General features: G+C 38.5%; 1 protein-coding gene and 1 pseudogene across 2 annotated transcripts; both read right to left on the bottom strand.

Moving 5' to 3' along the window:
- Window positions 1-17,718: 17,718 nt before the first annotated feature.
- Window positions 17,719-17,901, bottom strand: LOC112635736 (annotated as a pseudogene).
- A 5,346-nt stretch (window positions 17,902-23,247) lies between these two features.
- On the bottom strand, window positions 23,248-166,979 carry ST8SIA1 (ST8 alpha-N-acetyl-neuraminide alpha-2,8-sialyltransferase 1). 2 transcript variants are annotated; one of them, XM_025403847.1, is made up of 5 exons: window positions 166,262-166,979; window positions 118,647-118,791; window positions 85,516-85,625; window positions 79,487-79,579; window positions 23,248-24,629 (listed from the first exon to the last, which is right to left on the bottom strand). In XM_025403847.1, exons 1-5 carry the CDS (start codon window positions 166,495-166,497, stop codon window positions 24,143-24,145), a joined length of 1,071 nt encoding a protein of 356 aa, XP_025259632.1. In that variant the 5' UTR covers window positions 166,498-166,979; the 3' UTR covers window positions 23,248-24,142. The 2 variants fall into 2 exon arrangements, with proteins under 2 accessions (XP_025259632.1, XP_025259633.1); XM_025403848.1 differs by lacking the exon at window positions 85,516-85,625 and having other exon boundaries at window positions 166,262-166,620.
- Window positions 166,980-263,274: the final 96,295 nt, after the last annotated feature.

Genomic DNA, 263,274 nt, shown 5'->3' on the forward strand with positions numbered 1-263,274 from the left:
TAGACAAACTACACAAATTAATAATACTGACTTACGGAAATTCAAAATAGATCTATATACAGGGAAGATATTTGAATTAGCAATTAAAATTCCTCCCATAAAGGAAAGCCAATCCCTAGCTGGTTTTACTATGATTCTATCCACAATTTAATGAAGAAATAATACAAACCCCATACAAACTTTCAGAAAGAAGAGAAACACTTCTCAATTTCTTTTCTAGGTCAGTTTTAACCTGATGCCAAAGCCAGACAAAGACATCACAAGAAAAGAAAATTATAGACCAATACACCTCATAAGCACACAAAATCCTTAATAAAATATTAGCAAACCAAATCCTGAAACACACAAAATCTTTATACACCATGAGAATGTGGGGTTTGTCACAGGAATGCAAGATCGGTTTAACATATTAACTGATTAATACACCACAATGATAGAACAAAGAAAACAAGAACAATCATCTCAATAGATATAGAAAAATACATTTGTAAGTAGTAAAGAATCATTCATAATAATAACTCGCAAGAAACTAGGAAGAGAAATCAATTTCCTCATTCTGATAAAGGGCATCTCTTTAAAAAACTTCAGTCAGTATCCTATTAATCTGGAAAGATGAAACTTCACCTAATATCAGGAGCGAGGCAAAGACGTCCATTTTCAGTATTTGCATTCGACATTGTATTAGAAGTTTTACCTGGTATATTAAAGCAAGAATAAAAAACTAAATGCATGCATATTGAAAAGAAAGAAATGTGTCTTTATTTGCAGAAGACACCAAAGGCACTCTCTTTATGCAAAAATACAACATGGTCTTTATCAAAATGAAAATCCCTGGGAAGAAGGATGGGATGGTTAATGGGCACAAAAAATGGTTAGAAAAAATGAGTAAGACACACTATCTGATAGCACAACAGGCTAACTATAGTCAACAACAACTTAATTGTACATTTTAAAATAACTAAAACAGTGTAATTGGATTGGTTGTAACTCAAGGGATAAATGCCTGAGGGGATGGATACCCCATTTGCCCATGATGTGATTACTTCATATTGCATGCTTGTATCAAAACGTCTCATGTATCCCATAAATATATACACCTATGTACCCACAAAAATTAAGTGACTTTTTAAAAAAGAAACCCCTCTGATCTTAAGAGACACAATTAAGAAAATGAATAAATAATTTATAGACAAGAAAAAATGCAAATGTTATATCTGAAAAAGGACTTGTATGCAGATTATATTTTTTATAATCTTACAACCATTTCCCCCAAATGTGCAATGTAAAAGATTTTAATACATACTTCAACAAAGCAGATATACAAATAGCTTTATTAGAGGGTTTTTCTATGTTTTCATTTGTTTGTTTTTATAAATACTTGCTCAACATCATTAGTCATTAGGGAAATGAAAGTTGAAATTACAAATGATATCATCACACAATCTCCAAGAGTGGTTATTTTTAAACAGACCACCAATAACAAATGTTGTTGAGTATGTGAGGAAATCAAAACAATCATAGGTTGATGTTGGCTGGTGTAAAATGGTATAGCTACTTTGGAAAACAGTTTAGAAGTGTCTTAAAATGAAAATTTTACCATGAGAACCAGCAATCTGTACACAAACGTTTGCACCAGCATTATTCAAAACAGCTAGAGACTAAAAACAATCCAAATGTACATCAACCAATGAGTGGATGAACAAAATGTGGTAAATGCATACAATGAAATATTATTCTGCAATCAGAAGGAACACACTATTGATATATACAACATAGATAAACCTTGAAAACATTATGCTAAGAAGCCAGACACAGATGACTACATACATAATACATATTGTCTTATTCCATATATATGAAGTTTCCAGAAAAGACAAAGATGTAGAGACCAAAAGAAGATCCATGGTTGTCTGGGGTCAGAGCTGGGAGCAGGGATTGATCCAAACTGTAACTAGAAAACTTTTGGAGGTGGCAGAAGTGTTATAAAACTGAACTCTAGGAATGTTTGAACAACTATAAATGTTACTAAAAATAATCAAACTGTACACTTATAATATAAATTGTATGGTATATAAACTATCCCTAAATAAAGTTGTTAAAAATTTATTAGAAACCCAATTTAGTTTTAAGTAAAATATAATATTCGTCTTTCACACAGATCTTGGGTAGCTTGTCTGTTAAATAATAACAATCATAAACCAATCAAGCTATTGGTACTTGGAGCAGAAAGGGCTGACTGGAGTCTGGAAAAATCCTCAGATGCAACAATGATTCCCTTGACCTGACATCTCCTCTACCAAACCAACACCACCAACCATTTTGATATGAACAGGTTAGTTGAGTTAGACCTGAAAAACACAGAGAAGAATGGTTTCTAGTCTGGCTCATAAGAAACTTGGAAATCACCACTCTCTTCTAACAATAAGTAAAAATCTAAACAAAGTGAACATTCAACAACTCTTTAAATGGTAATGAATGAATTGCAGGGAGTTCAGTGTGGCGAATTCTGAGAGTTAAAAACTTCAGGGAGACCCAGTCATAGGAGAGCCCCCAACACTTTCATGAGTTTTACCTCCAGGAAATCAACTGGGTCCTCACAGTGACTATCAGAGAATAATCCCCATGTGTTTCTGGCAAGGAAAGGGAAAAAGGAACCATTCTGAAATAGGCCAGAGCACTTCATTCTTCTTAACAAGGTCTGCCCTCAGGAGAAACTAACCAGAGCCTAACCTACTGGGGCTTTATCTGAGCCTTAATGACCTGGGGGAAGAGAAATCTTAACTCTAGCCAGCTGTAGTCTTCCACGTGGGAGAAGAGAAATGCCTAACTCCAACCCACTTAAACCAATTCTGTTCCAGTTGCTTTTGTTGTTGTTGTTGTTGTTGTTTTTAGGGAGAAAAAATGAGAAGCATTTGTGACAGTCCAGAGGCACAGGGTTTCTGAGGACTGAGACCTAATCATAGAACTATAGGACATTCCCCTCCCCTACCACCTTACAACCACCTGAGTAAAGGACTATTTACAGAAGTTCCTTTTACTCAGTACATTCTCAAGAAAATAATACACTAATTTACATTAGACTGAGTAAAATAATTTACTCAGTCTGGTTATTAAGAAAAAAATTACAAGGTGTACTAGGGGCAAAAAACAACAGATTGAGGAGACAAAGCAAGCATCAGAACCAGATTCAGATATGGCAGAGATGTTGAGATTATCAGACCAGGAATTTAAAACAAACGATAACTAATATGCTAAAGTAGACATGAATAATGGATAAAGCAGACAGTGTGCAATAATAAATGGGCCATGAAGGCAGATATATGAAAATACTAAGAAAGAATCAAAAAGAAGTGCTAGAGATCAAAACACTGCAATAGAAATGCAGAACGTCTTTGATGTGGTTGTAAGTACACAGTACACAGCTGACAAAGAATCTCTGAGCTTGAGGATATGTCAGTGCAAACCTCCAAAACCGAAAAAGGAAACAGAAAAGAGACTGGGGAAAAAAAAACCAGAATAGAATATCCAAGAACTGTGGGATGACTACAAAAGTTGTAACATATACATAATACATAATGGAAATATCAGAAGTACAAAGGAGAGAAAGGGACAGAGAAATATTTAAAACAATAATGACTGAAAATTTCCCCCAAATGAATGTCTAATAACGAACTACAGACTCAGGAAACTCATAAACCAATAAGCAGAATAAATGCCAGAAAAAGACTATATCTAGACATATAGTATTCAAACTGCAGAAAATCAAAGATAAAAAAAGTTTGAAAAAAGCTAGAGAGAAAAAATATCCTTATCTATAGAGAAGCAATTACATTTGTTTTCTCACAAACTACGCAAGCAAGGAAAGTGAAATGAAATATTTGAAATGTTGAGAGGAAAACAACCCACCAACCTGGAATTCTGTTTTCTGCAAAATTATTCCTCAAAAGTTAAGAAGAAATAAAGACTTTCCCAGACAAATAAAAATTGAGGGTATCTGTTGCTAGTAGACCTATTTCATAATAAAAATTAAAATACGCTATTTAGAGATAAGGATTATATAGGTCAGTGTGATAGTCCATTCGCACTCTGCTATGAAGAAATACCCAAGGCTGGCCTCTATAAAAGAAAGAGGTTTAATTGATCCATGATTCCTCAGGGCTGAGAAGGCCTCAGGAAACTTACAGTCATGGAAGACGGCAAGGAGAAGGACGCACCTTCTTCACATTGAGGCAGGAAGAACTGCCCGGTAGAAGGAGAAAAAGCCCCTTATAAAACCATCGGATCTCGTGAGAATTCACTATCACGAGAACAGCATGGAGGTAACTGCCCTCATGATTCAATTACCTCCCACCAGGTCCCTCCCATGGTACGTGGGGATTATGGGAACTACAATTCAAGACCAGATTTGGGTGGGTACGCAGCCAAACCATGTAAGTCAGAAACTCAGACCTACGTAAAGAAAGGAAAAACATCAAAGAAGAAATAGATGAAAGTAAAATAAAAATTATTTTCTTTCTTATTCTTAATTGACCTAATAAAGAAGAGTTTGTTCAAAATTAACGATAGCAACAATGTATTTTATTATTTACTTATATATATGCTATGTATATGTGAAATACATGGCAGAAATAATACAAGTGATGGGAGGAAGGAATTAGGAATATTTTATTATAAGGCACTATTTGTGAAGTAAGTATAGTTTTATTTGAAAGTGGAGTTGGGCCGGGCGCGGTGGCTCAAGCCTGTAATCCCAGCACTTTGGGAGGCCGAGACGGGCGGATCACAAGCTCAGGAGTTCGAGACCATCCTGGCTAACACGGTGAAACCCCGTCTCTACTAAAAAATACAAAAAAAAAAAAAATCTAGCCGGGCGAGGTGGCGGGCGTCTGTAGTCCCAGCTGCTCGGGAGGCTGAGGCAGGAGAATGGCGTAAACCCGGGTGGCGGAGCTTGCAGTGAGCTGAGATCCGGCCACTGCACTCCAGCCTAGGCGACAGAGCAAGACTCCGTCTCAAAAAAAAAAAAAAAAAAAAAAGAAAGAAAGAAAGTGGAGTTGAATTAGTTGTAACTGTATATTGCAAACTCTAGAGCAACTATTAAAAATATTAAAAAGTACAACTGATATACTAAGAAGGAAAGAGAAAATGGAATAATGTAAAATGTTCAATCAAAGCCACAAAAGGCAGAAAAGTAATGGAAGACAAAAATAGGAACAAAGAACAGGGACAACAATGGAAAACGCTAAAAAATGTGGTATATACTAATCTGACCCATATCAGTAATCTCTGTGAATGACAGTCCACCAATTAAAATACAGAGAATGTAAGAAAGCATCAAAAATAAAACCCAATTGTGTGTTGTCTATAAGAAATTTACTTTAAAGACATATAGATAAAAGTAAATGGGTAGAGAAAGATATATTATCCTAACACTAATCAAAAGAAAGCAGAAATAACTATATTCTATAACAATATTAATTTCAGACAAGGCAGAGTTCAGTGCAAGGAAAGTTATCTGGATAAAAAATAGCATTACATAATGAAAAAAGAGGTCAATTATTGAAGAAGACATGGTAATCTTTGATGTGTATGCACCTAACAACATGGCATCAAAATAAGTGAGGCAAAAAGTAATAGAGCAGTCCAGATGTGGTGGCTCATGCCTCTAATCCTAGTACTTTGGGAGGCCAAGGCAGGAGGATTACTTGAGGTCTCTCACTTTGAGGACAGGCTGGGCAAGCATAATAAGACCCCATCTATACAAAAAAAACATTTTAATTGGTTGGGCATGGTAGTGTGTGCCTGTAGTACCAGCTACTCAGGAGGTTCAGGCAGGAGGATCACTGGAGCCCAAGAGATAGAGGCTGCAGTGAACTATGATTGTACCACTGCACACCAGCCTGGGTGACAGAGCAAGACTGTGTCTCTAAAGAGATAAATAAATAATTTTTAAAAAGCTAATCAAACAGAAAGGAAAAATAGATGAATCTATTATGATAGTTGAAGATTTCAATATTCCTGTATCAGAAATGGCAGATCTAGCAGACAGAAAGCCAGTAAGGACACAGTTGAACCCAACACAATGAATCACCTGGATATCTAGGTATTTATAGATTGCTTCATCTAACAACAGCAAAATACACATTCTCTCAAACTCCTCTGGAACACTCACCAAGATATACTACATTTTGGACCATAAATCACACCTTAACACATTTTAAAAGCACAGAAATGATACAATGTCTTCTCTCAGACCACAGTGGAATTAAACTAGAAATCAATAATAGAAAGCTAGCTGAAAAATCCCCCAAATGCTTGCAGATTAAAATGTCTGGACTGCTCTATTAGTTTTTGTCTCACTTATTTTGATGCTATATTGTTAGGTTCATACTTTTAAATAACACATGGGTCAAAGAAGAAATTGCAAGGGGAAATTAAAAAATATTTTAAGCTAAATGAAAATGAAAACACAATGTATCAAAATTTATGGGATGAAGTAAAAGTAATGCTTAGAATGATATTTATAGCACCGAATACATACATTAGAAAAGAAGGGCCAGGTGCAGTGGCTCACACCCATAATCCTAGCACTTTGGGAGACCAAGGTGAGCAGATCGCTTGAGCTCAGGAGTTTGAGACCATCTTGAGCAACATGGTGAAACTCCATCTCTACAAAAAATACAAAAATTAGCCCGGCATAGTGGCGCAAACCTGTACTCCCAGCTGCTTGGGAGGCTGACGTGGGAGGATCATTTGAGCTTGGGAAGCAGAGGTTGCAGTGAGCCAAGATTGCACCACTGTCCTCCAAACTGGGTGACAAAGGGAAACTCTGTCTCAAAAAAAAAAAAAAAAAAAAAAAGGAAAGGAAAGGAAAAGAAAAGAAGAAAGATCTAAAAATCAATGAGTTAAGCTTCCGCCATAGGAAACTAGAAAGAGCTTAAGAGAAAATAATTGCAAAAAGACAAAACCAATAAAAGAGTATTATTCAAAACGTACAAAATCTTAAAACTCAACAATAACACCAAGAACCCAGTTAAAAATGGACCAAAGACCTTAACAGACACCTCACCAAATAGACTATACAGGCGACAAACAGCATATGAAAAGATGCTCCACATCATTTTTCATCCAAGAAGTGCAAATTAAAATAACAGTGAGATATCACTACGCACTTATAGAATGGTCAAAATCTAAAGCAATAACATTAATGCTGGTGAGGATGTGGAGCAACAGAAACTTTCATTCAATGCTGGTGGAAATGACTATAAAATAGTACAGCCACTTTGGAATACAATTTGCCAGTTTCTTGCAAAATTAAATATACTCTAACCATATAATACAGTAATTGTGCTCCTTGATATTTATCCAAGATAGTTGAAAACTTACGTCTACACAAAAACCCAAACTCAGATGTTTATACCAGCTTTATTTATATTTAAATGTTTATTCTTAATTCATTATAAAAACTTAGAACCAACAAAGATGTCCTTCAGTAGGTAAATGAATAAATAAACTGTGGTATATTCAGACAATAGAATACTATTAAGTGCTAAAAAGAAATGGTGATCAAGCCATTAAAAGACACAAAGGAAACCTTAAATGCATATTGCTGAGTGATGGAAGCCAGTCTGAAAAGGGTATACACTATGATTCAACTATATGACATTCTGGAGGAGTCAAAACTACTGAGATAGTAAAAAGACCAGTGGTTACCAGAGAGTAGGTGGGAGGGAGGAAAGAATAGACAGAGCATGAAAAACCTATAGGGCAGTGAACCTACTCTTTATGATACAGAGTAACATATGATAAAGGGCACGACAATGGTGGAAACATGTCCTTATACATTTGTCCAAACCCAAAGAATTTTACAACACTAAGAGTGAACCATAATGTAAACTATGGATGTTGGGTGATAACTTTGTCAATGTAGGGCTCACTACTTGTAAAAAATGTACAACTCTGGTGGGAGATGTTGATAACGGGGGAAGGTCTGCATGTGTGGGGACAGAGAGTATTTGGGAAATCTCTGTACTTTCTCCCCAATTTTTCTGTGAATCTAAAAAATAGGGTATCACCTCCGCCTGCCCACCCACACACACAAAGGAATTACGTGGTTTTGCACATTCTAGTGATACCTGGAACTGTGGATACTACTGTTAAATCTCTATCAAAATGCTGAAACCTAAATGAAAAAAAGCACCCTAAAATACAAGGCCTCTATCTGTAGAGTTCAGTACTACAAAAAATTATTAATAAACTAGGAATAATAATAGTAAAGCAATTTCCTCTAATGATTTATAAATTTTCTTTTATTAAATTATTTATGCACACATTTTTCATCTGCAAAACTGAACTTTTTCTTTTTAAAATATGTCTGGTGACTGTACTTCAGAAGTCACTTGTGCCTCTGTAACTTGAAATTGCCTCACCTGTAATGTAGAGTATTTTGATCGGATCATCTCTGAAATAACCTTTCGTTTTGTCCAAAACCGAAATCGTAGTGTTTCTTTTCCTTTGAATCTCTATGAATTTGCAAAGAATCATAGATGTTATGTTTCTGGTGTTTTGTCCCTACTTCAAATCTAATTGAATACATCAGCAGCATTAGTTGGCTCATTGAGCATTTCAGGACTCTTGCCCTTCTACCAAAAGAAAAGAGAAAGAAACAAAATGACATTATTGGTGGCTGCAGTGAGTCCGCCTGAAAAATACCAGGCTTTAAGTATTTTGTATTCAACTCAACAAACCAGGGGCTCTAGTCTGCTGGAGGAAAAAAGAAAACCTTAAAAGAAGTTAGAGGGTGAAAGCAAAAGCAAACGTCACCTATAATACAATGGTGATAATTCTAGCAAAATCTTCAGAAACATGGTAAACTGGAAGACAATGGGATAATATATTTAATAAGCTGAAAGAAAACCTGTCAAGCTAGAATTCTATAGCAAATAAAATATACTTCAAAAATGAAAGTGAACTACAGACATTTTCAGGTAAATAAAAGCTGAGAGAGGCCATGTGTGGGAGCTCATGCCTGTAATCCTTGCACTATGGGAGGCTAAGGTGGGAGGATCTCTTGCACCCAGGAGTTTGAGACCAGCATAAACTACATAGGGAATACCTGTCTCAAAAGAAAAAAAAGAAAAGAAAGAAAGTAGAGAGAACTTGTTACCAGCACTACAAGAAAAGCTAAAGGAAGTTCTTAGGCTGTTGAGAAATGGTATCATTTCTACAGAAAGGATTAAAAGCAATAGATCTATACATAAAGGGGTATATAAACAAAAGAGTATTTTCATATTCTAATTTCTTTGAAAGGCATCTATGTTTTTAAAACAAAAAACAACAATGTTGTATTATGGAATTAATCAAATATATAGGAATAATACACATGGCAATAGGAAAAAGGATCGGGAGACAGAGTAATGTGACATACTAATATAACCTTATTTGTGAAGTAGTATAATATTAATTCATGTTATACTGTGATTAAAGATGCATATTATAATCCCTAGAGCAACAGATAAAAATATAGTTAAAAAAAAAGATTAATCTAAAAAAAGGCAAGAAAGCAGCATGAAAGGCAAAAAGAACAGAGGAAAACCAATAAAAAACAAAGTTATGCACCATACAACAGTATTTCTGTCAGTGATGAACTGCATATATGACATTGGTCCCATAAGATTGTAAATTTAGTACAGCCTAAGTGTACATTGTTTGTAAAGTCTACAGTAGTGGACAGTAATATCCTAGGCCTTCACATTCACTCATTGATGGACCCAGAGCAACTTCCAGTACTGTAAGTTTCACATGGTAAATGCTCTATATAGATATACCATTTTTAAATCTTTTATACCATATATTTACTGTATCTTTTCTGTGTTTAGATACACAAATACTTACCATTATCTTCCCATTGCCTACAGTATTTAATAGAGTATCATTCTGTACAGGTTTCTAGTCTAGGAGCAATCAGCTACACACATATAGCACAGGTGTGTAGTCGGCTGTAGCATCTAGGTTTGCATAAGTACACGCTATGATGTTTGCACAATGATGAAATCACGTAACTCATTTCTCAGAATGTATCCCACCATTAAGTGACACATGACTGTAATAAAATGATAGACTTAAATCCATCAATATCAACAATTGCATTAAATATAATAGTGATAAATGCCTCAGTTAAAGGGCAAAGATTGTTGAAAGAGATAAAAAAGAAAAACAAGACCTTACTATGCTGCATACAAGAGATACATTGCAGGCCGGGCGCGGTGGCTCAAGCCTGTAATCCCAGCACTTTGGGAGGCCGAGACGGGCGGATCACGAGGTCAGGAGATAGAGACCATCCTGGCTAACACGGCGAAACCCCGACTCTACTAAAAAATACAAAAAACTAGCCGGGCGAGGTGGCGGGCGCCTGTAGTCCCAGCTACTCGGGAGGCTGAGGCAGGAGAATGGCGTAAACCCGGGAGGCGGAGCTTGCAGTGAGCTGAGATCCGGCCACTGCACTCCAGCCTGGGCGACAGAGCGAGACTCCGTCTCAAAAAAAAAAAAAAAAAAAAAGAGATACATTGCAAAAATAGAATAACTACAATAAGCTCAAAGTAAAAGGATAGAAAAAGATACACCAGGTAAATACTAACTGTAAAAAATTTTGTAAGTTTTCATTGATGTTGATGTAGACTTCAAAACAGAGTGTTACAAAAAAATAAAAAAGAAAAATATATGTAATTATTTTGATACTTATTCATATGATAATACTTATATTGTTATACAAGTTAAGAATAAAAGGGCCAATTCATAAAGAAAATATAACAATCTTCAACGTGTATTTCGAGCCATCAAGTGTTGGTCAGTCAGGACAATAAGCCAACTGAAAGCAACAATCAACCCTTTGTTTACTTACTATGACCCTGCAAGCAGCAGGTACCAGTTTACTGGGGTGTAGTTTTTCCCCATGGAATGAGACTGGGCGAGAGTTAACTGAATGCAGTGTAGATGGGAGAATTGTCTCAATGCCAAGGAATCCTAAACAAAAGGCTCTTTCTCTCTTTATGGACCTATGGGCCAGGGGGAAGAAGAGAGGGCAGGTCTTCTAGCAGCGGAAAGATACTGAGTCAAAGTGGAGAGGTGTCTCAACAAAGTCCCCTGAAAAAAGGCCTCTACATGAAGGTGTTGGGTTAGGAATGCCGATATGCATATGAGCATGGCTCTCCTAAGAGTCCTAAGTCCTTGACGGCAACTCACTCTAGAAAACTGATGAATTGGCTATGCACCAAGGTGTGAGGAGGTGATATGGTTTGGATGTTTGTCATCTCCAAATCTCATGTTGAAATGTGACTCCCAGTATTGGAGGTGGGGCCTGGTGGGTGGTGTTTGTTTGATGGGGACAAAACTCACATGAATGATTTAGCACCGTCCCCTTGGTAATAAGCGAGTTCTCACTCCAAGTTCACACCAGATCTGGTTGTTTAAAAGTGTGTGGTACCTCCCACCCTGCTCCCACTCTTGCCATGTGATGGGCTTGCTCCTGCTTTGTGCTTTGCCTTTCGACATGATTATAAGCTTCCTGCGGCCCTCACCAGAAGCCAAGCAGATGTTGGTGCCATGCTTGTACAGCCTGCAGAACCATGAGCCAATTAAACTTCTTTTCTTAATAAATGACCCAACCTCAGATATTTCTTTATAGTAATTCAAAAACAAAATAATACAGGAGAGCAGCGTCTCTCCATTAGGCCTGCTAGACAAAGCCTTATAATTGTCTGTGGTCAGACAGGAAGAATTACAGATAGGAGTTTGATCTGGAAGTCAGACTCCTCAATGAATGAAACTTATAATAAATTTCAAAGTAAATTCAATAAAACTAAAATGTATAGAACTAAAAGGAGAAATTGGCATATCATACTTAGAGACTTTACTTTTTTTCTATAGTTAATGGAGCAAATAGATAAAATATATCAGTAAGAGTGTACAGTTGACCCTGGAACAGCATAAGTTTGAACAGCGCAGATCTACTTATATGAGGATTTTCTTCCATCTTTGCCAGCCTGAAATAGCAAGATCAATCCCTCCTGTTCCTTGTCCTCCTCAGTCTACCCAACATTAAGGGGATGAGGAGGAAGACCTTTTTGATGATCCACTTAATGAATAGTAAATATGCTTTCTCTTTTTTATAATTTTCTTAATAACATTTCCTATTCTCTAGCTTACTTTATTGTAAGAATACAGCATATTTTTATATATATATGCAAAATATTTGTTAATCAACTGTTTATGTTATTGGTAAGGTCTCTGGTCAACAGTAGGCTATCAGTAGTTAGGTTTTGGGGGAATCAAAAGATACATGTCGATTTTCAAATGCATCGGGGTCGGCACCCCTAACCTTTACATTGTTCAAGGATCATCCCTACTTGACCTAATAAACACTTTCAGTACACTATTGCCAAGAACTACAGAATGGATGTTCCTTTAAAGTACTCATGGAACCTGTGCCATAAAATAATTCTTAATAAATTTTAGAAAATAAAATCACACATAATATAGTCTCTGGTCATGCCAGAATTAAATGAGAAAGAGATAACAAAAAGATACCAGAAAATCTTCCATGTATTTGGAAATTTAAAATATACTAAGTAACAATTGATTTAAAGAAAAATCACGAGATAATTAGATAATATTCTGATTTAAAAAATGGTAAAAGCACAAAGTATCACAACTTGTGGAGCCTCTTCTACTTCCATCTCTTGGTTCCCGGATCCAGATATTCTAAATACAACCCAAACATATAATGGGAGAAACTAGTCACTGAGCAAAACATACACCACATCCTATAAGATGGCACCCCATACTCCCAACATTGTCTCTCAGATGGTCCTTAAAAATGAGTCCCTATTAGGCCATGATAACTTTGTGTAAGGCAGACACTTCTAGATCAGTGTTCCTCAAACTTTTTAAAATTATCCCCCAAATAAACTTTTAAGATATTTTTTCCTAACCATTATAGTATCTAATTTTTTTTTAACCTCTGTCATTCAAAAGATACCCGGATGGCTAGATAGTAGAAAGGAGAGTTTTATTAGCAATATTGGCTTGCAAGCCAGGAAGAGAAAGTCTCCAGCATAGACCAAAGGTGCTCTGTCTTTGCAGAGGGAAAAGACAGGTTGGGTTATATGCCTGGCAAGGTTCGTACAGTCATAAATATTCAGCGGGTTTGAAGGGAAAGCTATACATATTTATGAAGGGAGCAGAGTACATGCGTGATGGGCAAACATCCACATAACATACAGCCGTATTCACTTTGGGGCTGAGTTTTAGCATTAAAATGAGGTGGAATTTGGCTCTTTACATCAAAAGGTGAAGTATAGGATGCAAAGAGTTTGTGTGTAGCCTTTATAAGCTGCTGAAACTGGTTTAAGGTCTGCAGTAGCTTATCAGAAGAGAATGTTTATAAGGCTGATCCCCTGTCCAATCAGAGTTGCAGTGGTCTGGGTTGTAAATCAGAGTTAGGATAACTTGCCTGAAAGCTCTTATTGTTAAGGAGGTTGGTGAGTGGTGAGAGTGTGGTTATTCTTGTAAGAATTTAGAAATGTGTCATGCCAGTCAGACCCTGAATCCTCCTCCCATAGGTTAACTTTGTTTCCTTAATCTTTGGGTCTGTCCTGATTGATAAAAAGGCACCTAACTTGGTCTCTCAGATCACACTCCCTAAAACCAATTTTTGCCTTTTTAGGGGGCAGTATCTCTCCTGTTGATAATGTATGTTCTATATGATACGGTAAAGAATAATACTAATACAAGCTAGTTCCATGGGAATCAGTTCCTTGGTACATTTCTTTAGCCATAAAATGTGTGTTCCTTGGTCAGAAGGATATTATATGTTGTACATGATGTCGATATGGTAAATGAGTCACTCTGTAAGTTCACAGATAGCTATGCTGGCAGAAGCACTGAGGACCGGAAAGGCAAATCTGGAATACATGTCTAGTTCAGTTAGAATAAATTGTTATGTGCTCCAGGATAGAACGCATTGAAAACCACTCCAGAAATTAACCTCACTACTGCAGTCATAACCTTTATAAGATGCCCAGACTAAACAGTGTGTTGAATGGCTATCAGCTGGTCTCTTTTCTCAATTACTCCACTACTTTCTCAATGGACTTCTATATAAAGTGGTTTTGGTAACAGGTATGGAGGTTATGCATGGAATTGACATCAAAGACTAATGATAATCTGGCTTCCACCACTGCCAAGTGCCCAACGAACAATAGCAAAGGCTAATGTTAAACCCTTGGTAGAGAAGCATTCTCTTTCTAGAGATCAGTAATCTGCCTGGTAGGAAATCGATTACAGTGCTCCCACCCAATGAACACTTGTACCTTATTCCTGCTGTCTCCCTTGCCCCCATATGCAAAGGTGGGAATCTCCTTGATTGACATCTATCTTGAGACCCACAAATTCTTGATTGCCTTTTAACCTAACATTTGATTGCACTGTTTACCATGAAAACGTTCCCAAGTATTGAGGATGACTTTTTAATCCCTGCCCAGAATTCATGACTATTGAGAAGGAAAGAAATAACTTTTACTCTATCTATATAAAATAAACAAAGAACTTGTTTTCTTATACTTCTAAATGCTCATAAAATGGAATAATATAAATTATAAATGAAGTCAATCCTTCCACATCTATAATTGTTCATATCATCAGGAATCTAACTGTATATTCCAAATAATAAGTTTTCAAGCAAAAATAGAGTCTATGATTTATAATTATCCTCCTTTTAGGTTTAGGGGGAATTCTTGAGTAATTAATGCCTTTGGAGTCTTAATATCTGTTTTGGAATGCTCAAATCGAAACAAAGTAGAAGAGCAGGACTCAGTCAAATCTAGATTTGGGGACTTAATGATAGTTGGTGAAAACAAGTTGAGTCTGTTTTCCTCATATGGTCTGAGGATAGGTTAGGGTAACCCACATTTATACTGGAGCTTTGCATTTGTTTCCAAGCGATTCAGCTAAACACCATGTAGATTTTCCATTAGGTAATAGAATGTCCTTTCTTGAAATAGCTGTAGCCCAAAAAGCTGTGTCGTGTGAGAATGAAGTCAGAGAATTAATAAGGAGATCTGTACAGAGTACCTTGATCAATTTCTGAAGAGAAATGTATAATAAAGGATGGATCAAGGTCACATTTCCTGATGTCACTCCCTTTGAGGAAGAGTCTGGCAGAACTGGGCCAACAGCGCCCAAGGGAAATGGGAGTTTGAAGCAATTATCTAAATAATTCAGACAAAAAGGCACACTTGGGCTTTGAAAGTCACCCATATGTGGAGAAGGGGAATCTAAATGTATTGCATCTTGTTAGGAATGTATTAAAGTATCTCTTGGACACACATACTGATATTGACAAAAAGGAGAAGTTTTATCACTGGAAAAACTAGCCTCATCTACATTAATCATATTAAATAAATGCTCAGTTTTCTTTCTAGTTTGCCCTATAGATAGTCCTTTCATCCACATAAGAAGTACCAATAGTGTTCTTATATTCTAGCAATTATAATCCAGTGTTTCTAAAATGATTTCCTCACTAAGTCTCATGACTTTTAATCTGTAAGAAAAAATATCAGTGTAGCTGATATGGATACAAAATAAAGCATCACCCATTTCATTCTGGAAAATAAAAAGACTTCACAGGCTATGAAAAAAATCATTTTATTCACAGGGTACATTTACAAATTTTCTCCAAGTAAGGGAGGTAGAGAAATTGAGACTTACTGAACCTTCTCACTGCCAGCCATAATTACAATGAACACACCAAAGAAAAAGACATGTTTTTACAGCAAACCTCCTCCTATGACATTGCATTTAGATTCGGTGGAAAGAAGCAAGTCAGCAGAACCAACAGAGATAGATACTAATTTTTCTAGTCACACTGTAGAAAGTACCAATTAAAGTTTTCTTTTCTACCTGCAACATTTTATATGAAACTCTACAAAAAGAATTTAAGCACACTGATTTTCTCCACACTTTCTGCCAATGGAGGTTGGCTTTAATAGAAAGAAGCAATTCTATATACTCTTCAAAGGTGATTTCAATTTTATAGTCTAATCTAAATTTTTTTCCCAGAATTATTATATCCATGAATTAGTAGTCAGATTATATTACATGAGAAAAAATGATGTTTAAATTTTTCTTATCTCCAGGCTCAAACTTTGCTCTTGAGAAACAGTTTGCACACATGTGGAATAATATTAAAATGTGCCATAATAGAGTTAAAGAGACCAAAACGACACCTTTCTTCCCGAGTGCTTTTAGACCAACTATGCTGCGTAGTAACTGGAATTCTAGTAATATTTCAGACTTGTTAAAGATTAAGCAGGCTTTTTGATGGAACTGTATTTGTTCTCTTCTCTCTGGTGTCTCTAAGATGTACCCTAGTGGCCATCAGTCATCCTAAATTGTGAATCCTGTATATTAGTTATAAGGGGAGTGTCTATAGGAACCTATCAACAAGAGAGCCCAGTGGTGCTTAAGACTGAATGAAAAGCAGTGAGTTTGATTCCTTGCTTCTAGTGTTTGCTGGAGAAACAAACATTAATCCTCTTGCAGTTATCACCTAAAGAGCTTCCTTCTAGAAGGTTCTACAACTTCAATAAAGGATATTTACATACTATTATCAGACTTCTCCAAGGCCTATATACTATTGTTCATTTCTATAAAATAGTCACATTTGCTACATTTATAGGACTTCTTGATAATAATGATACAACTTGGAACAGACATGGTTACATCTCTAAAGTGACAGAGGTACACGAAGGAAACACATAAGGAAGTAGGGGTCAAGCCAGAAAAAGTTAAGGCACCCTCTGCCACTTCCCACTCCCACTGAATCAGCCATCTCCCTCTTCTCCACGGGTAAAGGGCTTATGTGTGTGTGTTGTATACACTAGAAAATGCATCTAAGTCAGCTCAAGTAATCTTGGATACAAAAGCCTGTTACTGAAGTAATTGTGGAGGCAAAGTTAGAACCTCCTGTTCTAACTCTAGCTATGCATAGCCCACTTTCCAAGGGTGAGGGTCAACGTGACACTTCCTGCTATCACTGCCTCAACATGACAGGAGATCTAAATAATAATCTTATTTGGGGAATATGTGCCAAAGTACAGACAAAAAAAGGCTATGAAAACAGGAGCGTGGGGCCGGGCGCGGTGGCTCACGCCTGTAATCCCGGCACTTTGGGAGGCTGAGGCGGGCGGATCACCTGAGGTCAGGAGTTTGAGACCATCCTGACCAACATGGAGAAACCCCGTCTCTGCTACAAATACGAAATTATCCGGGCGAGGTGGCCCATGCCTGTACTCCCAACTACTCCAGAGGCCGAGGCAGGAGAATCGCTTGAACCTGGGAGGCGAAGGTTGCGGTGAGCCGAGATCACGCCATTGCACTCCAGCCTGGGCAACAAGAGCAAAAAACTCCGTCTCAACAAAAAAAGAAAAAGAAAACAGAAGTGTTGTTTCACTGAGATCAAACTCCCCGGAGAGCACCTCTCGGAAATGGACAGCAAAGGGTGGAGCCTTGAGACTGTCATGGTTCGAGTGGATAAGCAGGTACCACTCTGTTCTCTCCGTCAGCATCTCACAATCTGGCTGTCACACTGCTTCCTCTAGCATCTTCTCTCTCTCTCTCTCTCTCTCTCTCTCTCTCTCTCTCTCGTTTTTTGTTTTTTGTAACCAGGGAAAAGCAGGAACACACAGTCCCCCATTACCACAAATTACGCGGGGCAACTTTCCCACATTTGGGGAAATCGCAGGGGTCAGCACATCAGGTATGCAATGGATAAGCCTCACCCAGAGAGAGAAAACTATCCATTATTAACCATAACAGCTGGATGACAAGATATTCCCTTTAAAATATTTCAAAAAAGTTCCATTCTTGAGGCTCCCCTCAAGGTCAACAGCCTCTTTCTTGCTTCCTGCTGAACTCTCTTCTGAGATCACTCTCAATCATCCTTTCAAATTAAAACAAGATCTTCTCTCTCTTTTTTTTTCAGTTTGGTTAAACCTTTTTTTATTACAATTTTCTGTTTTTCTTACTCTGCAGATAAAATAGACATTAACTGATTCTTAGTTTTCTCTGCCTTGGATTAAATCACATCTCTTAGATGTTTATCGGTATTGTGCGAAGCATATATTTTAAAAATAAACATTAAGAGAAAGTTTAATTACATAGAAGCAGAAAGAGGCAGGACCAATATATTTGGATATTATTCTATAAAATTCTCAGACAGCTTGGCATCATTGCTTATATCCCACAGCTTCAACAAGAAAAAAATTATGTGAAAGAATTGTAGCACAATATAGAGATCAACAGAAACACAGAAGAGTGACCATAAAATATAATTCCTCTTCTGTGCTTTAAAAAGTTATAGTCATGGGCTTTGACTGTCTGGCAAATGCTCACAGGTATGTCAATTTATAATAAGGTAAGTCAATTTATAATATGGTAGTTATTCCTTACGTTTTAGAGACAGAAGAAATCAGAAATGTTGGCACCAGAGAAAGCAAATTAGAGGGAAACAGAAACATGTATTTTCCCTTATTGAAATGGTGAGCAGAGGCTGTGTTATGTTTGAATAAGCTTTTCATTCATGCTCTTGCTTCAATCTCTCACCCCTAAGATGTATGTAAAAAATTCAAAAGACAAGTCTGGGCTGAGGGTAAAGCAGATGGTATCCATTTTCTTATGACAGAAGGAAAAAAACCTACAACAATTATAGATTCAAGTCTCCTTCCACTTGCAAAATAGAGATTTTGTAGTGCTCAATCTAAATATTGTGGCCTCATATTTAGGAGTTTATAAACAGATGCTCTGGGCTTCAGACTTCCTATGAGTTAGTCTCTAGGACTTTTAAAGAAGCTATGTAGAAACTGGTGGAATATTTGATATCTCCCTAGCTTCAAGGACCCAGACTATCCATATGAATGAGGGGGAAAAGCTCCACTTTAGAATTGCTGGCAGGGCTGGCAGGGCTATAACTAGGTCGGGGTGATCAGACTCTGCCACAAGACACCCAAATTTAGACAGCACGAGTTTAAGCAAAAACAAAACAGTTTAAGGCAGTGTAAAATTTTGAGGTCCTCAGCGAATTTCCACACTACCTCTCTAGTCACAATGCTACCAGCTCAACTTTGGAGCCAAGGCAGCTCTCCTGGGAAAGGACAGAGACTGATTATGCTAAAAAGCCAAGGTTAAGGGTAGAGACCACTCTGCCCTTTTACATCCTGAGAGCATGGGGCGAGGGTCATCTCCTCCTTTCAACTTGCCTCACCCTCCTCCTAGCACATAGTGGAATGAAGTTGCTAGTTATATGTACTGCTGACTTTATTAGAGGCTTTGACCTAGGTTGCAAGTACCTTGAAATTGTTAACCCACTTCTACCACTTCCAGCCCTGATGTGTGCCCAACAAAATTCATATAACCTGAGAGTCGACCTATATGATGGGAAGATAAAGAAAGAAAAAGCATAATATTAGTCTCAGTCCTTATTCCTCCACAAGCTTGTCCTCAAGTTCATATAAACATCCTTAACAGCTGTTGATCTTTGGAATTCTACAAATATAGAGCATATATTACCTGGTGCTGGTGGGAAAGTATTTACACAACACACTGAACATTTCCTAAAGTTTTCAGCGGACTGGTAACATTCCCCTCCCCCTTAGGTCCCTCCCGACAAGGATTTGTCAGTGAAAAAATTTCACAAAGTCGATATTTCAAACAAAGAAATTAAAACTCTGGATGGCTGACTTTCTATTAATAAAGAAATCAAAAACTGTATATAATAAAGTTATAAAACTGGAATATATAACTGCTGACGAAAAGAAATGGTATCAATATTGTTTCCATTTTGAATCATCTATAACACTCTTGTAAAGCCCTTGACTAATCCAAGGATATTTTTGGCAAATTTAAAATCCCAGGATTTTTTCAGTTATTTTCCATCTCAAGCCATGTTATCCAGATTGCTTCAGGTACAAGTTATATATAGCCTAAGCAATTTTTTTAGCCAAGAGAAAGACACGAGACATCACAAAGCCAAACACAGTATTGTCTGAACATGTGCCATTTGGGATCATTTACTTCCTACCCTTGTGAAGACAGATAAAAGTGAATTGTACAGAAGCAAAATCCAGTGAGCACTTCCTTAACTTCTTACATGAGAATTATGCAGTTTAGATGCACAATTTTGTATAAACTTTTGGCAAAATACTCTATACAAAGCATATGTGTCTGTGAGTCATTGTCCATATAAAAATCTTTCATATAAACATTACTTTTCTTAATTATGGAATGACTTAATCTTTCACCTATCTTAATTTTACTGAAGTGTGATTAAAATTAAAGAGGCCATCCTTAGTCATGATCTTTGGAATCAATGCAATTCTCAAATCAAGGCTAACAAAAACTAAAATCCTATCAGGATACTAGTTTTTAGCCTCTTCACCCTTCCTTTTGCCCCCATGGAGCAGCCAAATTTTTATGACCACACAACTATTTTTTAAATTAGTCTGATGGTACAAAGAGATGCCCCTTCTTGGCAGGTGCATCATCAAAAGTGATTAAAGATTTTCTTATTGAGTGTCTTCTGAGCTGAATTTTAAGGGTCAGTGATTTCAAATGTAATTGATCAAATCTGGAAAAGTACCAGGCCCAATTCTGAAGGTCTTAATTTCAGATAAACAAAGAAAGATAGTGGGAGCTTAGAATTGAAGATCTTAATAATAATAGAGTATTCCAGAGCACTCTACAGGATGATTCTAGCAAGGTCCTTACTTAGGAACACATAACACAGTAAAGATAGAGATGCCTAACTTCATGACACAAGCACACACACGCATACACACACACACACACGCTTCTATCTAACCTATTATGGCCAAAAGGCATATGTATGGCATATCTAGTGAGTTGTAATCTACAGTAAGAAAATATTTTCATTAAATTGTAGTCATAGTTTGAATGCTGTGAGGGTGTATGTCTATCTTTAAGTGAAGACAAAGTGGAACAAAATTTCATTTTGGTTGTCTCAACCTTGGTACTACTGACATCTCAGCCTGGATAATAATTTTGTTGTGAGAGGCTGACTTGTGCATTGTAAGATCTTTAGCAGAATCCCTAACTTCTACTAATTACATGCTATCAGCACCCTCGAGTCATGAAAACAAAAAATGTCTCTGGTCTCCAGACATTGCCAAATGTCACCAGAGAGGGATAAGGAATCATCCCAGCTGAGAAGAACTGGTCTAATCAAACATCACCAGCACTGGCCATTTCTGTTTTGCCCTTCAGAACCCACATGAAATAGTTTCACAAGTTTGTAAACTAAAAATTTTATATAAATCTACTGCATAAATCTATCCCAGGCATCATAACAAGATGAAAAATTTTCACATAATATTTTTTCTCTTCCTTCCTTCCTTCCTCCTTCTTCTTTTTTTTTGAGATGAGATCTTGCCCTGTCACCCAGGCTGGAGTGCAGTGGCATGATCTTGGCTCACTGCAACCTCCACTTCCCGAGTTTAAGATATTCTAGTCCAGATAATATTTTCAGTGGAACTGTGATGTATGGGCTTTATGGAGCTCATTAATTACATTTTAACAATTAAAGTACTAATCTGAGTAACACATACTTTATTAACTTTTATATGTGTTTTTGTTAAGGCTTTTACATTTTTAATGGTATACTAGTGAAAATGTGTTCTTTTTTAGGTAACTACTAAATAATAATAGCTCAAAAGAGGAAACATATTGAAAGTTTCACTCAAAGTGAATATTTAACACGATCCGGCCACTGCACTCCAGCCTGGGCGACAGAGCGAGACTCCGTCTCAAAAAAAAAAAAAAAACCAAAAAACAAAAAAACACAGTTTCCTCATGGTACATTCTCACGTTTTTGTTGCTGTATAGCAAACCAGTTGTCCAATAGAATCAATACTCTCAAATTCTTAACTTTCTTTTTTTTTTTTTTTTTTTTTTTGAGACAGAGTCTCGCTCTGTCGCCCAGGCTGGAGTGCAGTGGCGCAATCTCGGCTCACTGCAAGCTCCGCCTCCCGAGTTCACGCCATTCTCCTGCCTCAGCCTCCTGAGTAGCTGGGACTACAGGCGCCCGCCACCGCGCCCGGCTAATTTTTTGTATTTTTAGTAGAAACGGAGTTTCACCGTGGTCTCCATCTCCTGACCTTGTGATCCGTCCGCCTCGGCCTCCCAAAGTGCTGGGATTACAGGCGTGAGCCACCGCGCCCGGCCAAATTCTTAACTTTCTAAGTAACAATATAATCTGCACTATCAATAAGTCATATTTTAAATGCTAATTTTTATAATAACTTCAATATTTAATTGCATTTAGAAATGGTCTACTTCAATGATGTAGAATTTTGCCAAGGGCTTTCTTACGTTGATGTCATGTTAAATTAACCCATCAAAAAATACCAGCCATTATTGTTTACATAGTAACATGGTATGCCAAGTTTTTACTGTTAAAATTAAACTAGAACTTTTTGGTACAATTTACCTAGAATTTGGTGACATTTAAAATAATAAAGAGATTGAGTTCCAGTGTCTCATTTTAGCTTAAGACATTCCAAAGTATGAAGACAACGAGAGGTTTCCTTTACCCTTCTCTGAAACGTAAACACTTTTGGATGCTTGTAATCTGTCAGTAGAGTTTTCTTGCTGTGTATCAAAGCTAGTGTAAAAAGCTAAGTAGTCCTACCTGCTACTAAGGAAATAAATAGCTACTAATTCACATCTTTTTACTTGTACAAACTATACCTTATGTGACCATGCTCAACACCAAGCCCATTCATGAGATTTTGGGTAAAATCAGGATGAGTAAGATAATTCTGCTCATTCCGGGTAAGCATTTGGGGGTAAGACTTGCATCTCGTGCTGCTGTGGGTATTATGTGCAGTAACCAGTGAGCTTGGTTGTCTTATATCAACATGTAATGGATAGTGCATAACACATTTGTGATTCTCCAACACTGGTTACAAATTTTCGCCATACCGGGTCATATGAGTTCAGCTTTCATAGTTGCACAGAAATGAGCTTTAACTTTGTGTGTATGTATGTGTGTGTCTACATGTTTGTATATATGCATTCTTGCATGTATGCACACATGTCCTTTATCTTGCAGTGAATATGCCACAGTAGATAGAAAAGGGATTTGTCTTCTGGTCTGTCTTCCACAGAGACTAAGCTTTCCATCATTGTGCTTTACTGTATTTCTGAATATTGAATTATGAAGACAATTATGCCAATTTACAAATAAATAATGCACTCATATTGGTAGTCTTTTGCACTAAAATAAAAATGACAATGCAAACAGGCTTACATAATGCAGACCTAAAATTGGGTTTATGTCCTAAATTCTGAGGAAGGAAAGTGGCTCCTGTTATCCAGACTATGAATCAACACAGTCTAAATTCAATAATGCTTCACATTGTCTCTGTAGAGTTGACAACAGAGGAAGAAGCAATTCTTATGTAAAATTTTAAAAATAGAGGGGAGCTATAGTTAATATAGACATGGCTCAACAAATCACAATTATCAGCTGTAACATTTTGTATCTTTATTACTCAGGAAGGGATTTTTTAAATCTACCCACCCACTTCCCCTAAAGAGGGCAAAAATAAATAATAATTTTTTTAAAAACCTACAGTTCTAAAGCCAGTCTTACTAAGACAGGTTCTTATTAATATTATTAAGCCAGTTTGTGTTGACAATCAGCAACACTTTTACCCCAACATTTTCTTTATTCTATATTGATTGGTTCCTCAGCCCTAACAACTCAAGTCTGTCTTGTTTTTGAACTGCATCTTCTAGATTTGAACCATGTGCTTTACCAACAGCATTTCACCAGCATTTTACTAGTTGCAAATCTGCAATGTGCTATAAAGTATTTCACAGGATGTTTCATTTCTTATTTGTCCTCCAAGCCAACACTGAAAGTAAAGTTTTGCTTGGATCTTCATCGTTCCTTTCCTGTTTCTCCAAGGGCCCATGCAAACCCATGAAACAACTTAACCATTCCCTCTTGGAGTCATGTAGAAAACCTAACAAAAATACCCTGGTTCAGTCCTTTCTTCTTCCATTGTCCCTAGGAAGTGGGCTGGAGTGAGGTATCTTCACATGGGTCCAACTGCATTCTCAGTGCACCGATTTTATGAAGATACCAGAGTTGGAGAAATTCCTCGGGCATGGCATGGAAGCCAGAAAAGGGTAAGACGTTATCATAGTAGTGGTGGCTGATGGGCTGCTCATGCATATTCACAGAGAAGGGCCAGAAGCCATAGATGGCCACCTCTTCACAGAGACCCAGAGCTGCGCTCACCAGAAAAAGTCCTGTGGACAGGCGCTTGGCATGGATTCCTCTACTTTTCCAGAACTTTCCAATGCTACGCAGAAAGTTGGGGTTGGCAAACAGCACTGTTTGATTGGCACCAACATCTGACAGTGTATAATAAACCCGCAAAGATGGCTCTGTTCCTGTCTTCATAGAAAAGGCAGGCATGTAGATGTAACTGTGGTTATAGATTTTCATGTTGTCCACAAATGTCTTTCTGGACCACAGAAGGTTCTGAAACCTATTAAAGAAAAAAAAAAAATGGTTCAATTAAACCTAGAGAAAAAGAAACTCACTAAAACCCACTCTGCTGTCTTTTGGTGACCGTGATACCTCAAATCATCTCAATGAAACACATAAAAAACACTTTATTCGTATTTAAAATCCTCCTTGGACTTATCAATTATCTCTCATCAAATAGCCTGGCTTTTCCCCTGACCCCAACTTCTTAAACACAGTTAACATTCGTTAATGGGGCTCCCTCTGAACTAAAATGCATTACACATTTGTTCTCTTCCAGAATGTTTCTGCCTGAAATGTAAAATGGTTTAATTCTCATAAATTCCTAAAGGTTGTTGGCTGGAATTTTGATGAAAGGTACTTAGGCGGTCTAACGTAAGAACAGGAGTGGTTTCTTCATCTGCATATCAAAGGAATCACTTCTAAGATGCCTCTTCCCACTGAAATTCTATGATTCTATAAATATTCAGATTCATCAATGCTACAACTATAATATTACATGGAAAAAGAAAAGCTTGTTACTATTACAAAATAATGCAGGGAGTTGCCCATATTGCTTGCTCCAAAGAACTCTACTTTCCTATGTTCTTTCAGTTTGGATTACATGAAATTCTAATGCAGTTGTAGAAACAAAGATACAAATAAGTACAATATAATGTTCTAAATACAATGTTCATATTTGTATAAAGTATTATGGAATACAGATGAAAAAAATAACTCTGACTTGAAAGAGGGAGTGTGGCCCAAGAAAGCTACAGAGCCGGAATAACATTTAAATACACTTCTTATAAGGAAGCAACAGAAAGAACAGCAACTGAACTCGAAGAGACACTTTGGTTATAGGCAAGAGTGCACAATATACTGAGGCAATGACAAGGATTCCCTGTCCCTAGAATGTGGGAGGTGCTAATGGCAGGGGCAGTGACTGAAGACAAGGCACTCTTTGAAAAACCTCTTATGTCTGTTTTGTTTGCTTGAACGTCACATGTGGTTATGGGAAATCTTCACAGCAGTTACTGCTTACAGCACTTATGACAACTGTCAGTCTGTGTAAAAAAAAGGTACTCTAATAGACTAGAAGATTACCTTGGAAGGAAGTGGCTGGTAGCCTGGAGACCAGGTAAGAGGTTGCTAATATACTCAAGTTAAAAAAAAAAAGAAAGAAATAAAGAGAGAGAGAGAAAGAGAGAGAGTGCGAAGGGTAGAGAGAGAGAAAAGCAACAAACTAGACTAGGGCCTTACAACTTTTAATTCCTTTGACCACGGGAGCTGCCCATCTTGGGTTATGTGCAGGTGGAGCAGCAACATCAAAGAATGAACTGAGCCACAACTACCAGAGGAAAGTCTGGCCTGATATGTTGGCAGGCTCATCATAATTAGGTGAAATTAAAGTTCTGAATACACAAATCCACAGGATTGTACGTAGAAATCAGTGTTATTTACTCTGCCTGCCCAGAAAGGTATGGTTCTCAAGGCCAGAAGGAAGGGAAATCTCTCAAGTTGTCTTCATATCCTTGATCCAGTAGCCTGCTTTCTTGATCCAGTAGCCTGCTTTATCAATTTTCCCTGGGCCCTGATACAGAAGTAATAACAGGATCTTTAGTTAGATTCACTTTAACTTAGGAGGAGCCATGGAAGCACATTCAACCATATCTGGAGCTGGGCCAGCCTCTCTCCCAGGAATACAAATTCCTGCTTCCCAACTTCCAGATGGGCTCTGCTCAGCAATTCTTTTCTCCCTTCCATTGCCCACTAATGTCTTCCACTCTCTTCCTGAAATACCAGTGCTTTCCCAATCATATAGACACACCATGCAGATAACCTCCTACTCCTTTTGAGCCATTGGTTCTCACACTTTAGTTAGAATATCCCAGAGAGTTCACTAATATCACAGCTTCCTGGGTTCTGATGAGAGTGATCCAGGGGCTGAATTTTTGCCCAGTACTCCTGGGTAATCTGACACAGGTGGGACATACTTATTTAGAAGATCAAAGCATCAGTGTAAGCTGTCTGGCTTTCTGCATCCATCCCTCACCACCCTTTTCTTTATATCTTCTAATGACATCCTTACTGCCATTCTAAGAAGTGCTCCATCTTCCGCTCTGTATCTTGAGACAAGCTGTTTCACATATCCTGAAGAACTCATGTTCCAAAGTGGGTCTCTCCTCTTTAAAAAAAAATTCAATCTCTCCATCTCGACTGAATTATTTCCTCTGTCTTCTACATATGGTTAGAACTTTCCCCTTCAACTTTACTAAGGTATATTTTACAAATAAAAATTGTGTATATTTAAGGTGTGCAATGTGGTGTTTTGATATACACATACACTGTGAAATGATTACAAAAGCAGGTTAGAACTTAAAAACACTCTTCTTAATATGCTCACACTGTTCCCAGTGCTACATTCTCATTCTGTCATTTCACCATCAACCTTCTAGAGCAGTTAGGATACCTCTATTGCTTTCCTTGCTTGCTTCCATTCCCTCCTTATTCCTGTACAGAACGGCTCCCATTTCACAGGGCCCTGCTGGCTGATGGAACTGATCCCCGTCTCTGTAGTGGACTACATACTAGTGGAGAATTACATGCTGCTTCAATAAAGTCAGGATGATTGATTTTCTGTTTCCTGTCTTAAAGCCAACTGATTAGTCTTGAAGGGAGGAGCTTTCCCTCTCTGAGTTTTCACTTTGAAAATGAACACACAGCTTGAATTTACTACAGTCCTAATTTTATTGACACTGTTATTATTTTTACCTCTCCCATTCTGTGACAAATGACATTATTATTTAAGAATTCAATTCAATTCAATAATTGTTATGGTACACTGAATATGTTTAATAATATCCTGATCAAGAGTTTAATGGGGTTGGTATTGAATTTTATTACATTATCACAAAATTCATGGAATAAGAAAAGAGGGGTGCTCCAGTTTGTCTCTCCAGCCTCATACTCAGCTACTCCTCATGTCCTCACCCTATGCCTCAGCCATCCCTGTGTGTGTACCTGTCCACAATTTTTATTGCATATATAGATTCATTTTTGCTGATCTAGTCACTGCCCTGGTGAAGTTGTGTCTATAAATCAAGACCCAACTTAAGATTTCCTTTATTAGGCTTATTCCTTCCTTCCAACTTAAGCTTTCAAAAGTCTTCTTTGAATTCCTGAATAATAATTGCTCATACTCTCTAAGACTATGTACTCCTTGAAAACAAAGGATGAGTCCTATTCATCCTTTAATTTTTATAACCTAGCTCAGAATATTTGTGTACTATATGAATAGAAAACTACTAAACAATAATTTTTAAACATAAAAAAGAAATCAGACCAGCCTATGAATTAAGAATAAAAATGAAGTAAGATCAGCCCATATATTATTAAAATAGAAATGATTAATTTATAATCAATATGAGCATAAAAGGAAAAACAAAAACAGAGTAGAAAGCACAAAAGTGTACCACATTTTACAAAGGAATTGAATATGTGATAATGGGGGAAAAACCAGTAAGATTTTTCTAATTACTTAATAAACAATATTGAGATAGTTAGCTAACAATTTGGAAATCTGAGAGGGAACAGATTCATACTTCACGAGACAATTACTAAATAATTTTAAGATAAGTAAGATAGATATTTAAAATCTAACCGGCAAAGCAACTCAGGTCTACAATCCTAGCACTTTAGGCAGCTGAGGTGGGAGGATCACTTGAGGCCAGGAATTCGAGACCAGCCTGGGCAACCATCTCAATAAATTATGAGTAAATATTCAGTAAAATCTATGCTACAAAAAAACTAAAAATAATCGAACTTATCAGACATTTGCAAAATATATTTCAACAAAGGAAAATATTGACAACATTGATTATGCCATATTGTAAATTTTCATTACCATGAAGAATAAGATAACTAAAGTAAAAAGGGAATTACTCCAAGAAATATTTACAGCAAATATGACAAATCGGTATCAATAAACTGTAGTATCTGAATATATTGGTACATTGATATGAAAATGGACAATCTAGAAGGAATTTCAATTAAAAATGTTAAAGCATTTGGTTACAGTTACAAGATGCAAACTGAATACAAAAGGGAATATTAACAGAATAGAAAGAAACACAATAAAGAGTGAGGGTCCAGCTCTCACCTCCTATGACAAATCTCTAGAAATAGGGGAAAATCAGTTTTGAAAAGTCCATCTCCATTCTGAAAATAAAAAAGAAAGCAAACCTCAGTGGATCCTGAATCTAGGTTACCTCAAAAAAACAGACGGCTTACCAAAGGAAACCAGAGCATGAAGTAACTTGTTGAGCATTCCTCTAAAAGGCAGCAGTAGCAGTGCCCTATGCCTGGAGGCAGGAGATACTAGCGAAAGTGGTGTCTAACAGCAATCAGCAAGGTTATTGTTCGGATTATGGGGTAGCAGAGACACCCAGGTGGGCTGAACTCTAAAATCCTGCACTGATCAATTACCACCGTGTATGTGGAAGGAGGTGTCAGTTTCCAGGTAGGAAAAGTGGGTATGTGCCCAGAAAGCTGGCCTATCCCAGGGAAATGGAATTCTCAACTCATACAATATCAGCAGTCAGGCCTATAGTTCCCAAGTGGAATACCGGCACTGAGTAGCCCAAGGAGGAGACCTACAAGCAGTAACATTTGGGAACTGCCCAAGAGAAAGCAACGTTGCCACCTTCTCAACCCAGAGTAAAACCCACCTGTTGGTAGGTACAGTCTCTGCATAGAGCTTCCAGTCACCAAACAAGAACACACAGGCAAGCTCAGAAGACACTGATGGATAGTGTCCAACACAAGAGTCAGAGCAGAGGGACTCACATTCAAAGGGCAGAGGAAAACTCTTAAACATCTATAATTAGTTTGTTTACTCATGTTCATGGCTACCACATCTGGACTAGGATGATATAAAAAGAAAAAGCATTTAGGTAATAAGAAAGTGCTGTTGGCAATTTAAAAAATATAACAAAAGGTGGATTTGGGTAAAGGAAAGCTCCAGAAATATAGCTATACAGTAGGCCTAGAAAGCCATCAATCAGGTTCAAGTAAGAGAAAAATACAGCTCCAGATGAACGTCTCAACAGAAACAAACAGTGCCCCAGATAAACCAATGTGCAGCAGGGATGGAAGAGCTGCACTTTCAAAGGATTCCAGAGATGGATTCACGACCGCTGCATGGAAGGGCTTTATGTGCTCTGGGAGAAAATTTAAATGTGGACAGGCTGTCAATTCCTGTAATAAACTTTTTATCTCAGATATGAACTACACTTAGGTAGACACTGACTATTGATTTGATTGTGATATATCTGGATTGAGAGGTCAAGAAAGTATAAGTGTATAAGGTAGACAGCCGTGCTGTGAGGAGCACATGAAGAGAACTCAGTCTATTTTTCCATAAGAGATCAACAGACAAGCTGAAATTTTAAGAATTGTAATTAAGCATGTTGTTTTCACATGTGACAAGAAAAAAAACAGCTGAAGAAGTTGAAAGGTATAGATTCTTGGAACATAACTTGGGGTAGTTAGGGAGGGTCTGAGACAGGAGATTGCTGGTTTTCATTTTGAGCTTTGTCATATGAGTTAATTTTTCCACATATGTGTATTATTTTGGTAAAAACAGAAATTTAATGTTTAAAATTATAAAAAAGATAAGACAATTTTTTTATTGACCAAGTTCACAAGACTACCAAAATAATAATAGTCAAGAAACTTTAAATACCTAGCATGATAGCTTTTAAAAATATATATAGCTAAACCAATAAAAACTACAGATAGAAATTCACAAGTCCACAATCATAGTGAGTTTTCAATTTTAAAATATATTATTTAAAACACATAAAATAGAAAATTTCTAGCCAGGCACAGTGCCTCATGCCTACAATCCCAGCACTTTGAGAGGCCAATGTGGGCAGATCATGAGGTCAGGAGTTTGAGACCAGCCTGGCCAATATGGTGAAATCCCATCTTTACTAAAAATACAAAAATTAGCCGGCTGTGGTGGCAGGTGCCTGTAGTCCCAGCTCAGGAGACTGAGGCAGAAGAATCGCTTGAACCCAGGAGGGGGAGGTTGCAGTGAGCCAAGATCGTGCCACTGCACTCTAGCTTTGGTGACAGACCAAGGCTCTGTCTCAAAAAAAAACAAAAACCAAACATCATGTTACAAAAGAAAAAGCAATAATAAAACAATTATCATCATATGGGTCACACTGTCTGATCAAAAATGTAAAAAAAAATGAGAAGTCTGCTGGGCACAGTGGCTCACACCTGTAATCCCAGCACTTTGGGAGGCCGAGGTGGGCAGATCACAAGGTCAAGAGATCGAGACCACGGTGAAACCCTCTCTCTACTAAAAATACCAAAAATAAATAAATAAATAAATAAAAATTAGCCGGGCATGCTGGTGGGTGCCTGTAGTCCCAGCTACTCGGGAGACTGAGGCAGGAGAATGGCGTGAACCCAGGAGGCGGAGTTTGCAGTGAGCCGAGATCACTCCACTGCACTCTAGCCTGGGCGACAGAGTGAGATTCCGTTTCAAAAAAAAAAAAAAACAGAAGTCAACGACATAAAAATACACACACACACTGCACTAGAAAAAATTTTTAAAAACATATTTCAATTATGTATATAAGGGGAAATCTGTCACTAGTTGAAGATGCTATAATTACCTATCTAGAATATACAAAAGAATCAACTGAAAAAAATATTTATTGGAACCAATAGAGTCTTAGCTTCCCTATACAGCAGGAATCATATATTAAAATAATACAACAAAACAAAATTTTCATTGTTAATAGCAAGAAAGCCCCCAAACACTTTGAAACAAGCCTAAAAATAAATACAACATTTTTATGGGGACAATAATGAACATTGAAAGATGTCTCCCCATATAAATTTGTAGGTTCAAACGCAATCTCTACAAAAATCCCAACATTATTTTGAAGTAAAATTTGATTTTACTTCAGATTTAACTTATCATTAAGATAATTCTAAACATCATATGGGAGGTATAAATTAGTATGTATACTGACAATAATTTTGGACAAAAGAATAACAGAAAACTTAACTTACCAATGTCAAAACTGATTATAAAACTATAATAATAAAAACACTATGGAACTCACGCAAAAATAAACCAGGTATGATGAAACAGGAGAATGAGTCTTAAAATGTACCTAAGCATTTTTGGAGATTTCCTTTATGCTAAAAGTAACATTTCAAACCAATTCATAAAAATCTACTATTCCATACATTGTACTGGGTCTACTGGCCAGCCAATAATAGAAAATAAGATAAATTCCTACCTCACACTGTCCCAAAAATTAAGCTCCAGATGGAATAATCATATACCATAAAATTAGAAGAAAATATAAGAAAATGTCTTTAAGACCTTTAGGACACAAAAGACAATGTAAACATGAGGCAATTCCTTAGCAAAAATCCATAAAAGATTGTTAAACATGACAGCTTTATAATGAAAGTCTTCCACAAACATATTTTTAAAGAGACAAGCAGCAGATTGGGTTGAAAATATTTACAACATACATGACAAGGGATTAGTATCCAGGATACAAATGATAAAAATCAGTAACAAATACGGCAAATAGCACCATATAACAAGACAGTAGTATCCAGAACACAAACCATAAAAATTAATAGCAAACATGCAAATATCACAATGGATAAATGAACAACGATGTAGAACTGCCAAGTCCGAGATGAGGAAATTCAAAGGGCCAATATGCATATTAAAATAAGCACCTCACTAGCATTCAAGTTATGACAAAACTATATAGCAAATTAACAGTTTTCCACACATCTGACTGGTACAAATTAAGGAAATTGATAATAACAAAGAAACCTGTGAGACACAGTACACTTTTATGCTTCAAATGGGAGTATGAGTTGCTACTGACAGCTGGGAAAGTGATTTTGCATTTCAAATATGCACACCTACTGACCCTGCATTTCCAGTTCTCAGCTGGTGCCTTTCATATTTGCAGGGCACCATCCATCACTTCTTTCAGGTCTTGGCTCAAATGAAAGCTCTTCATAGAAGCCTTTACTGACACCTACTCTCTCATCTTTGTTTTCTTTCTCTATGTTTTTTACAACATCTTTATTGTATTTTTTGTATTTTCTTTCTAAGATGTATTTTACATATACATCTTCACCGTCTCTGTTGTATTTCTTTTATCATACATAATGTTTTATTACATATACATGTCTTCATTTATGTTTGTCTCCTCTTACATGTTCACAAGAAGGATTATTTTGTTTACTATTAAATCCTCTTAACCAAGAAAGGTGCCTGGCACATGGCACTAAGTAAATATCCACGAATGTTTGCTGGAGGATGCAGATTAGGAATCACCTAAATGCCATCACTAGCAGAATGCCAAATAAATTACATTATATCCATATTATGATACATGGCAATTTTTTTAAATGACACAACTCTAATTTACATTGAAATGGAAATATTTCCAAGACAAATGTTATATAGAAACATGAAGAAGTTGCAGAATTACTACTGCAATTTGTATAGTGGATTATCATATATACATATCATAAAAGATAAAGATAAAAATTTTCTATAGTTGCATATACATATGTAAGTGCATGGGAGAATGTTGGAGATAGACATAAAACTGAAAACAATGGTTACCTCCAGGGAGAGCAGTGGTATGGAGGTAGTGCTAAGGGTCTCTGTGTAGAAAAAACAAATTCAAAGTGATTTTTCTGTTCTATCACTCAACACCAATCAACACAGAAAACTTCTGTGACCTACGTGTGGGTTTCTTCCCCCACACATCGAACAAGCAATTTACAGCAGACACCAGCTGAGGGTCCTCCAAGTCAATTCCAACACTATCTACCTAGAGATAGAGTCAGATCCCACAAGACACCCCTCAACCCCTTAGACTTCAGTTGCAAGTCTGGGCCTCCAGAACTTCTGACCAGCTGGCTTCACATTGAGGTTCCTGCAATCCCTTCTTTATGTTGGATTAGTTTGCTAAAGTAACTCACAACTCTCAGGCAAACATTCACATTTACTGGTTTATTATAAAGAGTATTACTGCTAAATGAAGTTTAGTCTAAAGCTGCCTCTTTACATATTTTAGGTTCAGCCTAAAGATTTCTCTATACACAGTGAACTGTAACTTAACAGGATGTGTAAACAGACCATAACCTACTCTTGTACCAATCACCAAGTTTCAGCCAAAGGTGGCCAACCGTTCCAGCTGTGTTCGAGTAAGACAAACACCAAGCTGTAACCAATCGTGCTGTTTCTGTACCTCAGTTCCACTTTTTGCATGTCACTTTCCTTTTTCTGACCATAAATTCTCTCAGAAAACACAGCAGCATGGAGTTGCTCTGAACCATTTCTGATTCTAGGGGCTGCCTGATTCATGAGTCTTTGCTCAATTACACACTGTTAAATTTAATTTGTCTAAAGTTTTCCTTTTAACACTACAAAGGATACAGAGGGAGAGAGATGCATACGGCAATGTATGGAGGAAGGAGTGTGCAACCCCTCCATGAATTTTCACATGTTCAGCTATCCAGAAGCTCTTCAAACCCTGTCCCATTAGGTTTTTATGGAAGCTTCATTACATAGCCACGATTGATTGAACCACTGGCCATTGGTGATCACCTCAACCTTCGGCCTCTCTCTCCTCCCTAGAGACTGGGGAATGGGCTAAAAGTCTCAATCCTCTAATCATACCTTGGTCTTTTCTGTGATCAGCTCCCAGCCTGAAGCTACCTAGGGGCTGTCAACCATGATTGCATGCTAATAATTGGCTAATCATTAGCATACAAAATACATCACCTTGTGGAGATTCTAAGGATTTTAGGGGTTGTATGTGATGAAATAGGTTGAAGATCAAATACGTATTTCACAGGGCCAAAGCCTTATCTGTAATGATTTTAATTTTTTAGAAGGTGAATATATGTATGTTACTTGTGTTATTAAATACGTCCTTTTAAAAGCTTAGGCTCTTTAGTAATCCTATAAATGCAAAGTAAACCAATTGTGATTTTCTAATTTACTTTTTTCTTTTTTTTTGAGATGGTGTCTTGCTCGCTCTGTCACCCCAACTGGAGTGCAGTGGTGCGATCTTGGTTCACTGCAACCTCCACCTCCCGGGTCCAAGTGCTTCTCCTGCATCAGCCTCCCGAGTAGCTGTGACTTCAGGCGCCTGCCACCATGCCCAGCTAATTTTGTATTTTTAGTAGAGACGGGGTTTCGCCAAGTTGGCCAGGCTGATCTTGAACTCCTGACCGCAGGTGATCCACACACCTCGGCCTCCCAAAGTGCTGGGATTACAGGCATGAGCCACTGCACCTGGCCCTAATTTACTATTTTTAACACAATGATAAATGAGGATAATGGAGTACTTTTATTCTTTTGATTTTTAAATATTATTATAATGTCTGTGCAGTATAAAACACATTTATAAAAAATAAGTCATATAAATTTTCAAGTTAATTATCTACTAAGCCTATTGCATTTTAAAAGTCCACTTTTTTTTACACAGAATATTTATTCTACTTTTTTCTGTATAATAACTTTAATTTGAACACTTCTTTTATTTACTTCTAATTCAAATGCTTCAGCAATTTTCCAATGGGTTAATTCATTTCCTCATATTATTTACTTGCTTTTCTAATATTTGGGGACCATTTTCCACGTTCACGGCTGCTTACTGTCATTTTTCTGTCTCTTTGAGCAGCTGTTTGTTTACCCAGCTGTTACTTCCTTTCCTTCTGTCAATGAATGTTAATTTTATGTTGATTTACAATACTTTCCTCCTCCGTACCTTCTCATTTTATGGGTGTGTTTCTTCCACAGGAAAGTATTTTACCAGATTGCAATGAACATTCTATGTCAAGCTATTCCATTGATAGACAAGACACGAACTGCCTTTAAAAAAATTTGTAACAGTGAGAGAAATCTAACATAAACTGGCTCCATCTTGCTCTTCACCTCACAAGCTAACTGCCCTTGCTCATGCCTGAGCACAGGTTAAACTAACTATAGGAAGAATTTAGCTTATAGTTTAACTTTGAAGCAAGGATGATCATAGTCCCTTTCCCAAACTGATCCCTGGGGACTGACACCATCTTTGTAAGACTGTAGTGGGGCCTGATTCTGCTAAGAGGTAGGCATAGTTCAACAATAACCAGCCATTGTTCCCTAGATTGCTTTTCTATAACTGCTCAGTGCTCAGGAATCATATAGCCAGAAGGCAAAAGATTTGTAACTTTCCCAATTGCTCCTGTATATTCATCTCTATTGTAAAACCTAAGACTGGTCTTTGAGATCGTTTTTGGACTCTTGCATTCTGGCAGACCAACTCCTGCCACCTGAATCCATGACCTACACCAAAGAACTGACTCAACAGGTCCACAGGTCCTGTTGCCCACCCCTGCCGGCCAGAAACTGACTCAGGACATGAAGATAGTCTCAACATCCCTATGAGTTCGTTCCCAACCAATCAGCCATTCCCTAGTCCCCTGCCCACCAAATTATCCTTAAAAACCCTAGCCTCTGAGTTCTCAAGGAGGTGAATTTGAGAAATATCTCCCATCCTATTTGCTTGACACCCTATAATGATTACATTCTTTCTCTACTATAATACCTGATGTTTCCGTGTATTTGCTTTTTCTGTGCAGCAGGCAAGAATAATTTGTTGGGCTATAACAATAATAAAATATGACTAACAAATGCAAACTTTTAAAATACTTGCAGCATGGGGGTTCCAAACCTAGACTGGGGATGTTGGTTGCTAAGACAGAAGAAAGTTAGGGCAGGCCTTTCAGATATGCATATATCTGAAATGAATTTTGAAGAATGAGTAAAAGGTAGCTATGCAAACGGAGTTGAAGGAGAAGAGCACTCTGCTGAAAGACCAGCATGGGCAAGGGCATGTGGTAAGAGCAGGTAGTACCTGGGGAAATGCAAACAATTTAATATGGTAAAGTTTAGAGCCTTGGGAGCAGTTACAGATGTAGCTAGCTGGATGCACAGGACAGAATAAACGAAGGATCTATGCCACTCAAGGTTGAGATTTTACCTACAAGGAAAATGAAAACACATTAGAATGTGAATAGTCCATGGTAAAATGATGTTACCACAGGGGCAGTAGGAGCTGGCTTTGGTAACTGAGTGTAGAGAGCTAATCTGTAGCTGGGAAGCAACGGTGAGGTATACAGGGCACTGTCCAGTCTTATTTAATGCCTGTACTGTGCCAGTTATTGAATATTTATTATTTTTAGATGTGAAAGTGCTTTCGGTTTGGGGGATTGAATGGCTTGGATTTCCGGTGACTGCTTTCATTGTGATATGTAACACAATAGAAGAAAATGGTTTGAAGAGAAAGACTATTATCTAAATTTGGACATGTTGAGCCACAGACATGAGCCAACCAGAAGAACAGTGAGTTAAAATAAAAACACTGACAAATTATCGCATTGAAATGGTGGGCAAAGGAGGCAGAGCTGCTGCAAAGAGTAGACAAAAAAGGAAGGTGACAGGAAATAGAGGAAAAAAGGAGTTTCAAAAGTTTATCAACAGTGGCAAATGCTGAGAGACAGAAAATGGTCTGTGGGGATTTTGCAACATGAGATTTATTAAAGGTATGAGATATTTTATAGTAGAAATCAATAGTAGAACTTACTATAAAATTCATTTCATAGTAGAAATCAGTCTAGATCATGGGTCGTCTACAAGGGCCAAGCAGATTAGGAAAATATGTGAAGAGATGAGGCAAAAGACAAGAGGGAGTAGAGTTGGAAATGGAATATTGCATGTCCCATTTAAGGATTTCAGGTTAAAAAGAAAAAAGAAAAGTTATAGCCAAGTGAAATAATTCTGCAGGCCAGATTTGGCCTGTTGGCAACAAGTTTGATGTCAACCCTCAAAACTTATTCAGATTTCCAAAGGACATGAAACCATGAAATCCCAAATCCCTTCGGAGCAAATGAAACAAAAAAAACATATAATAGGGTCTCTTGTTTATTTATGACACCAGTGATAATTAAAAATCTGTAATTAAATTAGAGAAATAATCAACAAATTCCATCACAAGATTCTTGCTTAATGCATGTTATGTCATTTAAGCCTTGCAGTAACTCTATGAGGAAAGCATTATCGCTTTTCTGCTGTTGAGAAAATTAAGGATCAGGGCAGTTAAGTATTCTAGCAAAATTTCCTAACAAGAATGTAGTAGACTCTGGCTTCCAACTCGGATCAGCCTGACACTTGGTTCAATGCTCTGAATTATACTGTGTAGCTTTTCCCTATGTAGAAGACACATCTCTCCTGTCCTATGAGTTCATTCCCCGGTAGTCTGGGTTCCTTCTCACCTTCTACAGGACCTGGTCCACATCGTTTAATTTGCCTACTCCATGTCATTGGCCCCTTCCTCCATGTAGGCTCTTTCCCAAGTCTCCCCAGACTGAAAACTAACACAACAAACAAAAATGTGCTCAAAAGTACATCTTTCTCTAGTTACTTCCCAATCCCTTTCCTTCTTTCAATGACTGATTTCTTCTCTCATGTCACCCATACTCTCTGGAAAGCCTCATTCCACTGACCATTTCCATATGGATTCATTTGCACTCTTCGCAATTATTTATTAAGTACCTATCATGTACAAGATGCTGTTCTATGCACTGAGGGATGTAGCAATGAACAATACTGACAAAGTCTCTGCTGTCATGGAGCTTTCATTCAAGTAAGAAGAGACAACCAGTAAACCAAAAAATGAAGAACATGTGGGAAGTGCTATGAAGAGAATAAAGTGGGCTAATAAGAAAAGAGAGAGCGAGAGTGTTGCTATTTTGTTTAGGCTGACATTTTAACACAGGTTCAAAGAAAGTTAGGGAGTCAGCCCTGTGGAGATCTGTGGGAAGCATCTCAAACTCACATCTTTCCCCCAGTATCCATTGGGACAACCATATTGCTTGCATGAAAATATTGCACAACCATCCACCAGTGACTCAACCAAAGTAAAAACATATATTCTTCCCTTTTCTGCAACTTCTACATCCAGTTGGTCACTACGTTCCATTTTCATAGCATCTCTTAAGTTTACCTTTCTTTCTCTCTACCTATTATAGTGTTACAGACTGAGCCACATGAAATGGCCATTATGCAAGTCAAAGGCAGTTGTTTCCTCTGTCAGCAACAACAGAATCCTTTCAGCAACAACAGGATCTATTCAAGGACTCTGTAGCCCTAAGGGAATGGTGGAACCAGAGATGGAAGAATTTGGGGTCCATAAATGACAGTGTAGAATAGAATCATTCTCCTTTTCTGTGCACCTTCAAATTGTATCTCAATGAGAAAGAATGCTTTACTGCATTAAGTCATGAAGGTTTGGGGTAATTTATCATGGCAGTTGGCCAACCCCAACTAATGCATATCTTCAGTACCATGATTTAATTTCAGGTTACCTTCAAGCCTCCTTCATATTATTTTAACAGCTCAGTCTCCAACACATAATTCTCAATGCTCCCCAAGTAATTGTCCCAAGTCCCAATTTGACCATGTCACTTCCTGTCAAGGGGGCATTCTTCAAGGGCTTCTCCTCATCTTCAGATTAAGTCCAAGCAATCTGGATATTGAAAGGGCTTTGGTGATATAATCCCTGCCTACACCTTCAGCCTCTTTTCTTGCCGCTGCTCATCAGCACTCCCTACCCTTACCCTGCCCAATTACTTGGTGTTCATCAAAAGGGTCATGCTCACTGAAGCCTCTAAGCTGTTGCACATGCTACTCGTTCTGTTTAAAGTGAATGCCCCCTTTGCCCGGCTAATTCCTACTAATCTTTCAGGACTCAAATCATGGCAACTACTATAAAAAATTTTCCATGACCCTGAGCCTGGATTAGGTATCTAACTTTGTGTTCTCTTAGCACTTTATTTTTATCAAGGTACTTGTCACCTTGCCATGTCTTAATTTTTAGATCTCCTTTACTGAATTCCTTCAGAAAAGACTAATGTCCTTTATCTTGGTGTCCCCTAAGGCCAATGCTATGTCTGACATGCAGCATCTAATAAATATTTGTTGAACAAATAAATGCATAATGAAATGAGTGAATTTCTAAGCACTTTTGTATCTTTGTCACAAAGTGCATTTAATTCTTACCAAAATATGCTATAGGAAAAGCAAAATATGCTATTTCTTTTTTAAGGAATACCAAGATAACATAAGAGATACTTTGATTGCCTTCACATTTGTCATGCAACATTTTCTATCACTGGCTTTTATGCAAGCTATTTTCCTGACTGAAGCCAGAAAATGGGTAATTAGCAACTGAATAGCACCCTTAAATACAAATCTCTCATTAGACACTAGTTCATTTTCTTGTAAACAGAATATGGTAATTTCTGAGAAACATTAAACTTTCCACAAATCACACCACTATTTTTAATATTAGAAATCATTTAGAAAAATCTCATTTTTTTCCAGGACAAATAAAATTGTACTTGCTGTTGTTTTGACCATAGGTGTTCATCTCTTATGGTCTCTCCCTTTTGAAGTTCTCAGAATAGCAATTTATTTGTTTAAGTTCCTTTATATGAAATTAAGGCCATACTAAACTTTAAAAACAGATATTAATTTATTTTAAGACATAAAATTAAGTGAAGTATATTCTAATCTATAGACTGTCCCCCTTTAAGTAAAAAAATGGAGATGATGGCATAAAGCAACACTTATATTTTAAAAATAGGCTGTATCTTGGAAAACCCATTGATTTTTGCCATGTTCGTATCTGTGTCTAATATAGATGATGGTTTCAAAGGTGGTTTCAAATTTTAAGGAAGGTATTTTGACAAGCCTGTATGTTCCGCCTTTTCCACAGGCAAACTGCGCAACCTTAAGCTGGTTACTTCATTTCTTTATGCCTCAATTTTCTCATCTGAAAAAAAAAATAATAGCATGTAGTTCACAGGGCTGTTGTGAGGACTACATGAGTTCATATGTATAACACACTTAGAATAGTGCCTGGCACATAAGTCTTACAACTACTAGCTTTCATCATCATCATCACATCATCATTATCATCATCATCGTTAATCTCCTCTTTGCAAGAGCAAGATATGAAAATTTGAATCTTAAAAGAACTCTTCCAAAGAAATAATCATTATCTCCAGGGACACAAGTTATAAATAGGAAACCACTTCCTAGTCTTGGTATGGCTGTGCATTTGTTTATAAAGGCATTATCAGAATAGTGAGATGAATGTAAATAACTGTTCATTTCTCACTGTTTTGTGAAATAAAATTTAAACATGTGACTGACATTCCAAACTGTCAGTGAATACTTAGAAATAACAAGAAATAGGCCCAGTGACTCATGCCTATAAACCCAGGACTTTGGAAGTCTGAGGCAGGAGGATCACTTGAGGCCAGGAGTTTGAGACCAGCCTTACCAACATGACAAAACCCCGTCTCTACAAAAAATATAAAAATTAGCCAGGCTTGGTGGCGAGCGCCCATAATCCCAGCTACTTGGGAGGCTGAGACACAAGAATCACTTGGACCTGGGAGGCAGAGGTTGCAGTGGGCTGAGATCATGCCATTGCACCGCAGTCTGGGCGACAGAGTGAGACTCTCTCAAAAAAATAAAACAGACTAGGCATGATGGCTTACGCCTGTAAACCCAGCACTTTGGGAGGCCAAGATGGGAGGATCCCTTGAGGTCAGGAGTTCCCGACCAGCCTGACCAACATGGCAAAACCCCGTCTCTACAAAAAATACAAAAATTAGCCAGGTGTGGTGGCAGGCGCCCATAATCCCAGCTACTCGGGAGGCTGAGACACAAGAATCACTTGAACCTGGGAGGCAGAGGTTGCAGTAGGCTGAGATCATGCCATTGCACTCCAGTCTGGGCAACAGAGCAATACTCAGTTTCAAAAAAATGAATAAATAAATAAATACAAAAAGTAGCCAGGCGTGGTAGCAGATACCTGTAATCCCAGCTAGGAGGCCAAGGCAGGAGAATCACTTGAACCTGGGAGGCAGAGGTTGCAGTGAGCCGAGATTGAGCCACTGCACTCTAGCCTGGGCAACAGAGTGAGACTCAGTCTCAAAAAAAAAAAAATAAGTAAAATAAAATAAAAAAGAAATAACAAGGAATAATAAGTGCAGGGATCAGTGAAAATGGTGAATTTCATGTTCTTTGTCAGAGACTCAGCACAGAAAGGGAATATCAAAGAATCTCTTTTCCATAATCCAAAAGAAACAAGCTAAATGTAAGCAAAGTTTTATAAGAGAATGGAATCCCACCAAAATATTATAAAATGTATCATCTTTATTTTATGACAAAGACCTTAGCTATGCCCTCTCTATACTCTAATTTAAAACAACTGACAGAACTATTTACATTAGCATTGAAAGTTTTAATATATTGCACATTTATTATAGGTATCACATTTATTTAATTAATGATGAATTTCATTATTCAATTATTATTTTATTAAAAGTTCTTGCCAATAACATACCACAAATGTAAATTATATTGTGTTTTAATTTTATTATATTTCTATAGCTATATGGATAGGATATTGCTATAATCTCTTTGATTATCCTTCAATTGAAAAGTTCAGAAGTAATCTGGAATTTTTCTTTATGCCATAAACTCAAATTGAAAATCTGGGAAGGGTGTGAAGATAGGGATCCTTCTCTTGGGATGCAGCAGTGGAAGGGAGCATCAGCTGCACTTCAGAGCCCAGACAGGGTGGAGGCAAGAGCACTGGAAACCATTTCCCAGGCCTCAGACTACATCTGAAGAAACAAGAGAGGACTTAATATTCCACTCACCTTGCCTTTGGTTAGGTGACCTGGCAGGTTGATTATTGTCTACTGCAAGCCACAAGATAATTAATGTGGGGAACCCTGTTGTGGAGGATTTTTTTAAAATGAAATTATCATGAACTAATCATTTACAAGATCTTTATAGCTGGTAGAGAGTGTATTTGCTAGTTCTGGGAAAGCAAAAGGAAATTTCTCACTGGTACGTGCCTGCCATCTATACCTTGCATGACTACATTAGGAGGCTGCTATAAGACATCATGCCAGGGTGCCTATGACTCATCTGCAATGAATTTCCATTGTATTTGATGTAATAAAAATTTGACCCACATAGAGAAATCATTATATTTGAAAAAGAAACAACTACCAGATTTGACTTTGACTTTCACGTGAACTTTTCTAATCTATTTTCAGTATGATCACTTGAGTACCAGAGTATCATAACACTCTACAAACATCCTCCACTACTGAAGATCAAAACAGAGTTCTAGTTTATATGTAACCACAACATAGCCTAAAATAGTGAATGAAAAGGCTTGCATGGGAATTAAGCTCTATATAAGCCCAGCAAAATGATTCCTGAAAACCTTGGAACTTATATTTAACTAACCTCAAAAACCTATACTGAGGAACAGAAGAGTCAACTCCAAGGCCTTGTTTACAATTCACATCGTGAGACATGGTCACTCAAATACTACAGTGAGTGAATAGGATAGATTTATTTTTAAATAACAGTGAATTATGTCTTCCTCTTCACAAAAGTAAAACAGAAATATTTTATTTGTAGAGAAATTTAGAAATAAAGATAAGCACAAAGGAGTATGTTTGGCAGAGGGACAGCGTTTAATAAATGTATATTGAATGAGAGAGAGAGAGAAGGAAAAGTAAAACAATAACCAACTGACAGTTGTACCATTCAGAGTTGACCTCAATTAACATACCGATTTTGTCTTTCATATACACACGCCAATAGCAGAATTGAAAATTTACACACAACTCGCATGTGCAAAAGTCTAACTTCTTCCCCCCTGCAATTGCCTTCATCTTACTCTGATGTTCCCATCTTCACCGATGGCAGAAGAAAAACCCTTAAATTTGCCAATTAAAAGCAATTAAGTATCTTTCAAAGTAAAAATAGTATTGGGGGCAAACATTTCATTCATTTGAAATGCAAAACTCCTTCAGAGCTGGTTTTTCCCTCCCAGGTGGTCTCTCCCGGTCCTCTCCCTTCAGGATCCTCATGCTGTCTCCAGTGTGGTGAAGTTGATCTGAGCTTGTCCTTGGGACCTAGCACTGGTGGTGTCTGCATGGCTGGTACGTCTGGTTTTTCTGGACACCAAGTTGACAATCAGAACTCAAGTCTGTAACCTTCTCTGTCGTCCCAGTAATCCGTGCCTGCCTTTTCTCTGCCTTGGGCCCTTTTTGTTCTATCAGTACTTTTAGTGCTTTTCTACATATTGGAAGTGTGGAAATGTCATGATTCCCAAAATATCACATGCATGCTATGGAGAACTGGAGGTAGCATCTCAAATCCATCCCTGGGCATTCCCTTCAGCCATTTTTCATTCTCTCCTAGCACCAAGATGGCTCCCTCCTAGGCCGCCAGTCTCCTTGGAGAAGCATGTAGTTATTTCAGACAACCAATATTTTCAATGCCCCCCAAAAATACCACTACCCTAACTTTCCAATTTACACCATCACCTGGAAAGAAAAAAAATGATGAGTGAAGACAGATGGAGAAGAAAGGGGAAAAAAAAGAGAACAGAAGAATGTGAAGCAAAAGGACAAGAGGAAGAGGAGGTAAATAAAAAGGTATTACCAAAAACAATAGCAAAGATAAAGTAGGCAATCAAAAACTTGTATGATAAAGAGGCTGAAATGCAAAAAGAGAAAAAGAACAAAAATCATTTTCCTTCCTATCACTCATCCCATTATTTATCTGCCACAATGAACAAAGATGAAGAGAGAAATAGCAAAGTGCAGAAAATAACAAAGAAGAGGAGGTGAGACGAAATGTCTCACTTGCTCTCTTCAATTTCAAGGCCTAAATTATACACTCATTTCACTTCACCTCCAATTCTTTAAATCACGTGCTGCAAACAGCCCCAAACAAACTACAGTAGGCTGCAAAACAGTTGATTCAGTGGCTAAGCAAAAACAGAGCCTGAGAGTTAATTATATTACAGTTGTTGAAAACAGAACATCTATTTTCATTTCACATTGTGATTGAAGTCGTAGTGGATGACATCAGCTTTTAAAGTAAACCTTTTCCTTGCTTATACCTATATTAGATGTGGGGCAAATAGTAATTTCTTCCATTTCTACATGTCCTCAGTTACTGTCTGCCTAGCCTAAGAAGTATTTTGAATACTGAATTTCATATGTTACGTGTATATACAGCAATCATTCTCCTATCTCTCTAAAATATGGCTAATACCACCATTCTTCACCTATTTTCAAAAATGGAAAAGAAAGTTAAAAAAAAAAACCTGCACAATGCAGTGCACATTAGAATCTTCTTAATAGTATGTCCTATAATTGCAATAGGATAAGAAACGAAATATATTTACATTTTTCAATTTTTCAATTTGAAATTTGAATAAATTTCAAAAAACAGTTTATTAACATTTAACAAACGTAAGTAAACAAACTTATTTAACTTGTTTTATTATTGGGTTAATTTTAACACATTAGTTCACACCTTTTAACATCACCCTGAAGGAATTTCTTGTAATGAGGTAGGGCAGTTGAATCATCCCTCAGAATCTCCAAGGGAATTGTTGTGCTACATCATATGCTAAGTTGGAAAGCTTGGTCCAAACATGTTCAGCGAGAGAAGCTGCCTCACGAGGGAAAAATTGTAGACAGTAACTTTTTGCTCTGCTTGAGTATTTTTATTTTGGTAATGGATTTATATTAGAAAATCTCTAATTTTCCAAAAAGAAAATCTCTAATACTTGCCGGGTGCGGTGGCTCAAGCCTGTAATCCCAGCACTTTGGGAGGCCGAGACGGGCGGATCACGAGGTCAGGAGATCGAGACCACCCTGGCTAACACGGTGAAACCCCGTCTCTATTAAGAAATACAAAAAACGGGGGGCGGAGCAAGATGGCCGAATAGGAACAGCTCCAGTCTCCAACTCCCAGCGCGAGCGACACAGAAGACTGGTGATTTCTGCATTTTCAACTGAGGTACTGGGTTCATCTCACTGGGGAGTGCCGGACGATCGGTGCTGGTCAGCTGCTGCAGCCCGACCAGCGAGAGCTGAAGCAGGGCGAGGCATCGCCTCACCTGGGAAGCGCAAGGGGGAAGGGAATCCCTTTTCCTAGCCAGGGGAACTGAGACACACAACACCTGGAAAATCGGGTAACTCCCACCCCAATATTGCGCTTTAAGCAAACAGGCACACCAGGAGATCATATCCCACACCTGGCCAGGAGGGTCCCACGCCCACGGAGCCTCCCTCATTGCTAGCACAGCAGTCTGTGATCTACCGGCAAGGCAGCAGCGAGGCTGGGGGAGGGGCGCCCGCCATTGCTGAGGCTTAAGTAGGTAAACAAAGCTGCTGGGAAGCTCCAACTGGGTGGAGCTCACAGCAGCTCAAGGAAACCTGCCTGTCTCTGTAGACTCCACCTCTGGGGACAGGGCACAGCTACACCACCACCACAACAACAACAACAAAAAAAAAGCAGCAGAAACCTCTGCAGACGCAAACGACTCTGTCTGACAGCTTTGAAGAGAGCAGTGGATCTCCCAACACCGAGGTTGAGATCTGAGAAGGGACAGACTGCCTGCTCAAGTGGGTCCCTGACCCCTGAGTAGCCTAACTGGGAGACATCCCCCACTAGGGGCAGTCTGACACCCCACACCTCACAGGGTGGAGTACACCCCTGAGAGGAAGCTTCCAAAGCAAGAATCAGACAGGTACACTCGCTGTTCAGAAATATTCTATCTTCTGCAGCCTCTGCTGCTGATACCCAGGCAAACAGGGTCTGGAGTGGACCTCAAGCAATCTCCAACAGACCTACAGCTGAGGGTCCTGACTGTTAGAAGGAAAACTATCAAACAGGAAGGACACCTACACCAAAACCCCATCAGTACATCACCATCATCAAAGACCAGAGGCAGATAAAACCACAAAGATGGGGAAAAAGCAGGGCAGAAAAGCTGGAAATTCAAAAAATAAGAGCACATCTTCCCCGGCAAAGGAGCGCAGCTCATCGCCAGCAACGGATCAAAGCTGGACGGAGAATGACTTTGACGAGATGAGAGAAGAAGGCTTCAGTCCATCAAATTTCTCAGAGCTAAAGGAGGAATTACGTACCCAGTGCAAAGAAACTAAAAATCTTGAAAAAAAAGTGGAAGAATTGACGGCTAGAGTAATTAATGCAGAGAAGGTCATAAACGAAATGAAAGAGATGAAAACCATGATACGAGAAATACGTGACAAATGCACAAGCTTCAGTAACCGACTCAATCAACTGGAAGAAAGAGTATCAGCGATTGAGGATCAAATGAATGAAATGAAGTGAGAAGAGAAACCAAAAGAAAAAAGAAGAAAAAGAAATGAACAAAGCCTGCAAGAAGTATGGGATTATGTAAAAAGACCAAATCTACGTCTGATTGGGGTGCCTGAAAGTGAGGGGGAAAATGGAACCAAGTTGGAAAACACTCTTCAGGATATCATCCAGGAGAACTTTCCCAACCTAGTAGGGCAGGCCAACATTCAAATCCAGGAAATACAGAGAACGCCACAAAGATACTCCTCGAGAAGAGCAACTCCAAGACACATAATTGCCAGATTCACCAAAGTTGAAATGAAGGAAAAAATCTTAAGGGCAGCCAGAGAGAAAGGTCGGGTTACCCACAAAGGGAAGCCCATCAGACTAACAGCAGATCTCTCGGCAGAAACTCTACAAGCCAGAAGAGAGTGGGGGCCAATATTCAACATTCTTAAAGAAAAGAATTTTAAACCCAGAATTTCATATCCAGCCAAACTAAGTTTCATAAGTGAAGGAGAAATAAAATCCTTTACAGATAAGCAAATGCTTAGAGATTTTGTCACCACCAGGCCTGCCTTACAAGAGACCCTGAAGGAAGCACTCAACATGGAAAGGAACAACCGGTACCAGCCATCGCAAAAACATGCCAAAATGTAAAGACCATCGAGGCTAGGAAGAAACTGCATCAACTAACGAGCAAAATAACCAGTTAATATCATAATGGCAGGATCAAGTTCACACATAACAATCTTAACCTTAAATGTAAATGGACTAAATGCTCCAATTAAAAGACACAGACTGGCAAACTGGATAAAGAGTCAAGACCCATCAGTCTGCTGTATTCAGGAGACCCATCTCACACGCAGAGACATACATAGGCTCAAAATAAAGGAATGGAGGAAGATTTACCAAGCAAATGGAGAACAAAAAAAAGCAGGGGTTGCAATCCTAGTCTCTGATAAAACAGACTTTAAACCATCAAAGATCAAAAGAGACAAAGAAGGCCATTACATAATGGTAAAGGGATCAATTCAACAGGAAGAGCTAACTATCCTAAATATATATGCACCCAATACAGGAGCACCCAGATTCATAAAGCAAGTCCTTAGAGACTTACAAAGAGACTTAGACTCCCATACAATAATAATGGGAGACTTCAACACTCCACTGTCAACATTAGACAGATCAACAAGACAGAAAGTTAACAAGGATATCCAGGAATTGAACGCATCTCTGCAGCAAGCAGACCTAATAGACATCTATAGAACTCTCCACCCCAAATCAACAGAATATACATTCTTCTCAGCACCACATCGTACTTACTCCAAAATTGACCATATAATTGGAAGTAAAGCACTCCTTAGCAAATGTACAAGAACAGAAATTATAACAAACTGTCTCTCAGACCACAGTGCAATCAAACTAGAACTCAGGACTAAGAAACTCAATCAAAACCACTCAACTACATGGAAACTGAACAACCTGCTCCTGAATGACTACTGGGTACATAACGAAATGAAGGCAGAAATAAAGATGTTCTTTGAAACCAATGAGAACAAAGATACAACATACCAGAATCTCTGGGACACATTTAAAGCAGTGTGTAGAGGGAAATTTATAGCACTAAATGCCCACAAGAGAAAGCAGGAAAGATCAAAAATTGACACTCTAACATCGCAATTAAAAGAACTAGAGAAGCAAGAGCAAACACATTCCAAAGCTAGCAGAAGGCAAGAAATAACTAAGATTAGAGCAGAACTGAAGGAGATAGAGACACAAAAAACCCTCCAAAAAATCAATGAATCCAGGAGTTGGTTTTTTGAAAAGATCAACAAAATTGACAGACCACTAGCAAGACTAATAAAGAAGAAAAGAGAGAAGAATCAAATTGACGCAATTAAAAATGATAAAGGGGATATCACCACCGACCCCACAGAAATACAAACTACCATCAGAGAATACTATAAACACCTCTACGCAAATAAACTGGAAAACCTAGAAGAAATGGATAATTTCCTGGACACTTACACTCTTCCAAGACTAAACCAGGAAGAAGTTGAATCCCTGAATAGACCATAGTAGGCTCTGAAATTGAGGCAATAATTAATAGCCTACCAACCAAAAAAAGTCCAGGACCAGATGGATTCACAGCTGAATTCTACCAGAGGTATAAGGAGGAGTTGGTACCATTCCTTCTGAAACTATTCCAATCAATAGAAAAAGAGGGAATCCTCCCTAACTCATTTTATGAGGCCAACATCATCCTGATACCAAAGCCTGGCAGAGACACAACAAAAAAAGAGAATTTTAGACCAATATCCCTGATGAACATCGATGCAAAAATCCTCAATAAAATACTGGCAAACCGGATTCAACAACACATCAAAAAGCTTATCCACCATGATCAAGTGGGCTTCATCCCTGGGATGCAAGGCTGGTTCAACATTCGCAAATCAATAAACATAATCCAGCATATAAACAGAACCAAAGACAAGAACCACATGATTATCTCAATAGATGCAGAAAAGGCTTTTGACAAAATTCAACAGCCCTTCATGCTAAAAACGCTCAATAAATTTGGTATTGATGGAACGTTTCTCAAAATAATAAGAGCTATTTATGACAAACCCACAGCCAATATCATACTGAATGGGCAAAAACTGGAAAAATTCCCTTTGAAAACTGGCACAAGACAGGGATGCCCTCTCTCACCACTCCTATTCAACATAGTGTTGGAAGTTCTGGCTAGGGCAATTAGGCAAGAGAAAGAAATCAGGGGTATTCAGTTAGGAAAAGAAGAAGTCAAATTGTCCCTGTTTGCAGATGACATGATTGTATATTTAGAAAACCCCATTGTCTCAGCCCAAAATCTCCTTAAGCTGATAAGCAACTTCAGCAAAGTCTCAGGATACAAAATTAATGTGCAAAAATCACAAGCATTCTTATACACCAATAACAGACAAACACAGAGCCAAATCATGGATGAACTTCCATTCACAATTGCTTCAAAGAGAATAAAATACCTAGGAATCCAACTTACAAGGGATGTAAAGGACCTCTTCAAGGAGAACTACAAACCACTGCTCAGTGAAATAAAAGAGGACACAAACAAATGGAAGAACATACCATGCTCATGGATAGGAAGAATCAATATCATGAAAATGGCCATACTGCCCAAGGTAATTTATAGATTCAATGCCATCCCCATCAAGCTACCAATGAGTTTCTTCACAGAATTGGAAAAAACTGCTTTAAAGTTCATATGGAACCAAAAAAGAGCCCGCATCTCCAAGACAATCCTAAGTCAAAAGAACAAAGCTGGAGGCATCACGCTACCTGACTTCAAACTATACTACAAGGCTACAGTAACCGAAACAGCATGGTACTGGTACCAAAACAGAGATATAGACCAATGGAACAGAACAGAGTCCTCAGAAATAATACCACACATCTACAGCCATCTGATCTTTGACAAACCTGAGAAAAACAAGAAATGGGGAAAGGATTCCCTATTTAATAAATGGTGCTGGGAAAATTGGTTAGCCATAAGTAGAAAGCTGAAACTGGATCCTTTCCTTACTCCTTATACGAAAATTAATTCAAGATGGATTAGAGACTTAAATGTTAGACCTAATACCATAAAAATCCTAGAGGAAAACCTAGGTAGTACCATTCAGGACATAGGCATGGGCAAAGACTTCATGTCTAAAACACCAAAAGCAACGGCAGCAAAAGCTAAAATTGACAAATGGGATCTAATTAAACTAAAGAGCTTCTGCACAGCAAAAGAAACTACCATCAGAGTGAACAGGCAACCTACAGAATGGGAGAAAATTTTTGCAATCTACTCATCTGACAAAGGGCTAATATCCAGAACCTACAAAGAACTCAAACAAATTTACAAGAAAAAAATAAACAACCCCATCAAAAAGTGGGCAAAGGATATGAACAGACATTTCTCAAAAGAAGACATTCATACAGCCAACAGACATATGAAAAAATGCTCATCATCACTGGCCATCAGAGAAATGCAAATCAAAACCACAATGAGATACCATCTCACACCAGTTAGAATGGCGATCATTAAAAAGTCAGGAAACAACAGGTGCTGGAGAGGATGTGGAGAAATAGGAACACTTTTACACTGTTGGTGGGATTGTAAACTAGTTCAACCATTATGGAAAACAGTATGGCGATTCCTCAAGGAAGTAGAACTAGATGTACCATATGACCCAGCCATCCCATTACTGGGGATATACCCAAAGGATTATAAATTATGCTGCTATAAAGACACATGCACACGTATGTTTATTGCAGCACTATTCACAATAGCAAAGACTTGGAATCAAGCCAAATGTCCATCAGTGACAGATTGGATTAAGAAAATGTGGCACATATACACCATGGAATACTATGCAGCCATAAAAAGGGATGAGTTTGCGTCCTTTGTAGGGACATGGATGCAGCTGGAAACCATCATTCTTAGCAAACTATCACAAGAACAGAAAACCAAACACCGCATGTTCTCACTCATAGGTGGGAACTGAACAATGAGATCACTTGGACTCAGGAAGGGGAACATCACACACCGGGGCCTATCATGGGGAGGGGGGAGGGGGGAGAGGGGAGGGATTGCCTTGGGAGTTATACCTGATGTAAATGACGAGTTGATGGGTGCAGCAGACCAACATGGCACAAGTATACATATGTAACAAACCTGCACGTTATGCACATGTACCCTACAACTTAAAGTATAATAATAATAAATAAATTTAAAAAAAAAAAAAAAAGAAATACAAAAAACTAGCCGGGTGAGGTGGCGGGCGCCTGTAGTCCCAGCTACTCGGGAGGCTGAGGCCGGAGAATGGCGTGAACCCGGGAGGCGGAGCTTGCAGTGAGCTGAGATCCGGCCACTGCACTCCAGCCTGGGCGACACAGCGAGACTCCGTCTCAAAAAAAAAAAAAAAAAAAGAAAATCTCTAATACTTAAACAAGTGAGAGAAAAGACATTGAAGAACTTATTTTTATCACAGTTTACAAGCAGTATAAAGTATTCATTCAAAATATCAATAATATTTTAATTAAAAGTAGCACTCTATGTGAAAGAAGTGTAAATAATCTTACTGACAGTTAACTAGAAAAAGATCATATATATATGTATACACATGTATATATACTGTATCTCTGGGTTTTTGTTTTCTTTGGAAGCAATCACTGTACTCATTGATTTATTTATGATTGATAAATAAAATTAGTTTCTTTACATGTTAATATTAAATAAGATTCTAAATAGTCATATACTTTAACCCAAATATTAAATATACACACATATATATTATATATTACCCAAGAGAAACCCGTACATATACAAATACCCCTAAACTGAAGTCTAAATGATTAGCCTGTGCTAACTCTAGTATTTCATCAGCAGCTACAACTCATGCCTGATGTGAAAAAGTCAAATTTAGAGGGAAATTAACAAGGCTTTTTGGGATCTCTTCAAACCCTAAAACAGCAAAAGAAACAGTCATGGATCCATTTATTTTCTTTTCATTCATGTCCTCAATACTTCCTTCATTTATTTAACAAACATATGTTTGCTTGTTTTGATGGGAAATGAGAATTATAAAATTAATTTATGTTCATTTCAGGAAACAGAAAAGGTATAATTAAGAAAAAGAACAACTCCTATAGTTTCATGCAAGTGTTTAATGCACTGACATATTTCTCAGGTGTTTTGTCTTCTATATTTTACATAGATGAGATCATGCATTATATATGCTTCTATTTCATGCTTTTAAAAAAATGTTTAATCAGAAGTATTTCAGAGTCATTTAAAGCCATTGAATACATTTCTTATAATTTGAATGTTTAGAGTATGGTGCATATATGGACTAGATCACAAAATAATCATTTCAACCTCCTTCTGTATCTTCCTGTAGTCCAAAGTGGGAAAGCTAAGAACTGCCTTTCTCAGACTTCTTTATAGCTGGGATTCCAACTGTGATGCTGGCTCAGCCAATGTGATGTACCTGTGTGAGTCCTGACTTCTGAACTGGGTTAAATGAGGAGACAGGGACCCATTTTTCAAGCCAGATTCTGATTCAAGCAGCATGAGTTTGGAGTGAGCAGCTGAAGTTGTGGCTTCCCAGCATGGCAGGGATTCTGATTCTGACTGATTCTGCAGATTATTGATTGCTGGAGACGTTCTGTCGTTTGGCTTTTGGAGCTGTTTTCCATTTCCTTAATCAAGAATCTATTTCTTCACCCTCTCAACAGCTGTAAAATCCCTTTAAATAAATCCCTTTATGCTTAGGCTAGTTAGAATGAATTACATTCTCTGCAATATCCTTAACAATAGAATGTTTCTAATTGTGCAAAATAATACTTAATTCTGTTATATCTTCTTTTGCTTTGTACATCTTTATCCTTTATACATTGCTAGATTATTACTTTCTGACTTTTTTAGAAGTGTTATTATGAATTCAAAAGGTAGGAACATTTTCAAGATTCTTGATACATGTCAATTCTTTTGTTTTCCTAAAAGAAAGTTTGTATCCTCCTCTAGATCCTTTATACTCCCTTTAGCAGTGCATGAGAATATACAGCAGCTTTGTTATCATTTCTCTTTATTTTTGCCATTTTGGTAGTTAAAAATAGATAATTTGCTTCCAGTTCTAATGTGAGTATATTTAATTATTAATATGACTGAATACTTATTTTACAAGCCATCTGTATTTACTCCTTTGTGACTTTTCCCCCTCTACATCCAATTATCTCCTAAGACTACAATATTTTTCATACCTGTTTACACATCATCTTTATAAATATATAAAAATATATGTATACTTTTTTTGAGATGCAGTCTTACTCTGTCACCCAGGCTGGAGTGCAATGGCACAATCTCTGCTCACTGCAACTTCCTCCTCCTGGGTTCAAGCGATTCTCCTGCCTCAGCCTCCTGAGTAGCTGGGATTATAGATGCACACCACCACTCCTGGCTAATTTTTGTATTTTTTAGTAGAGACAGGGCTTCACCCACCTTGGCCTCCCAAAGTGCTGGGATTACAAGCATGAGCCACCATGCCTGGCCTATTTATACTTTATCTTGGTATCTCTGATGCAATTTTTTTCCCAAATAATTGTTGGCTTTTAGATTTCGTTGATGTTTTAGAGACAAGAACAAATTTTAAATTTTTGGAGTCAAATGTGTAAATCATTTTTCTTTGATTTCTGCCAGCAGAAAGTACTCTATCCTCGAGACAAATAAGTATTCACACTAATGCTTTTAATTTTTGTAGTCTGTTCCTTACATTTAATGTGTGACTCCTTCTCCTGGGTCAAATGCTTGTACTGATCCCCACAAAGTTCACATCCACTCAGAACTTCAGAATGTGACTTTATTTAGAAACAGGATCTTTGTAGATGTAATAGTTAAGTCAAAATGAGGCCACAGCACATTAGGGTGAGCCCTGATCCAATGACTGGCAGCCTTATAAAAAGGAAAAACAGCGACACAGATCATACATAGGAAGAATGCTCTGTGAGGACAGAGGCAGAGATGGAGTGCTGAGTCTATCAGCCAGGAAAGCTATAGATTGTTAGACACCACCAGAAGCTAGGATGATATAAGGAAGGATCCTCCTCTAGAGCCCCGGAAACTTCACAGAGAGCCTGACCTTGCTGACACCTTGATTTCAAAATTCTAGCCTCCAAAATTCTGAGAAAATAAATTTCCGTTGAGTCACACAGTTTGTGGTCACTTGTGGTAGCAGCCCTAAGAAACTAATAAAATGATTATACAGTTAATTTTGATATATGGCCTGAGATGAAGATTTAAGTTATTTTGTGCTCAAAGAGTGAACTAATAGGTCCAGATTCTAATTATTAGGATCTGGATCCTACTAATAGCTGGATCCTAGTAGGCATGTGAGGACCAATTGCTCACATTTCTCCTGTTAAATTAAAATGGAGACCAGGGCTGAGGAATTCCTGAGCAGACAAAGCCAGTCAGAGCTCATAAGTGGCCTTAACCTTGCTTGATTTGCAAACATAAGTGAAACAAAACTTGAGTTACTAATATTTCTTGTAAACGCCTATTTAAAAAAAAAATGAAACTGGCTTGATAACATAAATGAAACAAAACTTGAGCTATTAATATTCCTTGTAAACACCTACGTTAAAGAAAAATGAAACTTTTAAGTTCAGTTTATCAGAAGCCACCAATTAACAAACTTACGGTTATGTAACTAAATACTTTTCTGCAGGACAGACCAAATAAGGCAACTCTATAACCGTTACCAATCAAATGTTTTCTTGCTTTCTTTCAGCGTTCACCCCATAAAAAAGTCTTCTCCTTGCATTCCCTCTGCAGAGCCTGAAACCACCTTTGGTTTGGTGCTTTGTGAAACAAGAACCACTGTTTGCTCAAATAAACTCTTGAAAATTTTAGTGTACCTCAGTTTACTTTTTATCACTCCCCAACTCCACATTACCATCACAACGTAGCTTGAATTGGCCGTGGGGGCAGTACTTAAACCATACATATCAGCAAACACTAAAAATGAAGGCTTTCCTCCCCACCCCAGAGCTGGTTTTGAAACATTTACCAGCACACTGTTTCAATCGGTATACTTTTAATTGCTTTTGAATTACTATCAGTATCTTATACTGCAAATTTCTTATTCTTGAATACTTGGCTCTCAGCTGTAGTGCATATTCATAATACATAAGCATATAGTACATATTTTATATTCAAAAAATTCAAGAAGAATATGCAAGAATTAACCTTTCTGAGTCCTTGTATTATATATATATGACAACTTGGCTAGACTTTTTAAAGAATCATACTTTTCACATCTTGGTATTTACCATGACATCTATCCTGAAATTTAGTGATAGGGAAAAGTCTGAAGCTACCTTGATCCTTACTCGATTGTAGGTAAATCACGTTTTTCTGATTGGATGCTTGTAGAGTTTTTCTCTTTATCTTTGAAATGTAAAAATTCATCACAATATGTCTAAATGTGAATCTTTTTGCATTAATTTTATCTGGAATGTAACTAAGTACTTCCGTCTGTGGACCCAGTCCTGTCTCAGCTCTGGAAAGCCTTTAGGCTATTAAAACTTTTTTTTTTCTTATTGGGACTAATGATTACTTTTTAAAATTCTTTCTTGATTCTTCTTCAGAAAACTTGTCATCTTTAGGATGAATCTCCTTTCCTTTTCCTTCATCTGTTTTTTCTCATTATATTCATCTCTCTGAGTTTTTTTCCTCGACATTCTTAAAATGGAAATATAATGGGGTTTACTTTCTGCACTATAGCTCTGCTCTTTGCAACACCCAACATGAACTTTATTGCTTTCTTTGCAATTCTGCCTGCTCTCAGCCATCTCTCTTTTCATCTCAACTTTCAGCTCATCCTTTGTTCTCCTAACCACTCTGTGCACCTAAGGGGTCAATTCTTATTACGTCATCAAGCTAAGGCTTTGAAATTTTTTCTATTCCCTCTGCAAAAGCATGTTTATATGCGTGTTTTTCCTCTGTGTCTTTTTTGTTTGTTTGTTTGTTTGTTTTTGTTTTTTGAGATGGAGTCTCGCTTTGTTTCCAGGCTGGAATGCAGTGGCGTGACCTTGGCTCACTGCAAACTCCACCTCCCAGGTTCAATGATTCTCCTGCCTCAGCCTCCCGAGTTGCTGGGATTACAGGCACCCACCACCACACCTAGCTAATTTTTGTATTTTTAGTAGAGAGGGGGTTTCACCATGTTGGCCAGAATGGTCTCGATCTCTTGACCTCACGATGCACCCACCTCGGCCTCTCAGAGTGCTGGGATTACTGGTGTGAGCCACTGCACATGACCTTTCCTCTAAGTCTTTAAGTCACATTTTCTGTGTCACAAAATGTTTTGAGGCCAGGCGCAGTGGCTCACACCTGTAATCCCAGCACTATTGGGAGGCCAAGGCAGGCAGATCACAAGGTCAGCAGTTCAAGACCAGCCTGGCCAACATGGTGAAATTCCGTCTCTACTAAAAATATAAAACTCAGCCAGGCATGGTGGTGGGTGCCTGCAATCCCAGCTACTCGGGAGGCTGAGGCAGCAGAATCGCTGAACCTGGGAGGCAGAGGTTGCAGTGAGCCGAGATTGTGTCACTGCAGTCCAGCCTTGGCGACAGAACAAGACTCCATCTCAAAAAAACAAAAACAAAAACAAAAACAAAAAAAAATGTTTCAAGATGTTGTATACCAAATATTTTTTCTATTATTTCTCTTAAATAGTAGAAAAACAAACATAAAGCAAGAAACTTGTTCCAGAACCATATTTGGCTTCAAAAAGGTGTATATAGTATCCTTTCATCTTCAGGCTCTAATCATTTGAGTATTCGTGCATTTTCTTTCTTAGACCTAGACTTACAAAGAATGCCATAGTGCAAAGTCCTGAGCCTGGTTTCTCATGTCTAGCAAACGGTCATCTAAAATTTTTGCTCAACTGAGGGAAGATCTTCTACTCCAACTGACAGGTTGCCTGATGACGGTGAGGGAGTCACACGCAGAATTTAATTCTTCCTTTAGTGATAGAGATAAAAATTGCACCTCCAGCTGCACTGTTCTAAGGGTTCTTCTTCTCATCTTCCCTCCTTGAATGGTTTCCTAAAATCTTTACACAGCTCAGCCTGCAAAGTGATACTGCCTCTACTTTTCACTCTCTACCCATGACGGTTTTGTGTATTGTGAAGTATGGCTGTCAAGTGGATGACGAAAGAGAAGAACTGATTAAGAGAAGAAAGGGCATGGCCCTAGCCAGCTAAGAAAAGAATTCACACAGCTTTGGGATTTTCTGTGTTTCTTTGCCAGTGGATAGAGTGGGGTTGAGTCACAGTCTTTTCCCATCTTCTTCCCAGATTTCTGTGCTATTCTGGTTCAGCAGGCTTAGTTTAGGATTATGACTCTCAACCCAACCCCCTCCTTGCTGCAGTTAGTGGAAATTCCCTGCAGATTCTAGCATTTTATTTTTCTCTTGTCCCTATTTTTCAGTTCTCTTGTAGATTTTTTTTGTCTATGTGTTTATTTATGATAATTTAATTTAAAAGTTGGAATATAACATTTCACCAGAATGGCACATACTAACCCAGATACTTGCTAATGACTCACTGTGTTAAACACTCTGCTAGATACTGAGAATAAAAAGATAAAAAGAGACAGAGCATTGCCATTGGAGAGCTAATCCTTCTAAGGGACAATAAAAAGAAAGACTGTCTAGGCAGAGGACATTGCATGTGTGCAGAGCTACTGGTGAGTGTGGTCCCTGGAGAGTGATAAGCAATACCGGTATCTGAGGAAAGTAGGAGACAGTGGTAGGGATGATGACCAGAGATTCCATTTAAAAAGTAATGGGGACTGGGCGCGGTGGCTCACGCCTGTAATCCTGGCACTTTGGGAGGCCAAGGCAGGTGGATAATGAGGTCAGGAGTTCAAGACCAGCCTGGCCAACATGGTGAAACCCTGTCTTATCTAAAAATACAAAAATCAGCTGGGCGTGGTGGTGGGCGTTTGTAATTGCAGCTACTCGAGAGGCTGAGGCAGCTTGAACCCAGGAGGCGGAGGCTGCAGTAAGCCAAGATCACACCACTGCACTCCAGCCTGGGCCACAGAGCAAGACTCCATCTCCAAAAAAAAAAAAAAAAGTAATGGGGAGCCAGTGAAGAATATTGACTCTGGATTTTAAAAGACAAATCTATACTGTGAAAAAAATGGGGAGGGGTGTTGAAGGAAGATCTTAGGACACTATTTTCAGCAAGGGATTAGAATTGCCTGAACAAAGACAATGGCAGTGGAAATACTGAGACAGTAACAGAGTTCATGGATGATGTAAAAGTGATATTAACAGTGTTTTGTAGATTAATATAGGGATGATGACAGCGAGGATGTACAAGAATGACTTCAAGGGCTCAGCATGGTGGCTCATGCCTGTAATCCCAATACTTTGGGACGCTGAGATGGGAGGATTGCTCCAGGCCAGGGATTTGAGACCACAATGGGCAACATAGGGAGAACCTGTCTCTAGAAAAATTAAAAAATCAGCTGGACATGGTGGCATGCTCCTGTTTTCTCAGCTACTTGAGAGGCTGAAGGGGGAGGATTGCTTGAGTCCAGGCAGTCAAGTCTACAGTGAGCTGTGATGGCACCACTGCACTCCAGCCTGAGAGACAGAGCAAGACAGGGTCTCAAAAAAAAAAAAAAAAAAAAAAAAAAAAGGATAACTTCAAAGTTATTCACCATGGTTGCTTGGCTTGACAGATGGTGCCAATAACTGTGATGAGGACTACAGGAGCAATGACAGTTAGATGGGAGAAAAATTATTCACCTTAAGGACATACGAAACATGAGGTACCTGAGGATTTCTAAGTGGAGTTGGCCAGTAGACACATAGCTGTCTGAAGCACAGAAGAGAATCAGGGCCTGGGACAGGTCTGAACTAGTGGTAGTTTAACACTAGGGAACACCAACATTAAGGTAGCAGATGAAGGGAAAACCAACAAAGGAAGCTAACAAGAAACAGTAAAGAGAGCCGTATTGGGACATAGGGTGAAAAGAATATCAAGAATGCAGAAACATGTGTTAAGTGCAGCAGAGATGAAGTAATGTAAGTACCGGTAACCACTAGTTTCACTCGTCCAGGACTTTAAATCTCTGTTTCAAAATATTTATTTAACAACTGTTCAAACAAATAATGTCAAGCTCTTACAAAATAATGCTCTTACACAAAAATCAGAAAACTTTTCCGTCTAATGAGAATCTGTGTTATGAAACCGTTGCCTTCTGGGGTTTTAGCGACATCAGGCACATGTTATGATCTAGCATATATTTGAGAAATGAAATCTCTTTTTTCACAGAATTTGTTGCTGTGAGATGTAAACCATGAAAAAGGCAACCTTTTAAGAGCCTCTAGTCTTAGAGGACAGCTATAAACTCTCTGAATCCTGCCCTCTCTGGGGCTTTGCAATACAAAAGAGTAGAATCTGTTTCCCATTAGTTCTCCAAAAGCCATCATTAATCTTGCAGTAGCGAGGTCAGCCCTAGGAATAACTAGCTGTATAAATGGAATGATGTAAAGAACATGAAGGATTGCTTTCCAATCCCCCGCCTAAAATCCCCTGCCCAGCCCCCACTCCCAAGACAGTCAAAGTGTCTGCAGTTTCTCCAGTTAAAGAATTATTCCATTTTTTAAAAGCATTCTGTTTCCTTGAGGTGGCTCCAGTTAAAATGTAAAACCACAGAGAGAAGTAAAACATTACCCTTTATAAACTACTAACAGTTCAACAAAGATATGTTTATCAAATGACTCACTATCATGTTGAATAGAGTAGAGACTAGACATTGAGTTTAGAAGATCTGAACCACAGGGCCTTGCTAGGGGACAGGGCTCTTGGAACCAAGGAACACCACGTCACTGGGACTGGGAGCAAGGATACCACAACTGGGGAGGGGGTAATGGAAAGCAGCATTCCCCAGACTGTTGTTTTTAACCCACATTTGTCTTTAATAAACATTAAGATCTCTTGGGCCATGCCTCTGCCGATTCTGATCCACTTCCCAGGGAAGGTATGGCCTCTTCTAAGAATCACATCTCCGCATATTCCAAACAATTAAAAATATGTTGGTGAGCTTGATGTTTTGTAAGTTGAGTTGTGAAAATAGGGGAGTATGGGTATTTAAATATATAATTATATACTTTGTAGATATAATTATACTTAATTATATATAAATATGTAATAGACATAATAATATGTACATAAGATTATATATTTAAATACTAATATTTGGAAAATTTAATGAATTTCCAAATGAATTAAATGAATAATGTTGCATGTGATTTTCCAAAGACCCGTGACCTGCTGGAAATCCTGACTTGACATTCCAGTTGTTCCACGATCACCACCCTATCACTAACATCTTCACTCCAAAACAAGTAAGAGACGAATAATTTTGTCAAATTAATTAGAATAAGCTTTTTTTTTTTTTCTGAGCTGAAGAGTACCACAGGAAACAACTGTAAGATGAAATGATCATTTAAAGCAGAAAAACCAGCCCATGTGGGAAGAAAATGCTTGGCTAGAATAAAGAAGCATAACAGTTTGGGATGGCCAAGGATAAACTAAATCTTCTACTTTGCGCTAATGCAATAAGCTTTATTCTATTTTTTTTTTTTTTTTTTTTTTTTTGAGATGGAATCTTGCTCTGTCACCCAGGCTAGACTGCAGTTGTAGGATCTCAGCTCACTGCAAGCTCCGCCTCCCAGGTTCATGCCATTCTCCTGCCTCAGTCTCTCGAGTAGGTGGGACTACAGGCACCTGCCACCACGCCCGTCGAATTTTTTGTATATTTTATTAGAGGTGGGGTTTCACCATGTTAGCCAGGATGGTCTCAATCTCCTGGCCTCATGATCCGCCTGCCTCGGCCTCCCAAAGTATTAGGTTTATTCTTAGACTGGGTTGTTGTGGTTTTACAAATGTCAAAGTTTGAAAGACAAGAATAAGAATCTCTTACATGTGTGTTGACTAGGTTTAAAGTGCTGAGAAATACTGCCAATTGAATTTAGCTACTGCTATGGAAAGGAATGGTTGCTAGGGTTATTCTCATAGGAACCACAAGGAGACAGGAGACCCACAGGACACCAGCAGGAAGGAATAAGTCCCTTTCCCCTTTGAGCCTCCCTCTAGTGCCCCCAATTGGAAACTAGTGGGCAAGGGGGAAACATGATTTGTAAAATCATGGTTTCAGCAACACAAACCAGGGTACATGGAAGTGGTTTTGCAGCTGAGAGGCAATAAGCTACTAAATAGCACAGTGGTAAGGCTGGAAGCATAAAAACTTGTTGGAAGATGACTGCAATTATTCAGGAGACACATGGACCAAGGTGACAGTGGAGGAGGTGAATAATGGTCATAAAACATGAAAGTAGAGCCACCATAATTTAGCAGTGGATTTAATAAAATCAGCCAAGGGGGACTCCAATTCAAGGTTTTTGAGCTGAGCAAATGAAAAATGGAGTTTCCACTTCTTTGAGATGGGGGAAATGACAGAAGACACAGGTTCACAGAAAAGGGGGAATTAGGAGTTCTGTACTGGGTATTTTAAGTTTGATATTCGTATTATATATCCAAATAGATGAGCCAAGCTGGGAGTTAGGTATATGAGTCTGGAGATAAAAGACAGGTCTCAGAGTACAAATTTAAGAGTCATCAGAGGATATACATATAGTATTTAAGCCCTGAGACTGGATAAAATCCTGTAGAAAGTGAATAAAATAGGCCGGGCGTGGTGGTGCATGCCTGGAATCCCAGCTACTCGGGAGGCTGAGGCAGGAGAATGGTTTGAACCTGGGAGGCGGCGGTTGCGGTGAGCCAAGATCGCGCCACTGCACTCCAGCCAGGTGACAGAGAGAAACTCGGCCTCAAAAATAAAATACTAAAATAAAAATAAATAAAAAATAAAATAACAAGAGAATCTAAAGAGCATTGACTTGGAAACTAAGTGAAGTAAGTGGTTTAAGGAGAAAAAAATCAATGTGTCACATGTTCCGGGTAGGTCAAATCAGAGAACTGAAAACTGACTACTCCAATCAGCAAAGCAGAATTAAGGAAATAACTCAAGAAAAATTTCCAAAATGAAAGGACATAACTTTGCAGATTTGAAAAGCTCCACTGCATGCCAGCACAATGAATGAAATTAAGCCAATCACTGGGCGTATCACTGTGAAATTTCAAAATATGAGGCGAGGAAGAAGACCAGATTAGAATGCAGGAGTAAGCAGACATACAGGTCACACACAAAAGATCAGGAATCACAATGACATCAGTTTTCTCAGAAGCAACACTGACTCTAGGAAGAAACATTGGAGGAACATCTTCAAAATGCTAAAAGGATTTCCAAAGTAGTAATAAAATCCCAGCAAAAATATCAATCAAGTGTAAGAGTAGAGTACTGTGGTGGTGTTTTTTTTTGGTTTGTTTGGTTTTTTTTTTAACATTTACTGAGCATGCATTCTTTCACCCTTTCATATATTCTGTTACTGTCAGAATCTTTGAAATACAGAGCACAGAGTCATAAATCACCCTTTTTTGTCTCCCCAGGAGTTTCACTCAAGTATCTCAAGTCAATAAATCCTCCCTTTCTCTTTTAAATGGTAAACTCATTATTGACCTCTTGGAATTCTCTTGTTTTCTCTTCTCTCCCAGTAAAACACGAGTAAGCTGTGATCCCAACCATAAACCCCTCCACAATATCTCTGGAACTACTTCTCAAAAAAAAACAAAGGGTCCAAAGACCTAGGTTCAAGGGCCTAATCTGCCACTTAATAGCTGATTGAAGCAATTCACCTCACTTGTCTGTCACAAAAGTTTTCACTGAAAAATCAGGATAATGCTAATACATACATTACTCACCTCTCAACATATCAGTTCTATGTGTCTCACGGTTGTGCAGTGCTTAGTATTTTCTTTTATATGCCATGCTTCCTCCAAATATTCCCTGTTTTATTTTCTATCTAATCATTTGTATTTCAGAGGAATTGGCAGATATTGTTTATTTAAAACAAATTATATTTTATCAAATATAATATATTATTTGGCTGGGTGCAGTGGCTCACACCTGTAATCTCAACACTTTGAGAGGCCAAGGTGGGCGGATCACTTGAGGTCAGGAGTTTGAGACCAGCCTGGCCAACATGGTGAAACCCCATCTCTACTAAAAATACAAAAATTAGCTGGGTGTGGTGGTGGGTGCCTGTAATTCCAGCTACTTGGGAGGCTGAGGCAGGAGAATCACTTGAACCCGGGAGGCGGAGGTTACAGTGAGCTGAGATCGCACCACTGTACTCCAACCTGAGCAACAGATCGAGACTCTGTCTAAAAAAAAAAAAAAAAAAAAAAAAAAGATATTATTTACTAACTATAAAGAAAAAAGCACTGCCAATAAAACCATGCCTCAGTGTTTTTATAATAGTATTGTGAATAGTCTTGTACTGGTCTCTTCTTGTTTTGGCATTTTTCATCCATTCTAAGGAACACAACAATTTTTCCTACTTTCATCTGCATTGTCTAGACAATCATTTTGCACAGAACTTAGTAACTACTTAACATAAACCATCATTTGCTGGTGGTTATTTTCTTCTTCCTTTTTTATGTTGCTTTGCAAGAAAATATAAAATTGCTTCCATTATTTCTCTGAAGTAATTTGCTTACAAATCAAATTTATATCCTAGGCTTTGTTTCTATCTTTATACACAATAGATATTCTATGTTTTTGGAGATATTTTAAATGCCAGTCAAACTCAACATGCGCAGTACCAACAGTGTGCATAATTTAGTCAGGAGGACAGCACAGGAGCAGCTATGAGCAAGGTGACAACTATGTACTCCCAGTGCCAACTATGCCTCAGCTTCCAACTGGACATCACAGGTTGTACGCAGCAGCTGTTTCACAGATGTTAAAATATTAAAAACTGTGCAGCTCACAATCAATAAAATGTGTCAATTTAATCATGCGGGTAGCACTTCCTTTTTCTGCCTTTCCCTTCATTTGTATTTGCAATAATATTTATCAAATATGATATCTGTTCCACTAATTTATATTCTGCCCTTGTCAATAATTTGCATGGTGATTCTGATTCTCCTTTGTCTCATTACCGGGTGTATGTGCATGTGTGTGAGCACGTGTATTGTGTGTGTGTCCACAGAGATTCAGATATAAAAGCTACAGTAGAAACTTCGGTTAAGAATGCGTATCATGATTTATAAATCCAATAACACTAAAGTTCTAAAGCTCTGATTTTTAAAATTCTATTAAATGAATTAAAGCAACTTAGGAACAGAAACTTATAGAGATATGTTCTTATAATTCCAGTTGGAAAGAAAACTTTTTTAAAAGAAAAATATTGTTTTAAACAATATATAATCCAATGCAATACAATTAGTAATCATTGAGACTATATTCTATTTAATCTACGTGGTTTCTAGTCTCCAGTAAAATGAATTACAAATATAAATTTAGCAATAAAGTCATTTTAATTTTAATAAAGTAATAGAAATATTCACCTACTAATAAATATTACTGTCTTATCCGTTTTCATGAGGATAATGAAGAAAGTTCATTCATAGCTGAACAATCTGAAATCACTGAATACGAAATCAACTCTGTGCAATGAATTGTTCACAGATGGACCCCTACCATCTTGCTCAAAGAGGCTCTTGGCATATATGGAGATAAGATAATTAGCCAGTTTCACACTTTACACTTAAGTTTGCCTCCCACAGTTCAGCAGGGGCACAAATGCTTTGGCTGTAACGAAATAGCTACAAAGCTATTTTGTAAATCAAAAGGTTGACTCTACATTCCAAAAGGGGCATGCAGTCAACTACTAAAGTGGCGTTTCCCAGGATTTGCATCTGAACATCCCTAGGAGGGTTACATTTTCCAGGTCCTCTCTGTCTCCTCAGTGCCATTATCCAGGAGAACAAACCATGTTGATGCCAGACAAATGAAGCACATTCCCTTCACCACACACACACACACACACACACACACATACACACACATACACATGCTAATATCATATACAAAACTGACAAAAATGCATAGCTACATTAGAAATCTGAAGAGTCATAGCAGTTAAGAGAGAATTAAGGGGAAATCATCTCAGGACACACACTTTCTGAAAAACAACTTACAATTGATTTCAGACATTTCAGTTTGTTTCTAGTCAACATGCCTAAGTTTCCCAAAGATTTCTCTCCTGCTCCTTCACCACGTCTCCCTTCTCTAGACCTTCTTTCTTCCCCAACCCCTCTCTTTTGCTCATCCCAACAATTCCACACTCACCTATTACTCAGATTCAACTCCCAAACCAACACAGGCCCTTGAGTTTCTCCCTGATCCCTAGAAGTCAGCAAGAAATAGCTCCATATACAGACAGCACACCTTCAAAACAAAATTCTGGTGCTGACTGTTAAACGTTTTCTGCCTCATTCCATGCAGAGAGTGGTTGAACAACTCATCTTTGATCACACAGGCAATGCTGTCCCATTAGCTGACAGAAACCCCTCCGCACATTTTCTTTCACTGAAATTGCAACTCACTGACATTTTACTGATTCAAAAAAATATTCAACTGAAGCGCACATTAAAAAGAGGGTTGAGGAGGGGTGGATGAGAGAAAGTGGGTACAAACTGTTGGCCCAGTGGCATATCAATATAAATCCTGGGTAAAGATTCTCCGCCTGGTACCCTTGCTGGGTCCTCCCCTAATGTTTTTCCACGGGGTACAACCCACTCTCAGTGGGCCTGCATGAAAGCGCCACAAGAACTTGGGCTATTCTAATATTTATTTACTAATTCTGTACTAATTTTGCTTTTAGAGTAATGTTTGATCTTATCTGCTATTTAACACTGAAGACTAGAGCTTCACAGAGGGAAAGAAAGGAAGAAGATAAACGGACATTTACGCAGTAACTCCTGTGTGTCAGGTCCTGGGTTCTTGGTTCTATGCTCACCTCTGCTGCTCTCAGGACAAGGTTACCGGAAAGATGTGGAGAATGTTCTGACTCTGAATTAAGTGCATAAAATTTGGAGTTCAAGTTAATCTCATTTAAATCTGGAAGGGCAGGAACCCACACACAAAATCAGGGCTTTATTCATACTGTTTGCCCCTCCAACTCACAGGGCTGTGGTATTGTCAAAATGAGTTAATATTAGGAGAAATTATAAAATAACAAGGCCCTTTTTTTTTTTTTTTTTTTTTTTTTCGAGACGGAGTCTCGCTCTGTCGCCCAGGCTGGAGTGCTGTGGCCGGATCTCAGCTCACTGCAAGCTCCGCCTCCCGGGTTCCCGCCATTCTCCTGCCTCAGCCTCCCAAGTAGCTGGGACTACAGGCGCCCGCCACCTCGCCCGGCTAGTTTTTTGTATTTTTTAGTAGAGACGGGGTTTCACCGTGTTAGCCAGGATGGTCTCGATCTCCTGACCTTGTGATCCGCCCGTCTCGGCCTCCCAAAGTGCTGGGATTACAGGCTTGAGCCACCGCGCCCGGCCCCTACAAGGCCCTTTTTTAGAGAGATGGGGCCTCACTCTGTCATCCAGGCTGCAGTACAGTGGCATGATCACAGCTCACTGCAGCCTTGAACTCCTAGGTTCAAGTAATCCTCCTATCTCAGCTTCCTAAGCAACTAGGACTATAGGCACCATGTCTGGCTAACTTTTTATTTTTTATTGTTGTAGTGATAAGGTCTCACTATATGGCCCAGGCTGTTCTCAAACCTCTGGCCTCAAGCAATCCTCCCACCTCAGCCTCCTACCTCCCAAAGAGTTGGGATTACAGGTGTGAGCCACTGCGCCCAGCCAAGGTCTGCTTTTTAAATATTTTTTTTCCCCATTATAAAGTTTTGCAACTTTGGAAAATGTTGACTTTTTTTCCTTAGAGATTTTCTCTGAATATAACTACATAAATATAATTTTATATATTTACACATTTATATATTTATTTTTTCACTTAATATTAGAACATGAGCATTTCACCATTTATTAAAACCACTTATGTACATTAATCCGTAATATCTTTGCATAATATACCATCAATATGGATATATCATAAGTTACAAAATCACTGGTTTTTTTTTAGGTTTGGAGATATCATTTTGTTCTCATTATCCATTTATGATGTACATAATATGTTTGTGTGCAGTAGAGTTTTTTCTTGTTTTTTAGGATGGATTTGTAGAAAAATCATGAAAAGTCTATCTAAAAATAATTATTATGTATTTATCTGTCAACTTTACTAAGGGTTTGTTAATTGTGGTAGACTTTTCAAAGTATCAACTTTGGCTTTTTGGCCCCACTCGGTTGTATTTTTGTTTCCAGTTTATTCTTTTCTGGTTTTTGTTGTTGTTGCTGTTCCTCTTTCAACCTTTTGGAGATCCTGGATTTTAAACTGATGCTGTAATGGAATAGGTCTTGAGGGTCTTCAGGAAGGCAATGAGTTTATTTTGAATATGTGAGGGATATAAATTGTTGTCACTCAAGGGCAGACTGTGGCAGATTATATTTTCCAGAGATGGACACAAAAAATCTCCTACCATGCATACTCTTCTAATAATGTTACTTGAAAACTTCCCCCAACAAGAGGTGGATCTGTGCTAGAATTCTTCTTTCTTGTACCTGGGTGGGATTTTGTGACTGCTTCAACCAATAGAGTATGATGAAAGTGATGCTAGCGCACTTCCCATGTAAGGCTATTAAAATGTCATGCACTTAAATTGTTCTGTATGGACACTAGCTTTGGGGGAAGCCAGTTGCCATATAAACAGTCCAACTTCCTGGAGTCGATCATGCTGAGAGTGCCCACACTAATTCACAAGGAGAAACCACACGGAAAGCCCTGAAACTACAGGAAGGGAGATGCTTGACCAGCCCCGGCTATTCCAAGCCTTTGCCATTTCAACTCCAGCCACCATGTGAGAGATCATGAGACAGATCTGTTCAGCCTAGTTCTTCCTGAATTCCTGAGCCACAGAAACAGTGAAAGATACTAAAATTATTGCTGTTGCTGTTTAGGACAAAAGGATGACTTGTCACTAAGAAGTAAAAAACTGAAAGAAGAGCTAATAACATTTCGATCTCCCCCTCCCAACTTATGCGATGTCATTTTCCAGTATTTTAGTTGTCTTTTATTTTGATCACACAAATCATCTGCAAAAATAATGTATGATAATAATTATTATTTTATACAGATAAAATGGTTTGGATTTATTGATATGCTTAGCAACTCATTTACATCCCAGATTTTTTTTCTGGAGTAACATACTGTTTTTCTGAGATATATTCTTCAGATTTCCTCTGAATGAAGGATCTTTGGAGGTAAAAAATTTGTGTCTGTTTTTCAGAAAACATTTTCTATTGAAACAACTATTGAAGACATAGATTGCTGAATATGCATTTCGATGTTGGTAGTTTCTCTCTCAGCACTTTGAAGATACTCTTCCACTGTTTCCTGATGTCCATTTTTACTGTTAGAAGTTTGTTTTTAGTATAATTATTCTTTTGCAGGTGATCTGTCTTTTCTTTCTGGCTGCTTTTATAAGCTTCTTATTATCTTTAGTTCTGTTTCACTAAAATTGTCTGTTTGCATTTTAAAAAATTTTAATTGATCTGCTTGATACTTTGTGTTTTCTTTACTTATGGATCACATTAATCATGAATTCTGGAAAAGAATTCTTATCTCTATTTTATAGTTCCACAATTCCACTTTAGCATATTCCTTCTCATTCTATCCATGTTTCTTTGTCTTGCCTTTATATTTTCCATAGCCTCATTATCTGGAAAATTATTTGCTTTGTCTTCCAGTTCACCAATTCTCTCTTCAGTTATGTCTAATTTGATGTCTTTCCATTTCAACAATTATAGTTTTCATTTCTAAAAGTTCAATTTAGTTCTTTTTCAAGTCTACCTACTTAATTTGGATAGTCTCTTATTGACTTCTCATTCTTTTTATTTTCTATAAAGATTACATATTTAGTAATCTACTGCATCTGACAATGCCAATAAGTTCTCAGGCATTAAATTCATCTGTTACTTTTTGTTTGATTTTTGTCTCTGAGAATTTACACTATTGATGGCTTGTGTGCATTTTGAGTGTTTGCTTATGAGCTATCATTTGTTTGAACATAGCATATAAGAATTCCATGAGCTTTCTTCCAGAAGAAATTTGTTTGCTTCTGTTGGAAGCCAAGGGCTGCTACTGACCTGGAACCACATAGACTCCTTCTCAGGGCTTAATATGGGACACCCATTAACATGGTGAGTCCAGAGATTGGTCTCTTTTCTAAGTTTTGATATCTGACTTTTATAATTCTCAGCATTTGGTCTGGTTTTTGTTCCCTCATTTTCTGTTTTTGTTTTTTTGGTGGGAAGGTGGGCATGCAGATATACTTGGAGATTTCTCTAAATCTGATGAGTACAAAAATGTATTAAATAATATGTTTTATCCAAGAACAAAATGTATTGCAACAGGAGAGTCCTCTTGAGTAGCTAATTTGGATATCAGTCAGAATAGCTTCTACTAGATGCAGTTACATTATCTCGTTTATATCTCTCAACAGTCCTCAAGGTAAATAATTTTATACTCAATTGACATATGGTACATTAAGTAACTAAGGTTACATAGCTAGTAGGTAGGAGCACTTACTAGCACTAGCAGTAGAATTTGAAAACAAATCCATTCTAATCAAAACTTGTGTTCTTCACTGCTGTGTAATATTGCCTCTCAGACACCACCCCCATGTATTCATATTTTTAGGGGCTTTTTCTTTTCTATCTCCTACTTGCTATCTCTAGTCTGAGTTTTATTATCTGCCTTCTAATTCCCTTATTTCAGAACAGATGTTAGAATAAATAGCTATCAATGACTCTGAAACCTTGATACAAACACTGATAAGCTGCTCTGAGTTTGAAGGAAAAAAAAAAAAGAAGTCAGACAGCAAAAGAGATATGGAAGTTTTAGGAAGGCAGTTTGAAAAATGCATGTATATTATGTGTACATTGAGTTGTTCGTAATTTTAAAGATAAATTGCTATAACCTTCTTGGACCCAAGTTGTTTTCCTCAAAGCTCAAGTTATTATTTAAAAAGCACATAAATAATATAAACAATTGTTCCCCCTGTGATTATCTCTATGTTCTCAAATCCCTTTATTAAACTTAGAGGCACTAACCATTGGATAAAATCTCTTCCACTTGTATGCAGATTATACCTCAAAATAAATATTGAGGTCTCATATCAAGTCCCCTTATTGAATTAAAAGTAATGCATTTACAAATTTTAAAAGTTTAACTCCACCATGATTTTTACTACGTTTGTTCTAAACACCTTTCTGTTTCCTAGTTCATGCCAACTCTTTTTTTTTTTTTTTTTTTTTTGAGACAGGGTCTTGTTCTGCTGCCCAGGCTAGAGTGCAATTATGGCTAACCTAACCCTAACCCTAACCCTAACCTAGCTTTCTGGGCTCAAGCAATCCTCTCACCTCAGCCTCCTGAGTAGTTGGCACTACAAGAACATGCCTCCCTACCCAGCCAGGTTTTTACTATTTTTTGTAGAGAACATTTTTTATAATTTCAGAAGGTAATATGTTTTGTATCTGTGTCCACACCCACATCTCATATTGAATTGTAATCCCCAGTGTTGGAGGTGGGGCCTGATGGTAGGTGATTGGATTATGGCGACAATTTCTCATCAATGGCTTAGTACTATCCCCTTGGTGCTGTCCTTGCAATAGTAAGTGACTTATCATAAGATCTGACTGTTTAAAAGTGTGGCAGCTCGCTCACTCCCTCTTGCTCCTGCTCCGGCCACGTGACATGCCTGATCCCCCTTTGCCTTCTGCCATGATTGTGAGTTTACGAGGCCTCCCCAGATGCTGAGCAGATGCCAACATCATGCTTCCTGTAAAGTCTGCAGAACCATGAGCCAACTGAACCTCTTTTCTTTACGAATTACCCAGTCTCGGCATTTCTTTTTTTGAGACGGAGTCTCGCTCTGCCACCCAGCCTGGAGTGCAGCGGCGCGATCTCTGCTCACTGCAAGCAACGTGGGAATGGACTAATACAGAAGGGTCCCCTCAAATTTATAAAATCCCTTCAATGGACACTACAACCATGGGCACGTCTGCTTCTGTGAGCAACTTCAGGGTTTGAGGTCATCTCATTCAACTTTGTATGTCACGTCCCAGAGTAGATTTCAAGAAATATTTGTTGGCTCTCCTTTTACTCCTCCACCTCCCCGTAAATTTCCAGACCTTCAAATTCCATATGTATACTTTTCTAAAATATATTTGCTCAAGACCAGTCTGACAGTCTAAAGAACTCTCTTTTCCAAATTCTATTTCCATAATTTTGCTTTTCCTACTTCATAAAAGAAAGTCATGCCTCCTATTATCCCAAACACTATAATGATGCATTGCCCCAAAGGATAAAAGCCACTAGGCCACCAAACAAAGAAACATTTCCAAAATACACAGCTTCTGAAATAATATCCCCTGAACAAAAGCAAACATTTATTTAGAAGAAATAGAAAGGAGCTGTGCCTTATTTTGTCCAAGGGACAAACTCTTGATAGTTCCCTGTACTGTATATGTTGAATAATTAAACCTCAGAAGTGAGATGATTATAGTGGGTAACATTATCGTGTAACACTTATTTGAATTAAAAAGGTAGTCCATGTTTTCTGACAAAAAGTTAACTTAATAAATTAATTTGACAAAGAGACTGACTTTGCCATGAGGACACGTAACATCGGAAGAACTAGATCCGCACTTCTGAAATTCTGACAGTACATATTTAAAGCATATGTATGTAATGCCCTCAAAAGTCCATACTTGGCAACAATTTAACCTATGCCACTAAAATTAGGTTAATTAAAATAATCAAGGGAATCGTGGATTTTAAAAATCTTTTAAAGGGGCCGGGCGCGGTGGCTCACGCCTGTAATCCCAGCACTTTGGGAGGCCGAGGCGGGCGGATCACAAGGTCAGGAGATCGAGACCACGGTGAAACCCCGTTTCTACTAAAAATACAAAAAAATTAGCCGGGCGAGGTGGCGGGCGCCTGTAGTCCCAGCTACTCAGGAGGCTGAGGCAGGAGAATGGCGTGAACCCGGGAGGCGGAGCTTGCAGTGAGCCGAGATTGCGCCACTGCACTCCAGCCTGGGCGACAGAGTGAGACTCTGTCTCAAAAAAAAAAAAAAAAAAAAAAATCTTTTAAAGGATATTTGGACACTAACTTGACCACCACACAATATAACCATGTAACAAAATGGCACTATATCCTTGAAATTCATACAAATAAAATAAAGAGTATTTGAACAAAAATGTTTTAAGCCGAAAGGCTACAGACGGTGCATTGATGAAGGGTAATGATATGTATGAATCCTCTGCCTTCCACCTGCAAAGGCCAGCAAAGGAAGAAAAAGGATAATAGTAAGGAGTTTAAAGATCTAGCTGCCAGATTAAAACCACCTCTCTCCTCTCTTCGCCCATAAAAATTCAATCAGAGGATGAATGCGACTGCAAAGCCCTTTCTAATCTTATGTCTCAGGCACCCTAACTAATCTTTTTGTTCTGGGTACTGTCAAGAAGAATGCACTCCAAACAAGATATCCTAACAAAGGCTGTAGCAAAGCTCCTTCTTACTGTAGCAAATCTCCTTCTTACCGAGAATTTCTTTCAGATAGAGCAATAAGTATTAACTTCTCTAACTTTCTTTTTGTCACTATAATTCTGTGTGCCTCTCATATATGTGTACTTAATTTTTCTAAAACCTGTTTTATCTTGTTACTGATATTTTCTAACAGAATTTTGTAGTGAAAACTCTTAATGCTTATAACTTCTGATAGAATATTTTTTAGCAGAACCAAGGTTTTGGAGACAGCTATGAAAATTAGCATTTCCACTGCACATCTCTGCCCAATGAGTTTAATTTTTCATCACATGAAAGTACAAGGTAACCACTGATGTCTTGGATTTGCACAGCTTTGAGGGAAGACTATGAGATAGGAATAAAATAATATAAATAGGATAATCTAATATAGAAATACATACTGCCTTTCTCACTTTAATATCATTTCTTCCATTTTACTGGGCCATGATAGTATAGCATCATCTATATTTTAATCCCTACATACAAGTGTTTGCACTTTGTATACCACCCTGTTTGCATATACTGCTGGCCACGTGAAGAAGATGCTATGAATGCAGTCTCAGATGTATCTAACCAAAAGTTTCCAGCACTTGCTACCTGTTTGATCCCTTCTATACAATGAAAAGTTGATAATTGATGACTTAAAACATTGTATTCCAATTTGAGCACAGAGCTTCACAACACTGACAGTGGTGCTGATAAGGCTTTAACTATATTTCTATTCACATATTTTTATTGGCCAGGTGCGGTGGCTCCTGCCTGGAATGCCAGTACTTTAGGAGGAAAAGGCAGGTGGATCACCTGATGTCAGGAGTTCAAGACCAGCCTGGCCAACATGGTGAAACCCTGTCTCTACAAAAAATACAAAATTAGCTGGGCATGGTGGCGCATGACTGTAATCCCAGCTACTTCGGAGGTTGAAGCAGAAGAATCTTTTGAACCGGGGAGGCAGAGGTTGCAATGAGCCAAGATCGCTCCACTACCCTCCAGTCTGGGCAATAAGAGTGAAAAACTGTCTCAAAAAAAAAAAAAATGTTTTTACCAATCCTTATGTTCAAGACACTGAGATCCCTTTTATATAGAACTTACACTCTAGTATAGTTCTCTGGAACTCAATTTTGTCAAAAAAGCAAACCGAGAACCTTTAAAATTAACTATAAGTTGTATAGTCCTCCATCACTTAGCATATCTTTTTCTTACGTTTTTAGTAAAGTATATATACTGAAGAGTGCATCTAACATACATGTGCAGCCTAAGGAATCATTATTAAGTTTATATCCATGTTACACCAGCCTGGCCAAGAAAAAGAACACTTCTAGCAATCCAGAAGTCCCATTATTCCACACCTGAACCCAATACTCTTCCTACCCTGATAAGTGATTACTTATTATTCTTTACAGTTTTACTTGCTACATCTTTGTCCCTAGCTGTATTGTTAGTTGCTTTTATTTTTATTTTAAATTTTCTTCTTCTTCTTCTTCTTCTTCTTCTTATTATTATTATTATTATTATTATTTTAGAGACAAGGTCTCACTCGACAGACTTTGGTGCAGTGGCACAAACTTGGCTCACTGCAGCCTTGACCTCCTGGACTCAAGCAATTCTGATGCCTCAGCCTCCCAAGTAGCTAGGACTACAGCTGCATGCCGCCATACCCGGCTAACTTTTGTATTTTTTGGTAGAGATGAGGTTTTGCCATGTTGCCCAGACTGGTCTCAACTCCTCAGCCAGTCCACCAGCCTCGGCCTCCCAAAGTGCTGAGATTACAGGCGTGAGCCACTGGGCCCAGCAGCTTTATTTTTAAGTCTTAACCACCTGAAAATAATTTTTGGTATGCGTTATGATGAGGTTGAGGTTTAATTTACTTTATTTTTTTCCCATATGTAATCTAATTATCCCAACATTGTTTTGAAAAATTTATACTTCTTCGCTATTCTCGACTCTTCATATTTATATCACTGATATAAATATGACATCTGTCATATATATGGTTTATATCTATGTGGAAATACTTGGGAGTATCCTATTCTGTTTCACTGCTCAGTTGGTTTATCCCTGCACCAGAGCCACATTGTCTTAATTATAATAGCTTTTTAACAAGTCTTAACATCTTATAAAGCAACGCTGCCAATCATTTTTTCTTCAAGAGCTTCTTTGTTATTCTCGGCTCTTCATATTTCTACATAACTTTTGAAGTTTAACACACATATACACATGCATGCATCATGAAGATTTCCATTGGAATTTCAATGAATCTGTAGATAGATTTGGGTAGACCTGGTGCCTTTACAATACTGAGTCTTTCAATCATGCACATGGTATTATCAGTACATCTAATCAGGTTGTCTAAAGTGTCTCTCAATAAAATTTCATATTTTTTCCAAAGAGGACTTGCTTTCTTGTTTAATTAAATGTATCATATTATTTGATGCTATTGTAAATGCAATTTTTTCTTATGTTACAAAATGGAATTGGTGTATGCATGTTGATTTGAACAGAAATGTTGTTACATTGAATACTTTTTTTTTCTTTTTTTTTTTTGAGATGGAGTCTCGCTCTGTTGCCCAGGCTGTAGTGCAGTGGCCGCATCTCAGCTCACTGCAAGCTCCGCCTCCCAGGTTCATGCCATTCTCCTGCCTCAGCCTCTCGAGTAGCTGGGACTACAGGCGCCTGCCACTACGCCTGGCTAGTTTTTTGTATTTTTTAGTAGAGATGGGGTTTCACCGTGTTAGCCAGGATGGTCTCGATCTCCTGACCTCGTGATCCACCCGTCTCGGCCTCCCAAAGTGCTGGGATTACAGGCTTGAGCCACCGCGCCCAGCCTGAATACATTTTTTAAAGTAAAGAAACTTTCACTTTTACAAAATTATGTATAACCTGTGAAAATGCTACTGTCCCCTTGTGCAACACATGAATCACAGGGAAAGATCAGAGAGTGTGATGGTGTAATGTTATGAAATATATATTTGATCTTTGACCTTGTAACTCCTAAAATCTTTAGCAACTCCACAGTGATACCTCTTTGCATCTTAATGAGTTGACTGACAGCTGACCAGCCCTTCCAGGTGGGGGCTGTTCACTGGAAAGAATCAAGGCAGGATTCTAGGGTTGGGATTTTCAGGCCCACTCCCTGACCTCTGGGGAGGAGAAAAGGGTTCCAGGTTAAGTTGATCACCAGTGGTTAATGGTTTCATCAATCATGCCTGCTAATGAAGCCTCCATAAAACTCCAAAAGGACAGGGCTTGGAGAGCTTCCAGATAAGAAAGTGGGGGTTTCTGGAGGGTGATGTGCCCACGGAGGGCACAGAAGCTCCGCGTCCCTTCCCCCATACCTCATCCTATGCACTCCTTCATCTGAATCCTTTGCAACATAATAAACCAGTAAATGTAAGTAAGTGTTTCCTTGAGTTCTGTGAGCTGCCCTAGCAAATTAATCAAACTCAAAAAGAGAGTTGGGGGAACCCCAACTTGAAGCCAGTCAGTCAAAAGTTCCAGAGGCCTAGATTTGTGACTGGTAGGGGTTGCGGGTAGTCTTGTAGGACTGAGCCCTCAGTCTGTGGGATCTGACACTATCTGTAGATAGTGCTGGAATTGAATTGGAGATACCCCGCTGGTGTCTGCTGCAGAACTGCTTGCTTGCTTGGTGTGGGGGGGGAAAACACAAACACATTTGGTGGCAGAAGTTTTCTATGTTGATTATTCTGGGAAAACTCTATTGTCTCCTTGGGCAACATATGGATTTCGGAAAAAGATGAGAGGGTGTGATGGTGTAATATTCTGAAATATATATTTGAGATCTTTGATCTCATTTCGTGGCATACAACGCCTAAAATCTTTAGAAACTCCACGGTGTTATCTTTTTGCATGTTAATGAGTTGACTGAGGCCCTGTGCAGCTTCAGGGTGGGGGCTGGTCCCTGGAAACAGCCAGACACCCCCCAACCTTGGTTCTTTTCACAGTCTTCTGTGTTGTAGTGTGAGAACAGAGAAAAAGCAGTTGGTCAGCAGTGACCAGAGATGGTCCCTGGTTGAGAGCATGGGCTTTGGAATAAGAGAGGCCTGGGTGAAGTCCCAGGCGATTATTAGCAGCTGTGTGTATGAACAGATTCCTAGATTCACCACATCACAGGATTCTTCTGTCAATTGCATAAATTAAAATAGCTCCTGTCTATTAGGATTGTTTTAAGGATGAAGTGAGGCACTACCTATAAAGAGCACAGAACCTGGCACACAGAAATGTGAACTAAATACTTACCAACGTTAGTGATAATGATTCTTGCTTGTCCATGCATGTTTTCTTCACAGTGAGCTTAAGTCTTAAAAAACAGTTCTACTTTCCTCTTCAAAATTTAATTTTTGACTGTCCTTCCTCCATTTGTATTTATATTTTTCCCCAAAAAACAATCTCTCCCTCTCCCTCCCTCCCTCGTTTCCTCCCTTCCTCTCTCCCTCAGCTTGTTCTAAATCTTGCTCTGAACATTCTTTTTCACATTCCTTTTTAAATCTTACAACAACTCCACATATTCAGGTAGAAAAACAGAATCTTCTGGTCTTGGATACAATATATTAAATGTTTCATTTCCCTCCAAAGGAACATGTGTTCCTGCTTAAAAGTTATTTTATTCCCAAATCAAAATAATAGTCAAAGATGTCACCTTTGGGGGAAACTGGGTAAAGACTATGTAGAACCTTCTTGTAAATTGTTTTTTGCAATTTTCTGTGAATCTATAGGTATATAAAAATAAATTGTTTTAATAAAAAAATTTCTTGTAAGTGTTCTCATTTCTTCTTTGTACTTTTCTGTTTGATTTCTTATAATGAATATATATTTGCATTGAAAAACAATAAAATTACTCTTACAAGAATAAAAATAAATACATTTATATGGATTACATTTCTAAATATAAACTATAAATGCATTAGAAAAATTCAGGATTTTTTTTCGTGGAAGGGAGGAGCATCAGAGTAAGAAAGATCATCCAAAGAAAGATTGTTTTTTAAAAAGAAACCATAAAGGAAAATACTAAAAAGTCTCATTGCATAAAAATTTTTAAATTGCAATAGAATATAAATTAAAATATATGTAACAGGCTAGAATAAAATATTTGATACAAAGACTTAATATACATAATATAGAGTTCCTATAAATCAATAGAAAAATATTTTTAAAAGCAAGTCGAAAGTAGGCAAAAAATACAAAGAAACAGAAGAAAAAATACTAATAGTCAATACCCACTCAGCTCTTCTTATATTCAGAAAAATGCAAATTAAGTCAAATATAATGTATCCTTTTTTTCCACAAATAGTATTGTTTTTCCATATGGGTAACAATCAGTCTTATCCATTATTGAAGATAAATGGTACATTTTGGGGAGGGTAATTTAACAATATCTCCCAAAATTAAAAGCTGATTGCATTTCTAGATACGTATTTTATGGGAATACTTATGAACCAAAACAAGTAGTGCCACACTGTGAAAAAGTGAACACACATGCCGTTCACTTGGATGGGACTTATTTAGATGACAAGCGCCTGGGCCCAGAACATCTGGATATTTCACTCCTAATTGCTAGGGACACAGAAGGACCTAAAGCAATGCTTGATTCTTCCTTCTCTACAATGAACAGTCCTTGGAGAAACAGCTGATAGCTCGCTGATGCACTTCATCAATTAGAGACTGACCCCGCCCCCGCCGAAGCTCCCACAGCAGCTTCCCAGATTCCAGGGAATTTCAAGATTTCTGGAATTGATACTAGAACAAGAATTTTACAACTGCTCTCCCAAATATGATTGAATATAATATAATGTAATGTGATATAGTATACTATAACCACATATTATTGTACATTCTGACAATATTGCTATTGTAAAGCATGCATGGATTGGCCAAAGCAATGTAATGGATTAGCCATTGCTTTGTTTTTATTCTTGATATTAATTCAGTTAACAGTTGCCAATCAATAAATTGGGACTGAAGTCAACAAATTGAAAAGTAGCAGTAATGAGGAAGCAGAATATTGTGCTGTTCTTTAAGCAAAACAATTGATCTTCTTGTTATTTCTACCATCTCTAAAGGCAAGAAACAGAATCCCAGAGGAAGCATAAAATACTGTTTGGATTCCCATAATCCTGCTTTCCTTATTTACAATTCCCTTCTTCATCCTTCCTGCCTGTCCGGATGGTTTTCCTCTTGATTTCCCAAACTGAACTATGCTCACTGCCTTTGAGATGCTAAGTACTTGAGAAGACTTCATCTTCATTCATCACAAACAGAAGTCATAAACTCTTACCTTTGCCGAATTATGCTGGGGTTAGCTGTCACTAAATGACTTTTGGATCCAACATCTTTAGTGTATTCACTTGACAAAGGAGGGAGATTGCATCTAGAGAAACAAGAACAAACATTTTGGAATGATTCGCATATTTTAAATCATCAGTTAGAATAATACAAATAGAAATTTTATTAATTCTAGCTCAATTCACAAGTAACTGTTTCTTTTTTTAACCACCTCTCCCTTTCAATAGACATTAGATGAATAATTAACTATCAGCATCTTCCAAATGCTATCATAAAAACCACTCCTGTTTAGGAAGAAAGATAATGTCAGCCAAAGGTGTAAATGATCTACAAAAAGAAAGAGACAGGGAGCTTGCAGTGAGCTGAGATCCGGCCACTGCACTCCAGCCTGGGCGACAGAGCAAGACTCCGTCTCAAAAAAAAAAAAAAAAAAAAAAAAGAAAGAGACAGTAACTAGGAGGTATTTCTTCCATTCAAAATATTTTTGAGAGGGTAGGACAGACATTCTTAGACCTGAATTAGAGCTCAGGACAGTGTGGTACACTAGAGGACATGGGACCTACAGTACCTCTGCACACTCATAAACCTCAAAAGACAGGGAAGAATTAATATATTTTCTGGTGTTTTTCTTTCTTTTTCCAAAATCTAAATTATAAAAGTGCATTCAGGGCCATGTGCTATTCACTTAAATCACAGCATGTCTGACTGTGTGTGTGGCCAATGCACAGGCTGATTACTGCTGAAGGCATAATGGCTCATCATCCAAATAAATGCAGTGATCCACCATCCCAGTTCAGCCAAAGGAAAGAGTACAGGTGATGTTTCCCTGGTGATGGGAATAGCCATTCCACTCCCACTCCCACTCCCAAAACACCACCCTGCCCTAGTTCCTTTCCTTGGCCGCCATGTCTTATAAATGCTTACAATGGGAAATATGACCACCCCAAATTCAAATCCCATGGCTTTCTGCCTGTGGAACATTAGGCAAGTTAATTTATTTGCCTGACTTCAGTTTTTCCATTACACAACATGAGGATGATGATTTTTCCTCTTTTATTGAATTGTTGTAAGGATTAAAAACGGTATGTAATAAAAAAATTCCCTAACCTTGATGTGTACACTTAGTAAATATTAAAAAATATCACAAATCAGATATAGCATATAAAAATAATTAAATATACATTTATTATCTATGAAAATGCCAATTGGGCCTATAGTTTCCATTAAGCTTTCTTTTATTACTGAGTCCTCATTTCTCCTCTCCAACCATATGTCTAACTTGATTCCTACCACATTAGGGCATCTGTAACTTTTTATCACTTCAGTAAACAAAAGCATCACTTACTTGTAGGTAAAGATATCTTACAAATATTGCAGTCTCTGCTAGTTCCCCAACAACTAAATTTTCCCTACAAATTACCCCCAGTATCCAGGCACCCACTCAGCTGATCAGCTCAGGTTCTCTGATTTTGTCTCTTATTTACCCTGTGAGCGTCACCACATCAAAGCATCCTAGGCAGAAACTTGTCTCAGTTGATTTAGAAGCTTCTTTTTATCTGCTCTTTGGTGATAAGATACTGTTTTTTCTGGTAGCTGCCAACAGGTCAGTTAACCAGTCAGTGGCTTTTGCTGAATGCCCACTGAAAGCACACAGTGCTTGGGGGTGGAGCCCAAGTCAGAGAACCTACTCTTGAGGTATGTACAAGAGTAGATAGAGTGGTTGCCCCATATCCCATGTGGTGTTTCCTGAGGATTCTCATGAGGGAGTGAGTTTATGCATCAACAGCCAGGCTCATCCGGTTGTGGTAACAGATTGTGGTCTTGTGATTTAATTGATCTTTGCAAAGAGGAAGATGACTTCCAGGATAAAACACAGACTAAAGTTTGGATACTTGTCTCTTAAAGCAGCTTTGATCTTAATTGCCCTTGGAAGCATGTGAGAATCAGCTACGTTATGCTAAAACTGTAAATTCTGAGTATTGCTGGAGAGTGCTGTCAACGTGTTTTGTCATTATTAAACAAACTGGTTTTCATGAGTAAACACTTTGTTTTCCTGTGTGTTCCATGGCTCATGTGTCTGGGTCTTTTCATATCTACTGCCACAGAGTAATAGCTCAAGAAAAACTTGCAGTTATTTATTATCGTCTAGAACAGAGGGATTCATGCTTAAAATCATAAAGATAACATTTTATATGAATTTTAATGTATTTCCAGAAAATAACGACAATACATTTTGGTGTAAGTTCTGGGTAAACTTTTTCTTTAAGTGCAAATATCTGTGACACTTTCCTGTATCTCTTCTCTCAGGAAAAGCACACCATAATTTTAGTTCCTCAACTCATAAATTGATAATTACAAAGATGTACACAAAAGGCACATTTAATAAAGTCAAATTGTTTTAATAAGGCATATTTGTGGTGTAAAATGTTTCAAAGTTTGCATTATCGCTGTTGGCACAATTAACAAATATTAATGACTGAAGTGTCTTAGCAACTGTACTCATGATCTTAAAAGAGATCTGATCAGAGAATTAACAAGAAACGAATATTCTTTGAATTGGGATGTGGAAGTAAGTGGGAAATGGGCTTGATAGAAAGAAATCTTAAAGTAGAAAAATCACAAAATCCCTTTACATTTTTTATATATATGTGAGTATACAAAACATACATTTGAGCATAATTCAAAAGGCACCAAAATTATGTTCCCTCATTCATGTCCCCAAGTTAACCAGTTCCTTTTGAGGATGCAATCCCTGTTAACTTTTGTCTGGTAAACCTTCCCAATAAATTGAATTCAACAATATTATTTTTTAAAGTATTGCTTTTGGCTACAGAGCAAATGCTTACTTTGAGAAATGGGAAATTGATTTTCAGCACTAGAAGATGTGTTTGAAAACATTTAAGCAGAGAAAATTATGAAATTGTTGTATCCTACTCCTGGAAGACACTTTGAACTGTAATCTGGTACATCACTGTGTACAGGCAGCACTACTTTTTGATGTTGTCTCTCAGTACATCTGTCCATCACACACCCTACAGTCTAGGACCAGACATACGACATGCTTTCTGATCTACATTTATTCATTAAATGTTACATTTTGAATATATAATATCTCGATATATTAAGCATGCCCCAAAATGCATATTAAGCAATGATTTATTAATAGATCTGCAAATGGTCAAATAATTTTAAAAAAATCTATCAACTTTTATTACTCCTATAATTTAAACTATACATAAGGCTTTTAAAAATTAAAATGTGTCATAAAACAGCACTATTCTTGAAATTAAATCAAAGGCATATGCATACATAGTTCTTGTTATGGTGCTACCTTCTTTGAATTCTTTCAGCCCTCATCTCCTCATATTTTAGAAACATTATGCTCAATATTGTGCCAGGCACTCTAATCAGAAGCACCCTTTAATTCTGAACTTGAATATATCAACATCAGATTGCATATAAAGCCAACAAAGTCTTGTTTACTTGTGATAAATATGGCCCACTGGAAATAATAGATAACACTCTATGGTGCCTAAGCCTAGTCTTCTACATGTTAGTACTCGTCCATCTTCACAAATGGATGACACACACACATACACACTCATGAATAATACAAAGATACATTTATTATACTGCACGAAGTGTATTTACACTTCCACGTGTATCAAGGCCACTTGAAATCACTTAACTTCTTTGAATCCGTGAGTTGAATACTATGTATTCCTTCTTTCTTACATAATTTTTGGAAAGAGCACATAAACTAATAATACTCAAGAGCAATTTGAAAATATAAACTAAACTACATAAACGGTGTTACAATTATACGGTATTCATACAGTCATAGATAGAGTAAGAGTTGCCATAGTGGGAAGGGCCTGAGGAACTGACTACTCTGCTTCCTCCTACAAATTAGAAAGCCGGGCCCCAGCAAGGGTAAAATAATGCACTGTAGGTCACAGACCTAGTCAACAACAGCAAGGACTTGTCTCCTACCTCTCTGTGTTCTTTGCTGGCTCCTCAGCCTCACCTAATGCCAAAATACTGAAGAGGGTGCCTGAAGGTGGCTCAGGGCTCTGCTCTCACCTATTCATGCTCTCTAGGTGATTTTCTCCACTCCAATACCTTAAATACCTCTCTGGCTCCATCTCAAGCCATTCTCCCCACTGTTCATGTCATTGCAACAGCACTTGCTGTCGTTCTCACCTTGAACCCTTGGGTTGTTTCTCTGCTTAGGGTGAAATGAAGAGAAGACTCAGCTCAGACACCACTTCTCTTGAGAAGCTCCTGTGTGTCTGAACTCCCCCACGGTAGCAAGCACATCTCTAGGACATAAATTCATGACAGGATTGTTCAGCACACCATTCCCAGAGCCAGCTCAAGGCCCATAGGTTATGGGTGCTCAGTGAGCAGGTGTTGCATTGACTGGAACTAAAAGAATTACATTTGTACTTTTTCCCTTTTTCTATTATTTGTATATATTGAAAAGAAAAACTGCAATATAGAGGAAAAACTACGCTGGGGGTACCTGTACGAAGGAAAGGTGGGTAGACAAGGATCTAGACTCTCCTGCAGGCTTCAACAAGTGAGAAAAAATGTCTTTCAGGGAGACTAACTCCGAGAGAGAACTTAGCCCCCACAAGTACATGGCTTCTCTTGAAACTCTCTCAAATAAAGTCTTTACTCTTCCCTCTCCCACTTAGCTCAGGGCTCAGAGGTGGCTTAGCATTCTCTCGGCTACCTTTTTTCCACTCCTAGACTGTTACTCATTTATACCTAAAAATAAACAGGAATACAAAATCTCGCTCAGCTTTCTGTCCTCGGTGTTGCTGCGGTCTTCACCCTTCCTGGCCACAGAGTCTGCTGGCACTTGGTTCATAGTCATTTCTACCTCAATGAGACTTGAGGGTCCACCTGAAAGGCCTCTCAGAGTCTATCCTCAAGGTTCCTTTATTTTCTCAATAACAAATGTTTTCTTTTTCTACAACATGTCCACTCATCCCCCAGACATCCTGAGCTCTGAAATCTTGCCCTCCAGAAAGCCATTCTTTGACTTTAGCTGCTTCTTCTTATTCCACGTCTCCTTCATTCACAGCCAGGAGCCACAACTTACCTCACCCCTGCTCTGAATGACCCCATCATTTTTCCCTTTCCTTTCTCTTTCACTCATCTCAGAGCTCTCTTCCTGCCCAGCCCAGATTTCAAGGTGTGTTACTTTACACTCTCTCTAGCCAGAGCCCTCCAAGTTGTCACTCCCTGTCCTTCTTCCCTCTCACCCAGATAATCCCAAACCTGTCTTTATCGAATCACTTGCTGTCTTTCCTTCTATGCCTGGCTGGTAAGCATGTCTGGGCAGAATCACCCAGCAGTGCAGGCTGCTGCCACTACAGTTTGGCAGTCTCTGCCCCTGGCTGAATATGTCTCAGCAATTCCTTTTCATCTCCTGCAGGGGCCTCCTGTTTTTCCTGGAACAGATGTGCACATCACCAATCTGCTCAGTCCCTTTACCAAGCATCCTCCTTGTTTGAAATTTACCCCTGTTTCTTTGTTCCAGTTTTCCCACTCACTCAAAGATTTAATCTGTCTTCAAATCCCACTTGCTACTTACACATGCTTTGGTGAAAAACTAAGAATATGGTATAGAATAAAATGAATCCATTAAAACATTTATTCACAGAGAGTTGCCCTTAAGGAAAAGAACAATTTAAAAAGTCAGAATCACCTGGCTGTACAATCTAAAATGAGATGTGAGATTTTCCACTTTCCCCTGTTCCCTTTATTCACAGCAGAGTGGGTATCCCTGTTCCGCCTGAGCCTTCTCGGCTTTGTACTTTCTCGGGGCATGTTCCCTCATTCCCCTTACCTCTCTCCTAAACTCACTTGTCTATGAGCTGGAAGTGAAGCTAAGGAGCGTGCTACAACTGATTAATCACAAGTGACTAGTTTTGAAAAGCCCCAGGGCTTATGGGAGGGGTGGGGAAAAGGAGAGAAGGCAGAGGCCGCGCTGTGGGTGCTCTCTCTTACCGCATGACAAAATTTGCTTCATCTATTTGACGGCCACAGCCACTCTTCTTCAGAATCCCACCATTTCCCACCACCGCGCATTTCTTCAATGGCAGCTGGAATGGGGTTGCCTAGCAACAGAAAACAAGGCGGGTTTTCACTGCAAAGAACACACAACTGCTCACAAAATCATTGTTTACAGCAGACCCTTTGGAGGAATTTGACTGAAGACTGGGTCGAGCAAAAAAGAGCATGTGAAAAGAAAGATGCCAAGAAGTCTGTAAGGAACAAACTCGTCTGTTGCCTTGGAATTTAAAAAGCAAAATTTGAAAAAGCCTCCCTGAAGTGTATTTAAATATAACAACATTTTTTTTCATCTCCAATTGGCCATGCACATAGTAGAAGGTGTTTGCTAGGGAAATTAAAAAAAAAAAATACAAACTAAACACAGGATTATTTTTTATTTTTTTTTTTTTTTTGAGACGGAGTCTCGCTCTGTAGCCCAGGCTGGAGTGCAGTGGCCGGATCTCAGCTCACTGCAGGCTCCGCCTCCCGGGTTCACGCCATTCTCCGGCCTCAGCCTCCCGAGTAGCTGGGACTACAGGCGCCCGCCATCTCGCCCGGCTATTTTTTGTATTTCTTAGTAGAGACGGGGTTTCACTGTGTTCGCCAGGATGAACACAGGATTATTTTTAAAGCCATTAAGCTGGAAACAAATGAGCTCCTTTCTCCTCTGTGATTGCAAACTCATTCATTCATACAATCGGCCATTCACTCAACAAATGTTTCTGAATATTTCCTTTGCTAACTGTTGGGGAGAGATACATGCGACAGAAGTCACAGGCCTGAGGGTTCACAGTTCGGGATGTGAGGAGAGAAAGGGATGATGAGAGTGTGAAAATATATACCTAGGTAACAAACTCTATTATAATGCTGAAGTTGCTGTCAAAGAGATACCGACCGAATGTTATGGGGCAATCCACAAGGAAGAAGAAGGTGTTTCTGCTGAGCCAACTCAGGGAAAGCTTTCCCACCTGAGCTGAACCTTAAAGAATACGTAGGATGATGGTTTCCAGCTGCATCCATGTCCCTACAAAGGAAACGAACTCATCCTTTTTTATGGCTGCATAGTATTCCATGGTGTATATGTGCCACATTTTCTTAATCCAGTCTGTCACTGATGGACATTTGGGTTGATTCCAAGTCTTTGCTATTGTGAATAGTGTTGCAATAAACATACGTGTGCCTGTGTCTTTATAGCAGCATGATTTACCTGGACACAGGAAGGGGAACATCACACACTGGGGCCTATTGAGGGGAGGGGGAAGTAGGGAGGAATAGCATTAGGAGATATACCTAACGTAAATGACGAGTTAATGGGTGCAGCACACCAACATGGCACATGTATACATATGTAACAAACCTGCACATTGTGCACATGTACCCTAGAACTTAAAGTATAATAATAATAATAATAATAATAAAGAATACGTAGGATTCCTCCAGGCACGGAACGCAGCACAAACAATGGCACAGAAGTATTTGCTGAGAGTAATGCTGTGTTTATGAGCTAATGAACACTCTGGGTGGGTCTGTCTGGAACTTAGGATCCACTAAGGGGCAAGTGGCTTGTGCAGAACCAGATAGCATGTGACCTTCCTTCTGCCAGCACTGAACTGGACTGCAAAGAAAATGTTCAGTGTATCTGAGTGTTCCCTGAAGTGCTATTTATAGAATGAATATGAAAACCCAGCAATAGCCCCTGAAAGTGAAATGCGTCATTCGGTCACTTCTAGCTGGGTCAGCAAGAACTGCCAGGTACAGAATTTCCTGCTTGCTGAAACAACGCAGAGCAGCTGGAGTTCTTTAGGGAAAGACCTGACATATCTACAGCTGGCATCAAAAATAACCACCCTAGATGAATCTCAGGCAAATAATATGGGTTATTCCAAAAGAATAAATTCCATAAGTATATGAATATACACTGTAAGGGCCTCATATAGGCAGGAAGTAGTTAAACCAAAAATAAAATTCCAGGTGTTTCTGTATTCATTGGTAGCTGAGGTGGCAACTTAATGCAGCACAAGAAGAGGATTTTAATCCTCTGATTTCTAGTTGTCAAAGGAACAGCCAGAGCTATGGAAATATTGTTGATAAAAATACAGTACTTAAAGTGTCATGTCTAAGCATTTGCCAGCAGAGTTAAGAATTTCCTGCATTACTACAACAGAGACCAGCCCAACAAACATCAGAGCAGATCCAGAGTGGAGGGACGGGCAAGAAATAGAGGAGGGCTTGGAATCAACACTAGAAAAACATCAGTTAAACCTATAATTTGTTAGGTGAAGATTTAAATGCTTATATTCAAAGTAGCTGTTTGTTTATTCCACAGGTATTTACAAAGTGCCTACTATGCATCAGGCACTGCCCTGGGTGACAGGGACATAAGTAAAAATTCCTGTTCCCACAGAGGTTATATTCTACTGTGGAAAACAGACGATAAGTAAAGATAAATGAGTAAAATGAACAGTGGGTCAGATGGTGACATAAGCTTTGGAAAGGAAGAAAGCATTGCCATGAAAGGATTAGGAGATGCTTTCGGAGAGCAACTGCAATTATTATTATTATTATTTTCTTTTGAGACAGAGTCTCGCTCTGTCACCCAGGCTGGAGTACAGTGGCACGATCTCGGCTCATTGCAACCCACACCTCCGGGGTTCAAGTGATTCTCCTGCCTCGGCCTCTTGAGTAGCTAGGATTACGGGTACACGTCACCATGCCCAGCTAATTTTTGTATTTTTTTTTTTTTTTTTTAGTAGAAATGGGGTTTCACTAGGTTGGCTAGGCTAATCTCAAATTCCTGACCTCAGGTGATCGGCTCACCTCTTCCTCCCAAAGTGCTGGGATTACAGGAGTGAGCCACCACACCTGGCCCCAGGAACGACAATTTTAATAGGGTGATCAGTGAGCAAATTCCTATAGGAGATGAGGTAGTGAGCCTCACAGATCTCTGTGGGAACCCCTGGGGCAGAAACCCTAAGGAGAAAACATTCCTGGGATGGGAAAGGGGGAGCAAAGAGCCTGTTGTGTCTGGAGATGAAGAAGCGAGGGAGGGAGAAGTAGGAAGGATATCGGAGAGTAGACTAGTAGAGAGGTTGGGGAATACATTCTGAAGGGCCTTGTAGGGTATTGTAAAGACGTAGGTTTTGATTCTAAGATGAGAATCAAGTCAACGTTGGGTGTGCAAAGGAGTGACATTATGACATATTTTGGAGCAATCACTATACTGCTATGCAAACAGGCTGTAGAATGTCATGGGCAGAAAGAGAGAGACCAGATAGGAGTCTTTTGTAAGAGATTTTGGTAACTGTTGAACCAGAATATGTCCAGAATCTGGCTGCTCCTCACACTACCCTATCACTGTCACTAGGAATAGTGAGAAGTAGCTAGGTTCTGGACATATTCTGGAGACAGAGCTAACTGGATTTGCTGATACAATGGAAACAGGGCAAGAGAAAAAGAGAGAAATCAAGGATGATGCCAAGAGTTCTGGCTTGAACAACTGTAAAGATAGACTTGCAATTTACCAACATATGGAAGATTACAGGAGGAGCAGGTTTCTGGGGAACGATTTGGAGTTCAATCTTAAATATGTCAAGTGCATGATGTCCTTTAGATACCCAGGTGGCAATGTCAAGTAGGCAAGTGAATATATGACTATGCAGTCAGGGAGTTGGTCTTTCCTGGAGATAGAAAATAGAGAGTGATCAGCATGGGTATTTAAAGTCAGGAGACTGGGCCGGGCGCGGTGGCTCAAGCCTGTAATCCCAGCACTTTGGGAGGCTGAGACAGGTGGATCACGAGGTCGGGAGATCGAGACGATCCTGGCTAACATGGTGAAACCCCGTCTCTACTAAAAAATACAAAAAAAAAAAAAAAAAAAACTAGCCGGGCGAGGTGGCGGGCGCCTATAGTCCCAGCTACTCGGGAGCCTGAGCAGGAGAATGGCGTGAACCCGGGAGGCGGAGCTTGCAGTGAGCTGAGATCTGGCCACTGCACTCCAGCCTGGGAGACAGAGCGAGACTCCGTCTCAAAAATAAATAAATAAATAAATAAATAAATAAATAAATAAATAAATAAAGTCAGGAGACTGGATGGTGAATGAGTGCAGATGGAAAAGAGAAGAGGTCTAAGAATTGTCCAAGTTAAAAAGAAATTGTGTCTCAAGAAGAAAGGAAAAAAAAAATACATCAAATGCTACTGATAGATTAAGTAAGACAAGAGCTGAAAATTGCCACGGGACTTAGCAACAGGAAGGTCACTGGTGACCTCGAAAAAGGCAAATTTAGTTCAGCAATAAGAACAAAAACCTGATCTGAGTAAGCTATACATGTACATTTGCATATTTATTTTCATATAGCTTATTTGAAAAATCTGGGTTCACTCATCCTCAACTAATATTTAGTTTGCTTTATAAAAGCCAACTAAAAATCCCTTTAATTGTTGTTAAAGAGTGGTTCTTGCTTGAACCTATTAGACCGGGAATTCCAGGTTTTCTGTCAGGAATCTGGCCCCAAAACAAACAGATCTTGAAAGTAGCAACATAGTCCTAGATATAAACAGTACCTCCTAACTTCCATACTGTGGAACTATGGAATTGGAAGATAGGCTGTCAAACCCCTCTGTATTCTGCTTCCTGTCCTAGAAGGGATCTAACCTCACACAGGTTTTCATGAAATTATGTAAGTTTGTGGATGTCAAGCATCTAATCAAGCCAGTGGCATGGAAGTCCATTCATCTTCCTTCCCTTTTTCATTTCTTTCCTCCTTCTAGCAGAGTTTCCTTGGCTTGCTCAAGCCATGAAGTGCCTAGATTTCATGGTTTCTGTAGAACATGGTAAAATAGTAATTTATCACACTACCTTAAAAATTAGTAATAATTTTATTAACAGAAAACTTAGCTATTCTATCCATGCACTAGTAAAATACCATCCCCCTAAAGCCCTCAAACAGAAGTCCAGGGGTTTAAAAACAAAGCCATTTTGACTTTTTATTGACAAGCAATTTCATTTCATTTCAATAAATATTTCTTGAGTGCCTGAGTGTACTCTCTGGGCACTTATAATACATCAATGAACAATAACAGCACACCAAAGCCCATTTACAGACAAAAAACTTAACTGAGAAAATACTATGATTTTTTTAAAGTAATTGAGATAATACTCTCATTAACACTCACAGAATACCTCCTCAATTTCTCAGCTTGGCAATGGTGCATGTTTTCCAGAATGATGTATGAACAAGATGTTTTCCTTTTTGAGTCTACTTATATAGAAAGAAGTTTGGTCATCCATTGCCACATGAATATTATTATTTTAACAGAGAATATTTTTATTAAGGCATTGCACGCTGTCTTTTCAAATGTGTCTCCTTGTACCTATGCAAGAAAATAATCTACTGGATTTGAGAATATAATATACTATAATACTCTTGCTAACTTTAAAAAATCTATTCTAAACACAAGGATAAATTAGACAAGTTAACTATAGTAATGAGCTCAAGCGTTTTTTTCTTTTTTCTTTTCTTTCTTTTTTCTTCCCTTTTTTTTTTTTGAGACAGGATCTAGTTCTATGTCACCCATGCTACAATACAATGGTGCCATCACTGCTCACTGCAGCCTTGATCTCTCAGACCCAAGTAATCCTCCTGCCTCAGCCTCCCAAGTAGCTGGAATTATAGGTGCGTGCCACCACACACGGCTATTTTTTGTATTTTTTGTAGAGACAAGATTTCGCCATGCTGCCCAGGCTGGTCTCGAACTCAGGTTGAAGCAGTCTGCTCGTCTCAGCCTCTCAAAGTATTGAGATAAGGTATGAGCCACTGCGCCCAGCCTCAAAGATTTCCTATTCTTTCTCAGCCACTAACCATCCTATGGATCTTTGTCCAAAGTTTTTTTTATCTGTAACTGTTCCATCTGTTAATGGCCATCTTATTAGTGACCATATTATATTAATCATCTGGATTGAGATTCAGATTTGTCAGGCCCCTCAACCCCTCAGTGCCTCATTGGAAACAAGGCATGATAAAAAACCATCTGTTCCATCTTCCAGGACTATTATGAGACTTAAAATAAGGTGAGGCATTGACCATTACCAGGAACCTTTGAAGTCCCATATAAATATATTATATTAATTCATTATTATGTACTAACAAAATTGCATTCCTTAGGGGAAAGTTAGTATTTTGCTAGAGCACTGTGATATTTAGTCTATATTTGTGTGAGATATTTTCAATTTCAAATTTATTTTCAATTTTATATAGTTGTTGTCTGTTTTGTTTGTTTGTTTGTTGTTTGTTTTGAGACAGGGTTTCACTCTGTCCCCAAGGCTGGAGTGCAGTGGTCCAATCACGGCTCACAGCAGCTTCAACCTCCTGGGTTCAAGCAATCCTCCTGCCTCAGCCACCAGAATAGCTGGGGCTATAGGCGCATACCACCATGCTGGGCTAATTTTTATTTTTTGTTTTTTGGTGTTTTTTTGGTAGACACGAGGTTTCACCACGTTACCCAAGCTAATTTATATAGATTTTGAACAAATCAATCTTTTTGGTCATTGGTCCTTTGAGGGTGTATTTGTTTGTTTGTTTATTTGTTTGTTTTGAGACAGAGTCTCATTCTGTCACCCCGGCTGGAGTGCAGTGGTGCAATCTTGGCTCACGGCAACCTCGGCCTCCTGGGTTCAAGCAATTCTTCTGCCTCAGCCTCCTTAGTAGCTGGGATTGCAGGTGCACACCACCACACTCGGGTCTTTATTTTTGTATTTTTAGTAAAGATGGGGTTTCACCATGTTAGCCAGACCTCAGGTGATCTGCCTGCCTCAGCCTCCCAAAGTGCTGAGATTACAGGCGTGAGCTACCGTGCTCAGCCAAGGGTGTATTTATTAATACAACTTCTTTTCTTTTTTTTTTTTTTGTTTTGTTTTTTTTTGAGACGGGGTCTCGCTCTGTCGCCCAGGCTGGAGTGCAGTGGCGGGATCTCAGCTCACTGCAAGCTCCGCCTCCCGGGTTTACGCCATTCTCCTGCCTCAGCCTCCCGAGTAGCTGGGACTACAGGTGCCCGCCACCTCGCCCGGCTAGTTTTTCGTATTTTTTAGTAGAGACGGGGTTTCACCGTGTTAGCCAGGATGGTCTCGATCTCCTGACCTCATGATCCGCCCGTCTCGGCCTCCCAAAGTGCTGGGATTACAGGCTTGAGCCACCGCGCCTGGCCTATTAATACAACTTCTATCAAGTCATGACTTTTAATGACATATATGTTTGTAGAAATCATTGCAGGTATCATACCTTTTTTCAACACGTCATATCTGGGGTAAGTACAGATGAGATGATCAACAAATTGTTCAATAATTAGTTATTTAATCACAAAATTTTCCTGGAGCATCTAATCCATTCTCAGCAGTTTCTGGACCTAAAGTGGCATTTCCTTATGTTGTAATGAATATATAAATAAATCTCCAAATTTGAAGAACAAGTGTGAGCCCCATCACTCTAAATATGAACCCATCAGTAAGGCCATTCAGTGCGTTGCTTCTGAGATATCCCTTATCCTCATTTTCCACAGTCTGCATCACTCGTGCCTCTTCTCAAATAGCCCTAATACCTAACTTCCCTGTTCATTCATCACCTTTTCATTGAGCACCTAGTATGGGCCAGGAGCTGTTATGGATGCTGAAAATGTGATGGTGAACAAAATAGACACATACCCCGCTCATGCAGCTTACACGCTAAATAGAAAAACAGAATTTAACAAACATGACAGCAAAGTGCAGAGTGCTATAAGGTCAGGAAAAATTTCTCTGAGGAATTAACATTTAAGCTGAGATCTATAGCTTTAGGCATATGAAAGTAGTTGAGATTTCTGGTCTATTAGATAATATTAGGAAGGTGAAAAAAAAGACAAACAAAAATTAGGATCTTTGGTGTTTTGTAGTATGCATGAGAGTGAAAAGACTTGTTAACTGCCAGCTGCAAACATATTCCTGCCTCACAATATGAATTCTGGAAAAATGCTATTCAAATCTGAAGAATTTAAACCCTGTTTTTTGTGCCTTATGTAAACAGTACTGGAGCATCTCAGAATGGTTTTTATAATTAAGTAAACAAAGCATCATTTACCAGAGTCATTTCCAAAGCCCGAATCCCACCTCTTCCTCCTCTCCTTGTGCAATCCACACAAAGCAACAAAGAGCTGGCCTGGCGAGCTGGGACTCCACCCCCAACCCCAAACAGCAGAGCCAACACTGACCTCGCCCACTGGCACAAGGAGACTTTACACCTACTCATCTTCCAACCCACAGACATAACTAGATGTCTTGAAAGATAATTGTGTGACCTCTCGAAGCACATGAGTTAACCACCATAAATCATTAATTGTTGCAGAGTCTGAGCTGGTCTGGGAGGCAGGGCAAAAAGTAGCAAGTGCATGGAGAAAAAGAAAATGTAAACCACTTAGTGGTAGAGAATTGGATGCAACAGTAATTTTCACAGGAATGCACAACATTTTACTAAGAGCACTTCCGATTACAAATTAAGTAACAAGAGCCTTTGTGAGAGGCTGCTTTTGAGGCATGTCTGTAATTTAAAAAATCAGCATCATGCATTGATGTGAAATCAACATCTAAGAATTAAAAAGAAGTTCTTTAAAACCACTAAAGGGCAGGACAAGAGATGGCGGGCAGGCTGCAATGCCCTTACATCCACGTTATACAAAATAACTAACCTTAAATATAGATTTCTTGAATCCTTTTTGGAGTCTTTTTGAATCTAAAAACTTCAGAATCCCTGAAACAACCAGCTCACCAGGATTCTACCAATAGTGGTGTTCTGTCAGAACTGACCTAAGGCCTGAGCAGATATGAGGAGGCTCCGAGGCTCTGCGGTTTATGAAAATTGAGTGTTAGATTGAATCAGTTTAAGCAGACTAGTGGTCAATTAAATATCTTTAATTTCCTTTTTTTTTTTTTTTTTGAGACGGAATCTCGCTCTGTTGCCCAGGCTGGAGTGCAGTGGCGGGATCTCAGCTCACTGCAAGCTCCGCCTCCCGGGTTTACGCCATTCTCCTGCCTCAGCCTCCCGAGTAGCTGGGACTACAGACGCCCGTCACCACGCCCGGCTAGTTTTTTTTTTTTTTTTTTTTTTGTATTTTTTAGTAGAGACGGAATTTCACCATGTTAGCCAGGATGGTCTCGATCTCCTGACCTCGTGATCCGCCCGTCTCGGCCTCCCAAAGTGCTGGGATTACAGGCTTGAGCCACCGCACCCGGCCAAATATCTTTAATTTCAACAATTATCTAAGCAACGAACAAATACTCGAAATGTTCTCTAGCTTTTGAAGATGACAACAGGAGTCTCCATGTTTTAAGTTTAATATAGGATCTATCAGATTATTATGATCACTCTTACCATACTCCACTGCTTCAATGTAAGTTTCTGAGATGCCCTGAGTAATTTTTCACCTATTTCCTTGTGATCATTCTTCCCCTGGCTCCCTTCTGCCACTCCCTAGTTCCTCTTTTATCTGCAGCCTACATTTGTTGCTTTGTTGCTTTTATATGTTGGGAGGATGCTAAAATTATTGACGAAAACATATTGTTTTAGAAATTTAAAATAATGATACTACCATAACTAAGTTTTGTTGATTTTGTTACACATTTGTGTTTATGTGATACCCTTTTAGCTAAAAGAGTGACGCTTACTTTCACATTTGGCAATATAAAGAAAAATCGGTTTTTTGGTTGGTGGTGGTAAGAGAGTTTTGTTGTTCTTGTTTGTGTGTTTATTTGCCATAGTAATCCCCGCCAAACTTTTCTCTTTGACAGGAAGGGGGAGCAGGTATTCCTTGTCATGTAATTGTGTTTTAAAGCTAGAAAAATTATCCAGCCACTCAGTATTTAGAATTGTGGCACCGAGTGCCACAATTAAGAAGAATCAACAGCAGTGTTAGCTGCAGGTCTCAAACCATATTGCAAAAGCACAGAGTTTGCTTTGCAAGCCTTCAGAGTGGTCTGAAAGGCTGTCACTACATGCCACCTGCTATCAATCATGATGTCAAAACATATTTTTGCCCTTCTTAATGAAAATCTCAAGTTTTCGACCATAAGAACATCAACTCACACATCTAGTTGCACTCCGACCCATTTCTTTCTATATACCCTCACCCACGTATCCTCCTGAACTCCCACACATAATTATTCTTCACTCACACACATAATTTAATTTCTTGCCCATATGTTAATTATATCCTCAACTTAGGCATCTAAATACACACCCCTGCCTCACATTTAATTATAGCCCCCCTCTTATAAATGTAATTACATCATTCGGCCTCCCACCTAATTATCCCTCCTTAACATATTTAATTGCACTGCCCTGCTTCAGGACCTAATTGCATTCTAACCAGTGCACCAATCAAGTCCTCAACTCTCCAACAATATTCCTCATACGAACATCTCTTTATTCCTGTACCCCAGTCACTTTATTACCTCAACAAAGGACTGGCAACTTCCCACAAGCGAATTCCTAGCGAGCATGGTGCCCAGCTAAACAAACAAAATAATAACAAGATGCAGCCGAATCAAAAGCAGCTTTGGTTCTTTCCAGCAAGTAAATGAACACGTATTGGCTTTTTCAGTCATTTAACTAGCCCCTTGGAAGTCCAAATTAAAATTTCAGCTGTTTTCTTATTTTGCATACGTAAGCATTTTATGATGAAAATATCTGGAAATTATTTCACTTATTTCAGAGAAAAAAAAATACGTCTCATTATAGATATTTAATTATTAAACCCTTTAAAAAATTACACAAAATTTTCCCTGAAGGTATATATTTGTACATGCTAGTTATAGAATATTTGCAGTTGCCTACCACTCAAGGACTTTTAACAGTTCTCCTATGAAAACAAATTTCCAGAAAGCTGCTGCTAAGATTTGTATTCCCCATTCTATTAATAAAATTTTTATTTTTTTTATTTTTTTTGAGACGGAGTCTCGCTTTGTCGCCCAGGCTGGAGTGCAGTGGCCGGATCTCAGCTCATTGCAAGCTCCGCCTCCCGGGTTCACGCCATTCTCCTGCCTCAGCCTCCCGAGTAGCCTCCAGAGGAGCTGCGACTACAGGCGCCCGCCTCGGCGCCCGCCTCCGCGCCCGGCTGGTTTTTTGTATTTTTTAGTAGAGACGGGGTTTCACCATATTAGCCAGGATGGTCTCGATCTCCTGACCTCGGGATCCACCCGTCTCGGCCTCCCAAAGTGCTGGGATTACAGGCTTGAGCCACCGCGCCCGGCCAAAATTGTGATTTTAAAAGGGTAACTTCAGTGTTATGCTCTCTACACAGGATGCTTCTTTGGAAATTGAATGATGTGAATATTTATGTAGTGGGTGTTATTTGCCTATTAAAATTTCTTACTCAATCCGTTATAAAAAAATAACATGAAAGCATTCCAAAAAGTGTTTTGTATGTTTCACATATGATTTGTTATTCTGGGTACAACTCGTATGGCATCAGTTCATGTGCCCATGCAGCAGATTTATTAAACATTTCATAGTCAAGTCCCAATGAATTGAAATTTCTTACTGATGTTGTTTCTGGAACCATAAGGTGATAAAGACTGTGCCTACACTTTAGGGCAGAGGTTGACCACATTTTGAAAGTCCTCAAAACTGTTTTCTTTTCATGATGGAAAGGGAAGGAAATAACGAAGGGCGTGTCCAACATTTCAAAGGTAGTGCCAATCATCTTAGTAGTGCAGCAGAAAATGGAAGCAGCAGCAGCAGGAAGAACTAAGCCTCATGCCATTGCTAGACGTCATATTTGCAATCCCCTCATTGGAAATACCACAGAAAGATTCATTTTCTCCAAATACAGAAAGCACATCTTCATGTTGATGAACATCATCTTGTAGCCTGCCTGCCTGCATCCAGTCCCTGGTTTTAATGTTCCTCTATGACCACTGGCAAGTTATTTAAACGTAGTGCCTTCGTTGTCTCACTTGTAATAATTGTACTGACTTCTTACAGTTGTTGTGAGGATTAAATGACTTATGTCTGGCACAAGGTAAATGATCAATAATTGTTATTTTTATCTTTAAGAGATCAACATTTTCTCAGCAACACAGGCTAGAAATCTCAGAGGCATTTTTGCTCACCTCTCTCTTGATATCTACCTAACACCTCCCTGCGCAGAGGCTCTTCTGTTCTTCTCTTTCCACCCTCATGGTAACTATTGTTTAAAATGGCTTAATGCTATCAATCGGCCTCTAATTCTTGCCTATCATCAGTCCTTCATTCTCATATCCTAATTCTTCTAAAACAAAAGCTAGTGCAAATCACTTTTCTAATTAAAAAAAAAAATGTACCATGTTTTCCCTTGCTCACAGACAAAAACATTTGGGATCTTCACTGAAGCACCCACCCAGGACCTCTCAACACCCTAAACTTCCTGTTCATTCTTTTTTACCACCTTGTTATCTATGCATACACCCAGAATTCCCTCCACACCATTTTACCCACCTGTGTTTCCTCAGACACAGCCTGAATTTCCTGTCTCCCTACCTCTCTTAAAGCTGCTTCAATGGCTCGCCCTCACCCCTTCTCCTTACTTTCTCTACTCTATTACTTGCCTTCCAAATTATTTTTCAACCTTAAGACCTATGAAGGGACTGCAAGTATAGGGTCCAATAAAATTCCCTGCAAGTGCAAGGAATGCTAAATAAACTCAAGCAGACAAGAGGCACACTGGAATTCATTTATGCGCTGTGAGTCATGAGATTATGTATTAAAGCTGTGCACAGTGGCCGGCAAATACACATGGAATTGAAACAAATCATTTATTCAATACTTCAGAGACTTCCAAACTTATTACTGTTGCTACGGTTATTTCCTTTGCTTCAAAATGGAAGCCTTTATTGTTTCTCAGACAAGGTTATACCAGAAAACCCCTATTAAAAAAAAAAAAAAAAAAAAGAACAAAATATAGGCTAGGCACGGCAGCTCACATCTGTAATTCCAGAACTTCAGAAGGCTGAGGCATGAGGATTGCTTGAGGCCAGGAGTTTGAGACCAGCCTGGGCAACATAGTGAGACTCTGTCTCTACTAAAAAATAATATATTTTTTAATTAGCCCAGCATCGTGGCATGGACATGTAGTCCCAGCTACTTGGGAGGCTGAGGCGGGAGGATCTCTTGAACCTGGGAGTTGAAGGCTGCAGTGAGCTATGATTGTGTCACTGCATTCCAGCCTGAGTGACAGAGTCAGACCCTGTCTCTTGAAAAAATGTGTGCACACATATGCACACCCACACACACACAAAAGTGTATATATATATATACACACACACACTCACACACACACACATATACACAAAAGGGAAGATGAGGTAAAGTGGGCACTCTTCCCTAATTTCTTGGTCTATTTCTGGAAGTGACACTTAGACACCCCAAGGAATTTGATGGTGTAGAAAACCATGAGTACAATCCAACTCCATTTTTTCAGAAATGAAGAACTACAAATACCAAGCAAGTTTCAGTTAAGAACCTTTGGCAAGTATTTATTGAGTGCCAGCTAACCATATACCAGTCACTGTGTGAGATGCTGGGTCAGCAACTGTGAGCTTCAGTTCAGTATTTGCTACACTAAAAGGTGGTATAAATTAGGGCATCCATGTTGTTTTCAACTATAAATAGTGTGCAGTTACTCAGTAATGCAGCCGACTGCTAAACTGTTAATCCAATTTAACTGATTAGGCACCTGAACTAGCAGGACCAGGATCAATTTGCCTGCTAATTAACTATTATTTGCATTTTTTAAAAAAAGCATGTCCATGATTGATTGTCTCATATATAACTATTTTATTCCATTAAAAGATAAATAAACCAAGCAGAGAATATTCTTTTTGGGAATAACTGGCTGCTGCTGATGTTTTATTTCCCCAATTTAATAAAATGTATCTGCCATCCTTTCTTACTGGTAAAAAGGAAAAGAAGTGATTTCCAGAGCATCCCTCTCTTACCAGTATTCCTTCCTTAATTATCTCGCAGGACTGTGCATACAAGCATCCAATCAGCTGAGTTGTGCAGCCTCTAAATTGCCTTCCCACATTCCTACCTTTCCTTATTTCTCCTGACTTGCTTGGCTTATCTTCCACCCTTTTTTCGCAGTGTAACTCGCATATTTCAGAGTCACATGGAATTCATATTATAGATGCATGTTCTCGGTCCACTTCAGCCCTCTAGAAATAGGATCTCTGGGTAGAGCTTAGGAATCTGAAGTTGCCCTACACGATACAATTCACATACACAGTGATGTTTGTGACCCACCGGATCTGCCAACTCTCAGATATGACCTGAGGTCTTCCTTCCCTAGAACCTTCCCTGACCTACGTCATCTTCTAGGATTGGCATGCACATCCTGCCCACTCCCACAGAAACACCTACTGCACTTACCATCAGTCTCACTAAGCAGACATTCTAGGCCCTTGGCACTGGGTAACACTTGACTAGCTACCGTTGTGTACACCCATCTTCCACAACAGAGAATAAGCCCCTCAAGGATATAAACCACAACTTTGTAACTCTTAGTGTCTGCAGAGCCTACCACATAAGTATACAGATGTTATCATTGATTAATTGATTTACTCCAGCCCTAGACTTTCTGGAGAAATGCCAAGAATCTAAGCAAATTGAGCAAATTTGTTCCCCTTTTCAGACCACTGACAGAAAGGTTAAGGAAATTGCTAAATGATACACAGATGAGATTTTTAGATTATTTTAAAGTCTAGCACACCAGAGGTGCAAAATGAAATGCCTACACAATTCAAGCAGGTGACATAAACGAGTGGAAGGAAGGCAGTAGGAAGTGCTAGAGACTGTGGCAAACAAAGGGCACATGGCCAAATGTATTAGTCTGTTTTCACACTACCAGTAAAGACATACCTGAGAGTGGGTAATTTATAAAGAAAGAGGTTTAATTGACTAACAGTTCAGCATGGCCGGGGAAGCCTTAGGAAATAATCGTGGCAGAAGGGGAAGCAAACACATCCTTTCTCATGTGGCAGCAGCAAGGAGAAGTGCAGAGCGAAGTCAAGGGGACGGGGGAAGCCCGTCATAAACTCATCAAATCTCGTGAGAACTCACTATGATGAGAACAGCATGAGGGTAACCACCCCCATGATTAAATTACATCCCACCTGCTCCCTCCCTTACATGTGGGGATTATGGGAACTACAGTTCAAGATGGGAGTTGGGTGGGGACACAGCCAACCCAAAACCATATCACCAAAGCAACAGGATAAGGAGCTGCTCATTCCCTACTCATGGACTTGGGAGCCAGGACTGCCAGATATTCTGATTTTTTTCCAAGTGATACTAAAAATCCAGGTGTTAATGTAAAAGCTCCTAGTTTTTAAAAGTTGGCATATAGTTCAAATGAGTTTTTTTAAAGTAAAGCCAACATTTGAAGGCCAGATTTGTCTTAACTGGTAGCCAATTTTCATATCCTACTATAGACCCAGGCAGGGCCCTAGCATACTTAATAAATATATTTATTCCAAGAGTAGGCAGTTAGAGAAGAGTGCATATCTTAAATTATTTCAAAAGATGCAGTAGGAAAATACATGCTTTAGGGGAATTTAGCCAAAGATTGGGAAAGACTCCTTTCTCCGTGCCAGATTTAAATGAAATACAGGGTTTTTTTTTTTTTTTTATAAGGCAGTTACTGAAAAATTCAGGATTCTAACTGACAAAGAGAAGTCCAAAAGTTTCTAAAAGTCTCCCTTGCTTCTTTTCAAAATAACATTAAGTAATATTTTTATATTACCTGCAGTGATTTCTCAGCTCTCTGTTGCTTGGATTTCCCATCCTTTTTTTTTTTTTTTTTTTTTTTTTGTGAGACGGAGTCTCGCTCTGTCGCCCAGGCTGGAGTGCTGTGGCCGGATCTCAGCTCACTGCAAGTTCCGCCTCCTGGGTTCACGCCATTCTCCTGCCTCAGCCTCCCGAGTAGCTGGGACTACAGGCACCTGCCACCACGCCCGGCTAATTTTTTGTATTTTTATAGAGACGGGTCACCGTGTTAGCCAGGATGGTCTCGATCTCCTGACCTCGTGATCTGCCCGTCTCGGCCTCCCAAAGTGCTGGGATTACAGGCATGAGCCATCACGCCCAGCCTGGACTTCCTATCCTAAATGGCTTATTTTCTAACCAAAAGGGGATCAGATGATCCCATATGAATACTACTGTAATGTGTATGTTTATTTAACAAGATATTATGGATAACTTTCCATCATGATTTTAATATCAACAGGGTATTTAACTGTAGAGGTGGTTCATACTTTAACTGATTCCTTAATGTTGAATATTTTAGGTCTTTCCCAATTTTTCACTGTGGTAAACAATACTGTTATAAACATCTTTGAATTGTGGCAGAGCTAAGAAGCTAGCTGAGAAAGGGGAGTATCAGCCCACTGTATTCTCTTCTTTTATATGGACAATAAAGTTTGCTTAATTGTATGTAAAACACCTCACATGGAGTCTTGAAGAGACAGAACCCCCTTTCAACATGTTCACCATCACTAACCCATTCCACACAGAGGTCCTCCTGCTGTTACTTATCTGATATGTACAGCCTGGAGCAGTTATACAGTTAATTCTTTAAGATAAATGCTTAAATATGGAATTGCTAGGTTTAAACAATTTGGACTGCATTACAGAAATTAGCAACTGAGTAAGTGTCCATCTGTTTCCATAAGAAAAACAAAATGGGAATCTCCTTATACACTATTATAGGTATTTCAGACGTATCAGGAGAGAGACTTCATTAGGTTGTAATCATTTTGTAGCATATTACTTAACTTGAAAGGAAATGCGATGCAATTTAAACAGCTAAATTTGCAGATGTTAGCTTAACTTCAACAGGCCTCAGTTTGAATCTTGACTTGAAATCACAGCATGGAACCAGTGTCTAGCTGGGAAATCCCAGGCAGGACACTTTTGGCTCAGCCTCAATTTCTGCATGTAAAATGGAGACAATAATATCAGCATCATATGTTGGAATTATCAGATAATGCATGCAAAACATTTAGCAAAGAGACTAGCACATAGTTAGTCTTCAACAAACTACAGTTGTAGAGTGTATCCACAAAATTGAATCAAATTGTGAAACTATAACCAACCTACTCTTAGGTAGGTTTTCTCTAATACATTTGAGTTTTATTAATGTTTCCTATACACTTTCCTTAAGGTGTCACATTTTGGGGAATTGAGTTAATTTGTTTAAATTAACTTACTTATTATTTCCAATTTAAAATTAAATACTGAATTAAAACAAAAATATGTTCAATATAATTTTTTCCTCTAAATAGATATAATCTATTTCAAATAAGCAACTTTTACGTGGACCTAGAGTGTGGAATGATAGACAGTGGAGACTCAGAAAAGTAAAGGGGTGAGAGGGGCCTGGATAATGAGAAATTATTTAATGAAGACCCTGTATGTGATCCTGGTGATGGATACACTAAAAGCTCTGACTTCACCGCTACGCAATATATCCATGAAACAAAATCATACTTGTACCTCTAAATGTACACAAATTTTAAAAATAGGAACAAAAAGAAAATTGAAATTTGAAAAGAAGAATTTTTGTAGGAGTTGTAAACAGTTGACACTAATTGCTTTATTTGTACAGGTGGTCACAGATTCATAATTAGTAAATGCAAATATACTAAAAGTTCATCAAAATATGCCTTTTTTTCCCTATGTATTTGGCCATGCTTGCATCTACCATGTCACTTTCAATCGTGGCAGCCTTTTACATGAGGTAGGTAGTTTATGTCTACAGTTCCCACAGGCACACAGATTTCCTTTTTCTTTCCAATAGGAGCCTCAAGAAAATGAAGCTTTGGTTGTTTCATCAGCAGTGGCTTTGATGAAACTTTTGGCTCACATATCCATTAACTGACTCAGTAAGAAAACATCTGCATTAACAGGATGATTTTCAAGGCTGGAATGACTTTCTTGTAAGTGTACTAAACAGAATGCCAAGCCCACAGGAAGCACTGGCAATAAAAAGTTCGGGGTTGGCCAATTTAATCCTCAATGCTTCTCAAGCACAACTTAATTGAGGAAAACTTCACAGACAGATGGAACAACAGCATATATAAACTCTATATGAATATACATAACATATCTAAATCATTCCTCAGTCATCTTCTAAGTGTCCAGGTCATGGAGAATAAAATGGTTATTTACACAATTATAGCATCAGAGGATTCTGCCACTTCCAGTGTACTTTGTGATGGGTACTGAACCTTTCTTAGCCTCAGCTTCCTCATCTATAAAATGGGGTGAAGGGAAACGTAAGAAATTACCTCTCTATTGAAAGAATTAAATAAAATGATAATTATAAAAAGTGCCAGGTCTGGAACTTAGAAATCATTCAGTCAATGTGAGCTATTAACAGCTGTAAAATATGAGAGCGCCAATCATTACATTGCTCTGTGGCTTCCCTGCTCCACGTAATTATTCCGACGTTCTGTGCCCTACACCAGCCCTTCCTGTCCCCTTGTTCTCTGCATCTCTCCACTGTTCTTAGATCTCTCAATCATGTGCAAAAGTGAAAGGAAATTTCTATATATCAAGATCCCCATGATATGACATAACCTAAAATATGAAATTTATATTTCCTTCAGGTATTCTCTTTTTAAAGACATGACATAATCTATGACATTTTATTACCATTATTTTTATTCATATGATAACACTTTGCCTTTTCCCCCAAAGGTTTCCTGGACCTTACTTCATCTATCTTACATCTTATAAATCCTTACCACTGAATGCTTATTTTCCTAAGCCCAAATCTTTATCTTCTAAGTCCTTTCTTGCCCCTATTTGTTCATGATGCAATAAAAGGTCAGCAATGAAATTATAAAATGCCTTAAGTGAATGTTTTAAGTGAATGACTATAATTTACTTTTTAATTTTTGACCTGTTATGGTCTCACTTTCGAATATTGCAGAGAGCACTTTGCTGCTTGTTTTACAGGGCCATTTCCTTGAAATGTGATTACAAGCTGAAAGAGAAGTCCTAGGGGATTACTTAATGTATGTCCTTTACTAATTCCAAGGACAGTCAAAAAGTTTTCAACTCAAAGGATGATTGTTCAAACTGCCCACACCAACCAAGGTTTAGTGTTCATAATCTGGATGAAACCATTTTCTTGTTTAGAGTTCAAGGGATTAAAAAATTATTACTGTCTCTGGCAAGAGGTTGTTTGGGAGCTATATCTACTGGCTTGTTTCCCAAACATATTGGCTCCACAGTGCTACAAAGACTAAAAAGTGTTTTCCTCCAGCAGCTGGGCCAAGAAAAATTGAAAACCAACAGGGAGACAGCATGTCAGTTTCAAAGATACAGGTATTATAATAGCTGTGGTTTTAAAACACAACTCCCACTCATTCGCTTTGTGGGAAAATTGGTACAAGCATATTTGATGGCTAAAAGACTGAAGAGCACCAAGGCCCCAACATAGGAGCCGAGAGTCTGGAGATGCCAGCTCCTGGCAGGGAAGAGACCTTGGAGCCAGTTCAGCTTTTAGCTCTGTCACTGCACTCTGCCATTTAGTTCTGGTTGGGGAGAAGGCAGAGACTGGCTGAGCTGACATCTCTCACTGTGATTTTCACATCTTCAAAAAGAACAGCAATTTCTCCATTATGGTGTCCTTTAAGATTGATGTCATTGCAACACCTGAGACTTGTATTATCTAATGACACAAGGGTGACATGGTAACAAAAGGGCTCGCAGTCACGCTGTTTGACTATCTTCACAGTTAGCCCTAAAGGCTTCAGTCTGGGACAGTTATTCTGAATTTCTTACTGATAGTGACAGGAGGCAGACAAACGCCTAGATAGATAGTGGCAGGTCCTGGCGAAACCCCACCTCCAAGTTGCAGACAGTTTAAACCCTGAAAGCCAAGCCTCAAGTTAAATCTTCAGACTGGATTGAGACCCCACCTGCCCGTTTGGCACATTTGCCTCTGATTGGTCCCCACCCTTCACCTATTTTTCATATACCTGCCTTTTCCTAATTGGCTTTCTACACTGCCATGTTCACCTTTGAGTGGCATCTTTGCTTTGACCTTTTTGCATACTCACAAACCAATCAACACAAACTACCTCTTCTGAGCCCACAAAGAGCCCCAGACTCAGCCATATTGAGAACTTTACTGCCTTTGAGTAGAGGGATAACCCCTGCTAAAAGCTGTTTCATCATTCAGTGAAACTCCTCACCTTGCTCACTCTTCGAATGTCTGTGTGCCTACTTCTTCCTGGTCCTGAGACAAGAACCCAGACCTAGTTGACCTAACAAGCAAAAAATCCCTCATCATTATGCTGACTGCTTCCAATGTGAGGATTTTCCCCTCCACTCTCTATTAATGAACTCCAAGTCTCTTTATATTTATACCAAAGCATAGGCTCTAGGTACACCAGGATATACTTGGTGATTGTATCCACCAAAACCAAGCAGCTGAACTCATTCATTCATTCATTCCACTAAAATTTATTGAATCTCTACCATGTCCCAAGCACTATGCTACCAACTGAGATGCACAACTCCCTGTGGTCCAGAATTAAACACTCTCCGTGGAGAGGTTCCCAGCTGGTGAGAGAAGGCAACTTGAATCAAATACTTATACAATTGAATATGAAGCTGCAAATGAAAGGTACCAGGTGCTCTGGGAACCAGCCCCGTCCTCCCCAGGAAATGGTTCTCAAACAAGATGTAAGGGATCAATGTAAGTTAATTAGGTAAGAGGAGGCAACAGTCTTCCAGGAAAATGGATAGTGTGTTGAAAACCTCTACAGAAGAAGAGAGCACAGTGTTTGTGAGGATATGAAAGAAGGCCAGTAAAGCAAGGTATGAGGGTGAGAGGGAACATTGTGGAAATTGATGCTGGAGTCACAGGCAGAGAGTAAGCCTTAAGGAGTTTATCTTTATCCTAAAAAATCAATGGGAAGACAATCAAGGGTTTTAAGCAAAATGATGGCATGATCTGATTTGCATTTTAAAAAGCTAACTCAGACTACAGTGTGGTAATGGACAGGAGAAGAGGCCAGATTAGATACAAAAATCCCAAAGATAACTTTTGTAGAATTCTAGGCAAGAGGCCATTATCATTTGAAATAAGATGGTAAAGACAATGGGAGAAAATAAAAGGTGAATGTGAGAAAAAGAAATTATCTTCACAAGTATCAAAATATCCTTCAGCTCCATCCAATAACAATTTCTTAACAATAATGTATGTTAATAATGAGGAGCTGGAGGAAGCAGATGGATGGCAATTGGTAAGCCTATATTCGCTGACATTCTCACAGAAGACCTTGGGTGCCACTCTAAGGGGTTTGAACTTTATCATACAGGTTGTAACCAGGAAGGATGAACCTGCTCAAGATTGATCCACTGTCGACAGGAAAAAGAAGTGGCCTCCTATAGAGCTGCTTGGAAACCAGATGGGGCTCAGCACCCAAGGCCCTCAATCCTGGTCAGTAGCAAGGCTTGGATTCTCACTATTCTCAGCAAGCCATGGAAGAGACTAGCTCTTCTGCAACCATAAGCTGATGAAATAATTCCTGTTTGTGTTCCCCACCCCTCACCGGCTGCCTGAGCTCTTCTGTAGCTGGGGTGAGGTGCTGGCAGTGCTCCGGGAACTGGCCTGCAGCCTTCCTCTTCCAGTACTGCTGTGAGTCAGGGAAATGATATGGAGGGAGGATCTGGTGCAGCAGCCTCCAGGCAGGATTCAGCACAACACTGGGGAGTGATCCTTGCCTCGGGCCTCTGCCTACCAACAACTGGGCTTGTTACTGGGAAAACACAAAACATCGCACAACCCAGCAACAACAATAAAACTGGTCCTCTTAGAATTTCATGCGCTTTGATTTTTTTAGGGCTTGTGCCCTGTTTCTCTTGTAGAGTCTAGAGTGCTTGTGTTGAGTAAAAAGGAGATGCTCCAATACTCAAAGCAGCTAAATGTCCTCTTTGCCATAAAGACTCCGTGTAACTGTGTGAATACTCGGGATTTTTCTCCTTTGTCCCAAGGTAGTTGTCTGCTTTCTTTTTTGGGTTTCTTTCTAGAAGATGGAGAAGTGCATGTGACAGGGGCTGAGAGCACCCACCAGACACACAAGCTCTCAGCCACGAGCAGCGTCTCCACAGCCCCAGCTGAGCGCAAGCTCCTGGAGGGCTGCCTGGGGGAGGCAGTCATGGAAGTGCCAAGGTGACCAGATGGTTCCAGGATCACAATGTCTTTATTTTTAACTGTTTGCCACTGCTGTCCCCACCCCTGCCCAGCTCTGGAGTACTGTCTGCCCCAGACAAGCAGGAGAGAAGTGGAGGGGGGCAAGCACTGATTTCCAGTTGGGGTGTTCCTAACTGAGCAGTAGAGATAGAAGGTGTGAGCCTGGGAGTGCTTTTATAAGCTATTTTCCTTGTAGATTTTATTTTTAATTTATGTCTGTGACCTGCCAGGGAGAGGGGAGAGAGAGAGAAAGAGAGATGCTGTTGAGCTCATGACAAAATAAAATAAAATGAAATGAAAAAAAAAAAAGGCAAAACCCACCGTTTCTGGCCATCTATGTTGTTCAACTGTATCTGCAAGACTTGTACCTGAGTCACCCATCATAGCTACACTGGCTTTCCATTCCCTATAAACACTAAGTTGATAAAACAGGCCAAAGCCACAGTTCTGCCCTATCTTAGTAAGTATGTGATATCTCAGTCTCTGAATCGCCCCCGGGGAAGGGTTGGTGCATCCCTAATTACAGAACTACAAAGCCCAGTGTAGTTTCAGGTTCCCTTTCTTAGAGGGTAGAATTTCCTTATTTTTAATAATAAAATGCAACAGCATATCTACTAGCTGCTCCTTGTCCTTCAGGAGTTGTCTCTGTGAATGCTGCTCCAGCCGACTTGGCGACTGTGCCATTTAGCCACTTGCTCATCTGCATGGCAAGTAGTGAAGAGTGACTTAAGAAATGTCACACACACCAGTTTATACTTTATAACCACAAAATTGGCAGAGGGTGGAGGATGTCATAGGAAGGCAAATTCATAATAGTGAACTCTTTTTTTTTTTTTTTTGAGACGGAGTCTCACTCTATTGCCCAGGCTGGAGTGCAGTGGTGTGATTTTGGCTCACTGCAACCTCTGCCTCCTGGGTTCAAGCAATTCTCCTGCTCCAGCCTCCTGAATAGCAGGGATTACAGGTGCCTGCCACCACGCCCAGCTAATTTTTGTATTTTTAGTAGAGACATGGTTTCATCCTGTTGGCCAGGCTAGTCTCAGACTCCTGACCTCAAACGATCTGCCTGCCTCAGTCTCCTAAAGTGCTGGGATTACAGGCATGAGCCACCATGCCAGTCTGTGAGACATTTTTGAAAGTTCTTGAATTAGTCTAGATAACAGATGATAAACCTTGACCTAACCTAGTGGCAGTGAGGTAAGAAAAGAGGGGATTGATTCAGGAGATATTTAAGACATAAACTTGGATTTGGACAGTGAAATTCAAACATAAGACCCTAGCGTCCAGCTCAAGTGACTGAGCAGACAATAGTGTCATTACCTGAGATCAGGAATAGAGGAAAAGAAGCAGGAGAGAGGGACAGAACTGTGGGCATGTAAAAGGTAAGGCGCCTATGGAACACTGAGGACAGTATCCAATAGGTACAGCATCAGATCTATTTTTACTCACTATTATTTCCCCAGGAACTAGCACAGTCCCTACCACACAGTAGTAGTTGCTCAATAAGTACTTCTTGAATGAGTGGTTGAACACTTATTTTACTTACATAGAATCATGAAAATTTCAGGAAAGTATAGTTGTGCCGGTAGCAGGGCATATTTATTTAGGTGACAAGTCCAATCGATGTGTAAAGCAATTTTCGATGCATCAAATCCTTGCTTTCAATTTAATTCTAACCCTGATTTTATTTCGTAGATTTTTGATTTACACTAAATTTTATAGTTCATCTAGAAATATTGTGTTTTTTCTTGAGTCCAGAAATATTACTGAACTTTGGATTTTAAAATATCCTCAAACAATCTCCATGTCAGGCATCTCGAAGCACCTACAAACTGTAGCAACTTCAGTTCTTACTGATGTTGGGTGTTATAGTCAAAGACTATGTAAGACTATAACAAGAAAAGGCAATTGGAAATTTATAAATTATGGCTCCAGAACTAACCAGACTTTGTGAATACACTATCCTCTGAATAGTATATTAGACCCAAGACATATATAAAATCAGAGTGGATTGAACTCTAGAAACAGAAAAATGTAAGCAAAATAATCAGATGATACATATTATATATGGGGCTGTTAGCCAGTGCTTCATTAACTGCAGACTACCCCAGGTGAAGTGATTATCAAATTAATTTAATTTATAATCGCATTTCTCTCAGCACTTATTTTCTTTTTCTTTGTATAGAGTTAAAATTCTGAAATCTCAGGAATAGAGTCTGAATAGACAGGAAAAATAAAACTTAGCAAGAAAAAACCTATGCATAATAATCTTCAGAGTATAAAATGTTGTCTTACCCTCAGAAAGCACTTTTGTTTCCTTTACAATCAGCAGATGTTGACCCACGCCCATCTATCCTAAATTTTCTCACTACACCTATCCACTTACCTATTTTTCTGATAAGTTGCTAGTATAATTTCTTAGTTAACTAACAATTTTCCCAAATCCTCTGCTTACACTTAGTTTTTGCTCTCTCTGTACTGTCAGCCTCCACAGAGCTAGACATTGAAGACAGTAAGAATCTAACGTCTTTGTCTGAAAAATTCCACTCATTTATCCAGAATACTTCTCAACCTCTATATACACCTGAACCTACAGCTGAGGTCACTACAGATTCAGACTGAGCCCTGAGCAACGTGGGTGAATCCTGGCCTTTAGGGGAATGAATGGGGATGGTCACCTGAAGCTATGGGAATCACTATCAAGTTACACTTGTGTTCTGGCCCTGGCTTTGAGGTATGGCTCTAGTAACTTGATTTATGACTTAATTTCAAAACATAACCCAGGTCCCTGCCTCCCAGCTCATACCAAGTTCCAGTAACTGTGCTTCAGCCTTGCTTACAGAAACAGTCCCTAATTTTGGCCCCAATGCTGGGACCCTCACCTTGTTCACTTGTGTTCCTGCTGTGATAAATGACCAGTTCCCAAACCTCTAGAAGTCAGAGGCTCTGCCTTCTTCTGACCAGTACCCTTGGAAGCTGCCAGTTGCCAAAACCTCCAGCGTAGAGACTGGGAACTTGAAGTCAATTGCTTTAACCGGATCTCTGGATATAGCTCCATCCACCCCCATTTTCATCTCTGCATCCCGCATACTAGCAGCACATCATGTTACTCCTTATTATCTTCTGGTTATTGCCAACAGTGTCCCACATTAAGAACTGCAATACCCCTTTCTGGCTACTGGCTGGACTTCCTTTTAGCCCCCAAAGCTATGTTCACTCCCTATCCTATCCCTAGCCAACCCCTTTCCCCATTGTGTTGGGCAAGTCTAGCTTTAGGGTCAGTCTCTTCAATGTACTCAGAAGTTCTGAACCCTGAAGATAACACAGTAGAGCTAGTCAGGCCATGAGTGATTAAAAAAATGTTCTGCTAGCTCACCTGTGATCTAAGAATTTTTGACCATCAATGGAAGGAAGACAATGAATTAGAAGGAAGATAGTGAATTGATCTGAACATAGACAAACACTCTGAAAACGTTCTCTGTAGCTATTCATACATCTTGAATATTTGACTGAATTAATTAAGCCAGAGAAAATTCAGGGTTGAAATGATACCTCTCTGTAAGTTAATCAAATATGTTTATACATTTAAGCGACTCCTAATAGAGTTTAAAAGTACAAGTGAGCATATTAATAGAAATGAAACAGAGGCTTCCTAGTATCCAAACAAATGCTCAAAACTAAATTAAAATAGGATGCAAATTCCTTTCTACACTTGGACCTTTGTCTGTAAGAGCAACCAAGATTAAGCAACTAATCAAATAAAAAAAAATAAAGGTATACTAGGTTTTTCTGCAGGGAAACACCCTGTCATGTCAGCAAACCTAACAAGGAAATGTTACATGGAACAGTAACACCTCCTAAGAAAAGCTATCACTCCCATCAGGCCTACAGGATGAGATGTGACTCAGTGGTAATTGATGTCACGAATTCTTTTCAATTATTCCCAGGAAGCTAGAATCCTGAGCCATAATCAGCCTTTGTACGAAATTTTACACACTGTCAAGTAATTTAGAAAGATCTACACCATGGCAAGATAGAGCATTCCTTTATTTTCCATTTTGTTCTCAACCACAGACAACCTGCAAATTTTCATTAAAGAAATGTCTTAATTTTTAATTATTTCTCAATTTGAAAAACAAGACATCTTAAAGTTCCCATCAGCTATTCTTCTGAGCAACTCCATTGCACTACCTCACTTCTAATCAATTGTTTTCCTTTCCCTGTGAAGATAACAGATATTTGGACATCCAGTGATGATCCATTTTCCTGCTCTTCTCAGTTACAGAGTCATTTGAAGAACAGTGGAAATCAATTCATTGTTCAGATCACCATCTTAATTCACTGGAAGTTAATGATTTATTTCACCTTGCCCTTTTACTTTACTGCAATTATTATCCAAATATAATGAAACAAAGACTATAGCATTCTCCATTACTACTTTATGTTTTCCAAAATCCCAGCTTCAACATCTTTATTTCTTTTCACTGTCCTGGAAAATGGATTTCACCCCTTTTTTAGTGGTGTTTTAGTTTTTGTTTTGCTCCATGGGTTCCTGGCATCACCCAAATGCCAAAGCAATGCTAAAGTCCATAAACACTTTAAGAGAAAATAACAGTACCACATTTTCTTAATCCAGTCTGTCATTGACGGACATTTGGGTTGGTTCCAAGTCTTTGCTATTGTGAATAGTGCCGCAATAAACATACGTGTGCATGTGTCTTTATAGCAGCATGATTGTAGCCTATAACATAAAGTATAATAATAATAAAAAAATAAAAAGCAAAAAGAAAACTAGACTTGGAATCAGAAAAAAAGAGAAAATAACAGTAATAATATTATCATATGTTTTTATAGTGCATTCATTACAAAGCACTTTTAAACCCATTATCTCATTTTAACTTTGTTACTCATGATAATAATACTGAAATATAAAGGCCAGGTATTATTTGTCCCAATGTGCAAATTATAAAATTCAGGCTGAGAATGGTTCCATGACTTGTCTAGGATCATAAGCGTCATCATAGAAAGGCCAGGCTTAGGATCCAGATTTTAAGACTGCATGCCCTAAATAGTACTCTAGTGTTAGCATTAGGCCAAGAGAATGGCAGGGCGAATTACCTTAATTATTCAATAGTAGTGGAACCATATTCTAGATTCCCTTAACAAAGAAGCAATGCAAGGTTTCCCCTTTATAAAACTCAAAATAATGTAAATGCTCTTATTTCTCCTTTCAACAGGGGATACCGGGGAGCTCAAAGCCAAAAAGAGACTAGAGCATTGTATGGGAAACTATGATATTGTATAGGATTCCACATCCTGTATATCTACACTCTATTTTTTTCTCCCAAAAAGCTGCAAAAGAAATTTCTTGGCCAGGTGTAGTGGTTCACGCCTGCAATTCCAGCATTTGGGGAGGCCAAGATGGGTGGATTACTTGAACCCAGCAGTCCTAGACCAGCCTGGTCAACGTAACAAAACCTTGTCTCTACAAAAAAAAAAAAAAGAAAAAAAATACAAAAATTAGCCAGGTGTGGTAGCACATGCCTGTTATCCCAGCTGGTTGGGAGATGGAGGTAGGAGGATCACTTGAGCCCAGGAGGTGGAGGCTTGCAGTGAGCCATGATCATGCCACTGTGCTTTTAGTTTATCAAACAGAGCAAAACCCTGTCTCAAAATAAAATAAAATAAAAATAAATTTAAAAAATGAAACTTTTTCATTTCTTATAAGGGTATTCTTATAAAAGAAGTGAAAAACCTTAAAATGGTTTCAAGATGACTGAGTGATAAGAATGAACTAATCCACTAGAACCCACATCTTCTAAGGAAATAAACCAGAGAGTAAACACTAAAACCTTTGAAATCAGACAGGCCAGGTTTCACATCCCAGCCCTTCCACCTACCAGCTCCGGGACCCTGAATAAGGTATTTAACCCCTCTCAGTCTTAACTTCATCCATGAAATGGAGACAATAATAACAGCCACACAGAGTCACTGTAAGGGCTGAGAGAGAACATGTGAAGAAACTGACGCAGCCCGTACAGTTGACAAATGCAAGGCATTTGCCTAAAACAGGAACACTGAACTTCCCAGGCTTTCTTGCAGTTAGACACGTCCATGTGACTCAGTCCTGATTAATGATATGTGAGCAGGAGTCTGTCCAACTTTCCTCTTCTGCTTACTCCTTCTTTTTGCTGGGATCCTGAACCAAAACTGTGAAGTTCCTTGGCCATCAGCTAAGGAGGTTTGAATAGCAAGACAGGGATCTGGGAGCTTGATGGCACACTATGTAGCCATCACTGAGCCTTAAACTACCCACCCTCTAATTCCTTATTGCTTGAGATAAATAAGCACCTATTTGGTTCTGCCCCCAATCAGGTTTCTGTTATAAAGCAGCCAGATGCAAGCCTAACAACAGAGCCTAACAAAAGTCCAGCAAAGATCAGTCCTCACCAGACATTAGATCCCTTAGTTTCCTTCCAGCCAAAAAGATATATATCAGGGGAAATGATTACAATAATACGAATAAGTCGGAAAAAAAACCTACCAAATTCTGTAGATTATATAGTATGATCCAAATTTTATCAAAAGAAAAAAAATTGCTGTGAGACTCAGGGATATCCAGGAGCTCAGAGAATTCTATTAAGCACATTACTGTGAAGGAAAAAAAAAAAGTATATTTTCATTTTAACAAGGCTATTTTGACAAAGTACTCCAAAATGTCCTGCTGGGTTTCCCACAGGCCAAGGACGCTGCAGGTCCAGGCTCAGTGGAACATGACAGGAGCCTACGGTCAATCTAGGAAGCTGGAAATGAGGGGTACATTAATGATGTTTTGTGATGCTTTACATATGGCCTTGGGTGAACATGCTGATGAGAAATGAATAGTCGTTTGTAATTTATATCACAATGTAAGAGAATGGAGAGCCAACCGTGTTTTTATAACACCAAAAGGAAATATTTTTCAGATGGTATCAGCACAGTTGTGGTTTCTAACATTCCTGCTACTCCCTCACTCATTTCCATGGAAATTTGTGTTCTTCCTGGGCAATATATCTTAGGCCAAAATAGGGTTCATTCAATAATTCCTGCAAACACTGGACCATGCAGGCTTAAAAGGGGCAGTTCCTGGCTAAGCAGAAAAGAGCTGGTCTCAACACAGGGGACTGGGAGCAGCTATTCTCAAAGTGGGAATGCTAATACCATCGCACTGTCCTCCCCAAATACAAACACACACACATACATCACGTGTTTTAAAAATCCTCTGTGAAGGTTAAAAATTCTGCCCTTCATGCCTAATAATCTTCAACAAATATCTCACCAAAATACACTTACAGAGCCCTTTGGAAACAGCTACCTCTGAATGCCCTGCTTAGTTTCCTACAGTTAAGCAAGGGCACTGCAGGGGTCCAGCCCAAGTGAGACACAGACAGGAAAGCCCTTGACAGACATGAGTGGTTGGAAATGAATATTTATACTGAGTGGGAAGCAATGCAGTGGGCGCAAAAGGGAAAACCCTCTTGTTCTCAAGAGCTCACAAGATGCTACTGAGATAGCAGATAAGGACTTTTAGAACACAAAACACTGTCATATGGAGGTATGAAGTTATGTACGCAGCATTATGTGGCAGAATTGAATAAATCTGAACACAAAGTTACAGAAAGTTGTGGAAGGTTCAAATAACAAAGAACTAACTAACTAAAAGGAGTTTGATGTGGAATCTCAATGTACAGACATTTCAATAGTTACCTCCTGCGGATTCACCGCCCCAGCCCCTACAGGACCTGTTGATGTTCCCTAATGTACGAGAGCATCTCCCTTACATTGCATCTTGGTACCAACAACAAAAAAACAATAGTTAAAAGTAGGCAAACAAATAACATTGATAATGATGGCTAACATATACGGAGCATTTAAGGGCAAGTGTAAAGGTACAGATGTAGAATCGAGGTTAGAAATGAGTGACTTAGCATTATTTCACTGAAACTCAGGGAAAGGACTGAAGTTTTGTTCATGTTGAAAACACTGAGCCTGGCCCACTCACCTGCATTTCTGCCTCATCTGTACACACTATTATCTTCCTACCGGGAACATGAATGAAGCATATCAATTAACTGGCAACCTTGTTGGCTAATAACAAACTAGAAACATTTTGCTAGGAAATAATGGGTGAGAGCAGAGGGAAAACACCATTTTTCCAGTGATACAAACTGGTTTACCAAGATTTCTATGAATTAATTAGTCATTTCAGATTCTTAGCAGGAAAATACATACATATGCAATTAAAAAAAAAATCTACTCATTGAATTGGTTCTGCCTTTTGCGATGGTTGTGCCCATACACAATGATGTAATGACTTCCAATTCCCAAGAAAAGAGCATTCTTCCTTTATTATTCAAGGATGTTTCCTTGGTCTTGCAACTGGCACAAAGAGGCACAGAATTCATTTGCACACACTTTACAAAGTAAATGTTTCTTACAACCCTATTGCTGCAACCGACAGCTAACATAGGAGGCTAGTTTATATTTTTTAATCATCCTTTTAAATGTATTTTCTAATACAAAGTTAGAATTCAGTTGGTATAACTAAAAGTCCTCATCTATAAAAAAAGCTACTTTGGATTTCATTTAAAATGTTTCTGCGTGAGGAACTGTTAAAGGAGATTGCTTCCTTATCTTTTCCTCATGCCACAACTAGTTGGTAGCAGTTTTCGTACATAGAATATCCTGTGGATTGGCTTGCTTAACCTCTATACCACTCTCTTTCCAGTTTCCTGATGAAGCGTGATAGTTAAAAATTGCCTTTCCTGGACTTCTTCATAACTAGTGTTCTGGATGCAAATCATTTCTCCATTAGAAGCATTTGAAGAAGATTTGAAACGATGAGGAGAGTTGAAACTCATCTTCTTTCCCTATTTCTAATGGAAGCAGTTGTGGCCATGCTAACAGCAATGCAAGTTAGGGCTTCCCAGTCCCTAGACCACAGTTATAGCAGTAGGCTCTTGAACTCAGTAATTCTAGGAACCACCTTTGGCTCCCATTTCTCCAATCTTTCAATGATTTTTTAAAATGGCATATTCCCTATATGAAATATCTTTCTGCTAAAAGTACCTACAGAGATTGCTGTACCTTACCAAAACCCTCACCAATACAATTCTATTCTTCATGACTCAGCCTCAAGATATTAAGTATGAATCAGCACATTAACACCAAACATATAATGCTTTGTAGTTTATAAAGTATATTTATTATGCATTACAGTCGGGCGCGATGGCTCACGCCTGTAATCCTAGCACTTTGGGAGGCCAAGACGGGCAGATCACTTGAGGTCAGGAGTTCGAGACCAGCTTGGCCAGCATGGCGAAACATGGTCTCTACTAAAAATACAAAACTTCGCTGGGTGTGGTGGTACATGTCTGTGATCCCAGCTACTCAGGAGGCTGAGGCAGGAGGATTGCTTGAACCTGAAAGGTGGAGGTTGCAGTGAGCCGAGATCATGCTACTGCACTCAAGCCCAGGCAATAGAGTGAGTGGGACTCTGTCAAAAAAAAAAAAAAAAAAAAAAAAGAGGATATTTCCATGCATTAACTAAGTTGATTTTTTCCACAGCTCTATAAGGTAAATAGGACAAGTGCTGCTCTAGCCACCATAGAGACAAGACAGCTGAATCTCAGACGACTTAGGTAATTACCCAAGGAATTTAGTTAGTGAGAGATGGAGACAAAATTCAGTTCCGTATATTATGACTCTTAGTTATTTCCTTTGACACTTCAAAGCCTCCCAAGGGCAGATGAAGAAGAGAGAGAAAACACGTAGATACTGGCAATAAACTAAAGCTTCTATTTCCTATTTCAAAAATTAAAAGAAAAACCTTATCACTACATTTTAAAACCATTTAACTAGACTAAAATAGCTAAGGATGGGCTAGTCAGCATGGCTATTTCATAGAGAGTGTGACTTTGGATCTGGCAGAACCTGTGTCTCAACTTTGTGGGATTCCTCCTTTAAAGTCTCATGGACTATTAACAGAGATGCATGAAAGGTTCAGTCCCACCTTCCAAGGCTCAAAATTCTCTTTCTGTACAATCATCTGAGCAAACCAAGGGAGGCTAAAAGAGGTCTTGTGGAGGCCACAATTCATTTCTGAATTTTTCCCTAATTGCAATTTTGCCTAAGATCTCCCTTCCCCACAGCTAGAGTTTCCTAAAATAAAATTTCCCTTTTCCCCCCACTTGCTGCCTACATGTATGTTAGAAAAACATTTTATTTCAATGCTCAGAAAACCAAGAAGAGATATTAAGTAAGCAAAGCTTGATTTAGACCACTTCAAAAGTGGTCAAGTTGAATTATTCCTCTCCGTATCCACCACTCCTCCATTTCACAGCAGTAATCTAACCACATTCAAGAGCTCTAAGAAGCAAACTTCTCATCATATGGTCCCCACTCCTTGAGCAACGTCAGTCCTAAGAAAACATTCCAGTATCACACAAATCTTTACGGGCATTCCACAGCCAACCTCAGAACACTAGAATTCCACAAGTCCCTGATCATTCATTTCTTGCTACCTTCAGTTTCACAGGACTCAAATCAGAAAGGCTAGGAAAACTGTAACTCTATAATAACCTGCTTCCACCCTTGCATCAAAAGACTATGTGATTTATTCACACACACAAATGACAGATATAAAGAAAAGCATTTAAAGTTAAGAGAGAAGAAAGAAAACAAAAAGTCGATCTGATGAGTTAGGCAAACTCAATTATCCCTTTTCTATGACAGCAAGAAATTTAAGAAACTATATTGAAGGCAACCAACTCTATACTAACCTGAGGGAAGAGAGAATAAGTTGAATTGTCAATGGTGAAAGAGTATAAAAACTCCCCATCATACCACATGCTCTTCCCCATAGGGGAATTCATTTTAGTCATAGCAAAGAGATGGGCAGGGTCGCAGCAGTCTTCCATTTGTTTCCTAGGAGAGAAAACAGAGAGAGAGAAAAGAACAGCCGGTTAAATGAGGAGCAGATTCATTCACTTGTCATTTCCACAGAGATGTGCCGCCTTACCTCAGTGCCAGCTCACAGAAGCATAGCATCTCCAGGGTGATTAGACTACTATTAATTCACTCTTCTAGCCACCAAAGTGCGTGACTAGAATATTTCACAGTAAAAGAAAAAAAAATGTTTAAGAAAAATACATCAGCTCTCAGATTCAGGTGAGATATATCAAAAGACAAAAATAATCATTACAGTTGCAGATGTACTGATCAATTCAAACATCCAGGTCCAGAAAAGACTTGGATAGCTAACTTTGGAGACTGTTGAGCTATTCAGCTACAGCAGAGCTATTCAGCTACCAGCAGCACTGGGATAAACTTACCCTTCTGGGCTGGCTTGCAGGCTACTCCCCAGGTAGTCCCTCAAGTCTAAGCCATGTTTGTTCTATGGGGAAATCTTTATATGACCCTCCACTTAATAATCTACCAGAAATAAATTCCACTTAGTCATGAGTAAAAGAGCTTATTCACCACTTCCACCTCTAGGAAGATGAATAAAATTGCTGGCATAAACCATTTCTGAATGACCTCACGCAGAAATGCTCGCTCGACCTCCTTAGCTGAAAGGGGACGGTGGAGTGGGGGACCTGACTTCAAGTCCTGCCTCTGCAGCTTACTAACTCCATGACTGGGCAAAGAGACAGGGCTGCAGAATTGCCCTATGAGACTTTCATTGAGAGTCCACTGAGAAGGTACTGGTAGAGCACACAGTGAAAGTTCAATACTTGGTAGGTGTTCTCCTTCTTATTGTTACACTGTCCCAGCCTCATTGTTGCCAGGAATCAGCCTAGTCAGTAAGGTTGCCCCTGCAGAGGGCCCTGCGGTGTGGGCAGGCTTCCTCAGCCTGCTGGGGAGGTGCTCTTCCCGCCCACTTTGCCTCCCCTTGCACTCTCGAGATCTTCGTTGGCTTTGCCTTCACGAAGGTTTCAATGGAAAGAAGGACAGGAGAGAAGGGCTCAAGGCAGACAAGGGGAGAAGAGCTCAGGAAGAAAGCTTTCATCTTATCAAAGTTGCTAGACCGAGTGTCTCTTCTTGCTCCTACACTAGCCCTCCGTTTCTCATCAGCTGCCTCTCTTTCCTCTTCTTCTCCACTTTCATTCATTTTTATTGGTGTTTTGCCACTCAGAAGGTGGCTTCCAGAGATGGTAAAGGTTTTTTGTTGTTGTTCTTTGTTGTTGTTGTTGTCCTCGTTTTTTGAAACAGGGTCTCACTCTGTTGTGCAGGCTGGAGTGCCGTCACTGCAACCTCAAACTCCTGGGCTCAAGCGATCCTCCTGCCTCAGTCTCCCCAATGACTGGCACAACAGGCACGTGCCACCATGCCTGGCAAAGGTAAAGTTTTATACTGTACTGCAAACATTTTGTCAAAAGTGCATCCTAGGCTCTTCTTGAATCAACAGAAAACACCTGGACATGGTTTAAGACTATCTTTAAAAATAAGGAGAATTATCATGAGCATGATGCTAAACTTCGGGGGAGGATAGGCTAAATGTTTAGTTCCTATCCCATGTCTGCTGATATCTTATATTTTTTAGTCCTCGGAGCAACCCTAAGAGATAATTAAGCAAATGGTTTTTTATTATTATTATCATCATTATTCCTCCCAATTCTCATCTGAGGAAACAGGCTTAGAGTGGTTCTAGGACTTGCTCAGGTCACACAGGGCAGAGTAGGAAGCCAGGTCTGCAGCGTCCAAGCTTTCTCCTCTTAGCAGGTTACCTACTAGGAACCATTTTGATTCATTTGTATCTTTCTCTGCCCTAAAAGAAATGCTGTGTAAACACTGGCCAACTGCCTGCAGTACACCAGGTGCCTGCACAGATATTTTTCTACTTCATTCTCACAGTAACCCATGAGCTGGATGACTTTAAGATTCTTTTCTCAAGTAATTTATCTCAGGTCACATAACTAGTGAAACGGTGGGGCAGAGCTTTACTCCCAGGTCTTCGTACCTCAAATCAGGTACTTATTTCCAACAAGACCATGGCTCTGGCCTCCAACCAGCTGAACGTGCCATTCAGTACAAAGTGCTACAGGAGGTTCAGAAGGAAAATTTGTCACAGCCATGTAACACCTTACGTTGCCTAGTACCTGGCAGCTTGCAAATCACTTTCATATTTGTTTCCTCTTTGCATCCTCAAAATAGCCTGAGAAGACAGGTTACATTATTCTGAATTTATGGACAGTGAAACTGACGCTGAGACTCAGAGACTTGTTTAAGTTCATTAGGTTAGCAAATGTTTTCTTAATTATTGATAAAATAGGTATTAGATGATGTTGAATCAAATTCTCATCTCCTACAGCATCACCATGCTAGGGCAATCATACCTTTTGTAGGAAACCAAATACGCTATAGAAAATACAAAATTTCACAAATGATAGAAATATTGTAAAATCCAAGAGGTATAGCAAATTCACAGTGATCATACCACTATTTGCAATATGAGTGGTTTTTCTATCATAAACTCTTAAACTTTTCCCTTCATCCAGAATGCCTCCACATCTTCCCTCTGCCATGACCATCTCTGGGGGGTGACTGAAAAGAAACCACAATGTGGAAATGTGTATGCATATCCCATGTGCCTGAGTGGGGTCCCCATTAGCTCACCAGCTACACTGGATATGGTAGCAGCAGCAAAATCAGGAATAGTACTAGCACTCTAGTACTACCAGCAGCAGTACTGATAGTAGTAGTCATTTTAGAAGTCGTAGTAGTGATTTTTACTGAGTAGTAGTGATTTTTACTGAGTTCTTACCTAAAACTGTGCTAGGTTCTTGGGATATAAAATTGAATTTTTTATATTCAATAAAAATTTTTTATATTCAAATTTTATATATAAAAATCAGATCTTCCTTCTGAAAACATAATCAAGAAAAGGGGCAACCAACAAGCAAGTGACTTCCTGTGTATGCAGGGAGATGTGACCAAAGTCACAGCAGAGGTGTGCACAGATGTCTGTGGTTGTTTAGAAAAAAGAGGACATTAACTCACATCCAGGGTTCCAGGAAGGGTTTCCTGATCTGAGATTTGCAGCCTGTTGTTTGTGATGTCTAGGAAATTGTCGGATTAAATAATGGACTTCACCGCCATCCAACCTTCAGGTAATTCTGGAGCAGAGCTATAGACCAGCTTTTAGAATTTTTAGCGAATGTGGCTCCTACCCCCTTTTCCATGCTTTGCACTGATGCTGTGTATTATTTGCTTTTCTTTTGTGGCAGACAATAAAATCAGAGGATCAAAAAAGCTAAAGCAATTCCTTTTTCATATGCAAGTTCAAATTGCCAGATCATTAAGTTTCAGTTGCAGGTGAGTTGAGTACTGGAATTAACATCTAATTGCTTTTTATTTGAATTCAAGCTTCAGCAACAGTCGTAGCTAATGACGCTATAACTGAGTGTAAGGGTAAATACTTAGGAAGCCTGGGAACCACTTGCTAGAACCTAACTCAGGTTCTCATCCCTCCTAATGGAATTCATAAGATCAGTTAAGCTAAGAAGCCCTCATCTGTTGACTGCGCCTACTGACTAGGAAGTCAGATTCTGAGGAAACTTAACAGGCAAATAACGGTGAAAATCCAACCACTCAATTAACAATGCCTAGGATCAGAATGAACTTTGTTATGACCCTTTGAGATGCCATGTTCCACGCTTTGGTCACCAGACAGGAACAAGGTTGGGAGACTGCCACTCCAATGACTGATACTTTTGTGCCCCTTCCAAGGGATAATTGAATTTGAGACAGGAGGGGTGGGCAAGAATTCTACCTCAGTCTCAGCATCTGGCCAGAATCTACTGGTACACTGTAGCTATTTAGACTTAGCTTTTGGAAGGTTAAATAGTCAGATAGACAAACATCCAAATCAATGCCAGTGCTGGCATCCCTGAACATGCATGTGACAAATGATCAAGTGATCATGTATGTCCCCTTGATATCTAATCAGGGCATCAATGTGAGCAGCACAAACAGGGAGTGTCATCAGAGTTTATTGTTTGTAAGCGAATATGCAATCTACAATTCTTATACGCAATATAGGGGTAAACAGTGACAATCTATGTGCTTTCTATGCTGAAATTCTATCAGTCAAGTGAAGTGTAAGTGAATATTTAATATTGCAAGAAGAAAATGCTGCAATAATAAATGTATTATGAAAGCTGTTAGTTTTATATACAAAAAAATTCTGAGGAATTATTTACTACCTAGGAGAGTAAATTGTCAGTTAAAGGAAATATTAAGTCAGAGCATGTCTGGAATATAACCTTAGGAAAAATACCACATCATTATTCTGCCAACTAATATTTATAAAATTTTAAATAATGTAAAGCAGAATAACAGAGTTGACATTAAATAAGTCAGGTCTTCATAGAGTTATTTTCCATACTGACACTCAAAACATTAGACAAAATAACCTTGAAGAACTATATTTAATTTTACGTTCTTTAATTCCATTAAGACAATGAGATTTTCAAGGAAAAAAAAGTCCTAAATTGGAACTCTTTACATCTCGTTATGAAGAACTGAACGTTAAATATTAAATCTGCCCTCGAAAAGTTCCATGACGAATAAATACTCCAAAAACAATATCATGAGAAATCATCTTTGATCCAATCACAATACAGAATTCCTCATATCCCTCTTCCCTGCTTTATTCTTCTCTCTAGCACTTAAAACTATTTATATGCTATATATTTAATTTATAGTCTTGTTTATTTTCCATATCCCTAAGGCCCAGAATATAGAATCCATGAAGGCGGAGACTTCTGTCTTCTGTTCACTGTTGTATCCCCGTTTCCTGAAATGCTAGCTGAGACATTAAAAAAGTGCTTAATATTTATTGACAACCTAGATGCTCATCAACAGTGGATTGGATCAATAAAATGTGACGTATATATGGATGAAATATTATGCAGCCATACAAAGAAGAATATCACGTCCTTTGCAACATGGATGCAGCTGGAGGCCATTGTCCCAGGTGAGTTAATGCAGGAACAGAAAACCAAATACTACATGTTCTCACTCATAAGTGGAAGCTAAACACTGAGTACACAAGGACATAAAGATGAGAACAATACACATTGGGGAGTACTAGAAGGGCAAGAGAGAAGGGGAGAAAAGAACTGGAAAATGACCTATTGGGTACTACGGTCACTACCTGAATAATGGAATCATTTGTACGCCAAACCTCAGCATCGCACAATATATCCAAACCTGCACATGTACCCTCTGAATCTAAAAGTTGTAATTATAATAAATAAATAAATATGGATTGCATGAATAAATAACAAATAGGAAGAAAAAAGACAGTGTTAGAGAAAGCAGAGAATTGCAATGTGCATTTTGCTTCCACAGTCAAAATTCAAATTTAAGAAGTCAATTCCTTATAGTTTTCTTCTGTGTTGTCTGTTTTGGGACTAAGAAACAAACACTTGTCAAAATAATTGCTTTAGACTGGCAAACATTTTCAGTAGTAGAAGATCCAGGATTTGGGGCATTTGCTGAGCAGTGAATCCCAGTTCCTGCCACTATGTGCTAAATGTTAGTCTTGTTAAAGTAGGCATGTCTGTAGGACTGCAGACACACAGACAGAGACCACAGGAATAATCCACCAGTGGATGGTGCTGAGAAATTACTTTTCCTTCACTATATTGTCAAACTTCCAAATGTTGACATTGAAAATGTTCGGTAAGGTTTCAAATGTAATCTTGTCTCCCCAAAGTTCTTCCTATTCTAGTGATATCTGACTTGTCAATTATTGATTTTAACATTTGGCTTTCAGCCAAAATGTGTATCTGATGCATTTCCTCCAGACAGCTAAATCAATAGTCCTTATTGCAAAGTGTCCTGAGCTGAGTTCCTAAAATTCCTTTTAGACTACAACATGTTGACTCTTTGGGTTAATGTCACAGAGCCTCAGATTCATGACTGAAAATGTTCCCAAGCCTCAATATCAGAGGATGGTTTTGAAATTGAGGTAATAGATATAAATCACTTAGCACATTATATGGCCTTAGTAATTAATTTCATTCTCCTTCTTAATAGTTAGAGACAATACAACTTTGTTTGCTTCACACAATAACAGTTTGTAACTTTTTCTGGCCATAATTTTTAATAGTTACCCCTTCTATTCTCAAACATGTCCCTATTTGAATAATAAGTTGTATGTTCACCATATAAAGAGTGGAAGCTGAAAAGTTAAGCATCTCACAAAAGGGGGCTTCTCTTTAAGTGAAGAATCTGGTAGCCTAGATAGGAATCAGAGAAGTTTCTTATTCTAAAAACTAAGTGGCAGATTTCACATGAAAAAGTAGAGTCCGGACCAGTATATGTTTATTTTTTTCCCCTGACTTAAAGAAATCTGTCTGAAATAATCAATTTCAAAGCAGGTGTTTTTTTTTTTCAAGGGTCACTGTTGGCTGAGGGCCCAGACATATTTTCTATATGATCTAGAACAAGAAGCGGCAGAAGCTGCTCTGAAGAATTTCAGTGAATATTTATTTTCAGTCTCCCTGTTTATATCTACTGGTCTATGTAGCTAGAAAGATTCTAATATTGTGTTTTCAGAATCAAGCAGTAGGGTCTTGCTCACAGAGGAGGAATGGAGGCAAGTGGTGATAAAACTGCCTCTGGGGCAGACAATACTTTTGCCCCAGGTATTGGGGCAACTGTATTGGTTCCCTGCAGTAGCTTACATCATTGATCGAACTGGGCGAAATACACACTCCATACAGAGATTTGTACTCATGTTATTTTTCAATCAAATCTCTTAAATTGTATGAAGGAGAAGTACTTTCATTAGATTATTGCTTTAAAATAATGTTTTCTACAGAAATAATAAAAAAGCCTTTTCAAAGATTAATCTTCTGGATAATTTGCCAGAACTACAAACACAGAGAAAAACAACTCTTATCCACTGTTTAAGCCAGCAAGTAGTCTTGTATTTAGCAGTATTTTATTTTTCACATTTGAAATGACTGCATGATAAAGGAAATGTGTTCCAAAGAAAGGCAGATTAGTGCCATGTGTAATTTGTGTTTCTCTAGTACAGGCAGAGAAAATTGAAAGAAGGAACTTTTGAAACATAAATATTTCAAGGAGGATCTGTTTTTTCTAATACACATTTGTTTTATAATTTATTGAACAAGTACACAGAATTATTTGGATTAAAGAATATCAATGTTTCCAGGAAGGATTTCAATGAATGCTTATTTTTTGTCTTCCTACTCAGGCTTACGGGTCTATACAGCTAGAAAGATTCTAGTATTATCTTTTGAGAACCACTTATTTGTTATTTTAGTAGCTGGAAGTGACTGGGCCTATTCAGGCTGCACTCATTCAGTCAATCGACAAACATTTGCTGAGCAACGTCTATGTGCCTAGTGCTGTTCTAGGCACTGAGTATAAGGCTGTGAATAAACCAGGGGCAGAGGTACGGGGGACACCTTGCCCTCCTAATTCTAATGGAGGAATCAGAAAAACAAAATAAATAATTTACTTGGGTGAGCTGGGAAAGATGGAATTTTTAACAGGGTGACTAAGTCAGTCCTCACCAGGTGACATTTGAGTAAGGACCTGAAGGAGGTGAAGAAGAAAGCCATATGAATATCTGAAAGAAGAGTATAGTGGAGTCAAAACTCTATCTGTCCCCTCATAGGGTCCTGGCTGGGTCTGAAAATTAAATTGACACATGAGAGATTAACTGGAGAAAAGTTTTAAAATTTATTTAATGTAAGTTTTACAGGATATGGGAGCCCTCATAAGAAAAGTAGGACTCAAAGATGTGGCAAAACATACATGCAGGCCAGGCACTACGGCTCACACCTGTAATCCCAGCACTTTAGGAGGCCAAGGCTGGAAGACAGCTTGAGCCCAGGAGTTTGAGACCAGCCTGGGCAACATGGTGAGACCTTGTTTCTACAAAAAAATTTTTTAATTAGCCTGATGTGGCGGTGCATGCCTGTGGTCCCAGCTACTTGAGACGCTGCCTGGAGGATTGCTTGAGCCCAGGAGTTCAAGGTTGCAGTAAGTCATGATCACACTACTGCACTCCAGCCTAGGCAACAAAGCGAGACCCTGTTTCAGAACAAACCAACAAAAAGAACTTACTTGATTTTGTACAGGTTGAACAAAGAGATGCAATTGTGGAAAAGTAACTAAACTATGGCAAGGCTAAAGGAAGACAAGATTTATTTTAACTAAGTCTGCTTGTACAGAATTCTCTTGGCTATCCCTCCCCATCAAAGAATGTTTCTTTCTTCCTAGCATATGGAGGGCAGCTTTCACCTGGGAGTTTTCAATCTCCTGCCTTCAGTTAGAAAAAGGGAAGATAAGAATGTCCTTCTTGCATCTGCTGTTCTTCAAGCGTCTTTAGCTTGAAGTAATCCCCGTGTGGTAGTGGTATGTTTTGGGGGTCATAATCTACTGTCCTTCAAAAGCATTCCAGTTATAGCAAACACCAAGTGCAGAGGTCTTAAGGAGGAGCATGCCTCGTATGCTGAAAGGCCATCAAGGAAACCAGTGAAGCTAGAATAAAGTGAGCATGGGACAGACTGGTGTGTTGGGGGAGAGGCTCACACAGGGTTGGGTGCATGCAGCACTTACTCTGAGTGAAAAGGAGAAGAATCTGCCCTCCCTTACAGATCCTAAAGAATAAATCCAACTCCAAAAGCACAGCAAGACATTTGAATTTGACTAGAAGTTGCAATGGAGGATGTGGGGCCACTGCACAGCAGAAACTTCATAAAATCTTCCAGTGGATGCCTGTTTCTCTCCTAGACATATTTCTAACATTTTCTCTAACCAGCCCCATCAAGCCCACCCTCTCTCGCTCTTATCTCTGTCCTATCCACAGCAAGGTATCCCTCCATTAGACTCTCCAATTTTGATTCCCCTCATAATCATTTAATACCATGCTTAGATATGAGAAAACCCACCCAAGAAAATATTCCTGTTTTACATGAATTCATATCTTTATGAATAAAATTCTGTTCATCTGTTAATGGCATCACAGAAAAACAGGGAAATGGATATCTACCACATCTGAAGAGTGTGTTTCGGTGGTCTGAAGTTTAAAACACATGTTTGGAGAGATGCAATGAATTCACTTCTGGAGGCTTGAGCAGGAGCATAGGGGTGGGCAGGTCCATCCACTCAGAGAGATGCAGTAGTTGGGCAGTCATTGTGAGAACAGCTGAAAATACGGTCCATATCAGGAGCACCAGTCCCCACATGAGCCCGTATACTCCACTGGGCTTTTAGACATATATGCAAGTAGCAGATGCTCCAAACTGCAGGCAGTGACTTATAATTGAGCCGCTTCTTGAATATACATGTTTACACAGCAGGGTGGGATGCAGCAAGGATGTCTTTATCCAATCATGGCCCATGGTGCTCCTGAATAGCACTGGGGAGGCCAGACATTATATAATAGATATAAGAACTCCATTCAGAAACACTTTTTCTTTCTTGTTGTAATGACACCTAGATCTGAGATTATGTCTGTGAAAGATGGGGAGAAGTTTGTGAAAGGCAAAGCAAATGAAAGGAAGAGAAAAAAGATACAGAAACAGCATTATGAATTTCTAAATTACACAGATTTTTTAAGTCAGGGAACTAAACCAGCAAACATTAAGATGATCAGGGAAGTGACATATTTCAGAGGGTAAGATCCTGGCGTCAGCTCTGTGGACTCATCCCAGCTGCACTGCCTACTAGATACAGTACTGGACAGTAGCATCTGTCCTGAAATTTTTGCAGATCTTAATTGTCTCTTTCATGATTCATGGCATACACTTCTGGTATTTCTGTGAGTAAGATTCAAAATTATTTTCTGAGAAAAAATTTGGCTTTGTGCTATGAACCATTTTCACAGAATGGAATTCTGTGTAAACACAAGTCAAAGATTCTCAATTTTCTTTACAGAATATTAACTGTGCCACCTGCTTGTCTAAAACATATGGGTCTCTCTACTCAGCACAGAATATCAGCATTTCAGGTTGTCAACAACCTTTAACTGACTGTCATCCAGTTTCCATTAAGGAACGTGCTAGCTGAATCTTATTCTGGGAGCTAGAGTCTTTATATTTGTGAAATTATTAAACATAAATTTGCTCTTTGACCCCGTTTCCTGGCATACAAGTCTTAAAATCCTTAGAAACTCCAAAATGATGTCTTTTTGTATGCTAATTAGTAGACTGGTGGCTAGAGACCCCTAGGTAGATTCAGGATGGGGGCTGATCATTTAAAAGGCCAAAGCATGATTACAGGATTAGAACTTTAAGCCACATCCCCCAAACTCTGAGGAGGAAAGGGTGGGTGAAACCAGTGACCAACGGTTTAATCAAACCGAAATTGACAGGATTTGAATAGCTTTTGTATAGCTGAACACCTGGAGGTTTCTGGAGGGTGATGTGCCTCGTGAGGGCATGGAAGTTCCGCACCCCTTCCTCCATATCTCATTGCATGCATCTCTTCATCTGCATCCTTCGTAATATCCTGTATAATAAACAGTAAATGTGTTTCCCTGAGTTCTGTGAACTGCTCTAGCAAATTAATTGAACCCAAGGAGGAGGTTGTGGAATCCCCAATTTATAGCCAGTAAGTCAGATGCACTGGTAGAACAACCTGGGGCTTGCCACTGGCATCTAAAGTCGGGGGCAGTCTCAGGGACTAAACCCTCATCCTGTGGGATATGACTCTATCTCAGGGACTAAACCCTCATCCTGTGGAATATGACTCTATATCTAGGTAGACAGTGTTGAAACTGAATTGGAAGACACCCAGCTGGGTCCACCACAGAATTGATTGCTTGCTTGTTGGTAGGGAGAAATCCCCATGCATTTGGTCACAGAAGTCTGTGTTGATTGTGTTGAGTGAAAGAATAGAAAAAGCACTTTGAGTTTGTGCATGGTTTTTTCCAACTCTCAATATTCTTTCTCTATATCAAGTCAAATCATGAGGAAGTGAGCTATTTATATTACATAAAGGTAACTCTTTTTAAACATCCACCCTATACATGATCATAGACATAAACAAAGCTATTTTCTAGTTCCAGTGGGTCAACTCAGCTCCTCACCAACATATCGTGAAAACAGTCAGGCAGGCACTGCCACCTCATCCACCCATCATCCCTCACCTGTTCACTGTGTTCACTGTGTTTGTACTTAATATTGTTTTGTGAATATCTGGCCATCTTGACAGAAAAGTGCAGAGGTATTGAGAGAGTTGAAAGCAACAGTTAAGGAGAAGCATAGGCTTAGTAATGAAAACAAAAGTAGAGTTTTTTTTAAACTTGGAAGCATTGAGAAAATAAAGGATATTACAAATGTAGATGGAACGAATCATTTGACAAGGAGTGAATAAAGAAGCAACAACTGGCAAAAGGGAAGGAAAATGAGAAATGAAATGGAGTTTGGTTTTTTTTTAGTTTGCTGAGAAGATAATTAGGTAAATGTAATAGGATAAATACTTGTAGACAAACTTGTCATAATTTAGAATCCAAAGGTATACTAAATTAAATAATATATATTTCATTATTTGGGTATTTTCCAATAAAAATATGTTGTAGGAAAATATTCTTTCTTAAAAAAGTATTCTTTTTAAAGAGGTGAACAATTTTTGTCTAATCCAAAGCTTATTTCTTTTATATATAAAACAAGGTGAAAAGAACCGGGAAATAAGACAGATGTAAAGAAAGTTATAGAAATAAGGAGGTATTTTTTGGTAAGAAAGCTTAAAGAGAAATCATTTTGTATGACAAGGAATCTTATATAGTAAATTTAGTCCTAGAATAAAATGACTGGTTGTTTATGAAAGAGGGATGTTCAGGACAAACCAGAAAGTCCAAACATGTCATGAAGAGTCTGTGTAAGTCCAGTAAGAGGCTGTATTAAAAAATGTACAGAGTATAAATCCACTAAGGTGATTCATTAAAAAAAACTTTTATATGATCCAGTTGTCTATAATTAAAGGGAAATTATAATGATCTTTCTAGAGATTGGGTTTGATGTAAAAGAACACTAATACACTAAAAAATTGATTAGAACAATAAAATTTTCTTCAGGGATTGATTTACTCTTAATAAATTATAAGAGATTTTAATTTTTTAACCCAAAGTTCAACTTTTATTGCATCTCACCATTATCAGTTTTCTCTCCCCTTTTAAAAGCCACAAAATAGTAACACCCTCCTTCAACTCATTTTCAGCTCATACAAGGTTTTTTCCCCTCAAGTTCTGTTTGTTGTGGCCTGATGCTAACAATGTTTTCATTTTTTTTTTTTTTTTTGAGACAGAGTCTCGCTCTATCACCCAGGCTGGAGTGCAGTGGCCTGATCTCAGCTCACGGCAAGCTCCGCCTCCTGGGTTTACGCCATTCTCCTGCCTCAGCCTCCAGAGTAGCTGGGACTATAGGCGCCTGCCACCTCGCCCGGCTAGTTTTTTGTATTTTTTAGTAGAGACAGGGTTTCACCGGGTTAGCCAGGATGGTCTCAATCTCCTGACCTCGTGATCCGCCCGTCTCAGCCTCCCGAAGTGCTGGGATTACAGGCTTGAGCCACTGTGCCTGGCCACAATGTTTTCTTAAAGGTCTAAAGGAAATGATTTCTTCCAACATAATATAATCTGTGCACTACAGAAAGTCTTTCCTTTTGCCTTTTGGTAACAGGCCTAACAGATTTTACATTTTATCAAAATTATTCCTATGCCATTATTTTTAAGTTTTGGTTTGCTTAGAAAAAAAACTAAGATTTAAAATAATTATTTTTAAATTAAGGTTATTACATCTGTATATCTTACTTTATGTGCTTTTAAAGTCCTCGTGATATTGAGTTACAGGGCTTTGGCTCCTGGATCTAAAAAGGACACCAAGTCCTGCTAAATCTTAAAAACTGAAAGCAATTAAAGCCTCATCTCCAGTCCCACTATAAAATGGCAATGAAAATAAACTGCATTCCGGCACAGGGCCAGAAATTAAAGCTATTCAACTCCTCAAGGTCCAGGGACTATTGCAGAAGAGGTAGGTATGTGTGATTGTAAGGGCTGATGTTGAGATGAAATAAGTTCAATTCCTCAATAAATTAACCATTAACATCAAAGGCACACTAATGCAAGACCAACATATGGGCCCCTGTATCAGATTAGCAACGTTTTCTTGAAGCATTAACTGACTCTTTAATAAAGCTTATAAAGGTTATAAAAGGTTTATGGAAGTTATATCTTACAGTCAAGATTACAATTTTATAGATCATTTATAAAATTTTGAAAACCAAGTTTAATTGGCTTTGTGCTGTTTTTATTGGGGCTTCTAAGTCTCCTCTCTCAAAGACTGAAGGTTTTTGCCTTTTTCTGAAATCCTTGAGTTACCATTTTGTTTAAGTGAGTAACTTGTTTTACAATGACTTGTGATCCGATTTTGTGATATCAAGTGTCTTAACCTTTGATATTTGACAAACTTCTCAAAATTAAATCATAAATTATGTCTTTTTCTGACTTCATTAATCCTTTAAGATATTAGGCTTTCTAAAGTTCAAAGTTGACATATTTGACTTATTTGGTATAAAAATTATATAGGAAGCATTGTCAAATCTGAAATGGTGTTTGGTTTTCTTTGGGTTGTATTTGTATAAATATGTTATTGGTATATGCTCCAAAATTATGAGAAACTCCTATCATTCTGATATGACTTAGTGTACATTTTCAGTAATAATTATAATTGTTATAATAAATTATTGTGTGCCACAGAGGTAATAAATTTCCTTGTCAATTGTGTCTTTGACCATGGCTGCCCTAAAACTTTTTGTCATCCATGGACAATTATTGTCTTGTTTTGATCCTCTTTAGAAGGTGGTTTTATAATCAGCTATAAAACTCTAACAGGTGCTCTTGAATGAAGGTGTCTGATAACTCTGGAGATTGTGACATCAGAATAGTGGTAAAATTTTCAGGACTAATGGAGAGGTGAAATGTTTATGAATATCAAGCTGAATAGGTATTAACTGCATAGACTAAACTAATAGAAGACTGGAATAATCTTGTTGACTTTTTGCTTAAAATGTTGCTGATCCTTTGTTTTGTTTTTCAGAGTAAAGGAAACTTTTCTTTTGAGCTATTGACAGCTTTTAACAATTAAGTATACTCCTATAAACAAAATTTGGAGCATATTTATTTTTCTCTACCTGATTTCTCCAGAATTCAGAAACTATTTGTGAATATTCTTAACTTATGGCAATATAGTTATTTACATAAATTCAATAAGAATCTGTTTTCATTTGTAACAGGACACAATTGGAGAAACTAGTTATTTTACTAAGGCCTTGACTGGCATGGTGTGCTTTCCTTTAAGGAATCGAAGTTGGCTTAGAAAGCTAATAAAAGCCTCCTGGGAAAACTGGCCTCATATCTTGTCTACGTGGTTCCTGTACAGGGTTCCTGACCTGTAGCAAGTAAAGAATGTCACTTTCTGATAGGCCCAGAGCCCCAACCTATTAATACCTTGGAACCTCAAGAGGAGAGTAATTCATCCAACTCATAGGTATTTGATGGTACAAATCCATGGCTGGGCTCAGCTTTTAAAAAAATCTTATCTGAGATTCCTTTTATGGAACAAAGTTCCATCAAAGCCAATATAAAAAGCCTATGTGAAAGATAATTATTCTTGCTATACTTTATACAAATGATCTAGCCAACTATAATAAAGCAAATCAGTCCTACCATAATTTGTCCTTAGTAAAAATAGGAAACTGGAGAGAGAAAAATTATGTTTCAAAAACCAGGCTGGGCACGGTGGCTCAAGTCTGTAATCCCAGCACTTTGGGAGGCTGAGGCGGGTGGCTCACAGGGTCAGGAGATCAAGACCATCCTGGCTAAAATGGTGAAACCCCATCTCTACTAAAAATACAAAAAATTAGCTGGGCATGGTAGTGGGTGCCTGTAGTCCCAGCTACTCGCGAGGCTGAGGCAGGAGAATGGCATGAACCCAGGAGGCAGAGCTTGCAGTGAGCCGAGACCATGCCACTGCACTCCAGCCTGGGCAACACAGCAAGACTCCATCTCAAACAAAAACAAAAAACCAAAACCAAAAACAAACAAACAAAAAAAACTATAGTACACCTGATGTTAGATTCCAGTCCTGCCTAAGGTTTTCCCATTTTTATTATTTTCTACAGTTTAGACTGAATTCTAATTTTTCCTGGCTACAAGTATCCAAAATTAATGTTTTCATTTTTTTCTTCTCTTTTCCTTCCCCCCCCCCGCCAATTTTTCTAATTTGAAATCACTAAAAACTAACCTTTGCTTTCTTAAAGCCCTGCTAACTGAATTTAGACAACTTAAATAAACTTCAGAAGAAAATAGCAGCAACCTATTTACACACATAAGCCACTTTCATACCTGCCTACTGATGTATGGACTTCAGAGAAATGTGGCCTATACCAATTTTCCAGGATTGCTCTTTTGTTTGTTATTGTTTTTCTCCCTTCCTCCCCCTATTTTCTCTTCATAGAACTTGAGACTTCTCAATCTGCTAAAAATGAGCTTTCCTAATAACTCGGGACCTACCTATATAGGAATAAACCATCCCAGACCTGAGAGATCAGATAAAACCTGAGACCAAAGGCTCGTTTTCTTGTAAAATGCTTTCTCCAAAAACTTTAGAAAAGAAAAGGGGGAAATGTCAAAGGAAAATAAATCTTGGGGTCCCCAAAATTACTAAGCTAAAGGGAAAAGTCAGGCTGGGAACTGCTTAGGGCAAAGCTGCCTCCCATTCTATTCAAAGTCATCCCTCCCCTCACTGAGATAAATGCATGTCTGATTGACACTCTTGGAAAGGTTTATCAGAACTCAAAAGAGTGCAACCATTTGTCTCTCACCTACCTATGACATGAAGCCCCCTCCCTGCTTGAGCTGTCCCACCTTTCTTGATGGAACCAATGTGCATCTTATATATATCAATTGATGTCTCATGTCTCCCTAAAATGTATATAAAACCAAGCTGTGCCCAGACCACCTTGGGCACATGTTGTCAGGACTTCCTGAGGCTGTGTCATGGGTATGCATCCTCAACCTTGACAAAATAAACTTTCTAAATTAAATGAAACCTGTCTCGGATATTCAGGGTTCACATTTTGGTAACCGCAAAGAGATTCTGAGTGGAGGTGCCCCTGACCTTTGACAAATCTCCTGTTGGTGCTTGGTACCAGCTTGAGATATCTTTATGGCTCAGACCATTAGGACAATTTGCTGACGCCTGAAAGCATCCCCTACAGAGAATCCCTGATCTCCCAAAATTTGGTCAAGATCTAAAGTTTATATTGCCATACAGCTCCTTGTTTTTGGAATTTTTCTTGCTTCCCACACAAGGAATGCACGTTTTTCCTGCTTCCACGACAGTGGAAGGCAGCTAACTATTTTATGAAGTCTGAACTCTCTTCCAACAGGGAAGATGAATTTGAGATTTGTCCTGCTTCTAGGATAGTAGACAGCAGTCTTCAACCTGAGACCCAGTCCTAGGTAAGTAACTCAATTGGGGTTTGTTTTTGGCTAAAGTTAAGATTAACAACCAGCTGGTTTTAATTGCTCCTTATCATTAGAATGCTCAGTAATTGTATAGGTTGTTTTGCTTAACTGTTTGTTTTGTTTTGTTTGTTTTGCTTAACTGTTTTTGTTTGTTTGTTTTGCTTAACTTTCTGTTGTTGTTGTTTTTGTTTGTTTCTGTTTTTGTGGTTGTTTTGGTCTTTTTCCTGTTGGGTTTGATCAACTCTAACTGACTTAATCAAATTAGAAGGAAAGCTCCAAATTATGGGGAAAAAGGCCTCTGAAGTGGCTAAATCCCACCACCACCACCACCCCACCACACATACACACACACACACACACACACACACACACACACACACACACACACANCCACCACACACACACACACACACACACACACACACACACACACACACACACACACACGGTGGTGTGGTACAGGGAGAAAAATGAACAGCAAAAAAACAGGAAAGACTTTCATTTCTGACTACTTAAAAGGCTTTATTTACATAACAAGGCCACCTTTTTGCTAGTCAGGCCAACCAAAAGAGCAATGGCTGTCACCTAACGCTGCTTTAGCTAAGGGTTCTGCCATCTTTTTTTCCACCTCAACAGCCTGGGTGTGTTTCCTAAATCAAGCCCTTTCTGGTTTGACACTTGGTACTTCTAAAATAGCAGCAATTTGTTCCAGCTGAACTATGGTCATAAGATTTAAAAAGATTTTTTCTAAGGAGCTCGATGGTTAAAAGTCAGCTTAATTAAAAGCTAACATCCAAAATGCATGTGTGTGTCTATGTGTTTGTATTTAAAAGGCCTTCATGTTGGCTTTTTTTTTTCTCCTAGGACCTTGTCTTTTTCTTTCCTTTTTTTTTTTTCTTCTTCTCAGTTGACTGAATTCTGTTCTCTCCATTTACTTCTTCTGCCTCTCCTTTCTCTTGCACCCTCTGCTGAATGAGGAACGTAAAATAGTTTGTAACAGCCTTAAAGAAAACAGAGAAAGTGCCAGACTCCCTTTGGGGGAGAAATCTGCTTTTCCTTATGGAACCCCAAGAGCATAAACAGACCAGTTCATCTCAACTCTTAAACTACTTGCTTTTGTATTGTTATTTGATTTATTGACTAAAATGGTTATTGCAACAGAGGCTACTCTTGGGTTTTTAGGGAGAGTGTAGTTTAGACACTCAGAAAAGTCTTTGTTTAAAAAAAACTTTTTTTAAAGTGCACTGTAAAAGCATCAATGGTCTAGCCTCATAATAATTCTCCCTTTTTGGAGACCCAGGATTCAATGTAGGCTCTGCCCAGAGCTCAGATCCAGTTAAAAGACAAGTAGTCCCTATCTAAATAAAATTGGTCTCCTCTTAAAATCATATGGTAGATTTGTATAATTTTGTGTTTGACATCCATCTTTAATCTCCCTCCAGCACTACCAGACTTTTTCTTTCAGTACCTTGAGATGTAAATTTTGCTATCTGATTTTTCACTAAGAGTTGTTTCCTTCAATATGCAGATTTAGGACTATTTAGCTGACAGCTACCAGGGTGATGAAACAGGCTATCAAGAGTTTGCAAGTCTAAGATAGGAAAAACAAAAAAGGAGGTCTTAGGAATCTATAAATGTACTTCTATCAGTATGCCTAATACATCTATTTATTTATGTGTTGTGTACACAATGTTAAAATATATAAAAGAGCTAAAAATATATAAAAGAGCTCTAATGAATGGGCTTAAAGAAAAATAAAAATGCTTAAATCAAATACTTTATCAGAAAAAAGGAACGACTAGTCAAATGCTTTTTCAAGTGTATGTGACTTAAGTTGAATCTTTAATAAATAAGTTAGCTTTAATATTACTGGTAAAGTAATATTAGAAATGTCTTAAGAATTTCCAGTATACTTTTTTGTTTTTTGTTTTTTGGAGATGGAGTCTTGCTCTGTTGCCCAGGCTGGAGTGCAATGGTGCAATCTTGGCTCACTGCAACCTCCACCTCCCGGCTTCAAGCTATTCTCCTTCCTCAGCCTCCCAAGTAGCTGCTGGGTTCACAGGTGCCCGCTACTATGCCCAGATAATTTTTGTATTTTTAGTAGAGATGGGGTTTCACCATGTTGGTCAGGCTGGCCTCGAGCTCCTGACCTCAGGTGACCCACCTGCCTCGGGCTCCCAAAGTGCTGGGATTACAGGTGTGAGCCACCACACCCAGCCCAGCATACATTTTTGTTTGCATCTATTGACCAAGCAATCTCATACTTATCCCTGGCAAATACTATAAAGTGTCAAAATTTGGCATTGGGGTTACATTACTCTAAACCCAGCCCAAAACAGAATGATCTTTGCTTGTGTAATTTTTAATAAATAAGACATTGATATTGGTTTAATGAAAACAGCTACACCTTGAATTATTTATTAAAATTATCATAACTTCTAATCTTGTGGTTTTGGGCAGTCTAGTCCACAGGCAGTAAGAAGGTTTGTTTTGGGAAAGGACTGTCATCATTTTTGTTTCAGAGCTAAACTATAAACTAAGTTCCTCCCAAAGTCCAGGAATGAACAAAGACAGCTTGGAGGTTAGAAGCAAGATGGAATCAGTTAGGTTGTATCTTTTTCACTGTCTTTCACCTACCTGTGACCTGGAAGTCCCTTCCATGCTTGAGTTCTCCTGCCTTTCTGGGTGGAACCAATGTACATCTTACATATATTGATTGATGTCTTATGTCTCCCTAAAATGTATAAAACCAAGTTGTGCTCTGGCCACCTTGGGCACATGTTGTGAGGACCTCCTGAGGCTGTGTCATGGGCGCATCCCCAACCTTGGCAAAATAAACTTTCTAAGTTAACTGAAACCTGTCTTATATATTCAGGGTTCACACCTTATTCTTTCTTTCTTTTTTTTAGTACGCCCTCATTTTGGAATAGCATACAATCTATTTCTTTCTTGAGAAAGGGTACAAGCAAAGTACACTTTTTGAGGCTTTGGATGTTGAAAACACTTCCTAGTTTGGCTGGGTAACAAAATTCCAGAACATTTAGAAATAATTTCCCTTAGATTTTGAAGGCATTATTCATTGTTTTCTGACTTTCAGTGTTTCTATTGATTAATCTGACATCATTCTTAGAAGTAATTATTTTATTACAATGATTTTTCTTCAAATGTTTGTAAGATGTTAATTTAGGGATTCCGAAATGTCACTAATATGCCTTGGATATGTCTTTTTATATTCATTGTGCTGGACACTTGGTGTTCCCTCGCAACCAGAAAACAGGTCCTTCAGCTCTGGAAACAGTTTTTTATTGTTTGTTTAATAACTTCTGCCCTCTCTTTTCTATCTCTCTTCCTGGAACTCCTATTATCCATACTTCTAACCTTTTTATCTCTTTTTTCCTTTCTGTCCTTTCAGGAGTGATTTCCTAAACACTATTTTGCTAATCCATTTATTGACATTTTAATTTCTACTATCACATTTTTTAAGAACAAAAAGTCTTTCTTAGCTTCAAAAGGTTCTATTTGCATAGATTCCTGCCCTTTGTGAATGCAGTATATTTTCTTTGAAATGATCATAACTATATCATTTGTTATATATTCTTCTGCCTCCTGCTTGTCTGTTTTCTGTTTTTTCTATTGCTTTGTTTGATCTCTCTTTTTTTATGTGAGAAGCTTTCTAGAAATATTTACTGATCCATAGCTGTCATTTACATTTGAGAATGAGGCCCAGCTGACTGAAAGCTCTTTATGCTTGGGTGGTAATTGCCAAGCGCTGGGCTTCATCAGAGGTTGATCCACGGGGACTCAGTCATTTCACAAATGTCAGTCTCCACATAACAGCAGTCTTTTCTCTTGGCCTAGTCAGTCTCCCCAGAAAGAAACCCTCCAGTCTCTTGGTATGGTCTAAGCCTAGTTGCTAACATTCTGCCAGCCAGGTGATAAGATGGGCTGAGGTCTCTCTCTTCAGGATACGACCTTTCCTGTCTTCAGCTAATGTCCCAAGTCCAGTGCCTCCCTGTTTCATCTCCAGTCTTCTAACAGATGGGAAAGGGCAACTCCTTGCACCTGTGGGTAGGGGGAGAGCAGACACACTTCCAGCCAATCTTCCAGGTTTTAGTGACATCAGCATTCTCATCTCTAATTCCTGAGTCTTTCAGGAATTTGTAACAGAACTGACTACCTTTTACTGCTTCCCATGTTGTGAGCATTGAAGTTGTAGACTTCTGTGCTCTCCTAGTCAGATATCACTAGCCCATCTGTTTTTCATCTCCTAATATTTTGTTGAGGTCTTTTGTCTGCTATTTTCTTCTCTTCCATTATCTTCGTTCTTACAGCTTTATGACTATTTACATTCTTCTCTTCTCATGCTATTAGTCTTTCAAGAGGGATCAGAAAATCATAAGTCAGGTGGTATTATCCTTTTCAAGCTTAACTTCTTTACTAATGAGTTTTCAATACTGTTTTCTGATTTTAAAACATATGTATATAAAAAATTACTGAAGAGCTACCAAGAAAAAATTTTATTTTGAGATGAGAGGTCGCAGTATGTTGCCCAGGCTTGTCTCAAACTCCTGGACTCAAGCGATCCTCCCGCCTCAACCTCCTAAGTAACTGGGACTACAGGCACTTGCCACCACACCCAACTTACCAAGTAAGTTTTTGATGGTGGTTGCTTTAAAGAAATGGAAATAAAATATTAGGGCATGTGGGAAGTTATAATTTTCATCTTACATGTTTCTATAGTTTCTTAGTGTCATGAACATGTTTTATCATTTTAAATCTGCTTAACTTTTAAGAGCTATTAAAAATTTAAAAGTTATAGATGCTTGTTATAGAAAATCTAGAAAATGTAAAAGAGAACAAAGAAGAAATTAAAAGTTAAAAAAGAACACAATCATACAAAGAAAAACACTATTAACAATTTTCTCAGCGCGATCTTGACATTAGATTCTCAGGCTTTCTTCAAAATCGGCACACACTTACCTATCAATTATCTCTGCTCTCTGACATCTTCAAAATCTCCTTCTTAACTAGATCTTTAATTTTTGCCCATAAAAATACTTACTTCTGAACTAAAAGAAAAATTCTTTCAAATATGACATCTCTTCAAGATATGATAAAATCTCTCTGATTTTTACAAACCAAATATCTCAGAATAATTATTGCCTCTATTTCCTCACCATCCTTATTACTTTCCTCCAGCCCACTGTCTCTACTGAAACTGCCCTCTTCAAGGTCTTTAAAGATATCTGAATGATCAAATCAAATCAAATGGCCCTTCCTCATTACTCATCCTGATCCCTCTAGCATTTGACACAGTTGACCAAATTTCTCCTTCTTGTAAGTCTCCCTTCTCTGATATCCATGGTAGTCTCACATCCTAGATATCAACTCTTCTCTAAGGGCTTTTTCTCTCTTCCCTGATAAAACAGCGCTTTTTCCTCCCATCACCTAAATAGTATCGTCCCAAGGCTTACACCTTGATCCTCAGCGTTTGTTATTCTATTCATAATGAAGGATTGAATCACAGCCACATTCCTTATATGCATCCCAAGAAAACGAATATCTCTAAAAGAGATACAAAAGAGAAAAGACCTAGGATGGACCATCAGGAGATGTCTAACTTATTGTGAACTAAAAATGAAATTCTAAGTCCCCCAAGCAACTGAATGGACACCCTCCTGGCCAAGGGGACCCCAAGATAATCTTGAAAACTAAGTTCTTGGCCATGACATGGGATAGAAGTCAGACACGCCTTGCTATGCCTCCTCCCTCGCTAATTACCATTAGCTTTTCTTCCCTAAAGACTAAAGACAAACCGGCCCTTTCAAAGAACTCCTCCACTGATGTCCACCATACATCTGACACTGCCCCTCCTTTTTGCCTGATAAGACACCACCGACTACAGAGTGGTTTTGGCCAGTCTGTGGAGAATGCACAGTAAGGGTCTTTGTGTCCTCTGCTTCACCTTTTGACATCAGAGGGCCAAACACTCCACCCTCAGATCATGCTAACACCACTACCTTTTGCACACGATACCCAAGAAGGGGCATGAAGCTCAATTGTACATGTACACGTTTCTCCTTTCATTAATATTCATGAGTCTTTCTATAGCTTATTGAATGTGTAGATTTGGCCACTCTGTTCAGTATAAATTCTTGTTCCCTTTGTCCCTCTCTCAAAGTATCTGTTTCTGGCTTCTGGTGGGAGGCTATGCTTCTAAGCCTAGCAGAATGGTCACTTGCAGGCTGCAACACTTTATGAGAAATAAAGCTCTCCTTTCCAAATTTTTGAACCTCATCATCCTTTAGTTGGCAGTAGAAAGGTAGGGCTGGATCAGTGAAGAAAGGAGGGCCTACAGGAAAAAGAAGAAGAAATTTAAAAAATATATTTGGTTCTTACTATGCACAGATGCTATGCCATGTCCTTTCATATATATTACCTTCATTTCATTCTGAAAACAATCCTGTGAGTTAGGTACCTTTATTTCTCTTTACAAGAGTTAAGCAGCCACACAAAACGACACAGCTATGTTCCAGGTTATAAAAAAAGGAAACCAGACTGATGTGATGGAAGAAACAGAGGCTTGGAGATTACACAGCTTTGATGCTACTACTTACTGCTCTATGGCGTTGGTCAAATACAACTTTCTGGTCTTCGGTTTTCTCATTTATAAAATAAGGACAAAATTAGTTGATTACAAATGAAAGGCTTATAAATAAGTTGTATAAAGTACCTAGTACACAGGAAGTGCCCATCAATAATTGTTATTCCGACTCTATGAATATGGGTTATTGTCATTAACAAAAGAATATAACACTAGGAGAAGGAAGGCGAGAGAGTTTCAGAAAGAAGATCGAATGTTTCTTTCAAGGCACAGATCCAAGCCCAGCTGAAGCCCAGGTCTCTAGTGGCTGCACAACCTTGCATCTATAAGGGGCTTGTCTGTGAGAAAGACAAAGGGGCAGGTCTCCCCCGTGACTGAGCAAGAGTCAGTGCAATAACTCGTCACAGTCATCTTGTGAGCTGGGAAAATGCTCAACCCAGTAACTCGATTGCCTAGAGACCATATGTCCCCAAATGAGACAGCTCAGATCACCACTGAATCTTAAGAGAAGCTGCATCTATGCTTTCTGGATATGTTGTTTTGATTTCAAAAAATGTTTAAGGCAAATACAAGTGTGTTTTTTAAAAAAGAAACAATAACAACATAAAAGCAAAGCATATACGCCTTGGTGGATTTAGAAAAATCAGTCTACAAAAAATGCCGACTTTTCTCTACACTCACTAGATAGCGTGTCTTACAATGTCGTACATTCCTTTTCCTATAAAAATAAATAAAAATATGATAATCAACATGGCAACCCAAAATGAATTGACTAAAGAAAAACACAAGCTGGCCAGAAGAGCTGAGAGACGCATTATAGCCCCTGTGTTTCAGACAGCAGCTGCAGACTGTTCCCAGACACTCTGATAATGGAGAACATAATTAGTTTTCTTCAGCAAAGCAAAATAGAAGAACTGATGAGGTCAAAACCCATAAATTAATTCAATTTAATGAATATTAGTGTTTGTTTGAATAAATCCCATGTGCTCAAAACTGCAGGTCACAGAAGACGTGCAAAACACAAAGAACAAGCAGGGCATCCAGGCAATCACTCATTCATTCATTCACCTACTACTTATTATGCACTGAGTGTGTGTCAAAGACTATGTGCTAAACTTTGGGAATGAAGGTGAATAAGATGCAGTTTCTGCCCACAAGAATCTCATGGTCTTGTGGCAAGAGACAGCAGCAAATTACCCCAGCACATCTTATCAGTACTTGGAAGAGGACGCACAGACTGCCACCAAGAGAGATAATTGGAAGGGTGGGTGGGGTGCAAGGCAGCAGGTGGAGGGGGATAGAAGAATTTCTAAGGTCAAGGTGTAAACTGAGAATCGAAGGACTAGGAGGATTTATTCAGACAGGCAAAAGGCTAAGCAACATCATTCCCAAACATCACAGGCCAGCGCCAGTCCACAACTATTTCTTCAAATGTCTCTGGTAAAATGAGGAAAATACAGGCAATGTGTGAGGTTTTCATAGTTTATTTTAATTAGTGATCTTTATTCTGAGATGATGTCCTTTCTCCTTTTTAAAATGTCAACATAGAAAGGCTTTAGTGAAATGGTGGTATTTTACAATGTCCTTACTTGCTGTAATACGAAATCATCAACACTATTCATGTTTTTATTTATTTGGCAATTCTCTAGCCCATTAAATCATAATTTGGGAAACTCTGTGCATGATGCATCAACAGAACCACCAGTACTTGGCATGATCAATCAGCAGAGTACACACAGCAAGCAAATAAACAATAATAGTTTATGTAAGAGATGGCCGGGCGCGGTGGCTCAAGCCTGTAATCCCAGCACTTTGGGAGGCCGAGACGGGTGGATCACGAGGTCAGGAGATCGAGAGCATCCTGGTGAACATGGTGAAACCCCGTCTCTACTAAAAAATACAAAAAAACTAGCCGGGCGAGGTGGCGGCGCCTGTAGTCCCAGCTACTCGGGAGGCTGAGGCAGGAGAATGGCGTGAACCCGGGAGGCGGAGCTTGCAGTGAGCTGAGATCCGGCCACTGCAACTCCAGCCCGGGAAGACAGAGCGAGACTCCGTCTCAAAAAAAAAAAAAAAAAAAAAAAAAAAAAAATGCATAGAGTAGGCAGGACCTCCATTACAAAGGACTTTAAATGGCTGGCTAGGAAATTTAGGCTTCATCCCATAGTCACAAAAGATAAGGGTGACTGTCAAAATTGAGGAATTAGTCAGTACAATGCTGGGCAAGTCCCCCACTCTTTTTCTCTGGTACTCCTTTCTAAACTGTTGATGCTGATAAGCACCCAACCTACCAAGCTTCGTGGGTGCATAAACCACAATTGAGATGAGCTGATGATGTTCCCCATAAATTCTAGTGTGTTGCCCTAAAGGTGGAAAGTTAACATCAATAAGACCCTCCCTCTCTGCTAAATAAATGTATAAACTAACCAGCTGTTAAAATCTCCCCTCCTAGCTCTTTCTCCTGGATCACCTTTGGCCGGGATACTGCCTACCAGGGTCCTAGAATAGGACATGAAGTGAAGAAAACCAAAAGACACTTCTTGGGTTCTAATAAATGAATGGCACATCTTTCCCCAGACTTGGATTTTTATCTGTGATGGAGGACTACCTATTAACAATCTACTAAGTTAATTTTAAGAGTTATTAAAATTCAGTATTCAAACACTGGAATTGCCACATGTGAGAGTTTACCAAGGATTCTCATTCAACATTCTCCAAAGAAGCCTGGCTGCCGAGCAGCAGCTGGCAATAGAACAATGCTTCCTTTGTGCACAGACACATGCACGGTTTGGAAATTCCCACAATTGTCGGAAAAGACATGTTTTATCAGTGCATCATTAGTGTTATGGGGACTTGGCTACGATTTTCAATTGCTATTGCTCTTGTTGGTAAATATAAATTACTTTAGTCATTGCTGGATTAACCAAAAGCAGACTGTTTGTATTTGGTGTGCCAACCAAATAGGGGCATCACGGAAATGGAAAACAAAAAATTGTAAAAAGAATTTGGTATATAAATTCCTAAAGGCATTAAAGTGGTCCTGATGGACACAAGCAAAACTTTACTAAACTGAGTATACCATATGCTTTTCAATGCTGAAGCCCTCTAAAAGTTTTAATCAGAACTTTTAGTTAGCTTAGCAAAAAACATTCATTTCTTGTGAATTACTGGTCTAACCCTTTGGTATACAGAGATGAGAATTTACATTGATATTTTATGCTATAATTTTGGAATAACTTTTAAATTTGAGACATATCTGTATAATTTACTATTTAAATATGAATCATCTATAAAGGCGCTGGTAGAGTCTGAGCTCATGGAGGCAGGCCATACCGAATCTGAATTCTGGCCCTATCTCCTACTACATATGAGACCTTGAGTATGTTCCATAGCCTCTCTAAGCCTTAGTTTTCTCAACTGGACAGTAGAAATTAAATAGTACTTCCCTCATACATTAGAAGAGAGAACTAATAAAGCTCATACATATAAACCCCTTTGCATGGAAACTGTCACATTTCTCAACCAGTTAGGCATTAGCAGCAGTAGTATTATTTAAGTTCATTTTTTTCAACAATAGTAAAAATAGATAAGATAAAAGGGCAAGAAAGCTCAGCGCCGTCAAGCTACCAAATAAACACACTTGAGTTTTGCCAATGAAGAAAATAGGAAAGGAACATAACAAATGTTGGAGGAGTTACTTCCACACAGAAACCATGAGGCATAGAAAATGGGATAATGGCCAAATACACTGAAAATGAGAAGCAAGAGGATTCTAGCCTATGCCAAAGGGCCTGGGTAAACATTTGTCCACAAATGTCACCTATTTCAGTGAATCTAGACAACTAAGCTGGATACCCTCAATGTTCATCATCGAAAAGGAATCACTGGAATGTACATTTAATTGCACTCATATTGATGAATTTATGCATAAAGCCAATTTACCAATTTTTACGCTAATGATTTTAACTTTCACATAGGTACTGCTGTATCTGGAATGTGCCAAGAATGTCTATGGAGCCAAGAGCATGTGTTGCCAGCAGGAAGGTGCCCCAGGCCATATGGACTGACCAATCAGTGGCCAGATACCTGACACTAGCAGATATGCTCAACTTATGCCCTGGTATTTGCTCATAATGCAAATTTAGAAATTTTCATTCTTTAAAATGTCTATCTCTTTAAAAAATATTTTGGTTGCATTTGTTCCACGTATGTGTGTGTCTATGTTTGGGTTTGTTGTAGGGTAAGGGGTGCATTTGGAATAAGCGTTTTGTGGTCCTTAAAGCCATGAGTTGGTTTGTCTGAGGAGGGATAAAGGAGGCAAATAAGGATGTCAGGAGGCTGTTTCCCCCATCCATCCAGACTCCTGCTAGCTTAGTCCCACCACGTGTACAAAGAGCTGCTGCAAAATGGGACAGGACAGAGAAAATGACAACATGGCTACATGAAACCCTGCACTCTCCCCCTCCTTCCTCCATGCTCACTAGTACTACCCTTCATGGCACATCTTTAGCCATCAAAGAACTCTCAAACATGATTATCCCACAAGGCCAAAATATGTTAACCCAGAGAGAAGGCCAGCCGGTAAGCCTCTTAACACAGTGTTTAACCTCCTGCTCAATTTATGCCATCATAGTGATAGCTTTAACTTTTCAGTCACCAGAGCATCTACTGGGAGGATCACCTGAAGACAATTCAGCGTAACTGTAAAACCTATGGGAACACATCAAGAATGCTATTTAACAATTTAAAGAAAAATTTAAAGAAAAAAATGCAGTAACTGGCTCAATTAGCAGAAGAAAACTCAATTCCAGTCCAGATTCCATGATATAGAGCAAGAGTACCCAGGTAGTGTCAAACCTGTCCGGTTTTGAATTGTGTATCTTCCTTCTCTTCCATGAACTTCACAAAATCATTTCCTTATTCTGGAGGATTTTCTGTTGTGTCTGTTAGATCTGCCCATTCTATGCCATTCCCATTGTTTGCACTCTAGACTGGGCTCTTGGCATGACTGTTTCTTAACTCACATCCCTGGCTCCAGGCCTGCCTCTCCCAGATTCATGCTCCTAATTACAGTTACCATGTTACTTGCATACTCCAGAGCTGACAATAGCTCTCAAACTCCAAGTGAAGCTCATCCTAACTGCCCAAGGTTTTCTTTCATTTCTCCCACTCACATAATGCTGCTCAAACCAACCATTCAGCTAACTCTCAACCAAAAACCATTTCTCAAATTTTTCTCAGGCTCAGAATATGCATGACTGTTTCTCTGCCAATTCAAATCCCACTCACCCTCAAGATTAAGTTCAGCACTCCTCTCTGCTACCGAGTACCAGCATTTAATTGTCTGATCCACTAGTTACAATTACCTGGAGATCAGAGACTATGCCTTATGCTTTCTTTATATTCTCCCTTGAAGCTGTCCTCATAGTGGAAACTCAATAATGACTCGTTGAATTTAAAAAAAAAAAAGTGCTAAACAGAGTTGTAAATTCTATCACTTGCAAATAAGAAGCGTCTATTTCCGTCATTTTTCCTACTCCTTATTCATCCCCATCCCAACCACCCATCACAGACCTGTGCTTTACTGACAGAGGACTTGGTTTAGAGCAACCATTCTTTCTACCAGTAAGATTCATGCAATAATCCCACTGCTAGAGAAAATATAGCAAAATTAACACATACTGATTTTTAAAACCTAGAGAAACTTCCTTTCTGAACAGAACATCTATTTTGCCTCTTGCTTTCCATTTCCCCACAAGAATCTGAACTATTTTCCTTCTCTACCTCCCGTGCTCCCTCCTAAAATAATGACATTTCCAGAAACCGGATTCTTTTGATTTAAGCATCTCACAGTGAGCTGTGTTTCCTTTCAAACCAAGGGCCTATACTGAAGGGCAAGAGGAGAGGAGAATATGCAGCAGCAAACCTTGGAGTAAGGAGGGAACTAAACACCTCTGAACAATCCAGAAGAGATAAGAGTAGTTAGGGCAAGCAAATAAATACATTCACAAACCCCTTAATGTAAAAAAAAACAAAAACAAAAACAACAACAACAAAAAACCCTCACAGAGAGGCAATGCTGTGTGGTGAAAAAATTGTTTTTGGAGTCAAAAGTCCACCAGGATAAATAGCTAATGCCTGTGGGGCTTCAAACCTAGGTGATGGGTTTATAGGTACAGCAAACCACTATGGCACACATTTACCTATGTAACAAACCGGCATATCCTGCACATGTAGCCCAGAACTTAAAATAAAATTAAATTAAATATTTTAAAAAGATAGAATTTTAAAAAAACTAAATACTCTGTTTAGGAAAATAAAATAAGAATTAAATATACAAGTAAATATTCGTAAACGAGAAGTTTCAGTTCTTAATAATCATTTATAAATGAGTGAAATTCAAATAAAAAATCTCAACAGGAATCATTTGAACTTGTAAAACAATCTTAATTGTATCTGAGAGAAAAATATGACACAATAGCAAAGAAAATTCTGACAAAGAAACAGTGATTGGCCCAGCATATATTAAAATGTACTATAAAGCTATGGTATGACTTTAGAAAAGAACAAGTGAGACACAACTATGGAAGAAAAGTGGGACTTCTGAAATAGACCCACACATATCGGATTATCTAGAATGGATGAACTTGGCATTACAAATTAGTGGGGAGAGGTGAATTTTTGTTTTTGTTTTTGTTTCAGTAATGATGCTAGAACATCTGGTGGAAAAAGCTGGATCTCTACCTCACTATACTAAAACAAATCACAGATAGATCTCAAATTTAGATGCAAAAAGTTAAATCATAAAAATACCAGATGAAAATGTTTTGGGCTGCACGATTCATGACATGAAGGCTCAAAAGCTATAAAAGAAAAAACTGATGAGGTTGATTGCCTGATAATTTTTAAAGTCGTTATGGGAAAAAAATTCAAACATGAACGTAAGCAGTCATAAGACAAACTGAGAAAAATATTTGCAACAGATGTGACAAAAACGTCTGCTACAGTCCCTTAAGAAATAAGGAACACTTAGTATCAAAAAAGAAAAGATGAACCACCCAAGAAGAAAGTGTCCAAGAGACATGAATGTGCCCCTCACAGAAGACAAAATCCACAGAGATAATAATGCATAGGTAAAAGAGAGCTCAGTCTCACTCATCAATACAATTATACTTTTTCACCTATATACTGGCAAAATTATTTAAAGTTGATAACATTCAGTATTGGAAAAACAAACAGGCTTTCTCAGACACTCTTGGCCACAAAACAGATGACTTCAATTGGAACATAATTCATAAATATCAGTGTAAATCTAAATGTGCTGTCTCATGACCCGGAAATCTTAAATGTGCTGTCTCATGACCCGGAAATCTTTCCTTTAAGAAGCTACCCTGTGGCGATAATTGCAGGAGCACAAAACATATTTCCAAGGATTTTTAAGGCATTTTTTTAATTTAAAGAAAAGGAAAGGAGAAACATTACGGTCAACCCTAAAATAATTTTACATTTTATCTATTTAAAAAAAAAATAGTATTGCTTTGTACTACACATACTAAGTGAGGTATCTACTGATAGACGTTGTGGGTGGAAAGGAGGATATTGTTAAAAACAATTTATTATGTGATTTGATTTTTTATTTAATAAATGTGGATGAGTTATCTGTTATGATATAACAAATTACCACAAACGTAGCAGCTTAAAACAGCCAAGACTTACTTTCTCACATAGTTTGTGACGGCCAGGAGTATCTCAGCTGGAGGGCTCTAGCTCAAGGTCTCTCATGAAGTTGCAGTCAAGCTGTCTGCTGGGGTTGCAGTCATCAGAAGCTAAAGGACCTGCTTCCTAGTTCACTTATGTGGTTGTCGGTGGCCTCAGTTCCTCACTAGCTATCAACCAGAACCACAGTTTTTTGGCACAAGGGTCTCTCCACAGACTGCCTGAGTGGCCTCATAGCATGGCAGCTGGCTTCCCCCAGAGCGAGTGATCCAATAGGGAGAGAACGAGGGCACTCAACATGGAAGCCATGGTCTTTTCATAACCTAATCTCTGAAGTGCCATGCCATCTCTTCCATAGTATCCTATTCTATTCCAGTAGTGAGTCACTAAACGCAGCCTCCACTCGGAAGCAGAGGGTGACACAAGGGCATGAATACCAGGAGATCACTGGGAGCCATCTTAGAGGTTGTGCATCACCACATATAACACATGTTGAGTGTATCTAGATATTTCTGTAGATATAGCTGTAAAAATTCATGCACACTAAGGAGATTATATACCTCAGTTTGTTGAAAATAGTCTTAGTTTGTGCCTGTTGTCCTGGCATAATTATAGCATTTTATCTCAGGTATCCCAGTTTAAATAATGAATTATACTCTAAATAGGAAAATATCTGGAAGAACAGACATCAAAATATTCACATTGTTTATCTCTAGGAAATAAGCCTGATGAGACTTTAATGTTTGATTAATACACTCGCATAATACAAGTACATTATTTTAATTAAAAAATACACATTGGATTCTCTTTCTGAATAACTCAAAACATTATCACATAGATTCCACTTCAGAGACAGTGAATGTAGCCAAAAGGAAAGTCCATGGAGATTTGAGCAATGGAGAGAAATGAAAGAATCATTGCCCTTTTTGGGTGCGCAGAATAAGTCTCCACAAGATTCATTGCTCCTCTCCTGTTTCTCAGTTGTACAGGCCATAGTTTCCCTGACGGTAGTATGGCTGGCATCTTTTCTAGGCTTCCACCTTACAGATAAAAGGGGGAATTAAGCAAGTGGGCTGTGAGAGCTAGATAGTTAAGAGAGCAAACAATCCTAAAGCTAAGCCACTAGGATGAATCAGAGATGTTAGGCAGAAAGGGGGAAAAAACACACATCCTCCTTCCCCCTCTTTTCCCCACCTCCTTCCCAAGCTAAGCCACTGGGATGAATCAGAGATGTCAGGCAGAGAGAGGAAAAAAAGAGACATCCTCCTTCCTCACTGCTTTATTTGTAGGGCTCTTGAGGAATGGGTGATATAAACAGCCTTTGATTCTAACAATAGCAAAATAGAATGAAGTGTTAATTCAGGTATATGGAATGAAGTTTTATCATTTGCGATTCATTCCCTTGCGGGAAGACACTGCAATATAAGGAGCTATCAGGCTTTGACTTGAACCCCTGAATGTGAATGTGGATCTTACTGCAAAGGTTCAGCACAGTAAGGAAGTTTGCAAGTCCTGGAGCCAGACAGACCATTTTCTAACTGTGTAGCCCTAACCAAGGTCCTTCAGCTCTTTGTGGCTCAGTTTCTCCATCAAGAAAAGGATGATCTTAACAACCACAAACATCCTTAAAAGAGGAGTTGACGCATAGTAAGTATTCATTAAATGCTAGCTCTGCGTACCACTGACTGTCTAACTGCCCTTAGGTAAATCATTGTTCACAGCCTGTTTCTTTGTAAAATAAGTATAATAATATCGTCTTCATTTTGCATTTGCAAGTGTTAAATGATAACACTGTGTAGGGTGCTGAAAATAGTGCCTGGCATATGGCAGACACAAAATAAATAAATAGGAATTCTATTACTGAAAATATCATCATTATTCTCTAAGAAATGGAGCTGATCTAGGGTTAAATTGACTGATAAAATCTGCATTAAAGCATCTAGCACAGTGCTTGCATACAGTTGGTATTCAATAAATGTTCATTAAGTCTGAACTTAATTTTCCATATTGCATCTCTATTTTAAAAGTCCAAAGAGAATTTTTTGGACTACTTATAAGTTATAAACCTTGACATCTGATACACAAGGAGCAATCTTCTGGCTTCTTTATTGGTTCTTTCCTTTTGTAACAGAATGCTCAGTGGGATTTTACGCTGGAATTATGGTTGAAGTCCAAGGCTGGAGACACAGCTGCTGAGTATCCTGCATGAGTTGGGAGAGCCCCTGGACATATGTCCATCAACAGGGCTGGAGGAAGAGTCTGATTGGCAGTCCAGCACCACCACTATAATTGCCCCTCACCTTGGCGTTTGGGGCAAAATTGGGAGCAAGAAGAACCTGTTGAGAATGGGGATTCTTCCCTCCCCTGAAGAAGAGGGAGGCCCCAAGAGAATCAAGGTTGGGGGCTACCTGGCCAAAGAGGCATCATTCATCATTCCCCATTTGGAAGACTCCTAGCTTAGTCAGGTGTGTTGATCTGACCATGAGCTTCCTAAGCAAGAAGAAAAGGAAATTTTTAAAAAGGTAGTCAAGAGTGATTCTAAATGGTGAAGAGACAGTTCAAGACATTCATGGTAAACCCCCTAAAGAGGAGGTGAGGGGCTTGGGCATCTCATTTGTAATGGGAAACCTTGATTTCTTGCTCAAGATGAAACAGAATGGACTCAGTTGAGCATTTCCGTACCACAGAGACCTTTCAGAGATCCTTTAAGAAACAGTATACAACAGATTGGATCTTTACAAATTATATGAATGTATTAAATTACCAAATGTACCCCAAAGCTATGTACATCTATAATGCATCTATTTAAAGAAAGAAAAGGAACTTAGTCAGTGTACAATAACTTAGCTTCACGAAGGTTCAAAGACTTATCCAGAGGATAAGTATAACAAAGTGTGAGGATTTTTCCCTGTTATCTGGGAATGACAGTCAAGGCCCCACCTTGAGGCCAAAATAGGCTAAGTACCCCATCTTTTATGTTTACCACTCCACAGGTTTTCTAAGAGGACCAGTCCTGGTACGACCCTGCTGATTTATACTGGGGAAGGAGCTGCCTTGGGAGCATACTTTTGCGATGAGGCCACAGCCTTTCCACCCCCACGGAGAGGGGAGACAAGGGCTTTCCAACACAGAGGATAGAGTTTCCTCTAGCCCTCTTCTGTGTTGGCAAATCACCTGTAAAGAAGCGGGGCCGAGTGCAGTGGCTCATGCCTGTAATCCCAGCACTTTGTGAGGCTGAGGCCGGAGGATAGCTTGAACCCAGGAATTCGAGATCAGCCCGGGCAACATAGGGAGATCCCTTCTCTACAAAGATAAAAATTAAAAATTTGCCGGGCCTACAGTCCCAGGTACTTGGGAGGCTGAGGCAGGAGGATTGCTTGAGCCCTGCAGGGCTGCAGTGAGCTATGATTGCACCACTGCACTCCAGCCTGGGTGCAAAGAAAGACCCGAAAAGAAAGAAAAGAAAAGAAAAGAAGACAGAGAGAAAGAGAAAGAAAAGAAAGAAAGAAAGAAAGAAAGAAAGAAAGAAAGAAAGAAAGAAAGAAAGAAAGAAAGAAAGAAAGAAAGAAAGAAAGAAAGAAAGAGAAAGAGAGAGAGAGAGGGAGGGAGGGAGGGAGGGAGGGAAGGAAGGAAGGAAGGAAGGCAGGCAGGCAAGAAGGAAGTAAGTCAGCAGAACCAACCAGACACCAGGCACACCAGACACTGCACTTCTGGATCTTTTCTAGGGCTGTCCCTGAGCCATGGAGAAAGTGGAAAGGGAAATGGAAAGCCAGATGGTGAGGCTGAGAGGGGTGGGCAAGAAAGAGCCCTTTGGCCTGGCAAGGACAGGGGATCTCCCTGTGGATGGAGTGTTTATCAGGACCACACCTAAGAAGGCTGCCCGCCAGGGGAAAGAACCAGAACACTTTGCCATTAGAAGACTGGGCAGCCAGGCAGGGTTCACATGGAAGCAGCCACCCCCCACAGAGAAAGGGACTATGAATATTCCCCTCCTCCCTGCCCAAATTGAAGCAGCAGCCCCTAGAGGAGGGTGGAGTGGGCGCCACCTCAGAGAATGCTCTTCTTGCCTTCCACCGTAAGCACCTAGAGGTTCTAGAGCCTGAGCAGGCGGAGGTGGTAGACGCCAGAATATTCATTGTGCTTTAAAATAAACAAAACTGAGCTAAATACCAGAGTGAGACTGTCCCAAGAATCAAAGTGGATAAAAAATCAGTAAAACCTGGCCAAGTTGTTCAGAGACCCATTAGAGCCATCTAATTGGGGTGTGGCGTGGGGGTCAGGGGGTAGATTTGACATGCCATAGTTGGAGCAGTTATTAGGAAACAATAAAGCGACTGTGTTTTTACCCCAAATTGAGACTCAGCTCACTGCCTACCGACTCAGCTCACCAGAGAGCCTTTCTGCCGGCCCCTCCACTTCCTCTTCTTGGCTATTGCAGGGTGGCAGGTTGAGTTGAGAACAGCTGCTTACAAAGTGAGCAATGCCCATCCAAGCCAGCCTGCCTCTGTCTCTTTGAATCTACCAGTAATTGAGCTTTGTGTTCCCCCATGAGCTCATGTATCTTTCAGCAAGGTTTTAAAGTGCCTTTCCTCTCCAGCATTTCACATGTTGCATAGGTTAGCAAGAGTCCAAAGATATCATACCACTGAACTAGATGGAAACCTCTGGCATCGCAGTCATGATTCAGGCACCACACTGAATGGACCAGAGTGGCGATTTGGGCCCTTTCTGGACTGAATCAAACACAGACAGACACAGCTAAGTTCTGAAAAGTTAAGGCAAACCTGTGTTTGTTTTTCCTTCCATATAAAGAAGTGGAGAGACTGGAGAATGTTGCTGCTTCTTTCCCAATGTGTGCCGCGTGCTTGTTTGCTGTATGGGGGAAGGCCCGCATCCTCTTGGTTTATCACTCTGTTCTCAGTACCTAGCACTGTGCATGGCACATAGAAGGCATCGAATACGTATTTGTTGAATAAAGGAATGAAGAAGTGAATAAATGAATTAGTAGTGACTATTTAGAGCCTAGAGTCTTAATAATAGACAATAAATGAAACTGCCCCTAAAAGGTATTCAGACAGCTGTCTACCAGTCTTTCAGACAATCTGATGTTTTTATTCATCCAATACTCATTAGACATTTAGTAAGGCTGTGACCAGGGACTTGAGACAGACAAATATCAACAAGACTTCATTTCTAGCCCCAAAGCACCAAAGCAACGGTATGTAGAGCCATTTCACACAGGTGCAAGGGAGCAGAAGGAAACAATACAGATGATATCTGGCAATGTCGTCGCAGTCACCAACACCTGACCTCCAAAATATTGACCCAACAAAATATTATCATGAAATTTTTGTGCCTTTTTACGACACCTCCACCCTTCACCAGGTGGGTACGATCTGCTCCAGATTCATGCTGAGGATGTTTTATTTTAGTAAATAGGAAAATCTTAAAATTAGAGTTGTTAAACATAATATTTCCATTTTATCTAGGACACTTTTCTTTTACCTTGAAATCTCTACCTTATTATGAAGTAAAAGTTCATTTTCCTTTTAAAATCACAGTTTTATTTAATTGCTTAAGTCCTAGAAGAAAGAAATCTATGGCTTTTTAAATGGAGATAAAACACCATGCTAATTATCAACTGTACTGTAATGGAGAGGATAATCATGAAAAATAAAAGCACATATACCACTGTGCTACATAAATTCCTCATAGCTGGGTCTCTGCAATCCCGAATGAAGGGTTTACCTGCCACTGTACATATCCAGTTGTATGGGGATCTTTTTTTGTTGCCTGACCTATTGCAAATCCACCTAAGGGAAATTTTATCATTTAATTTAACAATCACAGTATGTCTGCTATTTATGCAATCACTATGCACACTGAAAGAGGGAAAAACCCCAAATCTGCACTTAGCCAAAGCCAAAGATTCTCTATGAACAACCAAAGATGCCAAATATAAGAATTGGTGTTTACTGATGGTGGGAGTGTAAATTAGTTTAACCATTTTGGAAGACAGTGTGACAATTCCTCAAAGACCTAGAGGCCGAAATACCACTTGACCCAGTAATCCCATTACTGGGTATAAACCCAAAGAAATATAAATCATTCCATTATAAAGATACATGCATGCATACGTTCACTGCAGCACTATTCACAATAGCAAAGACATGGAATCAACCCAAAAGCCCATCAATGATAGACTGGATAAAGAAAATGTGGCACATATACACCATGGAATACTATGCAGCCATAAAAAGGAATGAGATCATATCCTTTGCAGGGACATGGATGGAGTTGGAAGCCATTATTCTCAGCAAACTAACCCAGGAACAGAAAACCAAACACCGCATGTTCTCACTTATAAGTGAGAGCTGATCGATAAGAACACATGGACACATGGGCAGGAACAACACCACACCTGTCGGGTGTGGGGTGAGGGAAGGAGGAGCATCAGGAAGAATAGCTAATGAATGCTGGGCTTAATACCTGGGTAATGGGATGATATGTGGAGTAAACCACTATGGCACATGTTTACCTATGAAACAAACCTGCATATCCTGCACATGTACCCCTGAACATGGTAAAATAAAAGTTGAAAAAAAAAAAAAGGAAAGAACAAAACCAACATAGAATTAAGTCAACTTAAAGTCATAAAATGACAGTGTTATTCATGATCATAAAATAGTAAATAAACTAAATTTCTGACAAAGATCATTGGTTAAATACATTTAATGATACTCATATGACAGAAAATTATGCAAACTTTGAAATGTATGTCTGGGCTAATGTTTAATGGCACGGAAGAAATGCTTGTAGTAGCATTCATTTTAAGTGAATAAACTCAAGGAACAAAAATTTTAAAAAGATTTAATAAAAAGAATTGGCACTTCGAATTAAAATGTGAAAACATTAATTCTAGAAAGCTATAAGCACGTGTTTAAGATGTACACAAAAGGATGGTCACCACATCATTATTCATAAAAGTGAGAAATTGCAACATAAATATCCAATAACAGTAGATTAATTAAATACATTTGTATCTATCCTAACAATAGAAAATCTTAGAGTCATTAGAAGAGATAATGTAGATTGCATATACTACTACTAGAAAAATATTTGCAATGTACTGTCAAATTCATTATATTTTTGTTTCATTTATACACACATTGGCATTGAATGATCCAGAAGAACATAAACCAAAATATTAGCGATGTTTGTTAAATGTCAATTACTTTTACAAATGAAAATAGTGTTGCTTTTATCCTTTAAATATCAACCTTGAGAAAGTACAGATCTTTAAAGAGGCTTTTTAATTTCCTATGCTCAGCTATACAACAAATACATATGAAGAAATCATTAAAGAAAAAAAGTCTAATGTAAATTTGTCAGCAGCATAAACAATCTTTTTAAAAGTATTTTTATGGTAATACTTGGAAAATAAATAATTATTTTTCCAAAATAAAAAATTATAAAGCTATTTTTTCACAAGTTTGTAAATTAAAAATTAATTATATGAGAAAATACTAAAGGTATAATTTTGAGTGAATAAAAGAGGATGTAAAATTAAATATACAAAATACATACAATTTAGAAATACACACATACAAACAAACATACATAAAAGAGACTGTTTACAATGAGTACTTCTGAGTGAGGGAATTTGAGCAGGCTTTTTCTTCTTTTTATTATATTTAAAAATTTTCTATAGTAAATATGTATTCTTTCCAAAATCAGACAAATAATAAACACTATGAATTATTTAAATGAACATGGGGAACATAAAATCATGTACTATATATGTTTATTTTATCAATAATGGAAACAAACTAAAGATTTCACATCCCAGGCAAGACACAGTGGGACAAAAGTCCCTTTTCTCATTGTGGTCACCTGGAAATCTCTGGTAGTGTCTTCTGTGTTTAAGATCTGAAAAATGGAGAATGTGTGGTTCTGAATTCATTTCCACTTCCTCTTGGCACCTAATTAGAGTGACACAGCTCTTACGGTCTTGGCTGCTTCCTTCTCATGCAATGCCATAGCTAGAACACAGTTCAACAGAAAGAGGAAAAAATCGATTCCTTCAAAGCTCATTATCATTATCCAAAACAGTCAAACTGTAAGACTTGGAACCCCACGTTACTCAGTTCCTTACTGATTTAAAGAATGAACCTAGGAATCTCCTCTTATCTGTGGAGGACACATTTCAAGACCCCCAGTGGATGTCTGAAACTTCAGATGGTACCAAGCCCTGTATACCGTTTTTTCCTATTTTTCCTATACATACATGCCTATGATAAAATTTGATGTATAAATTAGGCACAGTAAGAGATTAACAATAATAGCAATAATAAAATAGAACAATTATAACAATATACCTGCATCATCACTCTTGCATTTTGGGGCCATTGGTAAAGTAAAATAGGTGTTCCTTGAACACAAGCATGGTGATCCCACAACCAAGATGGATATTAAATGACTCATGGGCAGCAAGTGTCAACAGTGTGGAGACGCTGACCAAAGGGAAGATTCACATCCCAAGCAAGATGCAGTGGGACAAAGCGAGATCTCATTACACTACTCAAAACAGAGCACAACTTAAGACTTACGAATTATTTCTGGAATTTCCATTTAATGTTGTTGGACCAAATTAACCATGGACAACTGAAACCACGGAAAACAAACCCACAGATATGGAAGAACTGCTGTTAATTAGATTATAAATTTTATCAAATCCAGGACCACATTCTTGTATTCATCACTGTATTGCCAGCACCTAACTGGTACATGGTAGACATTCAGGAAATGTGGTTGAATGAACGATTGAAATCAGTTGATTGATTGCTGGGCTCTCCTGTCTTCCATAAAATTTTTCAGGCCACAGTACAGCACCCTCAGCACTAATTCTGTGAAAAAAGAGGGTGTGTCACAAGGTCACATTTCATTGTCAGATATTCTTTTACAGGAAGTGCAATTAATAGGCACAGAATGTGTCCAAAGACATGGACTTTCTCCTCATTATGGACTAATAATTAGCAATTATCCAACAACTAATCCTCTCAAGGTAACTATTGCCACCTGCAGCTAAGGCTCAGCAAGACCGAGTAAATTTTTCAATGTCACAAGGTTGATAAATGACAGAACCAAGATAAGATCCTGATCTCTGGGACTCCAAAATCCAGACATTTTCCAGGTGAGAACAAGCTTCCTGTCATCCCACCCAGCCAGGTGAGGATGGCTATGGATTCTACATTTGTTATCTGGTTTAATTATCATCACAAACCTATGAAGTAGATTAGCCCATGATACTCATCTTTCAGATGATGCAACAAAGGTACAGAGAGGTTAGTAACTTGCCCAAGGTCACACCGCTCCTGATAGAGCCAGGTCAGAATGAGAAGCTAAAATAGATTATTTTACCAGAAGTCTATCAAATCCATCATGAGAGAGTGCATTAATGATGTGTAGTATCATTATTTCCAAGATGACTCACAACTTTGTCAAAAGACTAACTGACCACACTCTATACTAACTTACATAATTATTCAATTGATCCAACTAGTTTCCTAAAACACTCTGCCTTCAGATGAAGACTGACAGACTCCCAAGTTACAAAAAACCCACTATAATTTTTCACTTGAGTATTGATTATACAGTACAGACCAAAACTCTCCAACCACCTCCATTTGCAAGGCAGAGAACAAAGGTACAACTGTATCTAATATTGAGAAGTTATCATCAAAGCAACAAACCAATAAAACATGTTCTATTCTTCTCCCTGGAAAAATAAACTTGCAAAACAATCTGGAATGCCAGATTCACATTTAGACTCCTGAAATGCAGGAAGTTTGGTCCTGCAACCTGGGGACACAGGGCAAGCCTATACTACGTGCATATGTCGGCTCCACAGCCCCATATCAAAGTTCCTTCCACAACGTCTCCCTCAAAGAGCTGTCCCTTAGCCGTCCCTTGCCCTCTCTGATGTGTGGCCTAGGATTGTACACACCAGGGGGCAAGCCAGTCTCAGGAAGAAGATTGGGGAAAATGCCCCACGCAGGCAGGCAGGCTGTGGAAGTAGACTGGGGTCATTTGGGCAGGAAATTTCAGGGTCTAGAAAGGTCCCATTAACACCCTGCCTCATTGAGAAAGGGTGAAACCAGAGAAAAAGAAGGATGTGGTCCCTTAAAGTATAGCGCACAGAGCATGGACCCCTCTCACCAGGGATTAAGGGGAACATTCATGAAAATCTTAAATAGCTCTTATATATACTTTCAACAGAGACGGTTGCTTATATAAATATCCTAAAACGCCTCCCCTCTCCTGACCCTTCCCTAACCAAGACGTATCTGTCAAGTACAGTTCATTCAGTCCTCTTCCAGGAGGCCTTCTCCAACAACTTGAGCCCACAGAGACAGCTCCTTTCTCTAAACAGTCAAAGCATTTATACTGTAGTTTCCAATTTTAGTTCTTAATTACGCATACTTTCAAGGTTTCTTAAATCCTGTCGATTGGGCAGATTTTGTTCCTGCAAATCAGTGGTTCTCAGTCAGGGGCACTTTTCCCCCCAGGGGGTATTTTGCCAACTCTGGAGACATAGTTGGTTGTCTCATTTAGTGGACAGACGCCAGGGATGCTGCTAAACATTCTACAATGTGCCTGGACAGCACTCCACAACAAAGCAGTATGCAGCCTAAAATGTCAGGAGGGTTGAAACTAAGAACCTCTGCTCTAGAGTAAGAGTTCTTTGAGAATATAAAGGATGCTTACTCCTCTGATCTGCTACACTGCCGAACAGCATGCTGGACACACAGTAGGTCTCATTAAATATCTGTTGACCGATTGGGTGGCTATCTGGTTCCACACCTTCCTAAACATTCATTCACATAATATCTAAGCAAAATGTAGTGTACCAGGGACCATGCTGGGCTCTGGGAATGCAACTATGAATGAGGCACAGTTCCTGTCTGTGAGAAACTTAAAATTTAGCAGGGAAGGCAGGCAAGTGCACTCATATTTTTAATACATCATGATTAATGCACCTGTCGCTACCAGTCGTTTGTATATTTCTCTGTTTATTTTCTGTCATCATTATCCTATAAATTCCAAGAAAGTAAAAATTTTGTTCAGTTCACAGCTACAGACCCAGCATCTCCTATCCTATAGTAATAGTGGTAGACACAGAGTAGTAGGTATTTAGAATAATTGAAAGGATTACAATCATATGTGCATGGTATAAAGACAACAGAGAGGAGAAGCTTCTAAGCACAGCCTGGGAAGGGAGGAAGGAGTAAGGGAAGCCACCTTGAGGAGAACTAATAAGTCTGAGCATTAATTATATGCTGGAAATAGTTCTAAGCATTTTAAACACATTATCTATTCTAATTCTTAGAACAATCCTTTAAGAAGCCTCATTTTACGGATAGAGAAATGAGCAATGAAGGCTGATTTGCTCAACAACACAGCAAGTGATGGAATCAGGATTTGAACACAGCTGACTTCAGAACCTTTGCTCTTAAGCACTATAATGTACTGTCAATAGATGAGAAGGAACTGGCCAGGTGAAAGGCAGGAAGATGTGGCCTAAAGTCAAGTCATTCCAGGTGGAGGAGATGGCTCGAGCAAACCCAATATAGCCTGGCCTATTTCAGGAACCGTAATTATTCCAATATTAGCAAAGAATAAAAAGAAAAACTGATGAAAGATGACATTGGAGAAGTAATCAGAGCCAAATCATGAGAGAAATGTATACAGCATTGCTTCATTTATCCAAAATTAGCAGGGAACAAGCATGAGGTTTAGAATTAAATAGCTCCAGGTTGGAAATCAAACTCCATCATTTTGTTCATGGATCTCTCTAAACCTCCATATCCTCATCTGTAAAACCAGGAACATACACAAACCTACTTTATAAGGTTGCTTTGGGGGAAAACACATATATAAGTGCTAAGACCTGGGCCTGGTATATCTTATGTATCCAATAAATGTTAGTGATTGATTTTTGCTATTGCGATGATTGCTGATGAGATTTTTTTCCACATTTGTAAATTTGCAACATAACTGTAGCCTATTTTCTTGAGCACCAAAACTTATTAAACCCTCTTTTTCCTAAACTACCTTTTCAAAGTGAATTCCATAAATCTCCAACTTTCAAACACCAAACTTACATTTTATCCGTACAGATGGCTGCACTTACGTTCATCCCCTCCACTCCCAATGCCCTTCTCCTGCCACCAGGACAATTATGGAAATTTCTGAGCTTTTAACATCCCTATTCAAAAATAGGGAAATAAAAGAGGCCACATAAAGGTGGAACTGCTGAAGGTAGTCGTTTGTTCAGAATTTTGAAAAAGAAAGCACTTGACTGCTTAGAGTAATGGTTACCACCCAATGAGTCGATAGAATTTTCCAAACAACCACTTCACTGTATTAACCTCTATTCTATTCCCCAAACCCACTGGTAACAGTGATGTGCCATCTCTGCTGATAGCTAACATGCAGCCAGTACCATTAGATCCTTGATGTTTGTCCATTTCTAATGAGCCACACCTTAAATACATTCAAAAATTCCTGGCTTCGTCTTACCATCTTCTATGGTGGTCTCCATGGGTGACTTAATAACTTTCCATACAGTAAACACACCAGGCACTTCTAAATCTCTCCGCCTTGATCTTTGCTGTTCTCTCTGCCTGGCATATACTTCTATCCTCACCTCTTACCACGATGCCACCCTACCATCCTTGGAGGCTTACTCCAAACACCACCTCCTCTCTGAAACCCGATTTCCCTCCCTTCAGTAGAATTAAATGTCATGTTGTGGGAACGTCCCCAGCATTCACTGGTGTTTCTGCTGTTACAACAATCACATATTAAGCAGAGATAGGTGGCAAGCATCATTCCAGGTGCTGTCTATATGCTATCATGTAGTTTTCACCGGAAACTTGTAAGACATTCTTACAAGCCCCAATTTACAAATCGAGGAACTAAAGCTCTGAGTGTTGGACTTACCAATGATTGCACAACTGGAAAGGGATACAGCCAGAATTCCAACCATGTTCTGACAGTTCCCAAATCCATAACGTTTTCACTCTGCTATGTTTCCTCTCTTTGATGGCCCTGTTTCCAGTTAGTTAATTATATACATTATCTGTCTCTTCCATGGGATTATAGCAACTCCCTTGAAGACCAGGGCATGTTCATTTTCATAAAAGTGGATAATGATATATCCATTTATACAAGATTCTTATGAGGATTAAATGAGACAATACATACTAGCATAGTGTCAGGCAGATAATAAGCACCTACTAACTTGCTAGTTTAATTGTTACTATTATTGTTACCATGTCAGGTGCCAAGAATAAAGCCGTGCACATAAATTCTGAGTTCAGGTTCATTTCTGAGGAGCAAATGAAATGGGTGAGGGTCTGAAGGAAGAAACAAACACTACTTTGGTTTGGCACTTCCCACAATATCACTTAATCAAAAGCAACAAGAATTAAGAAAGTTTCTATAATAAGTTCTATTGGTTCCTTTATCTTTCTATCACCACATAAACATTAGGAAAACTTCCTGTTCTGTTCAAAACTCTTACAGCTTTCTTACTTTCTTCCTGCCATCTCCTATGCAATTTGACAAGGTTCTCCTCCGAGAATTCAGTACATATCAAGTACTGAGCTAGAAGAAGAAGAAAATTACGAAAGTAAATGGAAGCACAGAGGGCAAAATAAAATCTTAAATTTTGGTGTTTATAAACATAGGGAAACACTCTCTTTTCTCTTCATACAATTTAACCGTATGTTGTCATCGTATTTATTTAATTGTGTGTCAGTCATCCTCTACTAGGAGGCAAGTTGTTAGAGGAGGCAATCTATCCATTCTATTCACTGCAATCCCCTAAGGCCTAACACGTATCTGATGCAGAGTAGTCACTCATGAAGTATTGGTCAATTGACTGATTGCAAATGTTTGTATTTACATATGTATATACATATATATTTTTACACATATATGACACCATTCCATGATTTGTGAATAAATTCACATAAAACTCTACATATAAGTGCACCTTGTGCATTTGTGTGCATATATTCGTATTTATGCAGAAGATGTTTCAGACTGGAGAAAAACAGATGCTTGTTTGTCAAAGTTGTGTCTCCTTAACATGATCATGGCTTCTGACTGACCGGTCTAATATTTAACAAATAAACACTACTGCCATATACTAACAATCCAAATGTGAAAGAACATTAAATGCGCATGTAAAAAAATAATTAACTCAAGCTATGAAACTTCTCCTACCTTTCAAAATGTCTTGTCCCTGTTCATTAGCATAAGTGTACGTGGTTGGGGAGAGGGGTAAGGACCAATAATGTTTACCTGTAAATCTGGCAGGAGAAACATTCCAAATTCTCATGGGCTGACCAGATTTCCTTATTTATGTTGTAACATATACCAGAAATTATAATTTATAACAATTATAAAGCAACCATTTTCTGGGTACACAATGTACCAGATACTTGGCATCAGTTTTTATTAAAAATTTAAACCTTCTAACAACTCTGCAATATAGATAAACAAGAAAGCCAGGACTCGAAAAATATAGTAACTTGCCAAAGATTCTCTGCTGTTTATCTAGTCACAGCATACTCAGTGTACAAATTCAGAATTCTACTCTGAAGCTCAAACTTATTTCAATAAGCAATGGTGCCTTTTACATGGTTTTACAGCCACTAACTTTGAGGGATATGTGTTTAGGTCGTTTTTATAGTGTATGGATTTTAATAAGTAATTCCCTGCACATAAAGACCAGATCAAATAACATCCAAACACACTGAAGATTACTCCAGGCTACAGAAAGCAAGGAACAAATGTGTCTCAGAAACTATCAGCCTGTGTTTCTCAGAATATGAAGCATTTTCCACTTGATTGTGTCCTCTAACAAGAAATCTATCCTCTAACAGGGCTTCATTATTCCTCCTCCTATATTAAAAAAATAGACTCTTTCACTGCAAACCAATGGGAAGTTCTTAACTCATTTCCTTAGATCACTTGAAATGAAAGTGCTTTCTGTCTTTAGGGAAAATAATTGCTGGATGTGATGCCTGTGCCTGCTTTTGAGTCCCACAATCAATACTGTGAAGGAAAGAAAAAATTAACCCTTATATACTTTTAGAAAGAGTGGAGTTATTTTTCAATTCAATGATGGTAGAGTTCTAAAAAAACAGAAGGAAAATCCTGCCTTCCAAGGAGAATGCAGTTGCCTTCCTCTAAACAAATTGGCTCTGTTATCTTTTTAACCCTCTTTCCAGGAGGAGGCCTCAGAAGGAGAAGGAAACCATATGTTTAAAAAGTTTTTAAAAATGTATAGATGCTCCTGAATATTTGTAAATAACTGTAGTGAAAAATGTTTACATGAGAACTCACCTGCCCCTGCACTGATTAGAAAGATCCTCTGCAGAGCAGAGGGGAGCATTTCCAACCACCCAGACCACTACAATCACAGGAAGAAGCCAACGGCAGCATCTTCAGCCCCAGGGACTAAAGGTGAAAGGGGCACCTCGCAGTGGTGGAAGCACCCGTATGTTCCCTCAACATGCCCGGGGAGGTGGAGAGGAAGGGGAAGCAGCTCTGCCTTCCCTCCAATCTAACTACACAACCCCTGCTGCCGTAACTTATTTTTAGACATTCAATCTAAAATTCCCGGAAAGGAAGCGGATCTACAACCTCTGAGTGATCCTCAGAGTTCTGATTTCCAACCTGGCTTGGGGATTTCGTTTGTTTTCTGACTTCAGGTGCCTACTTAAAGTACATCTCCCATCTTCCAGAGGCATCCACAGTCTAAGCCAATAAAAAGAGCTGGGAGCTTTGAAGCTTTAAGTGATGAAAAATCCAGCACCCACAGGTCAAAAGTAATGACCTTGGGGGAAGTTACTCATCCTTCTGAAGAATCAATTTGTGGTCAATAAGATGAGATAATAATACTAGAAAGTTGTTTGACGTTTCAACACAAAAATTGCACAGTATCGATAATCTCTTAGTAGGACGTCAGTCAGTACTATGCATTTGCTGTGGGCACACTGCGCAAAGCTGCGGGATCCGTCCATGTGTCCACTGCCCATCACTCCGACGTTGGGGATTTATGTTACCAACTGTGCACCTCACCTCGGGGAGATGCCTTTTACCTGCTTCTTGTTCCCTACAGCTTCAAATGTCTGCAGAGCCCAAGAGATAGATTCTCATTAAGTGCAAGAGACTAAGTTATCCTGGGTTCTCCTTCCCTCTGTTTATCCGTAAATTGTTAAATAAAACTCCGCTTTCTGAAGAAATGCGTCGAGTCTTTACCTGCGCAAAGCAAGTGTCTGCACATCTCTGGGGGTCAGGGGTGGGAAAGGGACCCTAACTAAAGTCTCCGGGTTGGGAATGGCACAAATGGAGGGAAAGGACACGGAAGAGCGGATGAAAGGGATGCCTCTGCGAGGCGGTGCAAGGCGGTCCTCGCCGGTGACCCTGTCCTCTGCACTAGGGGAGGAAAGGACGCTAGAGGGGATGAGCCGCGAGGGCAGGAGTACCTGAACGCTCTGGCCGCGGTCTGGTTCCTCCTCCACGCGGTGCCCTGTTGCAGCACACCCTGCACGATCTCCTTCTCGTTGGGCAGCCGGTAGACGGGAAAGATGTAGAGCCAACAGAGGACCACGACACAGAGGGCACTGGCTCCCATGGGCAGCCGGGTCCGCGGGAACTTCCACGCCAGTACAGCCATGGCCCCTCTGGACGTTTGTCGCCGGGCCCGCCCGCAGGGGCTCATCGCAGCCCCGGCGTCCCAGGGGCAGGGGCCGGGGCCTCAGCACAAAGCTAGGCGAAGTGGCAGCGGAGGGTCTCCCACCGCCGGCCCCCCATGCACACACACCTTTCGTTCTCTTGCTTGCAAACGCACGCACGCTTCTTCTGCCCCGTCGGCCCCAAAGGTCAGCGCAAGGATTTTTTTAAATGCAACTTTTCCAGTGATTTCTTTCTAGGAGAAGCGGCTGGGGGGCAAGTCACGATCTATGGCCATGGTCGCTTCCCCTGCAGAAGGCGGGCGCTGGAGTCTCCGAGAGCGCAGACAGCGGTGGCGGCGAGTCGCTCCGGCGGGTTCTGCCGCATCACGGTCGCCCTCGGCGAGGGTCCGGGAAAAGGCTCGGCTCTCTCCCAGACATTTGGCCGGTGGCGTCCCCTTGTCCCCTTCCAAGCGATGCTCCTGCGCCCTTCGCCGCCTCCCGCGCTACTGCGCCGTCAGGCAACCCCCCCAGACGCGCTCTCTGCGCCGCGCCAAGTCCTTGGAAATTTCCACGGCGGCCCGGGACCGCTATCCTGCCCCGGGCTCCTCCGCCTCGCCCGCCAGGACCCTCGCTCTCCACCCCTCCCGGAGAAGAAAAGAACTCGCTCTCATCAGTTAATTCAGCGGCGCGCCGCAGCCTTCCGCTGCGCCCTGGACTTCGCAGACAAACGCCCGGGGATTGGTGGAAATCAAGGTCTCCCCCTCCCTCCCCCACCCGCAAAATTGCCTCTTTCGACCCGATCCGAGCCGCGACACTCGCCCAGAGCGCGCACCCCTCACTCGTGCCCTGGAGATAACGGCAGACAATAAAAAACAACAGCCCCCGCCAGTAGAAATATATCAGTCCCTGAGTGCGGCGGAGACTGGCTAATATCCTGACCCTTTGACACGCGGCCGGTGTGCCCGGGCTGTCACCCTGCTGCCGTCACCCTTGTCTTTCTCTAACTGGTTGGATATTAACCCGCAGCCAGGCGCGAGGAGGCTGGCGGAGATTTATTCCTTCCTGGGCCCCCACCCCCATTAGCCGGTCCCGTAGCCGCGGCCCGTGTGCGCGCGCGCGTACACACACACACACACACACACACACACACACACGTTCACGGGCGCAAGCGAGCGCGCTCACGAGGAGGTGCGTGCACTCCGGGGTCCTCCGCCTCGCCTCCTCCCTGCAAGGAAAGGCACTGCTGCATCCAGATGTGCAGGCAGCTGGTGCCCAAACGCCAGACCTCAAGATGTCAAATTGCCTTGGAGGCGCGCGGCCTTTTGGATTAAAGGATCATTGGTTCTTAGACGTCCTTCTTGCTCTTCTTGCTTGTGATAAGCGATAAGCTTATCGCAACCCCGACCTTGGAAAAGCGCCACCCGCCTGGACCCACCGAGCTGAGGGAGTCGCTGTTAGCCATTTCTGCTCTCCTCGGCGGCGACGCATAGCTTGGGTACCTCCTAGCGGTCGCCTATTCTATTTGCTTAAGCATCTCGTCAAGCATAAAGTGTGCAAGGACAAAGAAGAAACCTGGTCAGCTTAGTCATCACGAAAACAAAATCTAAGGCTATAACTCCATTTGTTCAGCCGACTAGGCTGCGGTGCCTGGTATCTTTCTCTAGCATCGTTCTCCACTGAGAGGTAGAACTTGAGAAGTTGATGCAAAGTTATTTACCAAAAGCGAAGTAGCATCCCAGATGACCACTTTGGTGTCATTTTCTCAACAATACTGCGCTCTCTTAGTTGAGTGACCTACTGCCCTCCACCGGCAGGCGCGCCCCAGAAATCTCTGTCCTACTTAGGTAAATCAGTAGAGACAGGTGAAACCTTGAAATCCCAGTCACATCTTAACACAGTGGAGGCTAATACAGATTCTTTAAAATGAAGATCATCTTAAGTCCTGCAAAGTTAACCAGTCAACTCTCTTCTATTCTGGAAAAGGGGAAGGGAGGAAGGAGCTTTTCCTACTTGCCTGGGCTTTGGATAAATCATCTGCCATCTCTGATCTTATAATTTAAGTAAAACACAAACCATTCCCATTTCTCTTTTCTTCCTCAAGTTCAAGGGATATTTGTAGAGTAAATAACAAAGAAATAAACTGGCAAACAAAACTAAGGCATATTACAGTTATGAAGGGGCTATGTAAATGTTTCTCCATTTAGTATCATAATAATGCATTAAAGTCATGCTTTATATCAAAAGATCTGTGTAACACAATGTGCTGTTTTTCTTTCTTCTGCAAACTAAGAATTCTCTTACCCTGGTGGGCTTTTGCCCACCCAACAATCCAAACTTATTCCCTGCTTTTTCTTAACGTGAGCCCCAAATCTAATCAGGCCATCGCTCTCACCCTTCCAAGTCATACTACATTGGTCTGTTCTCCCATTACTATAAAGAATACCACTGAGACTGGGTAATTTGTAAAGGAAAGAGGTTTAATTGTTCCACATGGCTGGGGAGGCCTCAGGAAACTTACAATCATGGTGGAAGGCAAAGCAGGCATGTCTTACATGGTGGTAGGCAAGAGAGAGAATGCGTGTATAGGATGAACTGTCAAACACTTATAAAACCATCAGATCTCGTGAGAACTCACTATCATGAGAACAGCCTGGGGGAAACAGCCCCCATGATCCAATCACCTCCCACCAGGTCCCAGCCTGGACATGGGGGGATTATTGGGAAAACAATTCAAGATAAGATTTGGGTGGGGACACGGAGTCAAACCATATCACACACAGGTCTCAGTTCTGTCACAGTGTTGTGATCTACGCATGGGATGTGTGTTTGGTTTTTTTTTTCTACCCATGTATAAATCCAGTGCATTATTCAAGACCAAGCCAAGTAGCTAGAAAGTTCTCATTCAATAATGTATTCCCAGGCCACCTAAAACACAGACTTTATGGGAACTCAATAAATATTTGTGGTTTCTGCTTCTATTCTCTTTGACCTCCTGCTCTGATTTCATAGTATTTGCTGGCTCTGACAGATGATTAAACACTTAGTTGTGTTGTGTTGTGCTGTGTTGTGTTGTGTTGTACTGCTAGCATTTTTCATATATAACTATGTCTCACCAACTAGGCAGGAAGGGTATTTAGTCTTATGTATCAAATGACAAGCCTGTGCTTTTGATCAAATTAGGACTCCACATGGCATGGCTAAGTGTCTAGGAGAAGAGAAAGAACAATATTTCCCATTTTCTTCATGGTCCTCTAGGTACCAACTCAGGCACTTCAACAAATAATTGTTGCTTTGTTTTACAGTGAGATCCTCAAACTTATTCAGTCTATTGCCAAGGCATCACTGTTTAAGGAAAAGTATGAACCCCCAAGTTTCAATGTTTTAAATAAAATATTTTAACTGATATTTAGCCGTCTTGTTTGTATGACTTATAGTAAGTAGCTTAGGTATTCTTTTATACTTCTGCATCTAAGTATGCTTAGTGGACACAAACAGGATTTCCTCAGGGACTAAACAACTTTTAAAACTCTATAAATGTGGAGTAGAAAACCGTAAAGGCAGGAGTCCAGATTAAGCAGAATTGTCAGTGATTTGAAATAAAAATTTTAAAAGGCCATTCTTCAGTCTCTGCTCAAGTTCTTCTTGTCAGAATGGCTTGGAATGGCCAGTCAAAAGCATAAAATGATGCCTGTTTCACAACCAATTACAATACCAAGGTAAATAAGGTTGTAGATTGAGAAAGGTTATAAACACAGTTTATCTGAATAAATGCATTTATTTATCTCCACTCCCTATTGTGACCTCACTGAAAAAACAGCAAAGGACTAAAAGAGAAAAAAGATTCAGAAGAACAGGAGAAAAAGAAGGAATACAAAAGCGGACAAAGGATGTCAAAAAGTTCACAAGGAGGAAAGCAATTAAGCAAGTGTTAACTGCCTTATCAGGAAAGAGAAAGGTCTGGGCCTTCAAGTAACTCTGTGTGTGTGTGTGTGTGTGTGTGTGTGTGTGTGTGTGTGTGTGCGCACAAACTAGGGGAGCATAGAGAGAAGCCAACAAGAATCAAGCTAATTTGTACTACAGGGTTCTTGAAAGGCTCAGAAATAAAAGCACCTAGGACCTCTGGAGATGGAGGTAATGAATTAAACGAAGTAAGAGGTTTGTTGGAAATCTTTAAAAAGGAGCAGTTGAAACATCTAGATCTTACTCCCCAACCTGGCTTAAAACAGGAAGTTAACTCTCTAGAGATTGACCAGCACAAAAGAGAAGACCTACAGATTCTGATATGTGCAAGAGATCGCCAATCAAATGGCCAAATCCCTGTCTAACACCCTCTAGTGAGACCCACCAGTGGATAAACTCTGCCTACACAGAGTTTTGTGGCCTCTTTTTAAGGCCTCCTTCTTAAATATGAGGGGAGAGTCAAGGCTCTCTAGACATTTAAAGAGAGTCTCCAACATGAAAGCAGAGACAAAACAAGCAAATAATCACACACAGAAATCAACCCTAAGAAAAAAATGCTAACACAGGAAACATAAGAAATCTTCAATAAAAACCATAATTAATATTCTCACATGGGCTAAGACACAATCCAATGAAGCAAGAACAAGAGGAATGTTCAGACGACAAAAAATAAAGTCCTTTGAAACTGAAAATATGGTAACAAAATATATAACAGAATTCATAGAAAAGTTGAATTACAAAGTTGAAGAAATATCCCAGAAAGCAGGCCAAAAATATAAAAGAGGAAACAAGATAATGAGTTATAGACTCAAAAAAAAAAATCAATATCTAAACAACAAGAAACAAAAAGGAGAAGATTTTCAAAGACATACTAAAAAGAAATCCTAAAATTTAAGGGTTCATTAAGGACTCAATATAATGCATTTTTTAAACCCACACCAAAGGTATATAACAGTGAAATTTTACAAAATAAGAAAGAGAAAATCATGAAAGATTAAAAAAGAAAAATGCATTCAAAAGATTGGAAATTATGTTGGAATTAGATTTATTTAAAGCAAAAAAGCTGAAAATCAACTTTACTTGGGCTCATCAAAGAACTAAAGTTACAAGTCTATTCCCCCCTCCTCCTAATGGAGAGATGAACAAATCCAGAGCCAGAGTTGAGGTATGTTTATCTGGAGCATAAGATGTTGAAGCCATAAACTGGTAGGAAAGCTTAAGTGGTCATTTGGAATTGGCATAGTGGAATTGCTGGAGGCTGAGTGTGGACTACAGTGAAAGGGAGAAACTCCTGGGGATCACAATCAGGAACTCCTGGAGATCATGGTCAAGTGGGCGTCCACACTTTAGGAGTTTTATCTCCAAGAATCTCACTGATACAGGATGGGGGCCAGGGAAGTATTGGGTAAAGAAGGGCAGTGTCCCTGGAGAGGGCTCCACCCTCAGGCCTGTGCCCACAGACCTAAGTGAGAACAGGCACTCCTGTTTTTGTGCCCAGATGTTGCATTTTCCAAGACCACTCTGGCCCACCATGCCCCCCATCCTGTTTTCATATAAACCCACAGCCTTAGCAGGCACAGATGCAAGCAGCTGAATGTCGAGCAGAGCAGAGGAACACACCAGCAGACTGGCAGACCAGCGATGGCGGAACAACATGGCAGAGAAAGAGAGAAGGGGAGGGACATGTGGATGCCAAGAGGAGTTCGGCTGGGGGCCGTTAGAGAAGAGTCTGGCTGCTGGGCGGCCCAACTCCTGGGGAAGACCACATTTCCAGTCCATCCCCCTCATGCAGCTCCCCATCCATCGCGATGAAAGCCACCCCCACCACTCAATAAAACTTTGCACTGAGCCTTCCAGCCCACATGTGATCCGATTTTTCCGATATACTGGGCAAGAGCTCAGGATACAGAAAGCTGTCACACTGGCTGTCTGCTCTTGCAGTAAGGCAGAGGGTCTATTGAGCTGATTAACACAAGCCATCTGCAGACAGCAAAGCTGAAAAAGCACACTGTAACACATGCCCACTTGGGCTTCGGGAGTCACAAATACCCATCCCTAGATGCTGCCATGGGGCCAAAGCTCAAAAGCGCTCCCCAGAGCCTCTGCACCTGCCCATCTGCATGCTCCCCCTAGGAGTTTGAGTAGCAGGGCCATCAAAGGAGCAAGCCACACCCCTGTTGCATGTTCTGTGAGGAGAATAAGGGAACTCTCCTGTTTCATCACCAGGTTTTCAGGAAGAGAAAATGAGAAAGGTCATCTTAGGGTTCTTACATGGGTAGGGAAGAGTAACCACTGTGAAATATACCCAGAAGATTATCCACAACAAAGCCCCACTATTCGGGGCAGAAAACCTTACCATATCATTATCTCATCTCAGGGAAGGGCATCTCTTCCACTCCAATCCCCTCTAGGCTTTCTGTCTCTCCTAAGCTGGGAAAATAAAGCTAAGAAACACTTGCCAAGTTCATTGTCCAAGGACACAGGGCCACTAAACACTAAAATGTAATAATAAGATTATAGAACATTTCTCCTCCCCTACACCTTATCACCACACCAGTATGGCTCTGATATAATATCAACGGATTACAGCTCAAAAAGATACAAGACACAGATCTCTCTGAGGAGAAGTACTTAGACAAGCCCAGACAGGAGAAATGAAAACTAGAACATTGGAGAAATTTGAAGACTCTGATACTCACAGCTACAGCAAACATTAAACACAGCCCAAATCTTAGCCACATTAACATAAAACTTCACACTCGAGGGCCTGTTTACCTTTGCTTGTATTACCCAATACATCATATCTGGCTAACAAATAATTACAAGGCAAGAAAAAAATTCTGAAGAGATAAAACAAGCATCAGAACCAGTCACAGCACAAAACATAAGGCATACATGTTGGAATTATTGGACAGAGAATTTAAAATCACTATGATTAAGATGTTAAAGGCTTTAATAAAAAAGTAGACAACATGCAAGAATGGATGGCTGATGTAAGCAGAGACATGGAAACTCTACAAAAGAATCAAACAAAAACGCTAGAAATCAAACCCACTATAACACAAATGAAGAATGCCTTTAATGGGCTCATCAGTGATTGGATCTGGCTGTGGAGAGAATCAGTAAGCCTGAAGACAGTTCAATAAAAATTTGCCAATATGAACCACAGGACAATTTCAAAGGGTGTAACATAAAAGTAATTGGAATACCAGGGGAAAAAAAGAAAGAAAAAGGAACAGAAGAAATATCCAAAGCGGTAATAGCTGAGAAATTTCCAAAAGTAATGACAGACACCAAACCACAAATTCAGGAACCTCAGAGAACACCAAGCATGATAAATCACTCACACACACACACACACACACACACACACAAAATACATGGGTACATCCTATTCAAACCACATAAAACCAAATACAAAGAAAAAAATCTTGAAAGAAGCCAGAGTGGAAAAAAACACCTTACCCATAGACAAAAAAGTTAAGATTACAACTGACTTTTCATCAAAAACCATACAAATAAGCAGATAATGGAGTGAAATACTTGAACTGTTGAGGGGAAAAATCACAACCAATAAGATTCTAAATTGAGTGAGACTATCTTTCAAAAGTGAAAGATAAATAAATACTTTCTTCAACAAAAACTGAACTGATTCATCACCAACAGATTGACCCTGAAAAAAATATTGAAAGAAGTTCTTCAGAAAGAAAGAAATGATACAGGTGAGAAACTCAGAGCTACATAAAAAAAGAAAGAGCATTAGAGAAGGAATACATTGAGGTATAAGCCAGGTTCAGTGGCTCATGCCTGCAATCCCAGCACTTTAGGAGGCCAATGTGAGAGGATTGCTTGAGCTCAGGAGTTCAAGACCAGCCTGAGCAACGTAGTGAGACCTCATCTCTACTAAAAAAGTTTTTAAAAATTGGCTGGGCCTTGTGGCATGTGCCTGTAGTCCCAGCCACTCAGGAGACTAAGGCAGGAGAATTGCTTGAGCCCAGGAGGTCAAGGCTGCAGTAAGCCATCATCATGCCACTGAACTCTAGCCTGGGTGACAGAGCAAGAGCCTGTCTCAAAAGAATTAAATTAAATTACATTAAATTAATTATGGCATAATAAAATATTTTATTTTTCTTATTTTTAATTCAACTAAAAATAATTGTAAGGGTGATAGTAATAACAATGTATAGAATGATCATAGCATACAGATAAGCGAAATGAATGATAGCGGTATCATAAGAATCAGGAGAGAGGAATTGGAAATACTTTGTTATAAGATACCTGTACTACACTTGAAGATGTATAGTGTTATTTGAAGATCGACTTAGAAGAGTTAACCACATATGTTGAAAATAAGAGTTTAGAAAAACTCAAAAAATAAATATTGTAATCTCATATCATACAACTGATAAGGCTGAGGGTCTATTGAGCTGATTAACACAAGCCATCTGCGGACAGCAAAGCTGAAAAAGCACACTGTAACACATGCCCACTTGGGCTTCGGGAGTCACAGATACCCATCCCTAGATGCTGCCATGGGGCCAAAGCCCAAAAGCGCTCCCCAGAGCCTCTGCACCTGCCCATCTGCATGCTCCCCCTAAGAATTTGAGTAGCAGGGCCATCAAAGGAGCAAGCCACACCCCTGTTGCATGTCCTGTGAGGAGAATAACGGAACTCTGTTGTTTCATCAGCAGGTTTTCAGGAAGAGAAACTAAGACAAAAGATTAAATGGAGTCATATAGAATGCTCAGTTAAAACCAGAGAGGGTTGAAAAAGAAGAAGAGGAAAAGCAGGGGAAAAAGAGCAAGCAAACTTTATTGAAGTGGAAAAATAGAGACCCTGAAAAAGAAGTTCTCCCAGAAGAAAAAATTAAGCTGAGAGACCACCTGGTAAGTTTGAGTGTGTTTAGAATGAACATTGTGTTAGCTAGTTTTCTATATACTAACTAAGCCAATGTAAAAACAAGGCAATAATTAACTCCAGATAAAATGAAAAGTTGTAAAAGAAAAGAAATATTTCAATATATTTAATCCCTAATCCTAATAACATAAACAATAAATACTAATTTAACAAAAAATGTGATATAATAATATTGGGTGAGAGTAGGGTAATATGAGGGTATAACACAACAAAATTCTATCTTCCTTAGAAAGAATATATTAGATCACATTTTTAAAAAAGATCTAGGAAAGGCAATGTAAGAACATTATTTCAAAATTTGAAGTAACTGCCTAAGAAATAACTAAAACAGCTAAAAAGGATAGCCTCTGTGGAATAGTGAATTAAGGATGGGACAGGTAGTACTATTTGTTTGTTTGTTTGTGTATTTGTCTATTTATTTACTATTCTAAGCCTAGTAGTTCTGGTATTACTATATGGCTTCTTAAAACATGTGCTTTTATTCATTCCATAAAACAAAAAATATAAACTTTAAATAGAAAAAAAAAAAAAAAACCAAGCAGGAAGAGAGCCAAAGGATATTCAGGGAGATTATTTAGAGTCTTGAGATGTTTGCAGTAAAGATGAAGAAAAGAGGGTGGATTAGAGAATCATTTAGGAAATAAAATTGATGGGAGTTGAAGATAAATTTGAAAACAGACATGAGGGAAACGTAGGTGTTGAGAGTAATTCATAGATTTCTGGCGAAATAATAAAATATGCTATTCTTAAAGACAGCAAACACCAGAAGGGGAGCAAGTTGGGTCTCAGGACTTGAATTTGGTTTTGGACAAGTGAATGTGAGGTGCCTTTGAGACACCCAGGTAGAAATATCTTCTGGGCAGGGAAGTATTTGTACCTGGAACTCAGAGAAGAGATTTGGGTATGATATATATTTGGAAAGTACATATCTGTAGATAATGACATCGATAAAATTGTTGAATTAGTGGAGGAAAACACAGGGCAGAAAGAAGACTACCTAAGATTGAGCTATAAATACCCAACATAAAGGTGGACCCATGGAAAAGAATAAGTGTGTAAAAGAGTTAGAAAAGGACTGGCCCAAGAGGGAAAGAAAACCCAGAGAGTATGGTGTCATAGAAAGCAAGGGAGTATTGAGTGGCAGAAGACATGATAAATGGTGTATAAAGGAAGAATATATTTCCTTTCATATTGTCTATTTTTTTAGGTGATCCAAGGTCAGAGTCTGGTTGGAATATCAAAGGACAATCTTGTGTACTGATATTTAATCATTTCAAAAGTAGTTTTAGCAAACTATAGTTTGAGGAGAAAAACAACCATTTTAGTGTACAACAACTGTTCTAGTATTTCAAAAAAGGCTATTTCAGATGCATTAAAAATAAGAAAAGAGGAAGAAGAGAATGAGGAGCTACCACTGAGACACTAAGTTGACACTTCACATGTATAAACTCGTTCAATCCTCACAAAGTCCTGGGATGTACTATTTATTGTTATTCCTATTTTTGAAAGGAGCAATTGAGGCATATAGAGGTCAAACAAGTTACATCATTTTATTCTTTTTTAAGGTCTACCTAGAAATATCTTGAGAAAACTTTTTATAAATGGGTAGCTTCCTTATGGAGTAACCTTAAGCAACAGAACTGAAAGGGCTTCAGGGTTCCCCAACCCCCAGGTTGTGAACCAGTACAAGTTCATGCATGGCCTGTTAGCAACTGGGCAGCACAGCAGAAGGTGAGCACCAGGCAGTGAGCATTACTGCCTGAGCTCTGACTCCTGTCAGATGAGCTGTGGCATTAGATTCTCACAGGAGGACGAACCCTGTTGTTAACTGCAGATGTGAGGGATCTAGGTTGCGTGTTTCTTTTGAGAATCCAATGCCTGATGATCTGAGGTAGAACAATGTCACCCTGAAACCATCCATCCTAAAATCATTGGCTTAGGGTATTATTCTTCCCACAGACATTCAGAGATTACTTAATGAAAGTGTGTTGACCTTTTTGCATGGAAAAGAATATATTATTAACTTTATGTATGATAAATATTTGTCTTAACCTTAAGAAAATCCTAAGTCCCTAGGTTATGGGTAGAAGGAGGAAAGCAATGGTGAATGTCCCCCAGCTGATCAGTGCTAAGTTCTTCCAATTCTTTCTTTGTTATGTTTTTAGAAGACAATCTTCCCTTTTTAGTCCATTTGCTACCATCCCAATTCTGCTTCTGGTTTTTCTTTTATCTCCTAACATTATCTTTTCCAGCAGTTCTTCAACTCATCCATCTTGTGTACCACTGACATATTTATCTTTCTAAGACACCTTTAGTCACTCCATCCTGCACTTAAACAAGAACCACCAGTTGCCTACAAATACGTGTCAAAATCCATAGCCTAGCAGGCAGGATGAACCACAATCTCAACAACCCTTATTCTCATCCTTATATCCTCATACACCCAATTGCCTGCATCTGAGTCATTCTATACTTTGTCTCAGCTTTCTTGGACTTACTTCATGCATGTAAGTTCCTTCATTTGAAATTCTGTTTCACTTTCTCGGCTTATTCAGATCTTAACCATTTTCAATATCCCATTCTTTTCATGAATGTTTATTTTCTCCTGCAACATTCCAGGTCCTGATCATCTCTCCCCTTGTGATTTTATGCCAATTGTTTGTAAACCTCTTTCAGCAGTGCATCAAAAACTATTGCAACATGGTTTGAATTTTAATTTTATTTTCTTACCAGCATATTGGAATTACATGATTTGATTTCTCAATTTTATTTTGAGCTACTTGAGAGTAGACACCAATCGCATACAACTAAAAAGCCACTATTTTAATCCAAGTCACTACCATAGGGGTAAAGATACAGCTATGAACAAGTCAGACAGAGTCCCAGTTCACACAAAGCGTATTGTCTCCATCCTTTCTAGCACCAGCCAGTCTTTTCTGTGTTAATGGAGCTAAAACTGTATTCAGTGACTATGCTTCCCCATAACTCCTGCTAGCATATCATAAATCAGACTTTTTATGTTACACAAAATGTCCATGGAACATGAAAAAATTATCAAAAGAAGTCTATCTTCCCAACAAAGCAAATAAATTCCCTCCTTCTCCATACTCAAATATCTTTTCTCCTATCAGTAAAAATATTCATAAGAAAATTTGTATTCACTCTTGTTCCAGTTGCTGTCTTAGTCCATTTTCCTATAACAGAATACCAGAAACTGGGTAATTTATATAGTAAATAAATTTATTTCTTACAGTTGTAAGGGCTGAGAAGTCTAAGGTTGAGGTGCTACCTTGGTGAAGGACTTCTTGTTGGTGGAGACTCTTCCCAACATGGATCAGGGTATCACATGGTGAGGGACTGAGCATGCTGGCTTAGGTTTCTCTTCTTCTTATAAAGTCACCAGTCCCACTCCCATGATAACCCATTAAACCAGTAACCCATTAATCCATTAATGAATTAACCCATTCAGGAGGGCAGGTTCCTCATGACCCAATCACCTCTTAAAGGCTCCACATCTTAATACTGCCACATGGGGGATTAAATTTCAACGTGAACTTTAGAGTAGACAAACATTCAAATCCTAACAGTGACTTGGGCTGGTTTTATTATGGGGACCATGTTCAGATAAATTCTTTGTATACTTTGTAAGGTCATCTGTTTCATGAGACCCAGTGGAGACTAAATGCCCACTCCCTCTGGCATGAGCTATTCCCTTTTTTCTAAATGTCAGTATATACACTATATCAAATTCTAGGTGGATTACAAAGCCACCTAATCTTTCTGTGCTACATTTTCTCTCTTCTAAAATCAGACAATTATAGTTGATAATCTTGAAGATTCCTCCAATTATAGAATTCTATTATTATATATACGTATATGTATAATAATAATATATAAGTATGCATATATCTATATAATTACATATAATATATCTATAATATATCTATATTACATATAATTATATCTATATAATTACATATTATATATAATTATACATATACATAATTCTATTTTTATACACATATACCCACATATATATGGGTAATATTCTCGAGCCAATATTCATTGTCTGGAGAACTGATTGTTAAAAGAGCATGACCTCCTCCTCCTTCTTCTTCTCTCTCTCTCTGTCACTCCTCTCTCTCACCATGTGATCTCCACACAATTGGCTTCCCTTCACCTTCCACCTTGAGTAGAAGCAGCCTCTAGCCCTCACAAGAATCATCTGCTGGTGCTGTGCCTCTTGTACAGCCTGTCAGTCACGAACCAACCTCTTTTCTTTATAAATCTCCCAGCCTCAGGTATTCTTTTATAACAACACGAATGGACTAAGACAGTTGGCTTTTGGAAAATCTCTTTTATACAATATAGTATATTTGACAATATCAAAACCAGATAAAATCCCTAATAATTCCTTCAGCTCTACTGACAGAAATAGAAGCAATCCTGCATTATGAGAAGGACAGATAAAGCCTATTCTAGTGTTTCTCAAACTTTGATGTGCATATGATTCACCTGGGGAATATGGTTAAAATTCAGATTCTGATTCAGAAAGTTTGGAGTGAGGGCCTGTCATTCTGAACAATAAGTCACGATCCTTAATTTGTCAAAAGTCAACCAATTTGTACCACACAGAATATAAATGCCTTTTTAATTTGTGGCACTGTGCGTGTGATGAAACTGATAGAAGGCATCTAATGACTAGTGACATCTCACCATAGTTTAGGCTTGCCACAATTCCCCACCCCCGAATGTATCCTTCCAGCCTGATGCTTCATTATACCTGGGCATTTCCCTGTGAGTACATCACATTCTATTGTAAGCAACATGCCAAGGTTCATGTCATTCAAAGATGTTAGCAAGCCTAATTCTCAATCAGTTTGGTAATGGGCAATATCCATTTGCATATTTCTTTATCATCTTTCCAGACCAACTGTCAAGCCCATGGCTGTCCTTCTAGTTGTACTTATCTGACTTAACAGGTCTATCACAATTGTGAAGCTTCAAAAGAACTGTCATCTCCACTTGTCTCCACATACCAAGCCCAATTACTAAGACCCAAAAGCCCCTTTTAGCACATTGCAGCCACTACTTGTTAAGGGACAACAAATGTTGCCACTGTGTATTTGTGGTGTGGGTGAAATTCAAGAATTGTGCTATTTGAGCCTATGCAACTCTTAGATACAGTTCTGAGTAAGTCATAAAATTTCCATAATTATCCTTTTTGAAGTTCCAGGGATGAATTATCTGTGATATATGATAAGCATGTCAAGCCAATATTCACTGTCTGGAGCACAATCCCAACCCTATCAAGATGAGCTTGTCTAGCACTGTCTGTATTCACATCTGGTATTGTCAAATAAGCAAAGTAGACCTTGATGTACAAGGCAGGCAGCGATGTGGCAAGTCATCTCTCATCATGCACAGTTGCCTTAACAGGCTGTCATCTTGGTTCATGGCAATGCAGAGTATCAGCTACAGATGCCAAAATCACAATGTATCCTCCAGTTCAAAGAAAAGTTTTCTCTAAAAACTACAAAAGAATAAATACAATAAATACAACCAACATAACACAACCCAAATGGCAACTGCAACCTGCTCATATTCAAGAATCATCAAGGGATGCTAATTAATGTATTTTCTCAAAACTTCCCAAGTACATTCTTTGAGTGAATTTTATAGCATGGATTCAATCCAATCTTTTTTTTCAGGGAAAAACAAATCTGGGGGCTTTGCCTAGCATTGGCCATGGTTCCACACCACATCTGAGACAGCTAAAAATATTATTTTCCTGCTGTGAGATGTCTCAAGAAAAGAATGATGGTTCCCTTTCCTAGCATTGTTACCAGTTAAATATCCCATTCCCATCTCCTACAATTTCCACTTGTTTGCATTTATTACCTAGTTTCAGCTTCCATGGGTGGGAATTTCTGCCCAATCACAAGGCAGGTAGCAGACATAGCCTTGTAAGAGGTTCCTCTTTTGCCCCTGTCCAAGAAAGTAGTGTTTTTAAAAAAAAAAAAAAAAGTTAGGGATAATGGGACTTCTACTACTAAACAATAAAGTAGCACATATGGTCAGGCCTCAGTTAGCCATATGACAGAAAGTCACTATCCATCTCACTCTATGCTAAGAATACACTGAGTCAAATTAGGAGTAATTAAAAGAATGTCCTGAATACTGTCTCTCTCTTCCATACACACAAGGGCAATCCAGACCCGAGACATTTGGACACAGGAAAACCAAAAAATTTTGTGGCAAAGGAGGAATACAGAATCACTGTGATGGCATCGAACCCTATTCCTTTTTTCCCCAATGCCATATTCCAAAAACTTGTCCAAAAGATGTTCCTCCCCTTTGCTGCCTATATACTTGGATGAAACATGTTCACCCAAGTGAGTCAGCAATCTTTTCATGCCTCATCACCCCTTAGGTTTATTAATAGGTATTCTAATTGCTCATCCCAGTTCTCATCCAAACTGTTACTCTGCGTGTGATCAGGGATATTGGTCCATGCATTATTATTTTTTTAGTTCAGTTTTTTACATTGCCAGCAGCTAAATGCATACCTTAGTCCAATGAAATGTGATTTGCGGGACCAGACTTGGTGCTTCATACCTTAAATGACATTCTTAACCATTGCTTGGGTGACTAAGTAAGAAAAGACCAAAGCAGATTACATGTCTACTTCAGGCAGGACCCATGTCAAGCCAGCTGGGACTACTAGTGAGGGTCCTAGGTATCCATTTGCTGGCTAAATGCCAGCTCCTAAACTCAGGGAATCTTACCTAAAGCCATCTTTAGATGATTCTTTTATTCTTGACATTTACCTTATTACCAGCTTCAATGAGAGACAAAGAAATATATCATTTTTCCATCCAACATTTCATAACTTGAAATGCTGCTCGGGTTATGTACCTAAGTAGCTATTTCTAGAGGCTGGACAAGACAGCCTCTACATCTCAGTCCTCCTCTGAGCCACCAACTGCATTTTTCTGGTTGGCATATACATAGGCCATTTTAATTCATCCTTGGAGTTCCTACAGGGATTTCATAATTACAATCTAGGAAGGAAAGAAGAAGGCAGGGAGGGAAGGCAGGGAGGGAGGGAGGGAAGGAGGGAGGGAGAATGTGTTGCCTGACTATGCCTTAAGGCCTTGGCAAGTCCAAGCTCTTACTGTTCTATGGGTATACTGCCCTCAATTTTGAGCATTGCTCGTTACCCTTGCTTCTTCAGCCAAGGTTTTATGACCTACTGATCAAATGGGCTCAAACATCTAGACTGCAGCACATCCTTGATTTGAGGGCTTCTATAAGTAAACCAGGAAACTCACTTTACTTTAACAAGGAGAGAAACCTATGATTAAAACCATCCAGCACCAAGAGCTGGCAGTTTTGGGGGCTCCTGTTGTTGGTCCTAAGAGCAAAGTAGCAATATATTTATGGATACAGTGTCTTCAGGGCCATAGCAAGTGGAGCATTCCTATAAATATACCATTTCTATTTTAACACTGAACTCTGTTGAGGTGCTCCTTCCTTATCGGAATGAATCTGACATTACCTAGGACGTCAAGGTACTTTAGGTCTCAGAATTATTTGAAATCCCTGAGTGGTGGGAACAATCACCACTAAAGCCCAGTAAAAGGGCAGTAATTGTCTTCTGAAGGGGCCATATCTTGTCTTGACATCAGGTATCTTCAAATTCAATTTTCTTCCAGCAGTCACTGCTTAGGGCAAGGAGAACAGTGTTAACAACTTTGGCAAGAGACTACAGTCTGCACATATCTATCTAGATAGTAAAACACTCCAAAATAATTTGTACAGCAGGCCAACCCAAATAGTGCTGTTTTGGGTTACAGCACTCTGTAAGTCTTCAAAGCTTGTTTTTATTTTGGATATCTTTCAAATTCATATTTTTCTTTCTTGTCACTCGATATATTTTAGCTAGCAAGATGCCCAGGAACAGCGTATGGTATCCCCCAAGTCCAAAATGCCCCACAGATTTTTGTGTCTCCTTTCTTACTAGCAGAGCCCAGCAAACACATTCGTTTATTCTCTGCCTTCTGTGGACTGTCTCTCGTGGCCTCCAGTCCAAGTCACTCTCAAGTGTTTAACTGATTGAGCTGTATTTTAACCACACAGATTAGCCATCTTCATCTAGTCATAGATGCCAGTACTGTTCTCAGATCCTCCTGGGCTTTCCCCTCTGACAGGGAAACTCCTGTTATCATTAATGCATATACCAACGTGCATTTGACTAAACCTTATATCACCAACTCGTCAAAATATACCGGAGAATTCAACTACCTGTGGTAGAGAATGGTGAGTGTACATCAATCATTCCCCTGAAAAGGGACATTTTGCCAGATTTCTTCTAAGACTAGGACAGAGAAGAAAAAAAATCACCAAGACTCTCACAGCATCCCAGTCATATTATGCTATTGGATTTCCTGAATAGGTTCACCCATGTCTGACACGATGAGGGTTACCGATGGGGCTACTTGGTTTAAGCCACAGTAAACAAGTTACTTTACAGGAGTCACCCATTTTTCTTCCCACAAGCGAGAGAGGAACAATTGTCAAGCAAGCTGTTGGAAATTAGTGTCGTTCTACTATATTTTAATATTTATTTTTATTATTTTTTAAATAAATGTTATTGTGTATATTTGGGGTTTACAATATGATGTTATTGGATACATTTAAACAGTAAAATGATTACTGTAGTGAAGCAGATTAACATATCTATCATCTCACATGGTCACTTTCTTTTTGTCGCAAGAGCAGCTAAAATGTGCTTGTTTAATGAAATCCCTAATAAAATCTAATTTCATTAACTGTAGTCCTCATGTACATTAGATCTCTAGACTTGTTCATCCTACATATCTGCTACTTTGTATCCTTTGACCTATATCACCCCATTTCCTTCACATGCCCCCACCCCAGTAACCACTGTGTTATTCTCTGTCTGTATGTATTTGACATTTTTAAAAAGATTCCATATGTAAGTGAGATCATTAAATACATTTCTTTCTGTGTCTGGCTTATTTCACTTAGCATAATGTCCTCCAGCTCCATCCATGCTGTGACAAATTGGCAGGATCTCCTTTTTTAAGGCGGAATAGTATAGTATAGTGTCATATATAGTATAGTATCATATATCCATTTGCCCATCAGCAGACACTTTATCCATTTGCCCATCAGCAGACACTTACACTGTTTCCCTATCATGGGCATTGTGACTAATGCTGTAATAAACATGAGAATGCGTATATCTTTATGAGTTAGTGATTTCGTCTCTTTTGGGTATGTACCCAGAAAAGGGATTGCTGAGTCATATGGTTGTTTTATTTTTAATTTCTTTAGGAATATCTACTATAGTGTTTATCCACTATCCTCTATAGAGATTATAGTGTTTATCCATAAAGGCTACACCATAAAGGTGTATCCATATATCCATAAAGGCTACACCAATCTACATTCATACTATAGGATTAAACGACTCTGTTATATATTTAAATTAAAGCTGAAATTTCTTTTTATCCTTCTGGGATTTGGGTATTGCTTAATATTCACTATGGAGGAGAGTTTGGACCATTCTAAGATTTCTTAATTAACATACTCAATTAAAATCAGGCAAAGGGTAGAAGAAATCCCAGCAACAGCAAAGCCTTCCATTCACAATTACACTTCTTCCCACGATGCACTCAGGTACACGTTATGTGTGTTGGGTTTTTGTTGTTGTTTTGTTTCTTTTTCACTTTTTTTGTCTGTTTGTTTTGTTTTCTTTTTTGAGACCAAGTCTCGCTCTGTCGTCCAGGCTGGAGTGCGGTGGCGTGATCTCGGCTCACTGCAAGCTCCGCCTCCCGGGTTCACGCCATTCTCCTGCCTCAGCCTCCCAAGTAGCTGGGACTACAGGCGCCCGCCACCATGCCCAGCTAATTTTTTGTATATTTAGTAGAGACGGGGTTACACCGTGTTCGCCAGGATGGTCTCGATCTCCTGACCTCGTGATCCGCCCGTCTCAGCCTCCCAAAGTGTTGTATTTCTTTAATACTATTTTTTTTCCATTTGTTCCAAGCATGCTTGTAATTGATTATTGAAACCTTTTTATGATGACTGCTTTAAATTTCCTGTTGGATAGTTCCAACGTCTCTATCAAGTCAGCGTTGGCACTGGTGAATTTTCTCTTTTCATTCATGTTAAGATTTTTCTGATTTTTACAATAAGTTATTTTTATTGTATTCCGGGCATTTCAGGTATTCCTGTGAGACTCTAGGACTTATTTAAATCTTCTGTCAAACAGTTTTTTTTTTTTTTTTCTGACACCAGGCCAGTGTGGGAGAGGAGAAAGGAGGAACCTTTTCATTACTGCCAGATAGGGATGGAAGTCCAAGCTCCCACTGTGGTCTCTGCTGACAGCACAGGGGAAGGAAAGGGCTCATTATAGTCAGATGAGGATGCAAGTCCAGTTTCCTCACTCAGCCTTTGCTGAAGGGGAAGTAGCCCATTTACTCTGGGTTGTAATGATTGCATTAGGGTAGTTAGTATCTAAAATATTTCATTCTTTCTAGACTGCCATTGTCATGGTCCCTTAGCTAGAGAGAATTGCTTTTCTTTGGGATTTTTTTTGGTCTATGCCCATTGGTATTTCCAGACTGCCCCATTCTTCAGCGCCCAGTCCAGGGTATGTAAATCAACAGCAACAATAACAAAACAGAAACAAGAAACTCTGCTACAGTTTCTACAAGTCCCAGGTCTCTAGCTTGTCATTTCTCTACCTTCAAAAGTCTTCTGTGTTTGCTTCATAAATAATGTTTAGGATTTTTAAGTGTAATTGGTGGGAGAACTAGGAAGAATTTTTTCTAATTCATCTTATCATATAACCAGAAAAAGCGGAATTGTCTTTTAAAACAGAATAATCAACTTCCTCCAGAAAATTTTAACAGGACTCGGTGTTTTATGACATAATATTCAAAATGTTCAGTATGCAATCTAAAATTACTCAAAATATCAAAATCTAGGAAAATGTGCGCAATTACCAAGGGAAAAGACAATCAAGAGATGACAACCCTGAGATGACTTAGATATTGGAATTATCAGAAAAATACATTAGAGCAGCCATTATTAACTATCCTGTGAGGCAAAGGTGAAAATTCTTAAAACGAATAAAAACAAGCTTTCAGCTAGAAACTAAAAACAAATGATATCAAAACCTTACAATTGAAAAATACAATATTGGGAATAAAAATAGGGTATGGGTTCAATAGCAGAATGGAGGTGAAAAGGGAAGAGACACTTAGAAGATAGGTTAAGACAGGGGTTCCCAACCCCGGCCACAGACTGGTGGCCTGTTAGGAACCAGGCTCACAGCAGGAGGTGAGCTGAGCGAGCATTACAGCCTGAGCTCTGCCTCCTGTCAGGCCAGCAGGGGCATTAGATTCTCATAGGAACACAAACCTTATTGTGAACTGCCCGTGCGAGGGATCTAGGCTTCACATTCCTTATAAGAATCTAATGCCTGATGATGTGTCACTGTCTCCTAGCACCTCCAGATGAGGCCATTTAGTTTCAGGAAAACAAGTTCAGGGTTCCCACTAATTTTACGTTATGGTGAATTGTATGATTTTATCATTATGTATTACAACATAGTAATAATAGAAATAAAGTGCATAATAAATGTATGCCCTTGAATCATCCCCCACCCACCCCTTGCACAGAAAAATTGGCTTCCATGAACCTAGTCCCTGGTGCCAAAAAGGTTGGGGACCACTGGTTAAGGGATCATCCAATCTGAAAAACAAAGCGAAAAAGAGATTAAAAATAAAATTAAAAGAGCTTTAGGAAAATGTGAGACAATATTAAAAGGTCTAATATTCATCCCATTAGCAGCATGGAGGAAGAGGAGAAACAATTAGTAAAGGGAAATATATCTGAAGAAATAATACTGAAACTTCCCAGATTTGAGGAAAGGCATAAATCTACAGATTTAAGTAGTTTGGCACACTCCACAGAGGAAAACCCAAGGAAAACCAAAACCAGACATATAAGAATAAAACTGCTGAAAACCAGAGGTTAAGAAAAGCCATGAAAGAAGCCACTTAAAATGCCACTTTATATATAAGGGAAGAACAACATGAATGATTGTGGATTTCTCATCAGAAACTAGGGAGGCCGGAAAACTGTGGGACGACATCTTCAAAGTACTATAAATAAATAAATAAATAAATAAATAACTGTCAACTCGCAATTCTATGTCCAGTGAAAATATCCTTCAGGAGTAATGACAAAATAAATATATTCTCAAATGAAGGGATCCTAAGAGAATGTGTTGTCAGCAGACTTGCTCTAAAACAAATGGTAAAAGACGTTTTCCCAGCTTAAGAAAAATGATACCAGAGAGATATCTGGAACTTCAGGAATGAAGGAAGAGCAATGTAAGTAGGTATATATCCAGGTAAATATTTTAAAAATTGTTTTTCTCTTCCTATGTTCTTTATACATAGCCATCAAAAAGAAAAATGGTAATATTTCTTGATGCAGGTTTTCAGTTTACATAGATGTAAAATGTGACAACCATAACAGAAAAGGAAAGGTTAAAGGGGAGATTTCTACACTTGGCTTGAAATGGCAAAATATTAACTCAAAGACTGTTCAGTAGGTATATTGCAATCCTTAGGACACACGCACAGGTACACATGCTAGATAGTCAAAAAGCCAATAATGATATAAAATACAACATTTTAAAAATAAAACTGTCCAAAAGAAAAGTTAATAAAAGGCTATCAATTACTCAATGCCCATAAATATAAAAATATAGATAAAATAGAATAATTGCATGACAGAAACTGCCAAGATTCACTGATAAATTTGATAAAGAAATAGATAAAATAAATAATCATATGTCCATTAAAGAAATACTAAGTTTGTACATACAAACGTTTCCACAAGAAAAGTCTATTCCCAGAGCATTTGACTGAAAAATTATGGTGTACATTCAAAGAAATGATACAAACTCTATACAATGCCTTTCCAGAACATTCCTCAATTCATTTTATGAGACCAGCATAACCCAATACCCAAACCAGACATAGATATAGCAAGAAGTAAAAACTATAGAAAAACATGAATATGGACACAAAGATTTTCAACAAAATATTAATAGAATCTTACAGCATGTGCAATATGTCAGAAAGATAATATATCATGACCAAGTGGGATTTTCCCAGTAGTTCAAAGCTGATTCAACATTAAAATATCAATCAATATGGTTTACAATATCAATAGAAAATATTACATAATCATCTCAATAGATGCAAAAAAGCATGTTATAAAATTTAATAGCAGTTGATATGGACTAGGAATATAAACTTCATTAGCCTAATCAAGGACATCTAAAAAATCTCTACATTCTACATCAGACTTAATGATGAAAGAATAAATGCCTTGGCTCTGATAATGGGCAGCTACAAAGAAACAAAAAACAAACAAACAAACAAAATAACCTATAAACTACATTGTATTTACCAATTAAAGATCTAAGCCTTTCCCCTAAGATCATTGATGAGGCAAGGATGTCTGTTTTCACCACTCCTATTTAATATCCTATTGATAGTCCTAGCCACTGCAATAAAGCAAGAAAAGAATAAATGGCCTACAGATTGGAAAGGAGCAAATAAAATTATCTCTATTTACAGATTAATGACCATCTACATAGAAAGTCTAAAGTAATCCAGTAAGAAGCTCCTAAAACTAATAAATGAATTTAGCAAGGTTCCAAGATACAAGGTCAATATATAAAAATTAGTTATATTTCTATATTCTAGTAACAAAAAAGTGGAAATCAAAATTTGGAGATGGGGAGTACCATTTAAAATAGCATCAGAAATACAAATAAATGAAATATGTACACTTTTAACAAGGTAAGTGCAATATAAGTATGCTGAAAAATATTAGACACTGATGAAAAAAGCCAGAGACCAAAACAAATGAAGAGAGATAATGTGTCCACAGATTGTGTTAATCAATATTGTTGAGTGCCACTTGTCTTAAAATTTATCTATAGATTTAAGGCAGTTCTAAACAAAATCCCAGCAGGACTTTGTAGAGATATTAGCAAACTTATTCTAAAATTTATATGGAAAGGAAAAGGACCTAGAATAGCCAAAACAATTTTGAAAAAGAAGAATAAAGTTGGAGGATTCATATTACAATTACATAATTTCAAGACCAAAAATAAAGCTACATGGTGAAAACTGTGTGGTGTTGGTGAAAGGACAAATATAATAATGATGCAGAATAGAGAACCCATAAATAGATTCACAAAAATATAGGCAATGTTTTTTTTTACAAAAACACAATGGAAGTTTAATGGAGCAAAAATAGTCATTTCAACAAATGGTGCTAAAACATCGACATAAAAAAAAAAAATCCTCAACACATATCTCATACCTGATTTAAAAAGATTAACTCAAATGGATCATAAGCCTAAATGTAAAATATACAACTTTAAGAGGAAAACAAAGGAGAAAATTTTTGTGACCTTGAGTTAGGCAAAGATTCCTTAGATAAGACACCAAAAGCACAAGCCATTTTTTTAAAAAGCTGATGAAATCAGTATCAGCAAAATTAAATTATTTCCGCCTCTAAAAAACACTTTTAAAATGAACTGAAAGCCACAAACTGGGAAAAAATGTTTACAACAAATTTTATTACTGACAAAGGACTTGTATAAAGAGTAAAGAAGGGTCACAGGCAAGACGGCCGAATAGGAACATCTTCGTTCTGCATCTCCCAGTGAGATCAATGCAGAAGGTGGGTGATTTCTGCATTTCCAACTGAGGTACCCAGCTTATCTCACTGGGACTGGTTAGACAGCGGGTGCAGCCCATGGAGGGCAGGCCGAAGAAGTGTGAGGCATTGCCTTACCCAGGAAGCACAAGGGGTTGGGGAACTCCCTCCCCTAGCCAAGGGAAGCCGTGAGGGACTGTGCCATGAGGAATGGTGCATTCTGGCCCAGATACCACACTTTTCCCATGGTCTTCACAACCCGCAGACCAGGAGATTCCCTCGGGTGCCTACGCCACCAGGGCCCTGGGTTTCAAGCACAAAACTGGGTGGCCATTTGGGCAGACATTGAGCTAGCTGCAGGAGTTTTTTTTTCATACCCCAGAGGCACCTGGAATGCCAGCAAGACAAAACCACTCACTCCCCTGGAAAGGGAGCTGAAGCCAGAGAGTCAAGTGGTCTAACACAGTGGATCCCATGCCCACAGAGCACAGCAAGCCAAGATCCACGGACCTGAAATTCTCACTGCCAGTACAGCAGTCTGAAGTTGACCTGGGACACTCAAGCTTGGTGGGGGAAGCGGCATCTACCATTGCTGAGGCTTGAGTAGGTGGTTTTCCCCTCACAGTGTAAACAAAGCCACCAAGAAGTTCAAACTGGATGGAGCCCACCGAAGTTCCACAGAGCCACTGTAGCCAAACTGCCTCTCTAGATTTCTCCTCTCTGGGCGAGGCATCTCTGAAAGTAAGGCAGCAGCCCCAGTCAGGGGCTCATAGATAAAACTACCATCTCCCCAGGACAGAGAATGTGGGGGAAGGGCCAGCTGTGGGCACAGCTTCAGAAGACTTAAACGTTCCTACCTTCCCGGCTCTGAAGAGAGCAGTATGTCTCTCCCAGCACAGTGCTCGAGCTCTGCTAAGGGACAGATTGCTTCCTCAAATGGGTCCCTGACCCCCATACCTCCTGACTGGGAGGCACCTCCCAGCAGGGGTCAACAGACACCACATACTAGAGAGCTCCAGCTGGCATCTGGTGGGTGTCCCTCTGGACAAAGCTTCCAGAGGAAGGAACAGGCAGCAATCGTTGCTGTTCTGCAGCCTCTGCTGGTGATACCCAGGCAAACAGGGTCTGGAGTGGACCCCCAGCAAACTCCAGCAGACCTGCAGCTGAGGGGCCTCACTGTTAGAAGGAAAACTAACAAACAGAAAGGAATAGCATCAACATCAACAAAAAGGATGTCCACACAGAAACCCCATCAGAAGGCCACCAACATCAAAGACCAAAGGTAGATAAATCCACGAAGATGAGGAGAAACCAGTGAAAAAAGGCTGAAAATTCCAAAAAGCAGAACGCCTCTTCTCCTCCAAAAGATCACAAGTCCTCACCAGCAAGAGAACAAAACTGGACAGAGGATAAGTTTGACGAATTGTCAGCAGTAGGCTTCAGAAGGTGGGTAACAACAAACTCCTTTGAGCTAAAGGAGCATGTTCTAACTCAATCCAAGGAAACTAAGAATCTTGAAGTAAAAGGCTAGAGGAATTGCCAACTAGAATAACCAGTTTAAGGAAGAACATAATGACCTGATGGAGCTGAAAAACCCAGCACAAGAACTTCGTGAAGCATCACAAGTATCAACAGCTGAATCAATCAAGCAGAAGAAAGGATACCAGAGAGTGAAGATCAGCGCAGCACAAGAACTTCGTGAAGCATCACAAGTATCAATAGCTGAATCAATCAAGCAGAAGAAAGGATACCAGAGAGTGAAGATCAGCTTAATGAAATAAAGCATGAAGACAAGATTAGAGAAAAAAGAATGAAAAGGAACAAACAAAGCCTCCAAGAAATATGGGACTATGTGAAAAGACCAAACCTACATTTCACTGGTGTACCTGAAAGTGACGGGCAGAATGGAACTAAGTTGGAAAACACGCTTCAGGATATCCTCCAGGAAAACTTTCCCAGCCTAGCAAGACAGGCCAACATTCAAATTCAGGAAATACAAAGAATACTACAAAGGTGCTCCTCAAGAAGAGCCACCCCAAGACACATAATTATCAGACTCACTAAGGTTGAAATGAAGAAAAAAATGTTAAGGGCAGCCAGAGAGAAAGGTCAGGTTACCCACAGAAGGAAGCCCATCAAACTAACACTGGATCTCTCTGCAGAAACCCTACAAGCCAGATGAGAGTGGGGGCCAATATTCAACATTTTTAAAGGAAAGAATTTTCAACCCAGAATTTCATATCCAGCCAAGCTAAGCTTCATAGGCGAAGGAGAAATAAAATCCTTTACAGACAAGCAAATGCAGAGAGATTTTGTCACCATCAGGCCTGCCTTACAAGAGCTCCTGAAGGAAACACTAAATATGGAAAGGAAAAACTGGTACCAGCCACTGCAAAAAGATACCAAATTATAAAGACCATTGACACTATGAAGAAACTGAATCAACTAATGGGCAAAATAAGCAGCTGGCATCATAATGACAAGATCAAATTCACTCATAACAACATTAACTTTTAATGTAAATGAGTTAAATTCCCCAGTTAAAAGACACAGGCTGGCAAACTGGATAAAGTCAAGACTCATCGGTGTGCTGCATTCAGGAGACCCATCTCACATACAAAGACACACATAAGCTCAAAATAAAGGGGTGAAGGAATATTTACCAAGGAAATGGAAAGCAAACAAACAAACAAAAAAAAAGCAAGGGTTGCAATCCTAGTTTCTGATAAAACAGACTTTAAACCAACAAAGATCAAAAAAGACAAAAAAGGACATTACATAATGGTAAAGGGATCAATGCAACAAGAAGAGCTAACTATCCTAAATATATATCCACCCAATACAGGAGCACCCAGACTCATATAGCAAGTCTTAGATACCTACAAAGAAACTTAGACTCCCACACCATAATAGTGAAAGACTTTAACACCCCACTTTCCACATTAGACAGATCAACAAGACAGAAATTATTTAGGAGTTGAACTTAGCTCTGGACCAAGCAGACCTAATAGACATCTTCAGAACTCTTCACCCCAAATCAGCAGAATATACATTCTTCTCAACACCAAATTGCACTAATTATACAATTCACCACATAGTTGGAAGTAAAACACTCCTCAGCAAATGCAAAAGAACAGAAATCATAACAAACAGTCTCTCAGACCACAGTACAATCAAATTAAAACTCAGGATTAAGAAACTCACTCAAAACCACACAACTACATGGAAACTGAACAACCTGATCCTGAATGACTACTGGGTACATAACGAAATGAAGGCAATAATGAAGAAGGTATTTGAAACCAGTGAGTACAAAGACACAACATACCAGAATCTCTGGGACACAGCTAACGCAGTGTTTAGAGGGAAATTTATAGCGCTGAATACACACAGGAGAAAGTGGGAAAGATCTAAAATCAACTCTCTAACATCACAATTAAAACAACTAGAGAAGCTAGAGCAAGCACATTCAAAAGCTAGCAGAAGACAAGAAATAATTAAGATCAGAGCAGAACTGAAGTAGATATGAGACACGAAAAACCCTTCAAAAAAATCAATGAATCCAAGAGCTGGATTTTTGAAAAGATTAACAAAAGAGACCATTAGCGAGACTAACAAAGAAAAGAGAGAAGAATCAAATAGATGCAATAAAAACTGATAAAAGGGATATCACCACTGATCCCACAGAAATGCAAAATACCATCAGAGAATATTTTAAACACTTCTACGCAAATAAACTAGAAAATCTAGAAGAAATGGATAAATTCCTAGACACATACACCCTCCCAAGACTAACCCAGGAAAAAGTTGAATCCCTGAATAGACCAATAACAAGTTCTGAAATTGAGGCAGTAATTAATAGCCTACCACCCAAAAAAAGCTCAGCACCAGACGGATTCACAGCCGAATTCTACCAGAGGCATAAAGAGGAGCTGGTACTATTCCTTCTGAAACTATTCTAGACAATAGAAAAAGAGGAACTCCTCCATAACTCATTTTATGAGACCAGCATCATCCTGATACCAAAACCTGGCAAAGACACAACAAAAAAAGAAAATTTCAGTCCAATATCCCAGATGAATATCGAGGCAAAAAGCCACCGTAAAATAGTGGCAAACCAAATCCAGCAGCACATCAAAAAGCTTATCTACCATGATCAAGTTAGCTTCATCCCTTGAATGTAAGGCTCGTTCAACATATGCAAATCAATAATCGTAATCCATCACACAAACAGAAACAATGACAAAAACCACATGGTTATCTCAATAGATGCAGAAAAGGACTTAGACAAAATTCAACACACTTTCATGCTAAAAACTCTCAATAAACTAGGTATTGATGGAACATATCTCAAAATAATAAGAGTTATTCATGACAAACCCATAGCCAATATCATACGGAATGGGCAAAAGCTGGAAACATTCCCTTTGAAAACTGGCACACGACAAGGATGCCCTCTCTCACCACTCCTCTTCAACATAGTATTGGAAGTTCTGGCCAGGGCAATCAGGCAAGAGAATGAAATAAAGGGTATTCATATAGGAACAGAGGAATTCAAATGGTCTCTGTTTGCAAATGACATGATTGTATATTGAGAAAACCCCGTCATCTTAGCCCAAAATCTCCTTAAGCTGATAAGCAACTTCAGCGAAGTCTCAGGATACAAAAATCAATGTGTAAAAATCGTGAGCATTCCTATACACCAATAATAGACAAACAGAGAGCCAAATCATGAGTGAATTCCCATTCATAATTGCTACAAAGAGAATTAAATACCTAGGAATCCAACTTACAAGGGATGTGAAAGACCTCTTCAAGGAGAGCTACAAACCACTGCTCAACAAAATAAAAGAGGACACAAGCAAATGAAAAAATATTCCATGCTCATGGATGGGAAGAATCAATGTGGTGAAAAGGCCATACTGCCTAAAGTAATTTATAGATTCAATGCTATCCTCATCAAGTTACCATTGACTTTCTTCACATAATTAGAAAAAAACTACTTTAAATTTCATATGAAACCAAAAAAGAGCCCGTATAGCCAAGGCAATCCTAAGCAAAAAGAACAAAGCTGGAGGCATCATGCTACCTGACTTCAAACTATACAACAAGGCTACAGTAGCCAAAACAGCATGGTACTGGTACCAAAACAGATATATACATATATACACACACACACACACACCAATGGAACAGAACAGAGGCCTCAGAAATAATGCCACACATTTACAACCATCTGATCTTTGATAAACCTGACAAAAACAAGAAATGGGGAAAGGATTCCTATTTAATAAATGGTGCTGGGAAAACTGGATAGCCATATGTAGAAAGCTGAAACTGGATCCCTTCCTTACACCTTATACAAAAATTAATTCAAGATGGATTAAAGACTTAAATATTAGACGTAAAACCTTAAAACCCTAGAAGAAAACCTAGGCAATACCATTCAGGACATAGGCATGGGCAAAGACTTCATGACTAAAACACCAAAAGCATTGGCAACAAAAGCTAAAATTAATAAATGGGACCTAATTAAATGAAAGAGTTTCTTCACAGCAAAAGAAACTATTATCAGAGTTAACAGACAACCTACAGAATGGGAAAAGTTTTGCAATCTATCCATCTGACAAAGGGCTAATATCCAGAATCTATAAAGAACTTAAACAAACTTATAAGAAAAAAACCCCATCAAAAAGTGTGCAAAGGATATGTACAGACACTTCTCAAAAGAAGACATTTACGTGCCAACAAACTTATGGAAAAAAGCTCATCATCACTGGTCATTAAAGAAATGCAAATTACAACCACAATGAGATACCATCTCATGCCAGTTTTAATGGTGATCATTAAAAAGTCAGGAAACAACAGATGCTGAAGAGGATGTGGAGAAATAGGAACGCTTTTACACTGTTGGTGGGAGTGTAAATTAGTTCAATCATTGTGGAAGACTATGACGATTCCTCAAGGATCTAGATCCAGAAATACCATTTGATCCAGCAATTCCATTTCTAGGTATATACCCAAAGTATTATAAGTCATTCTACTATAAAGAAAGACACATGCACACACATATGTTTACTGCAGCACTGTTCACAATAGCAAAGACTTGGAACCAACCCAAATGCCCATCAGTGATAGACTGGATAAAGAAAATGTGGCACATACACACAGTGGAATACTATGCAGCATAAAAAAGATGAGTTCATGTTCTTTGCAGGGACATGGGTCAAACTGGAAACCATCATTATCAGCAAACTAACACAGAGGCAGAAAACCAAACACCACATGTTCTCACTCATAAGTGGGAATTGCACAATGAGAACACATGGACACAGAGAAGGGAACATCACATACCAGGGCCTGTCGGGGGGTGGGGGGGCTGGGGAGGGATAGCTTTAGTAGAAGTACCTAATGTAGATGACAGGTTGATGGGTGCAGCAAACCACCACGGCATGTGTATACCTATGTAACAAACCTGCACGTTCTGCATATGTACCCCAGAACTTAAAGTATAATTTTCAAAATGTTAAAAAAAAGAGTAAAGAAGTCTCAAAATTCAGCAATAAGAAAATTAAAAACAGTTTAAAAAATTCGCAAAAGATTTTAAGACAGTTTAGTAAAATAATTACACAAATGGAAAATAAGCACATGAACAAATGCACATTATCATTATTCATTATGAATAATTATTTAAAACTGCAGGAAGTTATCATTAAACACCTACTAGAATAGCTTTATTTATTCATTTATTTACTTACGCATTTATTAAAAGTCATTAACAATACCGAATGCTGATAACGATGCAAAACAACTAAAACTCTCATACATGACTGATGGAAATGCAAACTGGCACAGCTATTTAAGACAACAGTTTGACAGTTTCTCATATAGCTACACATTAATTACTATATGACTCAGCAATTCCATTCCCAGTTATTTATCCAAGACAAATCCAAATTTATATTCACACAAAAACCTGTATGTAGATGTTTATAGCAGCTTAATTTATAACTGCCAAAAACTGGAAACAGCACAAATGCTCTTTAGCTTGTGGATGATAAACAAACTCTGCTCCATCCATAAAAAGGAATATGATTCAGCAATTGTTTTAAATATCCAACTTGATACCAAACAAAAATAAATCTCAAATACATCATGTTAGGTGAAAAAAGCCATAGTCTACATACTGTATGATTCCCATTATACAACATTGTGGAAAAGGCAGAACTACAGGCAGAGAGGACAGATCAGTGGTTGTCAGGCGTTGGGACTGAAGAGTGATTGATGACAAAGGGATATTGAGAAATGTTCTTTTGATGATGAAACTGTTATGTATCTTGATTGGGTGGTGGTGATCCTATGACTCTATGCATGTTTCACAATTCAAAGAACTGTAAACTAAATAGTAAATTTTACTACATGTAAAATTAAAATATAATCAGACATACATTTTTAAATCAATTAAATTTTAATCTTCTTAGAATGTCTCTCCATGTAGTTTTTACCAACCCAGTGTGCTTTTACTTCATATCTAGTCACAATTCTATGACTATAGTTCAAGTGGAAAACAGACTTTTATGGATAATCAGTAGCATCCACCATATAAAGTTTAATTCTGCATGGAATTACTCTCTAGTGCAAACCTTTTCCATATAGATCCACAAGTAAAACGAGGTGAAGATTAAAAATTTGCATGTTGCAGGACAAAAACATTGAATCAATTCTGTCCTCTTTGTAGAAACTTGGTAAGACCATTGCAGGCTGTTTGATAAATTGTAAAGAGATGAGAAAACCAACTGCAAGGGAATAGACAGAGGAAAAAATGAAAGTACAAGGCAGGGTAAAAGAGAAGAATACAGTGTAAACAGAGAGGAGAGATAGGATTAGAAAGGGAAGACAAGATAAATGGGAAATAAAAATATGAAAAAATAGGGAGTGTATGAAATTTTTATATCTTTCTTATAAGGAATAATTTGTCATAGTTGTAGCTATAAAGCAAAAATGAAGTCAGTGGGGAACTATGTGTTACTTTGTTTTGGTACCTTAAATTAAGTTTCTCATACAATGAAACAAATTACTAAAAGTCTCCCTCATTGCAAAAATATTGCCCATTATTTCCCCTTAGTTCTAGCTTATAAAACATCACTGTCTATCTCAGAAAATGAAATTGTCTAAATGTCCTTTTAAGAGTATCTCTGATGCTGGCTCTCGCGTCCTTTAAATGTAGAAAAACTACTTTCTCCATAAATATTAAGTTGCAAACAACATTGAAATCAATTTATAAGGTAGATAAAGACTACCATAAAGTTCCCACAAAAGTGCACTCACCTCATGCTGCTGCTGAAGACATTTAATATAAAAGGTTTATATATGCAATTCTCTGGAACCTCTCTCTAAAAGTTAGCAATCCCTATCCATCCCGAACAACCAGAGAACAACCCGTCTGCAAATTGGAGTTCAGTCTGCTTTTCTGCTTTCTACTACACTTGGTGCCATTTTGGTCTCTCTCATGGCCTTCAGCTTTGTGGTGAGAAGCAGGACCCCTCTCCTCCCTCTCCATCAACAATATCAAGGTCAGGGAAGTATTTTTAAATGTTTCTACTTGGGTTGGATTCTCCATACCACAGCATATATTTGAATTACGACATGTGTATCGGTGATTTTCAACCAAGGAGATGTTGTTCTCAAGGTTTGGCAATGTCCAAAGACATTTTTGGCCATGATTACTGGGGGAAGGATGCTACTGGCATCTAATAGGCGGAGGCCAGGAATGCTGCTAAATTCTATAACACACGGGACAATCTTCCACAACAAAGAATTAATCTATTCAAAGTATCAGTAGTGCCAAGGTTGGGAAACACTGATCTATATATATATTTCAACATCTACCTCCTTATTTGTATCTATTTTTAAGCCAAGCAGTCTTTTGGGGTTTCTGGTAGTTTTTGTAATTAGGGATATTTGGAGTTTTCAGGTAAGCATGTTTGGTTGGTTAAGAGACCACCCAGATTTATTAGCAGACTCCCAGGAGACCTCGAATAATGTCTTCAGTAATACTGAGCACTGGGAGTTTGTTTCTGACTCAAGCTGCAGAACCCTGGTTTATGTAGCCACATAAACTCTGAAAAGGAACAGACTGTCTCTTTCAGAGTAGAAACTTCCACAATTCTGACGTTTGCACTCCCTGCCTTCACAAGGGGAATAATAATAATATTCTTGTGAAACTTATTAAAAAATAATACCAAAAAGCGAGAGAAAATAATGAAGCAAGCTTTAAGCATGAAATATCAGCAGAATTATACTTGCAAATACTTGGATAATTACTACTTCTTTACCTGGCATTATAGTACATTAATAACATAATAGTAAACTGAATTTACCCTTAAATGGATCCTTAGGCTCAAGTAATATTGTTCGTCTCTAAAAGGCACTGGAAGTACAAAACAAGTTCACCCTGGTAAGTGAATAGATAACTTATAATATAAAATAAATCCAATAAAGTGGACATATTTAAGAGTCTTTACAACACAAGAAAATTCACTCTATTGGACTTATAGAAATATTAAGATTAAAATCTATGTTTAAATATTTCAAAATTTTAATTGGCCCATTATAAGTTTTTATTTATAGTTGCGTAAAGACTTTGGGAATATTTGGAAATACCTAGATTAAAGGTTAAACAGACATTACTTGACATACAAATAAAAGTAAGGGGATAAAGTCCTCCATAAAACTATAAGTTTTACAAAATCCTGAGACAGCCAAGTAAAAAGGGGTTCTGGAAGAATCTCCCACCGACCTGCACAGTGGGAGGACGGGGCGGGGCCTCGGGAAGTTCGCGCTGTTTGCAGCGGAGAGGATCCGGCCTATCCTGTCCCTGGGATTCTGTCTGTGAGATGAGGGCCTGTTAACAGGAACGCCTCTCACTTTGCTGATTTTTTTTTTTTTCCTTTTCACCCAATAAACTCCACTCCTAGCCCTTCTATGTGTCCATGAGCTTCACCTTTCCTGGTGGTGTAACAAGAGCCCGGTTTTTTCCTACAACAATATCACTTGGTGTCTGCCCCGATTTAGGTCGCTCTAACTATAATGTCATAAGAAAAAAGTAAGCCCACAGAGAGAAAGCCTTGCTCAGAGAAGACCACATTGCTCCATCATAAAATCCTTCTCCACCTGCATCAAAGCTCATGTTTAAGAGTCAATATTTGAGAACCAGACTTCCTGGGTTTAATTTCTGTGGCTCTACCACTTAATAGTGGTATCATCTTAGGCAAGTTATTTAATCTGTTGAACCATTCTCTGACTCAGTTTATTCATTTATAAATGATAATAGCAATAGAACCTGCCCTGTAGGGTTGCTATGAGGATTGAATGAGGTAACATTTTTAAAGAACTTGGCATAATGAATGGAAGATGGGTAGAGTTATTATCTATTACTCTCTTAGCACTGAAACCATTCTCCCTATTCCCTGTGATAGGCAGGGCTGCTACTTTTTTAACTTGTTAGATATCCAATCCTGAAAGTCAGAATGGAAACTAGCGACAAGCTTTCAAAATTTATCCTTGACTTCGACAAACTGTGACAGAAATATAAAGTTACTTTTACTAAAGCATTCTGTTCACTCATGTCACGAATACAAAAAAAAAAAAAAAAAAGTACAGGGTTAAAAATAAAACCTAAGATATATCATTGAGTTCCGTTTAATACTCAACAACTCAGACTGAGATAACATTTAAAATAAAGGAGACATACAGACCTTCACGGGGATAGTGACAAAGGTGTGGGGATGGTTGACATTTGCTGGGATGCTTGCTGTACACCACACGCTCCTCCAAGTACCTGACATACAATGATGGCTCAAATTGGTCCTCAGAGCATCCTCGCGAGTGGGCACTACTGTGATATCCATTTTTGTGAATAAAGAAGGTGACACACTGAGGTTGAGTAGCTTTTATAGGTCTGAATGGGTGGTGACTGATGAATCATTACAACAAAATGGTTAAGACCTGTGATTCTGGGAACACAACTTATTTTTTAAAATTATTTTATTACGGTAATAATAACTTGCTTATACAAAACAAAAAGGTTAATGAAATACTATTTATGTTAATATTAACTGGTAACTCTTAGGGCTTATGATGCACCAGGAGCTCTTTTAAATGCTTTACATCTATTGACTCTCTTAATATCACAACAACTCTATGACTTGAATTATTGTTATTAAACCCAATTTGTAGCTGAGGAAACCAAAGCACAGGAAGTAAATTGCCCAAGGTGTCTACATGCTGGAGGGGTAGGAAAATGGATCAGGTCACACCAGACAATCTGGATCAAAAAGGCATACTTCCTCTTACAATGAAAAAATAGTCTCTCCACTTTAAAATATTAAATGAAAACTACATATCGTATATGTGAAAATTATAGAAAAGGGTTAATTATGAAAAAATAGTTTCGTGCCAATAAATAATTTAGTGCCAATACTGGTTCATAAATTCTTATTTTTAACTAATGTTGTTAAAATACATACCAAAATCCTTCTCCTTAGTGACAATCCTGGCCTGAATCACTAAAATTTATACAAACAAATTACACTCAAAGAAAAATCTGTGTTTAAAGACAGGACCTTAAAAATGTTTCTCTAGTTGAACTAGATATTCAATAGATTCATAAAACTTTCATTGCTAAAGCATTCAAAACATTTATTTTTAAAAGCTCTGCCTCTATATTATCTATGCCAAGTAAAATAGAATTTTATTTGGATTAAATGTCTTTGAGACATTTATAAGGCTCACTATTTGCAGGGAGGTCTATTTTACTAAATTAAAAAATGTCACTGAGACAAAGCAACTAAGTGTTAAATAACTTACTTTCCTATTTCAGACATAAATCTGTTTAGGTATAGATGGTCTTCCTAGATGTCACCAACATTTTAAGCAATGGGAAAAAAATAACATGGCTTAGGATAGTTTGAGACCTTGGCTGGAGCCCACAGCTTCTGTGGCTTCTGAATTGTTTAAGAAAGAAGCTGAGGTTTGGTTGTTCCTTTTTTACATTCTTTCATAAAAGGAGAGAGATGTCCAAGGGATGAAATTAATAAAATAAAAAAAATCTGTTATGAGATTTGGTCAGCAGGCATCACAAGCTCGGATTCCAGGAGCCCGGAAAAACAAGTGAGAGGCGAGAGGTTGGTTCTCAAACTAAGAGCTGATGTGAGATCCCTGGCCTTCAGCAAGCCGATAGAATTTCCCCATACCTACCCTGCACATGCAGAGCCTGAGCACAGCCAAGCAGACAAAGCCAATTTAAAAACAGAATGTCAGAGAAAAACTGGAGAAGCAAAGCAATGCCCAAGAGTGGGAGAGGCAGAAGCAGGCTTGAATGAGTAATCGTGATTAGCTTCATGGAAAAGTAGATAATCTCTGCCCCAGATAGATAAAGGGTAAAGCCACAGACATTGCCCTCTCACCTAGAAAGACAAAGTGGCCCTTCTGGAAACTGATAGTATGAAACCTAGATGTGAGATCACTTAAACCTTATGTAGTGTTATCTTATGTAGTGTTATATAGTGCATATATGTGCTGTTTAGACTTGCAAAATAAGAATCTATTACCTACCAGCTCCAAACAAATAGTTAAGCTATTTAGGGGAGTTAAGCTCCAGGGAATCATATGCATAGTGATAGCCCTACAAAGCCCAGGTAACAGAAATTTTTTTTTTTTTTTTTTAGACAGAGTATCACTCTGTCACCAGACTGGAGTGCAGTGGCATGATCCCAGCTCACTACAACCTCGCCCTCCCGGATTCAAGTGATTCTCCTGCCTCAGCCTCCCAAGTAGCTAGGACTACAGGCACCCACCACCACGCCCAGCTAATTTTTGTATTTTTAGTAGAGACGGGGTTTCACCCTGTTGGCCAGGATAGTCTCAATCTCTTGACCTCATGATCCACCTGACTCAGCCTCCCAAAGTGCTGGGATTACAGGGGTGAGCCACCACGCCCAGCCGGAAAAATTTTTTTGGATTTTCATTTCTGGAACTCAGTCTGGCTGCATTTCTGGACCATCACTCCAGCTGAGAACAACCATAAATGCTAAACATATTTAAATGTTGTTGTATCATTTTAAAGCCTTGAAGAGAAGAGATGACAAGCAATTGCCAGGCATAAATCTAGGAGAAGGCAGAAACCCAGAGAGGAAAACAAAGCTCTGAAGCTAATTTTGCTCTGAGAGTGTTTGCTGAACCCTGAGGACTTGTGATTTTGTTTTCACTGCTCAAGGGCTGTGGGACCACCACAGACAGGTAAGACAGAGACTGGCTCTGTGCTCGCAGATACTGTTTCTTTATTCTGGGCCCACAGGAAGATTGTATTTCCTATTGCTTCTTATGGTTCTGTTGGGGACACATGTCTAGCTTAGTCAGTAGAATAAGTACAGAACTTATGAATGTCACTTCCACACCCAGCCCTTAAAGTCATCCTCAAGAGCGCAGTTTCCTTTGCCAAATATTAACAACTTCTTGACAGATGCCTTGGAGGGGACAAACCTAAGAGAGCCAACTGACTTATGTCTGACTATGCCATGAATGAAATAATACATTTTTATTCTTTTCAGCCACCAAGATTTTGGCTCAGCTGGTGAGGATTATGCTGACAAGTTCAGGAGACTGCAAAGAGGCCCTCAGCCTCACAAATGTAAAAAATAATATCAACCCACTCTAGAGACCCAACCACAGACCACAACGAATGTTATCTTAGTTGAACAGAAAAGGGAAGAAGCGGAGAGACACTTGAAAAACCATAAACAGAAGTAAGTGAACACATGGATGACTAAATCATGATCACATTTGCTGGAATGTGTAAAAAAAAAAATTCAAATTGAGAATTCAGTTTAAAATTGTTTCTGATTATAGTATAGCCTAGAGTCCAGCAAATGCAAACACAAATCGTTTTTGTAGGGATTCATCTTTAACGCAGGCATCAAAGAACTTTCACAAATAATTTTAAAGGAAAAATGCATGGATCACAACCCCAAACCACTGAAAACAGCAGGAAACAAAGCAGCATGAGCAAAAACAGCAGAAATAGCAGGCAGCAGGAACAGACATGAAAAGAGATGATATATTGGAATTGACAGAAATATAATTCTATACTTGCTATGCCCAAAAAATAAAAGACTAATTTGGAAGTATCTATAGGAATCAGAAAACTATAAAGAATGACTGGCAGATTTGAAAAGGGTGCAAATAAAACGTATCCTATTAAAGAATGTAATACCAAATTTCATAAATATAAGATGCATTTATTTTCTGACTATTACTTCCTTTCAGTTGAAAGGCTTACAATCTATGGCAATAGTGATTCAAAGAAACATGGTCATTGAAATAAAAAGTCATTGGAAAGTTTTAATAGCACATGAGACAAAGTTAAAGGGACAATTGGTGAGATGTAAAATGAGTCAGAGGGAACCATCCAGAAAGATGTACAATGAGAAAAATAAATGAAAAATGTGTTTTTTAAAATTTTTGAAACATGGAGGAGAAAGCACTTCCAAAATTATGGAATAAAGATCTACAAAAACTAGCTCCTCCATAAGAACAAATATTGTCAAAGTCGACTTTTCAAGAATGCTGGAAATTGATGGCTTGCAACAACCCACGAGCATTTATTCAAGAAAAACAGCTGAATTTTAGTAATAATATTATAGTGAGGCCTGTGGTGTTTTAACTTGCTCTCGTCTCATTTGCCTTCTCTAGTTCTCCAGTAGCCTCAAAAGCCAACAGCCTCACAAATGTCATAGCTGTGAAAACCACAACCTAGCATCGCTGGAGGGGACAGAACAGGTTTGGGCCACCCCAAAAACTTCATACTCAGAGAATTGTCAGTATTTGACCAGTCTGTAAGCTCGCTAAAAAGTTTCTTTCCCAGAGCTTGGTCTGTGTAACTATCTTAGGCTGTTGTCTTAAAAACAATCAACACTAGTTATTTAACACTACAGTTGCATAAATCTGTGATAAAAGTTGGGGATAATACCAAGAAGCTGACCAAGAAATTCAAAAGGAACAGTGGGGAATGAGATGTCCATAGGGGCCACTGAAAAGCTCTGACAAATTTCTAGAAATCTAGAAGACAACATGCATGTTCCAAGGAAGACCTGACAAGGCCCTGATCTCTTAACCTCTGGCAGATCTTAAGGCTCTGTGCAAGCAAGAAGAGAAGGTTAAGGCAGAGTTGTGAACTACTTGCCGAGGATTGAAAACAGGTTCCAACACACTCTGAGAGATTCTTAGCAAAGACTGGTGTACTTACTGGTTTAAGGCATTTAAGGAAATACTGTTGAATTATTACCTGATTGGTAAATGAACAGAAAAGAGATTTTAGTGACTACACACTACAAAGAATACAGAGTTCACAAAACTGATCCAGGAAAGTCACTATATGACCAAACAAACAATAGCAATAACAGTATCAACAAACAGCTACAACAACTGACCCTGGGGTGGTACAAAGGGGAGATGCAATTTCCAGGGTTGTAACATGGTATTATTTTAAATATCCAGTTTTATACAAAAAACTATGAGACATGCAACAAAACAGAAAATTAAGGCCCATACATGGCGGCGGGGGGAGTGCTGGAGGGAAGGCAATAGAAATATTCCCTCAGTATGCCCAGACATTAAACTAGAGAAAGACTTTCAATCAACTATTATAAATATTATCAAAGAAATCGCAGTAACCATGTATAAAGAATTAAAGAGAATTATGATAAAATGTACCACCAAGTACAGAATATCATTTAAGAAACAGAAATTATTTTTTTAAAAATCACAGGGAAATTTTAGAGTTAAAAAAATTAATTGAAATGACAATTCACTGGAGGAACACAACAGCTGATTTGAAATGACAGAAGAGCCACCAAAACTTAAACCTAGGTTGACTGCAAGTCTCTAATCTTAGAAACCAAAAGAAAAAATAATAAAGAAAAATGAACAAAACCTCAGAGAACTGTGGGAAACCATCAGGCACAGCAACATACACATAATGGAGATATCAGAAGGAAAGAAAAGGGGGAAGAAAGAATTTTTTAAATAATGTTCTACAAATTCACACATCTGATGATGTCTCATCAGAAATCATGAAGCCAGGAGGCAGTGAGACAATTTATTCAAAGTGCTGAACAAATAGACTTTCGACTAAGAATTCTATATTTTCCAAAACTATCTATCAAAACAAATAAGAAATTAAGATATTCACAGATAAACAAAAATGGAGACAATCCATTACTGGCAAACCCACCCTGCAAGAAATACAAAAAGTAGGGGCCAGGCACATGGTTCAGGCCTGTAATCTCAGCACTTTGGGAGGCCGAGGCAGGCGGATCACAAAGTCGGGAGATCGAGACCATCCTGGCTAACATGGTGAAACCCCGTCTCTACTAAAAATACAAAAAATTAGCCAGGTGTGGTGGCGGGCACCTGTAGTCCCAGCTACTTGGGAGGCTGAGGCAGGAGAATGGCGTGAACAACTGGGAGGCAGAACTTGCAGTGAGTGGAGATCGCACCACTGCACTCCAGCCTGGGCAACAGAGTGAGACTCCATCTCAAAAAAAAAAAAAAAAAAGAAATACAAAAAGGAATCTTTCCAGCTGAAATGAAAGGACACTAGATAGTAGTAACTCCATGTGAAAAAATAAAAAGCGTTAGTAAAAGTAACTATATTTGATAATATAAAAGACATCATAAGTATATTATTGATCATAACCCTTTTCTTCTCTCACTGATTTCAAAGACAACTGCATAAGGTACTAGTTATAAAACTGTGTTGAAGGATTTATAATGAACAAGATGTAATTTATATGACAATCATAGCACAAAAGGTCAGTGAGGAAAGAGAACTACACTGGAAGTTGACCAGAAAGTTTTTATATACAATTGAAATTAAGTTGTTACTAATATAAACTAGATTGTTTTGAGTAAAGGTGTTACTTGTAATTTCCAGGACAACCACTAAGAAAATAATTTAAATAAATATATATATATATATATTCATACTTATCTATAATATGTATTACATGTATAAACATAAATATTTGAATCATTTAGTTTTTAACATATTAAAAGAGAGAGGGGAATTAAAACTTTATACTACAAGATATCAGTTTAACTCAAAATAAAGGGAAAATGGAGAAATAGACAAAGACATAAGATATACAGAAAACAAATCATCAGAGTGAACAGCCAACCCACAGAATGGGAGAAAATTTTTGAAATCTATGCACCTGACAAAGGGCTAATATCCAGAATCTACATAGAACTAGAATTTACAAGAAAAAAAACAAGCAACCCCATGGAAAAGTGGGCAAAGGATATAAGCAAACACTTCTCAACAGAAGACACTTATGCAGCCAACAAACAAATGAAAAACAACTCATCATCACTGGTCATTAGAGAACTGCAAATCACAACCACAATGAGATACCATCTCAACATCAGTTAGAATGGTGATCATTAAAAAGACAGAAAATAGATGCTGGAGAGGATATGGAGAAAGAGGAACGCTTTTACACTGTTGGTGGGAGTGTAAATTTGTTCAACCATTGTGGAAGACAGTGTGGCAATTCCTCAAGGATCTAGAATCAGAAATACCATTTGACCCAGCAGTCCCATTACTGGGTATATACCTAAAGGATTTTTTTTTTTTTTTTTTTTTGAGATGGAGTCTTGCTCTGTCACCCGGGCTGGAGTGCAGTGGCCTGATCTCAGCTCACTGCAAGCTCCGCCTCCCGGGTTTACGCCATTCTCCTGCCTCAGCCTCCCGAGTAGCTGGGACTACAGGCACCCGCCACTGCGCCCGGCTAGTTTTTTGTATTTTTAGTAGAGACGGGGTTTCACCGTGTTAGCCAGGATGGTCTCGATCTCCTGACCTCGTGATCCGCCCGTCTTGGCCTCCCAAAGTGCTGGGATTACAGGCTTGAGCCACCACGCCCGGCCTACCCAAAGGATTATAAATAATTCTACTATAAAAATACATGCACACATATGTTTATTGTGGTACTATTCACAATAGCAAAGACTTGAAACCAACCCAAATGCCCATCAATGACACATTGGATAAAGAAAATGTGGCATATATATGTCATGGAATACTATGCAGCCATAAAAAAGATGGGTTCATTCTTTTGCAGGGATATGGATGAAGCTGGAAACCATCATTCTCAGCAAACTAACACAAGAACAGAAAACCAAACACTGCATGTTCTCACTCATAAGTGGAAGTTGAACAATGAGGACACATGGGCACAGGGAGGGGAACATCACACACTGGGGCCTGTTGGGGGCTGGGGGGCTACAGGAGGGAAAGCATTAGGAGAAATACCTAATGTAGATGATGGGTTGATGTGTGCAGTAAATCACCATGGCATGTGTATACCTATGTAACAAACCTGCATGTTCTGCACATGTATTCCAGAACTTAAAGTATAATAAAAAAAGAAAACAAATGGCAAAATTCCATATGTAAATCATACATTATCAATAATTGCATTAAATGTAAATAGATTAAACCCACCAATCAAAAGACAGATTGGCAGAATAAATTTAAAAAGCATAATCTTGTCATAAGCTGTCTACCAAACACATTTGAGATTCAAGATACAATAGGTTGAGAGTAAAAAAATAGAGAAAGATACAGTATGCTAATAGTAAGTAAAGGAAAGCTAAAGTGGCTGCACTAATTTCCGACAAAAAAACTTTAAACAAAAATTATTACTTGAAACAAAGGATATTTTATAATGATAAAGGAACTAAACCATCAGCAAGATTCATTATTCATTCATGAAATGAACAAATATATATATTTCAACATTTTGGAAAATGTTTAGAAATATATATGCAGCTAACACCAGATCCCCAAAGTACGTGAAACAAAAAGTGACAGAATTGAAGAAAAAAATAGACAGTTCAATAATAATAATTAGAGGCTTTAGTATGCCATTCTCCATACTAGACAGACCAAGGCAGCAGACAAACAAGGAAGTACAAGATTTGAACACTATACACCAACTAGCCCTAACTGAACATCTATAGAACATTCTACTCAACAACAGAAGAATATACATTGTTTCAAGAGTATGTGGAACATTCTCCACCTTAAACCATCTGTTAGATCATAAAACAGGCTTCAGTACATTTTAAAAAGTTGAAACCATACAAAGTATATTCTCTGGCCACAGTGAAATGAAACTAGGAATCAATAACAGAAAGAAATTTGGAGAATTCACACAGGAAAGTGTATATTAAACACACTACTAAGTAACCAGTGGTTCCAAAAATAAATGTAAACTGACAGGAAAACTAAAAAATGTTGCTAAATAAATAAAAACAAAAATATTCCAAAAACTATGGGATGCAATGAAAGCAGTGCTCAGAGGGAAATTACTAGCTATAAACACCTACATTAAAAAATGAAGAAAAGTCTTGGCCGGGCCCAGTGACTCACACCTGCAATTCCAGCACTTTGGGAGGCCAGGGCAGGCAGATCACAAGGTCAGGAGATCGAGATCATCCTGGCTAACATGGTGAAACCCTGTCTCTACTAAAAATACAAAAAATTAGCCAGACGTGGTGGTGGGTGCCTGTTGTCTCAGCTGCTGGGGAGGCTGAGATAGGAGAATGGCATAAACCCAGGAGGCGGAGCTTGTAGTGAGCCGAGATCGCACCACTGCACTCCAGCCTGGGCAACAGAGTGAGATTCAGTCGGAAAAAAAAAAAAAAGAAGAAGAAAAATCTTAAATCAATAGCTTAACCGCAGACCTTCAGACTAGAAAAAGAAGGGCTAACTAAACTGAAACCAAGCATATGGAAGAAAATAATAAAGATTAAAGCAGAAATAAATGAAATAGAGAACAGAAAAAAAAAATCAAGAAAACCAAAAGTTGGGATTTTTTTAAAAGCTTAACAAAATGTACACATCTTTAGGTAAACTGACACAAAGAGAAAGAAAGAAAGAAAGAAAAAGAAAGAAAGAAAGAAAGAAAGAAAGAAAGAAAGAAAGAAAGAGAAAGAAAGAGAGAGAGAGAAAGAGAGAGAGAAAGAAAGAAAGAAAGAAAGAAAGAAAGAAAGAAAGAAAGAAAGATTGATTTAACTTAATAAAATTAGGAAAGGAAACAGAGACATCATTACCGATCTCACAGAAATAAAAATGATTCCAAAAAGGATACTGTAAATAATTATATGCCAACAAATTAGACATCCTTGATGAAACAGACAAATTCCTAGAAAGACACAAACTACTAAAACAGATTCAAGGAGCAAAAACCACCTGATAAGCATATCACATGTAAAAAGATTTTATTAGTGATCAAAAATCTCCCCACCCCCAACATATACACACAAATCAAGTACCAAATAGATTCAGTGATGAATTCTACCAAACAACTAAAGAAGAATTAACACCAGTTCTTCACAAACTCATTCAAAAAAATAGAACAGGAAAGAACACTTCCCAACTCCTTCTATGAGGCCAAGATTACCATATTAACACAACCAGACAAATACATCACAAGAAAACTACAGAACAATATATCTTTATGGGCCAGGCCCAGTGGCTCATGCCTGTAATCCTAGCATTTTCGGAGGCCGAGGCAGGCCAATCACTTGAAGCTAGGAGTTCAAGAGCAGGCTGGCAAACATGGTGAAACCCTGTCTCTACTAAAAATACAAAAATTAGCTGGGTGTGGTGGCACATGCCTGCAGTCCCAGCTACTTGGGAGGCTGAGGCACAAGAATTGCTTCAACCTGGGAGGCGGAGGTTGCAATGAGCCAAGATAGTGCCATTGCACTCCAGCCTGGGCAACAGAATGAGACCCTGTCTCCAAAAAACAAAAGTCATTATGAATACAGATGCAAAAATCCTCAATAAAATACTACCAAATTGAATCGAGCAACATACAAAAAGCATTATATAAAATGCAAATCAAAACTACAATGAGTTATCACTTCACACCTGTTAGGATGGTTATTAGTTGAAAAAAAAAGGTATTGGCAAAGTTGTGCAGAAACTGGAATGTAAGTGTTGGTTGGAATATAAATGAGTATGGCAGCTATGGAAAACAGTATGAAGATTCCTCAAAAAACTAAAAATAGAACTACCATATGATCCAATAATCTCACTTCTGGGAATATATACAAAAGAATGAAATCAGAATCTCAAAGAGATGTCTTCACTTCTCATGTTCATTTCAGCACAGTTCATAATAACCAAGACATGGAAACAGCCTAAGTATCCATCAACAGATGAATGGATAAAGAAAATGTGGCATATACATACAATGGAATATTAGTCAGCCTTAAAAAGTAAGGAAATTCTGCCATTTGCAACAACATAATGAACCTGGAGGAGACTATGCTAAATAGAACAGGGCAAATACTGCATGATTTCACTTGCATTAAGTACCTAAACTAGTCAAACTTACAGAAGCAGAGAATACAATGGTGGTTGCCAGAGGCTGGAGACAGGAGAAATTTGGAGTTGTTATTCAAAGGACATAGTTTCAGTTACGTTAGATGAATAAATTCTAGAGGTCTGCTTGTAACACAGTGCCCATAGTTAATAAAATGATATGGTGCACCCCTCCTCAGTAAAAAACAAAGGAATACAAGAAACTCTAGGAAGTGTTAAATATGTCTATAACCTTGATTGTGGTGAGGATATTATGGGTGTGCATATGTTCAAACTCATCAAATTGTATACATTAAATATGTGCAGTTCTTTATATATAACTGTACCTCAATAAAGCTGATTTTTAAAAAGATTATACAACATGACCAAGTGGCATTTATCTGAGAAATAATGCAAGATGGTTAACATCTGAAAATCAATCAATCTATAATATCCTATTACAAAAACCAGATAATCATTTCAATAGACACAGAAAAATCATTTGAAAAAATCTAACACTCTTCCTAATAAAAACACTCAGTAAACCAGGAATATTAAAAAAAGTTATCAGCCTGATAAAGGCCATGTATAAAAATTGCATAGTTAATATCATAATTAATGTTGAAAGACTAAATGCCTTCCCCCTAAGATCATGAACAAGAAAAGAATGTCCATTCTCACCACTTCTGTACAATTTTCTGCTGAAAGACCTAGAGAAAAAAAATGGGCAAATGTCTCTATAAAAATAAAAAATAAAAAATGTGTGTGGTGTGGTGGAATGTCCCTGTAGTTCCAGCACTCAGGAGGCTGAGTCAGGAGGATCGCTTAAGCCCAGCACTTAGAGGCTCCAGTAAGCTAAGATCACACCACTACACTCAGCCTGGGTGACACTGTGAGACCCCCAACTCTTAAAAAAAAAAGGTAAAAAAAAAAAAAAGTTTAATATATCAGAAAATATAACAATTTTACGTGTATTTATTCCTATTTACATTAACACAAAATATGTAAAGCAAAATTTTACGTAACTAGAGAAAGTTAACATATTCACAATAAGAATGAAACATTTTTTAACAAAGCTACCTCAGTACCTAATAAAATAAAGCAAAAAATGATGACTATAAGATATTTAAGCAGCATACCCTACAAACTTCAAATCACATTCTTTGAAATACACATAAACCAATCACAAAAAGTGATCATGACTTAGCCTCAAAACAGCTCTCAGATAATTTCAGAGATTTAAGGTCATACAGATGACATATTGTGACTATAATTCAATTAAGCCAGAAGTCAGTAACAAAAATATAACAGAAGATATTTCATGTTTCTAACTGAATTATGGTCCAATAAATAAATCATAATAGAAATAAATTATGAGAAAGTAAAACACTCTACTGAAAATGGAGAGGAGGGAGTATATGATAACATAATAAAAGAGGAAGAAGGACAGTAAATGATCACTTGAAATTATAAAAAAGACTTAGGAAAAGAAGATGCTACAAGGGGGAAATTGGGAATATATTTAGAAACAACAGAAGTAAGCACAAAATAAGAACTGAGAAATTTTAGAAAGCAAAGTAGAGTGTATAACATTTACTATCTTGGTTTTTAAAACTCGGTAAAGTAGTAATACATGGACATTCACAAACACACACATAAACAACACACAGATTTGAAACAGTCTGACTTACTATCAGAACAGAAACAGAAGAAAAATAAAAACAAAATAAAGGAAAACAGGTTTTGATTGAAGGAAAAAAGATATTTTCTTAAGAAGAAAGTTACGCTGGGTGTGGTGGCTCATGCCTGTAATCCCAGCACTTCGGGAGGCCGAGGTGGGTGGATCACTTGAGGTCAAGAGTTCAAGACCAGCCTGACCAATATTGTGAAACCCATCTGTACGAAAAATACAAAAATTAACCAGGAGTGGTGGCTCGTGCCTGTAGTCCCAGCTACTCAGGAGGCTGAGGCAGGAGAATCGCTTGAAACTGGGAGGCGGAGGTTGCAGTGAGCCAAGATCGCACCACTGCACTCCAGCCTGGGTACAGAGCGAGACTCCGTCTCAAAAAAAAAAAAAAAAAAAAAAAAAAAAAAAAAAAAACAGAGGACAAACTGGAGAGAAAATGTGATCCCCTTAACAACAACCATAAAACTATAAAATTTCTAGGAACTAACCTAACAAAGAATATGTAGACTTTTATGAAGAACTATTTTAAACTCTATTGAGGACCTAAATAAAACTTAATAATGCCGATTTAACCATGTACCTGGTTGAAAAACGTAAGACTGTAAAAATATTTTCCCTCATACACAGATACATACGAATAGCCTATAGATTCTTCATTATTTCAATGGACTATAAAAGAGAATGATAAAGATATTCTCAAATTTAGATGAAGAAAATAAATGAAGGCTAACTGAGATGATTTTGAAAAAGAAGAGTAAAAACATAACTAACACAGGTAGTTGCCTACCCAACCACCATATTCCCATTCTTTATTATTAGCAGAGGTCTTATTTTGTTCCTCTCCTCCCATGCAACTGAAGGAATGTCCTCCCTAGCGCCAGGTCCTCCCTAGCGTACATCCTAAGTGGTCTTAGGTAATTATTGTGGGCCTGATCTCTTTGCCTCTTAGTTGGGTTAGATATGGGCATGTGTGTGATCTGGCCAATGGTGTGTGAAGGGAAGCCTATTGGAGGCCTTCTGCAAAGGTTTCGTCAACTCTTAAAGAGACGAGTAAAGACAGCCCCTCTTTTAATATTGTGCTTTGGCCTGTCAGAATATGATCCCTGCTATCCTGCAGCCATTTTTTTTTTTTTCTGCAAGCTCCGCCTCCCGGGTTCACGGCATTCTCCTGCCTCAGCCTCCTGAGTAGCTGGGACTACAGGCGCCCGCCACCTCGCCCGGCTAGTTTTTTGTATTTTTTTAGTAGAGACGGGTTTTCACCGTGTTTGCCAGGATGGTCTCCATCTCCTGACCTCGTGATCCGCCCGTCTGGGCCTCCCAAAGTGCTGGGATTACAGGCGTGAGCCACCGCGCCCGGGCCCCTGCAGCCATTTTGTAACCAGAAGGAGAAAGCTAATATGTTGATGACAGCCATACTCAGTGGGAAAGAGTGGGATATTTGATGATATTGTTGCACCTTTGAGTTAACCTGCTCTGGACTTCTTGTTCACAGCATAATAAATGGTCCTTCATTGTTGTATATGAAAAAAATGAAGTGACAACCATAAAAAGGAAGAAAATAATGGCATTTGCAGCAACCTGGATGGACTTGGGGACCATTATTCTAAGTGAAGTGACTCAGGAATGGAAAACCAAACATCATATGTTCTCACACATAAGTGAGAGCTAAGCTATGAGGACGCAAAGGCATAAGAACGATACAATGGATTTTGGGGCCTTGAGAGAAAGTGCGGGGGAGGGGGAGGGATAAAAGACTACACATTGGGTATGGTGTACACTGCTTGGGTGATGGGTGCACCAAAATATCAGAAATCCCACTAAAAAACTTATTCATGTAACCAAACACCACCTGTTCCCCAAAAACCTATTAAAATAATTGTTTTAATGGAGGGAGATTGTATATACTGCTATGGAAATATGTTGAAACACATTTTAAGTAGGAAAAATATCCAAAATAGTATGTAGAATATGATTTCATTTGTGTAAAACAAAGATTTATATGTATTATTTACACTTGTAATATGCGTAGAACATGTGTATCCAAGAAAACAAAAGAACCTATTAACAGTTTTTACTTTTGTTGTATAATTTTGAACTTTTGCTTTATATACTTTATAATTTTTAAATGTTTAAATGTGTTTTATCCTAACCGTGTGTTACATTAAACTGGTAAAAAAAAAAAAAAAAAGAAAAAAAAGAAAATGGTGATTTGTCAAATGCCAGGGAGAGATAAAAGGGAGAACAGAGTTACTGAGAAAAACAAGTATGAATAAAAAACAAGGAAACAAAAATTCTGGCAAATTAAGAATGAAGTCTGAAGTCAGTATCTGGAAGTTGACATAGTTTTAGGCTGGGTCAGTACTGTTGCTAACTGATGCTTCAGTTTCAGTTGTAGCCAATGCCAGCTGTTGCCCTATGTTCCGGGACAATGAGTGAGTGGGGAAGGAGAATCAAGTACAGATGGCAGGGGCTCTTCACTTACCTGCTCTCAGCTAGCTGAAGAAGCCTTTATGTTCAGAATCTTGGCTCATACCATGGATTGCTCATCTTCATTATTTGCCATCAAATGAATTTTGTGCTGCAAGAGGCATGTTTTGCCATTCTTAATTATACCAGATGGTGATGGAAGACTTATTAGACAATAAGTCTGTTTGGAAAACACCAACAAATGAATTTAGGAAATAACATCTATCCATGTATCATGGATAGTCATTAGTTTTGCCACAGCAGGTATCAGTCTTTGAAGTTGGTTGCATAGTCGTAAATTAAATTATCCAGAAATCCAAATAGGAAATTCCTATTTTTAGAAAACACAGAATCCTGGAATGCTAAATTCTAGGAGAAAGAGAATAAATTAAGCCTTTTTATTTGAACAGAAATACAACTCAGTGTGATGGAGTTAGAACGCACCCCTTACAGAAACCACGAAAGCAGAAAATTGATTAAGAACATACTTACGGTGACAGGGACCTAGAATCTGTAACAACATTTCACTTTTGAGTAAAGAATGGTGCTAATGGACCACTAATGAGGTCAAAGTTGTGTGTTCAATACAGGCTACATTATGCAATTTGTTCTTAAACAAGATTTATTTTAATTTTTAAAAAAAGGTATTTGGTTTTCTGTTTCTGCATTAATTTTCTTAGGATAATGGCCTCCGGCTGCATCTATGTTGCTGCAAAGGACATGATTTCCTTCTTTTAAATGGTTGTATAGTATTCCATAGCGTATATGTACCACATTTTCCTTATCCAGTCCACCATTAACGGGCACTAAGGTTGATTCCACGTCTTTGCTAACAGCACTGCGATGAGCATACAAGTGCATGTGTCTTCTGGGTAAAACAATTTATTTTACTTTGTATATATACCCAGTAATGACATTGCTGGGTCAAATGGTGGTTCTATTTTAATTTTTTTGACAAATCTCCAAACCGTTTTTTATAGTGGCTGAACTACTGTACATTACCATTAACAGTTACAAGCATTCCCTTTTCTCTGCAGCCTCACCAACATCTGTTTTCCTTTACTTTTTAATAATAGCCATTCTGACTGGTATAAGATGGTATCTCATTATGGTTTTGATTTGTGTTTCTCTGATGATTAGTGATGTTGAACTTTTTTTCATATGTTTGTCGACTGCTTGTATGTCTTCTTTTGAGAAGTGTCTGTTCATGTCCTTTGCCTGCTTTTTGATGGGGTTACTTGTTTTTTGCTTGTTGAATTGTTTAAGTTCCTTATAGAGTCTTAATGTGAAACCTTTGTCACATGTATAGTTTGTGAGTATCTTCCGTTCTGTAGATTGTCTTTTGGCTCTGTTGATAGTTTCTTTTGCTGTGAAGAATCTCTTTAGTTTAATTAGGTCCCACCTATTAATTTTTGCTTTTCTTGCAATTGCTTTTACACTTCTCCCATGCAACTAAATCACATTTTGACTTTTTTATTGTGATGCTGACTTTTTAAAAAATTGTGATTAAATATGCATAATATAAAGTTTAACATCTTAACCATTTTACAGTCCAGTAGTGTAAACTGTATTCATAATATTGCGTAACCAATCTCCACAACTTTGTTTTTGTTGAGTTGCAGAATTTTACATATTCTAGATAATAACTCCCTGTCACACATATGATTTGCAGATGTTCTTTCCCATTCTGTAGGTTGCTTTTTCACTCTGCTGCTTGTGTCCTTTGCATTTCCAATAGTTTTTAACACCTTATCCTCAAGGCTCAACCTGAAATGAAGAGGAAAGAAGTCACAGATCTGACCATGTCTTTTTTCTTTCCTTTTTATTCCCCCATGATCTGTTCTTCTTCCCTAATAAACAGGAGACTCGCTATGTAACAGCCTGCATTCTCCTTCTTCCTGTGATCTCTAGAATAACTGAAGTTCAGACCTTCAATCTTGTAGGAGCTTGAAAATGTACAAATCTTTTCTCTCTCAAAAAACCTTGCCTCTCAAAAGTCCACTTTGACAAGAGTCCTAAATGCATTTGTGCAGTACATAGCTTGTTCTGAGATTTCTTTGAACACTGAAACTCTTTAGTTCATTAGGTTGAAAATCCCAAGACATCATGATTTAAAGAAAGGGAAGACATATCACTTTACTATTTTAAATGCATATTTTTTACACATTCCACCTTGAAGAAAAACTGCTAAATATATTAAGTTTCCTTCTCACATACATTCTTTGAATACTACTTGTGTGAAATATTACCTTGTGCTTTGAGAGACTATAATGACTTTCCTTCTAGGCAAGTGCTAACACTTTGGATGACATTCAAATCCAATATTATGCAATCAACTTCCAGTAATTACTTCTCTGGCACTTTTTTCACAGGTAAGTGTTGAATAGTATCCATTGTCTTATAGCCACCCTGAGATCTTCAATGAAGCTATTTTATGGTTTCAAAAAAAATCTTTTCTCTTCTTAGAATTTTAACTTGCTTTTTCTACTATTACAGTAACAATGACACATTTTCTTGTTTAGCAGTAGAATTTTACCATGGGATTTCTGGAAGAAGCCTACTCTGTACTAGAAGTCTGGCTCTGAAGATCAGAAATACTAACAGTGTCAAATAGAAAATTATGACATACAATTATAGAGGTTTGCTATTCTAAACATTCTACATGAAGAATTTCTTTATGCAAGACTTGGTAGTGTAGTTTCACTGTGTACATGACTCATTAAAGTACATCCCTAGAATTCAGGTCCAGTCTTAGGTGGGCATGGAGAAGGAGCAGTGAGTGAGTCAGCAACCACCAGGGCTAGCCATAAGAGTAGGGAGAGAGGAAGGAAATGAGGACTTCTTTAAACTCAGAGTTTAATATCAACTTAAAGATCTGAAATAACATCCTGCCTATACCTCTATCAGATGAAGGTTTTAAACCATAAGAAATATTTTACGATTAGTATGAAAACATTTTCTGGAAATTACCTAATATCATTATTCTGATACTTAGAGTTGCAGTTTTTAAAAGAGGATAAGCTGCCTTGTGAGTACGAAGTTTCTTGTCACAGGAAGTATTCACATAGAGGCTGTTAAGGCATATTATTGAAACATGAAAATGGATTCCTTTTTAATTTACATTTTCTGAGATCTACTGTCCTGTGGAAAGTCAACCCAAAAAAGCAAAAGACAAAAGAAATCCCTTGGAATTTGGGAAGAAAAGTCATATCATTAAAAAAAAAAAAAAAAAAAAGTGTTGCTTTTAAGAATGGAAATATTTTCGATAGTCAGGAAGTTACCTTGTTTCACTTATATTTTTTCACTTCCTTATTTTTATAACTTCAAAAATGTATATATCAAAGTACATCAGCTTCCACAAGGAGTATCAGTAAGATGTTACTTTGTATTTAGCCAGTAAAAGGCAGTCAGAAGATTTTTTCCCACATCTGCTGAACAGTTACAGTAATTTCTATTTTAGCAGTTTCTAATGATGTAAAGGAAGGTAGAAACCCATGTGCATCTTCCTTTTAAAAGAATTACAGATGTCCTAAATGCTATTGACTCAAGGGAATTTCAGGTGCTCTTGGACCCTCCAGCCTCATCCATGTGCCTCCCTCAGCTCTCAGGCAGCCACCTGTCTTGCATGCCCCTGGAGTGGCATCATTAATATCTAGCTCTTACTGTTTTTTGGGATATATAGTAGTGTCAAAAAATTAAAAACAGATCGAGTTAGGAAAAAGGTGTTGTGTTTTGTTTCATTTTGTTTTGTTTTGTGATGGAGTGTAGTGATGCAATCTCGGCTCACTGCAACCTCCACCTCCCAGGTCCAAGAGAATCTCCTGTCTCAGCCTCCCAAATAGCTGGGACTGAAGACGCATGCCACCATGCCTGGCTAATTTTTGTATTTTTAGTAGAGACGAGGATTCACCATGTTGGCCAGGCTGGTCTCGAACTCCTGGCCTCAAGTGAACTGCCCACCTCAGCCTCTCCAAGTGCTGGGGCAATCCACTAGGTGTGAGTCACTGTGCCCAGACAAGTTAGGAAAAAGTTGAAAGCATATTGTCATACAATAAGAGAAAGTACAGAATGCAATCGGGACACATCAAGCTGAAAGTGGTATGAAGCCCCCTCCCACACACAATTATAGTGCAGCTTATGAAGCACAGATGAGAGAGTATTTTGATCTTTTTCATGATTGGCTGTTATATACTAACATTCTGTTTTTCAGACAAGCAGAGCTATTTAAGCTGATTTGTCTGTAGCTGGTTGGCTTAATTTTATTGAATCATGCTGACAAAGCCAAAAGCATACACTTTGTGTTTTCCTTATGATTAGAGCTGGCATTTCAGTGAAAACTTAGGTCATTTCAGAATGGCTCAAGTTTTGGCTATGTGGTTATGGTTGACCTTGAAGTGTATCAAAACCATGGTCTCCATTTTTACTTTTCTTTAACAATTCTTCCTTTTGGTCATTCTCTCAGTTGAATTGAGTGTGATCAATTATCCTCAGTCTCTACATGTTTTCTTTCTGTAGACATCTGTTGGTTACAAACTAGAATCTTGATAGGTTCTTTTGATGATTCTTGTTCTTGTAGTGTTTTCGTTCAGTCTTCATGGAGATAATCTGCTGAGTCACTGGCTGCTGACAATCACTTAAAACTCTTGAAAGATTACAGCACAGAGGGATATTATGACTATAAGTCATAGGAGGATAATGGCAAGCCTTTAAAAATGTCCCAAATCCAAGGCCCCCAATAGCGAAGATTTAACAAATTAAATAGATCAGTTGATTGTCCTTCCCCAATCTGGTGAATATCTGGATCTGATCTTTCAGATCTCTAAGATTTTGGGCTACAATTCCTGGCTAATTAATGTGTAAACAGCATATTTTTTTCTAATATGGCAGTTTCAATACAATAGATTTTCCTGGTTTGCAGTTTGAATGTCTCCGGTGATGCTTTTGGGTATTCTGGTTAACTTTCTGAATGGCCCACACAGCAGGCAGGAAAGTTGTCCACATTTGAGCTGCTGTGGTGATTTCTCTCAAGTGCATATCAAGTCAGCCAGCCCCAGCTTGTGGACCTGCAAGGCTAGGAACAACCCTAGTAGTATGATTTTAAAGCTATCAGAAACCTGTCAGAATTTTTCCCATAAATCCCTTGCAATTTTGTAACACAGCTACTTGCAAAAACTTCTAGAAAAAGCATCAGAGAAATAAAATAACTATCTTTGAATGAAAAAAGACTTAAAATGACCACAGTTAAAGATGATGATAAGTGTTTATGTAAATGAAATTGGTGAGGAAATATGGTTATTTCTGTGACAGATAGCATTTTAAGGTAATAACCAGGATTATAACTGATTAATAAGAAAAATAAAAAATTTCTAACAACTCTATATAATTTCTGGAATATCTACATCCACATAAATGTAATCTACAGAAGGTTTATCATCGTTTCTTATTTAACAATGCTTCCCACACAATTTAACATACCAAGTAAACCTAATTATTTTAACATCTCTTTTTGATAAGATTAAATATGAATCTTTTGTGTTTCTCCAGCAGCCCTCTGGAAAATCTCCAAGTTAGGTTGAGGTCAAGCACATTTTATTTAAGATTTGGTTTGGGGAAGGTGAAATTGTCAAAAATGTCAAAAGGTTTTAAACACTTAATTAAATAGGATCATAGGACACTTGAAGCAATACTTAGTTATTCATGTAACCAAAATAAGAATTAATGATTTCAAAGACAAATATAGAAAGTTATAGAGTTGACAAAAACTTCAACTCTTTTAACAGAGAAGTCTGTTTTCTTAAGTTATCAGACATGATCGAGACAACATGAAGCAAAGGAAATTATTTTGATAAGACCAAAAACCGTTTGTTTTTAGGCAAATCACTTAGGAGGTAAAGAGAAATCTTTCATGGTCACTTATCACGAATACACCAATAACCTAAGAAATCTTTGTTCTTTTAACAAAAATAAGACCAAAATCTAATTTTGTCTCAACATACTTTTGATATTAAGCCTTATTTTTAAACCCTTATAATAAATTCATTTCATTTTAGCCAGCTTAACTACATAAGATTATCTCTCTTCATATTATCTGTCTCTCTTTCTCTCTCCCCCCCCCCACACCAATTTCTATGTCCATTTAGTTTTTGTTCTTCATTTCCCTCTTTTTCATTTGAAACAAACTTTAACTTCTAAAATAGAACAAAATAATTTTCTTTTGCTCAGCAAAAAACACATCCTTGTACTTTATAGCTTATCTTACCAAAAATAAATCTTACTTTCCTTGTCTACTTTATATAAATTTGATTTTCTTATTATTTCTAGTGGCCTTAATTACATATATTAATTAATTCTTAGCTCTTAGTAACCTTAATCTTCAGCAAAAATGAGGAAGTATGCCATTTCATAACTATGAGAAAGCACAGTACAATTTTTAAATGTGGCACATGTTTACTTACAAATTCAAATATCTTTAGTGTCTCTGTAATAAGAAGCTGCAGAGGAAGCAAAATTTTATTTCTATCCTCTTAGAGTTTTCAACTGAGCCTGAGAATCAAACTGTTGTTTGTACAGATTTTCCTTTGCCTCAACTTTGCATCCTTGACATGAATGTCACTTCCCTTCTTATAAGGGGAGAACATCTTTCATGTGGGAATTTTATCTTCTGCTTTTAAGAAATGGAAGATGGAGGTTCCAAGATGGCCAAATAGGAGCAGCTCCAGTCTACAGCTCTCAGTGTGAGTGACGCAGAAGAAGGGTGATTTCTACATTTCCAACTGAGGTACTGGGTTCATCTCACTGGGGCTTGTCAGACTGTGGGTGCAGCCCACAGAGCATGAGCCGAAGCAGGGCAGTGTATCGCCTCACTCGGGAAGTGCAAGGGGTCGGGGAATTCCCTTTCCTAGCCACGGGAAGCTGTGACAGATGGTACCTGAAAAATCAGGACACTCCCACCTTAATACTGCACTTTTCCAATCGCCTTAGCAAACAGCACACCAGGAGATTATATCCTGTGCCTGGCTCAGAGGGTCCCACGTCCACAGAGCCTCATTCACTGCTAGTACAGCAGTCTGAGATCAAACTGCGAGGCTGGGGGATGGGCGTCCACCATTGCTGAGGCTTGAGTAGGTAAAAAAAGCGGCCAGGAAGCTCAAACGGGGTGGAGTCCACTGCAGCTCAAGAAGGCCTGCCTGCCTCTGTAGACTCCACCTTTGGGGGCAGGGCATAGCTGAACAAAAGGCAGCAGAAACTTCTGCAGACTTAAATGTCCCTATCTGACAGCTTTGAAGACAGTAGTGGTTCTCCTAGCACAGAGTTTGAGATCTGAAAACAAACAGACTGCCTCCTCAAGTGGGTCCCTGACCCCCAAGCAGCCTAACTGGGAGACACCCCCCAGTAGGGGCCGACTAACACCTCATACAGCTAGGTGCCCCTCTGAGACAAAGTTTCCAGAGGATGAATCAGGCAGCAACATTTGCTGTTCTGCAACATTTGCTGTTCTGCAATATTTGCTGTTCTGCAGCCTTTGCTGGTGATACCCAGGCAAACAGGGTCTGGAGTGGGCCTCCAGCAAACTCCAACAGACCTGCAGCTGAGGGTCCTGATTGTTAGAAGGAAAACTAACAAACAGAAAGGACATCCACACCAAAACCCCATCTGTACGTCACCATCATGAAAGACCAAAGGTAGATAAAACCACAAGATGGGAAGAAACCAGAGCAGAAAAGCTGAAAATTCTAAAAATCAGAGCGCCTCTTCTCCTTCAAATGAATGCAGCTCCTCACCAGCAACGGAACAAAGCTGGATGGAGAATGACTTTGACGAGTTAAGAGAAGAAGGCGTCAGATGATCAGTAATAACAAATGTTTCCATGCTAAAGGAGGATGTTTGAATCCATCACAAAGAAGCTAAAAACCTTGAAAAACGATTAGACGAATGGCTAACTAGAATAAACAGTGTAGAGAAGACCTTAAATGACATGATGGAGCTGAAAACCATGACATGAGAACTACATGAAGCATGCACAAGCTTCAGTAACTGATTCGATCAAGTGGAAGAAAGGGTATCAGTGATTGAACATCAAATGAATGAAATGAAGTGAGAAGAGAAATTTAGAGAAAAAAGAGTAAAAAGAAACAAACAAAGCCCCCAAGAAATATGGGACTATGTGAAAAGACCAAATCTACATCTGATTGGTGTACCTGAAAGTGACGGGGAGAATGGCACCAAGTTGGGAAACACTTTTCAGGGTATTATCCAGGAGAATTTCCTCAACCTAGTAAAGCAGGCCAACATTCAAAATCAGGAAACGTAGAGAAAGCCACAAAGATACTCCTCGAGAAGAGCACCTCCAAGACACATAATTACCACATTCACCAAAGTTGAAATGAAGGAAAAAATGTTAAGGGCAGCCAGAGAGAAAGGTCGGGTTACCCACAAAGGGAAGCCCATCAGACTAACAGTGGATCTCTCAGCAGAAACTCTACAAGCCAGAAGAGAGTGGGGGCCAATATTCAACAGTCTTAAAGAAAAGAATTTTCAACCCAGAATTTCATATCAAGCCAAATTAAACTTCATAAGTGAAGGAGAAATAAAATCCTTTACAGACAAGCAAATGCTGAGAGATTTTGTCACCACCAAGCATGCCTTAGAAGAGCTCCTGAAGGAAGCACTAAACATGGAAAAGAACAAACAGTACCAGCCACTGCAAAAAAAAAAAAAAAAAAAAAAAAAAAAGCCAAATTGTAAAGACCATTGATGCTAGGAAGAAACTGCATCAACTAATGAACAAAATAACCAGCTAACATCATAATGACGGGATCAAATTCACACATAACAATATTAACCTTAAATGTAAATGGGCTAAATTCTCCAATTAAAAGACACAGACTGGCAAATTGGATAAAGAGTCAAGATCCATCAGTGTGCTGTATTCAGGAGACACATCTCACGTACAGAGACACATATAGGCTCAAAATAAAGGGATGGAAGAAGATTTACCAAGCAAATGGAAAACAAAAAAAAAGCAGAAGTTTCACTCCCAGTATCTGATAAAACAGACTTTAAACCATCAAAGATCAAAAGAGACAAAGAAGGCCATTACATAATGGTAAAGGGATCAATTCAACAAGAAGAGCTAACTATCCTAAATATATGTGCACCCAATACAGGAGCACCCAGATTCATAAAGTAAGTCTGTAGAGACCTATGAACAGACTTAGACTCCCACACAATAATAATGGAAGACTTTAACACCCCACTGTAAACATTAGACAGATTAACAACACAAAGTTAACAAGGACATCCAGGAATTGAACTCAGCTCTGCACCAAGCAGACCTAAGAGATATCCACAGAACTCTCCACCCCAAATCAACAGAATATACATTCTTCTCAGTACTACATCACACTTATTCCAAAATTGACCACATAGTTGGAAGTAAAGTACTCCTCCGCAAATGTAAAAGAACAGAAATAATAACAAACTGTCTCTCAGACCACAGTGCAATCAAACTAGAACTCAGGATAAAGAAACCCACTCAGAACCTCTCAATTACATGGAAACTGAACAACCTGCTCCTGAATGACTACTGGGTACATAACGAAATGAACGCAGAAATAAAGATGTTCTTTGAAACCAGTAAGAACAAAGACACAACATACCAGAATCTCTGGGACACATTTAAAGCAGTGTGTAGAGGGAAATTTATAGCACTAAATGCCCACAAGAGAAAGCAGGAGAGATCTAAAATTGACACCCTAACATCACAATTAAAACAACTAGAGAAGCGAGAGCAAACACATTCAAAAGCTAGCAGAAGGCAAGAAATAACTGAGATCAGAGCAAAACTGAAGGAGATAGAGACACAAAAATCCCTTCAAAAAACCAATAATCCAGGAGCTGGTTTTTTGAAAAGATTAACAAAATTGATAGACCACTAGCAAGACTAATAAAGAAGAAAAGAGAGAAGAATAAAATAGACACAATAAAAAATGATAAAGGGGATATCACCTCCGATTCCACAGAAATACAAACTATCATCAGAGAATACGATAAACACCCCTATGCAAATAAACTAGAAAACCTAGAAGAAATGGATAAATTCCTGGACACATACACCCTCCCAAGACTAAACCAGGAAGAAGCTGAATCCCTGAATAGATCAATAACAGGGTCAGAAATTGAGGCAATAATTAATAGCCTACCAACCAAAAATGTCCAGGACCAGACGAATTGACAGCCGAATTCTACCAGAGGTACAAAGAGGAGCTGGTACCATTCTTTCTGAAACTATTCCAATCAATAGAAAAAGAATCCTCCCTAACTCATTTTATGAGGCCAGCATCATCCTGATACCAAAGCCTGGCAGAGACACAACAAAAAAAGAGAATTTTAGACCAATATCCCTGATGAACATCGATGCAAAAATCCTCAATAAAATACTGGCAAAGAGAATCCAGCAGCACATCAAAAAGCTTATCCACCATGATCAAGTTGGCTTCATCCCTAGGATGCAAGGCTGGTTCAACATATGCAAATTAATAAATGTAATCCATCTTATAAACAGAACCAAAGACAAAAACCACATGATTACCTCAGTAGATGCACAAAAGGCCTTTGACAAAATTCAACAGCACTTCATGCTAAAAATTCTCAATAAACTAGGTATTGATGGGACGTATCTCAAAATAATAAGAGCTTTTATGACAAACCCACAACCAATATCATACTGAATGGGCAAAAAATGGAAGCATTCCCTTTGAAAACTGGCACAAGACAGGGATGCCCTCTCTCACCACTCCTTTTCAACAGAGTGTTGGAAGTTCTGGCCAGGGCAATCAGGCAGGAGAAAGAAATAAAAGGTATTCAATTAGGAAAAGAGGAAGTCGAATTGTCCCTGCTTGCAGATGACATGATTGTATATTTAGAAAACCCCATTGTCTCAGCCCAAAATCTCCTTAAGCTGATAAGCAACTTCAGCAAAGTCTCAGGATACAAAAATCAATGTGCAAATATCACAAGCATTCCTATATGCTAATAACAGACAAACAGAGAGCCAAATCATGAATGAACTTCCATTCACAATTGCTACAAAGAGAATTAAATACCTAGGAATCCAACTTGCAAGATATGTGAAGGACCTCTTCAAGGAGAACTACAAACCACTGCTCAATAAAATAAAAGAGAACACAAACAAATGGAAGAATATTCCATGCTCATGGATAGGAAGAATCAATATTGTGAAAATGGCCATACTGCCCAAGGTAATTTATAGATTCAATGCCATCCCTATCAAGCTACCAATGACTTTCTTCACAGAATTGGAAAAAACTACTTTAACGTTCATATGGAACCAAAAAAAGAGCCCGCATTGCCAAGACAATCCTAAGCCAAAAGAACAAAGCTGAAGGCATCATGGTACCTGACTTCAAACTGTACTACAAGGCTACAGTAACCAAAACAGCATGGTACTGGTACCAAAACAGAGATATACCCCAATGGAACAGAACAGAGCCCTCAGAAATAATACCACACATCTACAACCATCTGATCTTTGACAAACCTGAGAAAAACAAGAAATGGGGAAAGGATTCCCTATTTAATAAATGGTGCTGGGAAAACTGGATAGCCATATGTAGAAAGCTGAAACTAGATCCCTTCCTTACACTTCATACAAAAATTAATTCAAGATGGATTAAAGACTTAAATGTTAGACCTAAAACCATACAAACCCCAGAAGAAAACCTAGGCAATACCATTCAGGACATAGGTATGGGCAAGGACTTCATGTCTAAAACACCAAAAGCAATGGCAACAAAAGCCAAAATTGACAAATGGGATCTAATTAAACTAAAGAGCTTCTGCACAGCAAAAGAAACTACCATCAGAGTGAACAGGCAACCTACAGAATGGGAGAAAATTTTTATAATCTACACATCTGATAAAGGGCTAATATCCAGAAACTACAAAGAACTTAAACAAATTTACAAGAAAAAATCAAACAACCCCATCAAAAAGTGGGCAAAGGATATGAACAGACACTTCTCAAAAGAAGACATTTATGCAGCCAACAGACACATGAAAAAAAATGCTCAACATCACTGGCCATCAGAGAAATGCAAATCACAACCACAATGAGATACCATCGCACACCAGTTAGAATGACTATCATTAAAAAGTCAGGAAACAACAGGGGCTGGAGAGGTTGTGGAAAAATAGGAACACTTTCAGTGGGACTGTAAACTAGTTCAACCATTGTGGAAGACAGTGTGGCGATTCATCAAGGATCTAGGACTAGAAATACCATTTGACCCAGTCATCCCATTACTGGGTACATACCCAAAGGATTATAAATCATGCTGCTATAAAGACACATGCACACGTATATTTATTGTGGCACTATTCACAACAGCAAAGACTTGGAACCAACCCAAATGCCCATCAATGATAGACTGGATAAGGAAAATGTGGCACATATATGCTATGGGATACTATACAGCCATAAAAAAGGGATGAGTTCATGTCCTTTGTAGGGACATGCATGAAGCTGGAAACCATCATTCTCACCAAACTATCACAAGGACAGAAAACCAAACACTGCATGTTCTCACTCACAAGTGGGAATTGAACAATGAGAACACTTGGACACAGGGTGGGGAACATCACACACTGGGGCCTGTCATGGGGTGGGAGGAAGGGGGAGGGATAGCATTAGGAGATATACCTAATGTAAATGACGAGTTAATAGGTGCAGCACACCAACATGGCACATGTGTACATATGTAACAAACCTGCACATTGTGCACATGTACCCTAGAACTTAAAGTATAAAAAAAAAGAAATAGAAGGCGAATCAGAGTGTTTTTGTTTTTGTTTTTACCTATGCTATTTTTCATGTGCCTTTAATTCAAAATAGTTAATAAGCCAGTTCAGCATATTTTGGGGATGGTGTATTCTGAACTCCTTCAAAGCCAAAAGCAAATAAACTATGTTTAGCAATTAATGTTTTTATATTTTATCATATTTGGCAATGATCTAGACCGTGAATGAATATCCATCATTTCACTTAATATAACTTTAGAGGTATAAGTTATGAAAATATTTGAGTAACTATTTTTAAGTAGATAGAATTACTGTTGAAAATGTTATTTATATACTTTTATTTTACTTACATCTATTTAATTTATTTGTTTTTGACAATTATCCTTGCTTAATATTTATGAGACATTAAACAGCTAGCCATCATATTAAGTTATTTTTCTTACTGGCAAATTTTTAACAGGAACAGTATGAGCTTATTTTACTCATAAACACAGGTAGAAAAAGTTGCATGTCTGTATTATATTTAATACAGAAGCACTGAAGACATATCTGGTGTTTTTTTCATTTTTTGCTTTTGGTTTCATCATTGAAGATGATCCAGTAAACAGTAATATACCATGAGGCTCCAGTTAAGATGTCAACAGTGGTGTGAGTACAGAACAGAGAATGTGGTGTGGTAAACTCAATAAAGGATTCATTTCAGTGTGTACCACAATGAGGAAGTTCTTATTTCTGCCGACAGTTGGGCTACAAGCCTTCATCTCATTCTTGCATCTAAGGAGACAGTAGCTGCTGGGAAGAACAGAAACATAAGACAAATTGCCCAAGTGCCAGAGAGAAGCACTAAACTACAGTATTGACATCATGCTGCCATCTCGGCTTCTCTGGAAAGCAAGAAGCCTAGATTTATTAGCACAAGTTGGGGTGAAGCAAAGTCTTCCATAGAAATCAACTGACAAAGACTTATTGTTTGTATTTGTACTTAAATATTTACATTAATGAAGATTAGGGCTTGGTAATAAGGCTTTTGGATTCAAGAGGGAGCCATCTCAATATTCTGTGGGACCCCTGAGAGGAAACCTAAAATTGGAAGAAAAATCTAGACCAGAGCAGAACCAGTTTCCTTGCTCATTGATCAAGGGTTACGAACAGCTCCTTAACGAGGAGTGGCTAGAAACATACATCTCTTTATATCCTTTATGGCTAATCCTCTTATTATGGCAATACAGGTTCAGCTGCTCTCAAGAAGTCTTTCTGTAAAAAGTTCTTGTAAACATATGTCATAAAAGAAAAATGTGTTATGACTTTTGGAAACCAGGGTTGGGTTAATTCTATACACTCGTCTGTCAAGATTCTTACAGCAAAACAGAAGTAGCATTCTTTAAAGAAATAGTACTATAAGACTTAATCAGGAAAACTGCAAGTATTTTAGCGTACTAACTATTCATACAAAGAAGTAATAGTAATAACCAACACTTACATAGCACTTAATATGTGGCAATCACTGTCATATATGGCTAGGACACTTTATGAAGTGTTACAGGTTGAGCATTCCTAATCTGAAAATCCAAAATCTGAAATGCTCTAAAATCTGAAACTTTCTGAAAACTGACATGACACCACAAGTGAAAAATTCTACACCTGACTTCATGTGATGGGTCAAAACAAAACTGTGTTTTGACCGGGCATGGTAGTTCATACCTGTAATCCCAGCACTTTGGGAGGCTGAGGTGGGTGGACTGATCGAGCTCAGGAGCTTGAGACCAGTCTGGGCAACATGGCAAAATCCTGTCTCTACCAAAAACACAATAAAATTAGTGAGGCATGGTGGCGCATGCCTGTAGTCCCAAACTCAGGAGACTGAGGTGAGAGGATTGCTGGAGCTAGGGAAGTTGAGGCTGCAGTGAGCTATGATCGCACCACTGCAACTCCAGCCTGGATGGCACACTGAGACCCTGTCTGAAAAACAAAGAATAAAAATAAAAAAATAAAAATAAAACTTTGTTTTTGTGCACAAAATTATTTTTAAATATTGCATAAAATTATCTTCAGCCTGTACCTATAAGGTGTATATGAAACATACATGAATTTCATGTTTAGACTTGGGTTCCATCCCCAAAATATCTCATAATGTGTATGTAAATATCTCAAAATCCAAAAATAATCCAAAATCTGAAACACATCTGGTCCCAAGCATTTCAGGTAAGGGATAGTCACCCTGTACTATAATTGTCCCATTTTACAAATGAAGAAATTTAGTCACAGAGATACTGTGATGGACTTTTATGAGTTTTATGAGTCAGCTAAGCTAGGCTATAGTACCCAGCTATTCAATCAAATGCTAGTCTAGGTGTTGCTAAGAAGGTATTTTGTAGATGTGCTTAAACATCTGTAATCAGTTGACATTAAAAAATTATTCTCCGTAATGTGAGTAGACTTTATCCAATCAGTTGAGATTTTCCTGAGGAAGAAGACATTCTGCCTGTGGGTTGCATTACAGGCCTGTCAGGCTGTCCTGCAGATTTTGGACTACACATACATATCCTACCTTTCTGTTTCTCTGATAGAACCCTGACCCCTAGAGACATGAAGTATCTTCGAAGTAGCTTGTTTCCAGGCAGGCTGCCAGTAAAGTGGTAGAACCAGTACAAGGACCTGAGCAGGCTGGGCCTTGAACCAAATACTTACCCCACAACCTCCACACTACCCCTCCTATAAATTCCAGTCATTAGCAGTCTAATTAAAAATTTAAGACGTGGCCCTGTGGGAAAAAGCAAAGAGAAAGAAAAACAAAACACACATGAATGCAAATAAGTCCAGTATAAAAGAGTTCACTGTGTGTAGGGATATGCAGAATATAGAGAACAGCACCAGTCCTTACAGAAGAGATTTGCGAGTTCTGTTAAGAAGTAAAAATGAAGAATTTGTATTTGCTTAGAAGAAAAGGAAAAGAGCATCTCCAGCGGAGTGCATGACACAGGCAAAAGCCCAAAGCACATTCTGTAGAATTTGGCTATGGCAACCTGCCAGAATGAAAGTTAATGAGCAAAAAGCATGAAATCTGTATTAGTTCCCAATAGCTGCATAGCCGACTGAGGGCTGGATTCAGCTGAATTCACTCTCTCATGTCTGGCAGCAAGGCTGCTGTGTGCTGAGACTGTGGCTGGAGCTGACGGCTGCTTTGTGTGTTCTCTTCACACAAGCCAGCTTGAGCTTCTTGAAAACATGATGGATAGCTTTCCAAGGTGAATGTGGAGAAAGAGAGAGAGAGAGAGAGAGAGAGAGAGAGAGAGAGAGAGAGAAACTGACTCTATCATCTTCTAGGACCTAGCCTCAGAAGTTGTGCAACATTTCTTTCCTTTATTTTCCGTTCTATTTTCAGTTTCAAGTGGAAGGGCCCTAGTCCATTTCTTGGTAGGCAAAGGTGAGGTTCTTGAAAACTATGTGGGGCTGAAAATATCGTGTTGTCAATTTTGGAGAAAACGGTCTGCTGCACAATGAATCATGGGAGGTTAGTCCGTTGTGAGCTAGGCCGGTATCTCCTTTAAATGCTTGCTGATAGAAATTTGGTGGGGAGAAGGATGTATCACCCTCCAGCTGCTCACAGTTCCGTCACACTCTGCAAACAGTCATCTGGGCTTTGAAACCAAACCGTTGCATTTCACACCTAAACCTCAGAGATATGTAAAATGCGTATAGACACTCTCTGTGTTTTGTTATATCACAAGTTGGGGAGAGAATGCTCAGAGCTGAGTGAGTGAGCTCAGCCTGGGTGGAGAATACTCGGCTTGTGGCATTTGCTGGAATCAGAGCTAGGACGAGTCAGGTAAGGTCGTTTTCACTCAACCTAGAAAATGACTTTGGTTCAAAGCAGAAGCGTGAACAGAATTTGAATGCACATGTTGACTGTCCTTCCTGTCCATGGCACATTAGCCCAGAGTTTCTGCTCTCCTTAGGTGGTGCCATGATGGAAAGTGCTATCACTACCTTGGCTCAAATGAGGCTTAAAAAGACAAGAAACTGGCCAGGTGCGGTGGCTCATGTCTGTAATCCCAGCACTTGGGGAGGCCGAGGCGGGCAGATCAGGAGGTCAGGAGATCCAGACCATCCTGGCGAACATGGTGAAACCCTGTCTCTACTAAAAATACAAAAAAATTAGCCGGGTGTGGTGGCGGACGCCTGTAGTCCCAGCTACTCGGGAGGCTGAGGCAGGAGAATGGCGTGAACCCGGGAGGCAACGGAGCTTGCAGTGAGCGGATATGGCGCCACTGCACTGAGAGACAGAGCAAGACTCCGTCTCAAAAAAAAAAAAAAAAAAAAAAAAAAAGACAAGAAACTTTTCAGTCTAAGGACATATCATTTTGCTCTGATTTGGAGCTTGTGTCTGTCATTCACAGTTTCCCTTAAATGCCGCTTCTATGCCTTAGGCTGATTGAATCTTGGCTGCTGAGTCATTCCATTTTGCATCTGTATGCTTGTATTACCTTGCTTCCAGAAAGACTGTGCTGAAATACTCACTTGGAGTCTGACTTCTCTGACTGGAGAAACTGATATTTCCAGGTATTTTCTGACAGCAATAAACACATTCTTCCCTTCTATTGCTGTGTCAATCTATTTTTTCAGTGCCAGTACCAAGCCACATTGAGTGATTCATCTATTTTGTCAATGACTTCTATCCGCTGCTAGTGTTCTAGTAATCTAATATCAAGAATGTGGGAGTTTCAAGAAACTAGGAAACAAGATAGAACTGAAAGGGGAAAAAACATATAAAGGAACTTTGAAGCACATAAAACATCACTATTACAATAATTATATACATATATATCCACTCAAATATATATATAACTTTTTAATCTTTTGTAAATTTGTAGAAATATTTATCAAACAGTTAAAACATGAGGTATATCCAATCAAATACCAATGTAGGTGTTGCTGTGAAGATATTTTGTAGATGTGCAGTGATGAACAAGAGATACATTATTGCTACCGCACAGTATTTGAAACAGAGGAAACTGGGACACTGGGAGAAAGTGGAAGACGCTGATGTCAGAGGAGTCAGGCGCTAATTCATACAGGATCTTGCAGGATTTTAATTTCAGTCTAAACATAATGAGAAAACACGGGGTGGTGGGGTTAACAGAGGGGGCTTGATCTGGGGAGCTCTATGATCTAGATGTTTCTATACAATTCTATCTACTTTGTTGTGGACTTTTTAAAAACTTTTCTCTATATTCATTGTGTGACAAAATTTTAAGATTTCTCATGGTCTTTGGGCACGTAAACGTCAGAACGGTTTTGGAATATCCTTCCCTAAAAATTGTAACAAAGGACGACTGATCTGGGTGACCTCCTGAACCCCCTCCCAACATGTTATTCTGTATGTTGTCTTTTGGAAAGCTTCCATTTGTGCGATGCCTAGCATCTAATCTCAAAAGTATTCCCTGCAGTTGATGAGTGGTGTTTTTCATGTTTTTAATTGGGAAATAGACCTCCCTTTGGGGCCTAGCATCTATACAGAAGCATAAGCCATAAAGACCTGCATTTTAACAGTTGATGCACTAAATAAATCTCTTATTCATCTTCCATTTTACTTGTTTGTCATTCATCTTATAATGAATTGTGTTAAATGCTTTGTCAGTTAAACTTCCCTAACTTGTTGTTTTTATTTCTTAAGTTTTTTCCAAAATGTTCAGTGCCTATATCATTATTATTATTATTATTGTTATTATTATTATTTTGAGATGGAGTCTTACTCTGTCACCCTGGCTGGAGGGCAGTGGGGCAATCTCGGCTCGCTGCAGCCTCCACCTCCCAGGTTCAAGCGACTCTCATGCCTCTGCCTCCCGAGTAGCTGGGATTACAGGCGTGTGCCACCACACCCAGCTAATTTTTGTATTTTTAGTAGAGATGGGGTTTCGCCATATTGGCCAGGCTGGTCTCGAACTACTGACCTCAGTTGATCCACCCTCCTTGGCCTCCCAAAGTGCTGGGATAATAGGCGTGACCCTCCATGCCCGGCTGCCTTTATTATTAAAAAAATAAAAATAAAAAGTTGACCAGGAGCAAAAAGATTGTTTGAAATGCTCATTATATACATTAACATACATGTGGTTTAAAATATAGAAGATACTTAGTTCTCCATAATCTAGGATTCTAGAAAGCTAGTTTACAATGAATAATGTATCTGTAAGAGGGTGGCTATTAGAACCTCTGGGGCTTTGCCATTTCAAATGAGAAAACATATTCTGTTTATAATTGTATGGCATTTTCAGTGGTTGCGGAGACACCAATAACTAAGTACATTTGATTATAATATTAACAAAAAATTTGGCAGGGTACTTAGAAGTTTTTAATAAATTTAATACATTCAGAACAGGTAGGATAGAAGAAGTATTTCTGAAGTGGTCTATACATTTTGAAATGGACTCCTTTCTAATCCTTCCTTGATTCTGATCTGAAAGTAGAAATTGAAATTATGCTTGCAAGATTCCCACAACTGTGTGACTCTTTAGCACAAAGCCAAGTATAGGAAGGATCCAAGGGAAGTTTAAGCCAGCTTCTCTCTGTGTCACGTAAGCAGAATGAAATCTTTCCCGAGGCAACAAACTACAATACATTATCTGTTCTAGGATAGTTAAAAAAAATAATAAAGAAATAAATAATAAAGCAAGATGTGATCATTTTAGTTAATAAAGTATACCATTGTTCTTACTCAGTTCTCTGTGGACCATCTCATAACCTAGAGAAAGAAACAGACAAGAAGCAATGAATTACAATGAAGTCAGATACTTGAGGTAACAGAATAACATGTGGGAAACAAAGTAGACATGGATCCCAATTTTCCTTCTTCAAGTTTCAGTCCTTTCACTGATGTGCAGAAGGTCACTGTATCCAAGATAGAGCCTCCTGAAACACAGTACAGGTCCATGGATAGCAAATTGAAGGCCATGAAGATTAACTGGCTTAAAAATGCGTATTTTTAGTTAGATGGTATGCATTTATACGGGTTATCTGGTGAATCATGGAATCGCCCCCCCCCCCCCCAGTTTTTTGACATTTACTCAAGGCTTTATAAAGGAGCAATTCTGGCCAGGGGTGGTTACTTATGCCTGTAATCCTAGCTCTCTGGGAGGCCAAGGCAGGCAGATCACTTGAGGTCAGCAGTTTGAGACTAACCTGGCCAGCATGGTGAAACCCCATCTCTACTAAAAATACAAAAATTAGCCAAGCATGATGATAGGTGTCTGTAGTCCCAGCTACTCTGGAGGCAGAAGTGGGAGGCTTGTTTGAGCCTGGTAGGTGGAGGTTGCAGTGAGCTGAGATCACGCCACTGCATTCTAGCCTGGGCTACAGGGCGAGAGTCCATCTCAAAAAATAAAGAAATAAAAATAAAGGAGCAATTCTGTGAATAGTCACTTAGAAAGTGACCATTCAGTCACTTTTGCAGATATAGGACCCTGTGGCTGAGCACAGATAGATGGTAGTTGGCAAACAAGGTTTTTCAACATCTGCCCATTGGGTCACCTGCTGCCAGGCCAGTTCTTCCTCGGTTGGCCTGAGAGTCCACCATGGCTGCAACCAGAGGCCTGCTCTCTAACTGGAGCCTCGCCTTGGCAAAGAGTCCAGAGGTTATCTTTTCCCCACATCCTGGGAACTGGGCCATATTGAGGCTAAGAATACCTTTCTTCCCATGTGTAAAGCCTCTCATTGTTTTTCTCTCTCTCTAATGGCAGTGCTCTGCGCACTGTACACTAACCAGCTGCAGCCAGGGAAAGAGAAAGGGGTCAGCTAAGTGTGGCAAGAATCCTCACCCTTCAATTGTCACCTCATCAACTGTCTAATAGAACAGCTGGGTGGTATTCTCATTTGTTTGACCGGGAAATTTAAATCCTTGAAGACCAGACTGGACAGAATACTTTTAATAGTTCACTAAAATTATACATCCTCACATTTATGAACTCCAGCCATTTACAAAGCATGTACTTTTTTTTTTTTTTTTTTTTTTTAGCCAAAAGGGCTCTTAGAGGACTTCTAGGCCAACATTTTACTTTTCTGAATGGGAAAAATATAGCTTAAGGAATAAACTGGCTTGCCCAAGGACACATAGATTTGACAAAAGTCATATATTCAAGTATTTGAAAATTACTTACGTATTGAGTACCTGTATTAGTCCATTCTCACATTGCTGTAAAGAACTACCTGAGGCCAGGTGCAGTGGCTCACACCAGTAATCCCAGCACTTTGGGAGGCTGAAGAGGGTGGATTACCTGAGGTCAGGAGTTTGAGACCAGCCTGGCCAACATAGTGAAACCCCGTATCTACTAAAAATACAAAATTAGCCAGGCATGGTGGCAGGTGCCTGTAATCCCAGCTACTCAGGAGGCTGAGGCAGGAGAATAGCTTGAATCTGCCAGGCAGAGGTTGCACTGAGCCGAGACCGCGCCATTGTACTCCAGCCTGGTCGACAAGGTGAAACTCCGTCTCAAAAAAAAAAAAAAAAAAAAAAAAAAGAACTACCTAAGACTGGGTAATTTATAAAGAAAAGAGGTTTAATTGGCTCAGGGTTCCACAGGTTGTACAGGAAGTATGGCTGAGGGAGGCCTCAGGAAACTTACAATCATGACAGAAGGCAAAGGGGAAGCTGGCACATCCTACATGGGTGGAACAGGAGCAAGAGAGGGAAGGGGGAGGTGCTACCCACTTTCAAACAACCAGGTCTCCTGAGAACTTACTATCACGAGAACAGCAAGGGGAAAGTCTGCCTCCATGATTCAATCACTTCCCAACAGGCCCCTCGTTCAATATGTGGGGATTACAATTGGACATGAGGTTTAAGTGGGGACATGGAGCCAAACCATATCAGTACCTATAACCCTTATTTTTTCAATTTTGAGATGTTCAATTTTTCACAATTCCACATCTCAAATTAGGGTGAGTCTTACAGTTGCTGTCTGCCAGACATTGATGGCCCATAAGCATCAAAACTTAAAAGAAGGAATGTCACCATCTGGGAAGAAAATGTCAAAGACAATAATGGAGTAATATTTTCAGAAATTCAGCTTCACCAATACTCTTGATGCCACAAACAATGATATCATGTCGAAAATACCATATATTGGCAACTTTTCATTGAAAATGCTGAAGAGGCTGGGCATAGTGTTTCATGCCTATAATCCCGGCACTTTGGTAAACCAAGGTGAGCAGATCGCTTGAGCATAAGAGTTCAAGACCAGCCTGGGCTACATGGCCAAACCTCATCTCTACAAAAATACAAAATTTAGCTGGGTGCAGGTGTTGTAGTGTGCACCTGTAGTCCCAGCTACTCAGGAGGCTAAGGAGGAAGGATTGCTTGAGCTTGGGATAATAAGGCTGCAATGAGCTGTGACTGCAGTCTTACATCCCCAACATAATGATGCATCTCACCATTGATGTCACCTTAGATTCAATGAGACATAGTATATTCCTTTGTAAAGTCCCTGAAGTTTAGATTCTACGAAGATAACCAAAGAAACAAACAAGAAAAATACCCAGTAATGAGCAATAAGGGCTATGTAGAGAATTAAAATTAGGAGATGTGAAAGAGAGTGACTGGGTGGCTACTTGCATTCTCAAGGTTCTCATTTTCTGGAAAAGGTGACTTTAAACTGAAGAAGTCATAATACCAGATGAGTGGAAGAGCCAGAACTACAAGAGTCTCCTGCTTACCAGAGTTCTTGCCAACAAAACTTGGCGCCTGAGAGTACAATCGTTGTGCCAAAGCCTATTTACAGTTTCTTATTTCACTCGTGGTATAATTCCCATTCCAAAATGACTGTGGGCTTTGAAGGAAACTACTCTTTCATCTGGTCATCTGAAATGGAAATGTAACTGTCGTACGTGGGTAGTATTTTATGCAACAAAACACATCCAACTTCTGATCTGATAAATGACAGGGAGAACGAATCAAAAATTCTTGTGAAATGCAAACAAAAAAACCCATAAATGCTTAATGTCAACTTTCTTACTCTTCAAAACTTTTGCCAAAGTATTAAATGATTAGACAAAGCCTACATTAGAATTGAAGAATGTATCAATTTGGGATTTGGGCCAAGGGATAATTGACCTCATTGGAATTTTTTTTCTGGTTGATTGCTGTTTAAATAGCAGGTATTTAAAACTAGAAAGTTTGTGAAGGGATTAGTTAAAAGATTCATGGCCAGTGACCTTAGTTTCAAAATATCAGGTTGTAATTCTAAAAAACAAGATTCCAGAAGAAATAATATTTAAAAAAGAAATGATATAATTTTAAAAGATTCTAAAACATAGGGAGCAAAGAATAATAAAATGTCAAAACACCCTCCCCAACACATACACACAAACAATGTAATGCAAACTCAAATAGGATGATCTTAAAATGGTAACAGGCCATTAGAGACAAACAAACATTAAGAGAATTAACTGATTTTTAGCTTAAAAGGCTTTATGCTTAAAAGTCTATCTTGAACCCTAAATAAAGAATTTTAATTTTTTTAGAAAAGAAAAACTTTTATTTATAACATGTTATAAATATTTACAGCACCCTTATTACATACCAATCTCTGTGCTGGTAGCGGTCAAATTCTTCTTAATACACCAAGGTCAACTGAGACAATATATAAAACCAACTATGAACCGGTTATTAATTGTTGACTAACTAAAATCTGAGGGTAAAGTGGTGCCTGTGTCCATTCCAGTGAGTCTCTAGTCAAGGAAAATTTGTCTGTACTTGGAACCCATTAGGCAGAGATCCTTTATTTGTGCCTCTGGAACATGGTAAGGATAAATACGAAAAGGTTTTCTGAAAAATGCCCAAGGGGACAAATAGCAATCAATCTACTGAGCCCAGTCCCTCCTCATCTTCTTCCACCCATTACAAATTGAAACTTCAGCTGTTATTTCCCTCATTCTAACCACTTCAGTAAATGAGGTATTTGTGCCCATGTGTGGAGTAAAATCTCATAGACCACTAAGTATTTCTAATATCTATGCTGGGAGTGAATAATGACTGAGTACTTTATTTCAAAGTGGAGAATTAAGACACTGACCAGTTTAAATTCTGAGGAGGTCCATCCAGCATAACTGAGTGTGAAGAGGTAAAAGTAGAAATTTTTTTTCCCTCAATTTCAGACAGTGGTAAGAAGATAGGAACAACATCTGTAAATAGGGCAGTTTCTCTAAATAAGCCTAGAAAATGATCACCTAAGGCAGACAAGAATAATTAAATGAGGCTACTCTGCTGTCAAAACATAAGTGTGTGCGCTTATTTCTCATAGAATATGGAATAGTTACCTGCAGCCTTATGCCAAAAAGAATTTATCCTGTTCCCTCAACCTGACTTCTAGCAGTTTCTTTGAAAATCTTATCCATGAGAATAAAATATTGCTTGTGACTGACTGCAATACAAAAGGAAGAGAAAAACTTTTCTAATCATTATAGATGCTGGGACATTATTCATTCTGAACTTCACATGTCATCTTCTCTAGGGATTTCATCAATCCCCTTGAACAATCTCAAATAAATAATTTCCTGTCAAGAAAATGTCACTACTGGAAATATCAAGTTTTCCAGTTAACCATTTATACTTGAATCTACTTCAAAAAGCCATCACTATAAAAGCACTGTATTGGTACTGTAGGCAAGTCTTCAAATATACAGTATCTATTTTTGCTGTGACAGTACACTTTTTTTAGTACACTTTTTTTGAATTTCTCTAATTAAATTCCCCAGATAAGAGTTGATGAAACATAATAAAATGATTCCAGTGTTTAGCAAAGAGAAACTCATAGCCAACCTTATCAAATATTCTGAATCATTTGACAAACACATTATCAAATTCAAGAAGTGGATATAGATTTAAATTAGGATTGTGGAAATGTTTCTTAATTGCTGGTAGTTATTTTGTATTCACTTAATATTAAGGGTTTGTCTATTGGGAAGACAGAGACAGTCTAAGTTGTTAGAGAGACAAAACTTGTTAGACAAAATATTAAAAATAAATGGGAAGATGTGGGTCAAAAGGAACAAAATTGTAGTTATGTAGGATGAATAAGGCTAGAGATCTAATACACAACATGAGAACTATAGTTAGTAATAATGTATTGTATACCAGTAATTTGCCAAAAGAGTGGAGTTTAGATACGTTTACCACAGGAGGAAAAAAGATAATTATATGAGATGATGGGTATGTTTGTCTGCTTGACTGTTATCATTTCACCATGTATGTATATATCAAGATATGTATATGGAAGTATCATGCTGCATACCTTAAAAATGTACAATTTTATATGCAAGATAAACTGAATAATGACCCCCCCAAGATATCTATGTTCTAATCTCCAGAAACTGTGAATTTTACATTTATATGGCAAAGGATTTTGCAGCTGTGATTAAATTAAGGATCTTGAGATGGAGGGATTACCCTAGATTATCTAGGTGGACCCTAAACGTAATAACAAGTATCCATATGAGAGGGAGGAAGAAGGAGATTTGATTACAGTAAAGACGGGTGATGTGATTACGCATCTGAGGCAAGATGCTAAGCTTCTGGTTTTGAAGATGGAGGGAAGGACAGCGAGCCAAGGCATGCAAGGAATGATGCTCTAGAGACTGGAAAGGAAATAGATTTACACCCCCTAGGGCATCTGGAAAGACCACAAACCTGCTGACATCCAATCTTGGTCCAGTGAAATTGCTTTCAGATTTCTGGCATCCAGAATATAAAAGCATAAATGTGCTTTGATTAAAAGGACCAAATTTGTAGTCATTTGTTACAGCAACCACAGGAACCTAATACAATATATTTAAAATGTGGAGTAATCACTGAAAGAATAGATATAGAATACATGACATATTTTCATGGAACCCTTATGCCCCCACTAGGTGGGATTTTTATTGAAGTAGTAATTCTGGGCTCTCAGGCCACCCCTTCTCACTCTTCCCTGAGGGAGACAAAATGGCTTCTCTACATGGCAGTTTGGGAGAAGCGGCTGAACACTTAGCACACACTCTTCTGATCTCCTTTCTCTTCTTGGCATCTGCTTGCCAACAGAGAATGTAGATTCTGCTCTGCTCTGCTCCTCCCTAAGGAGTCCTGCAATTTCTCACCACTGCTAGTGACTAAGTAAGTCTGCCAAACTCAGGGATAATAGACTTAAAGTCAAATTCTCCAAGTCTTTGTTAATAATAAAGGTGGCATTTGATATTTTTATCTGCCTTACCCTCTTATTCATCTCTCAGTTGCTTCAAAACACGCAGGTGGAAAAGCATGATATTACATATTCTTTTCTTGAAACCTAAATTGTCAAATGATAAAAGAGAAAAACAAAGGTAGAACTTGATCAGTTCAATAGAAAACAGAGAAAGAAAAAAAAGACAAAAAGTAATGGTGGACAAAATATAAGAGGCACAACTGGAACAAAAAACCACAGAGAATTTAAATATAATTGGTTGGAGAAAAAGTGTACCAGGCAAAAAATTATTCCAAAGGAAACTGGTATATTAATGCTTATAATAGAACTGCTCAAAATAAAAATGTGATTTTTTTTGACCAGGCGTGGTGGCTCACGCCTGTAATCCCAGCACTTTGGGAGGCCGAGGCGGGTAGATCACGAGGTCAGGAGATCGAGACCATCCTGGCGTACACGGTGAAACCCCGCCTCTACTAAAAATACAAAAAAGATTAGCCGGGCGTGGTGGCGGGCGTCTGTAGACCCAGCTACTCAGGAGGCTGAGGCAGGAGTATGGCGTGAACCCAGAAGGCGGAGCTTGCTTTGAGCCGAGATTTCGCCACTGCACTCCAACCTGAGAGACAGAGCGAGACTCTGTCTCAAAAAAAAAAAAAAAAAAAAAGAAAAAAGGAAAAAAGGTGATCTTTTAAATGCATGAACGGGAACACATTTAACATTAGTGAAATACACATTTACATTGCTAAAGGATATAAACAACAAAGATGATATCAAAATTATAAAGTTACATGCATCTAAAGTCATGGTCTCAAAATATAAAAAGTAAACATGCCAGAATTATAAAGACAAATTGACAACTGCATAACTAGAGTGGAAAATCTTTATGCAATATATCAGTTAGTTATTGCTTCATTGAAAAAAAAATCACCCCCAAACTCACTGTCTGAAGATAATTATCATTTATTCTTGTTCATAGCACCTATTCATCAGTTGGCTAATTCAAATGTAAGATAGGCACAACTGAGATGTCTTAGCTCTGCTCGACAAAGTTTCTTCCCTTCGAGCAGACCAGATAAGGCTGATTGGCATGAGATAATAGATGTTCCAGAGAGAAAGCAAAAGCACCCACAATACCTCTGTGATCCAGGCTCAGAGTGGGCACATCATCACTTCTCTGTATTCTATCGTTTAATGCAAGATAGAAGGCCAGCCCAAACTCAACGCGCGGGGAAACTGATGTCACATCTTGACAGCAGGAGCTGCAATGTAACATTGCTAAACACGTGGTTTTACAGAGGCATTTAATTGGGGCCACTGAAGAGAATTAGAATATGCCACCCCAAAATATGCCACTTCGGTATAAGGAATATTTTGGGTTGGAGGCAAATGAGAACCAACAGATACAGATAGAAACCCTTTCAAGGCTTTTCTTATCTGACTAAAGCAGCAACTTTGAGAAACCAGGACTACCATATATCTCCTCTCTTGAGAGAGTTTTACAGTCATGAAGAAGGTAGAAAGTCAACACCAAGATCAGGCTGAAACAAATCTCACTAAAATAACCTTTGTCTTCCACTACTTTCCCCATGTATTTCCAAATCACTTTCCCACAGTTTACCTCTCCTAGCACAAACTTCCTTTTCCTTTCTCTTGTCACATTTCCACAATTTATCATTCTTTGTTTAAAAAAAGTATATAAGCCCTCAGTCCTATCACTTCTTTGGTGTCTTTAATTTTCTATAATGGCCTCTATATGCATATGCAATAACAAACTTTTTCTGTTTTTAATGCATTTAACAACAGAACATTATACTGGTTTGCCAGTCTAATTTGGAGGGCCCCAGCCACCGAACCCAAAGAAAAAAGGTTTTTCCCCTTCCCCACACCATCAATGTAATTAATATACTACATTCACATTTCTCAGAAATCGATAGAGCATGTTGACAAAAATATTGATAAAATATAGAAGATTTAATTATAGTTAACAAGCTTGATTATATAGATACATGATGATAGATGATAGATGATAAAGATATATAACTTTGCATGCAACAAATAATGCATTTTCTTTTCAAACATACATGAAATTACAAAGTAAAAAGGCAACCAGTAAATTTTCAACAATTTTCAAAAAAAATTGTTATTTAGATAACAATATCTATCATTATGCAAATTAATTAGAAAAACAACTAAGTGGAAAAAATAAACTATACATTTGGAGACTGAAAATACACTTCTAAACAATTCATAGGTTAATCAAGAAATCATAGTGATAGTTATAAGTATTCAGAGTAAAAAAATAAAAGCACTGCATAAAACTTTTGGAATGCTATTCCTCTACACCAACAACAGTCAAGCGGAGAACAAAATCACGAATGAACTCTCATAAACAATTGTCACACACAAAAAAATGAAATACCTAAGAATACGCTAACTAGGGAGGTGAAAGATCTCTACAAGGAGAACTACAAAACACTGCTCAAAGAAATCAGAGAGGACACAAACAAATGGAAAAACATTCCATGCTCATGGATAGGAAGAATCAACATCACTAAAATGGCCATACTGGGCCGGGTGCGGTGGCTCAAGCCTGTAATCCCAGCACTTTGGGAAGCCGAGACGGGTGGATCACGAAGTCAGGAGATCGAGACCATCCTGGCTAATGTGGTGAAACCCCCGTCTCTACTAAAAAATACAAAAAAAAAAACTAGCCAGGCGGGGTGGCGGGCTCCTATAGTCCCAGCTACTCCGGAGGCTGAGGCAGGAGAATGGCCTAAACCCGGGAGGCGGAGCTTGCAGTGAGCTGAGATCCGGCCACTGCAATCCAGCCTGGGCGACAGAGCGAGACTCCATCTCAAAAAAAAAAAAAAAAAAAAAAAGGCCATACTGCCCAAAGAAATTTATAGATTCAATGCTATTTCCATTAAACTACCATTGACATTGACATTCTTCACAGAAATAGAAAAAACTGTTTTAAAATTCATATGGAACCAAAAAAGAGCCCGAATAGCCAAGTCAATCCTAAGCAAGAAGAATAAAGCTAGAAGTGTCATGCCACATGACTTCAAACTACACTACAGGGCTACAGTAACCAAAACAGCATAGTACTGGTACAAGAACAGACACATAGACCAATGGAACAGAATGGAGAACCCAGAAATAAAACTGCACACTACAACTATCTGATATTTGGCAAGTCTGACAAAAACAAGCAATGAGGAAAGGACTTCCTATCCAATAAGTGGTGCTGGGATAACTGGCTAGCCATACGCAGGAGATTGAAACTGGACCCCTTTCACACCATATACAAAAATTAATCCAAGATGGATTAAAGACTTAAATGTAAAACCCAAAACTACAAAAACCCTGAAAGACAACATAGGCAATATCACTCAGGACATAGGCATAGGCAAAGATGTCATGACAAAGATGCCAAAAGCAATTTCAACAAAAGCAAAAATTGACAAATGGGATCTAATTAAACTAAAGAGCTTCTGCACAGCAAAAGAAACTATCAACAGAGCCAAAAGACAGCCTACAGAATGGCAGAAAAATTTTGCAAACTATGCATCCAACAAAGATCTAATATCCAGCATCTATAAGAAACTTAAACAAATTTATAAGAAAAAAACCCATTAAAAAGTCAGCAAAGGACATGAACAGACGTTTTTCAAAAGAAGTTATACATGTGGCCAACAATCATATTAAAAAAAGCTCAACATCACTGATCATTAGAGAAATGGAAATTAAAACCACAGTGAAATACCATCTCATACCAGTCAGAATGGCTACTATTAAAAAGTCAAAAAATAACAGATGCTGACGAGGTTGTGGAGAAAAAGGAACAATTATACACTGTTGGTGGGAGTGTAAATTAGCTCAGTCATTGTGGAAGACAGTGTGGTAATTCCCCAGTCACCTAAAGACAGAAATATCATTTGACCCAGCAATCCCATTACTTGGTATATGCCCAAAGGAATATAAATTATTCTGTTATAAAGACACATGCACACATATGTTTATTTCAGCACTATTCACAATAGGAAAGACATGAAATAAATCTAAATGCCCATCAATAATAGACTGAATAAAGAAAATGTGGTACATATACACCATGGAATACAATGCAGCCACAGAAAAGAACAAGATTATGTCCTTTGCAGGGACATGGATGAAACTGTAGGTCATTATCCTCAGCAAACTAACACAGGAACAGAAAACCAAATACTGCATGTTCTCACTTACAAGTAGAACCTAAATGATGAGAACAGCATGGACACATAGAGGGGAACAACACACACTGGGGCCTTTCAGAGGATGGAGAAGGGGAGGAGAGAGAGGATCAGGAAAAACAATGAATGGGTACTAGGCTTAATACCTCGGTGATGAAATAATCTGTACAGCAACACCCATGACACAAGTTTACCTATGTAACAAACCTTCACTTGTACCCCTGAACTTAAAATAAAAGTTTTAAAAAAACCTTTTGGAATGCTAGTAGGGAAATTGTAGGTAAATTTATAACTTCAAATATACTTATTAGAAACTAAGACTGACAATAAATACACTAAGCATTCATCCCATGAAGCTAGAATCAAAAACACTGATAAAATCTAAAGGAAGAAGAATGTAAAAAGTAAATAATAAAGTTGATTGAAATCGTTCAGAGAATATTCTACAAACACAAACTAATTCTGCTAGCTTAAGTACAAAGCACTGTAATATTATGTTAAGGTAGACTGTGATAAATTAAAAGCATATGTTGAAAAGCTTAGAACAACCGTTAAAACTTACTTAAGAAGAGACACAACTTATAAGCCAATAGTGGAGATAAAATAAAATCAGAAAAAAAAATATGCAATTGATTTGAAAGCAGACAGAAAGAATGGATAAAAAGAAACTAAGAACATATGGAACAAATAGCAAATAACTAGCAAGATGGTAGGTTTTAATATAATCCTATTAATAACATTAAAATAAATGGTTTAAATTACATTAAAATATAGGTTTAATATAATTCTATCAATAATTACACTAAAATAAATATTTTTCTAATCTTAAAATCTTTGTTTTAGGTTACTTAAAACCTTTGTTTTAGGTTATTTCTAAAACAAAGATTGTCAGATTAGAAAAAACAAAAGAAACCAACCATACACAGTCTATAAGAAATCCAAGTTTAAATATAAAAATACAGATTGGCTAAAAAAAAAGAAAGATTAAAAAAAAAAAGATAAATTGTTTTTTCTAAAAAAAAGCTAAAGTGGCTATTCTAATTTCACAAAAAGTAGACCTCTATAAAATGAACATTAACAGGGATAAAGAGGGACACAGCATAATAATAGAAGGTTCAATTCCCCAAGAAGATATCATAATTCTAAATGTATATGCGTCTAACAAGAGAGCTTCTAAATAAATGAAGCAAAAAATTAACAGAACAGAAAAGTGAAATAGGATAAACTACCACTATTCTCCAGACTTCTATACTCCTCTCTCAGTGTCAAGAGAACAAGTAGAAACAAAATTAGTAAGACTGGGCAGGCGCGGTGGCTCACTCCTGTAATCTCAGCACTTTGTGAGGCCGAGGCGGGCAGATGGCTTGAGCCCAGGAGTTTGAGGCCAACCTGGGCAATGTGGCAAAACCCTGCTCTACTAAAAATACAAAAATTAGCCAATTGTGGTTGCCCATACCTGCAGTCTCAGCTACTCGGGAGGCTGAGGCATGAGAATCACTTGAACTCAGGAGGCAGAGTTTGCAGTGAGCCAAGATCATACCACTGCACTCCAGCCTGGGTGACAGAGCAAGACTCCATCTCAACAACAAAAAAAATTAGTAAGACTATGGAAGACTTAAACAACACTATCAACTAATTTAACCTAATTGCCACTTACACAAAATACCATCCAACAAAAGGAGTATAAACATTTTTCTAAAATATGGAAAATCCAATAAGATAGGTTATATTCCAGGCCATAAAGTAAGTCTTAATAAATTTAAAAGAGTTGAAGTCATAAAACGTATGTCCTTTGAACAAAACTGAAACTAAAAATCAACAACAGAAATATATCTGGAAAGTACCTAAATATTTGGAAATTAAACATCACCCTTTTAAATATCCATGTGTCAAAGCAAAAGTTAAAAGGGAAAATATAAAATATTTGAATTCATTATAAAAGAAAACACAGTATCAAAATGTGTGGCTCTAGTTAAGGTAGTATATAAAGGGGAATGTATTACATTAAATGCTTACATTAGAGAAGAAGAAAAGCCTTAAATAAATGCTCTAGGCTTCTACTTTAAGAAACTTTAAAAAAAGAGCAAATTAAACTAAAGGCCTTTAGAAAATGGAATTAATAAAGATAAGAGTAGGCATACTCTGGAAAACTTAATGGAAATGGGTAAATCCCTGAAAATACACAACCTCCTGAGATTTTACCATGAAGAAATGAAACTCCTAAACAGACCAATAATGAGTAGCAAAATTGAATCAGTAAAAACAAAACAAAACAAAACAAAAAAAACTCCCAACCAAATAAATCCCAGGACCAGAGGGATTCACAGCTAAATTCCACAAAACATACAAAGAAGAACTAATACCAACCTTCCTGAAACTATTCCAAAAAATTGAGAAGGGAATTCTCCTTAATTCATGCTATAAGGCCGATATTACTCAGCCAACAAACATATGAAACTGCTCAACCTCACTAATCATCAGAGAAATACAAATTAAAAGCACAATGAGATATCATCTGACACCACTCAGAATGGCTACTATAAAAAGTCTAAAAACAACAGATGTTGGTGAGGACGTGGAGAAAAAAAGAATGCTTGTACACTGTTGGTGGCAATGTAAATTAGTACAACCTTTATGGAAAGTAGTATGGAGATTTCTCAAATAATTTAAAATAGAACTACCATTCAATCCAGCAATCCCACTACTGGGTATATACCCAAAGGGAAATAAATCATTATTCAAAAAGACACCACACTCATGTTTTTCACATCAGTTATTCACAATACCAAAGATATGGAGTCAACCTTAGTGTCCATCAGTGGAGGACTGGATAAAGTAAATGTGATATATATGGATATATATGATATATATACATCTTTTTTATTGCTGAGTAGTATTCCATGGTGTGTGTGTGTGTGTGTGTGTGTCTGTGAGTGTGTGTGTATATATGTATCTTCAGGGTGTGTGTGTATGTGTGTGTGTGTGTATATGTGTGTATATATATATGTGTATGTGTATGTGTGTGTGTATATGTGTGTGTGTATATGTGTATATATGTGTGTGTATATATATATGTGTGTGTGTGTGTATATATATACACCTATCGGGTACAATGTTCACTGTTTAGGTAACTGGTACACTAAAAGCCCAGACTTCACTACTATGCAATAGACACATGTAAGAAGTCTGCACTTGTACCTCCTAAATATATTTTTAATTTTAAAAAAAGAGCAGAAACAAAACCAAAACAGAGAAAAATAGGGAAAAAATCAATGACATCAAAAGTCAGTACTTTGAAAAGATCAATAGATGAAAAGAACTTCTATCCAAACTGACCTGATTGAGGAAAAAAACAAAGGAAGACACAAATTATCCAGTATCTGGAATAATAGCAGACATATCACTACAGATTCTACAGATATTTTAAAAAATAAGAAGATAATATTATGAATAACTCTATGCCAATAAATTCAACAATTTAGGAAAAAAGGGACAAATTTCTTGGAAGACACAAACTGCCAAAGCCTATACAAAAACAAAAGGATAACCTAAATAGCCCTATATGTATTAATAGATTTAATTCATAAAGACCTGCCAACAAAGATAACTCAAGTGTTGGATGCCTTTACCGGCAAATTCTATCACACATTTATGGATCAAACAGCGTCAATTGTAGATAAACTCCTCTGTAAAGTAGAAGATGAGGGAACATTTTGTTTAGTTTTTAAAAATCAATAAGTGTAATTCATGATATCAACAAACTAAAGAAGAAAACTAAAGAAGAAAATCCGTGAAATCACACATTTCACAAAATGTTTATTCTTGGAAACCCCACAGATAACATCACAGTTAATGGTGAAATACTAAATGCCTTCCCCCTAAGAGCTGGAACAAGGCTAGGATGTCCACTCTTACCACTATACATTGTGCTTAATAATTTACTAAAATAATTATTAATATGGCCAATTTAATAAGAAACAAGAAAAAGTAGCAAAAATCATCCAGATTGAAAAGAAAGAAATAAAACTGTTACTATTTGTAATCATGACAATGGGTAATTCCACTGATAGAAACTCAGAAATGATTCTACAAAAAGACACTAAAATTAATAAATGGCTGCAGGATACAAGATGGATGTAAAAATCAATTATATTAGTATATACTAAAAATAAATAATTTCTGGAAATTAAAATTAAAACTAAAACAGTACCATTTACAAGAAGACGAAAATAAATTTGAAATAGATATAATGCCCCCAAAGATGAATAAGATTTGTGTGCTAAAAACTCTAAAACATTGATGACAGAATCAAATAAACAGAGGGTAACACAATGATTATGAATTGGAAGACTCAATATTGTTAAGTTGTCAATGCTTTCTCAACTGGTCTATAGATTCAACACAATTTCAATCAAAAATATCAGCTTGGGGCTTTTTAAAAATAAAAATTGTAAGGCCTGCTCTAATTTTATGGAGGAAAAAAAAACACACAAAAAAAGTTAGAATAGCCAAAAAATTTATTTGAGAAATGTGAACAAAGTCAGAGGATTTACATTCCTTTATTTGCAGAGTAACTCTAAGTTTCAGGAATCAAGACAGTGCAGTATTGGAAAATGTAGATCAGCAGAACACATGACAGACTCCAGAAATAAATTCATATCTATGTGACCAAACAATTTTCAACAAAGATGTCAAATCAGTTCAACGAAGAAAAGCTGGTCATTTCAACAAATAGTGCTAGAGCAACTGAACATTATATGCAGAAACAAACAAATCAACCTTGACCAAACCTGACACCATATACAAATATAATTTGAAATGATCACACACCTAAATGTAGAGCTAAAAACTCTGAAACTTCCAGATAATCTTTGTGATCTACATTAGGCAAACATTTCTTAGGTGGAACACAAAAAGCATGAACCACAAAATTTAAAAATGATAAATTGGACTTCATCACTTCATCAAAATTAAAAACTTCTGTTCCTTAAAAGATAATGTTAAAAGAATGCAAAGACAAGTCACAGATTGAAAGAAAATGTCCACAAAACACATATCTTATTTAAAAAAGGAACCACTGATATACAGAATATACAAGGAACTCAATCAAAACTCAAACCAATTTAAAATACAAAAATAATCAAAAGACTTGAACAGACATATCACCAAGGAAGAAATGTGGATAGCAAATGAGCATGTGAAAAATTACTCATAATATTATTAGTCATTAGGAAAATGCAAATTTAAACCACAGTGAGATACACCTACTAGAATAGCTAAAACCAAACTGAGAATATCAAGCACTGGTGAGGATGCAAAGCAAAAAGAACCCTCATACATTGTGAGTGGGAATGTAAAATGGTACAGCTACTTTGGAAAGCAGTTTGGCAATTTCATATCATTAAACATATACTTATCATGTGACGCATACGATAAGCAATCCTTCCCTTAGGTATTGATCCAAAAGAAATGGAAACGTATGCTCACAAAAAGACCTGTACATGAAAGTTTGTAGGGTTTTATCAATAATTTCCAAATACTAAAAACAACCCAGTGTACACCAGTTTGTGAGTGGATAAACATATTGTGCTGCATCCATATGATAGAACACTACTCAGAAATAAAGGGAGGAATGAAGTGCTAATACATGCAACAATACAGACGAATCTCAAATATATCATGCTAAGTGAGCAAAGCTGGACTCAAAAGGAAACATTCCATATTTTTCCATTTATATAACATTCTTGAAAAGGTAAACTTGGGAACAAAAAACAGATCACCGGTTTCAGGGGCTGGGTGCTGGTAGAGGGGATTCATTACTTAGGGGCAGGAAGAAACTTTCTTGGGTGATGGAAATGTTCTGGATCTTGATTACAATGATGGTTACACAACTACAAGTACTTTTCAAAATTTATGGAATTCCACATACAAAACAGGTAAAATTTTTCTCATATAACTAGACCTCAATATACTCCAATAAATTTTGACTTTGTAGCAAGGAAGAATTTGTTAAAACGGAAGCCAACAGACATACAAAATTAGATACTTAAAAGATTAATAAATTTTAGCATGTAGGGATCATGGCAGATGGGAGGATGGACTGGATTGCAGCTCTGGAGAGAGCAGTGTACAGAGGCTTGCATTGTGAATTTTAGCTCCAGATCGGCTGCAAGAACAAACCAGCAATCCTGAGAGGACCCATAGACCCTCTGAAGGAAGCAGATTGCTCCGGCAGGACCCGGAGACACCCTAAATACTGTGAGTGCCCCAACTGTGGAAGTTGGAAAGGGAGACCCTCCTCTCCTGAACACACACTCCCACTGAAGAAGCTGAAGGTCTGTTTGTGGGAGAAGTTTCCAACTTTACCTGGAGCTGAGTCAAGTTAGAGAGCGGAGCCAAGCAAAATACAGGGGTAGAGAAAGCAGCTGAAAGGCCCTGGAAGCTCACTGGGTCCCCAAGCAGCCCATTCCTGCCTGGCACCACAGGGATCCATTGGGAGGGTGGCCAGAAGACTAGAGGGTAAAACTCCACAGGGAGAAGGAATTCTCTGGCTGAACTTTGTAACAATTTGAATGGGGTGAGAAACCTCCTGGCCAGAACTTGGGGAAGGGTGCAAATCTGGCTTGTAGACTTCACAGGCAGGGGAAGAACTAAAGCCCTTTTCTTTCACAGCTAGGAGACAGAAAGCCTTGGGCAAGTTTTCAAGCCCATCTCACCCTCCGCCTGGAAACAGACTCAGGACTGTTGCAGTAGGCACAGTGGGAGTGAGCCTGGCCCTTTGGTTTCTGTGAGAGCTGGGTGAGGTCTGTAACTGCTGGCTTTCCCCCACTTCCCTGACAAGCTGCACGACTCAACAGAGGCAGCCATAATCCTCCTACGTACACAACTCCAGTGATCTGGGAATCTCACCCCCATGCCCCACAGCAGCCACAGCAAGACCCATCTAAGGAGAGTCTGAGCTCAGACACACCTAGCCCCACCCCCACCTGATGGTCCTTCCCTACCCACCCTGGTCGTGGAAGACAAAGGGCATATAATCTTGGGAATTCTAGGGCCCCACCCATCACCAGTACCTCTCCACACTACTACAGTTGATGCTTTCTGGAAAGTGCCAATTCCTGGCAGGAGGCTAACCAGCACAAAAATAGAGCGTTAAACCACCAAAGCTAAGGACACTCACAGAGTACATTGCACCCTCTGCCACCTCCACTGGAACAGGCACTGGTATCCATGGCTGAGAGACCCATAGATGGTTCACATCACAGGACTCTGTGCAGACAACCCCCAGTACCAGCCTAGAGCTGGATAGACTCTCTGGGTGCCTAGACCCAGAAGAGAGACAACAATCACTGCAGTTCATCTCACAGGGAGCCACAACCACAGGAAAAGCGGGAGAGTACTACATCAACGGAACACTCCATGGGACAAAAAATCCAAACAACATCTTTCAGCCCTAGACTCTGACAGAACTTACCCAAAAGAGAAGGAGCCAGAAAACCAATCCTGGTAATATGACAAAACAAGGCTCACCAATGCCCCCCCAAAATCACAATAGTTCACCAGCAGTAGATCCAAACCAAGAAGAAATCCCTTATTTATCTGAAAAACAATTCAGGAGGTTAGTTATTGAGGTAATCAGGGAGGGGCCAGAGAAAGGTGAAGGCCAATGCAATGAAATCCAAAAAATGACACAAGAAGTGAAGGGAGAAATATTCAAGGAAATAGGTAACTTAAAGAAAAAGTCAAAAATTCAGGAAACTTTGGACACACTTCAGGAATGCAAAATGCTCTGGAAAGTCTTGGCAATAGAATTGAACATGTGGGAAAAAAATTCAGAGCTCGAAGACAAGGTCTTCAAATTAACCCACTTCAACAAAGACAAAGAAAAAAGAATTAGAAAATACAAAGCCTCCAAGAAATCTGGGATTGTGTTAAATGACAAAACCTAAGAATGATCCGTGTTCCTCAGGAAGAAGACAATTCTAAAAGCTTGGAAAACAATATTTGGGGGAATAATTAAGGAAAACTTCCCCAGCCTTGCTAGAGACCTAGACATGCAAATACAAGAAGCACAAAGAACACCTGGGAAATTCACCGCAAAAAGATCTTCACCTAGGCACATTGTCATCAGGTCATACAAAGTTAAGATGAAGGAAAGAATCTTAAGAGCTGTGAGACAGAAGCAGTAGGTAACCTATGGAGGAAAACTTATCAGATTAACTGCAGATTTCTCAGCAGAAACCCTACAAGCTAGAAGGGATTGAAGCCCTATCTTCAGCCTACTCAAAAGAAACAATTATCAGCCAAAAACTTTAAATACAGTGAAACTAAGCAGATATGAAGGAAAGATATAGTCATTTTCAGATAAACAAATGCTGAGAGAATTTGCCATTGCCAAGCAAACACTGTAAGAACTGCTAAAAGGAGCTCTAAATCCTGAAACAAATCCTAGAAAAACATCAAAACAGAACCTCTTTAAAGCATAAATCACACAGGACCTATAAAACAAAAGTATAACTTAAAAAAGCAAAAACAGCAAACAAAACAAAGTACATAGGCAACAAAGAGCACGATCAATGCAACGGTAAGTAACATTTCAATATTAACATTGAATGTAAATGCCTAAGTGCTCCACTTAAAAGATACGGAACCAATGGATAAGAACTCACCAACCAACCATGTGTTGCCTTCAAAAAACTCACCTAACAGATAAGGACTCACATAAACTTAAAGTAAAGGGGTGGGAAAAGGCATTTCATGCAAATAGACACCAAAAGTGAGCAGGGGTAGCTATTCTTATATCAGATAAAACAAACTTTAAAGCGACAGCGGTTAAAGGAGACAAAGAGGAACACTATATATTGATAAAAGGCCTTGTCCAACAGGAAAATATCACAATACTAAACATATACGCATCAAACACCTGAGATCCCAAATTTATGAAACAATTACTAATAGACCTAAGAAATGAGATAAATAGCAACAAAATAATAGTGGGGGACTTCAATACTTCACTGACAGCACTAGACAGGTCATCAAGACAGACAGTTCACAAAGAAATAAAGGATTTAAACTATACCATGGAACAAATGGACTTAACAGATATATACAGAACATTTCATCCAACAACCTCAGAACACACATTTTATTCAACAGCACATGGAACTTTCTCCAAGATAGACCACATGATAGGCCATAAAATGAGCCTCAATAAATTTCAGAAAATTGAATTATATCAAGTACTCTCTTAGACTACAGTGGAATAAAACTGGAAATCAAGTCCAAAAGGAACCTTCAAAACCACACAAATACATGGAAATTAAATAACCTGCTCCTGAATGAGCATTGGGTCAAAAACGAAATCAAGATGGAAATTAAAAAATGATTCAAACTGAATGACAAAAATGACGCAACCTATCAAAACCTCTGGGATACAGTTAAGGCAGTGATAAGAGGTTCCTAGCCCTAAATGCCTACATCAAAATGTCTGAAAGAGCACAAACAGACAGTCTAAGGTCACGCCTCAAGGAACTAGAGAAACAAGAACAAACCAAACCCAAACCCAGCAGAATAAAGGAAATAACCAAGATCAGAGCAGAACTAAGTGAAACTGAAACAAACAAAAAATACAAACAATAAATGAAACAAAAAGCTGGTTCTTTGAAAGATAAATAAAATTGATAGACCATTAGCAAGATTAACCAAAAAAAGAAGAGAGAAAATTCAAATAACCTCACTAAGAAACGAAACAGGAGACATTACAACTGACACCACTGACACCACTGAAATACAAAAGATCATTCAAGGCTACTATGAACAACTTTACATAAACTAGAAAACCTAGAAGAGATGGATAAATTCCTGAAAAAATACAACTCTCCTAGCTTAAAGCAGGAAGAATTAGATACCCTGAGCAGACCAATAACAAGCAGTGAGATTGAAACGGTAATTTAAAAATTACCAACAAAAAAAATCCAGGACCAGATGGATTCACAGCAGAATTCTATCAGACATTCAACGAAGAATTTGTACCAATCCTTTTGATACTATTCCACAAGATAAAGAAGGAACCCTCCCTAATTCATTCTATGAAGCCAGCACCACCCTAATACCAAAACCAGGAAAGGATACAACTACAAAATAAAACTACAAACCGTTATCCTTGATGAAGTTAGATGCTAAAATCCTTAATAAAATACGACCTAACAAAATCCAACAACATATCAAAAAAGATAATCCACCATGATCAATTGGGTTTCATACCAGGGATGCAGGGATGGTTTAACATACACAAGTCAATAAATATGATATACCACCTAAACAGAAGTAAAAACAAAAATCACATGATCATCTCAATAGATGCAGAAAAAGCATTAGATAAAATTCAGCATCCCTTTATGATTAAAATTCTCAGCAAAATCAACATACAAGGGACATGCCTTAATGTAATAAAATCCATCTATGACAAACCCACAATCAACATGGTAATACTGAATGGGGAAAAATTGCAAGCATTCCCTCTGAGAACAGGAATGAGACAAGGATGCCCACTCTCACCACTCCTCTTCAACATAGTATTGGAAGTCCTAGCCAGAGAAATCAGACAAATAAATAAAGGGCATCCAAATCAGTAAAGAGGAAAGTCAAACTGTCCCCGTTTGCTGATGATATGATCGTTTACCTTGAAAACCCCAAGGACTCTTCCAGAAAGCTCCTAGAACTGATAAAGGCATTCAGTAAAGTTCCCAGATACAAGATTAATGTATGCAAATCAATAGCTCTTCTACACAACAACAGCAACCAAGCAGAGAATCAAATCAAGAACTCAACCCCTTTTACAGTAGCCACAAATAAAATACTTAGGAATATACTTAACGGAGGAGTCAAAAGACCTCTACAAGAAAAACTACAAAATATCGCTGAAAGAAATCACAGCCGACATAAACAAATGGAAATGCATCCCATGCTCATGGATGGGTAGAATCAATATTGTAAAAATGACCATTCTGCCAAAGCAATCCACAAATTAAATGCAATCCCCATCAAAATACCACCACCATTCTTCACAGAGTTAGAAAAAATAATCCTAAAATCCATATGGAACCAAAAAAGAGCCTGCATAGCCAAAGCAAGACTAATCAAAAAGAACAAGTCTGGAGGTATCACACTACCTGATTTCAAACTATACTATGAGACCACAGTCACTAAAAGAGTGTGGCGCTGGTATAAAAATAGGCAGATAGACCAATGGAACTGAGTAGAGAACCCAGAAATAAACCCAAATACTTACAGCCAACTGATCTTCGACAAAGCAAACAAAACTATAAAGTGGGGACAAGACACCCTTTTCAACAAATAGTGCTGGAATAATTGGCTAGCCACATGTAGGAGAATGAAACTGGATCCTCATCTCTCACCTCATACAAAAATCAACTTAAGATGGATTAAGGACTTAAACCTAAGACCTGAAACTGTAAAAATTCTAGAAGATAACACTGGAAAAACTCTTCTAGCTATTGGCTTAGGCAAGGATTTCATGACCAAAAACCCAAAAGCAAATGCAATAAAAACAAAGATAAATAGCTGGGACCTAATTAAAGAGCTTTTACCTGGCAAAAGGAACAGTCAGCAGAGTAAACAGACAATCCACCGAGTGGGAGAAAATCTTCACAATCTATACATCTGACAAAGGACTAATATCCAAAATCTACAACAAAAACAAATCAGTAAGAAAGAAACAAACAATCCCATCAAAAAGTGGGCTAAGGACATGAATAGATAATTCTCAAAAGAAGATATACAAATGGCCAATAAACTTATGAAAAAATGCTCAACATCACTCATGATCAGGGAATTGCAAATCAAAATCACAATGCGCTATCACTTTACTCTCAGGGGAATGTCCATAATAAAAAAATCAAGAAACAGTAGATGTTGGCATGGATGTGGCTATCAGGGAACATTGCTACACTGCTGGTGGGAATGTAAACTAGTACAGCCACTATGGAAAACAGTGTGGAGATCCCTTAATGAACTAAAAGTAGAACTACCATTTGATCCAGCAATCCCACCACTGGGTATCTACCCAGAGGAAAAGAGGTCATTATTTGAAAAATATACTTGCACACACATGCTTATAGCAGCACAATTCACAATTGCAAAATCGTAGAACCAACCCAAATGTCCATCAGTCGAGTGGATAAAGAAACTGTTATATATATATATATACACACACACACATATATATATACACACACATATATACACACACACACATATATACACACACACACACACACACATATATATATATGATGGAATACTACTCAGCCATAAAAAGGAATGAATTAACAACACTTGCAGTGACCTGGATGAGATTGGAGACTATTATTCTAAGTGAAGTAACTGAGGATTGGAAACCCAAACATCATATGTTCTCACTGATATGTGGGAGCTAAGCTATGAGAACACAAAGGCATAAAAATGGGACAACGGACTTTGGAGACTCAAGGGGAAGAGTGGGAGGGCGGCGAGGGATAAAAGACAACAAATATGGTGCAGTGTATACTGCTCAGGTGATGGGTGCACCAAAATCTCACAAATCACCACTAAAGAACTTACTCATGTAACCAAATAGCATCTGTACCCCAATAACTTATGGAAAAATAAACTAATAAAAATAAAAATAAATAAACATGAAAAAATTATCAATTTTACCATATAAAGATCATTTTAAAAGTTGAATTATGCTCTAAAAGATTAACTGTAATGAGAGGTATCAGCAAGTCCTCTATTACCAGAAAATCATCCTGACATTGCTAAACTCTCTTTAGAAGGATGTGTAGGAATACTTTGGAATTTCCTGACATGATTCCCTTTGGGGAATAAGGGAAAGGTCCCTGGAAGCACTTGAGGATATCGCTATGAAGTGACAAACCCCAGAACCAGTTATGATAAGGAGCCCCTGGGGCTTCCTGGTCCATTGAGAGGCAGCTGTGAATGAGAACTAGAGGGTTGAGCACTGGGAACTGAACCTGGGCGGACTTTCTTGGATAGATTAGGCATGGCCTAAAGACCCCTGGGAAGCCCATGCAGGAGTCTTGGTTAGTATTGCATCATCACCTGAAGAGCTACTTCCCTGTTCTGTGTGGAACTCATTCCAACAGCGCCACCGTGTGATTGCAAGAAGCAGACGCAAGAGTGAACCGAGAAGGTTCCTGCGCTATGGCCGCTTGGGTGTGGAAGCCGTTAACCCTTTGGGGATTGCATTGAGCCTTAAAGTTGTTGGACGATTCCAGAAGTAGAGAAGAGCTTACAGGCAGGAGATTCTGGACTTCTGCTAATTATTCATATGGGTATACACAAAATTGTTAGGAAAAATAAGAGAGATAACAGTGCGTGTACCTTGAATTTGTGAAGCATTTTCTATTGGATGTTATTATCACAAATAGCACAGCTGTACGGTAATTTTACACTTTATATATCTCTATAGTTGAACTTGTATGGGAATTTGTATTCGTTTTCTGTTGCTACCGCAACCTTAGTGGTTTCAACAACACAAACTTATTACCTTACAGTTCGGTACGTCAGAACTGACGTCATGGGTCTCACCAGGCTAAAATCAAGTCATTGGCGGGACTGTTACTTTCTCGGCCTCCCAAAGTTCTGGGATCACAGGAGTTAGCTACGGCACCCGGCCCACATTTCTTCCTCTGCCTCAAAGTCGCAGTGTTGCGTCCAGTCCTACTCACATAGAATCTCTCTTACCTCTTATACCCTGTTTCCACTTTTAAGGATTCATGTGATTAGATTCTAGGACCCTCCCAGATAAACCAGGATAATGTCTCCATCTCAAGGTCCTTAACCTTGATCATATTTGCAAAGTTTTTGACATGTTAGGTAATATATTCACAGGGGATTAAGTTGGGGACATCTTTGGGAGTCCATTATTCTCCTTATTTTGAGGTTTTTTTAATATTTAAAAATATAGTCTTTAAAAAAAAACTCCAGTGAACAAATGTTTATTTAGAAGGATTTTTACAGACAAGAGTCTTACTTTCAAAAAGCAGAGGAACCACTTTTATATTTTTATTTTTTATATGTAAAAATATAGTCTTTGTTGGAGAGTACATGGAGAAAAGGGAAACTTGCACGCTGTTGATAAGAATATAAATTAGTACAGCCATTATGGAAAAGAGTCTGGAGGCTTCCCAAAAAATTGAAAATAGAACTACCATATGATCCAGCAATCCCACTACTCTGCATGCTTCCAAGGGATATGAAATCAGTATGTCAAAGAGGTATCTGCACTCCAATGTTCATTAACAGCGTTTTTCACAATAGCCAAGTTATGAAATCAACCTAAGTGTCCATAAACAGATAAGTGGATAGAGAAAATATAGTATCTATACACAATGGGACACTATTCAGTCTTTAAAAATAAGGAAATTCAGCCATTTTCAACAACATGAATGAACCTGGAAAACACAATGTTAAGTAAAATAAGCCAGGAAAGAATGACAAATACCACATGATCTTACATAGTATACGTGAAATTTTAAAAAGTTGAACTCATAGAAGTAGATAGTAGAATGGTGGTTGCCAGAGGTGGGGTATTAGGAGATGTTGGTCAAAGGATACAAAATTCCAATTAAATAGGAGGAATAAGTTCAAGAGATCTATCATACACATAGTGACTACAGTTAATAATGTATTGCGTTCTTGAAAATTGCTAAGAGAAGTAGATTCTCAGTGGTCCCACCACAAAAGAAAAAAGTGCGAATTAGCTCAATTTAATAAAAAAAAAAAGCTAGTTAACTCAATTTAATCATTCCACAATGTATACATAATTTAAAACAACTGTTGTAGATTAATATCTGCAATCTTTTGCTATTAAAAAACTTCAAAAAATTATATAATTATATATCCAATTTATATAAATTCAGATATCAATATAGGTATGTTACTATATAATTGTTATATATAATTGTTATATATATTAAATATATATTATATATTAGTTATATATTAATAATTAATCTGTTAACTAAATATATATATTTATATATAAATATAAATGTTGATTTATATTAATTATATAAATATAAATGTTTTATATTAATTATATAAATATATTTATATTTAATTATATATATATATATAAAAAAAGAGAGAGAGCGATTGAGTCTTTATAGCGCCTTGACTTTTCTATTAGAAAGAAACCAAACTTTTTAGGATAATATTTATCCAACCATTCCTAACATTTTCTTCAGCGTGGTTCCTTATTCATCCTGGGGTCAAAGAAGTGGTTTCAATAAACCTCCTGAAGTAGTATGCAAAAGTTCATGTGTATGCTTATTTTGGGGGACAAAAAAGGTCCAGAGCTTAGATCAGATTATCAAAAGTACTCTGAAAAAGACCCTCCTCTGAAAGAAAAAGGAAAAAAAGACAGTTTGTAAATAGATGTGTTGCTTCCACACAACACACATTTTTATGCTTCCACGTCTTTATGCACCTGGTGCCATGAGATTCGGTGGCGTATTGGAAAGAGGATAGGTTTTGATCTTCCAGACTTCTGACTCAAGCTAAACTGGCTAAGTAGTAATGACATTTATGGAAATAAGACATAGTAAATTTTTACTGATGGAGACATACTGACATAGGAGCAATTCAAGATGTATGAAAATTGATGAAGCTTAAGGACAGCCCCCATAGAGGTCAATTTCACTAAGAAGCTGAAAGAAGGAAAGATGGTCACACTGTCCATAATAAAAAGTATAGATATTGTAAAAAGTTACTGTAAAGATAGACAACAAAATAGGGGGGAAATTGTCTCACATAGCAGATTAAGTATTAACAAGAAAAAGTCAACTCCATATGACAGAAATTTCGATTTTCACAAAAAAAGTGCAAACTCAAATGCAAAACAGCTCGATTATTCCCACTGGCCAAAAATGTTGTCCATGCATAGATGCATCTCAAAAGCATTATGCCAAATGAAAGTTGCCGAGCACAAGATCCCACTGACATGGAAGAGGGAGTAGACTGACTGCGGAGGGACACCAGGGAACTTTATTGGTGATGGAAACGTTCCATACTTGGTTACATGATGTATATTTGCCAAGCTCAAACTACACACTTAAAATAGATGAATTTTGTTGAATTTAAATTATATCTAACAGATTTTTCAAAATATGTAAGGATACACACTCGGTTATTAACATGGATTGGAAGGGATGTGATAGGGAAGAAGAGAAAACCAGGCAAAAAGGTAAAAAATAAAACTACTCTAAACATTGTTTATATAATCCCATTTATGCACTTATGAAAAAGCTGCATGCATAAAAAAAAAACTTTTGCCAAATACTTAATACTGCAATCCAATACTTCTATCTTTGGCATGTTCAAATTCAGGGGCGGAACAGGTGATAAAAGCCAGATGATAATGGATCATGGGAGAGAAGGAGGTGGAGGAAGTGGGACAATGACTTCCTTTAAATTGAGTCATTTCCCCTTAGAGCAGCGATGAAAGATGAAGGGCATGTTAGACCTGCTGTAAATGCTGTAAACTGGCCTATTTCCGAAAGACTAAGTCCTAGCATGTCCATTACAGATGCTCATGTTTCAGGGATAATCTACACATAGTGAAAGAGCAGCAGCTCTTGGGGTGTTGGGTAACATTAGCCTTTCTGGAAGGAACCAATCTTGGTCCAGATGATTGTGCTTCAAAGGTGGCCCACAGGAGCAAACAGGCCCATGTGAGCAAATACGCAGCAAGTCTGGGTGGTTAAGGAAACTCCAGCTTTGACAGAAATCAGTCTGGGTCTCACCATGAGTATACAATTGTTCATACTAAAATAGAGATAATCCCAGCTGGCTTGTTTTATGAATTATCGTACACAGGACATGACACAAAACAGCCAATTAGCAATGGCTGTATTATTCCTTTGCCTAGAAAAGGCTCTGGAGCACACTATGCAATCACTGAACAGCTGCTCGACGGACAAATGGCTGGACGAATGGATGGATGGATGAATAAACTGGGAATACCAAATTCCAGTGAGCTACTTTTCCTGACTTGAGCTAAAATACTGTCTCCTTTGGGAAGTACCTCTATTTCAAGCTACACTCACATTTTCTCACTTACTAGTGTAGGTTTTAGAGCCAAGTTGCCTGTGCTTGAATCTTGGCTCCACTATTTACTGTCTTTGGGGCAACTCACATAAACTCTCAATTCTGCTTCCTCAACTATAAACTGGTGCTTAACAATAAGGTTTCCATAAGGATTAAAAGAGTTAATACGAAAACATCTTTATTAGACT

Source organism: Theropithecus gelada, chromosome 11 (genome assembly GCF_003255815.1).
Source record: "Theropithecus gelada isolate Dixy chromosome 11, Tgel_1.0, whole genome shotgun sequence".
In the NCBI taxonomy this organism is placed as follows: Eukaryota; Metazoa; Chordata; class Mammalia; order Primates; family Cercopithecidae; genus Theropithecus; species Theropithecus gelada.

Bases quoted from the DNA above. Each gene is read 5' to 3' on its own strand.
- ST8SIA1 (XM_025403847.1), bottom strand. From the start codon at position 166,497: ATGAGCCCCTGCGGGCGGGCCCGGCGACAAACGTCCAGAGGGGCCATG. The intron at 85,626-118,646 runs GTTAGTATAGAG...TTCTGTTGCTAG, and splicing joins CTTATTCTCTCTTCCCTCAG to GCAACCCCATTCCAGCTGCC. The intron at 79,580-85,515 runs GTAAGAGAGAGC...TTGTTTCTCTAG, and splicing joins GAAGCAAATTTTGTCATGCG to ATGCAATCTCCCTCCTTTGT.